The sequence below is a fragment of the Enoplosus armatus genome, chromosome 20 (genome assembly GCF_043641665.1).
Source record: "Enoplosus armatus isolate fEnoArm2 chromosome 20, fEnoArm2.hap1, whole genome shotgun sequence".
NCBI lineage: Eukaryota > Metazoa > Chordata > Actinopteri > Centrarchiformes > Enoplosidae > Enoplosus > Enoplosus armatus.
In genome coordinates, this window is record NC_092199.1 from 8,274,265 (window position 1) to 8,490,393 (window position 216,129).

The following is a 216,129-nucleotide window of genomic DNA, read 5'->3' on the forward strand; positions in this document are numbered from 1 at the left end:
ATGTACATGGTGCATGTTTCTAAATACCCTTTTACCTTTCACGGCATGACATCACATCAGCAAATAGCATTATGCAAATTTAGATTACAGAAATTTTATTTATTTTTATTAGTTAAAAAGCCCCCACAAATACATTTAAAAAAAAGAAAAGAAAGAAAAACAATCTCAAATTCTAGGCAAATAAAACCAAAAATGTTGGTATTGCTGGATACCACAACAAGTTAGGAAATGTTTCTTTGTAATTTACATATAATTGTTTACACATCAAAGATGAAAATTCATGCTTTTAACCATGCCCATCAGTTCAGGTTCAGCTTCTCTCATACTGTCTCCAAAGACACTGAACCAAACTCCTTTAACAAATCCTGCAATTTAGATCTTGCTCACTGTCTAAGAAATATAACATATATATGTTATAATTATGTAATATATTATTATACATTATATTATATCACAGACTTCATTAACACTTTTACAATGTTAATACCAAGGCTGGATTACTGACTGGACAAAGAAGGCACAGAGGAACCCCAGGTTCATAGTGTGTCACTTTGTTTATGGTAATTTGTTTGGTAATATGCTCCATTAAAGCGCAAAACTGAAATAAAGGGCCTTAAAGCAAGTCTTGCATTGGGTCCTGTGTCAAAATGTAGTTTTAACAGCATTACTTAATTTGTTGACATTGTGCTTATATGGTGCATATCTCCAAATTACTTGGTGTTGAATTAATTAAATTCTCTCAAACTGACACAGAGCAAACCTCGGGGCAGGTAAAATTCCAGTGGAGAAGAAGTGGTTGATTTCTGGGGCTCTGAGCAAAATATGATTAAGCTTCCATGTGTAGTCTGCCATGTTGACTGTACTTTATGGGTAGGCCTAGTTGACAGTGACAGAGTCCAAAGAACAAGGGCTCAGTAGGGAACCCAAACGGCTTATTTATTTCCCAGGGCCCCCTAAAGGGTTAATTCAGCCTTAATTAAGTTAAGGCAACTTCAGGAAAATTTAAAAGTTTTGACTGTGGAATGGGGTTCAATCTTGTTTGTGTCCAGAGAAAGTACCAGAGTCTAACCGTTCAGAACAAGCTGAGCCTTTACATGATGCACAATACAAGTGGTGTAGTAGAGGTCAGTAAGAAGTCAGAGATACAGTATATTTAACTATTCTCTATTGATATTACAAACACAGTTGAATATATGCAATTGCCTGTTTATATCAAATACTTAAAACATGTTCACAAGCAGTTTTCATGTGTCATTTCTTGCACATTTTTGATTGTAGATATTTCCCCTCACTTATCATTTACACTGTTGACCCACAGAAACAGTTTTAAGAAGATAATAGGAGGATCTCTTTGGCTTTATATATAGAAATATAGAAAAACAATACAGACATTGGTGCGTATATATGAGAACAAACACACATCAAAGTGCTATAAAATGCTTTATTACAAAATTGTGAACAATGCCTCAGCAAAATGTTGTTCAGGCCCATTCAAACCCAACTAAGTTGCATAATGTTGACATATTTTTAAACAAACTTTCTAAGGGTTTGCATAGAGCATAGTTTGACTTGAAGTAAAAGTCATGAAGCGGATGTAACTTTATAGAAGAATCATGTACAACAAGTGTTTTATACCTTGTACAAATGATACAAAACATCTATAAATGAAAACTGTATCAATTGCAAATAAAGTTTCTTTCACAAGGCACATCAGTCGGTATTACTGTTGATACTTAAAAAGACACATTCATGCCAAGGAACTTCAGACATTTTCAAAATATCAACTACAGTTGCCACAAAAAGTGGCCAGTTGTGTTTAGTGTATCAAGACATGATGAGACAAATGTGATAAAAATTAAGATTTCACCAGCTGCAGATGACACTGTGCTTCATCTCTAAACTCTGGTCATTCCCTTGACTACCTAGGAGAAGTGTGCAATTCATATACCACAAAAAAAATGATTGTGCACAACAAGACAACATGAGACATACAACTGTGTGCAGTGTTTAGAAAAGAAAAAACAGCAGTCAAGACAAGCCTCTTTAAAGAAGACTGAGCTTTGTTAGCTTGCTGTGAAAATCAGAGTAATAATTTTTGGCTATTAAGCCTCATACTGTAGCGCAAGCCTGTTTCTTACATGTAATCTCAATGCAACATGTGAAACATAAAACCTATCTAGAAAGAGTTGAATGAGTTGAATGTAAGCTTACACGCAGTTGTCATCTTTACCTGCTGTTAGCAGAAAATCTAGTTACTTTTGTAATTAGCTTGTCTAAAAAACTACCCCTTAAAACTCAAAATATGTATTGTTGATCAAAGAAAGGCAAATGTACTTTCAAAGATCATGGCAGAATGTCTTTGGCAGAACTCTTAAGAAAATAAAGATTGCTGCAATTGCATTACAATATGTAAAATAATGAACAGTGTTTCTCTTTCACTTGTGATAATATAGAATAGTGTAAACAGGCATAATACCATTGAATATTTTTGCGTGTGCTGAGCGTAGGCCTATACTTGTAAGAACTCAAGTTCACGTGCTTATCCAAGCAAAGGTGAATGAATGATAGTGATAGTAAAATTATCAGTACAAAGATATAAAAGTGTCTCTTGAGAAAATCTAGTTATTTAAATTTAACTTAAGGGTTGAGTCTAGAAGAGGCCAATAACAACTTTGCATTATATGAACTCCAACCTCCTGGGATTTGTCAAAAGCAAATTTTTTTTACACACTTTAGGAAAAAAAGAGTAAGAATCTAACCCATAACTCGCACTGACAGTCCCATTGTTTACATTCTACCAGAACAGCAACTGTTGCAGACAGGACATGGGACTAATAGAGAAACATTGCCCATATTAGCTTGAAGGGCACTGATATCATAGCTCTGATAAAGTATATATCTGTCCATTCAATGTCCTCCTAGATGGCTGGATAGAACCAGCATGAAGCAGAGGAACAGCGGCCCTTCCCTTACTGGTACCAGGGGGTCTTTCTGACCCAGTGGAGGGTGAAACCTGCATCTGTTCGGATCTTAATGGAAGCTGCCTCGGCCTCCCTGACCGTCTCCTTCACAGACTGCATCAGGTTCTGAGCATTGTGGACCAACATCTCAGTAGCCTGCCAGAGGAGACATTAAAAGATACAGTGAGGGAGACTGGAATAATAAATTAAGGCTAATTTAGGAAAATAATGGGAACCTTGTGATCTGACACCCCCATAAAAAAAAGACTGCTCACCTGCTCTGACTCCTCTTCACTGATGTTGGTACGACCCAACATGGTGGCCTTGACTGTGGACAGGATTTTGAGCTGAGTGCTGATGGTGGGAATGCGCTCGCACACCTGAATCAAGGTCAGAAAGCCAGGTGAGGTCAAAAGATTTGATAGCAAAACAATAAATCACTTTCCAGGGTGAAGAGCCACTGCGAAACCTTCTGATAAAGACAGCTGAACTGACCTGGAGCAGGTTGGTCCGGATACGCTTGTCAGTACACTGCTTGGCCACCTCCTTGGCCAGCCGTGTGACTTCATCAGAAGCCTTAGCGATGTCCTTGGCGCACTGGATGAGGGCACGCTTGTTTCCGCTGCCGCCACGCACCAGACGTGACATCTCAGCCATGAGCAAGGCCATTCGTTTGGCGGCACCAATGATGTCATTTCCCTATGAGGTATGACAGTAACATAATCAATCTGAAAGCATGGGATTTCAAAGTAAAAGTCCATTACTGTGTTTACTGTGTTCGCTTACTTTGCTTGACCATTTGCGGGCTTCATCGTGGAGTTGCCTGGCAGCCACCATCATGGGCTCGTTAACCATATCACCAGCCTTCTGCTCGGGGAACTCCTCATCTTTCTCCTCTGGGGGAGGAGGCCTGGGGGGAGGAACCTCACCCTCAGGAAGAGGAGGTTTGGGTGGTGCTGCCTCATCGTTAAGCTACAAGGACAAGTTTAAGTAATTATGGTTTGGCAGTTTAAATACACAAGTCATTTTGGACACTAAACCAAAGCAGCTTCAGATGATTTGCCAAATTAAAAGTTGTGCTTATCTGAGGACTTACATTAAGCTGATCCAGTTCAGGAGGAGGTGGTGGGAAGTCTGGCTCCTGGGGCTGGAATGCTTCCCTGACCTTTGCAACAGCACCAAGAATCTTATAACCCGAGTCCAGAAAGCCCTTCTGAAGACCTGGTAATCACAAAACAAACATCACTAAATCAGAAAGTTCAATATACGCATAAAACATAATCCAAAAATCCTGTTGGCACCATCAACTTACTAGGATCCTGGATATTTCCAGCTACTGCCTTAGCGTCCATCACCATAGGAGAAATTGTCTGGCTCAGTTCATCAGATGCAGCCTTCACCATCTCCCTGAATTTAGGATCCTCAGAGTTCTCTACCTCTCGCTTTGCCACTAGGAGGATACGGTTGGCTCTGCGGGCGATGCTGGTGGCTCCGGCGACCAGCATCTGAGGCTGGTGGTTGGCCATGGCCACACGGCACTTATCCAGGTCCTTCTTGATGGCCTCCTCTGAGGCATCCAGCAGAGATTTGGTATCGATGGCCTCGTCCACCAAACCTAAACATCCGCAAGTTAATACAGGGAATTACACCAGGAAGTATGAAATAGGGATCACCTGCGATCAGGGAATTTAGAGCATCTTCATGGTACCTCACCTGTCATTTTCTCCACATTGTCAATCCACTGATTCTTCATGGTTTCAAAATGTTCATACGCAGCTTGGTTGCCAGGGTTTCTCAGCAGAATACGAGCAGCAGATACCACCTAAAAAACAATCCGAGCCATTAACTGTCTGTCTAATGACAACTGCTAAAGACTTGGCTCAAGAAGCGACAAACACTTAAGCTCTGTGACTCGTGATGCAGAGCGGAGGGCAGACACAAACAGAAAGAGATATAAACACTAAACCGTGACATACTTGTGGTGTTAAGTCTCTTGTTGACTTGACGGCAGCCTGGATTCCCTCCACTGTGCTCTTGTTGGCAGTGCCGACAGCAGCAGCCTTCTCTGCTGTGGTGCCAAGCTTATTGGCGTGGTTTTCAAAGTTGGCAGCCCTTTCGTCGAAGACCTACACATGATCAAATGAAACAATTATTCAAAAGGGTTGTTAGAAATAATACAACACCCTGCCAATAAATTTAACACAACTGAAGGAGGCTCATTGCAGTGAGATCAGAGTGACTGTACCACTGACCTCATCTCTGTTGGGGGCGTCCAGAGGGGCGGTAGCAGCCACTGCCAGTAACTTGATGGGGGTGGTGGTGTCACTGAAGATGTCGGACACCTCCTGAGTCATCGCCTCTTGCATCTTCCCTTTTAGGTCCTGGGAGGAGGACAAACAGATGTTTCAGCCAGTCAGCACACTCACGGTGGCTTAGTGAGATTACAGATACAAACGTGTTGCATCTGGAGTGGTTGGTCCAAATAAATCTCGCTGATCTTTTAGATAAAAAAATACAAATTCTTATTAAGCTACTTATAGTTTTACTCCACAACATTTCAGTGAGAATAATCTACCTTTTATTCCATTATATTTAATCTGATGGCTGTTGTTATCTATCTTGCAGACTTAGAGCTTACATTCAGTTTGGACAACGTAAACTCAAAATATGGCTTCTATAAAAAGCAGACTTTTAGGGAACCATGAAAACTTGTTTCAGAATGACATTGTTTTAGTTTTACAGAAGTTTCTCAGCCTGTAAAATGTAATCTTTCAACTTATCTGAAAGCAGGACAGCCCCAAAATTGTAAATCTGTGATTTCCATTATCTCTCAGATTTTTAAATTTTCATTATCTTCAATCTTCAATTTTCATTATTGAAAAATGACATTTCATTGTTGTACCGTGGTATGTTATTATCTTAATAATTCAACGCTGATAGGGTACATTCTTCACTGAGCACATCGTACCACTAATACTTCATTTAGTTGATTTTGACAGTAGGACTTTCGGAGTATTCTCCCATTGTTGTAATACTACAATACTACATTTTTGCATTTCTTCACCACTGATAACCAGCAGAGGGGGTTGTTTCTCTGTCTCTATGTGTGAATCCTCATCTTTCACAGTGAAGCTACAGGTCTGAATGAGAATGACTGTTGAGTGTGAGCCGTCTTACTTTCAAAGCCGCCTGGAGCTGCTGAGCCACTGCACGTGCCTGAGGGGAGTCCCCTTCACCGCGGGCAGCCAGGTCGGCTAGCTGGGCCATGAGCTGCTCCACCTGCTCACACTTACCCAACATCTCCTGCCTGTACGGGCCTGGCAGAGCGTTAGCCAGCCTGCGGCCCTCTGCCACCAGCCCGCGGATGGCTGCCTGGCCTAAAAAACACACACAGACAAATAGATACACATGAAGATTCAAGACTCTGCCTGTTAACAGCTGATTAACATGCTGTTATCACCTCTATCACCTCACAAACTTGTGTTTAAAATGATCAGGTCACCCACTACTTCTGGGATTTTTGTGGAATCAGGACATAAATATCTTTTTGATATCACTTCAAAACTATTTTAATGACTTTTAAATTACCCTGCCATATCACTGTTAAGATTATTTTTTCTTTGGTTTTGGTTAACTGGGTAGTGTTGATATTTTACTGGGTGCCTGTATGTACTAGAGGCAAAGACACCCAAGGCCTCATCTGGATTATTTCATGTTGTTTCCTCGAGGTAAGCATTGCCTCCATTATGTTGTTTGAACCAGTCATTCTTAGAGCAGCCGGCCAACAGCTCTATTGTAAACATGTAAGACGATGTCCAGGTTTGAGAGGAGACCAGCCAAAACCAAAGAAAAGAATAACAGTGTTGGGAGAACGTTGTGGAACGTCGAGTACAGTAGAAAGTGACATGTACACAAAGTGTCTGGTCTGCAATTTAGCCACAGGAGCAGTGGAAGGAATGTGAAGGAGGGGGAGAGAAAGATAGTGAGAGGAGGAAGTGGGGGAGGATGGGAGACTCACCCACACCGCTGTCATCCATGGTGGGATTGTCAATCCAGCGCTGTGCCTGCTCAATCTTTCCTTCCAAGTGAACAGCTGCCTTTGCAGGCCTGCTATTGGCCACAGCTTTGTTGGTCTTGGACTGCAGGTTCTGCAGAGCTGTTGCGATCTGTTTAGCCAAAGCTCTGGCCTCAGGAGTGTCACCTTTACCCCTATAAGGAATTAAAAAAACAGCAAAAAGGTGTGAGGTGGTGTTTTATCATAAGGATATGGCTATATAATGACCAGCTACAGTTACAGAGCAAACAACTATCAATCAGTTTGACTAAGAGTGCTGTCACACTGCCAGTTTAGTCCAAATCTGGAGTAGTTCATCTAAAAATGTAGTAAAATTAGTGCTTTTTACAATTCCTGGTGCTGAACAAAAACAAGTGCTCCAGTCCACTTGTATAAGGTGGAATGACAACGATTCCAGTCGAATTGTAGTACAAAATCTGTACTTCCACAAGAAGAATAACCATGTGTGCTTGTTATGACAAGACCTCTAGAAGAGAACTGTTATACGGAAAACGGAAGAGATAAAATACCTCACTGATCTAAGGGCAGAGAACTTTCAAGCCCAAGCTGATAACCATTACTGAATCACTGATTTGCTGAAATGTTGCTGCATATGTAAAAACAAACACTCTTACTTCCCAGCAACAGTGCATGCAAACAGATGTGGTCTGATGATAAAAGTGTTGAATTGATTAAAGTATTGAATTAAAGCATCTGAACAACTGTAGTAAAGTGTAAAAGCAGACTCAAAAAAAAACAAAACCAAAACCAAACCCAGTAAAAAATGATGCAATATTTCCAGCAGTCAGTAACTTACTGTCTTCTGAGATCAGACAGTTTGGCAGTCATGGCAGCAATCTCTCCAATAGAGCGCAAGATGTCATCTCTTTCTTTGGGGTCCTCACACATGTCTGCAATCTTTTTGGCCTCAGTGAGCAGGGCCTTGATGTTCTCTTCTCCCTCTGGGCCGCCGTTAGGGTCTGCCAGCCAGTTCTGCAGGGGCAGGAAACACACAAAACACCCTCAGATACATGCATATGGAGGTTTGAATCCATGTTTTGTAAGACAAACAGGGTTAGTGACTCACCTGTGCAGCATCGATCCTTTTGGCGATGGCCTGCTTGGAGTTAGTCATGGCCTCCAGCTTGCGAGCAGCATTTCCCACCTTGCCAGTTAGCACGTCGAGCCCCTGGGAAACCTGCTGTGCCTTCTGCATGGCAGCTGGAGACGCACCCTGACCTCTGGAGAGGGCAAAGAAAACACATGGATACCATAAACTGTACCATTGCTATGCCTTTAAAGGCCACACATGCACACTTCTTTGTTTGTTTACTCAAATGCTTAAGCCTTCTGATCCTCCTGTTTAAGAGTAGTATTTCCTAACTTAATGCCTCTATTTCCAGGCTCTCAGGTTTCAGAGGAGTAACTCAAACAGGGGTTAAAGTCGATTATGGATTAATACCAGACAGCTGCTTTTAATCTAGCGTGACTCAGGGTCCCTGGTGACAATCAGATTTCATATCAGAAGGATATCACTTCCACTCTTACACTATAATCCCCTCTAATATACTTACTGCCTTACACTTCCTACCTTTTAAGAATGGTAAATGAAACTACTGTATAAAATAAACATTTATCAATAAAAATATCCAATGAAAATTATATTACAGAATCTAGGAAACATACAGTAACAGAACATCAGACTGTCTAATGAAAGAGACATAAACTGTGTGAAATATGAGGGGAATTATCTTGCCATAGTTGCAACACTGACACACAAGCAGTGTCTTTCATGGTGTTTAGTGTACCTGGCCCTCATATCAGAAACCTGGTCAGTCATCTGGCCCAGGGTCTTGGCTGTGCCCAGGATATCTCTGCGCTCCTTCCCAGCACACAGTTCACCAACTTTCCCAGCTTCATCAAGGATCTGGCGGATGGCCTGCTCGCCTGCGTCCCCTAAAAGTCCCCAAGTCAGACACATCGATAACGTCACTAGATACAACTACATTACCCACCTGAGAATGTGATTAGCAGCAGAATTAATAGTTTAAGGTAGACGATATTGTTGCTTATTACCTGGTTGAGCGTTTGGATCCCTCAGCCAGTTCTTAGCCTGAGCCATCTTTGAGTCGATAAGCCCCAGAGCCCTCTTCATGGCCTCTGTGTCCTTTGGGTTTGAAAGACAGAATAAATGAATAACTCAAAGGGAATCGATGCAACCAAAGAAAACTAAAAGAAGGAGTCGATCAATGCTCAATGCATGTTCTCTCTATAAATCATGACATGATTATTAGAGACACTAGGGTTTTTTAGGGTCACATTTTTTTTATGCCGAGTAAATATTCCTGTAAATAGTGTATAAATAGTGTATTCTGTGTGAATGAGGTTAACATGCGTTGTCGTATAATTATATTCCTATTTAGAAGTAAGGTCACTGGACTCATTGGAACTGAGCTTGGAGTGCATTTTTCCACATTCAGTTTATCCTGAGCAAGTTACAGGGTCAAGAAAAGCTCCAGGCTCTCATCATCGTTATGGTCAAACCCCTATGTTTAGTTATTCCAGCAAAAGAAACATACAGCAAAGTCCGTGTGCAGCATTTGCTAACATCTGTCAGTCACAACCACGTAGTGCATGCCGTTTCTATCATCAATAATGAGCGCGTCATGTTATAAAAGCCAAACGACTCTCCATTGTATCTCAATCAGAGTGGATGGAAATACAACAATCTGTCCAACAGCAGCTGACTCGACAATGAGTCCACTCATTGTCAAAGTCTGTAAAACAAAGCAGAGTCCTGTAGGACATGGAGCAAAGCAGGACACCAGAGCAAATGAATGAGTGGTTAAATGAGCTTATTTTTCTCAGTACAATAATAGAAATTCAGGGAATAAAAGTTACTATCCTTCATAAAAGCAGCTTAAATCTTCATCACAGAGTTCAGCAAGATTTTCATAGCAAATTAAGACAATAAGATGTTGTTTTCAAACTATTCATCACAAAATATGTCTGAGCCCTCACAATAATCCCTTTGAAGAAAATAAAAAAGAACAACAAGCATGTTTGTTTGAATAACTGGGTGTGGAAGCAGAGCTGAGGGGGGGAAAAACAGGAAGTATAAAGGTATGAAGTGATGTGACCAGAGCTGCGTGGGTGTATTAATTTACTGTTCAAACGTGTACAGCTGTTGTTCTGTCAGTAATCACCTGTGTATGTGAGTGAAAAAGCAAGTGAAGTAAAGTGAAAGACGGATAGATATAGGATCTTTGCACTCATATCAAATACAAACGCACATTCATTATAGCCTATAATCAAACATAGAATGGTATTACTCAAAGATAAAACAAGGTGTGGTTCACAGCATTAGTTACAGAGATTATGTAAAGTGAGAAGGAACATTTAGTGTCCATGGAAGTACGATTTGTGAGCAAACTAGGCCATATATGTTGGATAAAACTAAAAATTAGCCATTCATACAACAAAATCCATATCAGTTTCTATGTGCTCTCCTCCTATGGCTGTTAAACGCAAGTTTAAGCAACCGTATCTTTGTGATAAAGAGAGATGAATGCTGAGAGAAAATCTCATTAATAACACCCAAATCAATACAGTATGAGTCAGGTCAATCAATAATCAGACAGGTTGAGGACATGCATACAGGGAGGATTAAATGACACAGGAGGAGGACACACAGATGTTGATACAATGTCATGTTACGAAGCAAAACAAATCCAAAAAGAGGGGAAAAAAAAGATACCGCATAGATCAACATTTCAGCAATTCAACCTGTTCAATAAATGCCATTCCATTAGCAGTACTAAAATATTCAAACTGCTAATTTACTCTATTAACAGATAGTAAATAGTTTAACCTCACAACTGCCTCATTACTGATAAGCACACAATGGCACCACAAAGCAGACAGCACACACATCTGTCAGACATGCTGCTGCACAACCAAGGGGAAGTAAGGCTTACCTTCTACAGGGGGTGAAGGGAGAAAGAAACGGTAAAACAGAAAGGAAGAACGACATAAATACAAATGTTGAACTGGACATACCAACTGAGAGCAACAAAAAATAAGTGTGTCAACAAAAAAGTGGCACAGGAAAGAGCCATTTGGAGAGTGTCGGGAGGAAAGGACAGAAGCAGAACGTGCAGAGCAGAAAAACATTAAAGAAAACAAAAGATTGACCAGCTACTGAGAGACAGAGAAAGTTAAAGCATTCGTATTTTAATTACTAACTGTATGTGAGCTTAAAATATAGCAAAAGCATTTTTCACACCTGTCAACTTTGACATAAGGTCATCCTGATGAAACAAAGTGCATGCCTTGTTAAGAAAGTAAAAAAAATTACACCAAATGAGAATAACGTCACTTCATAATCTCTCCAGTCTGCAGCCTCCTGCCAAAGGCATTCTGGGAGTGTGTGAGAGCACAGTGGGTAGCCGACAAAATTCAGTTTTTGCTCATACAGACACTGCTTCCAGCTGTGATCCACAAAGAATGCACAAGAACAAGGTTTAAACACTCACAGAGCAAAGCAGTCTGTTGTTCCTCGTGTATATTTATAATAACAGTGTGTGCATGTGACTTTGATGGCCATGGACAAACTGAGGTAAAAGCACGTAATTGATTGTACGTACCTTGTTGGCCCAGGCATCCTCGTCCCAGGACGTGAGCTGCAGCACTCTGATGATCTCGTTTATCTCTGCACTCATCTTCTCAAAAGTGAAGTTACGGTTCTTCAGGGCTTCCTCCACACCCTGGCTGCCAGATGTCTTGGTTGTCACAAAGATTTTGATACCTGAAATACAAAACAGAACTCACAATAAACGATATAATATTTCAAAAATACACTGTGTGGGTCGATGTATTCGCTTTATAAAAAAAGAAAAAACAGAAACGAGCAATGTGTAGGGATTTCCTCTTCATGAAGGTAGTGTATGATTACCTGAGATGAGGATGGGCAGCAGCTCTTTGACTGTGTTCATGGAGTTGACCAACATCACACGGTGCTCCTGGTGTGTCAGCTCCTGCTGTCGCTCATCTATCATCTTTGCCATCTTTGTCATCCCTGGACACAGGCAACAAACCAGAGGTGGAAAGGAATTTACTCAAGTAACATACTTTAAGTGTAGTTTCATTTAAGACATTTCAGAGGGAAATGTTGTACTTCTTACTCGAATACATGTAAATTATCTGGCTGCTGGGGTTAATTCTTAATTTTCAGATAAAGATTATAAGTATTCAGCATGAGAAAAGATCATGAAGTACAATAGTAAAGTAAAATCTTGTATCTCCAAAATATAAACTTTTCAGGGAACTGAAACAGACTTGTTTAGCCTGATGATAATTTTGGACATTCTCTCGAGAGCTTTAGAGAATTTCGTCACCATGCGGAGGAGCACGTAATCCTTCAACTAATCTGAAAACATAAAAAATGCTTAAAATGGGAGACTGGAGGGATTATTGAGGCATAAGTAATTTGACATATAACCGGGACAGTTCTTCAGAATGGCTGATTTTAATTTTGATACTTTAAATGACTTTACATTTGATGTATGCAACTTCCAAAATTTACTTTTGAATACAGGGTTTTTACTTATTATGGAGTATTTCTTGAATTGAAGAATGACTTCCTTTACTTAAGCAAGGAATTTGAAACATATTAATGCTAACAAAGCAAAAACAAAATGTGGACTGCAGTAAATACACCCTGAATCTATCAACCAAGACAGCTAATCTCTGAGATACTGTCAAGTCAAGCAAAGAAATCTTGCCCCTCCTGTATCAGCTGACTGACCTGGTCCCAGGTTCTTTGTGTACGTGATCAAGTCCTCCATAGACTCCACCACCTCTGCCACCGTCAGGTACTCCAGGATGCCTTTGCAGACACGGATTATTTTGCGGACCTATGGTAATGATGGGATAAAACAACAACAAAAGCAAATTGAAAAACAATGTTGCATTCCCAGAGAAAAGCAATTATGCAAACAGCCCCCCCTTTTCATTCACATTCTCTCTAATTGCACTCTGACAATGCTGCCTACTGACATTCCAGCCTCTTTGTCCTGCTTCACTCCAGCTTTATGTGGACTGCTGCAGTCACCATTCCACTATACAGAGCTGCAATGGAAAGCACGATGGCACCGCTGACTGATGACTCCTGCTGAGTCCTGCTGAGTCCTGCTGACTGCTGCAGACAGCGCTGGGACGCCTGATGTCTGCTCCCGGAAAGCTGAGCTGCAACTTTTTTTTATTTTACTCTCCATCCCTCAGAAGAAAAGAAAGATGGGCTTGATAGATGATACTCCTGCCTAGTTCAAGTTTTAATAAGTGTTTGTGTAAGAAATACGGCGAGTTCCACAGACGAGCAGTATATTTATCTACCTCTGTGTTTTTTAGCATTTCAGTACTGAAGGGGAAAACAGGAATGGATACTATCCTTATACCAGAGGAGCCTGTGACAGCAGGCCTCTGCCATGTTCAAGTGTCCATAAAAAAGTCATTGAAGCCCCTCCAGCACAGCTTCTGCTCAATGAAAATCAATGGTACAACCTTTAACACAGTGACAAGCTATAATAACTATGTCCTATGTCATCATATCAGCTGTTATTTACTTTTCAACAAACAAGTAAGCATACCCATTCAAATTTGGTTATTAAAGAGATATGATAAAGATATGTCTGGGGCAGGATATTTTACAATTAAAAATTAACAGCAATCTATGTTTATTGAAAAATAACATTTAATTAAACTTGAATTAAAGATGAAATTAAGACCAAATATACATAACATAACCATATTTATAGCTGCAATTTAGTGCACTGCAATATCTTTTTGCATGGTCAGGCTCTATATTCTACTCTGGCAGCCTAGTTTAGTACATATTTGGCTCTCTTGGTGGTGCAGCTGACTCTCATGCAGGGGTTGTAATTCCTGGCTTGACATTTTTGTATCTGGCTGCACTCAAGTCATCAGCTTATCACAAACTCTGCTTCCTGCTTTTATTCATGTCTATAACCAGCCAAGCACGGGAGAAGTGATGTCATATTGACGTATTTTCAGTATTCTGAAACATCATCCGCATACATCAGGTCAGTCCAGGTGAAAAAAAAAATAATCAAAGCACATGTAAGCGCATACCATTTTGCACCAATGCTTTATTAATGCACTGGGAGAACTCTAGAGCACAAGAGGCTGAAAAATCAATTCATCCACTGTCAGGTGTCTCAATAAACCATTATTAAATTCACATACCTTTCTGAAGTTAGGGCCACAACCACATCCTGCAAAATCTAGGGAACCACTGTATCGATGAGGTGTGCTAGAATACACTAAACCTCAAACACTGATGATATCTAGCAGTATCACCTGATCGATACTTCTTTCCTGTAACAAAATCTGCCTTCTGACCTCCTTGTTCAGCAAACAGGCTTCTGCTGGTTAACAGATTTTTTCAAATAAATTAAAGAATGAAAGATTAAATGAATGAATACCTCAGCCTCATCAAAGGTCAGGAGCAGGTCAGAGGTCCCAGAGAGGATGCCCCGGGAGCCATCGATGAGGTAATCCCGAGCAGGAACAGAGTATGGGTCGGCTTTCAGCATGGAGGCAGCCTGCACCAGTTTAGTGCACGCATTCTCCACTCTGCGGAAAGCAGATGATTGATTTGAAGACCAGCAAAAGTTTAAAAAAAATGCTCAAAACAAGTCATGCTTATGATAAGAAGCCCTTCAGAAGCCAGATGGACATTACGCATGGAAACAGCAAATTGCCTACAGCAAAAACAGATGGAAGCTTTGGGATACAGCTAGCCATAACATACAGTAGCTGCTGTCTAAGCATGACTTTGTTTCATTTCCTCGTCTTATATGCTTTTAATCATAGTTTACGCAAATATTAATGTGAAAGCCGATGGAGTCTAAATCTCAGATTAAATACTTTTTATATCATCTTCCATACAGGGGTTAAATTGGGAATTATGAAGGGGGTAGTGCTCTCTACACCTACAGCCACAGCCTAAAACCACAATACATATATTTACCTATGAATTTAGGGCTTCAAATGAATAATCCTGATTGGACATAACTGTACCTGATGCTGGGTTTAATCAAAAGTAACCAAGACATAAGAAAAAAAAGAACATATTTCAGCTCAAAAGAATTATAATAGAAAATATGCTGGCAAAATTTCACACAGTTTACAGGGAGTTCAAACATCATGTGAACCGCTTAGTCTAATCTTACTCATCCTAGCAGTAATTTCCTTCCTGTTCTTCCAGCTACAATGTGTGTGCACGATTAGCAGCTTGTGTACAAACCAATCCTGTTCACAACAAGCTACAGTACAACACGCAGGAAGACACTAATTATTATACATCTCAAGCAAACTTTGTTCTTTAGTAAGCAAATTATGTAGACATTCTTTTACAGAATCAGAGGTTCCTCTTGAGGAAATGTCTCTTCCAAAAGACAGGTGTTATATACAGCAAACTAATGGTGAAAATACATTATACAAAATACGAGTAAAATATACATTTTTAGTACTTTCAGTTTTGATAATAATTATGGGATTTATGTTTTACAGATTTACTTGGGGAAGTATTAAAGCAGACATGATGTTTTCACAGAGTAAACCGTATGTGTTGAGGTACGGTTGCTGCCCTGAAGAGAGGCCGTAAGAAAATTAATAATGCACTTTATGAGCTGAAAGCTCCAGAAGAAATCTAGTGTGACGGCCATTTCATTTTTCAGTGAATTCTTGAGTGAGTGGGATATGGAGGAAGCATGTTGGAGGCTGGTTAAAAAGGAAGCACACTTTTAACTGTTTTAATGGTTGAAGGTCTAAAGATAGAGGGTGTCATATGTTGTACAGACTGTAAAACCCTATGAGGCAGATTTGTGATTTTGGGGTATGTAAATAAACTTGACTCCACTTTGCAGCATGAGTATCTCTATCTCGCGACAGAGAAGTTAACTTGCTCTCACAGGATGTGATTTGAACCCCAGGAGGCGGAGCTCCACTCTTGCTGGCTGCCCAATTTAACCCCTGTTTCCACAGAAGTGTAAATGATTGATAGTTGCCTCCTGGGTGTGATGCACTCAGTGAACTTCAGAGCAGCAAAAACTGCAGGCAGTCCTTTGATTCAGCGTTATACATGCCACCTGCATAGTATCATAACAGCCATATTGCACATAGAAACAGGCAACAAGCCAAGGACTGACACATGTTCTAGTTCCCACAGTATACTGTCCAAATGTAGCTGCGGTAACAAGGGATCTTTATTGCTATTTTCCACATTTTTAGGGGTTGCAAAGGGTCCAAATAAGAGGAGCTCAGTTTCCATTCTTCCGAAGGAGGAAGTCTCCTGCAGGATAAAGGCTAATGTATGTGCATGACAGTGTGTGTGTGTGTGTGTGTGTGTGTGTGTGTGTGTGTGTGTGTGTGTGTGTGTGTCTTTGCAGAGCCAGCCAGCAGTGCCCTTCAGCGTACACCAGCGAGAAACAGCCATGCATTAACCGGACCCCGACAGACACTATATTTAGTGAAGGAGACGCATTCCAGCACATGTGCTGATGGATGACGACAGGGTGACGATGTGACTTCGAGGCGCCAAATGTGTTGAGCCTGACGACCTGTGCCTGCCAATGCGTTTCATCCCTGACCTTGGGGGGCTCCCAGGTCCCGCCTCCCCCTCCCTCGACTGCAGTCTCTCATGTAATAAGGATCGGTGAAAGACGGTGATACGGACAGACAGCAGCTGAGCACAGGTTAATGATTTAGCTGATGTGGAGTGCGCCAGGAAAACAAATACATTGATTAAATATGTACATCTCTCCTTTTCTACATGAGTATGTAGACTTTTGTGTGTGTTTTAGGTTTTAACATAAATCAAAAGCAGCAGCAGCCTGTGGTTCTTATATATGAGGACATATATGAGTTTGTGGCACTTCTCCTTTAGGGTAAAAGAACTCCTCAGTGAGCAAAAAAAGTATTTATGTTACACCAGGGCAAGATTCTTAGGCACTTAACATGCCATGTCTGACCTTTACTTGGGTACAACCAGCCATTACTGCAACAGATAAAAAGAGAAAGAGAGCCAGAGAAAGGCTAGTGGGTTCCACATACTGTAGACAGAGAACCATTTCATCTAAATACATTTGAGAGGTTTGTCACTGCATGAAAATGAGGTCTGCAAAGAAATCATTCAGTGCTTACTTGATAAAAGCTGGTGACATGTCCCTTTTCATGATCTGGTCCTCTGTGGTTTGTACAGTCTCCTTCCCCACCTGGAAAACACAGATTCTTAATGAGTCAACTATGATTTAATGGAACAAGACATTTCAAGGAAGTAAAGAGGCAATGTACAATCACTAAGATAAACAACAGACATATCAAAAGGACATGAGATGCCATTTAGAATGCACAACATGAAATTTCCTCTTAAATTTGAAAGCCTAGGATAATTATTATTTTGCTCATGTAATGTCCTAATTTATGCCAACAATGTTGAGCAAGTTAATTAATGTTAAACTATTTTCTAAAGCAGGTGCTCAATTTGACTTATCCAGTAAGTCTCGAAACGAATCTCTTTCAGGGTCGCAGGGGGGCAAAGCCTGTCCCAGCATGCACTGGGCAAAGGTTGAAGACACCCTGTACAGGTCATTGGTCCATTACAGTGTCAACAGAGATGCTGTACAGTCACAACCACTTTCATGCAACAATTCTGAGTTGTCGGGGGACTGGAGGAGTAAAGTGTGGCAGGTAACCATGGTGACAATCCAGAAAGGATGTGTTGGGATCAAACTCTGCATGCTGCAAAAATGTGCAACCAAGACATGCCATGCGCTGACTTTTGACTGAAAACATATTTAGTTGAATCAGGCCTTTAATAATGTCTAACATAAAGACATTTAGTTTTACTTCTTTGGATGCCTCATCAGAGCATTGTTTGTCGACAGTACTGATGAAAGATGTCGAGAATAACTGTATAATCTTGCCACAGGAAATGCTTGTTTCAGGTTGGTGGGGCAATGTCAGTTACAATTTGAATATAGTTCAGATGTTATAACAGCCAAACCACCGTTCTAAATCACTGCACAAGGTTAAACTGCAGAAACTATAGAAAAAGCACTAATGCTTCACACTCTAATTCAATCATGGGCTAATTTGATAACAAAGAAACTTTAGAAGCACACCTTCTCCTTTTTCCTTTTGATAAGTGGCCTTGGTATAAACGTGATAACGCACTCTGTGGTATAGGAATATAGAAATGAAAGGATTCGGGGGAATTCTCTGCCCCCATCTCATCCATTATGACTAAGGTTACAATTTTGACAGGGACACTGCAAACTACTGGTTTATAAACAAACCCAAAATCTGTAGTAATGTAATGTAAAGTAATGCTTTAACATGTAAAAGCATTACTTTAAATGCTAAAGATACATGTTACATGTTCTTCCTTTATTAATAACAAGCCAATTATCTACTTTATCATATTTACAAAGTGGTAAAGGTGGTAAACAGTCTCCAGTGGAGACAGGAAACACCACCCACCCCAGTCTCAGTTCTGATCACTAGTTCATCAATCATGAGGATTTTCTGTCAGTCAACACCGTTCCAGAGGAGTTGGCGCAGTTGTGCTGGCTCAGTAAGCTTTTATGCAACTTGAGCGCACATTTTATACATCAATAGCATGTCATATGTGAGACTAAAAACTCTCTTACCACAACTTTTCCCCTAAGGGAGTTTTGTCTTAAATCATGGGAGTTTTCCCGAATGATGTCCTGTTACTTGTCCAGCGACCCATTATTTCAACAAGGCAGCTGCTGGGGGGGATGCCAGACCTCAGCACAGTTATAATGTGTAAAGCAGCTGAACGCCTCCTATCCCTCAAATGCCAAAATGACTCACCTCCCCCATCATGACCTCAGCTCTGTGGGGAGGCACAACTCACCCACGTCGAGCTGCCATGGGTGGGAGATCACACTCGTTCATACTGGGACACTGTCTGGGTTAAATGGAACTGCATCCCTGCCCAGTAGGGAGATGTTAAACCTTTTTTTTATATTTTACATTGTTATCATAACAAATGTAAAACAACCCGAGTCATTACCTCACTGTCACACACATCATTTATAACATTTTCAACATGTTTCACTGTGCTGAACTTTGCTGCACCATCTTGTACCTACTTAGTGAGTTTAGTTTGAACATTGAAATGTTATACATATATACATAATATGATTAGAACAAGCAATTTAAAAATGTTACCCTGGGCTCTGGGAATTATTAATGGCATTTCTTGGCACTATTTACAGATATTTTATAAACTAAACAACAAATTGATTAATCAAAATACAAGCCCTACTTTTTTTTTTTTTTTAAAGTAGGTTCTACTTTCTATTTTGGGGATTTGGGATGTAGTCTTGATGCTGTGGTGAGCACTCCCAGAGAGCTTGTCAACGTGTCCGGCTACAGGCAGTAGCAGAGTCATTCCAGGTGGTTGACGTGGAGGCGGTAATAAAGCAGAGCAGACATACATCTCCTGACTCTCTTTTCAGCGGACCAGAGGGACTCTGAGTAAGTGAGGGGCTATAAATTAGGCCCAAAGGTTGTGCCAAACTAAAACTGACCAATGAATGGCTCTGAACAAAAGCCAACAGCAACAACTAAAGCTGTTCTGTCCCGTTCAACTAAAGGGCAGCAGGGCTACAGACTGGGGATACAGGGCACTGACAGAGTAGTAAACGTAACTGAGTGGCGAGGAAGTAACACAAAGACCTTACAACCTTGCAAACACTACAGAACACAATATACAAGCCAAGTGTTGCCAATATTTTTAACCAATTTGAAATTTTCTTTAGTTTTGTTACAGTTTGTCTTCGGGAAGCTGTTTGTAAGCAGCATCTTGGTACAGGTCTCCTTCAGGACAAGAAAGTGTATCTTACCTCATCCCATGTAAAGCTACATCATAGAATGATCAGATGTACGATGACACACCTATTAAAACACCAGCAAAAACACTTCTACAGAAATCTGCAGTGAACTGAAATCAAAATTAGTCAAATTGACTTTGTTTTGCGCAAAAACAGCTACTTGATTAATCAATGTTGATTCACTTTTCTACTTTTTTATTGGAATGCCTCTTTTTGACTGTTGGTCGGGCAAAATATGCAATTTCAGATAGCTTGTGACATTGTCATATCTTGGACATTTTATAGATAAAATGACAAATAAATAAATTTTTTGAAGATTAATTGATATTGAAACTACTGAATCTACTTGCAGCCATAAAATAATAGCATTCTGATCCTGGAGGACACCTTTTATAAAGACACTGAGCTGCAGTTCTGATTGAAAAACTCTCAAAACACAACTGTTAACACGACACTAAGATTTATGTGAGATCAAGTCAAGTTTAGACATGACCTAAACTGAACAAAGGAGAGAAGACCGACTACGCTATAAGCCAACAATGTGGAGGCCAAAAAAAAGCTGAGTGCATACTGCGTTTAACGACTGCTGAGTCATATTCTCCACAAAGCATCATGCAATGAGTGTCTGAAACCGAGCAGGGTTGACGCTCTTGGTAGTGTATTTAACAGGTCATCGCTGTCTTCCTTTTCCTCCTCCCTGTGGAGCCTCTTCCTGCTGTCTGAAGTTCAAAAACAGTTTGCAGCAGAACAGCGATCCAAACAATTCGCTGCAAAAATAGAACTGTGACCCAAGTTTATAACTGTTGTTGTCAAGCAGTTCATGATGCCTGGCCTTACACGCTATTTTCAGCCTCTGTCCGAATTTTGAATCCACATTCTTATGATACCAACACTGATCAAGCTTGACATTAGGGCTGCAAATTGAAATTATTTTAACTGCTGATAAAATATATAATATACTAAAGATATTCTATTTACAATTATATAAAACTGAAAAAAGCAGCAAATCATCATATTAGAAAACCTGGAACTAGCTAGCTTGGTATTTTGCTTAATCTATTAATTATCCAAATTGTTGTCAATTACTTTTCTGTCAATCAACTTATCAATTATGAAACAAAACGTATTACTTATTGGCATTTTGCCTTTATTTGATAATTGACAGTGAAGACAAGAAACAAGGGGGAGAGAGAGGAAAAGATGACTGATGATAATCAGAGCCAAGACCCCCAGGCCAAAGCACAACACAAATATCCTGTTCCTTGAATAGATTCTAGCAGGCCACTTTAAGGAAGGGCCGTTGTACACTTCCACCTTCTTTCCATCTTCTTTCACTGATTCAGTGTCATCTTCTTCCAAGCTGTCACATACCACACTACTGGCTGACAGTCTCATTTACCATTTGTGTCTGGAGTGGAAACACAGACACTCCTTTTACCATCCATGAGTGTTGTGTGGAAACCCTGAGTAGCTTGATAAAGTGGCTGCTTCTTTGGAACAGACTCTGCTTTGTTGACAGCAGCCCATCGCTCTGCCGGGAGAAGAAAGGCCACTCTGAAAGCCTCAAGGCTGCCAAGACACAGCCTGCCTTTCACATGTTGGGTAGTTTTAGCACAATACTGTGTTAGTCATGGTGACCACAAAGATCTATGGTGGCAAAATTCTAGTAAGTATTATCACCGCTGCCCTTAGCAATGTCCTACAAATAAACTATATGTCATTCTGCTCAGAGGAGTAGTTCCTCAAAGTGCAACACTGATTCCCCACTCTAAGTGACTTTGTACTGAAATCTGATGAGACATGCTCACACAAATTAATGGCACAGCACTCCATTAGCTACTCATGATCAATAGTCCCAGAACCAGCAAGTGCTGCGTTTTGAGATATCAAATGACTTTTGACTAATAATGACTCAGAGGGGCAGCAGAGAGGTCGCACCGAAGGTCAACGCCTTTATCTTGCATCTGTCAAGTGGTGTCTGACATGGTTTATTCATTTGGTTCAGAAGGTAGCTTACACATGGAGTGTCCATGGCGATGAAAGTCATAAATCAAAACGCCTGCTTGGACGTGGCAAAACAGGCCCTGCAGCCAGAGAGAATATATCATAACTATCTGTCTCATGTTACAGGAGCTTAGCGGCTCATACAGTCTTACTGGGGAGCGGCACTCATCAGTGAATCCTTCTCTTAAAAAGAAGAGTGAGTCGATACAAGGCTCGTCATAGATGAGCTGTCATTTTCCACCAGAACAAGGATTGCTAAATGAACAGAGATACCAAGTGACTACTGAGGGTTGGGGAGGAAGAGGCAACATCACACCCAGGCATACAATCAGGTGATTCAATGGAGCATAAACCTATCACTTTGTATTTGAAATATTCAAACCATCATTCAAACATGGTACATGGTACCTCATTAACTCATATACTTCTTGCACATTATCTGTGCCCTCAAATATTGCATGTGCATAGTATGCAAGCTTCTGGTTTAAAGCACTGGCACCTTTTTTGTTCCAAGACAAGCGCTGGATAAAAGAAAAACTAGTTGCTAACTTTATAAAATACAACTTAGTTAAGGATAAAGCATTCAAATCAATTCCAACAAAGCAAATCTTTGTTTTCCATCATTCAAACTTGATTATTTTGGAAAAAGTGACAGCGCTACTGCATTGTATCCTTCGGGAGAGGGGTTTCCCTTCATTGGCTCACAGTCCTGTTCCTGAGTGGGGTCGACAGCTGCCGGGTCTTCCTGACTTGGCTTCCTGCATTTCCTCAAAATTCAACACTCCAAAGGGTCCTCCTATCCTGACAAATTTTCATCTGACTGATGAAAAAATAGACTACAGTTGCAGTATGAATCCATAAATACAACAATGCATTTCTGTGAAGGCTAGATTATCTCTTTCCAATGGAGACTACGCAAACATTTCAGACAAATTACAAAATCAAATGGTGAGCAGCATGAAATGATTTTCCTTGACAAATGGCAGGAAGCTGGAATATAGGAAGCATTTTCTTTTGTTTGCTTTTAAGTACTTTAGTTAATGAACACATTTGTTTCCCATGGATTAAAGAAGTAGGTGATTAAAATGACGTTCAAAACCTCATCAAATACTGACCTAACCATAGTGTAGTATTTAAAACGTTCCTCATGTTGTATCTGCTGTGTTTCTTTCAAAGTGTAAGAAGTTGCAGACAAACAACACTCCCAAGTGTGTTGCTGATGTTTTCTGCAGAACAAGTGAAATGTATAAAGTCATACTACCATTGAGCCCAACTTCCAGTATTTGCATTTCTTTGGCAATGTTGCATAAGGCATGGTGGTATTTTGTAACTTTGCAGAAGATGGTAGCTTTTTTTTATCCAAAGATCAACTGTACAGCCACTGAGAAATCTGCACATTGGAGCATCTCTACAAGTCACGTGAGCCTTGTGATCTAAGACTAGCACTTATGACTTCATCCGTTCCAGGACCCTACAGCATTCTTCTCTTTATCCTTCGCCTATAAAAAGGAGCTATAAAAATAATAAAGTACAACAGGCCTGAAATAAAACGGGCCTGTACAATCAACTCAAAGGAATGACAGCATGTTGTTCTTCAATTTAACCCAGAAGAAAAATATCTAAACTTCCAGAATCACTTAATATACAATATAAACATTTGTATCTATTTAGCTGTGGACAGCAAATATAATTTTACTCAAAATGTTTTAGATGTAATGGTTTTATTATGATTCAAACACCTCAATTTGAAACTTAAACCTGACAGATGAGACAGCTAGAATTATCCCCCAAGCACCAGAACTGCAAAAAATTACAGAGCAAACACTGGAGTTAGTTCTTAATATACAGCTCAGCAGGTTGTGAGCCCTGCTAAGTTAGTTATTTCTCACACTTTATCTTCTCGTTGCACATGCCATTTGTGCTGTAATCACAATGCTTGCTTATTGCACAAGCATTGAACACATCGTCTTGAACACTACTCTAAGTACAACACTTACACACAAGTTCACTGACAACGGTTAGCCACATCCTGTTGGTAAAGACATTCACCAACTTCAAGCTGCATTGTGGGTCAAACACGGTTATCACAGACAAAGATGAAGCTGACATGAACGTTCGTGTGAACACAGGCTTTTCTCAGGGGAGCCCCGTTAATTGGTAATCTTACTCAATATTTCACTAAAAGTGTTCATTCAAAGGATCAACTCAACCCCCCTCTGAGGAGGGATGCATTCCTGCTTGCCGTGAATTCTTCACATTCCTTGCATTCATCTTTAATTGAGGTTTGGCTCATTGTCTCAATCACAAAACACTGAAGTGAAAGATGCTGAGCATTAGTGAGTGGTCTCGGTTAGACCCTCATATTTGACTCACAATGGTTTGTGGTCATGCTACGCTTAAAATACTGGGTCAGTTTACGGGGGCTGCACTTTTATCTCCATGCATGTGGAATAATAAGATTAAGCACTTTCAAATTAATAATTCAAAGGTCTACACATTTATCACAGTGAGTGCACCAGACCAGATCTCCTCAGACAGACTTAAGCATCCAAGAACATCCTAAAAGCTCATCTTCCTTTTCTTTGTCTGTCAGTGGAAAGTAACCTGACGTAACCATCAGAATATGTCATTCTGAAAGGTAAAATCATTTGTAACCCAATTTCACTCCGTTTTTCAGGTCATCCAAAATCCACCTTGATTAACTGTGTTTAAGCTTCTGGCTCAAGAGATTTTGAACAGAATTCAGTGAGGAGGAAGTCTGTGCAACATGTGGTTTTCTGGGCAACACAGACAATGGGGTAAATGGCTTTTCTTTGGCACAGCCGCGCCCTGAGAATGTCTAGAGAGGTGCAATTAGACAGCCTCATCCCTTTCCCTTACAAGGATGATGCTTTCCTTGACAGTAATTTACTCTCCAGTTAGATGTTTACTTTGTTTAATAGACTCACAGTTAACTGGGCGACTTACAACAGGTGCAAAAATTGAAAATGCTACAAATCAAGATTATGACAACAATGAAACTTGTGTGGGCAAAATGGTAACACCTAGACAATAAATAAGCAGCCCTGTTTACCAAGAATATTCAATTGTCATCAGTAACAAAGAAGTTAGAGATAAGAGCCAGACAGTACGTTTATTTTTCATTTGAGCTTTGCAATGTATGACTCACATGACTGGTGGGACTGAAACCAGAAGAAATTACATCTGATCCCCAACTTCAATGAAATCATAACACGGTCCATGTTGTAATGTTGCTACGACAACTGGAAATAATTACAGTCCTATCCATTCATTCATGCCACTGTTGGAAACATCTGATCGTAATTCAGCATGTGAGCCTGGATCCCCAAGCGAGTTGAGGTTGCATGGGACATTTCATGAGTCAGGAAACGCTGACAAGCACTGCATTCATATTAAATTAATCAATGTAATTTTCTATATTTAAAGCTGCATTCATTGATTTTCTAGCCACTTGGGGACAGAAGAACTTTACAACAAGCTCTGACACATTATTGTCTAAATAATAATGTTATCTACTGTGTTAGCAAACATTTGCCTATTTGCCTATCTATTAGTGGAACTTGTAGCACGGTTGCAATGTTTTGATGATGTTTTAAACTATGTTTTACTGAGCACGCTTTAACTTTACATGTATGCAGTACATATCTAAAATAAGAAGTGGTGTGTATTATAAACAGTATTAACTGTTATTCAAGGTATTACTGCAGTATGATTTGTCATAGAGGGCCTTCACTGCATAACGTAACACCTCTCTATAATGCCTCTATAATTGTGGGTGTAGACATAAGTAATGCACACAATGGGGTACAGACCTATTGTTAGAGTGGGCAGTGAGAAAAAACAAAGGCACTGAATGAAGTGAACTAGCTTGAAATGGTCATGGATCATAAAACATACTAAATAAACTGGGGGCTAATAGTAGACAATCCTTTTAAATGAAAGATTCCTTTGCTGACAGGAGACGCCAGAGCAATCGTCCAAATTTATCGCCCAACAACTGCCAGAGGCTCTGTTTTTGACCAGGCTTAGAGAGAAGCACATAGGAACTAAGTCTGCCTTAATTTGGTCTCTATCCCTTCCTCTATTTACAAGTCACAATATATGACATCTCCTTGTTTCCTTTCTAAGAAACTTTCCATGTATTGGTTTGTGTTTCAGGCTAAAATTTGAGGAAGGAACATGATCATTTCCTTACTTTTTGCCACGTTAGTTAAAATGTGGCTCTGATGAACACCATTGTGGTTAGGTAGTGTTTTATTCTAAATATAAATAAACCACAACTGCATCTGGTCAAATGGGGAGCACGTAATTTAATGTTTGGGATAGACTGTCTGGAAAGGCATAATTATTAGCCCAAAATAATTTTCAATTGCTCTGTGTGGGTAGAAAACATAATGGGCACCAACTAGATATTGTAATGTATGAGCATTTACCATAGTGTTTCAAGAGAGGGTCAAAAATATCCCTACTGTATCTCTACCAAAGAGGTTATATTTTAAGTTAATTTGCTTGATTGTAAGTTGCCAGGTTCTCACAAAAATGTGTCAACAATTCATTCTCTTTGTTCTAGGACATGGTTCATTTTTACGCATGAAGGTGTTGGGTGTTTCCTAAGAATCTCTGACCAATCAGATTCTTTGATGCTAGTGAGTCAACTACAGAAAAAAAGTTTTGACAGGTGAGGATTTCTGGCTTTACAGACAGATCTATGGTATTCACTGTGGAGTATTTCTGCTATCACAATGTACGACTCAGTATTATGGTGTCTCAGTAGCTTTCACAATGCGGTATATGACCACAGAAATGAAGGTTTTGGAGAAGGAATGCAGCCGAGTTTCCTAATCAAGTCATACAATCAGATGCGTCACAGAAGGCAGCATAACACCAAATCCACATGTAAATTTTGCACATAATTGAGCAGCCATGGTGGAGGTTTGATGGTGCTCCCTAGTCCCATCTAATTTTAGTTTAACACATTAGCAGCTGACATAATATTTATGACTGTTTGGAAGTTTTGGTTGCAAATGACATGTAGTGCAATGAACTGCCCCACCTACTATGTGGTTTAGTGAACTGAGGTTCCTGAAATCAAACATTCTGTATTTGAGGTTCATTCATTATATAATTCACATCCATATTCACAACCAGTGCTTGTTTTTTCAAATGACCTAGATGAAATGAATAAGGTATTCACTATAGCATGCAGTGCCCAAATACCTGGCTCATACAAACTAGCAGCAGTGCCTACGTCAAGATATGGCAGTCAGCTACAGAGGAGGTAGGGCATATTTTCAAGGGGAAAAGGGCGTCACTGCCCTTTGCCCCGAGTCAAACAACTTAAATAAACTTTGATAGCATGCATTCATCTTCTCCGCTGTTAAACGCATAAGATAGAACTGGCTATAGTTGTAAGTGTTGTGTTTCAACGTTCAAGTAAGTTCATTCGAGAGCGGACGGTGTGGGACAAAGAGCGACAGGTAGCCTACAACACCCGCCGAGTTTCGGCACACTTAACAAGGTACAATTTTACAAAGACAGAATAGGAAAGAAAGTTACTCACCCGAACGAGGTTGCTAACAGCCGCCTGCACGGCAGCCACCGGCGCCGTAAGATCTGGAATAGCTTTCCCGTCAACTTCACCTTCTTCGTGCATTATCACCAGATGGGATATCTGCTGAGCCACCGGCTCCAGGATACTTTCTATCGTCTTCGTGTGGAAAACCGGCATGGTGACAACTTTAGACCACTATCCGAGAGAAAAACAAGTAAATATCCTACCACCTAAGGCCGTTTTCTCCCAAACTCCTGCTACAAAAGCCTAAAACAATCCCGGTAGCTTCTTTTCCAGGACAGTTTCACCCTCCGGTATGAAGACCACAACTACTCCCGTGAAACCGTCAACGTGAAAAACTCCCAGCCAGAGTGAGAGCAAGCAACGTAAACGTCACCAACGTCTCCCGCCCTGTGACCAATCAGCGAGCGAGAAGTGAAGTTCCCTAACGCATGATTGGTCGAACGGGGTGCCGCTCTGTATCAGCACCTCCCGCTTCCACCCAGGCGAGTTTGCTCGAGATCCGAGTGCCCCCTAAATTACGTAATAGATTCTCATGCCCTAAAAAGGGAAATATGTGTCTACTGTTTGTAAGGAGTAGATTCCAGCCGCTATGAATTAACAAGTCAGACAAGCTTTTGGCACTTCCAGCACAGAAATTGGAGCAGTGACTGATTGGAGATGAGATTGCAGACCTCTCTGAAAACAAACAGGATAGAACAGGGTAGTCCTGATAAACTCCAATCTGATCCCTCCACACATATCCATGAAAGAGGATAATGAAATGTCCTTTCAGGGCTATTTTTGTCATCAACTCATCTCAGAATAATCTGTTACAGTTTATATGAACACGTATCTCACTTTGGATGCAAAGGTATTAAAAAAACAAAAAACAAAATGAGGAGGATTTGCAGGCATCAGCGAGATATCACAGCACTGTGGATGCCCATTTGTGTCACTTTGCAAATTGCAGTGTTTCAAAATAAGAGACTGTGTTCCTTTGTCACTTATTATAGATGACATCAACCACACTCAATTGTTTACAAACTCAGGACAGAGCTTTGTAAAGAGTGGCCCAAGGCAACATGGCACATTTTTTCAATTCCTTCCCCGCCCCAACCTCACACTCTGAAATAACAATATTTGAGGATTGAAAACCAACTGCCAAGCAAACCAGCTAAGGAATTCCCACAGAATCCCAAGAGGGACTGCAAGGCAGCAGCCCATTTCCTAAAAAGGAAGAGTCCAAAAAGAAAGAATCAAGGAAGTTACTCTGTTTGAACCCTCGAGTAAACATACAAGGGGCTGATATGCTTTCCTTTTATATAAGGGGTTATTATGCCAAACGGCAATGAAAGGTAATTACATTGAAGAAATCACGATTTCAACATTATCTTGACTTTGATGTTGGCCATGATCTCCACCACAGACATCTAATTTTGTTAACCCAACTATTTCATTAAGTAAACTTGGCTACAAAGGCAAAACTACAGTACAGGATGTAATTTCTCACTTACAAAAAAATTAAATACTTATGCCTTGATAAAAATAAAAAAAAATCGATAGACTCTAGCACCAAATATATTTCACCCTGCATCTCCCAAAATCAGATAAATGCACTATCCAGCACAGTCAATCCTGAATATAGACATCAAAGATGGCCTGCTGTTTCCTCAGCTCTCCAGTTACTGACAAGGCCGTCCCGTGTGTGCACGCTGGAATGTGAGCTGGGCTGCTCAAGATGGGTGGTCTGCACCTTCCCCGACTGTAGGGCTGATGAGACAGGTTTCTGCTGCTGCATGGAGCTGGGATACTGTCCTGACATAGCAACAGTGTGTATCAACATCATAAATTTGTAGTGCACAAAACATACTGAGATAGAAGAGTTGTAACTGTTACTCAGTATCACCAAGTTTGTAATGTATGTGTGTGCTCATCATGGTCCAGTTATTACCATCTGGCTGCTTTTCTTTTTCTTTTTTTTCCTCTTTAATTTCTACAATAGTGAGCACTGGGCGCCATCCTCTGGTTGAAAGACGTAAATGCAAATGGGAACATTTAAAATAACACAAGTCAATATTATAAGTGGAATAAAAATGTCCCACTCATTCATTTTATTTCCCTAAATAAATTCATTTTGGCTAAGGGTCACTTTTCCACCTGCAGGGCAAATCAGCACAGATTCACAGAGGGCACAGATTGCTGTTATACTGATTTCTCTTGAAATGTTCATAACTTCAAGACAGTTGCGCTCCTGGTCAAACTCTACTCAGTGATGTCCCAGCAGGTGTAATTCCTTTGAGAATGAATGGAGGACACCACTGATTGGGCTGCAGCCAAAAGTACATTATCCCTAAAAGAGCCAACCCTAAAGACAGGCAGTTTTATTTTATTACAGCATATGAGAGGACTGAATGATGTGGCTTACCATCAATATAATCACAAATTAAAAAGAAAAACATTAGCCTTTCTTAACTGCTGAAGTTAGGTCCTGTATGGTTACATTATGTGTATCCACTGTATCAGTTAATGTTGTCTACACATGTTGAACCTTTACTGAAAGTGTGTTTAGCTCGCTGTTTAGCTTTGGATCCACACACATAGTGAGGGCAGATGAGCGAGGGATGAATGTGCTGTGTGGAAATTACATATTTTGTAACATGTTAAAAGGCCACATGAGGGCACTAAAGTCTGCAAATAGAGCAAAGTCTTTGTGCAGCACTTTATAGAAAAGGCTGACATACTGTATATACTGTTGCAGAGATTGATACAATTTATTTTAAAGTGAAGTGGTATGTGTATGTGAGTATGTCTGTTATTTTGATCAATGTTTTGATTGTGAGTTGATGGGGGGCTAGGCAGGTGCTTGTATGATAAGGCTATCACTCCTATATTTTTGTTTGTTTTGGTGTTTTTTGTAACCTTTTACCAGTTTTATAGCATCTTTTTTAGTTTTGGTCAATTCCTTTTTTTCTCTGTCTCGTGTGTGTAACAATTATATGTGTTTTTTTGTTTTTTTTACAGGTGATATACCGAGCAAAATTGTGCATACAGTATTATATGTAGAATATTTTGATAATGAAAGATTTAAGAAGATTAAAGATCTTTTCCATCATGCTGACTATGTGGTCATCTCTCTGATTTAGGTTTATATTGTCATCAGCTAGAGAGAGACTCAGCAAGAAAGCACCGCTCGAGGTGTCTGACTCAGTACCATTGTCGTGTCCTGTGACAACAGCAGCATCAAAAATGTGGAGAGGACTCACAAAACTACTCTCTGCTTATACTACCCTCATGAAAATCTAATAACACTGGATGATTCCAACATTGTGGCCACGTGTATGTAACTGGCTTCAATGTGACTTGGGTTTTTTTGTGGTTACATCTGTTGGTTAATAGGAGGGTAGTTATCTTCTGAGAGAAAATGTACAAGGTTGACAGATGAACATATTGTACCTTAAAAACATGAGCACCATGTTGAGTGCTTCATTGGCTCCATGCCTTTATGGAAACAAACATTAAAATCCAAGAGGCTGCTCTGTTGACTTATAAATTGCATCAAATGGAAAAAGCTAGATCCTTTAATGCACATTTTAGTATCTGTGGAAATGTGGGATATTGACTTGCATTTTAAATACATATTCTGTGGGTTTGAACAATGCCTTTGTGCACCACAGGCATTTAGGTTTAAGTTTGTTGCTTATTGCAATTTTTAGGAGTATATTTACTGAACATATTCTGTATATTAGTAAGTGCATGAATACATTAATTAATGTATAGTTTTATTTTTGTGTCTGGCCATTTACATGACCCATCCCTCATGGAATTATTCAGACCCAGTAATATACTGAAAATTAGATCAGTGAATCAACTCACTTGAGTTTTGAAAACTGTCAACTGAACAGACTGCTGGCAATGGTTGCTGAATTAAGCAGAGCCCTCTCTGCCAACACACTTGGCAAGTTTGGGCAAGTTTGAATTTATTCCGCCAACTCATGTGGTACATAATTATATTATTAATACAGAATATGTACTTAATCGATATTTACTGTTTAGACTTTGACATTATAATTTCCCACTTGCATACACCAAGTGAAGCACAGCAAAGATCAAAACGTCTTAACTGCGATACAGAGATACAAAGACGAACAGCAGCTATTATGTAATCTACTGAGGGGCACCAGCCACCATGAAGCCATTCTTCAACAAAACATCTCCAACCTTTGCAAAGAATATACCACCTTAAAAACTGAGACTGACATGTAAACCTGGCAAACCACCTCATATGATTCAGCAGACTAATACTCAGATATAATTATTAACTTAAGCATGTTAAACTAAACTTGGAGCAGATAATCTCTGCATATGTATTGCTATGCTGCAGCATTAATTAACAGTACATGACTACTAGTGTATATGGCAATGAGTTGAACAGATGCTCTGCAGTTTAGGTGTAATCATGATGAAGAGTAAAGCAAGCTGATTTTGAGTTTTGAGCTTAGCAAAAATTAAACTGTGTGCAGCAAATGTATCTACCTTGAATTTCCTATGCAGCCAATGTTACAGAAAAAATATTATGTGAATGGACTGTGTGCAAGACAACACCGGTGTTTATTCCTCTAGCTAATAGCTTGCAGTGAGCCAACATGATGGGAAACCCTGAATACTAGACTGATATAAGACTCATAATACTCAAACATAACTTTTTATATTTACAAATAAAGAGCTTGAAAAGATCGTAATGCACATGACAAAAAAAACCCCAAATCAAAATAAGCTCAGCCAGCAGCCTTAGAAGCCACATGGAGAGGCAAGGCATGAACCTACAACATTTACATTAGCTTAAGCAACTAATACTTAACATTAGCTTAAGTGGTGAAGGGAAGCAGTGGAAGTCTCTGGGACCGAAGCTTTAGGCATCGGGAGAGGAAAACCCTCTGTCTAATTTGTTACATCAAACAATATATTTTCCTGAAACGACAAGTTTGCTTAGCTTGCTAATGTGAGGAGCAGCTACAAAAGCAGCATTGGTAGCAACAAGTGCGACAACAGAGTTAGCAGCAGTTAGCAGGCAACTGAGAGTTTAAAAAGCCCACCTCATTGCATAAAGTGTGATTTATAGATGTTAGGCGAGAAGAGAGTATGTCATTTCCAACTGTCAAGTCCAGTTGTCTGCCTGGATTACTGTAGTTTATAGGCTTCATTCTGCTTAGACAAAAAAGTAATTGCAGCAGATGAAATTTACTAAATTGAAATGGAACTTGACCAAGCCAGATGGAAGAGAAAACAAAGGTAAGTTTGCCTTCTTTTCCCTGTATGTATTTATAACTTTATAACACATTTTATTAGACCCTGTGCTATTGCTGTTCATTCGTCGCTGGTGATATTCAAGGAGCTTTTCACAGCCAACATTTTTGACATGTCATAACAGGAAAAGGTGTAATTAATGATCTTTATAGCAGCCGCAGGGCCTTCCTCTTGTGAATCCAGGCTCACTGTCATGGCTTACTGTGACATTTTAAAGCTGGGTTTGGATATTATTATGATTTCAAAAGTGGTGCAGGACTTGGTTATGATCAGTTTCATTGCCTGGACCACTTGTGTCACTACTTGTGTGTCTACTGATGTCTATTCCAGCGATGTTGCCACAACCCCAGGTGTCAGCAGCTAATTAAGTGAGTAAAATCCTCTCATAGCCAACAGCAATTATAAAACTAATGTTGTAATAGAATATACTTACAAAATCCTTAACTGGCCCTTTAAAAGTTTGCCGATTTTGCGAAGGTCACAGCTCGACTGACCACAGATGCCTGGAATCAGTCCAGTATACAAGAGCTCCCACTACACACACACACACACAAACCCACACACACACACACAAATACGTAGGCAGATAAGGAAAAATATATTAAACTAAGAAAACTATATCAGGCTCAATCTATATCTCTACCATAGATGACTCAAATGAGTTCTTGTGGTACTCAAAATAAAATATTTTCTTACATGACTGCACAAAATCAATGCCAACTGTTATATTATTGAAGATTTTGAAGAGAATGGGGTATATAAATTTCAGTGATAGTACATAAATGGTCTTTCCTAAAAATTAGATCCTTCTCATGTGCACAAACTTCCCTCAAATCTTTTTCTCCATCTTCATCTTCATCATCCACTGAACGTGAATTGATAATGATCTCATTCTCTATGCCCTATATATCACACTCCTACTTTATGTCTTTCCTGGCTTTTCACATCTGCCAGCAGGAAAGTGCCCTCCTCAGCCCTGACTCAGATGGTTAGTGAGTGTATGATGCTCACTCTCTCCTCCCCTTGCTTCTTTTCTTTTTTTTTTCTTCTCTCAAGCTGTCTTACTCTCTCCCTCCTCCTCTCCTCTTGCTCTCTCTCCTCACTCTCTCAATCTCTCTCTCCTTTTGATCACTTCGGTCCCTTGCTCCACTCCCTCTCCCTTACTCCTACACTGCTCTGTCACTCACTCACACACTCACACCAGCTCTCCCTGGGCACCATCTCCACCATCGGAGATCCTCATTGTGTCTGCGTTTTGCCAGGTGGACGCACTCCCCACAGTCACCATTTCCACCCCGGAGAGTTCCACGGTGGCTGCGCAGCCCCTTCCCCGGCTGAGCATCGGGCGGAAGACCCTGGTGGCAGCTGCTGTGGGGGTCATGCTGGTCCTGGTTCTGGTGGTCCTCATCCCTGTGCTGGTCAGCTCCGTTGGCACAGGTGGCATAGATGACAGCTCGAGCCACTACGAGATGCTGGGTACCTGCCGCATGGTTTGTGACCCTTTTCCCAGCACGGGCACGGCAGGCACAGGTGTGCACGCAGGAACAGATACAGCAACCACAGGCCTACAGGTGGACAACGAGGGGGATCTGAGTGATCACAGCATTGGCCCACCCCTGCCTACTTACAGTGCTCATGGCCCACAAGGCAAACCAGGACGCCCAGGCAAGCCTGGACCCCCAGGACCACCTGGAGAGCCAGGCCCACCAGGACCTAAAGGACCACCGGGAGATGGTGTGGACATTGTACGGACGGGGATTCTAGGATTAGGGGGCAAAGGGGCAGTTAGCACAACCACCTACAACACTATGCCTCGGGTGGCATTTTATGCAGGACTAAGAAACCCTCAAGAAGGTTACGACATTCTACGATTTGATGACGTGGTGACTAATATTGGTGGTAACTATGAGGGCGCAACGGGCAAGTTCACCTGTAAGATTCCTGGTACCTACTTTTTCATCTACAATGTGCTGATGAGGGGAGGAGATGGCACCAGCATGTGGGCTGACCTGATCAAGAATGGTCTGGTGGGTAACACTTTTAACTCTTCAGACATCCTCTCAAAACACTTCCGAATGTTGAATGATTTACTGTTGAACAAATGGACGAATGGAAAAAGCACAGTTTCTCAAAGTACAAATAGTAGATAATTATCCATTTGCCTACATTATGAGTTTAGAACCCTGAATCATACAATGGGATGAACCCACATCAAAATGCTCAGGAAACAGTGTAACCAGAGTGCTGGCAGTCTAAATTGAGAAGTCATGCATTCATGTGGACAGAGATTTTAGGTCTGTCTTGGTCTTGTGTTATAGTCCGGTATAATGACAATGCACAGTGGCACGCTGCCAGATTGTGTATCTGTGCATATTACACATCCAATGATGTACACGTTGAAGTGAGTGGAAGGAGTGCAGCGCTATCTCAACTCTGCACACATCAAAACACAGCCTGGGGTAGGGGCCAGTTCAAAGCTGGTGCCCTTTGAAATACAACAAACTTCATGGAGCCATGATGTGCTAGTATGCATTATCAGACTGCCTGTCAGGCCCAGGCATTTCAATATCAAATCGTGATATTTGCTATATTCATGGATCATTTTGTAATGTCTTTAAAGCCCCAGGTGATGACACTGATCAAACACCATCTAAATCTGAGCCTCGACGTTTTTCCTGCAAAAATCTCAGCCAAGCTGCAACAGGCTGTACAGAGAGTGGACACAATAACACATACACCTGTGCATCAAAATGTAATCCAGTGCAATGTCACACACTAAAAGCTATATTTGTGATACTAATATATTTCAATTTTTGTAGAGACTGTTTCATAGAACTATAATATAATAATAAATTAGACTATTAGTATTTACAGTCCATATAACCTGCTTACTTTTAACTTAAGCAAAAGAAAAAAAGACAAATATACCTACTGGAGACACAGTGTGAAAGAACTGGTGGCTAGATATTTTAATTATAATGATTCACCTGTTGGCTGACTATTGCTTTGTAAAGACTTTCTTAAGCTGCCTCCCCCAGCTCTTAACCTCCCTGCCTCTGTCTGCTTTCTTTAGAGGGCAATGACACCGTAAATACTGTGCAACACCACATATGTAGTTTCATATATAGAGCTACATTTACCTTAGTTTACCACAGTCGGAAATGTATCTATTTCAGTCTCATACTGTCTTAAGCAACTATGAGCTCCAAGATATCTAATGGAACATGATAAAACCATTAATAAATAGCCTTCTTAGTATGGGCATGAATGCACACAAATACAGTCTATGTGTTGTTAAAGAGGACCAATTAAGAACAAAACAGTCACGTAAACTTGGCTTCAGGCAAACCCACTATAACTGCTGATTAAATCACCTACATAATGATACACCTTCATTTGTGTTTATTAACACATAAAGAAAAGTATAAAGAACGTTCTAAAGGGAAAATGTGAGAAATGAATGAGCAGCTTTAACAACCATCTGATTATTAATTATGTATTTTTTTGGTCCTTCAGCCAAAGAGAGCAAAGTGGTGTTGGGACACTAAAGCCAACGACATCCCTGGTTGAAAATACAATATTACTGATACAAGTCAGACAATTGTTCACATTTACGACATAAAGTAGGATACTATATTACTGTAAATTATATTTTCAGTGTTTTCTTGTCAGTGATGGACATCATGCTGCTGCAGCAGAGCTGAGGGTGGACACAGGGAGGAAAGGGAGCTGCATTGCCCTTATGTCTCAGGAATCCATCATCATGCTGTCATCTGTGGCTCAACCTCTCGTCTCAGACCCTGCAGCCTCTTGACATACACTTTTGCACTCCAATGGCACGAATTACAACTCCACATTCCAGTTTTGGTTCTACCTTAGTTTAGTTGCCACAGTCGGGTTGCAGCAGGGTTTACACTTTTATAGTTGGTCTGGTCAAGTTGAAGCGTAACAGCCAACCTGGCAACCCCAGATTATTATACATTAGCTAAAGCTTAGAGGGGATATGTGCTTCAGTAATTACCCTGTGTTGACATGATGACACTTCTATTTGGGGAAAAACATTTTCAGCGCTCCACCCAGAAAAAGGTGGATGTACTGTAAGAGTGGAACACGAGGCAAAGGGATGCACTGCCATCCATCCTTCCTCAGAGGCAGACTGACTCAAGTCTGACCCTTTCAGTTGAGTCATGAGAGGAAAACAAGATATGCACCACACAGGACCCACTTCACACAAACTCTCAAATGCAGTCCACACTTCAAATATTCCTTTCTTAAAATAAGATGGTCAACTCAGACATGGAAAATAAGTGTGGTCTCATGTTGGCCAGTGAAGCAGAAGCTAATTTAATGTTTGTGCGCATCAAATTAAGCATTTGTGGGCCTTTGGGTCTTATTGTTAATAATTAATAATAATATGATTTTCATTTTGCTGTTATCTAATGCATTATAACAACTCTTTATTGTAAATCTTTCTAAAAAAGCAGTCTACCATTTACATGTCTTCACTTCCTCTCTCCTTGTCTGTATATATGTGTGTGTCATATTCCAGGTCAGGGCCAGTGCCATTGCCCAAGACCAGGACCAGAGTTATGACTACGCCAGCAACAGTGTCATCCTTCATTTGGATGCGGGAGATGAGGTTTTCATAAAACTGGATGGGGGCAAGGCCCACGGGGGCAACAGCAACAAATATAGCACCTTCTCAGGGTTCATCCTCTATGCCGACTGAAGACTGGACAGGACGTGGGTTCAGAGGTGAAAGGTCACGGCCAGAGGACATTCACTTCCTGACTTTCACTTGGCTCTCGCAGTAAGGTTAATGTTGCCCATAGCCACTGATCCACAGTCAGATTGTCTTTGCAGATGTTTAAGGTCAGCGTTGACACAGCGATTAAGGCTGTGGATCTGTGGTCATCGGTAACTATCTACCTACTCATCCATACATTCCATTGTATACAGGGTGCCTATGCCGCTATTCTGATGGACGCGAGCGACGTAACAGTGACAGTCACTGCCATGTGTCATGCTGAGGTGCAGTAACAAATCTGACAGTGCAGAAGCCTCACCATCATTTCTGAGCTGTCATTTCAAATTCAAGTCTGGAAATCCAACAGTTGTGGCGACTGCAGTGTTTGTAAATGTGCTGTTAGGTTTGATGTTAAGAGGATGTTTTTTCATGCTGTTTGTACTTTAAGATGTTGTGACTGAGGAGATATATTTTGTCCCAAGAAATATTCATTTGTCAAATATTGGATGCCAAAATGAGATTACGCTTGCATTGAATGGCAGACAGTGTCACAAAATGTATTGTGTCTCGGTGTGATGATTTGGAAAATCATGTCATATACGCCCATTATATTTGGCTGTTGTTGTTCGTGTATAAACTGCACATTTGATATTGATGTCTGAACACAGTCAAAGTAGTGTACATACACCATATTGTGTGTCTATTAAAGAATATCGCTGTTGATAGATAGTTGTACGATTATATTACGTAATGGTTAATGTGCTCATTTGTAAAGATTTATTTAGTTGATTTATGCATGAAACACCTGTTAAAATGTTCTGTATGTTTCCACAGATGAAAAAGAGAAAAACAGTGATTTTAAACAAAGTTTAGCTAGGTGTGGGCTTCAGGAACATCTATTGCTGTTGCTTTTACCTTTAATGTCCATGATTTTTCATTAAAAATTGTTTTTTTTGCATTTCCACACACATTACGTGGTTAATGTCACTCACCTCATCTTTTTCTTGATCAGCTGTTTTGATCTCTGATTTTCCAGTGAAACCAGCCTTTAGTCCTGCAAATGTTACACACAAGAGAAGCCACGCCAGCTCAGCGAGAGGCAATCAACGCAGAGATGATCACTGAGGGAAAGGGAGAGCAAATCACAGCTGTGTTAAATGCCAAATGAAGCGGGAGATGATTGTGTTTCACAATCAAAGGAGGGATGTGTTTTTTCCTCTAATGGGTGTGGAGACGCTGAGATACAGCGGGAGAAAGTCAGGGGACGGGTGTTAGAACATATCATGACAAAGCTTAGATCAGTGTCGGAAAGTAATCCAGGGCAAATTAGGCTCTGCTGTGACGGCGACACAAGTGTCAGAGACAAGAAAATAGCTTCCGGGCCTAAACTGTAAAAACCAATATATTTATCTGCTTTCTTAAGAGCTCACTTTGATATAGGGAAATTCTTTGGACATAATTTGCCTTTGACACGGGCCACGTAGAGTCCAAAACTGACTCTTATATAGTTTGAAACACCAAGTTTAGAGTTCAAGACCAAAAGTTTTGAGGGCGTCAAGACATGCACAAGTCAAAATGCACATTTACTCATTCACTGAAGCTAATAAAACTGAACGTCAGCCCAAAGTTACCTTTCAAAATGCCACTCGAAGCTCAAATAAATTCAGCATTTTGGTGTAAGAGCTGTAAATTGGTGTAATAGTATACAGTTGATTAAAATGACGGAAAGAGTCTAGGTTGCCACGCTGTGCTGTGTTAACTGCTCTATGCAGTGAAGGCCAGGAAGCCCTCTGGTCTAAACTTAAGCTTGTCTTAAGACAGCAGAATTCCTCCAGACACAATTAAGACTGAGGGTCCGTGCCTAAGCAGAGGTCACCCGAGCCACGGGGCAGCTGAGCACTAGCACAGGCTGTTTTCTCCTTGCAGGGTGTATGAGCACATCGTCAAATTAGAGACTTCATGTCACAATGTCAAAGACAAATGCCCCCGGTCTGCAAGAAACAGCTTTCACTGCTGAAACCATTGGAACTGAACATTGCCCGAGAGGCTGCAACATCTGTACTTTCCTGAAGTCCTCAGGGAGAAACACAAACGTACCGAAACCATTCTTACATAAAAACGCTTAAGATCCCTTGAAGATGAAGCCAGAAGTTCAACAGTATTTACCGTTTCAAAATGTGTGAATGAAGAGAGAAATGAAAATGCACCTGGACTCATTTGTAGGCAGTTTCGTTGCTTGCTGTTTCTTCCCTCTTTCCCAGAACACAAAGCACTTTAGATGTGCCATGATGTTTGTAAATAATACAAATCATTGCATCACATTGCACAGATAAAAAGGAACACCATATCTAGCCATCTACCCATTCTTTTTGAGCCGTTTATCGAGGTCAGAGTCACACTGGCAACAGGGGTAAGCCTAAAACCGTCTGTGGAAACCTCTGTGTAAAACGTAGAGAAATTCTCTTGGCAGGCACCGTCTTTGCCTCATTCTGCAAAACTGGGTGATCCGTACTCAAGCTATTGTGCTTGTGTAAGCGACACAAACCCCTCCTCAGGGGTGTTTTGGTTTTGATGGTGACTTTAGCTGAACAACCTACCCAACAGGACACTCTGGGGCCGGTGTTTTAATTTGTGATGAAACAGCATCTGGACTGTACACGACGCTTGAACCTTTGACTCACATTTCATCTCATGTCCTCCCTGACTTTAAGCAGGTCCAGGGTTTGACGATAAGTATTCCCCTGAGAAGAGCTGTAAGCTGCTTTTTGTTGACGTAAGCTTCGTTTCTTGGACTCGGCTGTGGGGATATTTTGAGATTTTCTACTGTACCTCTTTTCATAATGTATAAGTAGAGGGATTTGAAAGATTATGTCCCTACTGCAGACTTGTTTTAATTGAGGTAATCTCCAGCAAACGTAACTGAAGGAAATTTTGATTCATTCACTCTGGCCCACTCCCTATCAGTAAACTGAGATGGCTTCAGCTTGACATTTGCAGGGGCCAATTGGTGAGGCGTGAGGCTTATCAGGCCTCTGCAGAATGCGTGTGCGCGTTTGTGGGTCCGTGTGTGTTTGGGTCAGTGTACGGGGTCAGCGTGTGCGTGTGTCCCTGCATGTATCTTTAGTCTAAACGAGACAGGAGAATGCAAGGCTTGGAGAGAGTGCCTCCTCTGAAATGTCTGAAGAGACGTTAATGAACCCTTGGTTTTGCTATCTTGAGCGCCCCCAGTTAACTCACCGGGGGAGATCCAAATTAGAAATGGAGGCTTTAATTGTCCAGCTAAATTGCCCCTTCGTGCTCATGTTCACTTCCTCCCACCAAACGTACAGCCACCTTCCCACACATACATGCACACATGGTTTAACTTGTGTGAGCATGCACCTACGAATATGTTTTCTTAGATTGTAACACAAAGACGCTACAAAAATCTTTTGACAGGTTGCAAACAGCAAGCACACACTGGAGAACCCAAAAGAAAACATGACAAAGAGTCTACAGCCATGCTAGCATTTTTGTGAGTCTGCTGAATGGTGCTTTGCTAACATGCCCACAATGACAATGCTAACATGTTTAGCAGGTATATACAATATATAATGTATCTTTACCATGTTCACCATCTTAGTTTAGGTTGAGTCATAATTAGCACCAAACACAAAGTACAGCTGAGGCTGATGGGAATGTCACAACTTTAATTTGTGGGTACTGATGATGGCGCTAAATGAAAAGTGAATGGATCCTAAAAGTTATTATAATTCAAACTCAGGGGAGCATGACTGCCTGTACCACACTTCATTGCAACTCATCCGACATTTCACTAAAAACCAGAAATGTCAACCTGCTAGTGGTACAAGAGGAAAAGTCAGAGGATCAACAAAGTCACCAGGCGTCATCCTCTGTTTGTGCAAAATTTCATGGCAATCCATCAAGTAGCTGTTGAGATATTTCAGCCTGGACCACAGTGGTGGACTCACATTGCCATCCCTAGAGCAATGCCGCTATATGGCTTTAAAACCAGCATCTCCTCAACACTGTCTGGCTGTCAACAACTACTGACACTGAACAGAATCTTTCCAGCTGCTCTGCTTCAGACCTGTTGTCTCAGGGATCACCACAAGCCTGTATATATCACCTTGAATGCTAAAAATAAACAGTAAGTGTTATGTGCTGAACTAATCCTTCAGGCTACAATCTGAAATATAGCATACTTCCAGCACTTTTTTACTGACTATAATATCAAGAGTTTGCAAAGATGTCTGAGTCATTATTTTGTGTGTGGACACACGCGTGGTCGACAGTGGCATGTTTATGCGTCATTGTGTAAGTTAGGTTAATAGATGAAATTTTATACAACATCACGTAAGCAATCTGTAAGGAGGGCTCTTGTTTTTTTTCAGGCATTTTTGGCCTTTATTAGATAGTGACAGCTGAAGACAGAGAGGGGGGATGAAATGCAGGAAAGGGCCGAGGCTGGAATCGAATCAGGGCCGCTGCACTAAGGACTCAGCCTTGGTAAATGGTATGCACTCTACCAGGTGAGTTGCCCAATGATCGCTCTTTTAGCATGGAAACCTGGAATGCAACAAGTCCTCAAAATCTCAATGAACACAATAAAAGGCATGATTACAAGGACGAATCAGCAAGTGATTGATCTCTGTGAGACCTTGAATCGTGCCTGTATTGTGAAAAGGACAATGTTCTCATCAGTTTCTGCTGCTTTCTCAGCTTTATAGCAGAATGGTCAGCAAAGCCAGGGGGAGATGTGCGTTCGTGATAAGCATTCCCTGTGCAGGGTTTTTCAAGTGTAAGTTATACTGCTAATGCTTAAGAGCTGATTTGAGATGATTCAGATAGTTACGTAACATGCAAATGTCTGAGTATTTTTTGTAAATACTGGGTAACCACAGGGTACAGTACTGAGAAACAAAACAGAAGTTTGGGGAAAATGCTGTTAATGCTAATATTCTGTGAAACCGAAGTAATTATGTATTTCACAGTTATGATATGCTACCAGAACTGCAGGGGTACAGTAAGGTAACAAAAGGGGCTAAGGTAGCCCCAACAAAAAATCTGGTTTCCATCTGACAAAAACTGCTTCAGAGATATAGTTGTTGTAGAGAACCCTGACCAGCTTTTATGTATGGTCACAATATAACTACAATAAACAATGAAGAACACAAAATACACGTAATTTGCAGGTTGTATCATAAAGTGTTACCCAATTTCTCATCAATGTTCCAGTGTTGCTTACACACTCCTGCCTATGGTCTCAGGACAGACAAACATGTGCAAAATCATCATCTTGCATTATAGTAGATAATGTGTGCATGGGTGCATCACCGCTTGTGCTAGCACTCCTAGGGAGAACGTGACAACATGCATCCCCCACTTTCTTCCCCATCATCATGCTTCTTCTGGGGACTGTCCAGTGTGTCAGTGACTCAATACCAACGTCCTTGTTCCCTCATGGCCCTGACTGAGCCGGGGCTAACACGTAGGGAGAGGTTGAGTCATGTGGCTGGGGACGCTCCGCTGGCGCGCTGCCTGTCTCTTCACCTCACCGCAGCCTCGTGGATGCAGCCTGACAACGAGCTGCGGAGGCGCTGCGAGTGCCCCTTCCTCAGCATGACACCAGATGTCAGAGTTCAAGAACACTACAGTCGTTACAGTTGTTCAGGCCAGTTTCTTCTACCGGTTGGTGTCGAGCTGCATTTGTGACCTGCTAATGGTGAGTGGGCACACCAGTGGCTCTTTTCATCATTGCTGTTTTTTTTGTCAATTTTTGCTTCATCAAAGTGATCAAAACCTTTATCAAAACAACATTTCAGCATTTCGTCTTATAGAAGAGGTCCTCATCTGCCAATAACTCATTTACAAATTCTCATGTTAAAAATGTTGAATAGATTCAAAAGACAAATCCACCCTCTTGAACAACTTGAGATCAACAACCGTGGATGAGCAAAATTCCAGCACATATAGCATTTCAAGATTTTTTTATCTGTGCCCATCTCTCTTTAACCTGCGTCATTAACTGTTGCTTCAATCAAATATTTCCCAGAGAGATCTCTGTCAACCCAGAGAGATGAACCCCCCTCCTGTGTGCTCCTTGAATCCACATGAGGACAGCTTCAATAGTTGTGACTGTGCGAGTTTATCCAGTCAAGAAAAAGTGCCAGTGCCGAACAACGTGAAACCTTGGCAATTATATATTAAAAATACTTAACATATGACAAATCCATCAATGTGGGAGGTGTGGATGCTTAATGTTCTGGTACACTGAGGTCAGTAGTTTCTATACCTCTTCTATGATTGATTTTGTTCACAGTATGATTTACTACTACAAAATGATGTGCAATAGGAGTAAGAAAAGCCCACCTACCTTGCCAGTACCTGTTTTTAGCCATGTTAGCGTTCTGGCTCTAGGGACAGCAATGTTGGAATCAAATTTAACCCGATTTTAGGCCAGATGGCTAGATGACTATATACCCTTTAGATTTCTAGTATATATCAGAACTCGGTTTTAGCCTAGATGGCTATGTAAACAATAACAATAACAATAACACTTGCTGCCTATAGAAAACAACTGGAAAAAGAGGCCTCTCACAACGCGTCCTGCTGTCTGATCAGGGCCCCAGCCGTCTGAGTTTAGCTGAGTGAGTGTTTAGCTGTCTTGTATTAATTAATAATTCCCTAAAATGGTGAGTGAATTTCTTTTAACAACCCCTGATGAATACTGAAAGCCTCTTACCCTCTGGGGTGGCACGCACTTTCATTGTGGTGATAAAAAATTAGCCCCTTGAGTAAACAATTCAGACTCAAAACGACACTGACTAATGCAATAGTTACTGAAAATTTGTTCAGACTGTCAATTATCCAGAGTTGCGGAAGAGTTTGGTGCAAAGCTATTTATTTTTTCTGCCTTTGCCCAAGCTGTTTTACCTTCCCTGTCGGCAGTAGGCGGGGAGAATGATGAAAAACCACTCAGACAGGAGATTCCAAAATGTCGACACACTGTGGTGCCGAAGGCCAACTCTCTGAACATGATGGTGAGATTATAGAAGTCTTTACCCCCTGCCATCAGAAAATTATTTGCTCTGCTCCCAGAGAGGACCCACACCACACAATAAAGCGACGGGTTGTGCCTGCATCCATGCACTTTTACAAAGTGTAACAAGGCAACTTAAGACTTTCACCTTTTAGCTTGACACCCTCAGAATTAAACCCAATTTATATTCAGACTGAGACTTTGCCACCCTTCTCTGCCTGGGGCATTCACACTTTCTGGTACAGATATAGTCTCCCTTCCATGCTCTGCATCTAGCCTCTGTCTGTCTGAGAAAGAGACTGAGAAAAGGTGCACTTGGAAATCTCTACAGAGCAGCTGGCTGCCCAGTAAAGCATGTTACCCCCTGGATCACGATGGAGCCAAGTTTAAAAAAAAAGCAACCTAAGAATAGACCGTGTTCTTCTTCATTACCCTAAATGATGGACAACCCTGGATTGATTGCGTTACAGTGTGATTGTGTGTGTGTTATGTGGACAGTTGTATGTACTGTAAGATTACATTGCATTTGTGGCTGAGATTTTTATGTATTGCATATGTATCTGAATGTGTAGCGATGCAGCCTTGGTTCACTGCCCCCCGCCCACCACAGCCCGAGTCACTTTGCATTAATTCTGCAGTGGCTTGATAAAAGCACAGACCAGACCAGTAGGGGCTTTAGACGGAGCCAAGTGAGCCACACAGGCTACTAGGACCTCGGTGCCAGGATGATGTCACCACGCCTGCCCGTGGGCCTGAATTTTCATGCCTAAGCTCTAATGTGGACAAGAGCAAGGACACCACAACTGACCATTAATACAAGTTCATTATTTTCTTCTCCTGAAGTCCTGTCACTAACATGTGTTCCTGTAGGATGTAATTACATCAATGTCTTTTGCAGAGAATATTTGGTTGGAAGTTGATGCATTTCAATATTGCCAATGTGATTTATATTCATTATCATAGGGGGTAAAGCAGCAACAACAGAAATGCCAAACATTTGCTGGTTCCAACTTCTCAAATGTGTGGATTTGATCCTTTTCTTTGTCATACATGATTGTAAACACAAAATCTTTGGGTTTTGGACTGTTGCTCAGACAAAACAGGACATCTGAAGACGTCACCTTGGGCTGTGGGAAATTCACTACTTTCTTGAAAAAAAAATCGATTAATGGACAAAATAATCGGCCTTCTGTGACTCTGAAGGGAGCTTTTTAAAGACTTTCAGATTTTCAACAGAAGGCCTGCATTACAAACTGAAGGGGAGAAGTTTGAAAGATGTGGCCTTGTACCAGGCAGGGAAGGTCTAACAAACACTACACTACTGGGTTGCATTATGGGAAATGTAGGATACAGTGTTCTTGCTTTTTAAAATCTATCTCTTTCAAGTCCCTAAACCTAATGAAGGTCTAATGCTAAATCGCTCGAGTCCCCCTTTAACCCCACCGTTCATTTTTAATTTCTTTGTTAGCTTTTGGCTAATATCTTGACTAAAGTAAACCAAAGTTGTTTTAAAACATATAAAAATACTCTGGTTTGAACAATATCTTCAGTCTGACACCTACTTTGTGTGGGATACTTTAAATGTTCAGGGTGAAGAACCTGAACTAATAGAACAAAAAATTACAAATTGACACCATCTGACAGTTGTTGTTACTTTAAAACAATAAAGTTGAATCACTTATATTTCAGTTAAGCAGCTAATGTTACAAATGCTGTGTTTTAGTTACAAGTGAGAGTGCACAGAAAGCTAAAAACCACAGACTTCTTATTTACAGAGGACAGCTTCAAGTGTAAGAAAATACAGTGATAAATATAAAGTCTGTTAATTCATGTAAATTCACAAAAATGGATTGTCAAATACATTCTGCCACATATCTTCATTACACAGGTCATTAACATACAATCATTCCTATTCAGCATTTAAATGTTTTTTCTATGACGAGTATTCCCTCCAATTTAAAACATATTCATAACTGAGGATAGCACGGGCAAGTACAGAAGTACAGAAACCACAGTGACTTCTGCACATCTGTAGTGGTTAAGAATGTACAGCTCTCTCTCTACTGTCTGGTGTTTGTATTTACAATCTATACAATCACCCAAAATGTCTAATTTTCATAAGTTCATAAGGTGTAACAAAATAAAATCTCTTGGTTTGTGCAAATATCAGTTTTGCCTTTTTCACTGATGCCAGTTATGGGTTGACTGCTGCACCAAAATAAAACATTTAACTACTTTTTAGGCCCCAAACTGTGATCACTGGTTTGAGCATCGGGGAGCTTTTACAGCAAATGAGCCTCTAAGGTATCGCCTTCATGTGTTTAGTGTCTCGAAGTAAAACCAACTGAAATTGCACATATTAACCCTTCACACCAAACCACACGTCAGTGCATGTTGTGTCAATAATATAAGTCTGTGTTAATTGCCAACAGGGCACGTCACACCTCTGGGCTGTAGCGGTGGGTGCTGTGAAACTAATCTCACAGTAAATTGCATCAGTACCCCCCATGATCCTTCGTCTGCTTCTATTCACACCCTCATCTTTGACCACATCCTGGACCAAACCCCTTCTTCTCCTCATCTGTCCTCTGTTAAGACAAAAGTATCTTGGCTGCATAAAGCAGTATCCCACCCAGACCAGTAGTGGCTGCAATTGCAATGACCCTCACTAGGAGGAAGTCCATGGAGTCCTCCAGCTTTGTGTGCAAACGCAGGACCTGCCGGTGGGTGTCCTCTCGGCTGCCCGAGTTCTCAATAACATGATTGGCCAAGCCGCGCTTTTCATTCAGTGGCATCTGTGCAGCCACGCGCTGCTCGGCCTGCTCCTGGGTCAGGCCGTCCCTCTGCATCAAGCGCGATAGTTGAGTGGCAGGGTCACTGAAAAGGAACAGACAATGGAAGTTATTTATGGTTCAGCGAGGGTGCCTTGTTAAAAAATCCAGAGGCGGTGAGTCATGCTAATAAGCCACAGAGACAGCAGGAGAGAGGTAACCAATAACTCACAAAACTGGGCCTAATGGCCAGTTTCTGTCAAAAAACAAACCCCAAAATATTTAATGATTTCAAATATGAAAAGTGTTTAAAAGTAAAACTCTAAAGTGATAGGGAAAACAGAGAAAACTGAGCAGTGATCTTACCAGTAAACTACTACAGTGTGGTTTAGAAACTGGGTGAGACGTCTGGTTTCAAAGAGAAGGGGCACATCAAGCACCACGTAGCGGAACCCTAGGGAGACAGGAGAGGAAGGGAAGTATTATGAAAAAAGAAATAATTAGTGTCAACACATTTACACATTGTCTTACCTGATGAAGCTCTAAGGACACAAATGTTGTATCTTTAATAAATGTATTGCAAGTAAAAGGACAGTGTGCGGGAGTTCTCTCTTCTCTTGCCTATGGACATTTCCTCCTACGCACCTGTCTACAAGGAACTGAAGGTGTGCATGAGTTACACTCTAACATTGTGAGAATACCGATAACACAATTAAGTTAACTACTTTTCTTTAACAACAAACAACAAGTGGAGGTTTATTTTAAGGCACTTGAGATATCTTGTCTTGCTAAAGTATTACTGTAGTGGGAGTCTTGGCTGTATTTTTTAAAGTTACGGTTTGAAACGTTTACATCACAAGCAACTATTTACTACTTTTTATCTCAGATGCCTTCACCTTCTACCTGATAAAATGTTGGGAATATTCTGAAATATCTCACGATTTGGCTCGCAGAGAGCTTTGTGAGAAACAGCCTAAAACCCTGACGCCCATCTCTGCACTGCAAAACGGTCTTGGCTCGCTTTCAGTAAACCACTCTCCTTTTCCCTGTTAACAGATAACCGAGCCAAACTCAATTCCCTCCCTTCACCTCTGAGAAAGTAGAACAGGATCTCTTTGAGCATTGCTTTGTGGATCTCTGGGTGGGTGATGGAGTTCAGCAGCTTCCTCTTCTCCTCGTTGGCGAAGATGAGCTGACCCAGCTTCTGCCGGTCGATCTCCCCGTTCTCGAGTAGGATCTCTGGCCCAAAGTGGTAGACGATGCGGGAATAGGCGGGAGTGTGCGGCTCCACAACTGTTCTCAAGAAAAGGCAGTAGCATTTGGTACGTGTAAAATAACAAAAAAGCCTTTATTTTTAGTATAAGATGTTAAAAATGTGGCACACCAGCGGTAGGAGGGAGAAGGTGGATGAGAAAATATTTCAATCAATTTTGTAACAGACTCATCAACACCAGTGTAATTAAATCGTTAGCTAAATGCCTTATATTTTCTCCTACATGCAGCTGTGCACTATTCACCTAGTTCTGTGACCTTTTTATCTTCACCACATAACTAAAACATCATCCCTGCAGTCAGCCATCATGATTCAGCCTCTCTCTCCAAGCGTTTGTCTTAATGAACCTCCTACAGGCCCAACCTCTTTCTATGTCCATTCCAGTATAATAATAATAATAATAATAATAATAATAATGAACGTTATTACACCGAGCACACTTTGGTCAGTGATGTAGGACATGGAGGTGTATTCTCACATCTGAGTTTATTTGAGAGACGGTCTCCTGTTCAGCTGGATGACAGTTTTGACTGAATTTGTATTCACTTTGTAAAATTGAATGGTTTGCAGGCGAGAAATAACCACCTACCTTTCCTGGCCACAACATCAGCATCAATAATGGGGCACCCAAGCTCCCGCAGCATTGAAGACACGGCACTTTTCCCTGAGGAAATACCTCCCGTCAGCCCCACCAGGAACATCTTAAAGCAAAGACAAAGGAAGACGTAAACGGGCAAAGTCAGTAAGGTAATAACACTGTTACTGCCACTGTTTATGGTAACTCAGAAATGTATATAAATTGTAATGGTGGCACAATATAAAACTTGTAGACAAAACAAGAAAATATGAAACTTAGAAATGTCAGGACACACAAAAGGAAATAAAAGCTGAGAAGAAACAGGCAAAACATAAATGATATACAGTATATTATGTATTTATCAGCACACAATAGTGTCAATAAAATTTAAGAATATCCCGGGGTTATTACAATCTTAAACTAACACATACCAAAGCTATGGACACACAAAAGCGCGAGATGTTTCCAGTATATTGTTACTGGGAAGGCCCTCACTGTCGTTTCTTGCTCATTTAAATAGTATTTGAAGTCTTTCCGAGGCTGTCATGAGATTTAACAACACGCCCCCTTCTGTGGAGGTGCCGAGCTACACCCAGTTTATGTGCTACTTGGCTATGCAGCCAACTTGGGAGTCAAACTTGTTTGAGTGTTATGTCAGCTTTGAAGTTATTCTTGACTGAACGCCAAGATAAACCCTGGCGAGGTTTAACAGCTCCTTGACGTTGGAATCAACTCAACACTGTAGAAAATGGCCGGTTGTTTCCAAACTTTTGTTACCGTTATCCACAAACAGTCATGTTATACATTTTAGCTTTACCTCGTCAACGTGCGATACTCCTTAAATCAGCAGAATGTACAGTGGAAATCCGTGCAGTGCCTCAGTGGTGGGGCTGGGGCACTAAACAAGCAGGGATGCTAATAGGCTAATGTTAGCACAAGTCTTGATCAGGTCAGAGCGGCCGCAAATATGAAATCACACGAAGCCGCAGCCATTTTCACTTCGTCCTATCAAATATGCAGCCAGACGAAACGGTTGGAGGGGGCCGTATTGCTGGATACTGCTGTCTGCAACTCTAACCCTTGTATTGCTAACGACCTAGCTCCTTAGCTTGACAAGCGCCACCTCAAAAATATTCCGACGTTTCTCACTGCTTGACGTTAGTTCCGCCTAGCTGAAAAAAAAAGTTCCCATTCAACCTGAGGAGCTACAGTCGTGTTGTAAACCAAACTCAGCGACAGACACTTTCTCCAATACGTGTTTATTTTAAAGCAAAACGAAAACATTTGCATGAATGAAATTGTAAACACACTGTTTATGAAATAAAAAAGTAAATCAATTGTTTTGTTTTCTAAAATACAATGTTTTCACATGAGCAAAAATTATAATACAAAACAAACTTTGGCAAGTCCATGCTCCTGTGAGAAAATATCAGTCTTCTGCTTTTTGATCTGTACTTTGTTTTGATGATGGCATCTCTGAAGAAACAGGCAGACTGGGGGAATTGTGGGAATGTTTGGACCTTTTCCCTCTGTGGACCATTTCCCCTCCGTTCTCCCCTTCCTCCCTCTCCAGCCTGCCTCTTTTGACGAAGTGGTTTATCCTGGACTCCAGGCTCTCGCAGCATGGACGCTCCAGCAGGGGCCGGTAGTTTCTCTGCTTGCTGCCTTCTACTAGCCAGCAATGGTTAGAGGACACTCCACCTGTGGATGGAGAGAAGTGAAACAATTTATACCCGTTTGACCTTTTGTTGTGTATAATACATTAGATCCTAGCAAAATATTGAAAGGATACATAAGGACGTAGGCCTAGAAGTACTGGTTAGCAGTATGTATGATGATGCTATTAGTGTTGAGGGTGTTTGTAACCAAATTATTTGAAGTATTATCTCACCTATGGCCTCCAAACCCTGAATCATCCCATGCAGGACGTGGGTCTTGACTGCACTCTGGGTCCAGTGTTGTTGTAGTGCAGACAGGACATGGTTCACCTCCTCATTTTCCTGTTTCCAGCTCAAACCTTCAAAGTGGCAGTCGTACAGCACCAGCGGGTAGTCTACTGCCATGCTAGAGACACGAAGGGAAATGTTTAGGAAAATATTAATACTGTAATTTAACTGTATTGGTTTAGTTTTTTATTTTTTATTTATACTTGTACTTATACTTATATTATACGTGTAGGATTTGGAATCTCCTACACAATGCACAACCTCTTCAACGGCAGTCGATTCACCTGTACTGGGGCTTCCTGGGGTTACTCTGAACATCCAGGAGCTGATTAATTATCTCTGGGGCTTCCAGTTTCTGCCCTATCAGAAGGAGCAGTGCCATCATGCATCGTACCTGCAGCATAACACAACAGGAAATTAAAAAAAAGTACCTAAATTGCAGGGGAAAAAAAATATGGACCCATCTCGCTGTTATTGAAACTTAGCATTAATAAAAGGCCTAATTTGTATGGATACAATGACTCGAATGAACATCATTTATTTGCGAGTAGAGCTGTAAAAATTGAGAAAAAAAAGCCCTGAATGAGTGTCTCTTGATACCTGGTGGTAAAGGAAGGCCAGCCCTTTGATCTCAAATATGAAGAGGTCATATTGGTCTGTGTGCTGAGGCTGCACAGGCCTGACTGATGCTGACAAGATGGTCCTCTCAAACTGCAGGACTCCGTTGCCCACATCCATTTTGCACAGGTTGCGAAAGTCATGAGTGCCCTCATATCTGTTGGGTGTCAAAGAGGTCCTCAAATCAGAACTGTGGCTTCAAGGGGTGAACATCACCATCAGTGTTTATCACTTTGCTTCTTCACCCACCTTTTTGCAGCATCTGCCATCAACGCCACATCCAAGGATCCTCGGGGGAAGTAGTATCGGTACGTGCGGGACTGACAGTCAAAGCGTGCACTGAAGCCCTCTGCTGCTGGTGCCCAGTCCAAGACCCTGATGTCCTGGGGCAGGACTCTGTTCAGCATCTTGACATATGGAAGTTCAGCACCAGCAGCTTTATTCTTGGTATTGACATCAACATGTTCAGGGAGTGCGACGCCCAGTCCTGCACAAAACTGTGTAGAGCGCAAATCGATGGTTATGACCTGTGGACAAGAGACAACTTTACTCAGCTACTGTATGGTCCTGTATTGGAGCACCATGCTGCATAATAGTATATTTCCACATTACTGATGTATATAATTCTCTATATAATCTCCCTCTATAGACGAGAAATGACACTGTGAGTCTCCGTGAACTCACTTGGGAAAAGGCACTGACTCCTTTATCAGTGCGACCACACCGGTGGTAGTTGGAGCTCTGTCGGTCCTGAATCAGCCGCGTCTTTAGCAAAGCTTCAAAGAGTCTGGCCTCCACAGTGTTGTCCGTGTTCTCCTGAACTGCAAACCCCTGGTAGGCCCAGCCCAGGTAAGCCAGCCGCAGAGCCACATGGCGCCGAGGGTGGGCAGAGAAGTCAAAAGGACGATCTTTGCCTGCTTTCTTACCCTTTTTGCTGCTGCTGGTATTACCATCAGGTCTGCAGTCTGAGTTTTCATCAGGAGATGGACAGCCAGCTTCACTCCTCTCCTTCAGCTGGGCCTTGAGCTTCTCCAGCTCTGCCTCCAGCTCCTTTATTCGCTGGCTTAAAGCCTCTGACATGCTGTTTGATAGATAAGCGAGAAGAAAGACCATTTATAGAGGATAACTTTAATATTATAATATAACAGAGTACCTCTGTTAGCTAACACATAAACACACTCTTACTTAGCTACTTGCTTTGCTCTGATTCTTTACTTTACAGAGCTAAACCAACTTAAAAAGTATAATTCGTACTTTTGCTTAATGTAAAGTTTGATGTTACTACAATATTCAGCATCAACAGTTAACTTAGCTGGAGTCCGTCCCGATGTATGTAAGTTTACTAGCTAAATGCTACACACAGCCTGTTAGCTCGTGTAATGTGTTACAGAGCGACGTTAAGATTAGTGGTGCTCGTACAAAATATTGCAATAAAACTTTACCTTTGATTTTAGTCTCAATGTTGCTGACAAATGTGTGTTTTTCAGTCAGCTTTCTCGGTTGCTGGCACACACGTTACTTTATGTGCTGACACGGGTTTGTTAGAGTCGGACCAATTTAGAGAGCGGACCCGTTTCCTGTAGAGGGTTTGTGGGAAATGTAGTTTACTACTTAAATGGCCTAGTTTTAAGTGATTAGTAGGTTTTATACACCGTACAGTGTGTAAAAAAGAAAGAACCGTAGGTCGATTTCATTTTACATGATGTTGCTGCGATTTATTTTTTGTCTAGACTAGAGACGTCCAGTCTGAACCAAACTCCAGCTCAGGTCAAAGGTCCACAAGGGCCCTTCTGTTACAGAGGTCAACTTTCCTGGCTGAATAGAAACTCTGCTGAAGCCACCATGGTCCATGTGGAACTGTTCATCTGTAACACACACACACACACACACACACACACACACACACACACACACACACACATTCAAAATTAGCTCAAAAGAAAATCTTTTCAAAAGTTCTTAGGTCACCAGCAAAATCAGTTGTTAAACCTGCACATTGAACCACACGGCCACTTCACACATTTATTGAAAATATTCATAGTAGACTTGAAATTTAACATGAGACAATTACAAAAGGTGTTTTCAAAAAATTCAACTTGTCAGATAGCTCGTTGAAATAATCACATTTGCCAAGCATGGAATTAGCAATAATAACATATCAATAACATCATCTGAACTACAGAGACAGTTTGGAAACAATTAAGGGCAGTCTAGATAGAACAAACTGGAAATGCAAATAAAATAGATCAAATTTGAGGTTTTCATAGCTTTTATGTGCAGATACAAGCACACCTCGACTAACACTACAAAAACAGGTAAAAAGGTTATACGTTACTGGCAGCAAATGAACTCAAAGACTAGTCAAAAAGGTTATTTTCTCTCTGTGTGAATTCTAATTAATTCTGGATTTTATTGCCTGTGGCAAACAGTATGAGATAGGCTTTATTATCATTCATGCCATCCTCTACTTACTTCTCAAATGTCTGCATTACCATCGCTTACACCATTTTCTCATGCAAATTGTTGGAAAGTGCATATAATTGATTTAAATAAATTACTGAATCATGCAGGACCCCCCATGACAATTTATCATCTTTAACATGACATTCTCATGTGCAAGACGAATTTTCCACATTTTATTACATGGTGTAGAAAACCAACTACTGACAGTTTTACCTCTGTGACTCAAAGAGCACACAGTCGTAAAAACTGACATTTGTTCTCAGAAATTAGATGGTTGTGAACTTTGAAATGAGATTTCCCACGGCGTCGTGGTCCAACCCAACCGGTTTTCCCAGCCCACACTCCTGGACCAGTCAGTGCTGCTGTCTGCTCCACAGCAGCTGACTGTAACATGAAGATTGAAGTAACGCACTGATGCTGCCTCTAGTGTTTGTGGGTCTGTCTATTCACGGTGCACTGTAAGACCCAGTTATTTTGTCACTGTAATCGTTCCTCTTGTTCATCCTGGTGGTGAAGAAATCCCCTGTGGAAGATACTCAGTTGGTTTGTCTAACTCACTGAAGCCTCAGTTAGCTTGGGCTTAATGTTATCATGCATTTTTACTCAAAAATAAGACTTTTCCCCCTCATCTTTTATGTTGTAGGAGTCAGTCATGATTCACTCTGAGCGTTTCATTATAATCTGAATTACTTTCCCCCCATAATTTCATCTCAAATTGAATAAATTAGCAAATGTATTGACTTGCATAACATTTTCTTTTTACAGTGTATGTAATATTATGATTACCAATCAGGAAAAGTGCCACAGGGCCCCAGACCTTTAGGGGGCCTTAAGGCGATACCTGCATTATTACCATATCCCGTCTTGTAGAGACAAATTCATTTCTAATCACTAACTAATACATATACAATGCACAGAGAGTGGGGTAAACTCATTAGGAGCTTACAGTATTTTTGCCCCTGGGCCCTCTAGCGGGTTAATTTGGCCCTCTTTACTATCATGTACTGCACACTCTCTCCAGTCTATCAAGCACCTCTTGCAAATACAAAAATCTCCCCTTTTCCTGAATTCTGCTGATGGAGGTCTGTTCTCCAGGCTGTAGTCATAGATCACCCTCGTGTTTCGGTGTTGATAACACTATTCATCTGCAGGAGGGCAGTCTGCAAAGATGATATGATTAAAATATTTTTATGATCGAGACGCACTGTTGATGTTTTGACCTTGATCTCAAATAGTTTGCTTTGGGCAGGATTTAAGAGTCTCACCATGCTGCAGAATGTATAAAAGGCAGCCCCCTGTGAGCATCTCCAAAAATGATGATCACTATCAGGATACACATGAACTAGTTCATAAAGAAGAATAAAGAGTGAACGGTGTCCCATGTCCAGAATTGACCATCTCTTGCACCAGAATGATAATGAGGAAAACTTTACAAAACATTTTGGACAGACTCTTCCTTTAATCTCCTTCCAGCTGTTCAATCAACCACAAAAATCCAACATCCTCCCAAGATTGTCCCATAGGCACGTTCTTAATGAAATCTATGAGGAAACAATCTCAAACTCATTATGGAGCATTGTGTTACTTACACAAGCTGCCAAAGAAGAATTATTAATGAATGCCCTAACACGGCCCCAGAGGGAGACCAGGGCTATAGTGACACCCACTGCAATGAGGACTATAGCGATTTTAGACAGGCTGCTCCCTGCAAAAGTGCCCATCTGTGAGTAAGTCGAGTATCGCAGTGCTCTGATAGTGATGAGGGCAACCCCAGATGCCTGAAAAACAAATTTAACAACTGGGAAATTAATGCGGTGCTTTATGTAGCAACATTAAACCCAATGAACCCATTTCTGCTGGTGATTTCATGCCAGGCTACTGCCGACCTGCTGCAGTGTGGAACTCAATCATTGCAGGGAGGAAGCAGTCTTGAACAGTCTTTTTTTTTCTCAATTTATGAAATTTCTGTGCGCATAAACCCGCCGTAACATGTTGACTTTAAACCATCTTAATTGGCCAATATTGCTGAATAAACCAGTCATTTTGCGTAAAGAATCTTAGAATAAGTTATAAAATATTTTTCATGAAGTTTTCTCTAAAATAGCAATTTAAAAAGCCTGCGTAATATATTCTGTGCTGGTGGGTTACCTTGTTTTTTTCCCCACAGCAGTTAGTAATCAGGACTTTCCCGATTATTGATTTTCTTTTTGCACATAGAGGGGCCCACTAGCATGCTGGGCTCCTGTGTGCTCACACAGGACCCCCTGCCGGTACATCCGGCCCTGAGTCGGACTGATTATCTTCCATACTTGTTACTGTTCCCTCTGCTCAGCCCATCCACTGAGACCCCCGAGACCCATCTAATATGAATGTGTTTGATACAGTCGGAAGAACAAATGAATTCTCTGATTCTCTTTCAAATGATGCTACAACTTACTTCCACTCTCCTGCACTTTCCTTCTTTTATATTTTCCAGCATACATGATCAACATAAAAACACTTTAATTTATAGAATTTATAGAATTTAAATCAACACATCACATGAAAACATAAAGCCCCTTTTAGACTATTTGAATAGTAGCATCAATGGAGTGCAACAAGTAACATAAAATATGACAATGTGTATATTGGGTTGTATATATCTATATACTGTAGGAATATAATGTGAATATTGGCCCAATGGATGAGCTTATTAATTTTAAATATTGTCTTTTGACTTTCTTTTAATATACACCAAAATCGGTTTGCAAAATTCCTAAAGGGTCTGTTGAAAACAAAAGCCGAAGCTTGGCATCATGGGAGAAACCCTGTTACATGCTATTTTTTTTTTTTTTTAAATAAATGTAATTTCATTAGTGCCAGCTCTGGAAAGCTTTTCATTTTGTTGTCCTCTCTGTCTGCAAGTAATTCATTTAAAAGAAGATGGTACAGAGAAAGTTTTATACTTTTAGAAATGTACAATTTATCTGAGAGATTCTTGATTTTTATTCCAATATAAATCCCCATTACTTTGTCTGATGAGCTATTCTGTTACTTCTTCTTGTTACTGCACAATTACGCTATTCAAACAGGTGACTAGCTATGTGGACAGTAAATCACATCAGCTTGCCTCCAAGAGAATATGAATCTTTATCCTTAGAGAAATACAGAAATGCAGTTTCTTTCTGCCACAGCTTTACTTGGAACGGCCTGAATACTGGAACCTGCTTCAGGGCTCCTTCCATCCTTTTGAGGACCCAGCTCTTCCCCAGAGCTTCTCCAACAACATATGGAGCGGCTGCAGGAAACCTGCCCCGACTCCACGGCCTGGAAAAGGACCGAGGCCTCTGGCCGCAGCACAATGATCTTCGTCACAGTGGAGTGAGCGGCCGGGATGCTTGTGACACACTGCCAGAGTGTCCTCTGTTCTTCACATCTCTTTCTATCCATTCATGTCTTTTTCTGCCTCCATCTCCTCCCGGTTTTCCTTTTTTTCTTTTCCTCTGTTTCTACTTTCTCAGAAGCTCAAGCCAGAGTGCATCAGGCTGTGAAGGACCATGCTGCTTTCTAATTTGAGACATAACATCAGAAATTCTGTTCTTTACTCTGTCCTCATTAACCACTGAATCACAGCAGGCTCTATGAATGTATATGAGGGAAAGATCATCACTAAACAGAGTCAGTTGTAGGCTGAGTCACAAGGTTTTACCCCCAAAACTGTGATTTTTAGAAGGACATGTGGAGGGTTGTCTGTCTGGCAAGAGACTAGTTGTTACCTCCTCACTGACTCTCTGTTCATGAAGCCGTATCTACTTGTTTTTATTACAGGCTAAGGAGATAAAGGGTTAGGATATTTTTGGATTACAGCAGTTGAGTCTGCACCAGCTCTCAATGTCTTAAAGATACAATCCTATTTAGTTATTTAGTTTAACTGTGGACTTTAGTGGACTTTGCGGGTCCTGATTTGACCATCTTCTGTATGGCTGCCGATGCTCATTGACAGATTTGATCATTTCTGCAATGTTAGGGGTTCAACCACAGGAGGGCCTCATTCCACTTTTTGTTAAATGAGCAAATGCTTTCAACATTTAGGCTGCCATCAGTCCAGTTTAATGGAGTGATGGAGAAGACATGTGTTTGAAGGAATTTGTGGGAACAGGAAGTTAAATGATTACCATAATTGGAGTACTCAGTCACAGAGCGAGAACATTGTCCTTCCCACTTTTTGCTTTTCCTGTTTTGAATTCCTTAGAACTTTGTATAATTTCCGTCTGATAAGAATAATTGTCTAGGAAAGAGGTGGGGCTATGCTACTGGTGTTATTTACACTACAGAATATAAGATCTTTGTACAATAATGACATTATTATATGGTGAAAGGTCCATATATGGTAAAGAAAATACATAAAAAGTACCACATAATGCACTAAAGCTTATAGCATATTCTGTGGTATCTTTTTACCTTATATGGCTAAAGAATGTGCCAAAGCTTAGTGGACCTGTGCTCAGTGGTAAGTCCATTTTTCAATGGTGATGTCATGTGTTTTGGTGTTATTTATTTAAAAATGAATCAGATCTGACTCAACAGTTACCGTGAATGTAAAGCGTGTAAAACAGGAACAAAGAGTTTTATGTACAAATAAAACAAAACACAGTAACGACATATTTGGGCAGCATTCAAGATCAGAGTTTGCCATAGAAATGTAAAATTCTAGATTTGGAAAGGGAAGAAAGAAGGAAAAAAAACAGGGAAAATGTATGTAAAATGTACAAGAACTACAAAACAGAGGTACAAACAAACTGCGGGGACTGCACTCTATAGGCTAGCTGGTGAGATAGCCTTAGCTAAAGCTAATTTACCCCGTTTTTACTGTTTTCCACAATTGAAAAATCAATTTTTATGGTCCATCATCTTGGAAATTGAGTTTATTATGATACATAACTAAAGCAAAATCTAACAATTATGGGGGAAATAATAATAACACCAATAAACTCTTGCTAAAGACTATAGTACTGTTAGCAGTAGCTGTCTTCTCTGCAGCGTCTGCAGTGGAATTCACAGGATTTGATGTGGTTAAACTACCTTAAAATCACATATTAAAATGTATTAAATTATACATTAATTTATGAAACTATAGCTCATTAGTTCAAATGGACATAAGGCCAAAGAAGAAACAAGAACACATTTTGTTTGTAGATATGTTGTGTTTTCTCTGCTACCTTTATTGTCCAAACATAGAGTGCAGTGACTACATTTTTTTTTACTTAATAATCAGCCTAAAAAGTAATAAAATTAAGGTTTTACAACTTATATATCTTTCAAACTTCACCGTTTCTACTGCTCTCTGCTTTACATCAGACTTATTTATTTCTAGAACCACATCTGTGTAAACTGTTTTTGTTTGTGTGCGTGTTAAACAACAGTTCTGACTTCTCTTTATACTGGAGAGCTTAGCAGAGGGTTGAGTGAGTCTATCCACCAGTACAGTTAAGCTTTCGTTGATGCCTGGTCCATCAATCAACCTGCTTTTAGCACATGTTTGTAGTCTAAAGTACATCATGTGCCTCCCACCATATGGTCCTACTTATGCATACCAGTCCGTGGAACTGTTTCCTTACATTCTTGTTCTGACTGCCGTTGAGTGAAATGCATCCATTTAAAACCACAACAGAGTAACTCAATTATTTGAGTGTAGCTTTTAAAAAAAATATTATGCAACCAATGTTGTTATTTTTGTCGTGTTGTAAATGAGCTGCACAAGAATCATTCTGTGTTTGTCTTAATAACTAATCAGCCACAAATGCATCAGTTATCTAATGTACAGTATACGCAGTCATTTGTGGTTCATACCAAAGCCATATATCAATATACTTATAAAGTCCCATATCATATATGTGATGTATCTAGACAAATGATGATGGCTCATAAGCTTATTGCACTGAACAGCACATTGACTTACAAATAAATATACTATAATATAGTACTTGCGACAGAAGTATGTGTGAATGTACTTTATCGATCCCGTAATGTCAAAAACAAAAATAAAGTAAAAACAATAAATGAGCAAAATGTCCATAGAAGACAAAATCTTTTACTCACATGTTGTGTGTCAGTGTGTCAGACCTTATCACTACTGGACACTGACGGTGTGTGTGTGTGTGTGTGTGTGATTCAGGGGCTTGATGGAAGGCAGGTTTGTCTGGGTGCGCCTCCACTATGTGGTCTACTTATGCCACATGCAACAAACAACATTGGCACTCGTTCTTCTGTGCTGCAGCTGACTGTGAGACTGTGGGGAAGCAAGCAACCTACAGCAGACCTTGGACTGTTTCCCCTCTTTTTAAACAGTTGAGTAATTAGGGGGTTTCCACAAGCCCCAGTTATTTGTCTTTGATTTTAGCACATTTTATGTGACACAATAAACTAACCTTTTTCTGTGGTGTGGTCTTTAGCCCCTTGCTGAGAATGGTTGGTCACTTGAGAACCTGCAGGCCCACTGCAAAGTACTGGGCTATGGGTGTTGCATGAGTAAGTCAGTGATGCTTTTACAAACCTTCGGAGAAAAAGTAATCCTGAATGTTCTATCACCTTTCAATATGAATGAGAGAGCAGTTAACAACCATTCAACAGAAGGTAAATGAGAGCACACGTTGGAGACACACCCAGCCACCATTCCCCCCCATCAATAGAATTAAAGTCGTCTCATTTACAAGTGGAGTACACTCTTTGTAGTCACATGGTCCCTCCTCTCCACTTTCATTTAAACAAACTCAACCCCGGAAATCCACAGGTTTCAAAGAGTCACTTCAATGATTTTTCTACGCGTCTGTCTATCTGTCGTACAGAAAGCTGCCCTACTGGCTCTTCCTGATTCCTGCGGTGACTCTGGCAGTGTGGCTCAACCTACGGTTTGCTGGGTGTTTACAGGGGATAAAATGGCAAAAAGGAGCTGACAGTGGGAATCTGTAATTATGTTCTGGGAGGAGAAGTAGCTTTTATGAAGAGAACCACCAGGTAAAATGTGCTTTTTATATTTCTTTTGGTGTGTGTTTCTCTTATCACTATCCACCACTCTGTTTCTCTTTAGCTTGAATGTTTTGTCTCTCCCACATGTTTTCCGACTTTCTCTGACTGTCTCTTTTGCTCTCTCTCCCATGTGTTCCTGTGTCGCTCCCTCTGTTCTCAGTGCAGAGGGACACTGGGGGCTGGACATGTGTGTTTTTAATTGGCCTTCTGATAAAACTGGCTGTTTCCTGTGAACTGTGGGGCTGAGAGTGGGTAGTGATTTCAGAGGCAGTCTGAATGCAGAGACTCCTCCTGTTAGCATCTCTGAGGATTGTGTGAATAGAGAAAGGGTGGAAATTCAACACATCAGCTTCACACTTTACGTGTATATACTGAGCACAACACTGCAAAATCGAGAGAAGAAGAGGAAGCCTGACTGATGAGTGACTATTTGAAACTCTGCTGTGTTATCTGGTTATCATTTCTGCTCAAGGATGGACAAGAATGGTGGGAAGCCAAAGACCTATGTGTCTACTTTCCGGCTGGCCCTCAAGCCTCAAACCAGACCTATCTGTGTGGAGAGGCAGAAAGAGGATGGACTGGATACCACTAACAGGACTTTAAAGGGAAACAACAAATTGAGAGTCTCATCTCCAACAGGTAAAGACTAGAAGAACAGGCAAAATGTTGGCTTACAGGCTTTTTAATGTGAGTTTTAATTCTTAATGTTCATGAACTGCACTCGTTGTTTAATCTTGCAATATAACTGGAATGAATTCATAACATTCACGATGGTTACATCCCATCCGGAGCCTCAGCCCCTGCAGGCGTTTCATGTTTTAATTAAAAAACATTCTTTAACTTTAATCCTTTGCATAAGGGCGTTTTAAAGGCCTATCAGGGAAACCAGGAATACTGGAATCTGTTAGATTACATATGTATGATATAGTAAGGCTGCAGCGCTCTCTCTCTCTCTCTCTCTCTCTCTCTGTCTCTCTCTCTCTCTCTCAGGATTATTGAGTATTGTGAAATGTGTTGTTTTTGTGGTTTGTGGTGCTCAGAAATGCCCTCAGACACTCCCCCTTTCACCCCCAAACAAACACACACTGATGGCCTTCCTCCATCCACTGGTGACCACCCATCACCCACCCTGCTGGACATTCCAACACCAACATACAGATGTGCAAACACACATGTGGTGGGAGAATCTTGTAAACACGTCAAACTCCCCACACTGTAACACACTGCAGTAGATACAGCCACAGGTAACTGATTAACTGCCATGCTGAATACCACACATCCACACCAGTCTGCAGTTTTCTGTTCACATCTTTAGACATTTGCAAGTACCACACGGTGCATTTAAAGTCCATCTACAGTTTGATCATTTGCATTTATTTTGTATAACATAACATAACAACTCTCAACCGAAACATCAGCAGATGATTTTTGTTTTGAATAAGGTGGCCCACTCTGATTGGTCAGTGGCAGAGGAAACACTAGTGTAAACAGTTCAGCATCCAATGAAGCCATGTCTGAAAACAAAAACCCATTGTCCTTAACTTCTCCTCTCTGCCAAGACTCCAGACTGACACCCCTGCAGGCGCTGAAAAAGCCTCACTTCAAACAGCCGCTCAGGGATTGTACAGTCTGTGAAGGAAGTGATGCTACTTTTCAAGGTGTTATCACAGGAAGTCAGCCTCTGAGCGTTTCCTGGCAACACAATGGTGAATGACTGATTACCATACCTTCAAAATGTCTACCTACACTCCATTATGAGGAAATTATGCAAGAATATGTCTGTTATGTCGGGTTTCAAGCCAAAATATCCTGTATTTAGTGAGGATTTAAATAATTAACAGCTACAGTAAAAGTATGTGTCTGTCTGTCGTTTGTTGTTATTTAGGTGAGAGGGCGCATTCAAGTAATATAACCTTCAAAAATGGCGTTGCCAGTCTGGCTGTGACTCAGTGTTCACCTGGAGATGCTGGGACGTATGCCTGCCTAGCCGAGAACACTGCTGGGAAACAGTCAAGCAGCGCAGTGTTACATATCACAGGTAAAGAGTTGAATTAGAAATTCCTCACAAACATCAAGGACAGTATGACATGTCCTTATCTGAACCATATTGAATTGATCTGTGTACAGTAAACCCACTTCTCTCTGTTTGCAATGGCACAGCAACAAAAGAAATCCCCAGAACAAGCAACCATGAGCCGCACAGTGAGGTCACATTCAAGGTTGCGTCACCTGAAAACACTCAATTGTCTTCATCTTCAGAAGGGAAAAGCCAACACAGAAAAGAAGAAGACAAAGGTAGATTACCAACTTTTATTAAGCTTCCTAAAATGTCTTTGTAGTCTTACACACCCTCCCTTCTTTTTGCTGTGATTCTTCCTGCGAATACTTTGTTTATTATTTCCTCTGTGGAAATAATGCAAATTAAAAGTAGATATGCTGATTATAGAGGGCCGGGAGGCAGCAACAAACATGCAAAGTGAAATTGTGAATGACGTGCATTTTGTTTAGTTTAAATATATTGATTTTTTTTTAACTCAGTTTGTAGTTGTTGCAGACTTGTTGCAGTCCAGCAGCTACCTTTTCATTCAAAAGTGCAAAGCATTGGCTGTTGATTGCAGTGTCACTGCAACCAAACATGACTGCTCACATGTGATTGGTTAGATACTTCTTAAACCTGCCTATCGTAGCACACACACACACACACACCTGTAAGTCCACCTATTTCTTCAGTCTCCACAGATATCAGAGATATCAACCTTCAAACAAAAGTCTCCAATAGCAAAGGTGAGTGGAGGGCACCACAACACGGACGCTACAGAAGTAAAAGCTTCATTTTATTGCACTTCAATCATGTTTTGTTGATTAAGCTAACTCTGATTCTCCTCAGGACCTCCTGTGGAGTTTCTAGACCCACCAGAGCAGGTGGAGGTTCGAGTAGGAGAGCAGGCCCGGCTACACTGTGAGTTCAGCAGCAGCTCTGTCCCCGTGGCCTGCTGCTGGATCTACAACAGAGACAAGGTAACAGTAGTTGTTAGTATTGTTTGATCCATTACTTTCTATCCTCACTTTGAAATTCTGTGCCAGTAAAGGTCTTGGTATGTACTCCCACCTTGCTTCCTCTCCAGGTGGTGGTAGGAGGGCCGCGGATGTCCATCAGGAGCAGTGAGACACAAAGCGGTGTGGAGGTCTTTCAGGCCTGTCCAGGCGACACAGGCTCGTACACCGTCATAGTACGAAACCGAAAAGGCTCTGCCCAGCATACAGTCTCCCTTAGTGTCATAGGTGAGAGTCACTTTGGTCCACAGTTCAGTATTTAGATATTCAGAGTTCTCCAGTGAGTATTTGGTATTTGTTCCTTAAATGCATGCTCCGATACGAATGCTTTATCTGTACTTCTTGTTGCAGAGATGTTTGATGATTTTGTTCTTGAATTTCTCCTCAGACCGGCCCGACCCACCGGCATCCCAACCTGTTGTTTCCCAGCTGTCCACTCAGTCCCTGGTCCTGTCCTGGACGGGTCCCAGTTACGACGGGGGCACAGCCGTGTTGGGCTACATCTTGGAGGTCAGAGAAGAGGGCCTGGACAAGCCTGGGAGCTGGACTGAATTAAAAAGCCGTTGTAAAAACACATCCTACCACGTCCGCTCAGGCCTGGAGCCTCTGGGGCAGTACCACTTCCGTGTCAGGGCCTACAACTCCGCAGGGGTCAGCGAGCCAAGCCAGGAGTCTCAGTGTGTCAAGATGGCGACTGCAAGTAAGTGATATGTTGGATTTGTAAAATGTAAAGGAGGATTTGAGGTTTTACTTTTCTGCTATCTGTCAGGAAGGATGTGCTTATCTGTGTATTTTTTTTTTGTGCTTGAAGAAGAAAAGAAGGAAAAGCCTGAGTCGTACATCACAGTGACCATTGACACCAAACACAAGGTCAAGGACCACTACGATGTACATGAGAAGCTGGGAGTGTAAGCATGGATTCTTTGTATTTAAAACAAACTTTAAAGTCACCAGATGGGAGAGACTTTCAATGCAGTTCACATAATTCTCATGTGTATTGTCAAGAAGTAAATTGAAAACTGACCAATCAAGTGAAGTGACGCTGTAATGCCTCATATATTTCCAGTGGGAAGTTTGGCCAGGTGTTCCGGTTGTCCCACAAGGACACGGGTGAGGTGTGTGCGGGGAAGTTCTACCGAGCCCGAACCTCCAAGGAGAGGGAGGCAGCTCGCAAAGAGATCGAACTGATGAACTGCATTCACCACCCAAAACTGGTCCAATGTCTGGCTGCCTATGACACACGCTCAGAGATGGTCATGGTCATGGATTAGTAAGTAATATCAGAGTGGAAAACTGACTTTGATCTTGTAAAATTGTTGTGTGTCTGTTGATTGGAAGTTTCTACTGCTAATCAGGACAAAGCCACAAGTGAATGGTGTTATTTGTCTGCTCAGCATTGCAGGTGGGGAGCTCTTTGAACGCATCGTGGATGACAACTTTGAGCACACGGAGCCCACCAGTGCACGCTACATGCAGCAGATCCTGGAGGGCATGAAGTACGTTCACAAGCAGAATATCGTCCACCTGGACCTCAAACCAGAGAACATCGTCTGTGTGGATACAACTGGTACACAGATCAAGATCATTGACTTTGGCTTGGCTAGTAAACTGGGTGAGTTTGCTGGACTTGTGGAAACGGTCTCATAACGATCTCACTGGGACCTATTTTTATAGCTTTCGCAGTCACTCACTAGGGACAATGAATAAATCTCCCTATGTATATTCAAATGAATGACATATCCTGTGTGTATTTTAGTACAAGTTACAATACAGGGAAATCAAAGGGTCCTTGTAAGGCAGCAATCAATGCTGTGCAGCCGAACTTGGTGCCATCAGCCTTGTGCACCCAGCATGGATAATGAAACGCAAATACATGAAGAATAATTCTTAGCTGCATGACATGTTAATTCAAGTTGAATTGACACAAGTATATTTTAGTATTTAGCCAACCTGTCTATGAGTTTACCATATTTTATCCTGACAACACAGCAATGTCTGCACAGGATCGCCTCTTTTAATATCAAGGAGTGTCGTTTCTAGATGCCATTCCTAGATGTCTACAATGCCCGTTTCGTAACAACTCCTTAAATAGTCGAATGCCTCACAACTACCTTGACTCAATAAATGCAGCCTGTGAAGCCAATTCAGGCAGAAAATTTGGTGACGCTGCAGCTCCAGACTGGGTGGTCTATTTACAGATGACTGGAGCAATCTGTAAACACAAACAGGCAAATGCAAAACATTTAGGGTGACATTTTGAATTTCTGAGTGTGTATCTTGCTCTTGTCCTGTTCTTCAGAGGAGGGTAAACCTCTCATGGTGATGCACGGTACACCAGAGTTTGTGGCCCCTGAGGTGATCAGCTATGAGCCTGTGGGCCTGGAGACAGACATGTGGAGCATCGGAGTCATCTGCTTCATCTTGTAAGTCGAACGAAGGCTGTAGTAGTTTAAACTATAGCCACAGCAACATACCCTCAAATATAAAATGGAAGTGGGGATACTTTGTGGACCTAGAGGCCATTTTAGATTCATCATAAAATGTGGGACAGAAAAAATACTGCCATAAATGCCCTATTTATTCTTTATTTGTTCTTTACCTATAAGTAAAAAAGTCATTTTAAAGTGGCTAAAAGAATTCATGGATTATGTCAATAATACAAATGTGATAATTATACAAATATAGATTTGGCGCCATCTCCTGGTGATATTGTATTACTACAGTCCCCCATAACATATCATTAGTACTACAATTCTTAAAGTGTACATGGTTTCAACCAAACCTAGCAGCAGTTTGAGGGAATAATAAACTCAAGACAATTAAATTTAATTAAAGGTCAATATTTAAAAGAATATTTCCCTTGTTATTGGGTACAAACACCAAAGATCACGATGTGCTGTCTGTGCAGGAACATGGCACTTGCGTGAGACTGTGTACATTTTTCAGTCATTGTTGCATTGTTTTGTGTCCTAGGCTCAGTGGAGAATCTCCCTTCCAGGGGAACAGTGATGCTGAGACTTTGGCTCTTGTGACGGGCGCCCGCTACGAGTTTGACCAGGAGAGCTTTGAGGACATCTCTGATCAAGCTAAAGACTTTATCAGCTCGCTGCTGAAGAAAGACCAGAGGTTGGACTGGTTTTCTCTTTTTCTCCTTTTTTTATGACCGTGCTCCTGAGCAAATTCTGACCATGGTTACCTTTTTATATGATAGGTGCACCCTGTGCTCACAAAGGGATTCAAGTACCTCTTTTGTGATACAGTTAGAAAATTCTGTATCCTATGAGAAGCAGCTACAAGAGTAAGGAAAATGGATGAAGGAGCTTTAACTCTCTCCAGTTGATAATGTCACATTATGAGCAACATATTCATTTTGACATTTACAACATTGTGACATTTGCAGAAAATTGGCATGGAACCAGACCATTTAGCAAGCTCTGAATATGAGTTGGAGGGAGTCAGGGTCATCACAGTTAGCTCAGGAACTTCTCCCTCTCTGTCCACTTGCACTCCAGATGCAGGTTGTCATGTGCAGAGGCCCTCGCCCACCCCTGGATGGTATCTTTTACCCCTCTGACCCGCAGACCCACCAAGTCCCTCAATAAAGGGAAGATGAGACGCTTTCTGGCCAAGCGCAAGTGGAAGGTAACATAACTGAAAAATGACTACATTGCTGTTAGCCCTGCATTCGCTTCCCGATAATGACCTTTCAATCCATTATCCTATATAGACCTGAAGTTTGGTTATGAGTGTCATTTGTCACCCAGTGCTATTTGTCCTTTTAAACTTCTAGAAAACCGGCAAGGCTGTTTTGGCCCTCCAGCGAATGGCTAACCTCTCCAACAGGCCAGACTCTCCTGGCTGCTCATCAGAGGGTAAGACAGATAAAAAGACACGCACACACAATGCCCTCCTATGTCCTAGAGCTACTTACATATGGCAGATGACTCACAGTTTCCGATTGTCACTTCAAGTTTACCCTTTTGTGATCAGTAAAGCCTGGTTTCCGTTTTATTCGTCATCATCCTCCCTCTCATCCAGAGCCAGGCTGGAGCCAAGAGGCAGAGGAGGCCATCCATTCGCTGGATAAGCAGCTTCAGAGTGAACCCCGCTTCCAGCAGGCCCTGAAGGACACCACCCTCCCCAAAGGAGCAACTGCTCAGCTAACATGCCTTGTTAATGGTAGAGTGACAGAACTGTGATGCACTTCATTAAGTAATGCCCCACCACAGTCTATAAGGGCCAAGGGCAAAAGCTCAGAAGACATCACTGCCTGAAATGATCTTATTGCAGTACAGTGAGACCTAAACAGAGATGCCATGATTACTGTTTTTATATCAACTATGGATCAAATTACTACGTGTCGTTGGTTCTACAGTTCCCATCAGATCTATGGAGCATTTCACCATCTTTCAGCTCATTGTTTTCATTTTACGGTCTGCAACTTTAGGGTTTGGACCTCTAGCCCGACACTGTCCAAATGTAACTAAATCCGCCTAACGCCACCTTTCTTAAAGCTCACTAATTCACGTTCTGTCTCCTTGGTTTAAGCTGTACGAAACCGAAGGCAACCTCATGGTGAAGACTCCAGGAAGTCCTTTACCTTTTAGACAGAGCTACCCATTTCCCCCGTTTCTAGTCTTTGTGCTAAGCTAAGTTAACCGGCTACTGGCTGAAAGTTCATATTTACAGACTCTCCCAAAATGCTGAACTATTCCTTTTAAACTTAGAATATTTACAGCTTTATCTAAAACATCTTAGCTGCAACAGCTATAGCCATTTGTCCTTTTTTGTAGAATAATATGAACAATTAGTTTGTATCAAGACCAGCTTTCTTTAAAACAAACCATTCAGACATTTGATGCTGGTATATTAGATTATTTAATGTCCTGTGTTATTTTATGTTCTTGATCCTGCAGTAATGTCTTATTGTCTCAATCCCAGGTTACCCACAGCCAGAGGTGAAGTGGCTTCAGAATGAGAAGCCGGTGTCTGAATCGTGCAGAGTGACCATGGAGCAACATGAAGACGGGCTCTGTTCTCTGGTTGTGGCTGATCTGGAGCCTTCTGACTCTGGGGTTTATATGTGCAGGGCTGGCAACAAGCTGGGGGAAGCGACATGCTCTGCCAAGCTGAAGGTGGAGATGTGACTGTGGAGAAAACCAGTGGAAGCAACAACTTGTTAGATTTCCTTCATTTAAAAGGAGAGTCTGATTAGACTGATTTTAATGGTTTGATAAAGCCTGGACTTTGGCATGACATGTCAGACGGCTATTCACTGCCACACAAAAGCCACATAAAAGCCACACTTCTACCATCAAGGGGATAATAGGGTTTGGACACGCCCTTTGTTTCACAAGTCACCACTTACTAGCACACTTACTTAATGAGTGGTTAGCATGTTCAGCTATCAATGCACAAGGTGTTGTTATACTGTAATAAAGTTTTTTTAAAGCACTGTTTTGCACATTCAAATGTAAATGTTTTTTAAAGGCATTAAAATTAAAGGCTGAATAGTAGAAAAAAAAACTACTTGGTTGAAAATTAATGTTTAAAATAATTATTGAAAGGCATACTTTTTTTTTTGCTCCGTTGGGTTATTTTATGAAAGAACAGAACATAAAAAGGCTTGTAACAAACTTTACCATCAAATGAATTTGAAGCCCATGCCTTTTAAAATGAATGAGGAAAAAGCAGAGATCACACATGGGTTGAGAACATTTCATTTAATGTTATTAAAGCATTCCATGGAGCTTCCAGATGACATGTGAGACGATTAAATCAAAGAATTTGAAATTTCAAAACTGTAAAACCAAATTACACTTCATTGTACAATCCTGGTAATATTGAAGGTATGGCTGAAGCAATGAAGCAGTATTTCATTCTTATGTAAACATTGGTTTATAATTATATTGTGGGATCTGACAACATGAAATTCACCACAAGCTAAACACATGACTTCAGGTTCCACTCTGCTGTCCCTTTTTGGCTTTTTCAGGTACTTGCAGAGACTTGACTGTTCAGGTGAGCTTGTGAAGAGTGACAACTTGCTCTTGTACCACCTATAAAATACATGGTGTCATGTGTTTTATGTCATGGTTCATTGGAGTGCAATTCAACATTTCTCAACAGATTTCTTTTTATTTATAGATAAACTTTTCAAAGATATAAAGATCTTTTTCATGTTTCTGTATTTTCATGTATTAGTTAATTTATTAATCCTTTTCAGTGCCCAGTGTATCCATTTACCCTCATTCAATGTGACTACACTGATAATATTACAAAATATCCTACTCTATTGCACATATTTCTACAATACATTGTACTTTGTTTGGTAATTCTTCCCTATTAGTGAATTTGTTAAAACCCTGAAACCGTTGAGATAAACAGGACATTTAATACTATGATTTGAACAGTGGCACTCATACAATCTTTCAAAATGGGATCTCACCTTTCCCTTACAGTTAGTTGCTTTTCTGAGCTACATTCTTATTCATTATACTTAGGAGACACGGAAAGAGGACAGTAAGTTGACATTAGACTTTGCTGAGAGGTTTGGTCGTGAAATTATCTAAGATTGCTGAATGTTGGGCATGTCATTTAAACAACAGTATCCGTTTAAAAGCATGCCATTCGGAAAACAAAAATCTTTGGATGAAAACAGACCTACAATTCTTGGGATAAGATAACACTTTCTTAATCCCAAACATGAATTCTATCTTGCAGATTCCAAAATTATTTTGTCAGGGATCATTTATAAAGTTCTCTTTTTCCTCATCTTAAAATAAAACTAGAGTTTAAAAACCTGTAGAAAGTCAATCAGGCACTGGGTCTTGGTCAAAGAAGTGAGGGAGATTGTTGGGTTTTTGCTGCAATGACACAGTGACCATCCTCACTTCTTTCTAAGGCAGCGTTTCCTTATGTGGATCAGTCATTTGTGCGCACATGTCCCTGGGCCTGACACATACTCGTTCTGCGTGCATGAGATGATGAAGTGACCCACACATGTTCCTACTGTTGGATTCTCTTCTGAAGAAGATTCCACGCTTTCAGTACCTTTTAAAATAAAAATACAATGTAAAATACAACAAACAAAAATACAGTTTTCTTATATTACAGAGTCAAATTCTTTCATGTAATGCAGATGTGCAGACCCTATACTGACGACATGATGAGTGTCTGACCTGTTTCCGAGTGACCTCTGTCTCCCACAGCGTGCTGAGCACTACGTTGGCGTGCTCTATTTGTTTGGCGTTGGACCACTGGCTCTGCAGCCGCCGCTGGGCATCTTCTGTGTTCAAACCATCTCGCTCTGTTATCCTTGACACTGCCTGAGAGGGGATACAAGATGGGTTAGGTTAACAGGGCGAGTCTTTCTGGTGTTTATTTTGTTAAAGCCAATGTGTGTAGTATTTTAAAATTTCCAAATTTGGCACCCCCTAGTGGAAGTATCCCAATAAACAAACTATGGCAGACAGCAACGCATGGTGATATCCACTCAAGCAGATGTGACTCCATGTCTGCAGGTACAAACATATTACCTCCTCCTCAGGGATGACTGTGACCCAGACCTCGTGGACCATGTCTGTCCACCCGGCCTCCAGAAGAACCGCTGCATCCACCACACAAACCTGTTTACCTGCAAAGAGCAAAGGATCAGATGAACACTGGGGAAATCTCTTCCAATACAAAACGAGGGCAGTTTCTTTATTATCTATTTATAAGTCAATAAGATTAGTACACAAGCCTAACTAGAGGAAAAGGGTTAGGAAAGGAAAAGAGTTAGACTCTGTCTTAGACTTTGGGATATACTGTATTAAAACTGTTAATCCTCACGCTGTTTTCTGAATCACATTTTCAGTAATCACAAAGTCAAACAATTGAATACCGAAATAAATTACAATTTTCCCACAAATTACTGAAACATGTGGCATATTGTAAATGGTTTAGAATGAGAAAAATACATTTCCTTGTATGAACATAAAAACAATTTCACTTCAACACAAGAAGAAAACACAAGTCCATACAATACCTTCCTCTCTGGCTTTGCTGATTCTGTTCTTCACCAGAAGTGCAATCTCAGGCCATACAATGTCTGTTAGGGCTTTTAACCGCTCCTGCGTGAAAGACAGCATCTTTGGTAAAGTGTCCACACACACACAGTGGTGTAGTCTGACATGCCGTAATGAGCTGAAATGATCTATACTTGTCATATTACCTGTTTTCCAAAAACCTTCCTTCCTAATGCACGTCTGTTGATGGTTTTATCTTCATTCATGAGATCTAAAAGTGACGAGATATTACAACTTCATATTTTTGTCATCTAATTATAGCACAACCCAGAGGACATTTAGAGCAAATTTTCTAGAGCTGGACTTGTGCAGCAGGTTTCTTATCACTAAAACCTTTCTCTTATTTAATTTTCCCACCTACATCAGGTCCAGCGGGGTAATGTCTCACAATCAAAATGTGTCCTCAAAGCAAAGTCAGAAACTGCACTGCAGTGTGGTGAGATGAAGTTTTTCAAACGTTCACGGACACTAGTCTTTATCTTTAATGAAGGATAGACTGTAGAAAATAGAACATTTTTGATCATGAAGTATATGTAAACACTGTAGAGGAAAAATAATTATGGGACTTTAAAACAGTGACAAGATGGATTGGTTTTAAGAGGAGTGATGAAGGACTCATGGCCTTTCAAAATGTTAAAATTTAACCTCATACTATAGTGCTCCATTCGTCTGTCACTGGGCCAATCAAAACATTTTTAAGCCAGAAGTCATCCTGTCATCAAAATCAAATCAGCGACATCACAACTCTGACCTTTACTTACTACAGTGCGCTAATTATGTCAATCACTGAAGTGTTTAAATACTTAAAAAAGCAACTGCAAAGTAGACCGACTGTGTGTGAGATATCACACAGAGATGGATGACTCATCTCTAACCATAGCCAATAATTACAGAATGTTTCCTCACCTGACCCAAATTCTTCAAGCACTCTGTGATAGGCTGCTGTGCCGGGCTTGTACACCTCGTGGCCCAGCTTGTCGCAATCAATCCGGGCGGCACCCAGAGCCTCCAGCTGCCTGGCGATGGAGCTCTTTCCGCTGCCGCTGCCTCCCGTCAGGCCAATCACATATGGAAGGGGAGGGAGATGGGACGTGTCCTAGTGCAGAAGAAACAGGAGATATAAGGATTTCATATTGAAGAATAACAGCAGCACTAAACACGAGAGCATCAGATCAGATCACCCTCACCTTAAATCTGTCAACTTAATGAACTGATCTGTCTACTCCCATCACACATAACTCTGTAATTCTACCTCTTTTCATAAAGTAGGTGATTTGTTGCTTAACACAAAAAAAAAAACACATTGTACTTTGGCATACGCTGGAAAGAAAAGCTGTCATTTTTTACCTGAAGAAGACAGCTCCTGTAACAACAGTTAAACATTAAAGTTTCCAAAGACAGATCTGCATGTTTGACCTTGTTACAACACTCAAACGCTGCAAGTAAAACAGTCGGAGTTAAACAGCCAGAGTTAAATGTTTTGCTTCAGTGAGTGAATAAAAATCAAATGCAATTTGACATTTACTTTTTTTGTGACTGGAGGCTGTGCAGAGCTTCTTTAACATTTGAAAAGAAATTTCATTAAGCAGAAATGAACTGGACTGTAATGTAAATGTTTTATTGCAATTATACTTTTCCTTTGTTTTCTTGTGGTTTCCTGTTATCAGTGCTGCCACAACACCACTATTAGTATTCTTTATCCTGCATTGAAAATCTGTTATCAACATGTAAACATTTTTAGATATGATGTACTTTAGGCGGGGTAAGGAGGGTGCCCAGCAGACGAGACCGTAGACTGGATGAGCTGATCTTCTCCTCTTCTGTCTCAGTGTGGTGAGCATCTTTAAGCAACTGGATCTCATGGAGGATGAGAGCTGGAAGGCCCTGATTTAAGAAGCAGAGAACACAAAACATCAGACATGTGCCAAAGTGTACCCAGGCTAGGGGTCACCTATATCTGGAGCAACAAGTCCCTCTGCTGTCCCAGGATTAAAATGTGCACGACAACTGTTTTCTGTGCCTTCCTCAGACTGTAATTCCTTTCAACAAGCCACAATAAAATTATTTCTAAAAGCAATGCACAACCAGCAATCCTTAAAAGTGAGGCTGAGTGACTCTGGAGAAAAGAACCTAGCTTGAGAGATGAGTTAAGAATAGTTATGTAATAAAATGTGCTGTGTAGAAAGCAACATGTAGAGGAAAAAAACGACACTAGGGTGACATGGTATTGACATAAGCATATGTTAAAGGACCATCTGTGGCATATCATTTGATATGTTAATCGTTATGATCTGTATTCAAACCAATCTCAGAATTGGTAGAAGTATGGAATTGTGTCCCAGTCCAGTGTTTCTTCTATGGATCATGTGACATTACTACTGAAGGTAAGGAGAGATCTCCACCATGATCTGCGAAAGACGCATCATCAATTTCCTAACTTACATTCTCTGCGCGTTTCTTGTTGACAGCCTCGCCTCCCTTTCTAGTCTCCTCGCTAACCACAATGCACTGCAGCAAGGGGTCAACCACGGACACTCCAAAGGGGTCTTCAAGGGGCACGATCTCCACCTGCAGTGAGGGTTTGATGTCTTGCAGGAACTCCTGTAGTCTCTGTACCCGCAGAGTGTAGGGCTCGACCAGCTCTTTTAGCACTTTTCCTAAAGCCGGTAGGCAAAAGGATGTCAGGAAAACATGACACATCAGCCTCAGAAACATTCTTACACGGACACACTGAAAATTAATTACTCACTTTTCAGCATTTCTTGGTCACAGACACCAATAAGGAACCTCCTATTGGCTAGCAGGCATGAGATGTTGAGCAGCGTCTTGTGGGCCCCGTGGAGCCGGTCAAACGTCCCTCCTACCACCACGTCACTGTAGGTCTCCAACGGTTCTGCCTTTTCTTCAGGCTCTTTCAGCCCCTCCTGTTTCTCCTGCAGCTTCATTAGCTGTGGGTGAAGCAGCACCGAGGGCAGACTGGGGCTACAGACGTAGCAGTGGCCCGTGTACCTCTGTAGACACTGCGTAACCTGATGGGACTGACCAGGGTCCTGCAGAGGAAAGTCCGTTAGCACCACGTCCGGGGAGTGAGACAGAGATTGTGGCGTGGGGAAGGGGCAGTTTGGGATCGCGGTCCCGCTGCAGGCAGCTGACTGAGCGCGAACATTGGTCAGCAAAACACGAACATCCAGGTGCCCGCATACATCAGCTGCATTGCTGTAAAGCCGGGAAATGAGCGTAGACAGGTCCACTACTGGTGGAATGAAAACTGGTCGAGGCTGACTCCCACTCCCCAGGTTCAGCCCGGGGTGGAGGTGGACGTACAGTGTGCGCTCTACAAGCTGAGCGGCTGAGCTGAGCACTGGAGCGATGCGCAAGGGGAGGGTGTGGAGAGGAGACGTCAGCACAAGGATGCCCGTGCTGAACATGGACATGTTACTGGCTGATATCATAGGGAATCACAGCCGTCACAGTATCCGAGGAGTCACTGCAGGGGGAGGTTGGTAAACACTGGAAGGGGTGGAAAGTGAAAGATAAGTCAAAGAAAGTAGCAGTTGAGGCTGTGATGTTAAAACTGTTTAGTTTTTATTTTTTGAAAACAAAACATAGACCAAACCATTAAGAGGCCGACCCCGGACATGACATGCCAGAGAAGACGCACAGAAAAGCAGCTACAAGACTTGAAAGATTTTAAAACATTTTAATAGTTACACACTGTTCATTGTATCTGTAACTGATAACTAATCATGTTACTAATCATGTTTATTATATATACACACTCTACTGACAGGGCTGTTAGCATGCTGTTCATTATTTGTATTTACTGATAAGCTCCACTGTCTAAATTAGGGAGTAGTCAGAGTGTCTAAATTAGAGATAATATTATTAATATTAACATTCTTGCAGTGTCTCTATGGGTTATGTTAACCTGATGTAATGGGTTGCGAGGATGGCCTGATCTACTCCCTTTGACAATAGCACCCTTGTTTAAAAACCTTCCCTTCTGCTGGTGTTGCAACTCATTCATTACACAGTGACTTTCCAGTGTTTTAACATTGACATTGTGTTTGTTGCCATTCACGAGTGGTATTTGTAATTTCTATAGTAACTTCAAAAATGTCCCTTAAATCCCATGAAATTCAGCAGTAGAGTCACAAGGCAATTTAGTAATTTAAAGTGTTGGCAAATTCCTCATCCTGCAAACAAGGAACCTGACTGGACAGACACTAAATCTGACCATAGTATCAAATAACATGTGCTTTGAGCACGAATGAGCATGTAACAAGTGATTTGAGGTGAAAGTAGATCAATGTTTAGCCACTGTGACTTCTTGCTAGCTAGCAAACTAGCTGCTGTCCAGAGGGCAACAGCACAACGATGTTTGACAGCCGTAAAATATAAAGTAGTTTTTTACACCAACAGTTGACAGATAGAGCTGAGATTAACTTATCTATGCGCTCAAAGCATGGGTGCATTATAAGAGCTCTTATCCATAACTCAAAGTCGTAGCTAGCTAGCTGTAGTACTACATCATCACATTGCCTGTGAGAAAAATACAATCAAAAAACCCCGCTGCAGGATCAAAACGGTAACCCCCGAAGAAACGTTGATGATGTTACTTAAGTTCCTACAATAACGGAGCAGACTGTAAAATGATTTTGTTACAAACATTTGGTGCGGCCCATAGTACAGAGCTGATAGTCTGACAGATAGGCAACCTTGCAGTTTAGCATGAGTTTACCTGTGTTGACCAAATCTAAAGCGACGTGAAGACCGGACGAGTGGTGCAGCATATGAGTCGACCTGCCTACATATCTACTGGATAGTTTTCCTGATAGTCTTCAACGAGGTACTGTCTGATCCAGTCCAAATAGCCGAGCACCATGGATTTATTATAAGAATGCTGAGCACCCACTAGTGGAAGTCACTCACACATGAACTGGGTTGGATAGTCACGTGATATTTTACGTGAACCCTGATTGGTTGGGGGAAAAAAGCTGTGAAGTATGTAAGTATGGGATACGTAGTTACGTAACTGCCAGGTCAGGTAGGGGGAGGAAGTTTGTCAGGTGAGTAAACCTGGAAGTTATGAATTCTGTAATATCCAGATATGTGGATGTTCATCTGATAACTGATCCATGATGTATGCAATTTTCTGTAGTTAAAATAGACACTCACTTGTTTTTAGAGAGATTTTTTTGTACACGTGCCTTATATTTAGTCCAAAACTAAAAATAAAAAGAGATAATCTGGCACTGGTAGACTAAAACCACAATGTGAATGTGTGTAAGGAGTTTAGACTTAACTTAAGAACAATTTTGACTATTCCTACATATTATATAACTTGTACCTGGTACAGTACTTTCTCCCACCCACATCCTACTTATCTAAGAAATAATGGAAGCCAGTTTTGTCCCAAGACAAAAGTAATTTCTAAATAGTGCAGTGCTGAGGTAATATCCAACTGCCAATCAGTGTAAACCTGAAAATGTAAGTATACTGCACTACACCAAAAGAGAGTTTATACAAATCACAAAGCCAGAGGCAAACAACGACTCTTGCAGAAGGTTTTTTAATTTTCAATGTATACTTTGAGGCCAAAAATTTGTTTTTACAAAAATAATAAAAAGAAATTATGTGTTATCTCCATACTGTAGAAAGAGTTGCATGACGAAGCCCCGGGGTTAGCTGGGCAGAGGCATTGCATAATTAGCAAAAAAAGGACATCAACACAAGTAAAAACAACATATTCAAGTAAAAAGTCATGTAATCACAATGCAGTCACATTAAAGCCTGGTGACAATTCTTGGAAATTAAGACTCTTGCTGGGTTTCGCTTTTGGTCAGAGGAGTCAAACTGAACCCATCTCCTCTGAACTGAACTCTGTCATCCTCTTCAGGACATGATTTGACAGCAAGGTGCTCAGTAAGACTTAGAGAACTATCCTACCTTTAAAAAATTCAAGTTGGTATCGAAATGTGTGAGAAATTTTAATCAAAGTATGAAATTCTTGATGGTGAGCCTGCAGCATCAGGCATGACATCTTCAGTGGGTGTACGTTTATGAACACGGGACAGACACCTTTCGTTCAGTTTAACTCCCCTGCACTACATAAAGCCTGTTAATATATTAATTTACTTTCTTATCGCTGGTGCTTTCACTGGCAGCTGTGTCATAATGGCACTTCTCCACACATCGCCTTGGAAACCATCCCCGTACACGCTCTCCCGCTGAAAGCCAAACAGAAAGAAAGGACACTGTTACACATTTGTTGAATGTTGAATGTTGAATTTAAAAACTTATTTCAAACCACAGCAAAAGCATCACCTCTCATTTGCTCCTCGTTCAAAGCTTTGTCTCCATACATCCACCATCTAAAGAGAGAAAACAAACAATTAGGAGAATTCACATGGACAAAAACAATGAAGTTTTGGTCCATTACTCATAGATTCAAAATAAATCCTTAAGCAGACTCCTAACCATCCAGACTTCTAGACAAACAATCATGATTGTTGTTTTTGTCCGGCCTGAATGAACTCACTTGGTGCCACGAGTGGCCAGGATGGTGTCCCCCTTTTTGAGGGGGATCCTGGGCTCTTCGGTGCAGGGGGTTCTGAAAAAGGTTCGGAGACCTTTGCTCAGAGGGCAGCAAGCTCCATTATAGTCCTCCACTGCCCGGTACTGGACCTGCTGGCCGAGGCACACAACATATTTGGTTATTCTACTGCTCTGACCACAACCTAAATTCAGACAAGATACTGGTATGTGTTTATAAAGTCATGGTCCTTAGTCTTAATGCATTAAGACGATTGCGATTGGTGTAACAAAATGCAAAAAAGCCAGAGTAGTTTTTCCCCTATCCCAAAATGATAATGGGTTGAGCCAGACCTTTCTCCTAAGTGTGGAGATAGGTCTGGCTATGTGAGACTAATGAAGGGTAAACAGAAGTTTCCTGGACAGTGGAGGAAAGAAAATCCTTAACACTGGACCCTGCCAGTATGCACATCAGCACTGTTAAGATGATACACACTAAGCTGCAATGCAATGACGAGATGTTATGATATTTCAGAAGTCATACACATCCTGGCCAGTTCAGCCTAAAACATACTCGTGTGTGTCACAATATGGATTTGGCAGGTACTTACACTTCTCACTCGTTTATCAGCTTTCTGCTTCAGTTGCTCAATCTGTTTTAAGAGGAACAAAAAAATTGATGTCACTATTGTTCGACAATTTAACTTTTATCTCACTGTTTAACAGGAAATGTATCAAGGAGGACTTAACTTACAATAACTATTGCCTAAACTGCTTTTATATATTCTACAAATTAAAGATTATTGATCATTTAACATATAACACATTTCACAGTGCACATAAGAGCAGTAACAGACAACCCCCCCCCCCAGCATTGCACGCATTACCCAACCCAACAAACAAACTGAACCTACAGTTAAGGTGTGCTGGTGACACTTGGGATGGACTGGCCATTCAAGGCCATCACCCTTGGGCGTCCCTGACCACGTGAAGACTTGCTTGAAGTTCAGCCAGCGGCTGCCGAGGTCATACGGGAAGGTGAACTCCTCCCCTGTTTGGTAGTGCTGTATTCTGTCTTTGGCCTGCATGGAAAAGACACAAGGAGTAGTTTTGTGTGTATGTGTGTCAATGGGATCTGTAGGTGGGGTGGTGTCAAGTTTCTGTCATCAAAGTACTATATTGTACTGACAGATGATCCCGGAACTTGTGTGCATTCGTTTTAAAAGTGACGTTTTTAATTGAAAAAATGACCAAATGTTGAAAACAAGTTGTTAATTATAAATCCTTCAACATTGTGCGAATAAAAAAGCACTTTGACATCCTGGATTATTGTTTATAGATCAAATGATGAAAAATACATCCATCTTAAAATTACACTAACATCACAAAATGTCCTCACAAAACAAAGTCATTGGAAATCAAAGAGACATCCTGACCTTTTCCTCGATCCAGGACTCGATTGAGGTCTTATTTCGAAGGATGACTTTCATCTGAAAAGAACAGACTGTTTTATTATCAGAGCAAACTTATATTTTCTTTAATAAATAATTTGATCATTTATCATATCACTGATTTCTCCTGAATATGCACTGTGTATGTTTATTGGAATTTCAGATATTTAAATGGCCCGTAAAGCCAGCCCCCTTTTTCAAATTACAATTTCTTCTCTTACAGTGTTTGCAAGTAAATCAGAATGAATGGGAATAAGCCGTACATTTGGAGAATGATGGTGATCCTGATACACCGGATTTGAATATTTGTTAATGAGGTATGTACTTTGAAAGGCAGCAAGTTACCATCATCCTCACATCATAGTCCAAATTCCTGTCATAATGTGCTGATTGGTCAGATTTTCAACAGGTTTTTCCAACTACTTTCGTTTTCCAGTGAAAACTCACAATTAGTCTGGCTTTGCAAGGTTAATGCTAAATGTTCAACATCACATTCCATAACCAACAGCTTGTGTAAATTGTAAACCCCAATGAAAAACTTACCTGTATGACGAAAAGCATGCCAACGGCAATAGTGGTGCCCAGTGCTAAGCCTAAGGCAAAGAGTGTGGCAGCAAAGGCGGGCACACTAAAGGGCATGAGGGGCTGGAATTGACGCACAGCACTCATGTCGATCTTCACAGTGCTCCAGCCAAATGATATCTGCAGTGAGGAAAAAGAAAACAGCTTGACATCAGTGTGGTAACATCAGTATCAAATGATAAAATGGATGAGGCAACTCTGCATGGTGTAGTGGGGTAAGGAGACTACTGACCCTCTCATACAGCTGCGTGTACATGGTCATAATGAAGATGATGGCAGCGTGTGAGCAGCCCAGTGGAGCCAGCAGCAGGAAGCTGGTGAAGTAGGCATGGTTCAGGTGGCCGCAGCAGTTGTTGATCCAGGGGCAGTGGTGGTCCATCTTCATCACACACCTGGGGGAGGCAGAGGAGGAGAGGAGTGCTGGGGGAATTGACTGGTTGTTTGGGAGGACATAGAGTCACAAGTTCATCAGCAAGTCACACCGCATGACATCACAGGCATATGATGTTAATCTGTTTAACACCACATAAATAGATGCTGTAAGATCTCTGTGCAGCACTTTATAAGCTGCACAGAGAAACTTACAGCACTGCGTGGGCGGAAATAACATGGACAAGCCACGTACACAAACAAACCAGCTATAGTTGTGCGTGCTGGAAACAGATCAGGGACTTAGCTGTAGTAGCTCCGTCTCTGTGCTCTTTTATTTTCTTTAGGTCACAAGGTGAGAGAAAACCTACTGTTACTTAAGTAATAAATGTAGCTACCTGTTGCACTTGCGACAATGGTGGGATCTGGGGGCCTTGTACCCTTGACAGACTCTGCAGTACTGTAGGTACTGGGTTTCCTGTTGATTCTCCTGTTTTGGGACAAACAAATAAGTCAAATGTCTGATGTAACATCTTTCCTATGATTAAATGGTTTCACTCTAGATCTTAATGTGATCATTTTGCAGTCACAGTCGCTGTGACAAATGTCATAAGCTTTTATCCTAATTGAGGATCCTTACTGGTTTCCAGCCAAGAGGGATGTATCCAGGTCCAACAAACATAGCATTGAAGTAGTTGTAAAGGATGAGTACAGTCCAGTTGATGAGCATGATGAAGTTAATGCTGCCTCCTGTAGTGTTTAGCGGCCAGTACCAGATAATGGAGTCCAGAATTGCCATGGTGGAGCATATAGCAATGACAGACAGGGCAATGACTGGACCCCAGTGGCACAATCTCCGAACCTCATGGAGGTTTTCAAATGTCACAATGGTTGACAGGAAGTTCATCTTTTCGCCACAAGGTTAGTACTAATATTTTGGCTGTTGAGTTCCTGAAATGTATAGACCAAGCTTCAATGTGTTACTTTTTTCCTCTGCTATCTTGCAAAGTCGGCGGTGCAGATGATGCACATATTTTTTCTCGTCTTCTTAGTACCCAGCAACTGGCCTGGTCTTGGGTCACTGGGTCTCTCTGTGTCCCATTGTTCCTTGCCCTGGCAAAGAGCAGCATCCTCTCTTGCCAATCTTCGGTGCACACTATCCTTGTGACAGACTCAAATCCCCCATCTAAGAGAGAGCGAGAGAGAGAGAGAGAGAAACATTTTAAAACATCATAACCAGAACATAAGCGTTTAACTGTGAAATACAGTGCCAAGGTCGTTTTTCAAGTTGTTAATTTGTGTCAAATATCTCACAACTGTAGTTATATCTGTTTTCTCTTTTTCTAAATATCAATAAATCCAGACGTTTGAAAGATAAACCTGGTTGAACTTGAGCCTCTGTGTGTGCATAATATAAACACCAACTACATCTGATGTGTTGTCTAGATACACTCAGTAGCCAGTTTATAAACCACACCTACCAAAAAACAATGCAGTTAAATATAACAGCCCTGTAATAAGTACCTTATAATGTCATAATGTTCAGTTTTTGTTGGGACTGTTTTGCAGAGGTGTTGATTTAACATCGTGGTCATTTTGGAGGTTTGGTGGTGCTGTTGAATTGTATTACGATGTTTCCAATATTTAGTCTAACCTCAATGATAGAAATGATGTGAACAACATAATATTCAAATGTATACGGTATTTCTATTGCAATATTTCTTTCCTTTTTATGATTTTTTTTTAGCTTTCACACCTTCATCATAACTGCCAAATTGCAATAGTGTCGATTAGGAACTTTCAGAAACAACTAATGTTAACAAGTAGCTAGCTTATTAGCTAATAGCTTTAAAGCAAGCCGACTAAACGTGAAAAAAAAACCCCCAGTGGATAGTACTGTATTGAGAGACAAGTGACTCACTGGCTGCAAAGCCATAGCATTTTCTCAACAGCGACCTAGCTAACTAATTAGCTTATGTTACTAAGCTAGGTAATTCACACCAAGAAAAACATTGCATTCCAACATTTTATTCAAGCGTACGCATTGTCCACCGTATTCGCAAGCCAGATAACTGAGACCACAAAAAATAAACCGATCCCATATGATGAAGTAATATCTTTGGCAAAATATTTAATTCGGTTTAGCACCGGGGCTAACGTTACAGCAGTTAGCTAGCTAGTTAGCTAGCTTGCTTGCTCGCCAGCTTGACAATACTAACGTTAACCTATCAGGCTGGACCACTGCCACAAGCAGCTTAAAGGAAACACGGATAATTTTGCATCCTAAAGATATAGCGAATGCTCACTGGTGCATGTATATGCAGAGTTTTTATGAAAGGAGAAAAAAACTGTCACTTTAAAAAATACCAACCTGGCCACTTCCTTGGTTGTTTTCTTCAATTTCTTCTGTGTACAGAGAGGAACCTTCCTCATGGTGTCTCCGAAACTATTACCCTCAACCCCTTGTGGACAAGCTTAAATCTTAGAAATGTATAACTCAACCATTACAGAGCTGCAATATACATATATAGACATATATATATATATATTACTCTTAGGGAAAAATAAATGCGGCTGATATCTGATTCTATCCACTGGCTGAACCATTTTCGGAAAGTGTCGGTAAAATAATCAAAATCCAGTTCCTTGCCGAGCACATTATACTGCGACTCAAGGAAGGGACTCCATTCGAGCCTTGTTTTTATTATTCTGAGCTAACTGTCAACTAGAAAGCCACCTGTATTAAACGTAAACGTCAAAATGTCTTCAGACTTTGAAGCGTACGAGCAGGACTTTGGAACCATTACAGCAGAAGTAACTAACAAAATTGGCAGAATTCCCAAACTAAGTGGAGGTAAGTGTTAAATTTATTTGCTGGAATCGCTGAGCTGAAGCTAGCTAGTTACTAGTTAGCTGGCATTTCTCAGTTGAGAAGGCTAGCTAACGGCAGCAGGTGTAGCCTACGGCACTTGTTGTTATTTCATCAATTTGACATATTATCTTCCGTTAAAAGATTTATCGCACTAAATTGTGAAGCACAGCTCGAGTGTGTTCTTGACTTTTATGTAAAAGCATTTATCACGTGTTACTTGCTGGCTCAATAGCTTGGTTTGTCTTTAATGGATTTAGCTAGTGTGAAAATCTGTAACACTGAGCTTAGTGGCAAATAATGACATCTTATGCCTTATCTTATGGCTACTACCTCTAATAATAGTAGTGTTAAGAGGAGAACAGAAGCCTTCACTTTTATTGTGGTTGGTAAATATTATTTGAAATCATAGAAATGAATAGATAGGAAGTGAACTTTAACCGGTATCACATTGATTTGCTGTGGTACACCCAACACAGCTTCATTCTATAGACTTTTGATGATGAAAACAAAGAGATTTTTTCATGAATGGATATTGCTGGGAAACTGAGTTTTGTTATCACCATGACAACACAGCAGCTTTCTGTGTCTTGTGCACTAAAAGTAAAGTGATTTCTATGACAACATTATCAAACATAGCATAGTCAGCGCTGTCATCTTACAACAAGATGTCAGACCTGGGTTTGGATGTTGGACTTATGTGTGGATGAGTTTGTTTGTGTGTTACTTGCCTTCTGCACCAATAGATGCTGGAATAGGTTACAACACTATGACTGAAAAGTCTGTATAGAAAATAGATAGAAAGATGGATGTATAAATTACATTATCGAACATTTTTTGTCAGCCAAATGACCATTCAAGTGTTCAAATGGGAGTACCCATGCAGTCAAATCAATATTTGTTGTTTCACACTAATACTCTGTTTTGTTGGATTTTGAATTGGGGTTTTCTTCTCTTGTATTCTCCACATAGATTACACTCATACAACCAATTTAGGTTGTGTACCCACATTGGCCTGGTGTGGCATGATGTAGATCATGTCAGAATACTTTGCTAAGGCTCATAAACAGCATGTTTACACTGTAAGATATTTTTCCTAGTGGCTGTTAGGAATAGGCAATTCACAAATGTTTCAGGTTGCACATTATTTGCTTGATTGGATGGATACACGTTCATCACCAAAGCAACCAATATCTTGTATAGTAACTTTCATTAACAACTTTTTGTTTAGTCCATATAGCGTGGATTAAGACTATTAATAAGGGAGAGAATGGGGATGCCATGCAGCAGAGATGATCAGTCTGATTTGAGCCTGCAACCTGATGACAGGTGTTGAGTCTCACTCAGAATTCCTTTTTTTGTCAAATAGTAAATGTATATTTGTGGGAACACGTTTTGACCAAAGCACACACTGTGTGGCTCAGTGTGTTAATGATAAATGGCCATGTCTGAAATTTTAAGCAGATTTAACGATTGGTGGCAGCAGGCACAGCTTTTTGTATATAGGGTAAAGATGATAGATCATATGTTCATGTGGTGCTGCTATACTCACAGGTAGGAGCCTAGTATCACAAGCTTCAATCTGTCACAAAGCAAAAAGGCTTTAGGGCTGAGAATTGTTTCCCTCTTTAGCATAATTTCTGGTCCATCCATATGTGTATTCCTTTATATATATATTTATATACATATATAGTTGATTGTAATGTAGTAACACAACAAAGTGTGTGATTTACCTAGCCTGTTATCTTTTCAAAATGTTGTTCCTATTATTCTGAAACTTTATTTTTGATTAGATTGTTCATTCAGCATGCTGTCATGGCATATATTTACTCAGACATTATATTCTCACATTCAAACATGTGACTCGTTTTCCTGCTACATCTATAGAGCTGTTAAAAACAGACATCATCATTGAGCCATCACTGTGACAGTATCACGCAGTTGTTCACAGTAGCCTATTTGTTCTCGTGAGTGTGAAGACCTTCACACAGATCAAGCACAGGTTTGTGAAATGCACATACTACCTCATGAATTTGAGTCACTACATGCCAGTGAATACTAATCACAGTTGGAAGTGGTGGTAAGTCATCGAGTTTGCATTTTTCTAAATATGTAAAAATAAGAACAGAAAGAGAGCTGTTCTGCGCCTGTTTTTAAATTCAACTGGTATTTTTCAGCATGTAATACATATATATTGCATGTTTTTGGATCAACAACAACTGCACAAAGCAAAAAAAGATATGATAAATATATACAAGTATAAATATTATAAAATTAACTACTGTAAATGCAGTGGTGCTGGCTAAGTTGTATTGTCCACTATTAGTTGACTACTGCTAGTAGTTTGTTTTCAGTTTTGACTGCTAAAAACTGCTTCCAACTGCTACTTGGAACATTTATCTCCTTCTCTGGACTCAGACTTTCTCATTGGTTTTTCAAAGGGCACTGCCTCTCACAAAACCTTGCCTGACTGAATATTTCTGGTTTGGAATTGGCATCTTTGAAGATTCATGGCAGCCCATTCCACAGTGTAATTCCACATTGCTTCCGCTCGCCATCTGTTGACTGTGTCAGAGTAAGCCCATATGAATATGTACAAAGCCAGGAAACACATTACAACCATAAATAGTTGTTCAATGTCTTCTGCCACCAACAGAATAGTTTACAGTTGAATTTCAATTCCCTTCGCTCTCATTAAGGTTTTTCTTCTTTCCTGTCTTAAGTCCCTCTGGCTCTTCTTCCTGAAGTGGCTGAATTTTGCCCGTGGTTTGACAGCCCTCTATCTAATATATTAATATAGCTACAGACAAAGGCCTTTTGTTATAGCTGTTGTTGTATCTCTTTATTTCACATGTGCACAATTGCTGATAATGGCCAGGGCGTGTGGAAAAAATGTCCTTGACTGTCTTCATTCATGTAACAATCAAGAGAATGTGTTTTCACATTTATTTGTTACCATCCCCCAAAACCTAAGGTTCAAGGAATATTTGAATAAGAATACAATGAAATGTTAGGCCTTGTTCCATGAAACATGAATAACATCTTTTTCACCTTTTTGAGTCTTTATGGCAAGAGATTGTCAATCATTTCAACTCAAATACGGAACATTTTTTCAAGTAAAAAAAGCTCTTGCCAAGCTCCACTTGCCTTGCTATTGTGTACAAACCTCCTCATCTGTACGTCAGCAGGTTGTAGTTGTGGTAAATATCCATACATATTTCACAGCCTTCCAGCCCGGGCCTGAGTTTGAGCAAGAAAGCACCATCTCACCTTTCAGTGAATCGCCTCTGGCTGTTTACTGTGTAGGTTGTGAGGTTGGACACAGGTTTTAAAAATGAATTTGAGGACTGGCAAAAGGTAATGTTGACCCATGGTGCCAGAGCAATGAAGACCTTGGCTTAGCTTCTTTTTTTTACGCTATTGCAATCCCACAACTGATAGCCTTGTGATTTGCCTTGGAACTTGGAGGTTTTTGAAACTTTGCATTTCAATTATTTAAAATGCTGTTTTTTAGTTATCAGGATGAAGCTCCTACTTGTGATTCTTAATTTATTTCATTAAAAATATTTTCAAATAAATTATTATTTATATCTGAAATGAGAGAAGAGAAATATTTGAATTGATCACGGTTAAGATTTTCTGAATTACTTTTTTTGAGAGAGAAAACTGCGATTTGTCTTGGATCATCTTTTTTTTGACATGCTGATATTCACAGTCTTCTCAAAAAGATGCCAAAACTGATTTACTAAGATTGGCTGTCTTTTCAAAGATGTTAAGTGCTTTCTGTAGTTCCTTTTTCTGCTGATCATCATTATCTGAATCTGCTGAAATTTCATTGTTTTGTTTTGGCAGACAGTATTCACTTCTTGTTGTATATTATCTTCTAAGATTTTTATACGGCTTAGAGGAGAAATGGAGGCCTTCATTTATACTATTTGTGCATTAAGGCTGATTTCTGTTTTTCATTTAGTATAATAATATTTTACTACAGACATTTTGACATGTCACAGTAAGAAAAGCACACATGTAAATAATAAAATAACTTATGTCTGAATTCCACTTAGCCGCTTTAGTTTGAGGGTCTCGGTATTGTACATATTCTTTCACTGTTACACATTGCATGTCCCAAACCCATACTACATAATAGGCCTAAGCAGGTTTTCAGTATGTATACACACTGGAAAAGTGACACAATGAAGTATACTTAAACCACTATTTTTTGGAGTCTGCTGTCGATGGACACTATTCTCCCACAATGCAATGAGCATAGGAAATGTAGGAGCTGCTCAAAGTCCAATGTCGCAGTTTGATTGATGGTGTTACTCTTATTGAATCATTTCCTGTTAGAATCAAATGATAAATTATGTTGATTTTTTTTGTATATAAACTGCTAAATCTGTTTACTATGCTGATTGGTGTGCAGTATACATTGTATAGAATTATTATATAGTCAAAATGTCTGCTGTGAAAAGTGCCCATCCGTTAATGCAATATCTCATTCCTTGGTGAGTGGATTTTGGATTATAACAACTAAACAGTAGTTTAAGACTGTAAACTCTGTACTAGGGCTGCTATTAATCATTTTTAATATACAGTAATTTGTTTGATTAATCATCTTAGAAATATAAAAATAATGTCACATGTTACCAGAACTCAAACTGACTTAAAATAGCTTATTTTCTCAGACCAGCAATCAAAAAACATAAACAATTTCAATTCACAAGAATATGATTCAGAGAAAGGCAAGCAAATTCAAACATTTGCACATTTGTTTTTGTTTTTTTTCTTCATGTACGGCTTTAACAATGATTTGATTATTAATCTGTGGCTACAAAATGTAGGTATTCAGACACATTTCGTCATTTATTCAAAGTCTTAGTCAATCTTCTCTCCTTTTTTTATCTCCATTAGAATATATTGTGTTAATGATGCTTGATTGCTAAACTACCAGACCAGACCTCTACATTTCACATGGTTCACTTCTATGGCAAAGAGCTAATTTCAGAACAAAGGCCAGTTCTTATATGTACAGAAATCAAGTGGTAATGTTGCTGCCTTGAATAACGATGGGATGTATGGTAGTTTACATGCTTCTGTGGAACTCTCGCAAGTCGTAATGAGTTTCAATCGGTAATGTGGAAGAGCAGCCACGGGGTGAGGTGCAGAACGGCGCGTTAGTCATTCTGAGTGGGACTCTTACTTCTGGCAAGTGAGCAAAGCTGACACCTCCTTTCCCTTTGAGTTGGCACGAGGTGTCTCACTGCTCCTCAACAGAAACCAACAAAGGCCTCATAGACGCCAATAACTAAGAGACATCAAATGTTGGCTCGTCGTGTAGAGAGAATGTGTAAATATATCTTCAAATGTGTCCTCGTGTGTTGTTTTCTCCCAGTCTCTTTCTTTCTCTCTCCCCCTCTCTTCCCCCGTTGCGGGGGAGTTAGGTTGTTGTCATGAAGCGCTGTTCCTCTGTCGGCTGATCAATATGTTGCTGTTTTTTTCCCTTTCAGAGGAGAAGACACAGCTGGTTCTAAATGTCGACAAACAGCTTGAAGAAGTCAGAGAGTTGGTATGTCTTTGATCAGTAATTTTCTCCTCTTCCCATTTCCTAAATAATGAATTTGTGCAAAGAGGGAGGGGACAATTTTCACTGGCACCAGACAACGGCACCTGTATTATCCTGGTGGTGACATGACATGTAGACACGAACACACACTTCACATGGCGGAAAGGAGGCTTCCTCCTCACATGATTACTTTCCAGTAATCTGCTTTTAAGTGACACCCCTATGACACATTTCAAGCCATTATCTTGAGGTGGGAGTCTTCATGTTGCTGTTTAAAAACGAGCAAAGTCACCTGACAGAGACAAATTGTTGTCGCAGTTGTCTTGTTATGTCACAGTGATTAGTTTCCTCCAAATCCACCACACAGAGACCTGTCTAGCCATGCATCAAATGTACTTTTACTTCATTCACTGTGACATTGTTGGGCCTGTGTTTGTCGCTGCAATGAAGGGGCCCTCATATTTGATTGTGTATTTATTTACAGAACAGCCTTCCTCTGTCGCAGCTTTTATCACAGCTGAGTGACGTGAGCGGAAGGCTTTTTCTTTTTACAATCAACATTGGAACATATTAAAGTTAATGCCGCTGAAGTTTCTCATTTCAGAAAGTTGTCACAATTTCTATCTTGAGTTTTTTTGTCATAGATAAATAACCTTTTTTCAGACTTTCAGACAGATTGGCGTAGATGGTAAGAAATATGATCATTAGAGGATAGGGAGGCCTAGATTTTTTAGCATCTGTTCAAGAGTGGTGTAAAAGTGATTATAATTAAAAATACACATTTCACCAGGTTGCAACCTTAACATTATGACATAAATTTGGATCAGAATGAACGCTAAACCTGTCAATGTAATATTTCAGATTCCAAATTTTAGTTGTTTATCTTAAAGTGTTAGCTAGGAAAAATATTTGATATGTGTGTTAAATTGACTGGATTAACTGCGGGTTTTAGCTGGAGCAGATGGATCTGGAGGCTCGGGAGATCCCCATCCAGAGCCGAGCCATGTACAACAGCAGACTGAAGAGCTACAAGCAGGAGATAGAGAAGCTTGAGAAAGACTTTGTAAGTACTTAAACACCTTTCTAACTCTTTGTTTATGGTTATTCAAATATTACAAATATAATGTGCATCATTAACATTTAGTGAATCCTCTATGACATACTGTAGTTATAAGTTGTCACCTTCTCAAATCCTTTGTGGTTTATACGCACATCCATTGCTTGCCCCCTCAACCAAACTCTCTTTCTCTAACACACAGACTATCTCTGACACACACACACACACACACACACACACACACACACACACACACAAACAGTCCTACGCTGAAGCTCAGTGGTGCATCCACCGAGGTTAATTCAGAGTTCGTATTTCAACTTCCAAGTGATGTCTATTGAGAACAGGTTGTGTGTGTTTGTGTTGTTGCTGCAGAATCTGGCCTTGTTTAGTAATTCATAAATCACTGTATGTCTTGACTTGATCTCTAGCCTCTATCAAAGCTTAATGAACAGTCCAGTCTTGTGGTTCCCTTGCTTTAATCCACTTTGTTGGCTCCCAATATTGCTCAAGGTATTTCAATTCAATCAATAATATAATTGAAATGAGCAATTATTTAATGTAATTCCATTGCTTGCTTGTTTTATTTCACACCTTCATAGCTTTTATTATTACCCTAAGTTGTAAAAGTATCTTTAATTCTCTGTTTGTATTCAAATGTTTACCTGGCAAAAATATGTATCTTTAATGATATCTTATGATATTTTTTCTGTTGTCTGTTATTGTTTTCGCTGTGCTGGTGCTCACAACACGATAATAAACCCGTAGTGTAAATGCAACTGACCTTGAGCTCAAGAGCAAGCGAGTTCCTTCCACAAATCAAATGCGATGTGAAATAAATCCACAACCTCAGAATGGGTTGGAAAAATAAACACAGAATTGGACGTTTAAGGACTTATTAATTGACAAAAGGCTGACAAAAGGCACCTTGTGAGGTGCCAGGTGACATTTAACCTTGTCGTCAACATCGTTCCAATTAAGGTTTGCTACCTTAAGGGAAGGTAATCAACAAATCTTTCTCAAAACCTTAAAATGAATTGAAGGTGTAGCTTTCCTCTAACGTGAACTTTATCTTTACTTCGATAGAGCACTTATTGTTGGGTAGCTAACGCTTAAAGGAAAGGATTTTCAGATGTGTGTCACATGTTTTTGTGTTTGTTACAAAATGAAATGATGAAAATATGAGAGATATATTGTAATCTTATAAATGTTGTGTTGATTAAATCAACTAATGCTGTGAATTATGACATACAACTCATCTGTATCTTAACATTTTGTGTCCCATACTACCATAGCCCATTCTCCTACCTACCACTGGCAAACTAAATTAATCTGAATTAAAGCCTGCTTATATTTCACCCTTATTGTTATCTTAATAAGATAGCTTAATGTCTAATATTCACCACAAAATGCTTTTTTAATTCAATTCATTCAGTTCAATACAGATAACAACATTTTTCCCCCAATCCATCACTATTCCAAATGCAGAACAAACAAGTAAACATGCATAAACAACCCATTTGGATGGAGATATCATGTGCTAGTGATCTGCGAGCATACCACAGAGATGTGCTTACTGAGATCACAGAGGAGCTCTCCGTGCCAAGACAGTTTACTTTCCTCGCCATGGGCATTTAATTGGCTGACGATTAATCTTTAACTTTTCTTCTCCCCACACTTACCGTGCTTAATCATCAAGCATTTAACACCTGCTGTGGCTGATATTGGTGCTAATTTTCATTGCTTGCTTTTTTAATGTAGGTTTTGGGGGCATATGTTGGGGAAAAAAGTGGAAAAAGTTAGCATTCCTCCGTCCACTTTATAAAACCAAATCTTGCATGCACAGTAACTGAACTGAACATGATTACATCTGAATTCTTACTTCCATATCACTGCATACTGAAGTATGTGTTAAGGCCTACAATGCTGAAATGCAAAGCAGAATGTAGCAGTAGGATAGTCCTAGTGGATAAAGAATAGAAGAATATTAGCCTGCTTGTAACTGTGACTCCCAGTTTGAGTGAGTCATTTTCATTTTCACACCTCTGTGTGTGGCGTGGTCAGATCAGTGTACATTTAAACCAGGATCACCCACCTCACACAGTAACATCTAGTGTACCGGGTCTCCTGTAAATCTGATGCAAGTGTTCAGAAGGCAAGAACTTCAGCCCCCTCAGACGTGCCTCAGATGTGCCAAATGCTATAGCCGAGCTCAGCCTCTCGCTTCCTGCAGGCCTAGGGAGGACATGACACACTGCTCGAAAGGCGTCTAGTGGAAAAAAGGCAATCTCCTTTCTTTTTAATGTAAAAAGCTCCGGCTTTGTTGTGCTTTCCGTGGATATCAAGGCCTTTCCACTCCCTCACTACCCAACCCCACCCCCTACTGGCCTCCCACGGGTGTCTCCCCCCTTAACCTGCTCTCTCATCCTCCCATTCACCCGTGGTTTGAAGTCTTCCTACCACCGGTGTGCCAGCTTGAGACCTCATTCCTGCTCCTTTCCAGACAGGGCCTGAGTCGACCTCAGTAACCCAGCCATTTCATCCTGGAAGACAACTTATCAAACGGGCATCCCACAGGTGTATATATGAGATGTAGCTTTGTTGGCTTGGCTGACAGCTTCATTGCGATAATAGAGGGGACAGTGGGGGTCTTAAAGGTGCTGGGTCGCGGCAAACGGGCATTGCAGCAGCTAAAGGGGAAGCCAGCATGACCCCCCCCCCCCCCCCCCCCAAAAAAAAAAGAGTAAGTCAGAGTGTGAAGAAAATTAAAAAGGACAATGAAAATCCTATTTGATGGAGTTGGCTTGTTCAAGTCAGGGGAAGCAGGGTGGCATGGCTCTTAGCAGTGACTTTGATCAGGCAAAGAAGAGGCCTAACGTAAGCTTAATTTAATGAAATCTATCGGGTAAACAGAGCCACCATCTTCAAAGCGCCGTGTTTGGTCCGTCCCAGTAGGGAAGGTGGGGGTCTGCAGACGTCTGCTGTGTCTCACAAAACACAATCCATTTTTGCGGCTGTGACTCAAATTATATACCATGCTAATTGTAAATGTGTGATGCCTCTGACATGAGCATGATGAGATGTCAGCCATAAGCTGTCATAAAGCAACATCGGCTCAGAGATTTAGAGGTGATTTTGTCAGTCCTTGAAGCTCACGGTGGTGTCTTCTGTGTTGTCAGTACATATTTTTAATATCAAAGCCCTTCCTTTCTTTGCCCTTTTCTGTGCTTGAATATGTTTAGTAAATAGGAAATATTTTTAGTCTAACGCAGATTTTAGTGAACCTACAGTTAACAGTGTGTCCTGACCTGATTTTTAACATCATGATATCATTGGTAAAACAGAAACAGCTGTGTCCAACCTTCCAGCTCAACATTAGTTGATTTTTCACAATTAATGTTGGTCACAAATATAAAAGGTGCGTCTCTAAATTCACAACATTACTCCAAATTGGTTACAAGCATGTAGATTAGAGCATTCTATCTTGAATGCTTCTTTAAGTTAATCCTGGTAATGTCACTTAATTGTGTTTCACAGATAACAGAGTGTGTTACTTTTACTTTGAGGCATCAGTAAGCCTCCCTCTTGCGCTCTCTGGTGTGGTTGTTGATCTCTTTTTGCAGCAGATGGCGGTATTGCTCTAAGAATTTACCTCTACTTAAGGTACATGACAAGGACAATATTGGGCACATTTACCAATTACTTTGCCTTTCTGATGTATTAGTGGACTTGCTATGATAAATCCTTCCACTATGACTGACCTCATCCTTTATGCTTTGTAATAGAGAATGAAAATAATGTTACCAAAAATGTCCTTGTAGTAAAAGCCCATTTAGTATGAAGTGCCTTTATAGTAGTCTGCCTTCCAACTTTAGTTTGTCTCTGCCCAGTCATGCTCTGAAAGTTAATTAAGGAAGCAAAACAAAAATCTGAATGATTCATAGGAAAGTGGAATGTCTTTTTGAAATGATAAACATGTGGGACTGTAACTCTTCCATCTCCTCTACCAATTAAACTTTCTGACATTAGGTGTGTCTTAAGTTGTGTTTAAGTAAGTGACGTGATAGACTCTGTGTTCAGGGATCCTTGGCTCTCATAGAGGTTCATTGACAGTCATTAAATATCAAGCTTTATCAAGTTTTATTGTTGAATTCTTCACATTTTTCTCACATTGTGTGAGAATCGGTGCCAGTAATGGTCAAGGCAGTTTTGTTGATGGCATGAGAGTCACTTGGTAATTCTTTAGTATAATGTAGCAGGATTAATTTTGTCAGATCAACCCCAACATTAGCTGAATAGGAAGCTATTGTTGATTTATCATAATATGCTGTATACTATACTATTTCCTCAATGAACATGAAGATGTCATTCATTTCCAAGCATCAGTGTTCCTTTTGAAACACGTATAATTACCTAGTCTTTTTATGAGATTGGTAAATATGTTATGTCACAGTACATAATGCAAGTTATTACAAGATGTGAAAAATGTGATACGGTCAAAATTTGATTCACCTTGAGTACTCACCTTCAAAAGAGGCCTATTCAGTAAGGTTTGATATTATAATGAAAGGATTTTCTTCTGTCTCTTAGTCATTCCTAGCTTCATTTATTCCATTACGGATATTGCAATAGTTGATCTTGCCTCTGTTTTCTGATATCGAATCACTATGCAACTCTCATAGGGATATCCCTTCCTAATTTCTGATTGTCTGTTGAGGTATTGTTTGGAGTTACAGTCACGGTCAAGTACGATGGCTGGACTGCCTTTTTCCTTTAATAAAAACCTTTAGATGGAAAGCCTCCTAGTGTCCCCGCAGGGAGATAATTAATGCATTTCCAAAGAGTCGGCCAACCTTGAAATATGGAACAGTTTATATGCCAGGTACACCGAGGTGAATAGAATGAAAAAGCTGTTGGTTCTGATTCCATTTTTTATGTCTTGATTTTCTTTTACCCCCGACGTATCAGTTTCACAAGTGGTTATCAGTGACCTTCTCGAGATAACTTGAAATTTAGCTTTCAATTGGCGCAAACATTGAGTGCTGTATTTAATGAATTGGCACATTGGACCTTTTTAAAAACTTGTAAATGAGGAGAAATAGTTTGATTGAAATGTGGAAACAAAATCAAAATCAAAAATTGGATGTGCGTAAACTGTGAACATACCTCAGATGAGGCCAAAGCAAACTAGTGTAACATGAGAATAACTTGACTAATGGATGACTTTACCACACACAGCTCAGGCTATGTGTTTCAGTTGCCTGTAAGAATGCTATCAGAAGTTTTCCATAAGCCTCTTTTCCTGGTTCCAAACCCCAGAGCTATTTGTTGCCTCTGCATCTGAGGGTCGTCCACGATCGGTTCATCATTTGCAATGAATTAACATTTTTCTGGGGTTTTTGAAATACCATATTAAGTATAGGGTATTGTCTCTATGTGAATACGCACTGTTCTAGGTTGGAGTTGAGTGTGTGAACTGTTATTTACTCTTCACTCAAAGCATACTAATACCCTGGAATGTATTTACTGAGCACCCCCACAAATAGATGAAGATGAGGGTGCTCTTCATTTACGTACAATATGAATGTTTTTAATTAGTGGTCATGGACAATTCAAGGTTGTGGAGACTGTCCAACTTTAGCTGATAGTGGCCATAAACTCATTATGTTTGGCACAATTAGCAACCTAAGTGGAGAAAGAAGAGTTTGCAAAGTCATTTATCAGAAAGTTGTTTATTCGTCTTAAGAAGCTCTGACATCATAAATGTCATTTTTCTTAACCAGATGCTGATAATTATGTTGAGATTTAGGTTTTGATGGGAGATTTTAGAACGACTGTACTTCTCACACTTGAACCATGCTAGCAGTGATAATAAAGTAGCATTGTTGTAATCCATCTTGAAGGGTTCTTGTTGTTTGCCCCTTGTCCTCGTTATGGTGACTCCTGCAGGCAGACAACATGACAGACCAACATTAGTTGGATGTTAGACACTTTAAATCGCCTTAGGTTGCCTTGGCTTACTTGTTCTTATTAAACACAGAGGAGTAAAGGCAGATTGACTCTTTTCATGGTTTGTTGCTTAACAACCCATCAATGACACCAAAGTCTAATCACTCATAACCAGTTTTAAAAGAACTCCCTCAATTGACAGGGATTTTTCCTGTATATTTCCTCTGAGCTGAGTGCAGATTTAAGATGTAAACAAATAGATCTTCTTCTCTACTTATGAATTATGTCTTTCATTTGGAAGTTGTTGTGCACAGTATGTCTTCCTCCAGCCCTTTGTGGATTTGTGGCATTGGAGGCTTTTCCATGTCCTCTTTATGGACACGAAGATGGGATTCATTTGCGGATTAGCCTTATGTCACTCATGTTGAAACCATTTTTTATGGGTTTGATGGTGTAATGGCAGCAGTGGGTCAAATCTGGGTTGAAGGACAGTGTCACAATAAGGACAAATGGATGTGTTGTCCAGAAGTGCCATGTTCAAGTTTTGTTATCAGAAAAAATGGGAATGAGACACAAATGTGTGGATCATGTTTTACACGTTCGACTTATAGTAGACACTGATATCTAACCAGCCACACGTGCTGGTTGTTTTGTTAATTCCTGGACAGTGAATAATCATTAATAAGTTATTTGAGTAAATAAGTTTTATTGATGTTTGATGGATGTATCTGTCAAGCTTATGGTCACTCCATGACTTGAATAGCATGACAGTGCTGTCAACCAGATGTGGTGGCTGTTAAGCATTTATAGGAGATTGTGCAACAGTCTTCAACTCTATTTTTCACTGCTACTTTTTTTTGAGGTTTCAATTTAAAGACATTTTGTAAGTTATTAGCTCCATTAATAACCACTAGAAGAATTATAGACAAGACTAAATCCATGCTGGAAAAGCAGCAAGTCTTTACACTGGCCTTTATTTTGACCAGACCTGATATTGAAGTTACAGGAAATACAAAATGATCACAAAGAAATATTTTCGCCGACCATTTTATAGATATTATAAGGGTTAAGATGAGTATCCCAGGCACAGAAGTGGGAATACATTTAGGGGGAATTTGCTTTACTGTCATCCTTATGAGTTTTATGGTCATTAACAAGATGAGTTGTTGTCAGTAGTCAACCTGGAGAAACCACATAGCCTATAATTTGTAAGCAGATCACTACTCCCTCTCCATCTCTTTATGTTAACACTTGTCTGTATGGAAGGGATATCTGCATTATGCCTGGAGCACAGGTTTTGTTTGGCAGTGTGCAAATTCGGCCGTTATCCTTCCACGCGATCGTTTCCTTTCCCGCTTATCTCTCGTGGCCCCTCCAAAGTCGCCGTACTTCCACACATAGTGACAGCGATCAGTATAGCTTTCAGACGCTTGTCTGGCTGAGTCTGCCATGAAGCGAAGGCCCTCCCAGGTCCCCTCGCTGTCCTCAGGGCTTGTGTGATTGAGTGACTGGAGTGAGTGGGGGCCAAAGATAATAAGGGGGAAAATATAAAGACATGGGGCGATGATATGATAACACCCCCTTCCTCCTCCTTCCCCTCCTCCCTCTCTTTACTCCCCTTTCCACCTCCCCTTCACTTTTTCTTCTGTTCTTCTTTCTGTCCTACCCCCGATTTCCATGCACTGAGCCTGTCCCACGCAGCAGTGTAAACCAGAAGTGACATGTGACACCCACTCCCCAGTGATGTGCTGACAAGCGGGTACTAGAATAGGTGACAATGTTTTCTTTTTTTGCCAGACTGGCTTAAGTATGGTGAAAGGATTCATGAAGTATTTATGAAATATATTATGAATCATTGGGTCTATGTTTTTCCTCTGTATTTTAGGCAGTGGCATTTGCTTTTTAATAAGTAAGCCGCAGAGAAGGCAAGAGCGAGGAAAGGGGTAAATAGAGGAAGAACTCTTTGCATTACATCTTTACTGGCATTTCTTCATAGCTAAAGCTCCATGTTTACAAATGTTTTAACCTCTGCTCACACCCCCTTTCACACACACACATGCAGACACACAATTAAACTTGTTTCTTCCTCTCATCCTAAGTGTTTCTAATGAGGGACCGTGCCAGAAAGAAAGGGAAAGTGTCTTTGCTCTCAGCGACCAACAATTTTGCCTTTTCTATGGTGTTTTTGATGCCTGCAGTGGAATCTGGCTGTGGCCTTGATCAGAATTACATTGTGGAAGATGAATTAAGGCATTTTTTTTTTCAATTATCCCAGAGGTTGGCCACCATTAGAGCATCAGCCTACTCCTGCAGTGAGATTAAACTCTTTAGTTTTGTTCCCCTCAGCATCACCATAGAGCACTTGTTTGTTCTGAATTGTCAAACTTTGTGTACATTTTTGTCTTCTAACATAAGTTTCGCATAACACATTCCCTGCTTTAAGTGCTTGTATCAAATGGCCAAGAATTCCCTGTAGGATATATTATCTGTTGCCTGTTTAAAAGGAAACACAATAAAATTCTCAAATCGCTCATTATGTTAATGTTATTTATGTCTTTACTTTGCAGAAGTCCTTTTTATATTTTCTGCTCAATCTTCTTTTGAAGAATAAACAGCAGATGCTTGATTTTGTTATTAATCAACTCCACTGTTTATAGACTATAGCATGTTCTGTATACCTTTTTGCTTTTTAAATCAGCTTAAGAGGTGTAAGCAAGTCTTCTCTGTAGCCTTCAGTTGGCTATTTCTCATAATTTTTGAATTACTGTTGTAAATTCCAGTACAAAACCTTCAGACTCCCAGGAAACTGGTAAGTGTATTGGCAAGTTCAGGAGGGCACATGTTGGAAGGGCTTTGGAGGGGGGCCTTACTGGCCTCATCAGCATTTGAATGTGTTCTGGCTAGTGAAATAACAAAGTGTACATAAATATATAGAGATAATGATCTGGCTAAGTCCCTATATGTGCTGCTGTATTCTTATGCTAATGAGCGAGCTATTCAGCACCAACAATGGTCACATTACAAGAAAAGGCAAAGCACTGAAGGAGATAGTCTTCTGTGCATGTCCACTGACGGACGCGCACACGCACATGCTCAGCAGGCCCGACTCCTCTCCCTTTGTGTCTAGGTTTTTTTTTTTTATTACAGTTTTCAATTTTAGATAACACTCCAAGAATAGACATCAAACAAAAATGAATCATAAATCGAGGTCAGGAGTGAACCTCTTTCCAAAGCAGAGAAAGGGTTAAAAGTGAAGGTATTTCTTTCTTTAAAAAAGATGGGAAGACTGATAGGAGAGGAGCTCTTCTCAGCAGAGGGTTCAGTGAACCATATGTAGGTAGCCACAGGCTAATGGGCCGGTTGGTCCCTGGCTTGCCAGGTATCCTGCATTGCACATCTCCTAACCCCCCCCCCACACACACACACACTTTTTCTCTCCTCGTCATCCTCCAACACCCACCTCTCCCACCCCTCCCACCTTCACTCTGTGAAAATCCCTCTTCCACTTTCCTCTAATCTCACCTTTTTCTCTGGTGCTGACCCGGGGAGGCCCACTTTATTCCCCACTGCACGCCAGAAGCCAGCGTTGTGATCGGAGCCCGAGCCCCTGTGCTGGTTCCCCCTCTCCTCTCCTCTCTCCTTGCCCTGGCTGCCCGCCTCCCCGACGGCTCTGCTCTATTGATTTACTCCTCCAACCAATGCTGTCTGTGTCTGTTTTGCACCACCAGCACCTAGGTCCCTCATCTCTATAACCCTCCCTCTTTCCCCATTTTCTCTCTTTCCTTCTCTTGCTCTCTCCTTTCTTTCTTTTCATACTTTCTTTCTGTCTGTCTTTCTGTCCCCTCCTACACAACCATGGGCTCGGGAGAAAACCTGACAGAATGCGAGAGAAGGAGGGAAAGAGAGATGGAAGGATGGGGGTGTGGGAGGGGAAACAGGGCCTTTGATTTTTCATTAGAAGTGCCTCCATATTTTAATATTGGGTTTAATCGGGCCCTCATGCCTTAAAGAAATAACCATTGAGAGATGATCCCTCGGCCTTCAAAAAGTATATGGCGCTTCTTCAATCAAAGCCCTCCTCGAATTTGCTCTTTTGTTTGGAGTTCACTTGCAATCCTTTTCCCCCCTCCTCTCTTCTCTTGCCGCCTCTCGGCCTCTTGCTTTGTGGGTACAGTCGTTAGGCTTATTGACTGATCTCGGCTGTACTTAGCAATAGAAATGACTTTGACAGGGAAATACACCACCGGTATCACAGAGGTACAAGCATGAAAGGCCCCTATCAGAATAATATACTCTTTCACTAGCAAAGGGATAGGTATTTCCCCCCCAGAGATAAAATCCAGTTTACTTGTGTGGTCTAATGTATAAAAAAAAAGATTCAGTGATACAATCTTAAAATAGGAATTAGTGTTAAAAAATGTTATTGAATTAAAACAAAGAGATTTTTTTTCACAGTTGTCTCTGACCGTGTCAGGTTTTTTTTTAGTGACATAAGATCTTTTTTGAAGCTGATACTCTCTGTCACCCTAAAAAGTCTCCTCACCTCATACCTTTTTAGATATGTCGCAGGCTCATTTATTGCTTTGCCTCGGTTGATCATTCACCTTTATTTGTGTTTTCGACAACCGCTTCTCTGAGATTCCTTCAGGTTTTTCATGGAAGTGGAACACAATGCCGTGTGCGTAGAAGCCACCAAAGCACCAACCTGTGAGCTAATGAGAGGCCCCATGCTGTTATCTAAGGCTCCGGCTCCTCTACCACTGTTGCACTTCTATTAAGGGAGAGAACACACACCGGGCTACCGCTCACATATGTTGCGCATGTACGTTCACTAAAGGAGGTTTCCCCAAGATGCAAAGGCTTGTAGAAGCCTCCGACGTTCATACAGTAGCCCTCATGCATGCGTATGCACTCACACAAACACACACACACAACAGTCAGAAGTAGAGGATTCGATGGCACCAAAGACCACAATGAAACAAAGGCACAAATGACACCCTCCTGTGACAATCCCAATTGTAGCTACTTGCCTTTGTCTGATAATATATCAAATACATTAAAAAAGAGCACTTACTTAATTAAACAACCTCTTCCGATTTGTTTGTGTTAAAGGAGAGTAGAAGACGCTAGATGACGAATTTGTGTCTGTGTGTGTTTTCCTTTGTGCACTGTGTGTATGTGTGTCTGTGTTAAACCCCTGCCAAGCAGAGATGCATTATTTAAGATGCTGTTGTGATACTTGTGCCTGCTTAAAGGTCTCAGCTTCCTTTTAACGCCATGCCGCATCAGTCCACCTCTGCCCCCACTTGTGGGGGGGAACCAGAGTGGGACCTGCTGGCACTGGTCCACACATCACCTGGGAAAATATCACAGCAGGGGGAGGAAAGGAAGTGATATGGATAACCTTTGAGTTTAGCACACATTCTTGTGAACATAGAGGCATTTTATTGTCATTTCATTGCTGACTTGAGACTTTCGTATTTTTCAGCTTTTGCAAGGATATTAAACTAAATGTTTAATTGTGTATTTGTGTGGATTTTATACCCACCTGAAAGTTATTTTTATGTTTCCACATCCATAGTGCAGCTCTGACAGTTAGGAAAATAAAAGGTTAAAAGCCAGTTTCAGACAAGCACATGGAGCTAGACATAAGTGTTATTAGGATCTAATTTTGGAAATGCCCAGCCGCTCTCCTACTGGCGAAAAAGCCTGTAATGGAATATAGTATTGTAAATTGAATATGGTTAATTACTCTTCATGCTATGCCACCAGCCGTGTGTGCAAGGCGAAAAGGAAAAGCTTGGGAAAGTGGAGGGAAAAAGCGTCTGCAGAGGAACTTCAGGGCCCCTCATTACACTCTGCCCCTGGGTATTTTTACGCCTTTTATTTCCCATCTAATGAACTGTTTACATTTTTCAGCTTTCCAGGCGCCACAATTATTTGCGCTTGTCCTTGTGTCACTCGTTGCACTGGGCAAAAAGCAAGGAGGAGAGTTGGAGGGCATTGAAATGTGTATATAAATCCCAATTTATTTGATTTTAATTATCGTGATGGTTTTATACTATAACTTTCCTTTTACATTAAAAAGACAGTGATTGTCCACTGCTTGAAATTAGGAAAGGTTATTGTTTTACAATTAGTAATACATTTTCTGTAAGCAGATGGTTTTTAGATATATTTTATTTTTTCAGGACCATGGAGGAACTTCAAAAATCATCATGTTGATTTAGGCAATATTTACCCATGCATGCCCATATACTAGAAAGAAATTGCACACAAAGGAAAGATCCATATATTCGCTATAATTAAATAAATATAATTTGCTTCTCAGAGGATCATGCTGAACTGATTAGCATATCTGATATGAATTGTTATGCATGCATATGTAATTACGTTTTGATGGGTAAAGAAGACTAGCGTTTTTTCGTCTGCTATCCATGTCAACAGAGGTAAAACGTGTGTTTTTGACAGGACACCAGCACCTCCATCGCTGCATTTGACGGGATGTGTAGAGTTTTAAAGGCAGGCCACTTTGCATAAAGTTAAGATGTACCTTTGTACTTTTCTTGTGTGCTTCCGGGAATAGAAGCAAATTCTCACCCAAGATTAAAAAAGTGACAAAAGACAGACCTTTCAAAAGGATTAAAAAAAGCTCCTTTTTTCTTTTCTGAGCAATAAGGTATCTTCTGAAAGTGCTCATTCTTTTTTAGATTACAAAGCCTGATTAGTTGGCTTCGTCTTAAGATGCGGAGCTCAGTCTTTACATACTGTAAATAGAATGAGAGAGTTTCAGTGCATTTTCTTTATGGAATAGAAGAGTTTACTATGGAACAGGTATCTGATATCTGCTTTCCTGACCTCAAAAGTGATCCTGTTGTCACTTAACACCCTAACTTATCATCATAATCTGTTACTGTATTAAGCAGTCAATATTACACAGCTGTTTATGTTTTACATCAAATAGGAAGGCGGTAATCACTCAGGAATCTGTTGTTTTCCAGAGGGGGAATCCAAAAACTGGAGTGTATACTGTAGGTACAGGGGAAGTAGCGGCAACACTTTCATTTCAATGACATTTTCCATTCTTTATACTTTCTTTGTTATCTAGACTGTTCTCATTGCAGAAACGCTTCATACATTCATCTGTAACAGACAGCTATTTAGAAATACCAAAAAAAAAACCTGCATATGGTTTGAAGGCGACGTAAGCCTTAACATTCAAATCAATGCTTCTCCCAGGCTTCCTCGTCTCAATTACTGGTGAAGTCGTCTTTCCCCCTAAGTTGCACTGCAGCTCTTTAAGATGAAACTCGACTTAAATGGAATATGTGGGTGTTTTCCTGGCAACAAATATGTGTGTGTGTGCCTTGTGTACAAGTGTACATGCTGTCTCCAAATTGATGCTTATTGTCTTTCTGGTTTTACTCAAATCTGAAATTCCTTTTAATGTCCTGATAGCAGCACAGTGACCACTCATTCACCCCCGCATAGAGGATGGGGCTTAAAAAAATGCTGACATTAGAATTGAAATAAACAGCATAAACATTCATTACATTTTTAGATAATCACATTTTAGAGGAACAAAATATATCACTTTAATTATTTTTTGATATACATTTATTTTTCTGTAGACATTTAAACAAAGGATGAATTTTAGACGGAAGAAAAAAGCAATAATTATTATATATATGATTATGCCACCTATATTTGCCATAGAGCGCCTTATATATGCTATTGATGTTAATCAAAGGAGTGCGGTGGAAGCAAATTGACTATGAGACGTTCATGGATTACATGTCTGATATTTTACCTAGTTTTTCTAGATATTTTGGACTTTACTGTCACATAATTGAGTGTTGAAACAATTATCACAAACTTAAGTTAATAATTGAGCTAAGTGGTGTAATTATGGCACAATTACAAAACAATTGCAAAAACATCTTAAACAGCACATTTTGACACTGTGCTCCTGTGTAATGTGTGTTGGGTGGGTGGTGGTGGGGGGGGGGGGGGGGGGGGGGGGGGGGGGGCATGTTGTGTTTTATTTGAGTCAGTGCTGCCGATCTTCTCTTTTCCCCACAGTAGGCGTTCTGTGGTTAGCTTAGGTCCCCGTGGTTGAGTATTGTTTGGGTGCGCTCTTTATCTAATAGGTTTTGTGGTCTGGGTCAATCAGGCCCTCCGTCTAGTCAGTAATTACTCCAGAGAACTGTGGCCCTCACCGCCACGATAATAACAACCAAATCACATCAGCCATGACTTTCCACTCAGTGCTCCAGATTATGAGGAGAGACAAATAAAGAAAAAAAAATCAACTGGCTCGATTTGTGATTGGTTCCAAAGTTATTTCAATCAAGCAACTTGATATCATCACTCTTGAGGTTAGAATTGGCTTTTTCAAGTTTGATTTCTGCTTTTCTTATGGAAGGTAGGATCAAAGTACTTTGTGCAATAGCTTCTTCAAACTTTTACTGATAATAGAAAGATACTGGGAAAGGATACTGTATTTGAGTAAAAGAAATGTCCCCACCAGGTAATTGGTGTTCCTCCACTGATTCTCTTACTTTGTTTTATTTATTTAGAGTCGGGAACTAAGTAAATATAGAAAATAGAAAGAATTCGTGTGGAGAAAAAGTGATATTTTCATTCCTATGCTGGTGTTTGTCTTTGATTTTGCCCACCTCCTGCAGCCCACCTAGAAACCCTGTCAAGGCAGGCAGAGAAAGCGAAGGAGGCTTAGTAAACACTTTCTGTGTCTGCTGCTGGTGTGTATTTAGTTTAGAGGGCATGCCAAGAGGCTGTTTTTCCATGGGTCGGGTGTCTGTAAACAAGCGGTACAACGGCAGCCCACTCTTCAACAATCGGAGGTGGCACACTCTGAAGTGGGTATGAAATGTGTGTGTTTGTCTTTTTGGGTTTTTTTTTTTTTTGGACATGGCATTCCCTCTTATTCTAGCCTATCTGGAGACAGAGAAAGAGAGAGAGTGAGAGAGGGTTTGTGTGTGTGTGTGTTAGAGAGAGGCAACCCCAGATCCGATGGGCCGCCAATGGGTGATGAATTATTCCCTGTCTGAGTCCCAGCATTGGTGTTATCACAGAGCCTGCCACTGCACTGGGATGACAGCAGTGACAGCCCCCAGAAAAGATTTAGCGCTGACAAGTGATACTTCCTCATAATACATCTCCCTGGCCCTCTCCCCTGTCCCCCTGTTCCACAGCCTCTCCATGCACACAAGATGAGGTTTTTTTATCCCTCAACTTATATTTGTTTAAGTGGGCAAGGTGGGAGGGCTCTTTGCCACCACTTCTGTGGCACAAGTGCACTAGGTACAGTAGATCACCTTGGAAGGAGGCATGGGCACAAACCCAGACGAGCTTGTTTTCAGTACATGTGTTGCAGGGGTACACACACGCAGAGACACACTCCACACATACGTACAACCTGCATGTGTATGACTTGTCACCGAGTTCCATTAGGGGGCTCTCGTGCTTAAGGAATGCCTGTTGTGTTTTTGCTTCAACAACAGTACTAAGCCATATTTCCCCACTTGTTTTCTCTTTTTGCTTTCCTTTCTTTCTCCCTTCTCTTCTTCTTTTTGTCCTTCTTCCTCATCCTCCTCCCCCTGCAGAAAAGGTCACGTATTGCCTACAGTGATGAGGTGCGCAACGAGCTCCTGGGAGATGACGCCAACTCCTCGGAGAGCCAGGTGAGGTACTAATCAGGGTCCCAAACGACACCAGTGTGGGTGGCTGACTGGCCCCCAGGGTGAGGAGGTGGGCCCCTCATAGGGGCCATCGAGAGCTGAAACCACAGTATTGTCACCAAGTCATGCGGAAGGAACACTGTTTAATGCAAAGCTGGGCTGCCAGTGAGTGGGCTCAGGGCATGGGACCAATGTCTGGCCAAAGCCAGATTGTGACTGACACACACACACGCATAAGCACAAACGCACACACACACGCACACCTAAACACAAACACACAATCGAACACAAATTTCAATCTAAAAACCCGACCTCCCCACTCCAACCGTCCCACAGCTGTTCTCCAGCCGGGTGTGGACTTAGGCCAATAATAGATCCTCCATCCTCCATCAAGGTCCACACACATGCACAGACGCACACGCAGAATTGCTAAATCTTGTTCTCTGGTCTTTCTTTAAACTCCAAGGGTGGCGAACTTGCACGATACAGATAATCAAAATGAATAAGAACGCAGGTTCTCATATTGTTCTCAACTGATATAAAAAGAATCACTGAAATATTTTGGTGCAGTACTCCTTTAGCCCCTAAATATTTTTTATTTATTATTTAATACCAGTCTTTAATCAAAAATGAATCGATCAATCAAATGAAATTCTATTTGACTTCTTCGTGGTTTTGATCTATTATCTGTCAACATATTTACATTTGGTTTGTTTACTAAAAGATGATGACTGACATTTCGTTTGAATATCAATTTAACCTGTTGAATTTGAGAGAGATAAACAACAGATAGACTACATGAACAATTTTCATTCATTGTCAGCAATGTCTACCAAAGATTCATTCACAGCACTTATGAACGTGGCAATGAAGAAGGAAAACAATTATCTTGCATTGTGATCTTAATTGGTCAAAATGTGTCACATGTTATTTTAAACTTGCTTTGAATAAATTCTTTTGAATAAATGTAGAACGGCATCAAAACAGTGATACATCAACGGATTCGGCAAACAGCGTTTTAACATTTAAGACGCACTTACCTATTGTTCACCTGCACAGCTGCCACTCATACGCAGCCACTCTCAACTCTGACCAAATGTCTTTTGACTAATTATATATTGCCTTTACAATCGGCTGTCAACTTGGAGGGGTTACTGTGTCTCAAGGCACACACAATCACACACACTCACATGCAAATAAATACTTTGCATTTGCAAACGTGCACACTCAAAAAAGGAAAAAAAAACAAAGATGAATAATCAAATGCATATTTGCACATTTAGTCCCACAGTGCTTTGTGTGTATATTTAGACGATTCACAGCTAAGCAAAGCTAAATAAAGTTGTCTGTTTTTTTTTTTTGAACATTTCCATATTACCATTTCAATGATGACCCATGAACTTCACATCTTAGAAACATATGTATCAGGAGCCAAGATGTGTAATTGAAATGCATATTTCTGGCAAATTAGTGAGACACAAAAGTGATTGACGTTTTATGCAGAAGTTGGAAGGAGATTTGCTGTCAGAAATGTCACGTTTGAGACACTGATGAGTTCTATCAAAATCCTGTCGAGGAAAAGCTGAAAAAACGTATCACATTTCATTTCAAATTATTTCCCTTTCATTAAAAATGTATCTGAAAATATTTAAAAGTCATATTTATAAATCTAGAATTTACACATCACAAAGAAAATAGTTGGGAAAAAAATTCAGTATAGAATTATTATTGTGGAATGATGTTATATATATATATATATATATATATATATATATATATATATATTCAATATTTTGGAAATTGCTGTTTTTGTTGTAATTGTTGTTTTAAAAATGAATTGTTATTCTTGACAATATTTATTAAATCTATTTTGTATTGTTTCTTGTCAATCGATTGTATTACTAAATTAAAAACAATAAAATGTTGTGCTTTAACCGATGCATGCACACGTCAGGACAATTGGGGGAAGCAGAATGTGACATCTGTGAATACTATGCACAGCTTCATTCTTAATTCTCAGTTCACACCATCATGTATTTGATGAAATGTAAAATAATACTAATAAAATCCTATGTTAAAAGGCATAAGATATGTTTATCTTAAAACATATATTATTTTGGGGAATTCAGGCCAAAAAATCTATAGTAGGTGATATTCTTTTTTTAAATTTTATTCTCCCAATTTCTATTTTGCAAAAACAGTCAAGCCCTTAATATGTTTAAAACATACACTATAAATTATTGCATTGTGAAAATCACAGTAATAATTTGCAATAATAATGTCTGATGTGAAACTTTAAAAATTGTAATTACACAATATATCTAAAACACACACACACACACACAAAGCCCTAGAAAGAGTTCATGCAGGGGGCAAAAGCAAAGTAAATAGATGATATACATTTTCTCTTTTTCTCCCAGGTGCCGTATTTACCTCATTTTCATTTTAAAATTTGTGGAGATAATACTTGTCTTGGTCTTGCTGTGAGTGGAGTACTCGGAACTTCAGGGTTTTTTATCTAACGAGACGGCGGTGATAGGAGAGGGGAAAAGATGGTGGGGGCCGGGGCAAGTCGGTCAATTTAATTCCTGACGATCTAAAAGAGGTCAGGATCATTTCATATAGCCCTGGCTGAGCAGATCATTACCAGTCACAAATCTGTTGGTTACATGGCAAGGATTTATAGCTAAGTAAATAGGGAACCGTCATAAGTTCTGAAAATGGCGTGTTGGCCCTGCGATAATGGCTAAAGGACGATTTAATAGAGTTCGGCATTTATTCGTTATCTGTATGCGGACAGAGACTGAATTGGCACTATCGCTCGTTTTTTTTAATAATGTGGTAGGCTACTATTGCACATTTTTTCTTTCTGTTTCCTCTGCATGCAACACACGCACAAATGTTGGTGTGCAGACGCACCAACACCACACACACAGACACCACACACAAAGCAGCAAATGCACACACATTTTTCACACACGAACACTATACGGAATAGTTTCGATTTCAGTCACAGCAGAAGGCTTGGCCACAAGAGATTGTGCTGGTTTGAGCCGGCATGGACCAGATTTTACAGGCTACAAAGGAAGCAGATTACCACTTGTATCGAATTCCGTATTGGATAAAAAAAATCTTTTGTTTGAAAAAAAAATTGCTGATTATCATAACAGAAAAATTGCAGCAGTGCAATTTTGAATACTGGCTGGCATCACAAAAACACAGGGAAAGGCGCTCATGCAGGAGTAATTATAACATTTACAATATTCTGTATTTACTGCTCTATATCTCTTGAGCGACGCAAGCATCGTTGGCTGTACTAAAGAATGGATGCCAAAGAAAAATAAAGCTAAAACGGAAGAAACAAGAAACACAGCTCAACATGCCCCTCGTATAGTTTTAACAAATCCTCCACGAGGACTTGCAATCAGTCAGGCAGCACAAATGAGCTAGAACAAGTTTTGTTTGGTACCCATTGACTGATGGCAGAGCTGGGGTGAGGGATCGCAGGATCTGCTGGGTTTTTTCAAGCCCCGAATAACCACATCCATAGTGTTGTTTTAAACTTTGGCCTCTTCAATAATGCATTCTTAGTGGGGAGTTGCTGCTTAAGTTAGAAAAGACAGTTTCCCCTAAAGTGCGTCTTGTTACTGTCGACGTTTTCAAGGAAAAGAGCTCTTTAGAAAAACATGCAATTATACTTGTTTACCTCCCACATTACAGATATTGACAATATTTTTATATTTGGAATATTGCAGTGAACCGTCGTTGTTATATATTTTTTTGATTGGTGGAAAAAACAAAAATGATGCAGGGACTATTTTTGAGATGCTTCTAAAATTACAGGGGGGAAGGCTGTGACAAATGCAAGACTGTAATGTGTGAAGCACTTGATATATTTGTTTGTGTTTTATATAGTATAGATTCCTCCTGAATGTATTATTATTATTATATGGCAAATTTCTTTGAGTGTGTTTACTAGTGGTGTAATATAAATAGAGGAGACAAATGTATGCAGTACAGTATTGTTTTTTGTTGTTTAGGAGTTCAGTATAATAGCTGCAAATGTTTAATGTCAGTTCTTATATTTATTCTGGTCACAATAGCTGGTAGGAGAAGCTGATGCTTTATTTTCGCCTCTTTGTCACTTGTTTTGAAGTGTTGGAACATGAAGATGCCATTTTCTGACCCTCTCCCAGCTGTTTTTCTAACCTTTAAAGTTAGCAATCATGTTTGTAATTCGAGATCTGAAAACTCTCTCCTTATGTGATGCAAAATTATTGCACTCACAAAAGTCAAAATAAACAACACAATTAATAGTGGCCCTGAGCCTCCTTTTAGATGTACTAACCTTTAATGTTGACCAAGAAATGTGGATTAAAAAAAAAATCACTTTTTTAAAAGGCTTGCAAATCAAGAAACTTGTCCTTCCCCCTTTTCATCCAAACGTGTTGCATTTCAACGATAAGCCCCAGCCTTCTCTGTCCTTCTCTACAGCCCTCACTTAAGAACAGGCCAGGGAAGCCACCTTTTTAATTGTGATTAGGCATAATTAATGCCAAATGGGATTGTTGCCCTCCCTCAAATGTCTGATTCATTATTAGAGATGCAAGGTTTTCCAGAACAGGGAATAGGAATAGCATTTCTTATTTACTTAACTTTAAATTTGCTATTCTCTGTCATCAAAAATGTATAGCTATCCTAAGATTCATTTTTCATGATCTGTGGCTGTCCCAATAATAAGCTGCACTGTATGTATATACAGTGGTAACCTCACATGGCTCTCCGTACATACTCTAAACAGCATGCACCTTTTTACTGCGATGCGTAAGCTACATGAAATATTGACAGCATATCAGCATTGATAAACAGTGGTACAAATGGAGTGGCTCAGCATTTCTCCAACTCGGTTCCAAAGGGCACATATTTCTTTTTATCCTTTTCCGGAGAATTCAGCAAAATGACAGATACAAAATATATTTGCAGATGATATTTTACTCATTTTTTCTTTTCTCTTGCTATATCAGCTTTTGTGATATGACTTCCTTGATAATGTTAGTTGATATTGCAAGTCGAGCGATCCATTCCCTCTTTGTTTAATGTGACAGCGCCAGGACTTGATCTTTGTTTGTTCAAAAAAGTCAGCCAGAGCAGCGTGTTTAGCTTCTTTTAATGTGTTTGTCTTGTGATTTCCAAATGCTAAACATGCAAACAGATAAATCGTCAAGGTTAATTCTGTACCCAGCCACATGACTGATCTTCTTTCTGCCATGTTTCTGCGTTTTTTATCTCTCCTTCACTCTCTCCATCTTTCTCTCTTCTCTCTTTTGCTCTCATGATGCAGTTGATAAAGTTACGTGAAGAGGTAAGTGCTTCTCTGCTCTAACAATTTAAATTCTGCTTTCCCACTGAAATTTCAATTTGCCCTCCTTTCTCCTGTTAAAATCCGCTCATTTGGACACTTTTTTTTTGCATGTCTGATTGAATAGCTTACAGACCAAGCCAAAGATGATGAATTCACTGAAGGCCAGTTTCTCCAGTTTCCCCTACTTTAATATCAGAAAGTGAAGATAAGATATTATTTCTGATTTACGTTTTTGAAGACAAATATTGGGGAATGAAGTGAGGCTTAGAGTAGCTTTGGTTATTGGGCCCGACACAGTTCAGAACTTGATCAACTTCTTAGCTTCAAGAGGGAAATGCTGCTTCCAAGATTTACTATTCCTTAATTTTCTAGAATGGGGCCACATTAGTTGCTTTCTGCCGTTTGTTATAAATTAGATTGAGGCTATCTTTGGTGATATATGTGTTTTAAGCCATGCATGATGACAATCTGTAGGTAATTGTTTTGTCATTCGCCACTGCGTGAACATCACCACCATTGCCAAAGATTCATGATATTTTAAACTATTTCATTGTTCATACTCTCTGGAGAGCTACCATGCACAGTATGCAATGTTTTAAAACTGCTTAAGTGTCAACTCAAGTGTTATTGTTGGTGCTCACTGACAATGTACTTCAGTTCAACCAAAGAGAAATCTCAAGAAACATGTCAATGTCTAAATGAGCTATGAGCTGTAAGCTGTCAGGTACTGTACATTGCTGGCTTGAAGATCACGTTAATTTATTAACATGCGACACCTAAAATATTATTTTGATTCAGCAGATGAAGTTAGCTACAATACACAGCCGGCAGAAACAAGAATCCTAGTTAGCTTGTTGCCTAGCTGATTAGCTTACCAAACTGGGAATGCTATCGAGTAGCTTTTTTATGTAGGGTAGGGTTTTGTGAATATGACAAAGAAAGAACCAAAGCTAATAGGTTTGATTATTGATTATTTCACTATTCATACAACTTTTCATAAAAGTTTCCTGTGTCCAGTTCTATTAGCAACAGTTGGCATTACTTTCTTCATTAGTATTCTCTCTCTTTGAGGTGGTAAAGTAAAGGCATTGATGTTGGAATAAAATCGTGGTTCCTTGGGCTTTTACGTTGTTGTAGTATCTGTATTCGCTGTAACTCTAATACAGATGCTCTAATTGAGTTGCTCCACTCATAATTAAATACAAATTGACTTTGTAAATTGAATTGATCATTCAGTTAAAAAATGTAATTGTAGAAAATATAATATTCTGCCATGACAACCGGTCCAGTTATCGCGTTTCTTTCAAGACTGAAACTTCTACTCCAAACATCATTTAGATAAGTGATATAGCAAGCATGATAATTCAAATCAGCAATCTAAAAATGTCTGAATGTTGATTTAATGGTCAGAATAAGTTAGGTAAGTTAAGTTAGATGATGGTATTTAAAAAGCATGTAAACTGTTACATGGACTATATACAGCCTTTTAGATTTTAGACTTGACTGTCAATTTTAAATAGCACTGTTGCTAAGTAAATATCAAATGGGCACTTTACAGTCATTTATAATGAACACTCAGTAGCTGTAACATTATATACATCATCTGTCATATTTTAATGAATACTCATGAAGATCATACTTTAGACTTTAGATTTACCTCTAATTGACGTAGATTTTGTTTCTTTAGGTTACATTATATTGCTTGTTCTTGCATGACTGAACTTGTATTTGCCGGTGTACTTACAGTATGTTGTTAAATGTGCCTTTGAGTGAGACTATTTTCAAGAGGGCTTCTGCTGAAACAGAGTAATTCAATTCCTATGAAAGTCTCACCATTCACACCTATCCATAATTTAGAGCGCCAACCTGGCCCAGATGCCATGTTATCATGCTTTTTTCTTTTATTTAGCTGTACTTTTGTTTCCCCTTCTTTTTCCCACCTTTTTTGTGCATTTCTTCCTAGCCTGAGGTTCAGAAGACATCTTGAGTTACCTCACCTGTCTACCCCTTTTGGAAGGGCCCGATCTGTGTAATCAGGCTTGATTCTGCGCCCTCTTCGCCATTGCACTTCTCCATTGCAGTCTTTTACCCCTCTACTCTTTCTGCATTTGAATCAAAGGCTGGTACAGCTTATACACACTTAAGCCTTGCTTTTAAAAAACTATACTTTTTTTCTTCAGCTGAAAAACATGTTTAAATATTTAGCACCCATATTCACAGCTGTTTGACACTTGTAATTCCTCGTCTTACAAGTCCCAAACAAACGGCACAGAAGATCACACAGTCAGTCTGAATCACAGCTGTCATCATTATTCACTTTGACTCTCCCCCACCCTTATTGAAATAATAAGGAAATCATCTGAACTTTGGAAAATGGTGATAGTAACCGCCTGTGTTTGATATTGAAAAAAGGCAGGAGAGCGAAAGAAGAGGGGAGAGATTTCTTTTGAGCTACAGCTGCATTGTTCTGGGGCTCCCTGTTAATAACTTACAACTGAAGAGTGTTTCTTGACGCAAAAAAGCACAACAAAAAAACACCATTTTCATGGTTCCTAAGAAGATCTTTGTTCGAAATGTAGGTGTCAGATGAAAAGGCATACATGCATAGGCAGAAGTGGTGGTGGTGGGGGGGGTGCACTCAGAGATGCACAATATTTATCATATATTGTTTTTAAATCCTTTGCTACAAGGCTCCATGAGACGATCAGATATGATTTTGATGAGATCCTTAGTTTTCCTTCGTAGATTAATGGCAGTTCTCACTTGCAAGCCAGTATTTGAGCTTGAATAGGTGTTACAGTATGTGTGTCTTTGCCTTATTCTGAGGGTTTCACTATGGTTTTATCAGAGCCACAGGGGTCAAGCCTTGATATGGGACATTGTAGCACAGTAGGGGCTGGCAGCCACTTTGCATTTCTTTCCACAAAAATGCTGACAGGGATATCTTGGATTTTGCTTGCTAACTGCAGAATAAAACCGTAGCTGAACACCTCGATACGTTCACATTTTCGTGGTTGTTGTGTGACATTCGTATACTGGAGCAAAATTGCTTTTCTGGAGAGTAAGAGTCACCTCATTTTAGATTAAGCTTGTAGACGTAATCTCTCCATCAGCCTCGACTGTGACTATGTAGTGTAGGATGTTTAGTTTTAATTGTACATGTTCCTTTTCATTATTTTCCATGGTATCATCTTGTGTCCATGGCTGGATTGTTTCATTATTAGGGCCATCACAGTGTGCCATTACTGGATTCTTAGTGGCTGAACTCTCACCCTTTCCTTCAGGTTCTGTCACCGTCAAACTCGGGGCGCATTATTCTAATGATCACACACACACATATATACACCGCCACTGCCACCACCACCCCCCAGCACTCCCCCTCCCACCTCACAAACCCACCCACACTCACCCTCCCCTCCCCCCGGCCCTAAAAGAAGACAGAACGAGGGAGAGAAGAGAGAGAGAGAGAGAAATTCAGGAGGAGAAAGCTTTGAAGTGGCTTTCCATCGCAGTGAGTCTGCCGGCCGTCTCCCCGAGACGTGTCACCTTTGCCGAGAGGGAATAGGAAAATCACGTTTCGAATGGTAATGATAACATACTAATCACTTGAGCTCTTTGAAGAACCCGGGGAGTGTGCTACTCTGTCAGTATCCCTGGCTGCCTCATGCTCCCAGGCACACACAGTCACTGCAGCCATGGTCTAGGTGTAGTAGCTTAAGCATTGCATGTCAATACGTCCCCTCTGATCCATAGGGGCTCATTATAGCCCAAGCTTGGTATCCATTTTCTCCCACGTGCAAACTGCCACCATCTCTGCTGGTGCCACTACCACTTCCACACCCATGTAACCCCTCCCTGAAACCCCCTACCACACCCTTCACCGAAAACACACCACACGATGCATCCAATTCCACTCACCATCTCCTCATCGCTTTCCTCCTACCAGAAGCCCATTTTACCACCCATCCACCCACCCATTCTGCTATCCCTCCATCCTCCCCCTGCCCTCCCTTTAACTATTAAAAAGTATCTCTGCAATTTTAAATGACATCTGTCAGCGGCGCAAAGAAAAAGGAAGCGAGGGAAAGAAAAGAGTTCAGAGGGAGTTTTCTCCTCCCTGCTCTTTTCCCATCCCTCTTATTGTCAAACTTTGAAAAGTGTGTCGTTGACTTTTTTTTTTTTTTTCCTCCACGTTTTTCATTTCCTCTGAGTGATTAGCTGGTACACATTTTGACAGCCTAACCAAAACTAGAGATTTCACTTCTCCCCCTGTCCCCTTCGCTCATGTGATGGGCATAAACCCTTGTCAGAAAGGCAGTTGTCATTCGTCGAGTTGTTTTTGAGTGTCAAATATGTTACATCTGATCAGTTTCTTAACATAGCATATTAGAAAGGCCATCAAAACCAACAACATTTGAGTAAACATTTAAGTCTTCCATGTTTATGCTGTTTATGATCCTATCTACTGAATGCTGTTTGGGTTTAATGAAAGCTGGGTTTTAGTTTGGACTTGCACATAAAGTCTATCACTACAGTCAACAATATGGAGCTGTATAAATGTTTTTTGAAGCTATGTTTGTATGTAAGGTTGTTGAAACTTTGCACTGAACAAACAGATTAACAATAGACTTCATTGAGATTGCCTCTGCCTAATTAGATAGACTACATGATGGTATTGATACCTTATAAGGAAATGTTTAGACAATATACACAAAACTTACTATAGTTAAGTCTCTTAAATACAGCTAACCAATCACCAAAATAACAGTTTGGCCAATATTTAAAATCAGCTTGAAGCAACCATGATGATGAAATGAATTAAGTGTATAAAATAAAACGACTTCGATGTACCGGTTAATATCGCGACATTATTTGAAACAAAGAATGATCAAACAGATGCTTCCATGATTAACCCCCTTGTGATACAGTACACCAGAATATTTTAATGAGAGACATAGTTTATTAGATCTTGGGAATCGTGTTAAAAGACATATAAGGTCAGAAACACAGAATCAAACTTAATGCAGACAATTGGGAAACACCGTAAAACAGGCATGTTTTCCCATAACAGGTACAGGTCACGGAGAAATGTACCATCTGTTTGAAGAAAATCTTATATGACTGTCTAACACATAAGCGTTTGTGAACGTTTGGAGGGAAATCTCCAACTGCCATTATCTAATATTGGCATTTTTGGGCAATTTATTGCAAACACAACCAAAGCCAGTGAAATCAGTCATAGTTAGTGAGCCTCTTTTGTACAATGATGTCAAAAATGTAATGTTGAACATTAAAGTAGGTATTCCCATATTTTCTGCTTTCTTAAAAAATGGTTTCCAGTACTCATTGACAAATTGACTACCTGTAGGTGTTAGATGAAATTCATGGTCCCCTAACAATAATAATAATAATAATAATAATACATTTAATTTAATGGGGCCTTTGATGGCACTCAAGGTCACCTTACATCAAGATCAGTAAGAAAACATACAATGAACAACATAATAAACAACAATGGTGGCAGTGGAAAGAATTATGTTTAAACCAAATACGAGAACATTTAAGACATTGTCAAATAACTTCAACTAATCAGTCACAACGTGTACAAAACTCACTAAAACCCCACTCATTCCTGAAAACTCTTTGTACAGGTGACATATATATTCCACTTATATGGATCAACATGCATTGGCTTTTGTATAAATTTAGCATTCATTCCTTGTTATTCATTTTTATTTGGATATAAGAAAGTTTTTTAAAAGCGAATAAAATGCCTCTGCCCTTTCCCGTAGAGAACTGCATGTATTATACATGCAGTATATAAAATATACATGCAGTATGTAGTGTATAACATAAACAAGTATATGTTAATACATGATACAATAATTGGATACGTGAACACAATGAAATAAAACCATAATGGTACCTACATTTGAGTAACCCTAAGAAGGAAATCAAGGCCACAGATCAGCTCTTTTCTAGCCTTGCTTGTCAGACATGAATTGTTTAGTTATAGAGAAGAAATCAAAACCACTGGTTTTCTTGGTATCTAAGGAACTGCTATCAATTGATATGTGTACGTATGATATTAGATCCCTAGATAACACCTTGATACTCATAAACATCTACTTTGAAAAAAATGGTCATATTGCTTATTTAATTATTTATGAAACACGTCTTTTCTTGATATGCTCTGTGAACTCCATGCTTTCAATGGGCAGCCTTGTCAATTGTTGATAGCAGCGAGTAAGCCAAGGAGCGATGCAGTAACTCATACATCATGAATAGTGTTTTGGTCCACTTATGTGGATAAACAAGAAGCAGCAAATACGTTTTATGGTTTTGTTTAGGATAATTATAACATTTCACACCTCTATAATAATGTTTATTTTATATAAATGTATGGAATTGATTGGTTTGAAAAGGCTTACATGTTATTATTGTTAAAGAAATCTTACACTTTATATGCTTTACTATCTACAACAGACAGTTGATTTTTGTCTTAAATTTCTCCTCCAGTTGGAAGCCATCAGCTGGACGGGATTTTCTTTTAACTGGAAAGCTTCAAATAAAATTGTATTTTATTTTAATTCGCTCCACCTCCCTGACTTAACTTTTCTCTGCGTGCAGCAGAAGGCTGTGCTGTGAAACAATACGAGGAGGCAACAAACCTCAAAGTAGTTCTTGTTTTTATGTCCAAGATGAGGCAGCAGCACCTCTTACATTGTCAGCCTCTACATGCATATGCTTGATATTCCATCAGCATATAACACATTGTCTTCCATGAAGGTTATTGCCAACCTGGCTGTATTATGTTGTTGCTGTGGATGTGGTCTGTCTGTTTAGGTGACAGTGTTGATGTGTTTCTTTGAAATGGGTCCCAGCCCTCTCAATCAATTTTTTCTTGTGTTTGTTTCTCTGGCTTTATTTTTTTTCTCCATTTGTTGCAGAGAGCGCATCTGTTGGACAACACAGAGAAGCTGGAAAGGTCATCACGGAGACTGGAGGCCGGTTACCAGATAGCAGTAGAAACTGGTACGTATTCTGTTTTGGATTGGGTTAGGAAGGAGTGGGGTTGGTGTTGGGCGGGGGTTCAAGATAGTGGTGGGGATGAGTGAGCGACAGCAAATTGTCTTGCTCATATGCGAGGTGGGTGGATATGTGTATTTGTGTGTGTTTGGGGGGTGAAGGGGGGCTCGGGGAAAAAAAAAAAGCTCTTTCCTTGACGCCTGATGACATTTTCGGGAGCACATCAAAGGCGAGCCAGGGAGGGAGAGAGAGAGGTGTACAGGCGACAGATCGGGCGCCGTTTCTCCTTGCTCTGCTCCCGAAGAAAATTCGTACATCGCAAGGGCTGTGTGTGTTGTGTATGCATGTGTGTGTGTGTGTGTTGGATGGGTGGTGGTGGTGTGTTTTTTTTTTTTTTGTTTTGTTTTTTTTACACAAACAGACAGGGGGTCTATGAAAATAAACAACGTCAGCGTTCCTCCTGAAGTTCTTAATTCAGGAGTGCAGAAGGAAGAAAATAAAACATAATATCACTTTCTAAAGAAACCATCCAAAAAAACCCACAAACTCCTTTTTTCCCTCATTATCAAGGATGGTTTTTATCTTAAAATAGGAAAAAAGCTCATTGGGATCTTAAATAGATTTAACCAGTTAGCATATTTTTTTTTCTTCCTGTCTTCCTTCCTGACAGTCACCACATTATTGAGGCAGAGTGTATTCCTCAGAGATGTATCAAAGCTCATTCTTGAAGTATCAACCAGCTTTCTGTGGCTTCCGTTGTAGTTTTGAAAAAGTTTGTCAATTTACACTATAATCGCGGGGTGGCTGGCGTGTTCGACATCGACAGATTTAATAATTCAAGTCAAGGAAGGTTCGCACGCGGACCACCAGCTTTTGATGTTCTCTCTAACTTGCATTCACAAATTCATAAATACAATCTACATTCTCTGCTTAAAAATGTTGATTCAAATGCCTCAGATGATCCTGCCGTTATCCGAGTTTCTCGACTGTGTCAAATTCTACGACAGCCGACAGGTTTTTAATTCTACCCAGTCGTATCATTCACTAGAGTGGCTCGTTTTTTTATATGTTTTCCCTCACAGCTTGGTTGGTGTTAAAGAAGTGGGCCGTGGCTTAACAGTGTTCAGTACCTACTGGGCCCGGCGGTTTCTCCTGCCGTAGTCGACCACATACCCCTTGACCCTGTGTCACTGGTGGCCGTCTCATCCACTGTGTGTGCGGCTAACTAAGAACAATGCTCGTTTATCCTGCATTGGTCCCACACACTTGGCTTGGTCCACACCAGCTGGGGCTGTGTTTGTGGTTTGGTGGGGAAGCTTTGCCCTGCGTCTTTAATCCATGACCCCTTCCTTTACTCTGCTGTCGATACCAACCCTCCGCTCAGATGCACAACCTGAAATGGCAATATCTCTGGGTCAAACAGGGAGTACATCTGCACAAAGAATGTAGATACACAGGGAATATGCACTCCTTCACCAGACTAATTACTATATATGCCAAGCTCTCAAATTCAACAAACACACTTGGCACAAACATTGGGTAGCCATATTTATCCACTGGTTTATAAGGTTTGACAGGGTTTGCCATCTGATCCCAAATTCAGTTTGGTCTTTAATTTAGTGTTGTTCACCCATTTCAAACTATATATTTACTCTTGTGGTTCCACAATGGCTCGTCACAACACTTCCCAGACATCTTCATGAAATCCTGCACTGTTTAGATCATAGTCCTGCCATAGTTCTTAGAGATATTGAGACATAGTACACTATGGACTGGGATTTGTCTTTTTGCAAACACTAAACTGTTTATTTTTACAGTCAAACAAAAGCTCCATTTATTGTAGTTCCTTCTCTCTCACACCAACAAATAATGAAATAAAAATCCAAGAAGTGCACCATGCTTTATTCATGCACATTATTAAAATGGCATTGGCAATTGTTGAGGAATAAGCTTTGAGTTTTAAAACACAGAGGTGTGGCACCCATAGACATTAAACAAGAATAATTAGAGTGTTAAGTGTTTCTCCAATCAGACACTCTAGTCATACTGTAAATACTTTTCTTGCCACAAACCTCAACTCTCCTCAGACATCTAAGCTGTACTTTTTTACGAAGAGCAGTTTAGCGTCGTTATTTTGCAGTAATTCAAAGTTGCATTTTTCATCCACAATGACACAGTAGCCCTTAAGAACTGTAATTGACCAATGGGGAAAGTGGAACTAAAAGACATTTTATTTCAAAGAGATAGATCCTGAACAAAGAAATGGCATAGAAACTCAGCTTTGCCCCCTTTTCTCTTCAGCGTCGACAATATATCTCTTAATGACCAGGAACAAAAAAGCCAGGATGCTTCTAGGTCACATTTAAGGGAAAAAAGAGGACTCTTGGTTCTAAGAAAAGATGAATCTTCACACAGTACCATTTTATCAGATTATAGCTTTTTTTTTTTTTTTTTAAACCATTCTCAATGTCTCCAGTGTATTTAGTGAAAACAAAGGCTTGCCAAAAGCAGTGAGAGCCCTCAGAGGGATATAGAGGAGACTCTTTGGACATGCAGAGCTATTTACCACACGCACCCTCTAGAACCAGGGTCCTCTGTTTGTCTCATAAATAAAGTATAGAACTTCATTAGTGAAGAGCACTGACTTAAAAGCACAGGCAAAGCAACAAGCAGACATGGGGGCTAGCCCAGTTAAAGAGGGCCCTAAATAAAGAGGGAGGGCATGCAGTTAGCCAATTTAAAGACATTTGAGTCAGGGGCATTTGAAATGCCCAAATGTGGAGGCTTGACTGATGTTAAATCAAAGACATGCCAGATTTTAGTCCTTCCCTCTACAGTTAAAAAGATTTTGAATGATTTATGATCGCTTGTTTAGAAATAAATAGCATGTCAGATAAGACATCTAAGTTGCGATGATTAGCTATTCCACCTTTTTGATTATTATTCATTGAGGGGGAGAGAGTTGAGTTTCACATACTGATCGACAGTTCATATGAGACATGGCTAAAAAATGTTCCATCAAACCCCTGCTGATTTTTCCAGTTATGGTAACAAAAAACCCACAGTTTTGTTTGCCGGCATCACTCTAATAATTTAATTGCTTTAAATAAAATTTTCTTTGTTGTGTCAGCATAGAACAGCCTTTGCTGATGGTACTGTACATGTGCAAACGTTTTAGGATTAACAGTAATTGTAAACTTAAAGGTAAACTTTAAACTGGAATTATGGGCTCAGCAGCAATAGTTATATGTGTGCTTAAAGCTTCTGTAGTTTGCTTGTAGAGACATGACTCATGCGGGTTTAATGTTATTCAACATTTTTAGATGTAATTTTAACATGATATGTAAAGGCTTTTAATTTTTATAATGAATGAATCTATGAAGCAATATTTAAAAATTGCAAGACTCAATTAATCAACTAGCAAATGTGGAGTGAATTTACTTTGAAAACTCATCCCCCTTTATACTCGTTCAGTTGACACAAATAACTTCGCAATGCCAGCAAAATGAGCTCCTGAAACAAAGACGGAGGCAGACAAAAGCGTTGCTACTCTGCATTTTAAAGGTGGCCAGCAAGAGGCTGAGAATACTTCTTAGGCGAGTGTTCTTGGTGTTTAGGGGCCTGTAATCAATCCTGCGAAATGAAAACAGCTCATTAGGGATTGATTTCAGTCCCGTTTAGATAAGCAGAGAGGGCCGGGACCGGCCCCCAGGGGCCCGAGCCTAGCCCAAAGTTCACACCATGCCAGGTAGAGAGCAGCACCGCAGGCTATCAACTTTATTAGGATGGAGATAAGCTGATTAGACCTTGTCAATCAAAGGTGCCAGTGACTCAATCATGATCCAGGGGACTTTTCTTTCTGTCTCTCCCATTTTCTCTCTCTTCCCACTCTCACAATCTCCCTCTCTTTTTGTGATAAATCATTGAAGCGACCAACAAAGTAGCAGCCATCGCTGGGCTAAGCTAAGCAGCCCTGCAGTTGTCACCAAGGCAGACGCGTGGGGACCCTGTGATGATGTGACGACTATATTAAAGAGTACATCAATTTGTTTTAGAGCAGTTTGATTTTCGACTGCAGTGGTATTAAAAGAGAGGGGGAAAAAGAGGGGAGGGCGAGTGTGTCGGCGTCATCGAACATGATTCCAGTGGCAGAGCAAGGGGTGCTGGGACAGCAAGAAATAAATAGATAAATGACAGAGTGACGAGGAATAAATAAATAAATATATTTTTGTAAACATAAAAAAAAATCTTCATGGCTCCCTTTTGAAGCAGAGTGTGGCTTTGAGTCTTGCTGAGAGTCCATGGGCGCTGGAGTGGCCCACTAACACAGCACACGTTTGTCCCGACTCTCTATCTCTCCCCCTCCATCTTCGTCTCTTTCTCTGTTTCTCTCACACTCGCTTTATTTCTCCCTGTTCCCTCTAAAGATCAGACTCGATGATTCTTTTGGTGCTGGGCCACCAAAGTGGTGCTCGCTCCTCAAATCCATAAGCAAACACTTAGCAAATGACATAATCACTTACATTTATGAAGCCCAAGTGATATTTTAAGCCGAGGCTATTATTAGCTCTTCACAAATTTCATTTCACTCTTTAATATTTACGATATTGGGTTAATCCGAGCAATATTAAAACAATTTTTATTATGTTAATAAAACACATTTCTACTATTTTAAATCCTACAAATTAAAATGTTTATTTAATTAAATAAACAGTATTTAATTTAAGTTTTTATTGGAATGGACATTTCTGGAAATTGTCCCTGAAGGAGTAAATAAGGTCACCACAACCCATTTATTTTTTCGGCAAAGCAGTGTTTAATTCCTTTTGTTGATTCCCATACTTTTTAACAGATCCATTCTAAATTAAGTTTGTATTATTAATTTCAAGTTTTGTGTGACCTGCTATTACACCATCATTTGATACTTGCTGTGAAGGATTTTTTTTCAGTCACTACATGAAAGATTTGTAGAATTATATATAGTATACATGCAATCTAAATATTTTTCTTATTAACATGTAGCTGAGTCTTTTCTCACTTCTATTTTTAGTTTATTCTCTCTGTTCTACAATGTAGTTTGAATATTGTAAGGATCTCCTTTTCATTTCTCTTTTTAGAAGGACAGTTTGCTTAAGCGGATTTCCTTTAGGTATAGCATAATAAATAACTTTTTTGTAGGCTGATACAATCAGCATGTTGTATTGTGTTCAAAAAGAATATGAAGTTATTTGATAATTGTTTGATTACTGGAGCCGAGAGCTAGAACTTAAATATTTCACAGCTTGAGTTTTCAGCTGAGGAGAAAGGAGGCCTTTTTAAAAATGCGTTTCAGAGGAAAACTATGTTATTCTATAGCTATTTAAAAAAAGAAAATAATTATTAAAAACACTCCCGAAATTTTGCTTGAAACCATATTTCCCAAATATATATGCTTCAACGCATAACATCTTGCTCTCAGAAAATCTAGCCGTGGGTGAGCTGTTTATCGGTAAACCCCCGGTGGATGAAAGGCGTAGCAATAATGATTTTTTCTCTCCTAATCGGACCTTGTCAGCAAGGCGTCTTATCGTGGAGAGGAAAATGACACCGATCCTATCGAAGAGCCTGGAGTCCGAGTCGGCGGCGTGTGTCCCCCCCAATCATGGCCGGCCGTGGCCCAGCCATATCTAGCGCCGCCACAAACGGCGAGCGACGCTTTTTTCATGTGGACTTCAAAAACGTTGCGAGTCATTAAAATTGCACCCGCGTTCGGCAGCGGGGATCAGCCGCTCTGGAGCGAAAATGGGATGTGGGAAGAGGAGACTCGCTAAATGTGTTAATTCCATCCTCACATGTTTAAGGCTTAATTTTAATCTGTTTGAGGGAGGGGGAGGGGTGGGGGGACGATTGGAAAGGGGGGCGGGAGGGGCAATGAGAAAGCCTCGCACTGCAATAAATCGCCATTATCTTTGACACCCTAGGACTCAGCTGTTCCAGGGATTTAGGGGTCCACTGGCAACAGTGTATATCGTAGGGCATGAAAACACTGTTTACGCTTGAACTGCGGTAGCTAAGGTGCAATCACCAGTTTCAGGCTGCACAGACAAAAGGCCTTACGTTCACAATGGCCAGCTAGCATACGTACCCTCAATGGAAGAGCTGAACCAACAGACTCGAGTATGTTTTTGTGTGTGTGCGCCTGTTTCCCAGTGTGTGCGCTGGCAAGTCTGTGTCTCCCTGTGTATCGACAGGTGTTGCCGCTAACACCAAATATTAGCTTAAGTTAAGTGGAGCTACAAAGATGGCTATGAATGACATGTTTGTGTAAAATTAAATGAATTTTACACCAAAGATAGAACATTTCCTGAATGAATAGTAACCCTTCAGTTGAGTCCACCAACTACTACAGCAACTACTAGCCTCCTTGTGTCCCTCTGTTTGGTCTGCACAAGGTGTTGGCTAGCATTAATACAATTATGACAATATCTAATAATTAGACCTTTAGTTTGTTATTAGCTTCAACAAGGCTCTCAACATAATGAGACTCTTGGAAGTAATGATCTCACCACAGAGCTCATTGGAGCTTTCAGGCTCAGTAAAACATGATGCAACATTGCCAAGAGAAATGTTGGTTTTCCATTTTGAAGTTATGCTTACATTGTTAAATAGAATCTAAACTTTGTGAGATGAGACAACACATTGTTAACTGAACACGTGTGACCCAACAAGTTGATCAACATTGCTCAATGGCAGATCATGAAGAATGTCCCCAGCCATGGTAACTGTGGCATTTTTCGTGTTTCACCACAGTCCACTCCACTACAGATCAATATAGTAACAATATATTCAATAAAAAAACATTTCTGATTTCAGCTTTGAATAATGGACAGTGTCACTTAGTAATAACCTTGAAAATCAAGTCATTTTAGCACAGTTTGTAAATTGGTCTATATTCTCGATCAAACCTCATCCAAATCATTTATTGATATAATCTAATCCTTATCTCAAGATACGAAAAACCCTCCAATTGCTAGATAGTGGTATGCCACTATATCTTAAAAGACACCTTCGTTCCAACCTTAAATCAGATTTTTTTTTTCTATTTTTAGGTTACAATAACTAAAAAGATACCCCCTGCCTTCTTGCATGCAGAAGAAAAAAGTGGAGCATTGACCTCTGGCTGACACAGAGAAAGCTGAGGGAGGTGGCGGGGGGGGGGCTTGGTGGAGAAAAAGAAAGCAGCAGAAAGCGCGACAGAGTGGAGAGAGCTAAGACAACAACTGTGAAGAGCCGCATAGGGTTAAAGAAAAACTGTTTCAGAAGGAAATGGGAGACAAAAGCGAGGACTTGGAGCCCCCATGGGCGCTTTAAAGAGCCGCTACATCTGAGGCGCTGAAATATTAAAAACGGAAAGGGAGAACCAAAAAAAAAATAGAAAAAGAAAATTTTAATAGTGAAATAAAGTAAAGGAGTGGCAGTGAGAGAGAATTGTGCCACCTTGTCACCCGAGGACGTATATCAGAAATATGAATTCAGTGATGAGAATGACGCACTGGATGACAAGAGGATGGATGTCAGTTAAAACCCTAAAACGAGTAAAAAATGAGGAGACAATCATCAGACTGAGCATTGGTAGGCTGCTGTATAGGAACACGAGATAGAGATATTTTGATGGAGATGACTGTGACAACCACATAAAATGTTTTTACATTTTTCACTTGTTTACAATAGAAAAAAAATCCCCTGGCTTTTATTTGACCAGTAACCTCCCTTACATGTGCTCTCATTTCCAATGAAGTAAAGTGATGTTCATCTTATTTAAAAAGAGGCTAGAGGCAGGCTACTACAAAGTAATTGAATGATGACAACAGAGTCAAACTGCCATTAGCAGTGTATCTTCACAGTGAGTCAGATTGAATAGTTTTAAGGGAGGCAATTGTGAAGGGCAAAGTAGTGACATTACTGCTTTTCAACATTTCCTTTTTACTTTGCTCATAGCTATGTAAAATGGCAGTGTTAGTTGTTAAAAATGAAATGGATTTATCCATGTACCCGTGATGCATCATGGCATTAGTAGTGATACCCTTTTTTCTGTACACATGTTGTAAATAGATCCTATAACTGCAACAGTATTTATTTTGTTTGCGTTCAAGTGAAAACATATATATCACAGAAGATATTAAGGAAGGGAAATCATTCAGTATTATATTGCCAACTGTAAAACCTGACAGAAATTAGGAACTAATATGTACTTTATCTATATACACTTTCTCAGATTAGGAATACTTACCTCATACTGACCCTAATGGCACAAGAATGAACTCTTTCAAACATTAAATCTTTCGAAAAGAATAAAATAAAAATCTTAATCACATTCACAGTGCTGTTGAAATTGTATGTCAGATTTAGCTGTAGTAAGCACACAGTCTAAGGCAAAGTTACTCAAAGTAGCATGCTACCCATCTGACTGCTGATGCCATTTTAACGTAAGTAGCCTGCTATCATTCACTTACTGTAGATAACTGCTTAAAAGTTAGGCCTATACCTTACTGTAACAGTAAAATAAAGTAATCAATACATGGAAATGAGTAAGAAATAATAAGTCATGATATTTCTAAACTTAGATACTGTGTTCACCAAAACATAGAATAAAAAAGTTTTATTTTATTTTCATTGTTGTCACTTTCAACAGTAAATATAACTTGTAATCTATATGTCATATCCATATCCATCCGTATTTTTTGCATAAGATTTCTTTTTGTTTATTTTGTCCCCTCAAAAAGTAATCAATGATTTTAGAGTAATTGTCTTATCAGCCAAAAAACAAAATGCATTGCTATGCAGAGTTAACACAGTACATTTCTTTAGGAAAAGGTATATATGCATTCACTTTGTGTTTCTCATAATCCCATCACTCTCATACCAGTGTACTGGAGATTTATGAATGATATATTAATGAAAGGTTCCTGGAAAACCATTTGATTCTTATGCTATTTATAATACCTAGGCTTGGACTTTTGTTTGTTAAATTGCAGATAAAAGTTTTACACCTGTGGAAATATGGTTGATAACTGAAATAGATGATAGAAACAATAGTCACATTACATCAGTTAATGTTTTTTATATGCCAATATGTTTTAGGTCATGAGATTACTGGTTTTGAGTAATTCAGAGCATTTTAATTCTTTTTATATTATTATCACTTTTAAACAAGTTATTGTAAAATTTTATTAGATTATTTTTAAAGCAACTTTCCCAGCTGAGGACTGCATCCAAAGGTCAGTGAACAACCCAACAACAACAATGACTCCTTTTTAGCTTAAGATGGTGTAGCTGGTGTTTTGTTGTCAGAGCCATTTAGTGAACGCACAGTGTGTCAGTTCTCGCGTAGTCACACAGATGTTTTTCAGTAGCACTGATAGAGACCCTGTAGCCTCACGTCTGCAAACTGCTATGTGGCACCTTTTGTGTTACAATAAGCAAGGCTCGTACTCTTAGATTTAAATTACTTAGACTAAGTACAACTGCTCATGATCCCTGCAACAGTAAGTGTTGGCTCTAGCCTTGAGGAAAATATTTGATCCTGTGTTAGAAAACCATATAGAGCTAAATGCAGTCATTAGCTCTTTATTAATCTGCCTCTTCTGTAGAAGTTCCCTGAGACTCCCACCCTGCAAGACACACAATTATACTGTACAAACACAGTGAAGCGCATTAGCCATCTCCGTCTGTCCTTGCTCCTCTTTTCCTCAATGGTAGCCCCAAGGAGCACAACCCCCCTCCCCTGTCAAAGGAGCTTCCTCCTTGGCTGTCCTGTGCCCATCAGACAGGGTGCCCGCCCGTTTAAGACACCCAGGGAACATGAAACGGAGCCGGGCCGAGATGTCAGCTGGTTGCCCCATCTGCCAGTCAGTGGGATGGTAAAGCTTTTGTCCTGGGGGGTAACCTTAGGAGTGCTCTGTGTGCTGCTCAAGCGTGTTTGTGTACGCGCATGTGTGCACGTTGCTTTGGGACAGGAGACTGCTTCTCAGTTTTGAGCAAAGCTAGCCACAAACAACATGCTGACATTGCCCTGTTAATTTATGTGTGACTTGTGTGCACATACAGGATTGTCACATTTTGACCGAAATGACCAAAATTTACATTTGGATTCTCTGTTGTTGGATCAGTGTTTTTGAATAGCAGAGATTTCAATGGAATAGAATGTGTAGGTCTCAAAGAATTGTCCTCGGCTAGATTGAAGTTAATTGGTCTCATTTCAGATCTACTCACTTCTTATGGATACCACAGTCGGTGGAGCACTCATCAGAATTTTAAATTGGGTGGAACTTGTCTCTGTCCTTTTCCTGTTCCCCTGTTAAATAACATAACCTTGACAGCACAAACAGTTTGACTCCCATATAAATGAACCAAGGCACTGAGTGAATGGAGGCTGGCCCGCTGGTTGAAATGAAGCAATTCCACTCATGCATTCTATCATTTGGTAGATAGGCCGCGCCCTTGAGCTGCTTTAGGAGGGAGGCGCCGCTTGTTCTCACTCTGTAAGAAGGTGCTGAAAGGGGGCCTCTGTGCACGCACGAATGCACGTACATAATCCTTTGGACGGGTCTATGTGAGCCCAAGAGTTCCTAAAAAGAAAATGCACGCAGACAGCATGAACTTATTTATTTACCACTGAGTTATGCTTTTGTAGTTGTGCCTGTCAAGGATATCAGCACAAGTTAATATGTGTGCTTTGTGTGTGTGTCTGGATGTGTGTGTCTCCTAGTTATATGTGCATGTTGCACATGCTTTGCACCTCAGTTGTTTCAGGCTCAGATAAAATGTGATTTATAACAACAAAGTCATCCCTTTCCTGTGCTATAATCATTTTTAGTCAACTTTGACTGTTGACTGCCATGTAGAAAGCTTCCCTTAAGTGGTCTACATAGTCCCCATGCTCACATCAGTCAGTCTCACCGCATGATGTATGTACTGTAGTGGTAGTCCTGAAGGGCTGATGTATGCACAGCTCTGCACCGGCAAGTCCTCTCAGAGCACATCTATGATCTTGGGTTACTCAATCATCAATCAAGGCCAACTGCAGCGTACTGTACTGTCGCCCATCTTTTAAAGCTCAGTTGTGAAGGACTGGCTAAGATGGCCTAAGGGACACTTTCCTTGGTCTGGCCCATCTCAGGTTTGATGTGAATATGGGTGTAGTTATGACTACACACAGAACAGAGTCGATGAATTGATGTAGACTTTTTTAATGTTTGGTGAAGGCCACCTGATAGTAGGGATGGGGTTTTTACATTTTTTTTCTGAGAACTTTGCAGTAATTTTTTCTGGCAAATATTTTTCAATAATTTGTTTGACGTTTTCCGGCTATAATTCTGGTCATTTTCAACTTCCAACTGCATAATCCAGGAATGAAAAATAAACAGGAGGAGGACATAAAAAACTTCATTTCGTAAAGTCAAAACTTAAGTTTTCATATCTAATATTCTAGATATGTTATTTTCTTGCTACATAATGAATTATTTAAATAAGCATTTATTAAAAGTAACATATTAGATTAAAGTATGACATGTTCCACTCTTTGTTACCTCATACCAGTCTGTATTTTAAACAGTTTTCTTCATCATTATAAGAAAAGGTAGTTTTCTGAAATAAACATGCAAAATATTTTGCCAGCAATGCATTGATCAAATGTTATTGCCAAATTTGCCTCCTTCAGAATGAGGTTTACCTGAAAAATGCAAAGCCAAAATTTCAGACAATATGGACAGAGGGAGCAGACAAAGAAGACAGTGCAAGAAAAGAGTGCCAGAGAATCAAAAAGAAATATACAAAACATTCACTTTCTCCACAAAGCTACTCAGAATTCATTATATTATCCAGAATGGACATTCAGAACCATACGATATTGCAGCGATAGAGTTGCATGCCAATTTTCCTGTGTGCTTGAAGTGAGGTATTGTGCCATTTTAATGAGCTGTTTAGACTAGTGGCCGGTTGCATTTGGGCTGTAACAACCAGCTCAATGAATAATTGTTATTGCCTCTTAAAGGCCAGATGTATGGAATTCATGCAAATTCAGAGCAAAGGGAGAATTTGTGTGTGTGTGTGTGTGTGTGTGTGTGTGTGTGTGTGTGTGTGTGTGTGAGAGAGAGAGAGGGTGTCTTGGAATAATTGTATTCCAGATGTCCTTCTTTCATGTAAACCACACATGCGCTCACACACATACACACAAACACACACACTAAAAGGACAGAACAGATGATGGTGATGATGATTAAGATCTTAAGCATATGGAGATACTGTGTTGGTTTAGTGTTTGTGTATATGTGTGTGTGGCTGTGGTGTTTTTTTTTTGAACATTTCTGCTCCCTCAGTCTTCTGTGACAGGTTCACCCATCTCTCCTGGGGAGGCCTTCACTCCCAATTTAGACGCAAGCGTCGTCAAGTGACAGCAATGGCTCCGGCACCCTACCTTTCCAATATGACTACAGTTAACTTAACAAGTCTCGATATGTGAGCTCCATCTTTGATGTAATTGATTTGAGTGGTTTGAGCATCTTTCTTGTGGAGAAGTTGAAATTTTTTGGTAGATCTGTCAAGAAGATCTTCAGAGGGATGCAGGTCATTTCTGTCACATTTTAAACAAAAAAACAAAAAAAAGAAAGTTATCTTTTATCATATTTCACATAAGCTGCAGTCTGTTGTTTGTGCTTGAATGTCCATCATAAAAACGTGCTTCCTCTGCCTCTGTATGTCAGCTACAGTTCAGCCCTTCAATAACCTCATAGTCATCAGGATGGACATGTGTGGCCACAGTGTACTCGGGTCTCTAAACAGGAGCGGAGCAGCAGCACAGTAACACGATCCGTCTGCCCAAGCCTTCTTGTTGTACAGTGATCATAAATGTCAACAGCAGAACAGAAATCAAATTGCCCTTTGATACAAAACTGTTAGGAAGGCGGACACTGTACAAGCAAATTTTCCATTTCAACATGTTTAATGTTTTCATTGGACCTTTCGTGGGCTGGGATTTGGTGTAAATTTGGGAATTTTTGTTGATCAGATTCAAGTACAGTGTATCTATTGTTTGTTCTTGTCTTTGATCTTTTTACTGCCTCTGCAACAGCGTAAGCTTGGATGTTGCATCTGTTTTATTAAAAGAAAAGTGAGGAACCACTTTACTGCAGTAAAATGAGCACATCAGTATAATATACAAAAACAAAAGAAGTGCATTAAACTAGTTTATAATGTAAAAAAACAGTCAAATAATAATGTAGGTAGAAGATCTGCCGTTTGTTTTATAAATATGTTTTTCTATTTTCAGTGACGTAAACCGAAATAAATGAAGACAGTAGAATTAATGAAAGTTGTTTGATTAAATGAATGTTTACTTGATTCATCTTAAATTCTCTGATGGCCTTTAATATTGTTTCCCTGTCAGTCATGCTCATGAAGCCTTTTAAAAATCACTGCAAGTGCATGCGTGTCTTTGAGTGTGTATATGTCATCACATGTGTGCCTATGTGTGTGTTTGTTGGGGGTGAAGTTGTGTTGAGTGACAAGGGCGTGCGTCTTGAGCCACCTGGATTTATTTGGGCCAAACAAGAGGGGCCCATGTCTGTCTGGGCAGTGGGGCCTCAGAGCCACGAACAGAAGGTGCCTCCTCACAACTCACACCTGAGCTCCTCCCAGCCTGGGACCAACCTCTCTCTCTCTATCACTCTCTCCATCCATACAGCCCTCTTCTCTCTCTTTCTTTCACTACCCTCTGTATCCTCGCCACTTCTCTCCCAGGCCATGGCCTGGCCTACTTTTACCTCTCCCACTCTGGACCCTTTGATGTCGACCATGTTGGCCGTTTCCACAGATCATGTGTATGTTTGGAAATGGCCCCTTTGCTCAATCCTCAGTCTGTTTATGAATATACATTTCACAAACAGGATATGTAGTTAATGGTCTACAAAGAGAAGCATTCTCTCTCATGTATTAGCTGTGCTTATCACAGTAAATGATGCTAAGGTTTGCAGTGAAAACCACTCTTCCGTTTACTTGATTCTCTCCTTTCTTTTTCAGTCACTGCTGAGTTTGTTTCCCTTTGTTGCTGATATTTTTTCCCCTACGAATCTCCCAACTCAGTTCCTCGAAAAGAAGCTTTATTCAGGGAGGAAATGTGTGTTTGCTTGTCTGTTAGCATCTTTTTCATTTAGTCTTGAAGTGACAGGGTGTGAAGCTGGGTAGGCGTGTGCATCTCAGAAGTCAAAAGCACAAACACTAACAAGACACCAAGTTGGCTGCTTTATTTTTTGAAGGTAAAATCAACTCAAAATCAACATGATTCATATTTCTCTGGTCAGTTTGGCACTGTACCAGAGAATTCTGTCCCATGATATAAATGTATTGTTGCATAAGACTTTGCCTTTAGCTACAGAGAACCATTCAGTCCACATTGGTTCAGATGGAAAGACTTGTATGAATGCTTTGAGTGCATACATGCCACCTGACCTTTGATGATCCAAAAGAAAAATAGACAATACTTTATTTCTTGATGGTGAAATTCAGTCTTGAACTATGAATGTAATTGGCTTGATTGTTCCATCTGAGTGATATTTTACTTTGTGGAGACACACTTTTTCTTTGTTGATCACAATAATTCAATATGTCACCTAATGCAATGGAATTCTATGGCACGGTGGCATAAGTGATATACATGTATATACTTTTATACAGGATACATTTATTGTTGGTGTTGATAAAAATAAAAAGATGAAATAATACCACCCTCAGTCTTTAGCTAGGGCTGTGGTTGTAGTCACTACAGGCCTAGAATGCAGTTAGCATTCCCCCATCTTAGAAACCTGTTTTGCAAAACTGCATTGCTCGCTCAATATAGTTCCAGTTGACATATTTACTGGCTTTTTATTTTTGGCCCTCCATAGCCACCAAGGCTGTGCAACATCATCATCACAGTGTGAGGGGAGCACACCCTCGATGAACTCGCCTGAAGTTTCTTGCATTCAGTTTGCATTATGGCAGTTTCTTGTCACCCTTTCTATGTATAGTTTCTTTGTGTGTGAGTAGAGTTATAAAACTACCACTAAGGGACTCAAGTGGTAATCTCGGTCATCAGGTTTCCAATTCTCATTCCAACCACTTTCAGTGTGTACAAAAAGTCTCAAATTCACATTTAAATGCAGAATTCACAATGAAGTAAACTAAATGATTGTAATTGGACATATTTATTATTAAGTTCCATGTCTTCTAATAACACAGGCTCATAATCCATTAAACACTAATAGTTTTTCACATTTATCATAACATTAGAGTGCATGTATTTTGACCATTTATCAACGGTAGTTATGATAGACTCTGGACTCTAAATCACAAGGACAGTTGACAATAAAATACATTTACAGTTCATTCTTGTCAACCCTTTATTATAACCACTTTGCTTTTTGGGAAAAGGCCAGCACACACAACAACTGTTGACCCTACAAGGTAAAAGGCTGCAATGTACAGTATACAAAAGTGCTAATGAGTGTCCCTGTTGTCGGCTCCTCTGGACAGAAGCACAGATAAAGCATTGTTGCCTTGATTTCCTACTAGAAGGTTAAAACTGGCTTGGTGTTATTAGTGGTCAGCACTAACACCTAATTGATCCAAACTGGTCTTAGGAAGCAGGATGTGGCCCACCATTGTAACTAGTAGCATGGGAAGCCTGGCAATTAATGGCACATGGCGGATGTCTCAGCTTTAGTGGTATCAATAGAAAGTTGCCCCCTCACACTGCAGCATTGTCGTAATTGAGCCATCGGCTTAAAATTGATTTGACAATATTGGTAAAGCCACTTTTATATAAAACTTAGAGGTCACCATTCAGTTATTGTCCACCTCCCATATTGATGTTATTTGTAATGAATATCGGTACAGACGGTTGAGATGAAGAAACCCACACACTGTATGTTTTTAAACATCAGGCACAGTGCCAATACAGGTTATAAGTATGTGTGTGTGTCTACTGATATGTGTGTGTTGAAGAGGCTGTCGTTTCTTTATCATACTAATAGTGTGTTAGTCCATTCTTCAAGATGTCTGAGACTGTAATTAGTGGATTGCTTTGAGTCAGGCCAGCCCAGGGCGGAGGGAGGGATTGCGGGGAGTGAAGGGAGCAACAACATGAGGGAGGCTAGAGAAGAAAAGGGCTGCCCATTTTATAGTCCTGATGGAGGTTATATTTTCTGTGACAACTGGACCAGGGTAATCAAAATGTGTTAATAATCCCTTCAAAGCGCCTGGCGGCACATCAGTGAGTAGCCTCAGTGAACGCCAATCCCCCACTAGACCCTGGTTCTGGCCGCCCCACCCTCATTGACCCTCCGTCACTCTCTCTTTCTCCCTGTCCAGCTCTGTCTTCATGTCTTTTGCTCTTGATCTTATCTGTCATGTTCAACCAATGTTTCAATTGACCGTCTAGACAAACTTGCACCAAAGTTACATATCATACTGAATAATCTCTTTATTTCCAATAGCCAAGACTAGGTATCACAGACCTCACATTTTGTCAGGTTGCAATTGTTGCAGTAGAGTCCAGGCCCCACCAGGGGGCCTTGGTCTGAGTTTTAGAGTCTTTTTTTTTTGGCACCCTGCTGCTTGAGTCTAACCCCCTGGGATGATTCCAGGTCAGACTGTATAGGTTCCAATAAGTTCTATCTTTTGTTTGAGGATTAACACAGAGGTCAAAGTTCACAAAGATGGCCAGATGGGGTCTCAAGTGCTAAATGTCCATACCTTCCGCTCCTAAAAGGAGGTTGAACGTCAGAATCAATGGGCTCAATCGATGGGCATAGTGGTGGAGGTAATGCTGGCGAAAAGTTTGATTGCATGCATATTGATCAGAGTGAGGCTAAGAAGCTGTAAGGCTATTGATTTTATTTAGGATTTGCACTGTTGTAGCTCATTTCATTCCATATGCAGATTAAGTAATTACCAGGTAAGGTAATAACTCAGATAGTTGAATCAAGCCATTGCTAATGTACGACTACCAAGAGCCAAGTACTATTACATATTGGTATAGGACTTTAAAATGTCTCGACTTGAATACAAACATGTTTCTGGTCAATTTCTGTTTCAGTTTGTTCTTGATATATTGCTCTTTTCATATCCATGATACTTTTCTTTTACTATTTAACAAACCTCATAAAACTCAACAGTGACAGAACAAGTTTAAACAGTAATTATGCCTTCACGGGCACAACTTGTTTTGTTATACTCAATGGCATCATTTAAGGCCCTCTCAGACCAGGAAGTGTCAAGAGGATTTATCATCCAGTTCAGCAGCAAAGCTACCACTTGTTGCTTATTCAGATGAATAGATAGAACTTACCACTTCCCAATCTAAAAAATCCTTTATGATATTCTTAACCATGAGCTACCTCACCTCATTCAATCAAATTCTAATTTTAACCAACTTATATCACTAAAATACACAGTTAGCCTGATGGGAATTTGTTTTTTGGACCCCAGAACATAAGTGTATCTCAGCAATAAGAGGGTGCCAACAGGTTTATGTCCTTGCAGTGTAATAAAAAGGACACACTCAATGTCATCTTGATTATTGTCACTTACTCAACCAATCATTAGCTTTGAGTAGGGCTTGATAGAGAACACTAGTGCCTAAAGAACATCATGACGTGTAATCCTACACACACACATAATTACATATACATTAACACACACACACACACACACACACACACACACACACACACTCTTATGGACAGAGGTTCCATGAGATATAAACACATTTGATATAATTGATATAGGTATCAATAGGAATTCCTTTTTTGTATTCATGTTAACTTTTCTTTAAATTAAGTCTTTGCCAATTAGAGAAACTCTGCCTCATTTAGTAGTCTAGTCTGAAGCTGCGTGTCAGGATCAGTTTGAGGCATTTAAAAATGCATGGGGTCCAGGTGAGGTGCCCGAGTCCCAATGTGACCTGGGAGCAGTTTGTGTGGCGTCTCAGGAGAGGCTGTGTCCAGTGTAGGGCAGGAGAAGGGACCGCGCTTAATAATAGAGCCACTGCATCAAAGGCTGTAGACTACTGCTGGCTGACATGGCATACATCATGAAAAGTGTGTGTGTGTGTGTGTGTGTCAAGTTTTTTGTCAAGTTTACACTGAGGTGTTTCTGTGCACATATATTACATCCATGTGTGTCCAGTTAGGTGTACCTACAGCACCTGTGTATCAATGCTTGGCATATATGCAGGATATACAGTATATATAGTATTATAGTGTGTGTCTGTGTATACATGGATGTTCACAATAGGGCCCTCACTAGGTGGTGTGGCTCCCTGGGAAGGCTAGCGTAGCTGCAAGCGCTAAAGGACTCATTGACTTTCTAATGATTAGTGGTCAGGCCCCCAGCCCATGCTAGTACCAGGGGTTTGGCCTAGCCACTGCTGCTAGCCTCTGGCCACCGCCGCGCACCACTATCGACTCACCCCAGCCCCCTCTCTCTTTGGCCTGCTGGCGATGTGTCAAAACCCATTAGCGCAGAGTTCCGCAACTATAGAGAGGGATCATTTTAGGTTTATCTTTCTTGCTCTCCTCTTACTTCTCCACAGCCGTCTCCTCTCTCTCCCCCTCTCATTCGCTCTCTCTCTGTCTCCTCATCCTCCTCCGCCCTGCAAAAATGAAGAGAGAAACACAGAGAAAAAGGAGTAACCTTTGACAGGAGTTGTTCCAGTTGTGGTATGTATGGCTGTGTATTGATCTGCATTGGCTTTAGGAACTATAGAGAAGAGAGTCAGCGAGTTGCCGCTCCTTTTAAGTCCCACACATTTTTTTTCTGGGCAAAGACAAGGAAGTTTCAGATGCATGTTGACCTCCTTGGGTCTCATAAGCTATGGAGATTTGTTTAGAGAAAGGGGTGGGGTGTTGTAGCATGCATTTGTGTGAGAAAAAAAGTTCAGCAGTCTATGATCCCATATGTAATCTTCTATCATGTTAATTTTTGTTTTGTGTGTGTGTTTTTGTGTGTATGTGTTTGACAGAGTGAGAGTGAGAGTGAGAGTGAGAGAGAGAGAGAGAGACAGAGACAGAGAGAGAGAGAGGAATTGTGTGTTTTTGTACTCCATTGTATTGTGAATTATGTATAATGTATCTTTCTGCTCTTCTTGTTGAGTTTGACCCCTTGACACACTTGGTTGTTTCTTTCAAGTTATTGACCGGCAGCCAGTTTATCCAGATAACTATTTTAGAGAGTGGAACTTCTTTATTTTTAAAATCCTAAGCCATAGTTTAAATTAGAATAGACTTACATGCATGCACACATACACAGCTCAGCGAGACAGCATCCTTCTAACCCAGCACTTCTTTTTCTGATAAGCTCAATCTCCCAAGAGACAAGTGCCTGTCAAAGACTTTGTCCAAACAACAAGAAATCTGTGGGAAAAAAAACAAAAACCAAATACTTCTCCATCACTGTTCATCAATCCATCTAGTTGTGAATTCATTATTTATTTATGGAACTTTAAAGCGCGTTATTTGAATAATGCGGGGTATGACGAAGGGGGAGCTGTACGAAAACAACAAAATGACAACCACACCAAAACCACCCGAGGGCACATGCCAACACATCGCATCAGTGTCATCCTTCCTCGCTTTGCCCCTGTGGGCTCACTGCTCAGCAGGTAGCCACACACACTCTCACACACACACACACACACACACACATACAAACACACATTAACACTTAATATATAATATTCTAAAACCTAAACCATAAACCTTATGAATTTGCTTTCTTGCAGAGATGCAAAAAAAAAAACACACAGTCAATAGTTTTCTGATAGACAAATATAGACTCTACACAAACTTACTTTCACTTTCTCATATATACACACACACACACACACAGACGCAGGCACCACGCCCTCAGGCCCTGGAGACGGCAGCAGTGGCATCAGCGGTCTGATAGATGGATCCTGTCTCCTTGTGATCTCCACTTGTCAGACAAGCGTCACACAAAGCCCAAACACAAATCAAAAACACAGGTATGGGGCACATGTCAGTTTGATAGGACCTCATGGATGCCTCCCCATCCATCAGCAGCTAAGATGCTCATCCATCGACTTGGAATGAGGGTGTTAACGTGGGGCTGTCAGAGTGTTTGGGCTGTTGATGTATCCGGTTTGCAGACAAATGGGTTGAACACTTGTGTTTGGTTTATGCTGTTAGTGCTGTTATCTTGAGTCTAGTGGTTTTGGAATGGCCAGAGTTCTGTACTATTTGTTCCAGTATGAGCTGTTGCAGAATAGTAAGGGGCTATTTTGATTTTAACCCAAACATAGTTGAACTTCTTTGGATCAGCTAAGAAACATCCCCTACAACCAGAGCGCACATACGCTGTTGTGCACATAAATTCGTACTTCCACATGATCCCTCAATAACTTTTGCTTCCAGCTGTGGATCTGTCCCCGACACACAGCAAAACTGCTGTTCACTTAACACCTGAATGTCACAGGCAAACCACAAAGACAGCCAACTTGTCCAACAACACAACACAGCACCTTGCCCCCCCCCCCCCCTACTTGCCAGACAGGAACAGCCCAAACCAGACCACAACAAAAACGAGGGAGAGCCCACCTTTTGTTTACTATTCTCAAAGGTGGATCACGGACCCGGCCTGGTAAGGGATTGTGACAGAGGTGATGTCTAAATTAATCATTCATGCTCTTTCACATGGGCTACAGTAACAGCCCTGAAATATTAATGACAGCTGCAGAATAAATTTGATTCCCTTTTCTCTCTGATTATAATCCACAGGCGTGCTCACACACACATGTTTATTTATGCCCTGGAGATGAGGTATGGGGTCACTATCAGGAGTTTGTCTGCACACATAGACACACACACTCTTTCCCTCTCCCTCTTGCCACTTGCACTTGTGTACCACCTCATTGTTTTGGAATATGTACATATTTTTCACGTGTGGTGGGCGAGTGGGCTATACATTATACATTATATGCTTGTACCATCTAGGTATGATATACAGTATGAATACTGTGCAGCTGGCAGCCAGGTTTTTTTGTTTGTTATTTTAATTAGGTGAGGAGTTTTTTTTGTACTTTTTTGGAGAGCATGACCTGAGTGGAGAAAAGAGGGTGTAGGATGTGTTGCTGTGTTCCCACCTCTAGGTGGAAACTCAGCTTAAGGTAGTCTGACTTGCAAACTGAGACACGCCTCTGTTTAGGTCATGCCACGTTTGGATTTAGCAAGTCCACTATTCGTGTCTTTTTGGAACATCGTCAGTTTCACAGTGGTAAAACAACTTTCATCAAATGCTTTAAGCAATTTAAGCTGTCTTGTCAAGTCACAAACATGACTGAATATTCACTATATTTAACATATACTTAGAATTAAGTATGTTAAGAGTTTTCTACATAATACAGCTAAAAGTCAGGAATCAAAATGACCTATTCCTTGGCTTTGGCCACTTGGCAACTCTGCAGCAGAGTGAAGGTTGTCTGTCATAAAATGTCTTCAGATTTTGTTTTTCCATCTCAGACATCATTGCTGTAAGCCTAACTCACAGCAACATAACCTGGGCTTGGTGCACAGATCAGCTGTTTATGTCTCAACATGTCACCGGAGATCTTTCTCTGTCACCTCCTTGTATCCCTCCTTCGGTCTGTCCGACCCTTGCTTCCTCTTCTGTAATGAGGAATGCAGAACGAGCCAACAGGATAGAAACCCAAGCTATCAACAAAAAAAAAGCTTATACAGAATTTCGAGTTTCTCCCTGTTTCTGGCTAGAATGAAAACAGACTGCAGCCCCACAAAAATGCATTCCAGACATTACAATATTTCTAACTAAATAGGTGCTTGTTGGATCAAAATGTTTGAGCAATCCTTTAAGTTTTACTGGTTGGTTGTAAATTTCTCTTATCACTGACTTTGTAGAAGCATTTATGTAAAAAGTTTCCTTGTAGGTTTGCTTTTATCCCTGTTGTTTGTCTCCTTCAGCCCTTGTTTGGACAATTAAACAAGCGATGGGCCTAATTGCACATCATTCAGTTGTCATCTCCTCTCAGGAGACGGCCCCATGAGCAAAACTCGTCTGTCAGCTCCCCAAGTTTGCTCATTTAAATTCATCATGGTGAGCTAATGCTGTTGTCAGGCCCGTCTTCTCACCCGCTGTTCGTGTATCAAAGATTATTTTACTGCTATTTAGAGTTAAAAATAAAAGAAGAGGTTTAGGTCTCATTTGATGTACTGGATTTGGCTTCAGTCCCTGTGGGTTAATTTTTCATTTCTCTCTTTTGTTAGAGCCACCAAAGGTATTCACACTGATTTAAATTGGTTTCTAACCCACTGCAGGTGCTTCTCTTTATGACACCATATGGACATTGATTTGTAGCTTGCAAGACTGTCGGGTAATTTCAGGCTAATCTATTTTAATAACATTTCCTGGCAGTGATGTGTGTATTATATTATGTCATGCCCTGTGGAGTTATGCTCACTCATGTGTTTATGTTTATATTAAGGCTATGTATAACTAAGATGTGGTGTGTCATATAATCTGTTTTGGTTGTGTTTAGCCTTGTCTGGCTCTGCCACAGTGTGCATGCCACTGTGACATGACAGCGGCCACAACGTCATGCTCTGTTTGAGGTAGAAAATATCAGTAAAGAGATGTTTTCTTTCTTTTTTCTGTGCAAGCAGGCATGCACACAATTTCACGTCTGATGGAGTGTATGTGAGTATTTTGTACATGAATATTTGAGCGTTGATGTGTGGATTTGTATATTTGTGTGTGTGTGTGTGTGTGTGTGTGTGTGTGTGTGTGTGTGTGTGTGTGTGTGATCCTAATGATGCCTTCCTCCTCTACTCTATTGGGCTGTCAGCACGGTGCTGGTGACTGTCACACACACCAGCCCCCCTCCAAATCTGGCTGAGATAGGTCATTTTTCAGTGTCAGGAAAGACGATTCACGTTGGCACCAGATAGATCGGGGACACGTTGGACTCATTATTCTCTGTTTGCATATGTCTGCTTCGTACAGAAATACAAGTCGACGTGTACAGAAGGCTTGAGCTGAAAACCTATAGCGCTTCTCAGTGCTTTGTTACCATTAGCCTAATCAAACTGCATTGCTGTGCATCTCAGGTGTAGTACAAGTGTGAAAGAACTATCCAGCACTTCACACAAATCAACAGCCGTATGTTCTTGATTTTTTTCTGTTCTGTTGTTTTATGGAATTTAACTAACACAGAAATCTGGCAGACATTCAAAAATGTATACCCTGTAAACAAATACAACACTATCTTCGTTATTAGCTGTGTGGGAGACGTACTCTACGCTTAGTTGGAAGGATGAATGCATCCCAGAAGAGATCCCAGATTTCAGTGCAGGACTTCAGACCTACATTTCACATCATTCTTCAGCTTTATAGATTTATTTTGTTCTGTCTTTTTGTATTTCTTTCTGGCTTCTTTTTGCCCTTTGCCCTCTCTTCTTCCATCTTATGTTTCTCTTTATCCATTTTTCTCTTTTAACATCTCACACCCTTGCCAGCCTTCCTCACTCTTTCTCCCCTCCCTCCCTTTTGACAGGGTGGGTGACTATGTGGGTAGACATGTGGCAATGTGGGGTAGGTCGGGGTCAAGGCCTGTGCCCCAAGAGTGTGGTATTTTAATCTGGGCTATTTGTAATGACAGGCCTCCTATGAGCGCAGAGGAGTGGCAGGTTGAGAGGCTCTGACAGGTTCTAATCGCTGTCAGGAAAAGTAGCTGAAGAATGTGCCAGCTACACCCCCTCCTTTTCCTGTCCTCTCCCATAGCCGCTGTTCTTTGCTGTCTTTGTGACTCTCTCTGTGTTCCTTTTGACTTGTATCTCTTAAAGGTGAATGAAGGATCTTTGTCTCTCCCTATTTTGTTCTTTCTCTATTTTGGCTGGAATCCAGGTGCCACTACCTGCCAGTGTAATTCCTTCCTCTTTCCTCCCCTTCCTCTCTGTTCCCCCTCCATAGACCCCACCTCCTCTTTTCCAGTGTGGACAGTTGTTGACATTCCTTGGGCATAAAGACTCGGCCTGTCATGACAGAAATCCCTGACACATATTATTTTTAAACTATCATACTGTCCTATAAAGCCAACAAAAAAAGAAAAAAATGCAGAAAATTGTATTCACTGTCATCATTTAAAAAATGTATTCAGAATTTAGTATTTTTAATTATGCCAAATATTTAGTTATGCCACAAGGTGACTCCTATCCTGTAGACCAAGGTGTTCGGTCCTCATCATCTTTACTCAGTAAGAAGTACAGAAAACTCAACAACAAAATGTTCTCAGTTCAGAGTACTTTTTATTGTCATCAAGTGTGCTGCTTTTGTGTGGCATGGCTGTAATGACACAAGCTTGTAACGTAATATGTGAATACATTTTATGAAAAATATTTTTGTACTAAACAATAGATTTTACATACTTATAAAGTATTCTTCAACAGGTAGGCAGTACTTGTGCAATACAATGCAATCAATACAGCTCCACAATAAATGAAAATAATGAAAAATCTGTATTAATCCTACTACTTAACAATTTGCCATCAGTGTTTCCAAAACTAGTACCTTAACTCATTCTCCATTTATGGTATACTACCACACAGTGAAACAAGGGAACCAAAGAGCTGGTTGCATTTAAATAAAATGCTAATTAAGTAACTCCAGTTGTCATTATCATTAATGGGAACTTCAGTCTGTACTCAGGATGACTCTCATCTCAATATATATTTTGGCTTCTGTTAATAACAAAATTCCAGCAGTATTTGACTAGGCTGTGGATGACTCACAGCCTGGGTGTAACCTAAATAAAGACAGATCATCTCGCAAAATCAGACTTGAAAGAGAATATCTGAAAAATCCAATATAAAACATTATGGTAAAAACCTTTAAAAGTTGGTCAAGAAACTTAAGGTACAACTTGATTCTAACTCGGTGAGGGTTTGTCCTCAGTACTGATTCATTGTTATCGGTTTCATGTTATATTTGACCCATTTCACAACTCTCTATTGAGCCATTCAATGAGAGTGCTATAGCAGATGTTTTTTATTGTAAAGATCCCAACTCTTATTTACACTACATTTTTCCAGCTTCTTTGTTACAGTGTTGATAATGAAAGAGCATATATAGGCTGACAAAATACAGAACACATTTTTCAATTCCCCACTCTAATCCATCAGCAAAAAAAAAGTCAAAATACAAATATAAAAGTACCTCAAAGAAAAACAAGATGGCCAATAGAACTTTTCAGGTTCAACGCAAACTTGCTCCTCTGCCTCTCTTCTCCTTTGGCACAGGACAAGGGTGGCCAGGCTTTGCCCAGGTGCCGTCTGTGCCATTGGCGCTAAAGCGAGGGGAAGCTGGCACACTTTGGGCATGGCTGCGGCCCCTTCTTCCTCAAAGGCTTGCCTCGTCTCCCTTCTTTCCCCTAACGGTCCCTGCTGCTCCATAGCCCAGGGAGCTCATTAGGCCAGACTTCCTCTTCATTTAATCCATTTTTCATAGCCTAAAAAACAGTCCCTGATCTTAAAAATCCTGGCTAATTTAAGCCTGGATGTTGGGGAAAAGAGTAAAAATATCATGAAAAAAAGCAGGCCCGTACATGCTTTTTCATATTTCTGATGTCAAAATTAAATGTTTTTCTAGAGTAGCGCTATGGCCAGAATGGAAAGATGCAGAACCAGCACTCACGTGAACAGTTCTTGAACAGAGTTTTAGACCCCAATAGGCACCATCCTATTCCATCCACTTCCTTGCCTGTTGTCTGTAGGTCTTGGGGGAAACCAATGTGTTAACTTGGCCTAATGAAAACATTGGTAATAACATGCTCCCTCTCCGTGTTCCTTTAATTATGTATCTCCGACTGGATACCAGAAGGCCCCTATAGGCTTCCAGCTCCACTTGTTGTGGAAGTGAAGTTTCATTTGTAACTCGGATCCTGGTGGGGAGGATCTGTACTCAGAAACTAACACATATTCTCGTAATTTCTCCCACACTTGTTCTCTGCCTGAAACTCCCTTGCTCTCTCTGCAACATCATGTTATTCACATCTATCTCATTGACTTATTGATCTTGAGAAACTTTATATAAATATAGCTTATTTTAAAAACACCACCAAGTATTAGTATTTCCAGTGTCTTTGGAGATACTTCTATACATAAGATCATTTTCGGTCTCTGTTACTGCCTTGTGCTTTTATACCTTTCACATTATGTCCACATAAACACCGCCAAAGTTAACATCCTCAAAAGTTGTCCAAGGCTTTGTCCTTTATCTCTCTCTACGAGGACAAAGCTTTTTTTCTTCCCTCTTCCAGGAAACCATCACAGCATTAATATACCTCCCAGGTATAAAGTGTTGATGAGTGCCTGTCTCCTCAGGCTGACACTTATTTCACCAAAGGTCTCAGAGCGGGGGGTGGGGGGGGGGCACTGAGGGAAGAGAGGAAAAAAGAGCTGCTTGCATACCCAGCCAACGGATGTGGTGGAATTGTTAAGCAGTCTCGGCTGCCCTCTCGTTAGCCTCCGAGATGCCTGGTGACAGAGGTGAGGCAGCGAAAGTTGCGATGGGTTGAGAGGGGGAGGGTCAGTGCCCCTAAGGGTACCATGCCATGGCCGTGCCAGGCCAGGACCCTGTGCCATTGTCTCCGGAGCCTCCTCTGTCAGCACGCCCTATGCCCCAGGCCACTGCAGAGAGGGCACATGGGGGGCTGTCACGCGTCGGCCTCAATTACAATCAGGGGATGGAGCATGCAAAGGCTGCCCACTGTCACGGCTCATATGCAGTTGTAATAGCTGCACTGTATCATATCCTATCTCCCATGCAGGTGATGTTCTGCCGTTGGAATTTCTCTTTGTTTTGCAGTTATTCCATCATTGACAAACCTACATAACCCCACATGTGCACGATGCTATTAGTATTTGGTAGGTGATCAAAATTGACAACATTTTATTTCAAAATTAACTTTTAATATAACCACTGTTGTGTTCAGCATTGTTTTTTATAACTACATTCAAAACATTTCTTTTCCACTTAACCTTATGACTGCTGGTCTATCATCTGAAAGGAGAGATTTTACTGACATTCATGTACTTAAATTTTAATCTCCTGTTCAACTTGTTGTTAAAGTTGTCAGAGAAAACTTATTTTATTAGATGAAATTTGCTCAGGTCTGCATCTGTTCATTACTATACTTACTATATTTTTTCTACACAAAAACTTAAGAGACTAAACTAGAGCTGTCAAAATTAGTGTGCTAGTTTCCAATATATTTTTCATAAACATTCTCATGCTGACTACTAAAATAGTAGACCCATATACTATAGATGTTGCATTTTCAAAAAGGAAAGATAAAATTGTTTCTTTTCAAGTTAAAGGTGCTCTGTGGAGTTTTTCTTGGAAACAAAAAATGCGTTGTGTTTGTCTTTGAGGTCTAACAAACATGTTGAATGCATTTCCTTACTCATGACAAATTTTCAACACAATGTTTTAAATCCTGCATTGTTTAGGGTCGTTAACCGCCACCAAATATCGAACAGTGGAATAACGTGAAACCTCATAAAAACATTGCTACATAGTGCTATTAGTGGTCAGAAACTCTAAATATTTTTTCATTAACGTTGAATCAGATGACCCTGTGTGTGACATGGTTCGCTCATAGCTTGGATTTACAGTACCTCATTATTTTGGTTCTCTGGCCTGAACATAGACTCATTTGTTGAATCTCACTGCTCTCATCCACCCCTCATATAAAAGTGTAGGTGGCTGTCAATTGCTCTTTTCTAACAATATGAGTTTACGTTGGCTGTTTGCTAATTGTGTCTACTGCCACCTGCTGGTCTATCCAAAAATGTTGCCATTGAATGCAATGTAAACAGCCTATTACTGCTCCTTTGTGGCTGTGTTTGTGAGACCACTTGGTTGTAGTCCTTCCAGCCTGACATTCTTAAAACCATATCTTCTCTTCTGACCAGCTGCAGGGCTGTTAACGCACTCATGTGGTGTGTATGTATGTCTGCATGTGTATTTATGGGGCAGAGGTGCAAATAGAATATGTATATACAAGTGTTCTGTGGCGTGGATTGATCTTGTGTGCAGAGTGTGTACTTGGATACACATGGATACTCACAATAAATATATTGAAAGCATTAGAGTTGTTGCTGGTTTTCCTTTGGTTGCCTGGCTGAGGACCACATGCTGATTTGCACAGAGGATCCATATACTTATATGAGGAATCAGCATATTAGTATTAGTTTCTCACTATAGGGTGTTGTAGCCATGCCTGGCGGCTGCTGTTCCTGTCAGTCATGACAGGGTCGCATACCATCATCCTACCCCTGAAGAGAAAATGACACCTGGCTAAAAGAACCACTGTGTGTAAAGGAAATTTTGTCCCACCTCCCGGTGGCCAACCTGTCGAAGCAACATTATGGCAAGATTAGCTTTGCCAGATGGCATACATTATTCATGAGGCGAAAATAAAATGTATCTAAGGTTGTGTTATTACAGACTTACTGACTCTTTCTTTTGTCTCTATAGTGAAGCTGGCCCCATCAGCATACCGTAAAACCCACAGGGAGCTGCAGCAATTGTAGAAACTCTCCCCTACCCTATTGTCACCTTCATCTGCAAACTTCAAAAAAACAAAAAAAAGGAAATAAATTTGTTCAGCAGCTACAATGACAATGTGTATTGCTCAGTTATAGATTAAAAGCGAGGGACCTGCTTTAAAAGAAAGAGAGTCCAAGACAAAAGAGAGTGACAGGAAGAGGAAGGTTAAAAAAAGGGCCAGCTACTGAGTTGACAATTGAGTTATAATATCATGTCCTTTATGAATAATTAATTTGATGGTGCTAAGGCCCCTTAGAAGGTAGATTAAATTAGTTCTGCCATGTCTTAAAACTTAGATATGCTTCATTAGTGTGGAAGATGGTGGCAGGCGTGTTGGGTATTCAGTTAAGCCTGTTTTAGTTAATGATGAGGAACAGGAGACACCTCGTTACCCCAGCAGTGATGCACAGTGTTATATCATATTTATGTCAGTTAACAGACAAATTCAGGAATTCAACACATGTGTTGTTCCCTCTATGTCTGCTGGTCTGGAGATTCTGCATACATTGTAGTCCTCTTTGTGTTTAAGCTTCTGGATTTCAAGTAATGTAATATTCAGGTCTATATGTTTCGTAGAACATCAGTACTTAAGCCATAACAAGAAGTTGTCTTTAGCTTAAACTGTTAATCATACAAAATAAAGAAATGCTGAGTGCTGCATTTCAGTTTTGTCAAAATGATTGTGCTTGTTGATATTTGTTGTATCGTTCTTTTTAGCACTTCGCAATGTTCTAATGCCATTCTCACTCGTAAACACTGAAGCCATATCTATTGTATTTTTCTAAGTAAAGACTTATATTTAACAGAAGATGAGGCTTTCAATGAGAATGCCTAAAGGATTGAATTCCTCAAAACTATAAGTTAGTATAAACACAAATAAACAATCTACACTGTACACAAGAGCTTAGACATGCCCTGACATGTCGTGCCATGTTGTGTGTATTCACAGTGGAAGCTGAATAAAATGCCTTCAACTCTGTGGCCCGGGTCATTGTTAAATGAGGCGCATGTGTCTGTCTTTGTGAGTCCCCTCCGTGCCTCGTATTCCCCCTATAATAGCAGTATTATTTTCCTTTTACCAGAGCATGGAAGTGCGATGGTATTACCCTAAAGTAAAACACAAACTTCTGTTTGTGCTGTCTGTCAGAGCAGACACAATGACGCAGTGTTCTGATAACAGGCTCCGCTGTTGCTTGCTCAAACAAAATTGTCAGAGCACCTTAGATTTGCTGAAGAGAATTTGATGTATCATCTACGCATAAGAGGGCAACTATGCCTGTTGCAGTGAATTGTTAAAAGAATTTAATGCAAGCCACCAATGCAAATATAAAATGTTGAAGTTATGTTATAATACAAGAAAGGAGCACTATGTATTCAGTTCTCAATATATGTCAAATAGAGGACGAGTATTTTATGTTCACATATCTGTCACCAAGAAAGTGGAACAAGCCTTTCTTCCTTTAAGTTGAAGGAAAATTATGTTTTTTGCAATGCTGATGCGGAAACAATAGTTCTTTTAGAGTGATCAGAAAGGGTTTAAAAGTGTTCTCAGTATAATCTTATTATTTGAACAACTTTTTTGGATCTGATGATTAAGGAACACGCAGCCTTTGTACAATTGTACATGGGAATGATAAATTGTGACAAACAGTGGTAAGCAGGGTAGGTCAAATTTGGTCAAAATCTTATTCCTGTTGTAACATTAACACTTGCCAAAGAAACTAAGGCACAGTTGTGTTTAATTAACTCAAGACAAATAATTGATGAAATCAAGGAAATATATTGCAGGCTAGCTAGCTTGCTAGACACCTTGTTAGCTGTCATTAGTCCTGCTCCCACCCTGGGAATATTGAGAAGTGATTTAGGAATGTTTGACTCTGACATGTAATGTCACCAATTTTGGTCCCATCAGAGATTCTGATTCGTTCTCCTGCTGGGGAAACAGCCAATCCCAGGACCCACAAAAGACCTATTGGAATCACTAGACCATGGTTGATATATGGGATTGAGAGGGCTCAAACCAGGTTTTACATTAATGTAGGCATTTTGATTTATGTAAACATTACTTTTCTTTTTTTTACTGATTTTTTTTCTCTTGAAAGATAATCAGTTATTATTTTGCCTTAGTTGAGGTTCTTTTCCAAAATTAAATTTCAAGAGGAAGAGATGAAGCAGAACAGATTTAACCAGGAAACTAGTTACAATACTAATTGGTACCAGGAAAACGATCTTAATTCACAGAGATTGAACTGGCCTCTGTGATTCAACCTGTCACTCTGCAGCCAGCTTCGACACTCAGCCAAGCTCTCTCCTTTTTTGCTGTGTTATGGGAGCCCTTCCTCAGCTCATGAGTATTAATGAATTCAAAGTTTGAGGAAAATAATCTTTAAGTGTTTCCAACTGTCAGATCCTGTCAGTGCAACCACTTCTAATGGCCTGCGCCTTCCATTCAGTCTAATGTTTGATGTCTCGCTTTCATGCCCTCCTTTTCCTCCATTGCTAAATTGCTGCCGACAGTCCTGTGTCCCCACAGATTGTTTGTTTGTTTTCGACCATGCTTGTTTTACATATCATTGACGTAACGAGGACTCATTTAGTGAGCTGTTAATGGGGGAAGGGAGGGAGTGGTCCATTGCTTTCTTATATTCAAATAGGATGTGATCATGAGTCAGGTAGCAATCTGTTGTAGCATTGAATGTGCTAAGGAACATGCAGGACTTTTGAGAACCTCCAAAGCGATGCCAAATCTTTTCTAAAAGTAGTACAGATTTTTCATGTCTAAACCACTTGACAGGGAACAGCTGGGCAGGAACAGTTGGGCTTCGGTAGGCGTCACATCCTCATCAGTTTGAACAGGAGTGGTGATCAAGCATTGATCAAGACAGTCTAGAGGATCTTTTTTGTGTGTACTTCACTCAGTGTTTGCATCAGTTCTAACTTTAACTCAAACAGTGGGGCTGGGTGGGTGTTATTTCATTCATTTAGCAACCAAAACCTATTATCAGTAGGTGTTGAAAAGTGCTAAATACTCCTAGCACTCTGCAGAAAAGTAGAGGGAGGCTCCCAACAGGCCTTGTCAAAACATGCAAATGAGCTTGACGCCAAGTCCAATTTTGACAAACATAATTAAGGTGTTCCAATTCGGGACATGTTAATAGAGAAGACTGTAGGCCTCCCCCAGGTCTTCACTAATCATAAAGCCTAAAAGCTTTGTGTGCGGGTGTGTGTAATTGTGTGTATTTTCTCTCCCCCATCTCCCATTTTATTGGATAATGAACTGTTGTAGAGTGTTAGATCTCCTTTCGCAGTCTTTCGCTGAGTTTGAGGAGATAGGCAGGGAAGAGCTGCCTGAGGTGTGGTGTTGTACAGATAATTAAAAGGCAAGAAATTTGTGTTTCGCTCTTTGATCTGCCTGTCAGCGTTCTGATTAGAGACGTAAAAGCCTTTAATCAACAGTAATGTGATGATTAACGCTCCTAAACTGTTGAAAATGAACTAGAGGAACGTCAAGTTTTCTCTTTCTTCTTCCCTCCTCCTCCATATATTTCTCCCTGAGACCATTTCCAACAAACTGGCAAACTTTTACCCTCAGTCAGTTCCACCAGGGGTTGTAAAATCAGATGTTGTGTTTGATTAGGACCAACTGACATGTTGTTTTCTCCTACATTTATATCTCTTTAGTCTTGACGTCATTGGTAGAGCTCAAATTTCCTCAATTTGTTTGTCTTCCAAATCCAACAGAATGTGCCTCTATTTGATTTTTTCCTTTGCTATAGGGTCTTTTGTATTTTTACATAACTTTGACCTTCAGCTTAGATATGGTTATTATGTTATTACAATGCCCATGTACTCTGGCCCCATTATTTATACAGCTACTCGGATGTAATAAAATCAAATAATTTAAGTTGCAGACTAAAGCACTCAAACTGTAGTTTTATTATTTAGGCTGACTGCAGTTGAATAAAGTTTGATGTACTCGTGTTTGTTATTTTTTTTAAATTCATGTACTATTTATTTTTTTTATATTTTTTTTACAATGTGGCCAGCACAATTGTGTGACACAAATGTCAGCACTATGAATAATGCATACACAAATTAGCTCATTCGCATATGAGTTTTAATTCTACACTTCATACATTTTTTACGATTTTGACCAAGTTTAATCAACACATAAAAAATCATTTTGCCAGCACTGGAAATGGAATTAATAAGTCCGCTCTGATTGAGCTTCACAATTGACCAATTGGGATACAAGTAGAATAGGTGTATTGGCTGACCAGCCGTCTGTAGAAATTCCCTGTTTTTTAATTGAAGACCTCAGAAAGCAATGCTCCTGCCCTCACATTGTTGCATGTGGGGCAATCACAGCAAGCACCCAAGTCCATTAGTTTTCATTTGGATGGTTCAGTAAGACTGGTTGATTAAGTCCAGGCAATTTGCTTGTAGGAACCCTCATTCTCCACTCACCCCTCCTGCTTCTCAGCCCTCTGCCACCAGCAGGGTTGTCGTTCAGGTTAATTTAATCTGGTTTGTTACAAATTTTAACACAATAGCTTTGTGCCTGTCTAGATGCCTTGGCACAGCGTAAGGAGTTTACTGTAGTTTATTATGGCATAAATTTGCATATGAATGCTCGTAGACATCTGACTGTATTGGTAATTACACATAAAGTAAATATCGTGTTTACATTGTTACTAACCCATGGAAAGCAATGGGTATGAGTAGCCGTGTCAGAGTATCTACAGCTGTGTCCACAGGGATATGTAGGTATGGGTAATTTCATAAATGTAAAACAAGCTATTCTTTTCCAAGCCTCGTCAATTCTCATTGAATGAGGGTGAAGGGGACTTTGCTGTTTAAAAGAAATGTAAATCTGGTGATCTGAGAATTTGACTTTGAGGCTGAGGTGAGGGGAAAAGAGGGGGGGGGGCTCAAATAGAAGGAAAATGCAGCTTTCAGTTCTCTCCACCCCAGTTCAGCTTTAAACAAATGGTTCTATTACCACCTGCTCTCCTACAGGCCTGGTCATTTATACCCATTAAACTTGCGTCTTATCACCCATAAGACGCTCTTACGTCTCTCCATCCACCAATTGTCTATAATCAGCCATTTAAAACAGCAGCGGAAATTTCTTTTGCGCCTTGCTTCGGTCTGACGGACAGGCAAACGAGCCGAGGAGGAGGAGGGACAGGGGAGGAGAGGGATATTTTCTATGGAATGATGAATAGGCCAAGTTGAGTGGCTGACTAACAGAGATCTGTCTTAATCAGAAGTGATTTGTCAGAACAGGAGCTCTGCGGGGTCAGGGCGCAGGCGATGAATAAAACAGAGCCTGGCGGAGTGAAGAAAGGCCCCCGAAATCCACCCTGACTGCCCACCACCACTCATACGCATGCTAAGGGAAGCACCGATGCATGGGCTAAGTCAGGGTGTACTGTTATGGCACTGCTCCTCCCTGCCCAGAATATAACTTGTTTTGTGTGCTCTTGCAAGAACAGGCCAGTGCCTCACCACTCTTTAAGTTCACCATCCCAAAACTACCTATACTGTGTGCTGTTGAAGAGGAATCAATGTTAGGGTGGAAAAATCCCAATTTTGAGGACTTCTCGCTAGAAATCGCTATATCCTTTATTGGCCGTCCTGCGAAGTCTCCTGATTAACATGCGATAGTTTGTTGTTATTGTAAGTAATCTGTCATAACATCGCTGAGCCCCCAGACGCTACATGCCCCCCCTGTGACCTAGCACTTGGCACCTCTTTATTTTGAGCTGTAGCTCGGTGCGAAGGCGCTAGCCTCATGGCCTGTGGGCTCAGCATTACAAATACATCCCAGTGTGGGTACAACTTTGATGGAGGTGATGAAAGTGTGTCACCAGGCAGTTGTAGACTTGAGAAGTCCTTAAAAAAAAAGCTTCTCTGACAGTGTACAAAGACAGGTAACTTTATTCACCTGGGAGTCACAGGCATATAAGTTGACTGCTGCACTGTGTGTGTGTGTGTGTGTGTGTGAGAGAGAGAGAGAGAGAGAGAGAGAGAGAGAGAGAGAGAGAGAGAGAGAGAGAGAGAGAGAGAGAGAGAGAGAGAGAGAGAGAGAGAGAGAGAGAGAGAGAGAGAGAGAGAGAGAGAGAGAGAGAGAGAGAGAGAGAGAGAGAGAGATAGAGCTTGAGAGATGGAAAATGTATGGTCTAACATTTATCAGGCTCCTCCTTACTTCCCCTCAACCCTCCCATGGGTTTTCCATACCCCGTTTGTTGAGTGTGTGGCTTGTGTCCAGATACAAGTGTGTGTGGTAACCTTCAAAAAGTGGTCTCAACTGCTTAATGAAAAGGAGCTGTGCTGAGCCTCAGAGCACACCACTGTCAGGTCTTGTACCCTTTCAGCTCTGGGGACGGAGGGAGCAAGGCAAAAAAAATGCAGCATAGAAAGAGCGACAGAGCCCTGAGACAATGTGTAACTGCTCTGAAACAGCTCCTGTAAAATAGATGATGCCTCCAATTAAATGTGTCCACGGACTGGAGAAAGTTGAAGGCTGTGGAGGTTTGGTTAGCACTGCAATTGTTGGCTTTTTGAACTGTATTGTCCTGAGCCAGGCTGGGTGGACATGGGCAGTTTGTGATATTTACATTTTACACAGAATTTTAGAACCTGGCAATAAGAGAAAATAAGCTAATCTTTCTGTTGTTGGAAGTATTCAAGAGTATTTTCATTATCGATTAATCTGCCAGTTGTTTTCCCGATTCATTTTTTGGTCTATAAAATGTCAGATAGTGAAAAATGCCAAACACAGTTTCCTTGCTTGTGTTGTCCTACCAACCTTCTACAATGTAAAGATATACAATTTACTATCACGCAAGACAATAAAAAAAGAAGAACAGCAGCAAATCCATACAATAAAGTGAAGGGGAAATATTGGCATTTTTGCTCATACATTACGTTAATCGATTATCAAAACAGATGCTGGCTATTGTTCTGTTGATCGACTAATTGTTGCAGCTCTATTCAAGAGTCAGAGCAGACAGAAATGTTTCGCTCCAACTCTGTTTGGCTCGTTTTAAGGTGCTTGTTCTAGCATTACAGATCACATTACTACATACGCTAGTAAAGTTAATTGTCCAGTAAATTTGTTTTTTCCGACTACCTTATCATTATTAGCAAAATGGTGAAGTGTTGAGCTGAGATAAAATAGAGCTGGACTGTGCTATGTCAGTCGTGTGTCTAATTCCTGATCCAGACATTATTTCCCCCTCAATCTAATTTGGACTTCAACTTTTCTATACTAATTCTTTTCCACAGTTACATTAGAGGAATGAGTTAAATTAAGGCTCTCTGGTGCTGGTGTGAGCGTAATGTAATGGAATAATGGGCTTGTTAAACGGACCTTGGGGGATGGGGATCTTTAACAAGTGAGTCAGAGCAAGGCCTCTGGGCTAGGGATATTTAAATTGTTAATAGCTGTTTAAACAGGAGGGGAATATTTTCTACACTAACGAGCAGCAAGTCGGGGGCGTTAACGGTAAATTATTTCTCCTGCTTTGTTTTTATCAACTGGACATTTTTCATTTTGAAAGGATGTCTCTTTTTTCTAATACCGCGCATTTTTGTCCTGGTCATAATTTCTATATTTATTTTAATTTTGTGCAGTTAAAGATAATGTGTAAACTTGAATATATAATTTGTTAACATTGCAAAATCTTACACACCCACATGCAATTTAAGGTCAGTGATTACCAAAATAAATCCCACATCAACATGAGCTAAGATAATATTACTGGAGGGACCAGTTCACTGTATTTTTTCAGAGGTGTTGACAGTTTTGGGGTGGACGCCTTGTCTACATCAAGTATATGATGATGATGATGAAATGATATATGACATTAAGGGAGCAGTCTGTTACTTGAGGAACCTTTCATTATTCTTCTGCATTAGATGTTTTGATTTTAACTCAATATTTTGCGCCAGTTGTTGCCCAACAAGTTCTTTTTGCCGAAAACGAATGACGTTTTACACAGACCACTGGACAGCAGGATTTAAATAAGATGAATGGAAATGTAGATACATGACAGAGAATGAGTAATGCAAGGGGAGATACATGATTAAGACAATAAACATCATACATCCCCCGGGAGGTGTTGTGTACGCCTCTAATGGCTCAATGTGGTGGGGGAAACCCAGAAAGGATAGATGAGAGATTTTGGAGGACTGGGGAGAGACCTTAATGGCCACACAGCCATGGAAAATGTTTATCTTAACAAGCTATAATTATTTCTTTAGTCAGCCAGCTCAAGAGAATATTCCATTGACTGTAAATGGTTTTGCATTACCCTCATTCTGGCGATCTATTCAAAATGCCACTTTTGAGGCGATCTGGTGTCTTCAGTGTCATACATTTAGTTTTTGTTCTATTAACATACAATAATGTTTATTAGCTAGAATGTGTGCTGTTGTTTCTGCCATGGTGAATATACCCTTTTCTTTAAAGAGCCTAAAAATGTCTCCCTCTTGATCAAGGTTGTGCATTGTAGCTCTCTTTCAGCGAGGATAAATAAAATTGATGTGATTTTAACAAAAAACTTACTGTAAGTATAAAGAATTTGCCCAATTTTTATTCAGCAGCTGTTCCATTTGTCAAGGGCAACCATTCGCGTGTGGATAGTCTGTGCTGTCCCTCAGTGTCCAGCGGTGGATGTTTGTACTTACAGGACATGACTGAAAACCATGGGGTCATCTTCAGATAGCCCCAGCATTGTGCTCTCTACAAGACCCTACAATTGACAGAAACCTGAATCCACTGTGGTTCCATTCTTGTCCACTCAAAGGTAGCTTATTGCCAAGGCTATTAACATCATTTCTATTCCTTTTTTTGTGTTAATAGTTTTTTTTATTTCCACAAAAACCATGATTGTCTCATTGTCTCTCTCAAAACATACCTCAACAGAATGCGTGTGATGATTGCTCAGTACTTAGGCTAAGCTATCACTGGAGGCCTTTTCTCCCACTACCTCATCCATCTTTTTACACGTTGCAAACCTTTCCAATAATGCACTTGCCATAAAAAAAAACTCTGCTGCTGCAGTCCTTGTCACACTCGTTTATTTAAAAAAAAAGCCACAACCATGACAGAGATGGATAGATGTGCTTATTTGTCTCTTTAACAGAAGATTTCCGCTACAACTCCCTTCCTGTTTATCCCTTGTTCTTCTCCAATGGGGACGGGGGAGGGCTTGTATTTTTATGGTTATTAATACCTGCACTCAGTCTTTTAATCTGCCCTATTTGTCACATGTGACTGTCTGACTGCACTGTTTAATCTGGGTATCCTTCAATCTGTCTCGTCCCAGATTAGAAATTAATGAAGGCAGGAAGAGACACATTTGAGTCAGTTACATTGTAGGGGGGTAAAAGGGATGGGATGAATGGGAGACGAACGTCGTTCATTTGACAGTGCTTTCTCTTTTTTTTCTACTTTTCCCTGATCCCCTTTCTCCGTCTCCCTCTCTCTATATCTTTCTCTCTATTTCTCTCTCTCTCTCCTCTCTTGTTTAGCTGCCAGATGTAGCCCATTTTTGCACTGCTCCCCCCAAACAGGCGCTCAGCACGTGGGCCCTTTGGTGTGCGGCACCTGTGTAGTGTAATACAGTCAGCAACTGCGTTGTTTATTCCGGATTTGTTTGGTGCGCTTGAAAGCCCGTCTTTGATCCATGCAAAGATTCTTCACTTCTTTTCCTTTTTTTCCTGATTCATCGTCTGCCTCCCTCATTTTTAAACGCTAATGCTGTAGCAGTATGGTTACATTGATGGCAGCAGTGGGGTTTTTTGGAGGATGGGTCGGGGGCGGCTTGTTTGGTTTATCTTTTTTTTTTGGCTTTCTTTTCTCATACCCCACCCAAGGGACAGGAAAATGACAGTGACCACTGACAAGCTTGTCAGGTGCCTTGTCGGGATGTTTTATAACTGTGTGTTAATGTGTTTACATCTGAAACTGACAAGAGGCATTCAAAAAAGAATGGCTTAATGAATGTTACATTGGCTGAGTGGACCCCACTGGCAGGCTGGATGCTGGGCTACTGTTGCATAGAACCTCATGTGTATTTACCTCAGCATTTTAAGAAGGTTTAAAAAGCACTTCCCATAGCTACAATATTCCACTATCTGTCTGTCTGACACTCCCTCTAGACAGTGTTGTCTCTGTACACTCCGTTTGTGTACAAAATTTTGCACAGTGACTGCATATACAGAATGCTCTTTCCATTAAAAACACTCACTGAAGGAATCCAGTTTAAAAAATATTATCCCATATGTGTTGAGTGTTTTATGTATTTGAGATGCTTCCAAAAGGGAGAATAAATCATTAGAGGCCACTCTTAATGTTGCGGGTATTCCAAGAATGCAGAGATGACATTTTTGTATAAATGAGGCCACTTTCCATTCTCTTTTTTTCAGTCATTAATTTCATGATCAGTTCCAAGATTTTAACATTTCATTTTATGAATGTCAGACGTACCTCTTCTCATACTGCACTGCATCTGTTTCTCTTACAGAACAAGTGGGTCAGGAGATTCTTAGCAACCTGCACAGTGACCGTGAGAAGATCCAAAGAGCCAGAGAAAGGGTGAGTACTCGCATGCCACCTGCACACACTCACCTGTCTATTCTAACAAGTGTTTGTGAGGCCGTAGAGGTGTTGACAACTGGTTAGCAACATTGACGGCATTCACCACTTTCTGCACAGTTTGCCAAGTAAACACACAAATTCAAGTCTACACACACAAATTTGGCACACACACTGTCGTGGGTATGCTTACACCTGTGCACACACTAAGTCAGCAGAATTGTATTGACAAGGTACGTAATGTGCTTATTTATTGATGGCACTGTATTGCGTTCAAGTAGTCATCAGTATCACCTCACACTTTTTTTTTTTAATTAGAGGTGCAATGTTGAGCCTATTATTCCACATCACATGCAGTAAAATCGTCTTGCTTATGGCTACATATTGTTGGTACCTGTACACTTTTCTCCAGGATTTTCCCCCTTTTCTTCCTCTCACCTGAATAGGGTTCAGTTTGCCAGCTGCCATCGTTCCTCACCTGCCCTCCTTTACTTCTCAGCACTCCTCTCCAGTTTCCCTCTCTCCTTTCCACTTTCCCTCAGAGAGCCCCTCAAATCCTTAGCACTGGCCCTCCTTACATCCAGCAGCCAAACAGACAGGTAGGCAGACACAGAAAAGACCAAACACAGGAAGGGGGCCCAGCCCTGACGGCACCCTCAACGCAGAATGCTTAAAGACCACAACATGGCAGTGGGCCTCGCACAGACGATTTCAAAGGAAAATCAAACATCTCCTTTCAAAACGGTCCGCAGTGTCTGCTGAGAGTACCTGCTCTCCCTTTCTTTTGCTTTCTCTCTCTCTCTCCCGTCTTCCCATGAGTCTTCTTTGCTGAACCCCCCCCTCCGTACGTACACACACATTCAGGGCTTTAAAGGCGGTTTGTGGGGCAAAAGTAAAAAGAAATCAAGATGTAAAGACACAGGATTGAAGGGCTGGTTAACAGCTCCTTTGCATTAAAGAGATGGAAGGTGAAAGAGGTATAGTGTTAGCATAAATGCCAACACATGAACACACAAACACATGCACAAATGTACACATACAAGCACACACAAACAAACCCCCATGCTCAGCAGGGGGTGTGGCCTTTTGTTTTGCTTTTATGGTACAAATAGAAGTCAATGGAAGGTTTCAACACTGGGTCAAAGCAGCATGCTCCCCACTCTGAACCACTGAGTGGATTGAAGAATGTGATTTAACCATATTCTCCTGGCTAGCTCACACAGAGCCGGACAGGTAGCGGGGGGGAACATTTTAATATTCGTTCCTTTTTAAATGAGTCATTTATACCCTTGCATCAATCATTTTACTGTATAAAGTTATTCATTTGAGGGTAGGAATAACTAATTTCAGGGAACAAAATAAGCTAAATCATGCTATCAGGTTGCTATATTTGTCCTTTCCCTTCTCTATTGATCAAATGCACATCTTACCATCCATCTGTAGCCACAAATTAGGCACCATGAATTAAATAATTTGAGGGCACTTCAACACTGAGACCTAGCTGCTCGCTGGATACTTAGCCTCTTTTCCCTACCTGACCAGACTAACCACAACAAGCCATAACTTTAGTGCCAGTAGTTACATTACCTAAGCTATTTATTTAATGGAATTAAATAAGTATTTTTAGGGTAGGATTTAGTAATTTGAGAGCACAGATTTTTGATATAAGAGGATTAATTGCCTAATATGAGGACACAAATTAGTAATTTACTTTGTCTTATCATGCTCTGTAAATGTATAAAGTTTAATACTCACAAAATAATTACATCTTAATTTTTCATCCTCAGGGCTGAACTTTTTCTCTTTTCCTCACGAAATGCCCTCTTTTGGTTCTGTAGATTGAAAGGATATGGATCAGAGACTGTTTTGAATTTTATACGCAAACTAGCTTTATTTTGACCAAATTTTTATGTATTTTAATCCTGGAAAGTGATCTATGGTGTACATCAGAGAGAAAAGATAGGAAAAATGCCATTCTCTCAATCTTTCCATATATGCAACCATAGTTACTCATTTTAGACACTCAATTGCACTAAAATTTCAGTTGGTTTCCATGTCGGGTTAAGGAGGAAAGCGTGAGATTTGGTGAGAGGCTGTGGAGAGAGAAAGAGGAATGGAAAGAAGGAATGATTCAGAGATGTATTTTGGGAGAAAGTGTGAAGTATCTAGGGGACAGATCTGTGGGTAGAGGCAGACATCAGGCAACTGCAGGACTTGTTGTCTTTGCCAGAGGGCCCAAACCCCAGGTCCCCCACCTCCTACCCTGTACCACATGTATCCTTGGCTCTTCCAGCCTGCATCGTACCACTCCAGGCTGCCAGAGGGTAGGAAGGATGGATGGAAGAAGAGGAAAAAAGTAGCAGTAAAGGAGGGGTGGGAAGAGAGGGTGAATTGCAGGCAGGAGAGATGACTGCAAGATGAGCCAGAACAAACAGGAAAAAGGGTGAAAGTGAGGAATTAAAAATAGAGTAGAATACAGTATAATACACTGATGAAAACATACAGAGTGAGAGAGACTTTATTGGGGAAGCAGTTATTATCTCAGAGAGGGATGAAGATGAATGACTCCCTGCTGACTCTAGAGAGAACCTCTCTGCAAAGATTCTTCCCCACACTCCCACATCATCCTCTAGAAATGCGACTACAGGTAGATGTTAGTGGCAGCTCACTCAGTGCAGTGTCAGCATTTTTTTTTTTTTTTTACAGTTACACTCACACCTTGTTGGCAACGTTGCTGCCAATTCCTTTTCCCAGTGAAAGTCCCTACACCTGAAAAGAGGATGGAATGAAAACATCTCTTTGACCCCTGAGGGAAAGAAAGGGCAGAGAGAAAGAAAAGAGAGAAGATGGAGCTAGAAAAAGGAAGATATCCAAGGCAATTAGCCCTGAATAGCCATGATCATTATTTCAAGTGTGCCTTCAAGGACTCCCTGTGCTTGCTCTGTATGTCATAAATAAAGGGCCCTTCTCACAGACGCTATTCGCCTCAGCAGAAGGCTATTCGAATGACATGTCCTCTTTATTGGGAATCTGCCGTTGACTTCTTGTTTCAAGTTACACACATTTTCTATCTATAATAAAAAAAATAACTGATGATGGATGGCTCTAGTTTATAGACTTGTATCTAAAAATTCTAAAGCAAACTACTTTATTTATGTCTTGGTAAACCTAGCAGCTTTTTAAAGGGGATCTAAAAGTATGTTTAGAAGGGGGTTTGTCTCTAGACAGGTGAACCAGTAACCTAAAAGTAAAAAAGCAAGCTTCTAATCAAAGGATCTCTGTCTCCAGCTTGCAACCAACAACTTTGGGTGGAAGCATAAAGTGTCAAACTTTAGAGGTTCTCAAATTGCCCTTGAGCAAGGTACTTTGCCTTAAGGCCAGTAATACAAGGCTGTGCTGTAGTATAGCGTTGCACATGCTTACAGTACAACTGTAACTTTAATATTGGAACACTTTTTCAGCAATTAAATGTTTTTAGTAAAAATATGTATGTATACGTACAGTAGGTCCCATCACCATTAATCCATCAGTCTGTTACTGATATAAGATGTAGTGTATTCATTGCCAGTTTCCTCAATTATGTAAGCATTTTAACAAGAAAATACCTTTTCCTTTTTTCTGTCTTTGTATGTCTTTGTATTTTGAGATGGTCAATTGTTGTGGCCATATATTTTGTAGACACTCTTTAATTTTGACCTTTTCAATTTATTTGCGGACTGTGTTTAATAACTTTGAGAGTTGTTGGATCTGAATGGAAACTAAAACCGGTCTTTCATTGTTTCTGTCCCCCCAGCTGAGAGAAACAGATGCCAACCTGGGCAAGAGTTCTCGCATCCTTACCGGCATGCTGAGAAGGTAAGAGGCAGGTAGGGACCTTGTTTCTGCAACTCTGTGTATGTATCGTGCTGTGAAGGAACTCCAAGTTATCACCATCTAGTAAAGTTTATAATTAGATCAAAATTATCCATCTTTTCCTTCCTTTTCCAACACTGTGTCGCTGTTGGCCACATTGCTTTGCATTGCATCTACATTTTAAAGGAAATATTGTAGTTGATAATGTATTGCAATCCATCAGCTGTCGTCACTAGTTAATTTGTGACCAGTTGATTTTGTCCACTTCACTGGAATTTTATTTTTATTTTTTTTTTAAGTACTCAACATCGTACAACTGTGATTAGATTCAATATTTGGGTACTTTTTCTGCAGTGTAGTCATAGTCATATTTTCTTTGTGAATTTCTTTCATTCTGAGATGAAACAGTGTGAATGCCTGATCTGTTACATGCAGTGGTATTGGTGTTAAGTGATAGATGGAGAAAAGAGTGGCCTAGCATAGCATCCTGCTGAAAAAGGCTGGGAAAGATGAGTGCACACTGTACATGTCTCCATTCTTTCCTTTTCTTCTCTTTGCCTTTGTTTTTCACAAAATGCACTTACCACCCATATCCAACTTGCAGTCTTTGTCTCTCTTGCTTGCTAGTTCATGCACAAGTCAGCCCCAAACAATCACACAATCACAACCATTGACACGCACATTTTTCAATAGTCCTTGCATTATCTTATACACCCGCCACCAAACACATGCACACAGTCCCACACACACTCACACACTCACACTCACACACACACACACACACACACACACATATACACACGCACACACACACACCGTAATGTCTTGTCACATCTCCATTTCATAAAGTGCCTGTGTGCCTACCCCTGAACCGTGACGCCACGGTTTTGTTTCTCGCTCCCTCTTTCTTGTTTTTTTTCTCTCCCTGTCGCCCACTGTGGATTTTGATTAAGAGTAATATGTAAATGACACAGACTAAATGTAAAATCCTGGGCCCAGGAAGGAAGTGCCAATTGAAATAGATGCTTCAGTGCCCGTAGACAATTTGGAGGGCGGCTCACAGGGCGGCCGGCAGTTACTAGAGAGGGAAGGCCTGAGAAGGGCTGTGACGCCGACTGTAACCAATATTTCTGCATATGTCTCCATTTTGTCAAGTCTGATTATGGGAAGAGGAGGAGTATCGCGGGGGGGTCAACTCGCCTGACATGTCACCCAAAGCTGTCCAGAAATCATTCATCATTCCCTCCTCCTTCCCTCTCTTCTTCCCTCCACCCCCCTCCGTTGCTGAAGTAAATAACACACTTATTTCAATATTATCATATTAATGTTAAAGTTCAGCTGTCACCTAATGGGAAGACTTAATCAGACGTAGCATTTTAAGAGGCTGCCACTCCCTCCCCACTCTCCAGCCCCCCTCTTGACGTGCCTCTCCTCCTCTGGTTAGCACCCCGCTCAAATCAGGATTTATGAGGGCCTTCCAAAGTGGGGCCCGGCTGCGAGCCTCTTTGACTACCGCCCGCCTTTCTGCTTGATGGGAGCAGCACAACATACACCCCCCCCCGCCTTTCTTTAACAAAAAATCTTTTTTTTTCTTTTAGTTTCTTTGCGCTTTGAATAAAAGGAAGTGTGTTTTGTTGTAGGGTTGTGAGCTGGAAACGTCAAATCTGAAGTCATTTATAACCAGAGATAGAGAACTGAGAGCGAAAAGTAAGTTCAGGATGGTTCAATGATATCTCAGCCCCCACCCCTTTTTAGGCAATTCTTCCTCATTTCCCCATTCATTTCATTATTTGCTCCCTGGTTTTCTGCCTTTTGATTAATTGTGTGCGATGTCAGAGCAATTGTAGTTCCTCTACACTGTTGGGGGTCTTGCCTTGCTTTAGGTCTACCAGGAGTATGTAAAGGACTTTAACAAATGGCGAAGGAAACCTTTCCTGTTCTGTATTATAATGTCTGCACTTATAACACAAACCTGAGGTGGACACAGATACTCACTCGTGCACAGGATGAAGAATATTGAATTTTTTGTTTTGCTTTTTGTTGTAATGCAATATCATATTTTGTCCTGGGCAAGAGCTTTGGATACCATAGAGAGGTATAGCATTTTTTGCCATTAAACAGTGGTAGTGAGCAGATATAAGTTGATTATGAACAGTCAACACTGATCCATGGTCAGACAAATAGACTTCAGTGTTTAAGTGGAGGGATGGAGGGATTTATTGTGATCCACAGGATAAATGGTGTATTTTTTCATTGTTAGTGTAGTTTCTTTTAAATTCACACCTCTTCTTGAAGTGTCTTTATGGTGTGGTGGATATCACCCCAGCTGAGAAACAATTAGACACTCATTAAGTTAGCTGTCAGGGTTCAAGAAAGCCAATTAACTTAAAGTTCTCTGTGAATATCACTTATTGTAAGAAACATTCAGAGATGCACACATCTCAAATGGCTTGCTTGTTGCTTTCTTTGAAAATTCATCTTTGAAAATGTCTGACTGTGAAACTCATCACTGCCAATGAGGGTAATTAGTATAGAACACTATAGCTGCTGTTGATTGGCTAGGTCTTGGTTGATAACTAGTCTCACAAACATAGCCTCTGTCTCATGTCGGCTCTATTCATCTACTTAGAGGATGTCAGTGGTCTAGTGGTGGGCATCCAGGGCATCCAATTTTTAATTCAGTTTTCTGAAATCCTTTGGGTTTTAATTATACCGTGACAGGCGCAGTGATCCCAATGTGGCAGAAAGGCAATCCTGATAATATATTAATATCTATGATCATCAAATGATCTATTATCATTTCGTATAGTGCCAGTTTAGCACCACCATCAGTCCCTCAGTACCACAAAGAAAAGATTTGGCAACAGCATTGCCTTGCAATAGTTTTAGCACTTTAGAATAGAAATTTGTCAGTCTTATCCCAAATTCGGGTACATTTGGAGTGGTGGCCTTACGAACGAGAGCTCAGGATTTAATCTATGTTGCCATCAAGCAACACTTTCTTTCATTGCTCCATTGACATTGAACAAAACACTCGACTGAACTTTGAAAAACTGAAAATTGTAAAATAAGACCAGGGGAATAGACCTCTTTTATCATTGAAGGCTTTTAGCAGTTCTGTAAAATAAAGGACTCATTTGAGCAAGGATTTAATCCCCACAGGCCAACATCCTTTTTTCTTCGAGACTTGATCAGGCTCAGAGATATTAGCTGAACTCATTTGAATCGAGGGTCTAAGGACAAAGGGTGTTGTATGCTGTACAAATTGTAAAGCCCCCTGAGGTAAATTGTGATTTGTGGTATTGGGCTATATAAATAAAATTGACTTGACTTGACCTCTCTGATGTCAAAGGATTTATATATATAAACTTTGTTTAGTGGATTTTCCTTTCAAATAATTTGTTTTCATTGGCTACCAATTTGATTGAGTTTGATAGACGTATGGGTTTGGTACAGTCTGCATTGGGAAGTGTGACAGCTCACAGTGTGGATCACTATCCCTGATTACAGAAGCCACAGACCTTTTGATAAGGTCTCTGTTGTTCCCATGGCATGCTGACACCATGGCTTCTCTTAAATACAAAATGGCCTTGTGACTGTAGCATGAGCTTTCCTGCTGATATACTGAACATCTCAAGCATCTCACCCACCACAGTCAGAACAGTTGGGAATGGGATGCAGCTCCAGACCCAGTTAGGACCACTGGGGCTCCTGGCAGCTTCATGGAAGGAGGGGGCACAGTGAAGGGAAATGAAGCTGGGAGGACGAAGGGGGGAGGATGTATATTTTGAAGCAGAGGGGTTGTCTGCTCTCGCTGGCAGCTGATCCCACATGCAGGTGGTCGACTCAGTCGCCAGGCAGATCAAAAAGTCAAGGCCCCGGGTGGACCTCCCTTTGAAATGGGAATGGGGCCTAGATATCAGACAGAAAACATAAGCAAGCTCCCAGCCACAGAACAGCTCCATATTCATGGCAGGGACTGGCAGTAACGACGGGCAGGCAGGATGGACAGAGCCTCAGCCTTCAGAAGAGGACTCATGCACACTCTGGACACTGATTAAGAGATCAGCCCATGAGCCGGGGTGGGTATGATGCACTAACTCAAAAGCTAATACAGCCGCACTGTTACCAAGACACTAACTTCTTTTCTTGAGACGTGTCTTGACAAGCTGTCTTAATGTGTGGCCATGTTCATTGCTCTGATTTTACACAGTAGTTACATGTGGCAAGTTTAGTGCTAAAACAGTACAGCTCACTGAAAGCAACCCTCTGGGTCCTGTTCTGAAATGGAAATTAAACGTATTCATATGACTAAGTGACGTAAGAAGAATATGTTCAACTCATCTTTGCCTGTTGGAAAATCAGAAGTTTCCTTGTTTTTTCCTTGTTTGTGTGGCCCAATAAACCCACATGCGATCAATGTCATGAGCCAAGAGACCAAAGTGCATGGCCCCAGAAAAGCATCTGGAGAAGGGAACTTTTGATTCCCTAAGATCTGTAAGTTTTGCCTCTCTCCTGTATTATTGGCAAATATGTACACTCTCTCTCTCTCTCTATCCGTCTGTCAGGAATATTAACTGCTGGGATATGTAGGTCACATAATTAATGGAATTCAACTCTACCAGTGAGCTATGGTGGGATCGGAGTCTTGGGGCCTTCTTGAAGTCTTGTTATGAAGTTGAACAAAAAGATTAGATTTTTTTTAATTGAAGCTGAAAGTTGGGACAGATTGCAGTTCAGATGTTTTTTCTCGCTCCCCTTTTCCTGTTTTTTTTCTCTCTCATTTTTTATTTGTGTTTTATCATGTTTTTTTTTTTAGGGTAAGAGAGCAGAGGAAAAACGTAATTACAATGTGGTGGGGTCAGGAGAGTCAGCCCAGTGGAACAGCGGCAGGCTTTCTGTCATCGTATGCAACATGCATTCACAATCCTACATACCCATATATTTTCTCTTATTCTGTGTTTCGTCCGAATATTGGAGTATACTCCATGTCTGTGACATTGTGTAAGACATATTTGCCCTATTTTACATTCTATTTTACTTTGTATTACAGCTGAACTCATCACAGTAGCCATAGCCAGGCTTCGTGTTTTCGGTCCCGAGAGTGGCAGATCACTCCCAGTGGATCCCACTCTCTCTGATCTCCTCTCCATGTTGCTGCCACGATAATTCCATGTACTACATTTAAACACATTCCCTTTGCTTTGCAATTTGTTCAGCCTGGCATCATTACCACCCCAGTCAAACCCCCCCCCCCCCCCCCCCCATATTGCTGCATCCCTCTGGGTCAGTCCTATCCATGGCCTTTTCTGCCGCCTCCAGGGAAGCATTCTGTGCTTTTTATGTCCAGTCTGTTTTTATTCTGGCAAAGGAGCAAAGTGCCAAAGCATGAATCGTATCTGCCCCCCATGGTAACCCCTAGCTAAACTTTATACATATCAAGATGAGCGCAGCTGTTGTGTGTGTAGGCTTGCATGCACATTATGGGTATGTTCAGTGAATTAAGGATAGCATGTTAGCCTAATGTAGGAAGATATTTGGTGTTAATAGCAGTAGTTGTTTCTGTTGGCAGACAAGCAAGTTGTTCTGGAAGACCTTGCTGGTGTTTTTGGCCCATAGCAAGAAAAGCCAAAATAGGTTTCTTAAGGCAGTTTTTTACTTTTCACATCTGCGTTTCCGTGTGATCCGTGTATCAGCTGCTCATGTCAACATGGACATCTGTGCGGACAGATCACTGAAATTTCTAACTGTTTAGACTGTGCGCTGTCACAAGCGCACTGACCATGTAATTGGACACTTAATGTAGTAGTATGTAGTAGTATGTAGTAGTAGTATGCGGTAGTAGCGTCGTCATCGTCCAGAATCATCTAGAGATAGAGGTATCAGATGACTGAATGTCATATGAGAATTTACACCATGTTGAGGATTGGAATTTGATGATGTAATTTATGTACCTTACAAAGGGTTATCTCATATTGAGGGGGTCCCTGTATAAGAGAAAATAATGATAAATACACTTTGATATTAAAGTACTTTTATTTTTATGAAGTTATTTTACTTTTTTAGTTTTGAATGTTAGATAAGTGTCTTGTTTGGGGATTGGAGATACTTTGTCATGTTCCTGTGTGTCTATGTGTGTGAGTCTGTGGCTACAGGCTGCTGCTGGGACAATGACAGGGTGCGCCTCAGCCTCATTACTCACTGCTCCTGAGCCAAACAAGCACCACTGCCACCTCTCTCTCTCGCTTTCCCTGCTGTTTTATCTCTGTCTTTTTCTCTCTTTCTCCACCTCGCCCATTAGAGAGTGCTGATGGGACGTTTTTTGCAGAAAGGAAAAGATACACACACACACACAAGCCTGGGCTGTAGAGGAAGGGGTTGTTGACAAGGGCAAAGACGTGGTTGTTGTTTTATATAAGGGATGCATTTGTCTGTTGAGGATTGACTCGCTTAACTGGCTGCCAAAGCCCCTTTTTCTCCCTACACATCTCCCTCTCTCTATTATCTAGCCAATAGCAGGCTTCTGTTTTTTGATAGGTCAGGACGTAGTTGAATTATAATTATTCCAAATGTGGTGGTGAAGAAATTCTTTGGATTTTTGAAAACCAAAATTATGTAAAAAAAAATGTTAGAGTTCAAGACTGACAGCTAGCTTTAAAGATGGCGATTCCTTTTAAGGTAGATGACATTTGCAATCAAAGCAAACAAGCATAAACGACAGTCGTATCTTGAGTGAAACTGCTATATCGGCACAATTAGCTGTCACCTAGTCCCTGAACTGGGCATCAAGGCTGAACTTGAGCATTCCAACAAAACAGCACTCTTTGCACCATCACTTCTCGAAATGCTCTAGGGTCAGCCAGCCACGACATTGAGGTGATGCTTCATTCGACCTCGGTCATACCATCCTAGTTGATAGAGCTTCTTTTTTCCCCTCCTTTAACCCTGACAGACTGTCGTTCTGACGAGATGACTGGAGATCAGTGGCGCTCTCATCCCTTGAAGTGGCTCCAGGTGTCACTCCAAGGGTACCCGCCCTGTTTGATCTGCCGTCGAGCGCCTGTCGGGCCGCGGCACCCTCTGATTTCCCGGTCAGAGGGGAAAGAGGCTCCCCTGTCCAAAAGTTCCACTGCTACTTTTGAGTGACAGCAAGGGAGAAGGATTGGCGGCTGTAGAGCAAACCGTAGCCATAACCATTTGGGAATAGACTGTTTCCTGTTGCCATTATTTCCTAACTCACGTTTAGCAGCTATAGGGAACCCTCTCACACGCCCCCTCAGGGGAGCATTGTATAGAGGTGATCTTGATTTGATATGCCAGGCTCCAGCAGTCCAAACAACAGAAAAGGAAACAAAATAAACATCAGATGAAACCAAACCACTTCACTGATCATACTGTGGGCCTTGTCTTAAGAGGAATAAAAAGGCATCCTCTCAAACATCTTCAGATGATGTCCAAAGGAGGTCCCTGTCTTCACTGAGGAGCTGCACAAACAAAAAGGACAGATGAAACAAAATGGAGGAATGGCGGTATATATCTTTCCAGCAAGCATAGATGCCTGTATCCTTCCTCCCTTTCATTTTATTATATCCGTTACGTTTTCCCCCCACCTACTGTGAGCTTCTGTAGAAATTACAGGTGAGATCTCAGTCTGTGGCAGGGCCTGCCTTTCGTCTAGAGGGAGCAGGGGGAAGGGTGGGGGGTTTGAAGGGGGAGGAAAGACTGAGAAGGAGAGGAAAAAGAGATTCATGCTTTGCAGTACTGCTGTGTTGTTTGTGGCACTCTTCCCTTTGTGTGTCTGGCGATAACTTATTCAGCACAGGGCCATTCATCCAGGGGTTGAGCGCGGGCGTCCGTCAAGACGGAAAATAATGAGGCGACAGCAGCGCAGAGGATAGCTTTCTCCCTCTGCCTAGGTCGCCCCCCCTCTCCTCCTACTCCTCCTCCCCCTTCTCCATCTCCTCCTCCTCCTAGCCTCCCATTATCAGCCGATTTAAATAGATAATAGGGGGCCTTCTTCAGGACATTTTGAAGCAATTAGAACCTATCACATTGTCTCTTATCTGACTGTTGTTCCCTCCCAGCAAGCCATTGTGCATACTATGTGGCCATACTATGCAACAGCTGCCTGGAATATTGTGGAATGCCACAGCATTACTGGGTGCCAGTATTTATGTCAAGGAGAAAAAAAGGCCTATTTTGTTTCCTATGTTTTTTCAATAGACTCTGTACCCATGTGTGCATGTCAGGCACTATTCCATCTTGACCCATGCCAGGACATGGGATCCCTTTTCCATGATAAGTTCCTCTTGGGCTGCATTTCTTGCCAGGATAAAGTGGCTCCTTTACATACCTTCCCTACACTTTCAGTTACCTCTCATTTAATTCTTCCTCTCACCATCTTTGTACAGTCCATTTTGTTGTCTAAAAACATACAGTGGCATACAACAATGGAAAGGAAATACCTCAGCCCCATGTGCTCCTGAACTACATTATTTCAAATTATTACAGCTGATAACCTAATAGGAAAACATGCCCAATGGGGCATAAGGTTCTAGATTGCTACTGTGTATAGTTTTATTCTTAACAAAGATATGTAAGTACTTTTTCAAAACAGTGGTAGTCTCAACAAAATAAGTGAGCTGTCTAAGTCGTGTTTGCATCAGGATAGATGGTTAAGTATAGTTTTTGCTGTTATTGTTGTTGCCCCTCAGATCTTTCTTTGGCAGGGTGCGGGAGCTTGAAATATTTACAAATGCTGAATTTTGACTTTTTTTTTGTTCTTTTTAATATTTTCTTCTAACCCATCAATCATTTACTGCGCCTCTGTATGTCTGTATCTCATCCTGGCAGACCCCCAGGATGGTGCAATGAAACAAAGGCAGTACATTGTTGCCATGTTGTTGATGGCATAAAAGATCCCCTTTATCACAATGGGCAAAACAGTAAAAAGAGGACCACTTTTTTTTTCAAGGAAGTGAAAAGGTTGTAAGGCAAGGCATTTAGGCATCAGGATTCAAGAGGAGCTCCCATCAAAATACTTAAACAGCACACTCTTTTCTAAGCAAAAAGCTTCCAACCTTGAGTGCTTTTATACTAAACACAAAAATAGAATTTTTCCCTTACTTTTTCTCTCCCAAAGGTGGGAAGGCAAAAGGACAGACCCCATCACCCCACCCATCCCTTACTTTGGTTTAGTGGTGCTTGCTGTGAAGGGCTTTCCATGATCTGCAAAACACAACTGTAGAAAACAGTGCTTTAAAAATATCTTATTTGCCAAATACAATCTCACAATGCACTCTACCATTGCACAAAAATTCAATCTCAATCCTTTTTGAATTCCCTCTATTGTCATAATTAAGAAAATTATTGGTTGGGTTCTCTGCTGGCGGGAAAATTACAACAAAAGAAGAGATGACAAAGGGCAAAGTAAAATTGTGCCTTTCGGTTTTTAAGTCATCTAATCAGTTTAATAGTTTCATAGTTTTCAGCAACTAATGAGAGCAAATAGTGCCTTCCCTGCAAAGAGGCCATCATTTTAAACTTCCACTGCAGCAACCTATAGACTGAATGCCAGCCTTGCAGCTTTAGCCGTCCAAGGCCTCAGTATTACATTGAAGTAAAAGTGCTTTGATAGTTTAGCTTAGATCATGGTGAATAAGATGTATACAGCCAGTGTTTGTTATCCATAGCCTCACTTATGCACACCCTCAAACTAGATTTAGAAGAGCTGAGTAGTGCTGGGTAGTACTGTGTGTATAATAATGTTAAACATTTCTTGCATCATGCAATGACAATATCCATCAAGACCTATGCTATTTCTGCTGAATGACCAGCCATATGCCCTGTCATAAAAACTCCCAAAAGCTTAAATGAGATGAATGGAACAATTTATATGAATCAAAGAAGGAAAGACCCAAAACTGCTATCAATTAATTTGATTTTTATTTTTTAGAACTTGCTCTGTAGATTATTGGCCAAATTGATGATGATCAGTTTCACAACTGTTTTGTGATAGGTCTGCCAATGGTTTAGATATGGAATTTTGGTATAACTATAACTGGATCCTTAAATCTGAATGTACGTAATGATGTTTTAATGTTTGGATCAGTTCATGTTCCTTGTTTTCTCAACCCTTTGACTCAGCCTGCTTAGGCAATGTTAACATTTAGTCAATGTTAGTCACTACCTGTCTTTGTTGAGATATGGCTTTGGCATCAGTGTTATTTGAAAAATGAAATGCTGCATCAGAATGTCAGGGATGTTTGAGATACTGCATGTGACAAATAAACAAAACAGAAAGAGACAGATACTTAGTTATTGGAATTAGCAGGCTCTGAAAATGACTCAGGCATGACCACTGAGACGTGTTGTTGGCTTTTGTGTGGATGAAGACGATTGAATTATGGCACTAAACCCACTGAAACACTATTTCTCTCTGTGAGTATTGACAGAGTCAGTTTGTGACACAGGTTGTTTTGTTGGTTACTCCAAGTCTCTCCCTAGATGCCTTTGTTCCGGTGGTGCATTCCAGCGAAAGCATGGTTGGACATCGAATCTTAACGGTCTTCCCTTTGACTGATTCTTATTTTGTGATGTTGAAAAGGCCTTTTTTCATGATGGATGCCTCAAACCATCATCTGTTATAGCCAAAGTCGTAAGGACAAAGCAGAGTTATGCCACAAAAGCCTGTAGAACCGTGATCAGTGGAGAAAACCCCAGTGAGGTCCAATGCCCATAGAGCCCATTTTTAGCCCAGGGACCATAGGAAGTTTTCTAGATGTTGTGTAATTAGACGGTAAGCAGTTAATCCTAAGAGACTGTTTGGCAGGCACTGCCTTTCCACTCTCAAGTTTTTCATTCATATGTAATAGTCTTGTACTTGTCATTCATGGCTTTAAAAATTCTTCTTATTCCTTCAAGAAGTGTCGACAATTACAGTCAACATTATTTGTAAGGGGTAACTAGGCATATATACCTTGATATACTGATCTAGCATAATTCTGAAAAAGGATTCTCTTATGACATACCCTGGCTGAGAAATTTGAGTCAAGTGCAGTACACGTTCAAGCCGTTGGCCTGGCTCGGGTTTTGGGGAGTGAACCAGCCATGCACGGCTGGTAATGACAGGTTCCATGTTGCCCGTGGCCTGTGGCCCACTGCACTGTTTGTTTGGAGTGTGGTGCTCGGCCGTGAAGTGCTGGCCCAGCTGGCAGCAGTTCCGTTGCCCCTTTGGCCCGATGGCTGGGGCTTGTTTGGCCCACACCAGCCAGGCAGACTGGCATCCAGGAGGCTGTGGAGGCAGAGGTGGAGGCGGGGGGGTCTGACAGAGGAGAGGAGCTGTTGGCTGAGCACCCTGGTGCTAGGCCAGGCCTGCTGCCAACTGGAGAGAAGACTTCCCCGCTCACACCACGATCTTCACGTCTCTGTGGCGACAGGGATCTTAGTTTGCACCTCAAGGGTCAACATCATCCCATCGTGATCTGTCTCAACAACCTTGCTCACAGAACAGCACTGAAAACTTTGCAAATATATATATTTTTTCCATTCCATCTTGTGGCAGCAACAACACAACTGACCAGTTTTTTATTTTGATTTTTTTATTGCATTTCTGAGTATACCTGTAGTGTAATATAACACAAATAATGTTATTTACACACACATACACTCTGTCTCCACAGTCTAAAAGTTCAGTTTCCCATCTTGCATATGCCGAACTTCTTGCATGGCTGTGAAAATGAAAAATGCTGACCTATCATGTCATTCACTTCACTCTTACAAGTGTTATTTTCAGGATTATTTCCTACGCTACTGGCAACAGCAAAAAATATATGCTAATCAGAATTTACAACACTCATAAAAACGATCTAAATAACATTAGCAGAAAGTCATGAAAAGGTCTTGTGATAATCATTTTCTTTGGTTATATATGCAGCTGGGTTCAAGAACAGGCCATGAACTCTCACCCTTGACCTTTTTGCACCTGTATAGCTCTATCACTCTTTCAATGTGCTTTGAACACATACTGTAAGTTTAGTTGAAGAATTATGTACAACATACAGCTGATTTGAACAACAAGCATCTCAACTACTTTATGTCCTGTATCTAAGCCTGGTTTCCACAAAGACAGCCCCTACACAAATAACCAATTCTTTCTAAACCATCACTTAAAGCCCTGAAAACCGTTGCCTCTCAAAATGTAGAGCCGCTTTGTTTATTTTCTGAGTGTTTGCTGGGTCACATGGGTACATCCTGTCAGCCATCATGTAAACTTTAAACCCCACCCAATATTCTTATGGCGCCAGGGCTAACATTGCTTCAGTGTTAAAGGGAAGTTGTGAGGACATTGATGTCTTGGCCTAGCATCCTAGTGTCATTTTCCCAGCCTGTTTGTGGAGCCCGCCAGTCCCCTCATTCTCCTCAGCTGACCTGAATGCATCACTGAGTATCACACACATGTGAGGAGCCTGATATCCCAGCCAACAACAAATGTTTTCCTACCGTTACCATTGCATTACTATTGTACACAGCCTTCGTCCTTTGACCTGGCTCACACTGATGCTCTGTTGGTTAGATGTTTTGCCTGACTCTTCAGGCCAAGACTCTATTTTATTTAACAAGACGTCGATGCACACCCATCCCATCTAAAAGTTTCCCTGTGGTATAGCATTTCAGAACAGACTTGACATAAACCATTTCTAAACACTGGTTTCATTTCACCAATCTTTAATTACATCGTTTGGTGGAGACCGAGGTACAGAGTTGAAGCAAAGCACCATGTTAGCAAAGCGTATAATAGTGAGGGATACCACAGCCAGAGGACAGTGGGTCGAGAAGAAGGAAAACTATCATACACAAACAAATACTGAAAGAAAGCTTAAGGTGTTAAGGGTTTACAGATGTTTAAAAAATATTTTGATGAATTGCTTATGGCCCTGGAAGATGGTTCGGTTGACTTTTAGCATTTTAAAACTATTTTATTTCTGATGGAACGCCTGGTTTATGATGATAGTAGTGGAAAATTATGAATTGAGAAATTTGCGGTAATTTTCAGGGTATCTTAAGTTATTGTTCATTTACTTTGTAAACTGTGTATAAGGTGCTAAATATTACTATAAACATAGAAGAAGTTAACACAGTTCCTCTGCCATGACCTTTGAGTGAACCTCAACACATCAAGACAACAGTCCACATTCCCTATCCATGTATTAATCATCATTCAATATGTATTTTAGGATTCACGACTGATACAAGCACTATTACAACGTTGATACTAATTCAATTGGTGCTGTTATTTTGTGCCTGACTTTCACGTCTTTTCCCCTTTTACCTTGTACCTCAACATATTCCAGTTTAGAGTCAAGAAGCCAACCACGGTCAGTCAATTAATTGTAGCTATACAAACCATTGGGTTGCATTCCAGTTGCACAGTGTTTCAGTGTATTGTGGTGCCCTGAAGAGTATTATTGTAGCCCAGAGCCATGGTTAAGTCTTCCTCCAGCTCTGTAACAAAGGCGGCTGTGAGGTCGTGCCCGAGGCCAGGACTATCCAGCAGAAAAAGAGCATAACAACAAGCCCCGTCAAATAATGGTGTCAACAGCGGGATTGTTTAGCTTCATTTGTGCAAGGAATGTCCCTGGTTTAATGGTGACGTGTCGCTGTCTATTGACTCAATGGGGCTGATTTAACCCTGTTGATTCTGTTTCTCTCTCTGAGCGTGTTTTGTGGTAGAATGGTATATTGTAGTGTGTGCTGTACGTTGATTTAAAATATTTCCCTTTCCTCAAACTTTAAGATGTCAGAAAGGTCAGTTGTCAAGGATAGTTGGCCTAAAGACATAGATGTGGGAGGTGACATGATAACTCATGTTTCACTGAAGCGTTTCTTGCCTCACACTGTGACCTGTATTGTATAAGCCTGATCAGAGTTTTTTTTCCTCGTTTATTAAGTTTGGTTGTAGTTCAGTCATCGATATTTTGAAGTTAGCATAATCCTGAATGTCTGGCAGTGAGAGTCAGTTGATGAGCAACAGTGTAGGATTTATTGTCCCTGAGCTGAACTTACAAATTGACTTTTCAATCACTTCTGAGTGATCTTGTGTCTGCAGTTATGATGGGCAGACACCACAGCATCGATGAAAACTTTTGCTTATTAAACATGGCTTTTTTCACATGCAATTCATTGTTTTAAGCAAAAAGATCTCTGCAAAAATAAAAGGGAGAAGAGTTTTCAGTGTCTAGTGTAGTCATGCTGATGTGAAGTAGTCTTTCCTGGTTTCCGGATACTAGTTCCCTTCTGAACTGTTCGAACGTCTGCTATTATTGAGGCCATTCTGCCATGCCTTACCCTCTGAGTTTCAGCTTCCTTTACCTGACTGGCTGGATGAAATTTCTTTTCTCCCCTCTTCTTCTCTAGTCAGAATATTGCTTCCCCCCACCACCACGCCACCCTCTCTCCTAACGGTAAACGTTAAGATCCAGGAGTGGATCAATGGCTGTTATCCTTTGATGTGCTAGGACGCATTACGAGTGGTGAGTTCTAATTGGAGCAGAAAGCCGAGGATCAATGTTGGCTGTAATTGCCTGACACAAGGATGGGTGTGAGACTTTATTATCATTAATATTTAGACATGATGTGGGAGGACCCAGCCAAGGCTAAATGTACAACGGCGGTGCAAGCCTTTGATCTCAGGAGATAAGCAGATCGATTGGGGGTTGGTGGGGGGTGGCTGAAGGAAAAGAGGTCGCGGAAGTGCGGCGAGCTGGACGAACGAATTAGCGCGGCCCGCACCCAGGATTTTATCGGATTTCTCGGGGAAGTTTCCCTTCGGCTCTGGAAAGGTCATGCTAGGCATCAGTCCTCCCTATAGCTAAAATAACAGCCTGGCATCTGGTCAGCGTCGAGGGAGGAAAGAGGGCAAGTAGGCTTAATTTCAAGTTTGGTCACAAATAAGAGACAACCATTACATTTACAGAATGGACACCATTATGCATTCATTAATTCAGTAGTTACTCAAAGAGCAAAAAAGTTCTAAAATAACGTGCCCAATGCCCTTGTTTAGGCGTTTTTGAAACTTCACATGGATTAGTTTTTTCAGTGAATCTAACTTGTTTAGGGATGGATTTAAATTTAGCTGTGAGAAGAAGGAGGGATGAGGAGATACTTAGAGCTTGTCTTTTTGACAGGGTCCATTGTTTGGGAGACGTAACAGAATATGACGGAGGAGGAGGCCCTACGGGGCTCAGGGCTGCGTCCTTGGTGTCAGCAAACACATGATGATGTTACCTAATCTTATGGATAAAGGAGGGGGTTAGACTGTCTGATGGAACACTCCCTGTCTGGCAGCATGACCAGAGGGGGCAGGGACTATCCCCCGTGTCCGTGGAGGCTAAGGGCATGTTGAAATTGTGGGGCTGGGATGTATATGCTCAATCCTGTCTCCTCTGTTTTTGTCACTTTGCTCCCCAAGGACTGATACCTTAATCATTGTACTTAGTGGGACAAAGATAGGTAACAGGTCGCACAATAACAGGTGTGTTAGTTTTCACGGCTGTGACCTTCTGCCTGATAGATGGACAAAGTGAGAAACCCGGCAGGATCCAGGTCAACAGGGATAATGATCCTGAAAAGAGATGAAGTGAGGGGTGATCTGTTGTAAAATGACACAGACTTTGACACCCAAAAGTCCACCAATCAATTATTCAAACAAACCTTTCTTTATGTAGCACCTTTTATACAAGAAATGTAGCTCAAAGTGCTTTACTGTTGCAAACACAATCACAGGTGAAGGCAGAGACGAGAACAACAAAATGACTGTGTTCATCCAGTGCATAATCAGAAATTACATGAACACATGTCCCATTGCAGTATGAACCATTGTGTTGGAAATGTGTGTGTTTTAATCACATTTTGGGTTTAACTGTTTAAAATTAGGCCACTGTGTTTATTGTTTATTTGGATCCCCATTAGTTGTTGCCTTGTCAACAACTACTCTTGGCACCAGTTACTCTTCCTGGGGTCCATATTAAAAGTATGCACTATAATTATACTGCAATGTTTACATTCACACTACATGCAGTAAATAATACAGTGTTCTGTGTTTTGGAGAGCTGCATTATTGATGAAAAACTAGCAAAATAACTAAGGAAATTAGGACCATGTCAACAATTACCTGAATTTAATTAGATTTGAAGTCATACAAGCAAATCTTTTTATATTATTTATACGTAATTATATATATTTATATATTATATAACATACATAGGAAAGTAGAGCAGCTGACTACCACTTTTCTCTGTCTCTATGCATCCCCTCATTATGGCTTTTCACATTTTTAAAATACAAGCCTACTGTTAGGGTTAGCAATCTGTATTGATGATAGGTCTTTGTCTTTACATTTATAGCTTTCCATTCTTGTGTACATCCCTAACAGTACATTGTGCAGAGACTGGTACCATTATGGAAAACCTCAGGTTTGTGCAACAAATGGCCCCTTTTTTGTAACATTGTGATCATTACACCAGCTTCAGCAGTGTCAACAAATGTATATATATCTAGTCTGTTTGGTTTGACAAATGTGTACAAAGCATGCACTGTCTATAAACCTACAGTAGTAACCAAAGAATAGGACGTTTTATCAATTATAACTTCAAAAATATACACTCATAAATAATAAATGTGGTAAGAAAAGCACAGATATCTTGGCAGAAAAGAGCTGACATTTGCCATGTAGAACCTGGTTTTTAATCATCATTGAAAGCCAGTGTCCTTTTCTCTATGAATATCTGCACTAAGGCCAGCATTTGTGTTTTTACCGTCACAGCTCAGTGTTTTCCATGTGCCCACATTTTCAAAGTTCTTGTTTAGCCTCTTGTAAGTGGCTTGTCTTTCGACAGTTAATGTTGAAAGTTAGCTCAGTATGCTCAGTACTTTGTATGCTCTCTCTTGTGTGCCTGAATATGTATATTTCTGAAGTGTATTAGTGTGTGCATGCCCAGATTTGTGTATTTGTCTTTATTCGGCTGTGTGTGTGTGTGTGTGTGTGTGTGTGTGTGTGTGTGTGTGTGTGTGTGTGTGTGTGTGTGTGTGTGTGTGTGTGCGCACATGCCTGGATGCATGTGGAGGAGGGAGTGAGATAAGAAGGAGATGAAGAGCCGTTCAGAGGAGCTTTCTCACTCAGAGGCGTCCCCATCTGTTCGCCTGGGCCTAATTGTTCCTGGGTGCGAAGACACGGAAAAAAGGGAGGAAAGCAACTGTACTCGTCCCCTGTCCCAGAGTTATTTCTGTAACATTAAAAGAGCACCACCAGCACGCTCCAGATTATTGCCATGTAAATAATGGCACTTGGCTCGGTTCCCTGCTAATGAATGTCATTTACTTTTCCAAACGAGGATTAATTATCGACCACGGACCCCCCTCTCCTCCCACAGGGAGCACGTTGCAATTAGCTGCCAAAAGATGGCTGCTAATATTTGTGTTTTTTAAATTCATCTATATGTACGTACGTGTGCATATGTTGCTATGACATGGGGAATAACCTCCCAATTAACTGTCTGCTTAATTCTGTGGTATAACTGAGAGAGACCCAGGAGAGGAGAAGTGCAAAAGAGACCCATGTCAGCTTAAGGTTCTTGCCTCAATTGAGTATAAGGGTTTTGGTTGGATGTTGGTGTTGGACATTGTTGTTGTGAAACGAGGGGAAAAGAGAGAGTCGAGCTGCTTTGGAGCCAGCCTCCTGGTTGCAAAATAAGGCAGGGAAAACAAACACGGGCCTCAAATTAGATTTCCCAAAACATTGCATTCCCTCTCATTTTACACACCACTGTGGCCTGCAGACGAGAATAGAATAACCCGTGAAATCCGCTTCAGATTCAGAATGGCAAAGTCACTGGAACACTTGACAAATGAGTACCCTCCAGATCTATCTGATGACCCCATTTTCTGAAAATCTGAAAGTCTTAACTAATTTACCTACTTTTGATATGTTGTGAAACTGCCTAGCTTATGTGGATTTGCTTATCACGGATAGGATAGTCCAGCTATTAGAAACTTTTCCGCCTTACTCTCATGTCAAATCCACCTCCCTTTCCTCACTCCTTCCCTCCCATGAGCTCCCACTCTCCTCCTTTTTTCCCCTCCGTTGAATTGCCTACCTTTGCGTAGGCTGCTTGAGCTGATGCACTTAACCCAAATGAAGGAGAAGATGGGGATAAGGGTTATTTCTGTCGACAGTGGCACCTTTGAGGTGTGGACCCCCTCCTGAGAACCTCAGACTTTGAAAATACTGCAAAGGGTTAAATTCAAAAAGGCCCTGACTTCTGAAAGAGAAATATGAAGAGATTTGTGTAGCCAGGTACAAACCAACAAGCCATTTTCAGCAAATGTGAGCATTTTTAGTTGTGTTAGTTAAGTTTTGTAGCAGTGTTTGGTTTTATAAGTTGTCAAGTGGCCTTTGACCAGCTGACCAAGGAAAGTTGACTAACGATGTTCATTAAAGATCAAAATAAATATCTTTATGTATCAAAGCAGGAGAACAATTCAAAGACATTTTCATATTGGGGGGAAAAAATGACAATATTTATTCAGTGGAACACAAGAGGCTTATTATCAGTTACAAAGAATTCTGTAATAGATTTTCCAGCTCTTCTTTATTTACGTCAGCAAGAGGCCGGTCGAGGTGAGAGCCGGGCTTGTGTGTCAGACGTGCCCACAGAGACAGGGGTTATGATAATGGATAACTGTGAGAAAGGCTAGGAGGGAGGGAGTCTAGAAGAGGTGGCATTTGGACACATGCTATACCATGGGCTATAGTCATCCTCCCTCCCCCTTTTCCACTCAGCCCATGTTTTATGGCTAGATTCTGTTACTGCTCCCTGGCTCACCTCGCAGTGTGAAATGAGCAAGTCTCGACTATCCTCCTCACCCCACCCCAACGAGCTTGCAGACACACGTGAGCTCTGCCAAGAATGGTGTTTCTGTTTGGGTCTAAACATGTGGAGGTTTATGATCTGCTGAGTGTGTCATTTGAAATGCGGTTGTATAGTATGTCATGGTGCTTGAGGAAATGTTTGTGTGTACATTCAAGTGTATGTTTCTGATTTTCTTTTAAGAGAGATGGACTTCTAAATAGTATTACAAAGTCTAACACTCCAATCCTTCTCTACCGTCTTTTTATTAGTTTCTCTGGTCCTTTCCTCACCTTCTGTCTGTCTTTCTCTCAGGGGGAGGGTGAGGGGCATGCTCCAGGCTGCAGCAGGTTTAGCAGGTTCTGAGGAGTGCGAAAATAATTTTGGATCTGCTCTGTTTCATCATCTCCCGCTGTCAGAAGTTTGTCTCTGAAGCAGGAGCCTAAACACTTGCTTCCTCGGATGATGTGTCACAAGTGGCACTTTGTTGAGCAGCTGTATTTGTCTCTGGCAGGTTTTACATAGTGGAAATGAACAGGGATTGTGCAGTGAGCAAGTTGTGATCTCTGTTTAGTGTAAACCAGGGCCTTGTCAGAACTTGTATTCTTGTTGTGTAGTGTTTGTGTAGGTTTCAGGTGTTTGATTTGTTTTTGGGTTTGGGAGTTCCCACAGTCTCACCCAGACACTATACCCCTGACATAAAATTGAATATTACCTTTTAATAAGTTTACGGATATTCACAACTACTGTGTCATATGTACCATAACCAGGGATCTTACACATATTTGTAATTTGGATATATATTGCTTCAAAAACAATGAATTATTAAGTTAATCTTTTTGCAGCATCATCCACATTGTTGCCAAAATACAGCCATATAGGAATTGTTATCAGGTGAAGCAGGCATTGGAAGATGGATATGGATAAAGTAAGGGTAAACCTGTCTTTGCTGCAGTAAGAAGAAGATACAGTAAGTGATAAGATTTAACCAGTAAATGTTTTCAAGCAGGTTTGCTTTGGAATAGAAACCTATTCGTCATATAACTGTTGCTAACTCAAACTCCTTCAACTTCCTGTGCAGGTCAAAGGACAGAACCTGTGGAAGTGGATGTTAAGGAGTTGAAATGTTTTTGAGAGTGCCCGTGTGCATGAAGTTTAAGTGAATAAATAGATAAATAACCACCAGCCCTTGTAGAACGAGTCCCTCTGGCCGCATGCCAATCAGGTAATTCCTCTGGCATAGTTTTGGAAGGGCCACAGCAAGCCAAGCCTGCCTCAGCAGTCAGACTGTCTGCACATTTCTGCCGCTGATGGCATACCAGGGGCGCCATTTTCCTCTCTGAGACAGACAAGCCGGAGGATCTGATTGGCCTTCCGCCAAAGCGCACTCACAAAGGCTCCTTTGACAGCAGGTCAGTCGGTTAACCAAGCAGTAGGCAGAGGGAGAGAGGGATAAGCCAGAAAAAAAAACTCTTCTTCACCCTTAAGCTTCATTAAAGGGTTCCTCAAGCTAATAAAAATATGCGCCCTCTTGTTTGTCAAGAACGGTACATTAGTGCCTCTGCAGACCTTCAGCTCTCATTGGGATGACTGTGTGCTTGCCACACATCAGCAGACATGGGTCTCAGTGTGTACATTCATGGATGAATATGGCCTATGCTTGTATGAATGTTATGTGTGTTGGCTAACATCCTCTCTGGGCGTTGTGTGGACATCCACTGCTGACAAAAGAAAGCCTTAAATATGTAAAATAATCTTCTAAAACTGTGCCCTTTGGACCTATCTGATGTTAAACTATCTGTTCATTATTCTTGCCTGCCTGAAATAATTAAATGAAGTGAATGAATAGAGGTTGCTTTATTAAAACTGGCCCAGTATCTGAGATGATGATGATTTAAAATGTTTATATTCTGTGGTAGTATTTTTTTGAAGAAATTATTTGAAAGTATTATTGTCAGAATTGGTGGATGTTACATCCCATTTTTTAGCAAGTTGTGATTTACAGAGCAAATCAAAATGTTTGGGTGTAACTTGCAATGTTACACATTAATGTGGAGTCTCCATTTTGACCAAGATAAATATGCGCTCAACCATTAGCTCATCGGTGTTATGATGCTGATGGAGCCTCACATCTTATATTTTCATCATAAAGCTGTGTAGGAGCTGACATGGTAGCGTTAAATAGCTGCTGATGTTCTCCTGTGTACTCCCGCGCTCATTATCTCTCCAGTCCAGGCCTTGCTGCTCTGCTTTCTCCTGCCGCCCATCTCCTCCCCTGTGTACCAGCCGCTTTGCATACGACTGATGTTTAAATGCTGCATTGTTAACTGACGTGGGGTAGCCCTTTGCTGACCCGGGAGGTATTTGCTCGTTTGATCATGGGGCAGCAGTTTTAATGTATCGAAGCAGCGCCGCTCCGTAAAGCCCCTAGTATAAGTGGAGATGGAGGGCGAAGGCAGGACGAGGGATCCATTGGTTGCATGCCTGACAGTACAGAAGGAAGGTGATTATTAGAATATCTGTTGGTCAGCAAGGCCAGAGGGGACGCTGCTGACCCTGCACTTCCACTTGTGCTGTGATGGTGGGTGTTGGTATTCCAGGGGGGTGTTTGCAAGGGTTGTGGCAAAGACAGAGAACAGGGCTCCATTGACGAGCAGTTTCAATATTTCCATCGTGGTGTTTCTTTTATTCATAAGGGTTTGAGTATTTGGATGAAAGTACTAGCATTTGTTTCAGTTCTATTTCTGTGTTTTCTCTTTTTTTATTGTTTATCATACTACTATCTGATTTGCATCCTCTAAAATTGACCTCTCACTGCAACCATTAGCCACAAAGGTTTTTTTATTCCCAGTGAAAGTTTTGTTCATTTTCTTCTCATACAGTTAATATTTTGCACGGAAATTTAGCAATTGCCTTCTAAATCCAGCCATCAGTTTAATTCTACAGTTAAGTTTGGCCTTAGTTTGTCACAAAGAATGGAAGAAGGTAGTCAAACCCCCCTTTCCTTTACATCTGTGTCACTGGGCACAAGAATCCCACTTCGCCAGCTGACAACACAACAGAAAGAAGTGTTGAGAAAGAGCAAAAACAATGCCACAAACAGTGAACATGTTTGCTTTTACACCTTGGGACCTGTGTATCAAGACCCTGCTTTCGCTGAAGCTAAGCAGGCTCTGGCCTCTTAAAAGAAAATATTGAACACCCATACACCCTTCTAGCCTTTTCCTTACCCTTCTTTGCCCTTTTTCTCTTTCCATCCTCTCCTTTTCTCTTTGGTTCGTTTCTTGTGGGAAGTCTCTTACAGCGGCAGTGACCATAGATACCAGGGGGGAAAAAACAGTAAGAAAACCCTCTTCGCTCGGCATGATCATTAATATTTGATGGACAGATCCCCCATGAATTTCCCATAGCATTCCATAGTGGGCTTGTGATGTGCAGAACATAAGGCTACAGATGGAGATGATTCGAGAGACTTGCACAGTTCAGGGTCAGCATCAGGACCACTGTGACACAGGTGGATCGGTTCGACCACAAACAAAAAGAATACAGGCATATGTACCACGTTTGCATGTTTGTCAGCCTTATCACAAAGTGAGAATATTTTGTCTTTTGATGTTGTTGTGTCATTAAGCAGCTACATGTTTCTGACACTGTTTGCCTTTAAATTCCCTCCTCAATAATCATGTTAACATGCTTTATATTAACTCTCTCCTTCTATATTGATGTTAAGCGCTATGGATCCTCTTGAGATTTCACAACTGGATTCTGCAAATATGGATTGGCTCTTGCATTTCCAAAAGTCCCAAAGCAGCACAGATGCCCCTTGACTTTTGAACCACAGTTCACAGGAAAGCAGAGGTGAAGCAGCAATCTGCATCTCTCATGGTGCCTCACGCCCACACTGCTGCTGAGAAAGAGAGAGCGAATGCCACATGAGTTTACCTCTAGCGGAGGAAGGAAAGAAAATGAATTGAAGGAGAATTCTTGGTCGATTAACTCAGGCTGTCATCGCCAGCCCTCAAAGTTCTTCTTCTTTACTTTCTGTTGCCCCCTATCTTTTCCCATTTTCTTGCTTCTTCATTTAGTCTTTTAGCCTTGTTTCTTTTTCCGAGTTTTTTCAGAAGGCTGACCCCACATGGCTGCAGGCCCTGATTAGCAGGGCTTCAGAGCCCAGAGTCTATTGATCGGGCTTCCACAGCACTAAGCAAATGTAGCTGGAGCAACAAGTCAATAACGCTGTTACTGCAACAATCCCCGTCACACTGGTGGCTTCCCCCCACACAGTGCGATTTTTCATGGGTTGGGAAAGATTTGGCGGTGAGGCAGGCAATCATGAGCAAATCAGTGTCACTCAAAGGGCTGGGTGGGTACACTTGTGCTTTCTCTCTTCTTCTCTTTCCATCTGTTTTATTCTATTCATAAACCATGTCTTTTCTCCATTTTGGACATCTAATTCCGGCTCTATCTGGGGATTTCTTACATGTAAAAGACTGTTGCTTGAGTTTATTCTGAACCATTATCTAACTTCCCTTTCTCATGTCTCCCAGCTCAACCCCTCCCCTCTTTCCTCTCTCTCAGGCTCCCTCAGCTTAGACACAGGGACTAGGGAAGCTAGTCTGCAAATTTAATGGAACAGCATGGATTATTTAGACTGACTAAAGCCTCCCTTGTAGTGTCAAATGGGGGGTTGTGGGATGACATTATACCCCTACATTCTCTCTCTCCCAGTGTCCTCCTCTCTCTCTCAGTGTCTGCTCTGCTAACATGCTGGATAAAGTGATCTGTACCTGCATGTCCAAACAACGTGGACCTGATAGTTCACATAATCCTTAATTGTTCTGTGTTATTTCACACCAGATTGCCAGACGCGCTCCAGTAGTTTTCACACATTTCGCTCAACCATCACTTGCTGCGGACACACACGTGTAAAATTGCTTTTACACGCATGCATGTATAGTGTGACACTGTGACCTTTGGCTGGCTTAGCTCTTTCATACCTGCAGGACACAGTAAGGGGCAAGAGTGGCCTGATGGTCATGATGTCAAGTTCAAGAAATGATTTCTTGTCTTGCTCACCTGTGGCCCTGACGTGAAATCCTAGCTTGGCTAGTCTGTATTCTGTTTACACTGACATGCAAAGTGACCTTTAACCTCTGGATACCAACAGAGGGAGCTAGCTTTAGTCACTTTCTTTACTGGTGGACTTCTTGCTGTCCTTGATATCTGCTCTGTGGCAGATTGAAACCGAATTAACAACTCCAGATAACAACTCCAGGTCAGCTGTCCTCTTTATTCCCCATTTCACTAGTTTTGGAAGTCTGTTGCTGTCATATCCCTGATGACAATACGTAACTATTAAATTATTCTAGTTCCTTCACTATCCTCACTATCCCCCGTACCATGGACTTTATGTAGGCTGCTAATGTAGACTATAATCATGTAAACATTTTGCTCATGTGTAACGGATCTGTAAACCAGTCATTTTGTTTTTGTTTAGAAAATCGAGGCAAGCAGAGATACACACTTTCGAGTAAGACCGGTGTTGTGAACAAACTTTGCCATAGAAAGTAATAGAAGTGTATAGGAAAATGTTTTATTTTTTAACTGGCATGTATAGGAAGTTTCCAGGCATGGCTGTGACTTGGCCAGTGCAGGCTCTTTGTACATTTGTATAAGAAGTGGGTCAGCTTGTGTGGGTGTGTGTGTGTGTGTGTGTGTGTGTGTACTTGTATGTTCTGTGTGTGGATGTGTTTGTGTGCATGCTGGCGGGCAATATTGCAACATCATGTGTATCTGGAGACACACAGGATGCAGAAATAAAACCACACGGGACTTGAAGCAAATATTTGGAGAGTTGATTTAAAATGGCAAACAAACACCACACGGAGGAGCTTCCTTACCAGTTAATAAAAAAAACCCTCAGACATAAACACTAATATCCTCATCACTTCTTTGTCGTGGAATCCTAAACAGACATCTTTTTGGGCCCAGTGAGTTTAAAGTGTTTTTCTGATGAATGATTGTGTTTTGAGGGGAAACCAGTTTAAGGCACCTCGCAAAATGAAACTGTCGGGACAAGTTCTTGTGAAGAGAAGTGCTTTGATTCCAACAACCAAAAATTAACTAATAACTATGGGGGACGAGGCACGATAAGGAAATAGATGTCCTGTCTTTTCCCAATCTTTGAATTATGTTTTAAAAAACTTATTTTGTGCTGTGACTATTTCTACATTGCGAGTCCAAACATTTCATTAGTAAGCTTGCAGTCAAATTTCACAGCAGTAGAGTTGGTGTTAGGTATCAGACGGTACGTGTATTACTCCCTGTTTCCCTGACACGACCGCTAACAGAAAAACATTTTAGTATCTTTCCGTAAATGTAACAACAATAAAAATACACACTTTTAAAAGTTATGTTGAGAAAAAGCCTTGCAATAATTAGATTAAGAATGATGTGATGCCTAAGAAGTCTCTTTCCTCCCAATCTGTGTCACCATCTTGTACCAGTAACAAAGATGCCTTTAACCATTGCCTCAGGTGTCCTATGCTCCCTAAGCATCCCAGCTCCACTTCTCTTCTTCTTTTTATTTTCCTTTTCTTTCTTTGGTGAAAGTGAGCAGTAGTGTGCACTAATGATTTATGTGCTTTAATGAGATTTCAATACTGAACAAACAATAAAAATTTATGGACATCATAGTTTTGGAGGCCTACAGCTCTAATGGCTAATGTTACGCCCTTTTTCAGCGGGGCCAGTAATCGGATCTGCAGCTGGCCCCTGGCCCTCGCAGAATGCATACAAGGGGGATTTTGTGTTTTGGGAAATCTTAGCAGAAAGGAAAAAAATGGTGAGGAATGTCATGTTATCAGGGTGTAGAAATATTGCATCTACGTATTGTATAATCCCCAAGTCAAGTTGTAGCTGAACAAAGAGAGTGTGAGTTATATGTTTATTTCTTTAGTATTAGAATCCAGTCGGAATACCAAGCAACAAACACTGAGCACAAATGGGTTTGTTCACACAAGTAATGCATCTGGATTTCCTTTCCATCTCAGGCAAACTTGACAATGACCATAACAATTGCAAATCCCACTATAGTTTGGCTCACATAACAAAATCCTGCTCCTTCTGTGCACAGGTGTCCTCCCTGATGAGTTCAATATTTACTCTAATAACACTACAATGACAAAACTACAGTATTATCCAATAGAGAATACCTGTAGCACTTCAGCGTATTTGGTTATGATTTGTTATTTGTTCAACCACCTTGCACTGTTTAACACAATATTTAGTAGTTCTATCTTTTTACTTTCTACTTGCTACCATACTGCAGTGACGACCAGCTAATTTTAAGGGGTATTATTCCTTATTAGTTCATCTAATTTCCTTAACTGTTTTGTTCCATTAGTTTTGCTCCATAGCATTAAAACCCAGAACAGTAAGTATACAAGAGCTGATGTGATTACAGACACCTTGAATAAGGTGGTGTTTGTCAGCCTACATTGACAATGATAAATATGGGCTGTTGACACACTCCTGTAGACTATAAACCGGTGACATGACAAGCACATAGGGCAAACATAGTAAAAAAAAATACTTCCTATCACCACACCCCTCCAGCAAGAGTGAGAGAAGTAGGAACAGGAGTTGAGAGAGAAAGTAGAAAAGAAGCAATATCCCTTAACTGAATGAAGGGAATGTCCAAGCGAGGGGCCAAAAAGAGCACACAGAGGAGGATAGAGATAGATGGGGAAGACAGAGGAGGGCAAGGTTAGGTAACTCGCATGATCTGTGTATGCATGGAGCTCAGAAAGCCAACTGTACATCACAACAGGATGAGGAGAAGCTGCAGCAGCTACCTGAAATTGCTGCCGGCAAATAAAGTTCGTAAAAATTCCAGACACATTTGCAATGTGTTCTCTCTTTCACTTCCTCCTTCACCCACTCTGTCTCTTTTCCATTTCCCACTCCATCTCCTTTTCTCCATTTTTTCTCAGTTTTTTCTTGTCTCACATACTCTTGCATATACACACTCTCCTCCCACGCTGAATATCCTCCTACTTTCTACCTCCCTCTCTCTTCCTCCCTCTCTGAGCCTTCGTCTGCCCTCCCTCTCTTCCTCCTTGCAACACTTTTCTGGGAGAGAACTGGGTCCCAGTCTAGGCTGCTGCTGGCCAGGGTTGTTAGCCGCCAAATAAAAAATGGATGAACTTGTAGAGCCCCGGTGCTGTTCTCCTGCATCAAGTTGGTCGAGAGAGAGGGAGTAAAGTGGGAGACAGAGGGAGAGAGAGAATCAGGCTGACATGAATACCCTGCTCAGACCACGTCCTCCAAATAAAAACCTGTCCATCTTTTATGTCGGTTTTCTCAGCTGTGATAAAATCATTTTTGTCAATACAGGTCAATGAAAGGTCTGTGACTTTTTTATAGATTAATAATCTCAACAAAAAATTATTAGATAAATTTGGAAATTAGTTTTCTGTTTCTATTAATTATCGTTTACACGTTATTGTACGTACTATACAGAACAGTACATTTCAGTAGCCTCATAGTAAAATGACAACAGATTAAAGCTCTAATCACCAAATAGATTTGAGGTTTATTTACATACATAATTGAAAGGTTTTAATGAGAATTTTGAATTGCATGTCAAGAGCTGCAACAATTAGTCAATCGACAGGAAGTTAGTTTTAATACCTGATGAATCGTTTAAGTAATTTTCCCAGCAATAAATAGCCAAACATTTGATTGTTCCAGTTCCAAATGTGAGAATTTGCTGCTTTTCTTTGTTTTATGTCACTTTAAACGGAATATTTTTGGGTTTTGGATGGTTGGTCGGATAAAACGACATTTGAAGACGTCACCTGGGGCTGTAGTAAATTCTGATGGATATTTTCACCGTGTTTTTTTTTGATTTTAAAGACCAAATGATCAGCAGATTAATTAATGAAAATAATTGTTAGTTTCAGCCCTAATTTTTTACCTCTACAAATCAAAGCGTGTTTTACTCCAGTGTTACAAACATTGCTGATGTAAACAAACCTTTAACACAATCAAAACATATCAATAACCAGGAATTGCAGTCTGTCAGTCAATCAACTCTCGAAGTGATAGAAGTTTTCAGTCTTATGTTTTGTTTTTCCACCTTTTTCCTTTACATCTAGATCACAGACTGCACCTTTTTATGTTCGATAGATAACACAAAGGGAAACATGAATCCAGTTTTGTGTTAGTAAACATTTATCCATACAGTGTGACATTATTGTACATGGTTACTAACAGACTATCTGTGCATGTTTGTTTTGTCTGTACAGTGAGCGTGTGAGTGTTAAGGTGTGGGCGCATTCTTAAATATTGTTTTTCTTTGGGGAATTAGATGATGTTGGGGACTTCCTTTGAATAATTACAGTAAACAGCTTTCAATTAAAGACCTACTCCATCTGTGTGTGTGTGTCTGTGTGTGTCTGTATGTTTGTGTGTGTGCGTGTTTCAAAAAAATCATCATTTATCTTGAACACCCCCTTGGGGACAATAGGCTGAACGTATGTGGTGGGATCAGATCTCTCCAACAAATAGGTCAAGTCATTATCTCTGCAGGGCAACATGAACCCGATCTGATTGTTCTGGATCGTTCTGCCTCATTCTTCCTCGTTTCATTCACTTGATTGAAGCACGTCTCTCACCTTTCTTCACTCACACTGGATTGATAGCAGTGCCCATCTCCTCCTTTTTGTTTTGTCATGTGTGTTTTTATGTGGCAGGTTTGTGTGTGAGCCCCAGACCAATATCAATGTGTGTGTGTGTATGTGTGCTTCTACAATGAAACATATATTTGTATTAGTTTGTGATAACAAGTCGATGCATTAGTTAGGACTTACCTCTACCAGCGTTCCACCTCCATGTCCATCACTCAAACCATTTGTGAACACATTGATCCTGCCCTCCCTCCTCCCCCCCGCCCCCTCCTTCTCCTCTCCCATGCTGTATATTCCCAGGGTTTGTAGGGAGGAGAGCCAGAATGGCTCAGACAGCCATTGATTTTTATTTTATTGGTCTACCAGTGGAAAGAGGAGGGATAGGGGAGGGCCTGAGAGATGCAACTCTGCAGCTAAGTTTGTTCTTAGTGGAGACGGTGTGTGTTTATATGTGTGTGCGTGTGTGTTTTAAGGTGGGTTGGGCCTATCTGCTTATGTCTGTCTGACTGAGACAGATTTTGTTTTGGTGTAGGGGCTGTCTGTCTGAGAGGTGTGTATATGTGTGTGTGCATGTCCAGCCGCCTCTGAGAGCCATCAAAAGCTGTGTGTGTGTGTGTGTGTGTGTGTGTGTGCACGCGTCTGTGTACATGTGTGTCAGCCTGTATCTGTTTGCCCACCCTTGTGTGTTTTTGTGTGGGCACACACAGATGTGTGTGTCATTGAAGGGACTGGGGAATCTGCAGTGCTGATGGAGCTGGCACGAGGGACCTGGACCCCAACACACATACACACATACGCACACGCGCACGCACACACACACACACACACACACACACACACACACACACAGCTGAGGTGTATCCCGGTGCTCATTAGAGCTGGTAATAAGGCTGTGCTGCTGGAAGAGGAGGGAAAAAAAACAGGGAAAGAAAAAGAGGGAGGGAGGAAGAGGGTGGGAAGGAAGAAAAAGAAGAAAAAAAACTGGAGATTTTAAATTTTAATAACACTGGTACGATTTTGTAAATCTTTCCTGACAGAAAAGTCCTCATTATTTTCATCTGTCTCCGAGGAGCCTCTCCTCCAGCTCTGCCTCCTCGGGTAAACGGACTTCTCTCTCTCTCTGTCTTTTCTTTCCTCACTCTCCCTGTTTCTCTCCACCTCTCTATTTCTGTCTCTCCACTCTCTTTCTCTCTTGTTTTTCACTCTCAGCTGCTTTATTGTCCATTTCCGTCCATCCTGCCCGCTTTAATTTTTGCTCTTCTTTGCACTCATCATTTCGACATCTCTCTCTCTCTCTCTCTCTCTCTCTCTCTCTCTCTCTCTCTCTCTCTCTCTCTCTCTCTCTCTCTCTGTCTCTCTAACATTAGTGCTGTATATCTGTGTATTCTCGTCTAGTAAGGTCTTGGCTGACTGGCTGCCTGCGATGAAGGACTATTAGGAGCCAATAGAACGACCAGTATTATGTACTGGTATTGGTTGGCGTCTCAGTTACAATGGCTGTTGGTCTGTCTGAGTGTTGTTTTTTTTTTTTGGGGGGGGGGGGGGGGGGGGCATAGACCGAGAAAATACATGGGGATCATAGTATCACAGTAGGGAGCAGGGTAAAGATAAGCCTTCTCAAACTTGGTGTGTGTGAGTGTAGGAGTGTGTATATGTGGGTCAGCATGTACGTGCGCTGTGTGCATCACTCACACATCCCCAAACCTTCCCCTCCACACACACACACACACACACACACACACACACACACACACACACACCTCACCCCCCACCTCTATGTCAAGTGTCAAAGCTGGAGGATGGATCCGGTTTGATAAGTTCTGTTCTGTCTGGCCACGTGTCAGGACGGGATCAACCATACGGCAGAGGAAAACCATGTTCTTCACTCTCCTACCTTCCCAATTTTTGGGGATTTTTTTATTTCTTTTTTGGGGTGGGGGGGGGGGGCAGGTGTTCTCTATTTGTGGGTTAAGTTTTATCTTAGCTGCTTCTGTTGCCTGAAGAATTTAAACAGAAACGAATTAGACTAATGTAGAAGTTCATTTGACTAGTGAGCTCATAGTAAAGTGCTTTGCTGGATACAGAATATAAATCTGTAGATTAAATCATCATGTGACAGTATTCAGATAAGTTTTCCAGAGGATTATGAAAATGATCTGCCCCCTGGGGATTATTTTCTTTTTATAGACGCCACTAGTTATGACCAAATGGAAAAAGATTAAATGGACGATGAGCAAAATAACTTTGTTATATGTCAGTTGTTTTCTGTTGTAGAGTTGTAAGTATTGATTTGTATCATTTTGTGTGATTGTGATTCTAATAGAGTTTCCTGCCCAGGCTATAACGTAATGTAATAAGTGGCTTTCCAGCCGCCTCACCTCCGTGGTGGTTAAAGGAGAGTGAAGACATTAATATCCTCACTCCTCAAGCTGTCAGAGAAAAGACTGTGGCTCTTTACAGTGTCACACACACAATTGTTTGGTTGGATTTCAACATTGCTCACGTGAATTATGACTGTACCCCCCCCCCCCCCCCCCCCTCCCTCCCTCCACTTCATGTAACTCCTCCCAGTCTGTCTGGCTAAGTCTTTATGTATGTGTGTGTGTGTGTGTGTGTGTGTGTGTGTTTGTGTTTGCGAGCCTACAGGTCCTCTGGTCAAAGGTAACCCTTAGTTCATAACCTCCACAAGATCTTGTAGTTTCACTTGAAAATTAGAAGAGAGATGTGTGAGGTTGTGATGCTGGTTTAGCCTTGGCATTTTGTTGCTCACAGTGGATTAAAACACACACAGCTTGGAAAGTGAAAGGCAAACAGAGTATGAGTGGCAAGATTTAATTTAACCTTAATATTATTTCTGCTTCAGCAAGTTTTTGACTGGGCAGTGCTAAATTTGTATCAAGTGTTTGAGTTGTCACAAATAAGATCAGCTACTTTACATTAGACTTCAAGACGTGTTTTGTTAGATTGGTGCACAGAGAATCAGTTTAGGTCAAAGTAAGTATTTTTTAAAATATCTGTCCCCTGAGAAGAAGTTCTTGAATCGCAGCTCTGTCATATTCCTTACGGCTTTGAACATTTAAGTGTTTGAAGTTATTCAGCGTTGTTTGCTACCAAATCAGACTCCTTTTAATGAATGCAATTTTTACAGAATTTAATCCCACCCCCCCTCCTTGTACCCAAGCTCTTCATCCATGAGGCTAAAACTAACTTCCTGTTCATTTTTCCAGCCCAAGGCCTTGAGTCACCCGCCCCTCTTCTCCCTAGCTGAAAGAGTAACAAACAACACAAAGCGATCTGGATTCTCCCAACACACACACACACACACACATACACACAAGCACCTCCTCTGGGTATTTGGCTGGGATAAATAATCATTCTAAATAATGAATGTCAATTAATGGGGGGAGACGTGGCCTTGCTAAGCATGCTCTGATTAGCGTTTTAGTGGGATCTCCTCTCCCAGCTGGCTTCAGCCAATCATTTCAGCCTCATCCAGGCTGGCCTATCATAGCATCCCAAATACTGCTTCAACTCATGCACATGACATTTTTTTTATTATTACTATTTTGTTGTTTTTCTCTTTTTTAAGACAAGACCTGTAGCAGCAGGATATAGAAATATACCATAACTGGTATTTGTGTTGCACAAGGCATGGTTTACTATATGCAGTATGACACTGTCATGATAATGTATAATGGATAATGCAGCTATTCAAGGATAAACTGTCTACTTATACAGCAGCACTACTTACCAACAGTAGTTGTAATGAGCTCTCTGGTGTTATCCAGGGAGAGCATTACAGCATGTCAGTGAAAAGACAAAGTGTCTTGTTCCTGAAAAGAAGTTTGTGGATTTTTAGGTATCCTCTGCAACTGATATACAGCAGTGGGTATACATATGTGTTCATTTTGTGGCTGGAGAGTCCTTTGTGCAAAGGGGTTGTGCAAAGTAGACAAAAAAGGCCTTTGCAAAACGCATACACAAAGGAAATACAGAGACGAAAGCATAAAAGCACTTCTGTGATACATAACATCACTGTATGGTGTAATATTCCTGTCGTCCTTTCTTCCATAGCTGTGGGTTTCAAACTTAAGTGGCTATGTGAGACTACTGCAGGTCCGAGCTGTTGGACTGGAGGAGGCTGTGAGCTCGACTGGTGTGTCGGGCTGAGACTTGGGCTTTAGAGGGTAGCAGGGTGACTGAGCAACCAGCCAGCCCCCCCTCCCCAGTGATAAATGGCCACAGCATGGGCTATTCATCTCCTGCTTAGAGAAGTGGACAGTGCCCCTCCTCCTCGGCCTCTCCTCCACCCCTCCACATGTCAGCAAATGTGATAATTCTCTCATTTGTCAGGAGCAGCGAAGGGTTCGGTGGTGTGTGTGTGTGTGTGTGTGTGTGTGTGTGTGTGTGTGTGTGTGTGTGCAGTGCATGTGTGGTGATGCAAACTCCGGAGAATTTTTGGGAACACACACAGGATGAGTTGCTCACACTCTTGACGCTATAAGGCCTGTAACTCCTCCGCACTCTAGCACCCACTCCTTCTCTGCAGCCCTCTTTTTCGCAGCTTTGTGTTTTTTTGGTTCAAAGCCCCCTCTTGTCAAGTTTACTCAGGTCACAGTGGGAAAATTTAAATGTGCAAAAGAGTGAGTCGTTTTATGGCAAATTCCATCAGTAATTCAGTGATTTTATTACCTCCAGGAAACTGGAGGAACAGGCCACTTTTTCCACTTTATTGTGCAAATAAAGTTTTAGAGCCTGTGTGTGTATGTTTTTGTGTCATGCTTGTTTATAAGTGTTTTGCTCTGTTTTGTATGTTCATATGTGTACACACGTCAGTAGGAAATTCTTACAGAGGCTACGAGTGTGTATGCAAGTCAGAAATAATTTGTCGGACATTTTTAGACAGAAGCTTTGCACAGAAGTGTGGCAGTTTTGGAAATATTGTGTGAGTGTGTGTGTATGTGTGTTTTACACTCCCGTGCCAGTGATTGTATAGCAGTAAATACCATGTATACAGACCTCATGGTAGCTATTAAACATGATAAGCCTCCAGTTGATGGCTGGTCATTTAGTTTGCGCATAAACATGTGACTGTTTTACGTGTTTTACTTTTTTCCGTAGACACAATATGACTTCTGTGAACCCTGCCTGATCTCTCTCTCTCTCTCTCTCTCTCTCTCTCTCTCTCTCTGTCTCTCTCTCTCTCTCTCTCTCTCTCTCTCTCTCTCTCTCTCTCTCTCTCTCTCTCTCTCTCTCTCTCCAGGATCATCCAGAATCGCGTCCTGGTCTTCATCCTTGGAGCCATCATCCTTCTCACCATCATCCTGGCCATCTATTTCAATCTGCGAGGCCACTGATCTCCCCTCTACACGCATACGCACACACACATAGTCGCCGCCGACCCCCCCCCCCCCCCCGACACAAATACAAACACACACACGCGTGATTAATAGCGACAAAAGCGTTGTTCTGCTGTAATTAGGACAAATGGTCCCCATGAATCACTGTTTCCAAAGCCTGACAGGGAGCTTTTTTCAATCTCTTTCTCCTTTCCTGTTTGCTGTTTCTTTCTCTTTCTTTCCCTCTCTACCTTTTGTTTCCACTTTGCGCTTCTCTTTTTTTTTTCTTTTCTCCTCTCTCTCTCTTTCACATCTCCAGGGACAAGAATAGGGGGAGATGTTTTTATGATAGTTAATATTTTTCATGGTGTCGTCCTCAGTGTGGTTTTCCAGCCCATCCTGTCCCCAGGTGAACGAGGCCTGGGGATTTCTTTTTGCATCTCAAAGCGGATTCAGATATGTAGATCATTTTTTTTCTGTGATGGAGGTGGGTCAAGTGTTATTCAGGATGCATGTGTGCATGCATGAGAGACAGAGAGGAAGTTATGAATGTTGTGCACATGTATGCATGTTCGCGCATGTGCATGAGTGACAGTCATGGACCGGGGGCCCACACTGTGTTTGTTATTAACACCAACAGTAGACACACATGTAGTATGTATGAGCTTCTTTAACTAAATGATTCAGCTGATCTTTATGTAGCCCCTACACAGCACAGAGGACAGTGCCTTCAGATTAGATAAGCTGTTCACACTCCTTCTTTAACAAGCTCAAAATAGGCGAGTGGCGCTGCCTTGAAAAGAGAAGATCAAGGTGAAAAGTTTTGTGTATTTAATTAAGAGGAAACTGTTTATTTTCAATTACTGCATGCAGGAAAGGATATATGAACATGAACAACAGAATTTGGACATAGAAAAATAAAATAAAACCTACTCTTTTAATATGTTTTTAAAACAGGAGGGAACTGACCCAAACTTATAAATACATAAATACAATACAGAGAACAGTTTCTTCAGACATTATAACCATCTTTAATATCCACCTTTGGTACAATTCTCCTGCACCTCCCGAACACAGATTTCCACAACCCATTCCCATGGACATTTTAACATAACTCTCATTGTGTAAAATTATAGACATCATACTGTATGTACTAACATTTAAATATACATTATGTATAGTGTTTTGCTCTCAAAACAAGTGATTCTGTTACTATTTATTTATGAATGCCTAAATGAGTTTTGAATTAAAGTTTCTGTGCTAGAGCTGTATATTTTATGAAGTTAAATGGTATTCAGAATTAACATTAGCAACATGTTTTTTTTTTCTTCTTGATTTTGGGACCAACTGAAATGTGTGGATTTCAAGTCTTGTGTCTTTTTTTTCCTTCTGTTCTTATAAATGGATCTAACTCGTTTTAGAACTTGTACTTTTTGTTCTATATTTTGTTCTGAAGATTGTGATGCAGTCCTTGTTTCTGTGTTTATCTGTACACCGACTGATGATGTGATACATTTGCAGGTGTTTGAAAAACGTGTGTGTGCGAGTTTACTGCTGTTTTAATTCTTCTGGGGGAAGCCATTCTTCAGGGGGTCTTGGAAAATCTAAATTTAAGCATATTTGGAGAATTTTCAGAAGTTGAGATACATGAAGGTGATGCTGTGCACGCCACAACACACACACACACACACACACACACACACACACACACACACACATATATACACGCACAGGGGTGGAGTGTTGGAGTGTGCATGTGTCTCCTGTGGTCGGCGTAGTGGTTCCCGGCGAGGACATTTGCTATTCTGTTTCAGGGCCACAGTCTTCATTTTCGAAGATGCGGGGGTGTCGAGGTGGTGAGCCCCCCAACACCCCCTCCTACCGACCACCATTTCACAGGCCCTCACCAGCCGCAGCGCCGCAGTCTGCTTCAAAGCCTCAAATTAATGGCCAACAAAATAGTGTGCCTCTGACTGTCCCATGCGGGGCTGACCCACCAAGACTTATCATTAAAGTGAAGGAATAATGAAAAAAGGAAGTCAGAAAAAGGAGGGAGAAGGAAGGAAGTGAACAAGGAAGCATGGCGGTGGGGGGTGAGGGGGGGTGAAATCCCTGGCAGTTTGACAAACCTCATCTGGTAATGACCCTCAGTGATTGTTTTTTCACCCGGTGTGCAGTGTGTGAGAGTGTGTGTGTGTGTGTGTGTGTGTGTGTGTGTCTGCATGTGCAGCCTACCTACGTGCCGATGTGCTCTCCTCTCTTCCTATCTCTCTGTCTTTCTATCTCTCCCCATCCCTCTTGCTCACCCCTTCTCTCTACCTCTCCTGCCACCTTTTCTCCTCCTCCCTGTCCTCCCCTCCCTCCTCCCTCCCTCCCAGCCTGTCAGATGAGCGGAGCAGTAGCTAGCGAGAGAGCGGTGGAAGGCAGCGTGGCGGCGGCTTCTATTTGAAGTTGTAATGGTGTCAAAAAGTCAGGGCTGACTGACAGACGTCAGTCCCACAGGGCCTCATTAAAAACAGACCCACTTGACAAGGAAATAATTGAGCGCCGGCGACAACTCGGGGGCCCCTCCGCGTTTTTAGATGTTTTTATTTTCTTTTCATTATTAGTGCAGAGCTATTATGTTCATTAAGAAATGGCATTAAAACAAGTTTTTAAAAGCGGGTAAAGGGAGGGAGGGGCAGAGGGAAGGCAAGGATGCATGGAGGTGGGAAGATAACGATTTGTTTAGAGCCCCCGTCCTGTTTTATTATTTAAACAGGAGCACTGTCATGTGATACCTTGGCAGACGTCGGCTATCATCTGCCACTCCTCCCTTTTTTCTTTTTCTCCTTTTCTGCTCTTCACTCATCCCTCACTCCCCGCCCCCCCCCCCCCAGCTTTTATCTTCCCCTCCTCTGTCCATCCCTCTCTTTCTCCACCTGCCCATCTCTCTCCCTCTCTTCATCCCTTTCTTTCTCTCCCTCTGAGCGGCGGGTGTCGTTGGAATATGAACTCGATTATTCATCAATGCCCCCCCACGCCCCACTACCACTCCCCCCATTCGCTGATTTGGTTTTCGACAAGCGTCTCACCGCAGAAGGCTGAGGATGAAAACTTGTCAAAAATAGGTTATATCTTATTCCAAGGGGCAACAATAGCAGCAGGTACAGACACCTTTTAATATTTAATTTAGACGGGTGTTAACCCTCCTTAAGTGACTGGAGCTGTGTCTTCCATATAGACACCGGGGGGGGGGGGGGGGGGGGCAATTAATTATTTGATGTCTGAAAAAGGATTTTGAAGCCTTCCCTCCTCTCCTGTTTGCCAGAGAGAGGATTGAGTCTTTGGGTGTCCCTGTTCATTCTCTACACCAACCACGTCCTCAGCCTGGTTGTCCTGTGAGAGCTGAAACATCTCCACTCGAATCACATTTAGGTCCTCGCTCCGCTGTGCCTCGCTTGACACAGTAACGATAACACGAGTGATCATATAGCAATGGTTTTGCGGTCTCTTATTTCATCAGCGGAAATTATTTTCCTGAGGATTTATCTTTTACACCACCGTCTCGCGTCAGTCTGTCTCGCTATCATCCCTTGTGCCCAGCTCAGCAGTTATTCCTGTTCTCCCTCGTCCTTTCTAGCAGGTTTACATAAAAGTAAAAAAAAAAAAAAAATTAAGGTTCCTCAACCAGGAACCTCTGTGTTGCACCACCATTACAAAAAGCCTGATGTTTGTCAGCCATTTAAGACGACGAGGGATTGTGACAAGCGTCGTTTGAGCTGTCTGTCCCCCGGCGAAGGGCGGGCCTTAAACAGGATAAACAGCTCCAGTGGTGGGATCACGACGGGAGGGTGTCCATGATGCTGCCACCCCCTACCACACACACACACACACACACACACACACACGTATTAAAGGAGGCCCTGAAACAACAACAGCTACCCAAGAAAAACCCACAATGGCACTGTTTGAGAACTACAATGAATCTTCTACTGTTTGATTCAGCACACACACAAAAGGACACACGCACTGTCGCACGTATGGTGGACGCCCCCCGATAAAACAAGACACACACACGCTCTAGTGTACGGCTGTTAGAAGAGGAGCCATGTTCTCCGTTTGTACACGCCACCAGTCCTAGCAGAATGGCTTTCTTTCTCTCCTCGGCCCTTTATCTGTCTTTTCTTTCGCCCCCATCAGCGCTGTCGACCATTTTAATGGTGTTTGTGCTCACAAAGAAATGACAATGCCCCCCATTATTTGAGAAAGTCACAGGGGCTGCAGTCATACATACATGGATGTTTGTGTGCATGTGCGTGCAGGATGTGTCCCCCTGGGGTTTCGATGGAGCCCGAGTGCTTAGTGTAAAAGGTTATATTGAATTGTCTGTTTGCACAAATAGCTGTTTGTGTCCATTCGTAATGTCCGTATGACTAATTTTTCCTGCCGACCAGGATCTTCAGTTCATCTTATTCCTTCAGTATAACCAATCAGACTTTGAGCTGCTCCTAAAACCATAAAGATGACTTTTGTGATCTCTGTCAGTGTCGGTGTTGTTTAACATCTGTCATTAAAGCAGTGCTGAGTCTCAGTAACCAACATGCTGTGTCATAGCTTGCATTTCCCTCCTCTAGCCGCTGTGTGCTGTCATTGAACACACACAAAAAAAAAAACACTCCTCTCCTCGGGAACAAGTAAGGAGGTAAAGCCAGGAGCTGACATTTTCAAAACCTATAGCAGCGCTGTCTGCATCCTTTTTGATTTTAAGGGCACATGAAGCCGGGTGCAGAAGACGCTCTAATACTGTTTTGCCATGGAGACAATAGAAACACAAAGAGCCGGGTCAGAGCTAGGCTGAGCTAGGCTAAACCACTCAGCACCCCCCCTCCCTCCATCTCCATCTCCATCTTACCTTCCATCTTTCTCCCTGTAGAATACTGCCACAGCCTTTGAACTGAAATTAACACTTTACCACTACAAAGACATACAGCTGTAACCAGCAATGTAATTTGCATGATAATGGGAAGTTGGAGAAAATGGAGCTGTTGTATAACAGCACAAGCTTTTGCTTACATTGATATATTTATTTGTCAGTATTAGTGTGCCCTTTGCCCTTTAAATTAACTTCCTCACTGTGGCTTACTGCATGTAAATGAATGCTAGTCTTCCCAAGTAGATGTTAAAAGGTTTGGCCACGTGTTGAATGGATTTCCTTGGTACTCAAGGAAAAGTATACCAGCGAATTCGTGACCGTGTGCTGCTGTCCATTTTAAAAGTGGTGAATGATAGCAAGAGATAAATGAGAAGTAAAGTGGGGATGAGTGCGGAGGAGGCCAGGTTGGCCAGGAGGCACTCAGTGGCCTGGACGTTCAGAGAGAGCAGGGTTTAGTCAGGCTCGCCCCTGTACAGTAATTTACTTTGCATATGGTGTCTTAGCAGACACGATTCTAAATTTCCAACTGGGAGGCATCAGTGGAGGAATCACTGTCTTCAAAAGACGGCCTGCCAGTCACGCTCCTCCCGTAGCTGGAGATCTGAGCGCGCACTGATAACCTGCGACATCTTTCTGGAAAAACGGGGAGTCGATCAGCTTTGATGGAGCACATCCGCCATGACAGGCTACTGAAGAGCTCGCTAATCAACTGGGGAGAGGAGAGAGGGGGGAGGGGGGGAGAGCATCGCTTAGCATGACAGCACAGAGGAGAGCGGTGGTGGAGTGGGGGGTAGACGGGATGGATGGATGGAGAAGGTGTGCACTTGTTTGCTGTGGAGCAACCTCACCTGCTAGACATGCAGGTGGATGGAAGGCTGGCTGGATGAGAGGGAGACAGGAATGTGTGTTTGCATCATCTGATAAAAAGCCCCCCCCCCCCACACACACACACACACAAAACCTCCGCCTCAGATGGTTGGTGGTAATTAAATATTAATGAGAGGGCATCCAATCCCAGAGTTTTCCCTACATAGGCCAGGAAGTGGAATTGGATTGTTATAAGGGGGCCTGTTTCAGGCTGGCGCGTAGGGTCAATTGAATCGGGAGTCCAAAGGTTACAGAACCTGTATGATGCCCTTTTATATCCTTCTGCCTCTCTGAGAATGGTGAAGCACTCGCCACGCACAGCACATGAAAGCATCCTGGTTTGTCCTTATCTGTTTCTCATTAAAAGGCGGATGTTTAAGTCATGGTCTCAGACTAGTTTTGTAAATTGGAACAGGCTTGGAATAGTTTACACGGGTCCCAATTACTCACATAATTCACTCAAGCTCCACATTATGAACCAAACTTTCCCGGAAAAAACCTTGTACACATCCTCCTCACTGCACATACAGCCTTGCAAACACAAAGCTGCATCTCCTAAAACAGACAGGCTTACTGTACACACACACACACACACACACACACACACACACACACACACACACACACACACACACACACACACACACACACACACACACACACACACACACACACACTCACTCACTTAGGCTTACACACACAAAATACACACCTCTCTATTGAGACATATGGATGTGGCAACAAAATGCACAACTTTTTGTTCATCTCAAGGACTTGTGAGGGCCCCAGTGAACTGAGAGGCCATATTGATTTTCTCTCTTTTCATGCTGTGACTCTGGGATTACCCATTTTCTCATTCATTTTTAAAGACAACTCGTGAGATTCTTCCTTCCCCTTTTCTCTCTGTTTTTTCCTTTTTCCATCACCCCCCTCAACACACATACATACACACCAGCACAGCAGTTGTAACCACCCCTTTTCCACAGCAAAGTCCCTCCTTGACCCTGAAAATTGTAATTCAGCCATAGATCACAGCTGCTGAATATTAGGGCTTACAAAAGCAGTTAAATAAAATATGTTGAAATCGTCCAATCCCAGAGGCCACGGCAGAAATTCTAATCAGGTGAGAGAAAGGGGAAGGAGTCAGCAGGGGGATTATGGGTAAAGAGAATCGTCTGGATCTACCGGGCAAGAGTGAAGAGCTGACATAGTGGTGGGATTGAACCCGGATCATAGCAACCAAAACGCTGTGCCAAGCAGGAAGACGTATGATCGTAATTTTATTTAAGCTCAACAAATTGTATTAAATCAAGACAAATCCCAAAATACAGTGACAACCAGAGTTATTTTTTAGGCTGGAATTCCTTTGTTTTGATTCATAATATAAAAAATATCCTATTTGTGTGTTTTATTTCATCACAAAGGTGTTTTAAAATGTGTTTTGAATATTCCATACTAAACTGTTGTCTATAATTAGTGCCAATATTAGCATTACCTCTAGCTAAAGGTCTTCAATGTCGGCAGCTTGTCGTAACCTGCAGTGTCAACCAAACTATTTGCTAAATAATTGAGTCTCTGGGTATTAATGCACTCATTTTATGCTAAACAGGCCAACAACACTCTTGGCCTATAGGCCTTCCTTTGACCAGCGTAGGAGTGGGTCAAACCATATTAATTATTCTGTTGGCATGCTTGTTAAAGTGAACCACAAACGTTGACCCAACTGAGGACCATTCATGGGAAATTACTGCTTCATATTATCAGGTTTTATGTTATTTTTCAATAGAGAGAAGAACTAGAATTCCTAGCATAGACTCCTGGTGCAAATCCAACATAAACAGCTCCCAAAATACATGCAAGACTTAGGTTTTTTCTATTTTTGAAGGCACACACGCACCAAAATATTCCTTGAAGTGTAAGTGAACGTCATGCCACATTGATGTGATGAGAAAATCATCAACTTGCCTCGTACACAAGCATGTCATGAGTGTTCTGAAAACTTTTCACGCCCTCTTTCTTCATTGTTCCCACCAGTGAGCAGCTCGGACTCAGCCACATGTAAAACGTCCGGACAGTCCAGAGAGGGGTGATTGATCGCGCTTCAATCCCTCAGCGGTTCTCCAGACAAGGAGACGCTCGATTACACTCTGGGATCAAAATGCTGAATTCACACACTCCCCTCCAGAGAGAGAGAGAGAGAGAGAGAGAGAGAGAGAGGGAGAGAAAAAATGTCCAGAGACCTTCGCCAGGCAAATTCTGAACACCACACAGCAGTCTGGTTCTCAGGACTTTGTGCTTTGTCTTTGGCAACCACATAATGCATTCACCATCAGTCTGTCGTGTCTGAGTTGGTACAAAACAACAGCAAAGCACGCTGGTCTAGTTCATTGTAGCCAAAACGAATGTAAATGAGCATTCACCTTCCTCAAACCACAGTTAGGTGTGTTTACAGAGATAAAGGAAGAGCACTTCCTCATCTGGCTAGGAGAGAGTGTGGTAAATTAAGGTAAACACAACTAAACTGATCAAACCACTGCCTTGCTGGACATTTTACGTCTTCACAAGCCGGTTTCAGGACATGAACTCTTAAAATGCAAATACAGCCTCCTTGCACAAAACTGACATAAATATAAATATAAAAAAATAATGTGTTTTAGTTATATTTACATTATTAAACATTTCTAAAAATTGAGGTTTGGTAGAAAGCTTCCTTGCATGAGTTGGGGTTTTAATCCAGGTCACTTCTTTAAAGCAAAATGTATTCACCTGTTCAACACCTCAAACTCTCCTTTACTGTCTACTGCATTGTGTTAGAGTGAGTTTGATTGGCTCATTTCTTCTTTACTCTACATTTTATTACTAGTCAAATGGATACAACCATTGATTTCATCTTTCACTGTTATAGAAATTAGGAAGCTATTAAGTCAATAGTACGTAAAGGAAACAGGTGCACTTCTCCAGATGGGTGCCCTGCCTAAAAAATAACTGCAATGTCTGTATTTCCAAAAAACAAAGTCAAGTAAATTAACTCAAAATATCAACACGAGGGGACTTTTTTGCTGAGCGTGTCTGATATTAAATAAGAAAGTTTTCAGTGGTAGAGGTTCTGTTTGTCATACCTCCCTTTTCAGAATGATTCAAGGATCGATCAAATATTTGGCCAGACTTTGCAACCACGTGGATTTATTTAGGATTTACCTTTTGTTTCTTTGTGTAACGATGTTGTGAAATCTGACTGAGTAACTGCAGGAACAAAAGCGATTTAAACCAAGTCAAACACTCTTTGACGCACAAAAAACCCTTTTACTTTGTCTCTACTTTTTCTTTAGACTGTTGTTTCTTGCCTGTTGATTTCTAATTTGGTTGGGCTTTTATGAAAAGTTGCTGTTTTTCATCTCATGCTGGGAAAGCATTGAAATCCATAGAGATAATAACAATTGTTTGCATACTCCATAGCTTATGAATCTTTAACCTTGGATCTATCTGGAGGTTTTGTCAATGGCTAAGGAAAGGTGGGGGACACAAAGGGTGGCACGGGTATTCACCCCTATGTGGACACAATAGCAGCAGGGGTGCTGTGGTCAATGCAAAAGCACTCCAGTGTTTTTGAAATGTACCACCCATAGAAATGATACCAATTGATGAAAAATCTCTTTCATGAATTTAATAAGACGAGCTGCTTATTCAACCCAGCCACTGTCTGTGCCCATTGAAATCAAATGTAATCGTGTATGCTGAGCTGATGACAGTTGTTGAAGGACAGGCTATTTAGAAAGGGAATGATCTTACAGTTTCCTCTCAATGGACACTTGCAGCGCTCATTAAAGTGAAACAGCTTTCCCATTTGGTGGCCTTTCTCTGAAACGGGACAATAGGATGGAAAAGAAAGTAAAAGCGGAAGATGGTGTAACTAAGAACTTTTTTTTATTGTGAGTGTCTGCCAGTACATAAAGAATGCAGGAAGGTCAGTGGCTGGAGCACTCATCTCCATCGGCGTGTAGTGCTGTGTGATTGTGCTGTGGCCTTGGGTTCCTATTGGTGCAGAGTGGACGTCTGCACAGTTGTGTTCATTATGTTGGACCTACTGTCAGGTAGCATCCTCGCTCTGCTTTTCTCTATACTCAGATACGCATCACCCTTTGTTGTCGACAGACATTAAAACTTCTGACAATGCTGGTTGTTGCCATTTAGGCGTATTAAGGCATTGTCTCGACTGCCTGGTTACTTTTATTTACACATAGCAACATGTCTGCAAACGAGATTCAATTAGAAACCCTTTTTTTTTCTCTGTGGTGATGAAGTTGTGTACTAAAGTGGCTTTGCTATTGTCCTTGAAGAGTTTATTAAACTGGACCCAGACAGCACTGTGATGTCTGGCCAGTTTGGAGCTCACTAAGGTCACAGTTGAAAGAAGTTTTGTTGATATTAGATGTAATGATTTGTTACTGTATTACAATGTAGAAAATCCAAGCATGACCCTGCTTTTACAAACCTATAAAATGGTATCTTCAATAAAAATAAAAATCCACTGGGTCTTACTTTTGTAATTTTGGCCATTATTCCCATTAGTTATGAAAGCATTATCCTCACCAGTAAGTATTTGCAGAGATCTGGGAACAGGGCAACATCATGATTTTACGGTTTCACCTTTGTTTTCTCTTCTCTTCTTCCAAGTTTGGCTAAACTGGCCGTTTGTTTAAACCTGATTGATTGTCTAACAGGTATACATAATAACATGTGTTTCCAAATATCAGTAATGAACTTAAACATGCTTCTCCGGGCTGCACGTAGTTTAACGTGCACAGGGAGGTTTGAAGATGTTTGCGTGGCTGTTCTTTTTTTTCTCTGCACAGAGAGCTGCTCGTCCTCTAATGGCAAGTAGGTGGTTTGATTCCCAGCTCCTCCTGTTCACATGTCTAAATGTCCTTGAGCAGGACCCCATTTGCTCACAAGGTTAAACAGGTTTGAAACTTTCAACCAGAAGACACAATGCCAACAATGCTTTTCAACGTGCTTTATTCAAGGCTTGTGATGGCTGTTTGGTCGGCACTTTTGTTAACACCTGCTTGTGCAGAATGAGGTCATTAACGATTTACTGTTGTTCAATCTGCTGTAACCAAGCTATTAAACAATACCCTTACCGTGTTTGTTCCTTCAGAATTTACCCAAAGAAACTTTGACTTTACCTGTCGTGCTTTCCAAAACTTTTGTGAACTCAACATGATCTTTCTTATTCTAACAGCACCTGAAGGCAGCAGCACTGACGAAACACACAGCATCACATGTCTGTCTTCTGTCCGCCAGGTACGAGGGGCCACTGGAATTCAGAAAAGGGAAAGCTTAGAAGGCATCAAAATGGTAGCAGGCACTAATAATGCACCGCTCCAGCAGGAATGTGAGTTCAAATTTCTGGGATCTAGTTTGCTCAACCTTACCTGTTGAGTGTAGCGCTGAATGGCTTCAAATTCCAGGGTTAGAGAAGAGTAGATGGAGCTGTGCCTGTGAAAGGTTCTTACTCTTACATGTCTTTTAAAAGATTTGAAAATACTCTTTTTAGGAATGTCGAGAGAATAATCACGTTCACATTCCAGGACTTTTCTTTACGTACAAGAGAGGTCATTGCAGACGTGAATAAATAAATAAGCTAACAAATAAATGTGAAGCTACAAATCTTGGAAATGGAAATATAAGCAGAGGGTACATTAGAGTGTTCTTAAATAATGAGTGATGCATGTCAGTCGACGCAGTTCTGTGAGTCAGAAGAGACAAAAGGACACAAGGGCCCAGGTTTATTCCAGCTGTCAGGACGTCTCAGTAGGTGTCTGTCAGAGGTTTTTTAACTCCACAGGTTAAGACATACAGACTGATGGATGATGGCTATCCACCAGAGAAGACACCATCCAAGGAATGCCAGACACGTGGTCAAAGACAAGCTGAACATGGACCTGCAGGCCATGGTCTGAAAGATTTGCTTCAAGGAACAAGAAATCAACATAGAGGGAGGGAAGATTCTGGACTTGGAGGAGAAAGAAGGTCAACTCAAGACTGAAATGGACAATTTCAATGAAATAAATCTATCTGTAAGGCCATTCTGTTACTTTTTGCCATTGAGAAGCCTTTCATTTTACTTTGCTTTATAATGCATTATGATCATCATTATGTTGCTTGTGCAAACTAAAAATAAAAATGCATTGAACTTACTCAAATGTGGCTACGTTAGGATTCATCTTAGGTTGACCCAGGAAAGTGTTTTCTTAAACACAAATGTACCATTAGATGGTAAAATGACAAGGATATGCAATATGATTTATGTCTGTTTGATTAGAGACTCCGTATTGCCTGTCCTTCCATTGCATGCTGGGATATGCACCCCCATTCAACACTAGCCAGGTCGTTTTCAGCACCATGGACAGATTCAGCGACGTTCAGAGAGAAGTTACACAACTATTTTGTCCAAGTTTTGATGCAAAATCAAATTTAATCAACAGCAGATTGATAAGAATTGGAGAAGAAACTTTCCTTATGTCCAAAATGTCCTTTTGTTCTAATTCTGCCTTTGAACTTTATGATAAAGCATTACGGTCAGTCCTTGTCTTTTCCATCTGCCTTTGAGAAGTTTATGATTACAAATGTTCATTGGACAGCCATAACACCTCTGTATTGAAACCCAAATATTGAGCAGAGAAGACACATTATCAAATCAGACATAAAAAGTACACCGACTACAAGAGCTCCATTATCATTGGGAAACCAAAGTAGCAATACCTCCTGGCCAGAGATAAAATAGTTGTTTTACATGTGACGCACACTGATACTCAGCCAGACAAGGTGGTGATGAAGCCGAGGCCCTCCTGGTTACACCACGTCTCCTTAAAAACAAAACTCCCCCAGCGCAGCTCCAGCTTCAAGCTGATGTGCTATAGGGAGCCGAGGTCACCGGTTCATCCGTCAGAGAGGCTCCTCGCTGATGGATGGCACTCAGAGCATCGCGCGCCCAATCCGCTGTAGCCCTAACTGCCGAGAAAGGCCCTTCGCAGGCAGAGAAATAAATAAATAAACAGCAACATCAAAGGGATGTTCAAAAGAAAAACAAAGCCTGCACACGTTCGTTTGCAAACACACACACACACACAAGTGCGCATTGGCTCTCTCGCACACATCCGGCGAGAGAGAAAAGGGAGGCGGAGGGAAAAAAATACAAAGGACTGAAAGCATACACATAGTTTACTCTCCAATGACACTCGGCTTGAAGGAAATCTAGACAAAACAAGGCAGAGTAGCAAAAATTGGAGTGTTTGATGGTTCGATATTCACGCTGAATAGACTGGAAAACAAAGATCAGGCCAAAACTGTATACAGCTTCTGGTTTTTCATTAAAACCTACAAACACCCACAATGATCTCTATCCTGAGTCTTCCAGCGTCTCATTGATGGTGCCGAATGTTATCTTCACTGACTGGACACCCAGCTGTGGCTCAGAGGTCGTCTAACAAACACATCTGTGAGATATCTAACACCCTAAACACTTAATGTTACACTCACTCAAGTCCGGTGATATGCTATATTTTTCTAATTTTTCCCTAAAAACCAAAAACAACAAAGAATTCATCCTGCTAACAAGTAGTTAAAGCCTGATGTAGCTTATTCCTCTGAGGCATAGACCTCCAGTATTACCCCAAAAGCTATTAAAGCTACGTCACTGAGCCACACTGTTGCACCTGTTTTTAAAGACTTGAAGTCTTCAATAGAAACCAGGGCTGAGAGCCACAGGCAGGCTGAAGAGGTCAGAAAGTATTCAGGACCTTTTTGTGGAATTTGTTGACAATTACAAAAACGTGTACAACATCGCCGGCCTTATCACCAGTAATGTATACCACTGAGTGATTTAGTGAGGGATAAAACTACAACATTTTGTCCATGTTAGTGCCGTCCTTCTCCCGCCCAACCACTCACACAGGATCAAACAAATGTAAGAGCACCTTTTGTTTGAGTGTGTTCAATAATTCACTGGAGCATGTGACCAGTAAGGGCTTTTTTCATTTCTTCAGCTGGGATTGTAAAGGAGGACCAGCAGGCCAAAATGGAGACAAAAAAAAAAAGAACTCCCAACAAAAGCTGAAGAACCTTGCATGAGGTAACTTCATGCAATCATCCAAAAAAACCAAACAAGTTTGAGCTCAAGAACTTTTACCTGTTTGAAACCCACAGGATGCTATGAAATGCAAGCCTATGTGTAATTGTGTTTGGATTCAGCTTCTCCAAAATGTGCAAAACTGTTTGGCTCTTTATTGCGCTTGCGCCAGTTAATATCTTTACCTACGCTTCTTTGCGTTTGGAGCTGTACCCCAAGAGGAAAACACATCATATACATTTTATGGCAGTCATCTCGGATTCACTATGTTCTTCTTTGTCTCATTTATCTGGTTCTTGGGAACTGCAGCTAAATGTTATTGTTTCCATGATCGTGGATATTGGCAACCAGGAACCTCAGCAGACTGCGAGCGCTTTGGTTGGTTGGGGAGTCTTGCTTGCATGGCCTTGAGTTAGTCAGCATGGGCTCATCCCATGAAATATTGAGGAAGCTGGAAGGGCTGGGCTGGGGCCTCATGTAGGGGTGTGTGTGTGTGTATGGTGGGGATTGCCTGACGGTGGAAGCAGTGGATGTTGTGTCAGCTCCCTCAAACCAAAACAAACTCCTTAGCCCCCCAGTGTACGCCTAAAATCAGAAAAGTGGATTGCAATATACCTTCCATTGAAAATATACCATTCTCTCTTTTGTTTTCTCACCCTCTTCCCCCTCCTCTATGCCTTGCACACCCACGCACACACACACACACACACACACACACACACACACACACACACACACACACACACACACACACACACACACACACCAGCCGGGCTCTCCTAGATTTAATCTCATCCTTATTCCCGTACCCTTAATCTTTTCGTTTCTTTACATCTCCATTTCCCCATGCAAATCAGTTCCTCTCATCTTTCTGCCTATTCTCCTTCACTTTCTGCTCTTTCTCTTTCTCTCTGTTTTCCAATCAGCCGACAGAGCTGCTGTATGTATGTCTGTGTGTGTGTGTGTGTATGTGTGTGTGTGTGTGTGTGTGTGTGTGTGTGTGTGTGTGTGTGTGTGTGTGTGTGTGTGTGACTAGTCAGTCAGCGAGCTGAGCTACAGTACAGACAGTTTAGTACAGTTGAAAGAGCACATCAGACTTCTGCCCTGCTCTCTCTAAGGGCTGATAATATGGGCTCTTCTTACCTGTTAGGAGCTAGTGAGCCGCTGCTCCTCCCTTTAAATGAACTTCAGAGGGGGAGTCAGATTGACAGGAACACAGAGAGGGCTGCCCTGTTTGACTGGCGGTCCTGTCAAGGTGAACCCAAGGTGCTCTCTCAGGCCCCGCGCTGCTTTCCACAAGGCTGCCCTGCTGAGCTGATTGGGTCTTAATGGTACAGTAATGACCAAAACAAGCCCACACACACACACATACGCACACACACACACACACACACACACACACACACACACACACACACAGCCTCACTATTGTCTTAACCAAGGGCGCGTTATCTCAAATGATTTTAGAAACTTAAAGGTCTAAGCCAGCTAATTTAGCAAGTTAACATCAGTTGAGCCTCGCTATTAATCTTTGTTTCAAAGTATGTGGGGGGGGAATATAAGGCTGAGTGTAGTAGCTGTTTGAGAAACCATTAAGAGTGCGTGGTCTCGTTTTCCTCCCCTGACAGATTCTGCATAGTAATAAAGGCGAGGGGAAGCCTCTCTTTAAGCCTCAGCACCTTAATAGCCTGTATGATGACACTTTATCTATAGTTTGTGCATATAATCACCAAACTAAAGGGGGTGACCCCAGGGCGTGGGTTCACCCGCTGACATTTGACATCTTTATAATTAACTGGGAAGGTCTAATCTCTGCCTTCAAATGACGCGTGGCCACATTCCATTTAATATGCTTATAAGCACTATGTATTATTCAAATATGCAGATGAGGCTCCGTTATGAAAACAGACTTTTTGACACAGGTTTTTCCCTCCCGTCGTGGTGGGGTACGGGGGCCACTAATGGACCTGCAGGGATCGGAGAGCAACAGCCCCTCTGAAATTTTCATTCCCTGAGAAAGACGACAAAGTTTTCTTCTACATCTTCTTTGTCTGTATGCTACTTTTTTAATTTAAGCTACTCAGGAAACAGAACTGAAACGAGCACTTTCGCTTTGTTTTGGATGTAAAGGCACTGAAAATGTTATTCTCTCTGCTATATAAGCCAGAGAGCACATTTATCAAGCCCTCATTAGTCTATATAAAACATTTTTGGGACAGAGACGGCTTGTGTGGATCTTTCTGAAGAGTTTTAATAGTTTTGGTCGGAGGGGTTTGGAGGAGTCGGCCATCTTTAGACTGAGTGAACCAGCAGAGCTTTTTATGGATGCGAGCTCTAACAGGGCTGGAAGAAAGAGCCTCTTATGTTCACTTTTGGCTTGAGTTACTTTTGAGAGGCTGGTGGTCGCTGGGTCAGAGGCTTCAGTGAGCCGGTAACCACTACACGAAGCCCTCAGTCCTCACCGGAGCTTTTTCAGCTGCAGCAGCGCTTCGCCACATTCACAACCTTATATCCTCTCTCTTTAGGGATGGAATGAAGTCAGACTTTTCAGTAGTGTGTACTCTACAATGCTATTCATTTTTTTTTTGTCTTTTCTTTCAATCCATATTCATGAATCACTTAAAAATTTGAAAATCAATACCACACTACAATTACACTGTGGTGGAGTCATACGGTCTTATTATTTGGAAATCATGCATGCAACTAAACACATATACACTAAATAAATAAACAAACCATTGTAAGATGAATGTAATGAATAAATTGAACTAAAAGATTAAATGCATTGTGATACAAGATCATTACAAACAGGAATATTCATGACTTATGAAACCTCAGAAATAAACACTTGTTACTTTCAAGTTTTCTTTTTATCCTCTGGTCTTCTCCGTCAGGTCTCAAATACTGTACACTCTTCAAGAGGTTGGTGTCATTTTTAACATGAATAACATTTGTCCATACTACATTTTGAAGTTGTATGAACGGAGCAGTATTATGCTACTTTGAACAGTAAGTGTAAATCACACCTTTCACTTTACTGTGTTGATTGTTCTCGTTCTCTCCACTGTTTGATGAAAGTTGAAAAAAAAATACAAAGAGTAATATTAAAGAAAAGATGAACAAACGTCTGCTGTATTTGCCCTCTGTTTCAGGTTTATCCCCAGTTTGCTGTTTGGCTGTTACAGGGTTGATATCGAACAGCATCAAATCACCTTTTTTTTGTTCCTTAAAGGTTGTAAACATTTGTAAATGAGCGCTTGCATGTGTTGAAGGCATATTAGGTTTTCTCCCTGGTGTCTGTGGGGGTTTATTGAGTGTGCTGTTGTTGATCCTGGGCCATGAATCCTTCCCTGCCCTCTCCTCTGCCTGGAGCCTGCCCCCAGCCTCTCCACCACCTCCCACTGAGCTCCCTCTGTCTCTGGCTTCATCTCCAGCTCTGTCTATCCAGCTCACCATCGCGGCTCCCGCCTCCTGTCTCATGTCCCTTTTAACTAAACTGTGGGCTTTTTATTTATTTATTTTTTTAAATCAGCATTCTCTTAAAGCCTTTGTTATTCAACCTTCTCTTATTTCTCATTTTCATGTAGCTTATTTGTTTCTTCTTTATCTGACTTTGGTTTATTGTTTCTTTTAAAGGGGAAGTGTCTCCTTTTTTTCCAGTTTTAATCAAACATACACTGTATATAAATATATAAATATATAGTTCAGACAATTTTCATTGCCTAATTGTTCTACTGTCAACTCCACTTGCTGATAGCACATCAAGAACTAGTCCCCTTCACGACTCTGATGGGTGTTTTCCACCTTCCCTCTGTCCAGGTGTCCACTTTACCTTCCTGGGTCAATTTAAGGTAGAGGAAACAACAAAATGCTTAAATCTTGATTTTGTTCTTGGTAATACAGCTACATGACAGCTTTTATGTTAATATGAGTCATGTAATATTGCAAATTTAGTGTTTCATGTTTTTAAGAAATCACATCTTAAAGTCACACAATCTTTATAAAAGTAATAAATTGGACACTCTGGATTGGATTATATGAATTTAGCCCCGTCTTGCTTTTTAAAATTTCTCGTGTTTGTAGTATTAGCTGGCAGCCGGCTAGCTTAACTTAGCATATAGACTGGAAGCAGTGGGAAACAATAAGCTTTGGCCAAATATAGAAACCAGCATCTCTAAAGCGTACTAATAATAATAACAACACGATATACCTTGTTTGTTTAATAGCACAAAAGTAACTAAGCCCTGCTAAGAAATAGTACAGGTAACGTCCCGTGAAACTTTCATTTTTACACTTCAGTTTTTGTACTGATGACACAATAAGCAAACGAGATATGATGTGTTGATGAGCTTCAGAGGTGCTGCCAAGCAGTTTTGTTACCTTTGGACAGAGCCAGGCTTGCTGTTTCCCCCGGTTTCCAGTCTTTATGCTAAGCTAAGCTAAACCACTGCTCGCTCCAGCAGAAATAAGAGTGGTATCAATCTTCTCATCTAATTCTTGAGTATTTCTCAAAATGTCAACTACTCATTTAATGTGAATAGAACCACGATGACCACCGCGATGACATGATGGAAGTTTACTAGTGCATCAACATTTTCCTATATATCTTTTTACCTCCATTTGTATATCCTATAGCATATGAACAGGATTGGTTTCTCTCATGCCATGGCTCTGCATACTTAGACATGAGCAACATCACATTACAAAATGCCACACAGAAATGATGTGCTGTAAAATATGAGTGGGGCGCACACAACATCATGTGTATCAGTTCAGAGTGCATGTGACTCCTCTACGCAGACACATAAAGAGAAAAAAAACGATGGTGAAGAAAGCGGATCTGTTGGCAGCCATATTGGCTGAATGATTTGTCACTGTCCTCACATCCACCTGTTGTTTTTCATAGGGCCTAATTAGAAGCCTACTGTGTGTGTCATAGTGTAACGTCACTCACAGAAACACAGGGGCAGTTGTGTAAAATTTGATTTGCCCAAAATAAACAAGGTATTTCCCGCCATCGGCCGCATGAGGTGACAGTGCCAGACGGCTACAGCTGTTTTGCCGTCATGAGTCTGTATCACACAATACTTTGGTGTTTTTTTGGGAGAGTGATGTTTAAGTCTTATCTCACTTTTTAACACCCTAAATTCAACATTCAGCGACACATTTCCCTCTGTATGCCCTTTCCTCCCTCTGGTCCTCCTCTTTCTCCCACTTACCAAACCCCTCTTTATCGCTTCAGCACATCTCTCTTCCTCTCCCTCTCTCCTTCCCTCCATTTCTAGGCCCTGCAGATTGTCACTGTTATTTACCAAATATAGTCTGACAAAGAAGAAGTGGGATTTTTTAGTGATTGAAGATCAAAGTAGCAAAGTCTCCTCCTCGAAGCCCGCCCCTTCTATTAGCCGCCCTTAAGAACAGAGGAAAACATCAATTTCTCGCACATCAATGGCGGCTTCATAATCAATTGAAAAAGACACTTGTATGGGGATGCAAATCTTATCTTTGTCTTATTAGAGCTTTTAGAAGATGCATGTCGGGATTTAATGTTATGAAATAAAAGGGGGTCGCTTTTTTTAATCTAAAGATGCAGAGGCGTTAGTAATGGTCGAAATCAAAGCCCGGAGACTGTGGTAATTACTGGAGGAGTTTGCCTATCCTTATTAATATTGATCAAATATTACTGTGATCTGATCTCTGGGCTTATGATGAATTTGGAAGGTGGTTAACGAGCACAAAGAAGAACATGGCACTCGTTTTTCCCAGTGCAACAACCACCAGCAAATGTCCATTTTTCTCCTTGTTGCGATATTGACCACAAAAGAGAGAAAGAACAGGAAAAATGCAGTTTGTGTTTGAGGTGAGATTGTTAGAATAAAATTTTAGCCTGACGTCTTTCTCTAATGGCTGCTTTTCTCTGTTTTACCTTTTGCCTTGAGTCGCAACAAGGTGATGCACACTCAGCCCTGGAAAAAGACAGTTGTGTCAAAGGGAATTCAAGGTTGCTTTTTCATTGACCTGATGATGATGTGCAGCGCTTTAAAATGGCCCTAAATAATCTGATGTCCTCTAGGCAAGAGGGATGCACAAAACACGCCGATTCATCCACCAACAATGCCGCGGATGATCACAGAATGTTAAAAGATCCTCGTTTTGAAGTGTAAATAAGGCAGGCTCTAAAGTGTTGCCGGTAAAGGCACAGTTTCTACACAATATACCCCAATTCTTAGGAAGCTTGTTCACGTTAAGTGATACTTAAGTGGAGACCAAAGACATAATTTCATGCCCAGCAAT

At 40.9% G+C, this 216,129-nt stretch overlaps 8 protein-coding genes across 10 annotated transcripts; 3 read left to right on the top strand and 5 right to left on the bottom strand.

Annotated features, from left to right (window-relative positions):
* Positions 1-1,421: 1,421 nt before the first annotated feature.
* LOC139303320 (vinculin) lies at positions 1,422-27,820 on the bottom strand. The gene is made up of 21 exons (XM_070927092.1): positions 27,544-27,820; positions 17,239-17,309; positions 14,517-14,667; positions 12,821-12,929; positions 11,969-12,091; positions 11,661-11,821; positions 9,091-9,181; positions 8,823-8,970; positions 8,102-8,255; positions 7,832-8,007; positions 6,979-7,169; positions 6,138-6,337; positions 5,213-5,341; positions 4,937-5,086; positions 4,674-4,782; positions 4,273-4,575; positions 4,057-4,181; positions 3,747-3,932; positions 3,456-3,659; positions 3,236-3,340; positions 1,422-3,116 (listed from the first exon to the last, which is right to left on the bottom strand). Exons 1-21 carry the CDS (start codon positions 27,709-27,711, stop codon positions 2,970-2,972), a joined length of 3,201 nt encoding a protein of 1,066 aa, XP_070783193.1. The 5' UTR covers positions 27,712-27,820; the 3' UTR covers positions 1,422-2,969.
* A 6,397-nt stretch (positions 27,821-34,217) lies between these two features.
* LOC139303218 (C1q-related factor-like) lies at positions 34,218-37,570 on the top strand. The gene is made up of 3 exons (XM_070926957.1): positions 34,218-34,373; positions 34,425-34,868; positions 37,391-37,570. Exons 1-3 carry the CDS (start codon positions 34,221-34,223, stop codon positions 37,568-37,570), a joined length of 777 nt encoding a protein of 258 aa, XP_070783058.1. The 5' UTR covers positions 34,218-34,220.
* Positions 37,571-46,279: 8,709 nt separating this feature from the next.
* dcakd (dephospho-CoA kinase domain containing) lies at positions 46,280-50,274 on the bottom strand. The gene is made up of 5 exons (XM_070927166.1): positions 50,069-50,274; positions 49,264-49,375; positions 48,491-48,694; positions 47,768-47,855; positions 46,280-47,507 (listed from the first exon to the last, which is right to left on the bottom strand). The coding sequence occupies exons 2-5, from the start codon at positions 49,373-49,375 to the stop codon at positions 47,222-47,224; spliced, it is 690 nt and encodes a 229-aa protein (XP_070783267.1). The 5' UTR covers positions 50,069-50,274; the 3' UTR covers positions 46,280-47,221.
* A 338-nt stretch (positions 50,275-50,612) lies between these two features.
* On the bottom strand, positions 50,613-53,307 carry pus3 (pseudouridylate synthase 3). Its single transcript, XM_070927165.1, has 7 exons — positions 53,258-53,307; positions 52,500-52,896; positions 52,065-52,342; positions 51,798-51,972; positions 51,482-51,591; positions 51,143-51,315; positions 50,613-50,952 (listed from the first exon to the last, which is right to left on the bottom strand). The coding sequence occupies exons 2-7, from the start codon at positions 52,893-52,895 to the stop codon at positions 50,681-50,683; spliced, it is 1,404 nt and encodes a 467-aa protein (XP_070783266.1). The 5' UTR covers position 52,896; positions 53,258-53,307; the 3' UTR covers positions 50,613-50,680.
* A 7,851-nt stretch (positions 53,308-61,158) lies between these two features.
* Positions 61,159-69,792, top strand: LOC139303201 (myosin light chain kinase, smooth muscle-like). Its single transcript, XM_070926936.1, has 17 exons — positions 61,159-61,271; positions 61,756-61,922; positions 63,169-63,321; positions 63,444-63,578; positions 64,014-64,067; positions 64,171-64,301; positions 64,409-64,565; positions 64,726-65,037; positions 65,149-65,245; positions 65,404-65,607; positions 65,732-65,949; positions 66,637-66,760; positions 67,311-67,463; positions 67,850-67,979; positions 68,128-68,209; positions 68,376-68,516; positions 69,279-69,792. Exons 1-17 carry the CDS (start codon positions 61,255-61,257, stop codon positions 69,482-69,484), a joined length of 2,481 nt encoding a protein of 826 aa, XP_070783037.1. The 5' UTR covers positions 61,159-61,254; the 3' UTR covers positions 69,485-69,792.
* A 267-nt stretch (positions 69,793-70,059) lies between these two features.
* Positions 70,060-77,285, bottom strand: coasy (CoA synthase). Its single transcript, XM_070926937.1, has 11 exons — positions 77,148-77,285; positions 75,156-75,916; positions 74,849-75,063; positions 74,159-74,290; positions 73,313-73,502; positions 72,553-72,617; positions 72,367-72,451; positions 71,876-71,973; positions 71,519-71,665; positions 71,303-71,390; positions 70,060-70,396 (listed from the first exon to the last, which is right to left on the bottom strand). Exons 2-10 carry the CDS (start codon positions 75,856-75,858, stop codon positions 71,346-71,348), a joined length of 1,680 nt encoding a protein of 559 aa, XP_070783038.1. The 5' UTR covers positions 75,859-75,916; positions 77,148-77,285; the 3' UTR covers positions 70,060-70,396; positions 71,303-71,345.
* Positions 77,286-77,959: 674 nt separating this feature from the next.
* On the bottom strand, positions 77,960-83,736 carry zdhhc6 (zinc finger DHHC-type palmitoyltransferase 6). Of its 2 annotated transcripts, none has more exons than XM_070927063.1 (11): positions 83,714-83,736; positions 81,983-82,528; positions 81,741-81,832; positions 81,206-81,365; positions 80,935-81,093; positions 80,377-80,430; positions 79,855-80,022; positions 79,552-79,593; positions 78,948-79,093; positions 78,734-78,780; positions 77,960-78,636 (listed from the first exon to the last, which is right to left on the bottom strand). In XM_070927063.1, exons 2-11 carry the CDS (start codon positions 82,247-82,249, stop codon positions 78,536-78,538), a joined length of 1,236 nt encoding a protein of 411 aa, XP_070783164.1. In that variant the 5' UTR covers positions 82,250-82,528; positions 83,714-83,736; the 3' UTR covers positions 77,960-78,535. The 2 variants fall into 2 exon arrangements, with proteins under 2 accessions (XP_070783164.1, XP_070783163.1); XM_070927062.1 differs by having other exon boundaries at positions 78,948-79,096.
* A 333-nt stretch (positions 83,737-84,069) lies between these two features.
* Positions 84,070-197,936, top strand: vti1a (vesicle transport through interaction with t-SNAREs 1A). 2 transcript variants are annotated; one of them, XM_070927049.1, is made up of 8 exons: positions 84,070-84,196; positions 89,719-89,777; positions 90,727-90,837; positions 106,407-106,484; positions 118,794-118,878; positions 158,064-158,134; positions 161,928-161,989; positions 195,847-197,936. In XM_070927049.1, exons 1-8 carry the CDS (start codon positions 84,103-84,105, stop codon positions 195,938-195,940), a joined length of 654 nt encoding a protein of 217 aa, XP_070783150.1. In that variant the 5' UTR covers positions 84,070-84,102; the 3' UTR covers positions 195,941-197,936. The 2 variants fall into 2 exon arrangements, with proteins under 2 accessions (XP_070783150.1, XP_070783151.1); XM_070927050.1 differs by having other exon boundaries at positions 161,928-162,000; positions 195,847-195,946.
* Positions 197,937-216,129: the final 18,193 nt, after the last annotated feature.

Coding starts and splice junctions, on each gene's coding strand:
- LOC139303320 (XM_070927092.1), bottom strand. CDS start 27,711: ATGCCGGTTTTCCACACGAAGACGATAGAAAGTATCCTGGAGCCGGTG. Junction 12,092..12,820: donor CACAAAGAACCTGGGACCAG/GTCAGTCAGCTG, acceptor GCCTGTGTCCAG/GGATGACAAAGATGGCAAAG. Junction 8,971..9,090: donor GGATCCAAACGCTCAACCAG/GTAATAAGCAAC, acceptor GGGGACTTTTAG/GGGACGCAGGCGAGCAGGCC.
- LOC139303218 (XM_070926957.1), top strand. CDS start 34,221: ATGCTGGTCCTGGTTCTGGTGGTCCTCATCCCTGTGCTGGTCAGCTCC. Junction 34,374..34,424: donor CGGGCACGGCAGGCACAGGT/GTGCACGCAGGA, acceptor GTGGACAACGAG/GGGGATCTGAGTGATCACAG. Junction 34,869..37,390: donor ACCTGATCAAGAATGGTCTG/GTGGGTAACACT, acceptor GTCATATTCCAG/GTCAGGGCCAGTGCCATTGC.
- dcakd (XM_070927166.1), bottom strand. CDS start 49,375: ATGTTCCTGGTGGGGCTGACGGGAGGTATTTCCTCAGGGAAAAGTGCC. Junction 48,695..49,263: donor TGATGTTGTGGCCAGGAAAG/GTAGGTGGTTAT, acceptor TCTTGAGAACAG/TTGTGGAGCCGCACACTCCC. Junction 47,856..48,490: donor CCTGTTCTACTTTCTCAGAG/GTGAAGGGAGGG, acceptor CTGTCTCCCTAG/GGTTCCGCTACGTGGTGCTT.
- pus3 (XM_070927165.1), bottom strand. CDS start 52,895: ATGTCAGAGGCTTTAAGCCAGCGAATAAAGGAGCTGGAGGCAGAGCTG. Junction 52,343..52,499: donor GAGTCAGTGCCTTTTCCCAA/GTGAGTTCACGG, acceptor TCTTGTCCACAG/GTCATAACCATCGATTTGCG. Junction 51,973..52,064: donor ATGGCAGATGCTGCAAAAAG/GTGGGTGAAGAA, acceptor GACACCCAACAG/ATATGAGGGCACTCATGACT.
- LOC139303201 (XM_070926936.1), top strand. Junction 65,246..65,403: donor GTACATGAGAAGCTGGGAGT/GTAAGCATGGAT, acceptor ATATATTTCCAG/TGGGAAGTTTGGCCAGGTGT. Junction 65,608..65,731: donor ATGGTCATGGTCATGGATTA/GTAAGTAATATC, acceptor TTGTCTGCTCAG/CATTGCAGGTGGGGAGCTCT.
- coasy (XM_070926937.1), bottom strand. CDS start 75,858: ATGATATCAGCCAGTAACATGTCCATGTTCAGCACGGGCATCCTTGTG. Junction 73,503..74,158: donor CCCTCCTTACCCCGCCTAAA/GTACATCATATC, acceptor CTTCTGCACTAG/GACACGTCCCATCTCCCTCC. Junction 72,452..72,552: donor GGAAGGTTTTTGGAAAACAG/GTAATATGACAA, acceptor TCTTTCACGCAG/GAGCGGTTAAAAGCCCTAAC.
- zdhhc6 (XM_070927062.1), bottom strand. CDS start 82,249: ATGAACTTCCTGTCAACCATTGTGACATTTGAAAACCTCCATGAGGTT. Junction 81,366..81,740: donor CATTGTCGCAAGTGCAACAG/GTAGCTACATTT, acceptor TGCCTCCCCCAG/GTGTGTGATGAAGATGGACC. Junction 81,094..81,205: donor ACACGCAGCTGTATGAGAGG/GTCAGTAGTCTC, acceptor TCCTCACTGCAG/ATATCATTTGGCTGGAGCAC.
- vti1a (XM_070927049.1), top strand. CDS start 84,103: ATGTCTTCAGACTTTGAAGCGTACGAGCAGGACTTTGGAACCATTACA. Junction 106,485..118,793: donor CCAACTCCTCGGAGAGCCAG/GTGAGGTACTAA, acceptor CATTTGTTGCAG/AGAGCGCATCTGTTGGACAA. Junction 158,135..161,927: donor TCCAAAGAGCCAGAGAAAGG/GTGAGTACTCGC, acceptor CTGTCCCCCCAG/CTGAGAGAAACAGATGCCAA.